This window comes from Pristiophorus japonicus, chromosome 17 (genome assembly GCF_044704955.1).
Source record: "Pristiophorus japonicus isolate sPriJap1 chromosome 17, sPriJap1.hap1, whole genome shotgun sequence".
Lineage (NCBI taxonomy): Eukaryota > Metazoa > Chordata > Chondrichthyes > Pristiophoridae > Pristiophorus > Pristiophorus japonicus.
This window is the reverse complement of record NC_091993.1, coordinates 9,634,939-9,923,296: the sequence shown is the minus strand read 5'-3', so window position 1 is coordinate 9,923,296 and position 288,358 is coordinate 9,634,939. Positions and strand designations below refer to the sequence as shown.

At 44.3% G+C, this 288,358-nt stretch overlaps 3 protein-coding genes across 7 annotated transcripts in view; all 3 read left to right on the top strand.

The window, feature by feature from the left end:
- The window catches only part of LOC139227529 (DNA-binding protein RFX7), a 76,486-nt gene extending 34,223 nt beyond the window's left edge, over positions 1-42,263 (top strand). For 2 of the 3 annotated variants that reach the window (XM_070858333.1, XM_070858334.1), the window contains 7 exons: positions 627-709; positions 4,882-5,004; positions 11,825-11,945; positions 14,204-14,284; positions 18,929-19,136; positions 23,527-23,831; positions 30,297-42,263. In XM_070858333.1, the coding sequence (XP_070714434.1) occupies positions 627-709; positions 4,882-5,004; positions 11,825-11,945; positions 14,204-14,284; positions 18,929-19,136; positions 23,527-23,831; positions 30,297-33,662 (4,287 nt within the window). In that variant the 3' untranslated portion in view covers positions 33,663-42,263. Of the gene's footprint in view, positions 1-626; positions 710-4,348; positions 4,425-4,881; positions 5,005-11,824; positions 11,946-14,203; positions 14,285-18,928; positions 19,137-23,526; positions 23,832-30,296 lie in introns of those variants that run through there. The other variant, XM_070858335.1, reaches the window with a different exon arrangement.
- A 19,388-nt stretch (positions 42,264-61,651) lies between these two features.
- On the top strand, positions 61,652-192,792 carry LOC139227528 (E3 ubiquitin-protein ligase NEDD4-like). Of its 3 annotated transcripts, XM_070858331.1 has the most exons (29): positions 61,653-61,891; positions 62,357-62,430; positions 88,055-88,133; positions 91,220-91,258; positions 104,687-104,740; positions 157,109-157,159; positions 159,935-159,996; positions 162,946-163,048; positions 166,639-166,796; positions 169,477-169,603; positions 169,915-170,100; positions 170,555-170,617; positions 173,741-173,860; positions 174,635-174,841; positions 176,893-176,970; positions 177,666-177,720; positions 177,871-177,929; positions 178,153-178,218; positions 180,392-180,621; positions 180,992-181,113; positions 181,325-181,395; positions 183,824-183,919; positions 185,397-185,470; positions 186,591-186,651; positions 188,185-188,244; positions 188,338-188,445; positions 189,974-190,070; positions 190,252-190,324; positions 190,492-192,792. In XM_070858331.1, exons 1-29 carry the CDS (start codon positions 61,850-61,852, stop codon positions 190,592-190,594), a joined length of 2,718 nt encoding a protein of 905 aa, XP_070714432.1. In that variant the 5' UTR covers positions 61,653-61,849; the 3' UTR covers positions 190,595-192,792. The 3 variants fall into 3 exon arrangements, with proteins under 3 accessions (XP_070714433.1, XP_070714432.1, XP_070714431.1); XM_070858332.1 differs by lacking the exon at positions 170,555-170,617 and having other exon boundaries at positions 61,652-61,891; XM_070858330.1 differs by lacking the exons at positions 61,653-61,891; positions 62,357-62,430; positions 88,055-88,133; positions 91,220-91,258; positions 104,687-104,740 and adding an exon at positions 108,884-110,176 and having other exon boundaries at positions 169,912-170,100.
- A 73,752-nt stretch (positions 192,793-266,544) lies between these two features.
- LOC139228115 (protogenin-like) overlaps positions 266,545-288,358 on the top strand; it is a 111,121-nt gene continuing 89,307 nt past the window's right edge. Inside the window, exons 1-2 of the mRNA XM_070859303.1 lie at positions 266,545-266,611; positions 270,661-270,963. Coding sequence (XP_070715404.1) covers positions 266,545-266,611; positions 270,661-270,963 — 370 coding nt within the window. The remainder of the gene's footprint in view (positions 266,612-270,660; positions 270,964-288,358) is intronic.

The window sequence follows — 288,358 nt, the reverse complement described above, 5'->3', positions numbered from 1 at the left end:
GAATAATTTGCTTACTCTCTTTAATACACTGATTACATTTTGCACATGAAAACATTATTCTTTGTGTGTGTGTGTGTGTGTATGCACAACTGAAAAAGGTCCCAAGTAGAAATATTTGAATAATGGGATGGAGATTTTTAAACTTAGTGAAAGTATATTCAAAATCTGCCTATTTTGATGTAAACAGTATTATATACCTGATAAAAATGCGATAAGGGTTGTATTTCTTTCAACAATTTTAACGTGCTCATGGTAGAAAGGCAGTTTTCATAAATAGGCAGCTTGTCCTATGAACTGGAACCTGCACCCTTACGCATGCCTTGAATAAGATTGTGTATAATGGGACTAGGAATTACCCCTTAACTGAGATCCTTTCGAATGACAACCATGTTCTGTCCACCTGAAAAGGCGGTAAATTGCGCACAGTCAAACTGTTGCGCTCAGCCTTTACTATAGCTGCTTTCCTATAGAGCTGTAGCCAATGAAACCTGTGGTCATGCTTTGGAAATCTCATTTTAACAGCGAAATTTACCCCACATTTATTTTTATCTTTCTTGTCTCGTGTGCTTTTAATTTACTTCCCAAAAAGTATTTGTGCTTTAATTAAAATTTATTTTTGCTTTCAGCAAGAAGTGATGAAGTTTACAGATCTAGAAAAACTCTACCTCTACCTTCAGTTGCCTTCTGGTCCTAGCAATGGAAACAAAAGGTAAAGCCAACATCCATATTATGTTACTCTTTATTTAGCTTTTCAAGGAACTGAATGTTTATAAATAGTAACTAGTTGTACAAAACGAGCAGCAACAAATGCTCTCTGCCGCTTGTACTACCAAATATTGAGGAGGCGAAATCTGCTATTTTAAGTGTTATAAAATAAATTGTATATATGAATTGTAGAAACCATAATCTAATGAAAAATGATTAGTACAGCGTCTTTCTGGTTGACTTTGCTCAGTGAATGTTAAAAGGTTCCAAGCATGTTGGAAAAATACCACAGACTGTTAAATTTAGCTACCTATATTTATCATGTTATCGTACATTCGCAGGATCCATAAGTGAATATAAATATACTTAACCTTTTGAGGGCTGTAGCAATTCTTCATTACATGCGAAACTAAGTTTCAAAGTGTGTCACGTTAATTCTGATGAGTATTTTCATAATTTAGCTTTTGAACATTCTGTGTTGAAGTTTTAAATGGGTGACCAACTTTCAGGACAAAAAAGGATTTCAGAATGGCATCAGTTTGAAGCACCATTGATGTCAGTGAGCAGTGGGATGGAGGATTCATGCCACTAAGTTTCTAATCTCAACCTTGCTGCTGCAGGGAAGGGAGGGAAATTAAATCAGATGGGCAGTCTTGATGGTCATTTGCAGCCACTTGAAAATGGTATTGGTAAGCTGAAAACCAGCCACCTACCATGACTTCCTGTTTTTGGAAGCCCAGAGCTCCAGAGACACTAATTAATAATGGAAGAAAATACATTTGTTTTAAAAAAAAATACTTGTTCACTCTCCACCAGTAAATGAATATGTTGACATCTAAAATGGGGGGGGGGGAGAAAAAGAGAAAACGTTGGGACAATTCCCCCCTCTGAGACCCCGATATTATATCGTAGTAATATTGGTCACAAGGTTCTCCCCTTATCTGATGTTGGTTTTACTGTAAGCCTGCCCAGATTTATTTTTATATCATTGATCAAAGTTTTCTTCTTGCAGCAGGAAATATTCAGTAGTTTATCTCCCACACTTTACTTTGTGTTAAGCTGTACTATCCCTGCCCCTTACCACACACGTTTGTTTCCTCCCCCACTCCTCCATTTATCCTCTCCCAAGGATTTTGGTTCAGGTGGAGGCCATCCTTTTTGTTTAGCCTTTCCTTGCTACTCTGGTTGATGGTCACCACTTCTCTCATTCTACACTATCCATGTGTCCTGAATTGTCCAACAAGGCATTTTGGGTTACCATATTCTGCAGAGTATAATCCAGAAACCCCTCAACCTCTCTGATGATGTAAGGTGTGGCCAAATAGTCCTCAAGCAGAGATCCTCTGCCCAAGAGACTCTGTTTCTGTTTACACTGAGGAATTGTGATGGCCCATGTATCACACTCCACACACATCACGAGGCTTCCCTGCAATGCCATCCCTCTGTGTTTAACTTCAAATTGTAGCTAGTGTTGATCTGAACTCCCACCAGCACCAAACTCAGGCAAGAGACAAAAGTGATCAAACTTGTCTTATTTTTTTTTTAAAAAGCATCTGGTTACAGGATCATTATCCAGTGCCTTGCTGACAACGATCTCATTTTATCAACTGAGAGTTTGCCACAACAGTCAGTTGGCTGTCTGCTAATACCGTTTCACTTCGAACATTGAAGTTGTTCATGTCTCCCCTCATTGTTCTTCAGAGTCACGTTCATTGGCCCAGCAATGCCTTTCCCATAAGTGTTGGCACAAGTTGACGACCAGGGTGCACTCTTCAAAAGCTTATTGAAAGAAGACTTCAGCATGGTGTGGTACTAGGACATAGAGACCAAAGGGTTGCACATTGAATCATTGCCCGATGCTGTTAGCTGATCTGAGCTGGGATAATAGTTGGAGTGGGCCTATTAGCCTGACTATCCCTGGGCTGGGAAGGAGAAAGAAATCAGTCAGTGTTGAAGGCTGGAATGTGCACACATGTTAACATTGGGTGGGTGATTACTGTGATGTCATCATGGTTATATTGCCTGCTGGCAAAAGGAAATAATGCATTTATGTCGCACCTTAACATGTCTCAGAACTGTCTCAAAGCACTCCAAGTACCGTGACTATCTCCATCAATATCTTCCACCACTGAAGATGAATATTCCAACTCTCTCACATTCCAACTCCCTTAACCCTGACCCTCCATTTGAATGATGTCACACCTCTTTAATCACCTCAGTAATTGCTCTGCTACCTGGTTCAGTGTCCTGGGGCATGAAAGTGGAGACAGTAGCTGATGATGCTTTCTTCTGGGACCTTTTTGTCCTCCTTGGCTAACTGCTTTGATTTTGGGTATGAAGCTTCCTGTAGTACAAAAGGAACGAACGGCAATTCCTCTAAAGATGGACAATCTAAATACATGTATTGGGGATTGCTTTGGAGCTGATGAGATTGTGACTAATTTTATTTTATTTTAGAAATTCCCTGTCAATTTTAGTTGCCACACAATTCTCTATTTAAAAGAGAAACGTAATATCATTTGTGATCTTATTGCCCTTTGTAGATGGAACTAAGCACCTGCGCCAATCTATTCAGTGCAACAAACCTTTGTGTAGAATCATGACTAAATAGCATTTAACTAACTGGATGGTAGAATGTATTGTTCTTGAGCTGGTCATCAGCCACTTGAAAAGCACAGTTCATTCTACTTGTGTTATGGTTACATCCGGAGTCAGTGTGCAAAAGGTTTTTCTTGATGCTATCTACATGGCAGACTCTGTGTAATTTGCGTGCTTTGAAGCATTGCTGTAAAGACAGCTCAGATGAACAAGTGATCGAGCACTGCAGTGCTCACAAGCTGGCCTTAATATTGCAATTCCCATTGTTCAGAGAGCTTTCTTCCTCTGGTTTTAATCTGGAATGATTATGGTTTATTTTATGGAAGCTGAAGAAATTGAGGTGAATATTAGATTACCTCTCTTGGAAGTTCATTAGTTACACAATTTAAACCACTTCTTATTTGGATGACTGTTTATTCATTTGTATGTTATGGTTGAACTAGATTTGAAGAATAATCATACCTCTAGTAGATGGGGCCCATTCACAATTGCAAATTTTCACTTTTTTTCAAATATGCACTAATTATTTTTAAAGTAACTGAATTTTTTTTGTTTTCGGCTGTGGAAAAATTATTTTGAAACTCTTTATATTCAGCTGATACATTATCTCTGCTGAGCCCATAGTTTAGTGATGCATGCACACAAATAGAAATCCAGCGCAGTTGATGAGTTCAATGGATTCTTTGTGACAAAATGGCACCACACCTTTACAAGCTGCAACCAGTAGGGCTGACTGGGGAGTTCAACTTTTTACTATATGGTAGCTTATCATAATTCAAATATTTTCCCAAATTGACTTCAGTATACATATACTATATTGATTCAGTTCTAACATGATCAATATGCAACAGTGACCAGTGAGCAACTGTTTACTATTTTGTGCGATGATCCAAGTGCAATTCGTCAATTGACTGACTCAAGGGTACAAATTCCATTGTGGCTTCTGAAATGCTGAATTCAGACAATATTTGCTTCATTTTGCAGCTAGTTTGCTTATTAAGGGCTGTGTTCTAACTTATTTTGAACTTGGATATTTTCTTTCAGGTTGGTACATCACAGTATAAACGTTTCCAACTGAGGTTCTGACATTAAACAATGCAGAGGGTTAAAACCACCTTGAGGAAAGTTCAATTATTACAGAAATTGCAGTAATGTTCTTGAAGATCTGTTTGTTTTGAGCTTTCAATAACTTTAATTTCTTAATAGGCCACATAAAGTAGATTCTGAACATGTGTTCTTATTGATTGCAGTAAACATTGAGTAATGTAGTAAATATAAAGATAGATGACCATAAAGATTTGTGTTTGACCAATATTTCCTGATTTGTTAACATCTGGGGAAAAGAAAAATGGAAATTTTATGAAGAGTATTAACACAATTTTCAGAAACTTTTCAAAGAATGGTTGAAATGATATGTTGTAAAATTGGCACGTTCATTCTCGAGTAACTTAATTTGTCATGGAATAATATTATCAGGATTCTTAATTTGGTAAATATCTATTAAAGTTGAGTAACGGCTGCAGCATGGTTTGCGAGATTTTTTTTTTCACTGAGCGGATATTTATTCATTGTTTGCAGCAATCCAAGTTCTTTGTCATCCAGCCGTACCCAGCAAATGCATGCTTTCAACTGGATCCGAAATCATTTGGAGGACCACCCAGATACTTCACTGCCCAAACAAGAAGTCTACGATGAATACAAGTAAGTATTGCATTAGAAGATCTGAATAGCCATAAGTTATGCTGCTTTTCATCAGAAATATACATGTCGAGGACAGTTTAATCATGGGTTGTATTTTTTATATGATACATTAGTGAATAGTTCGGTAGAGGTTTACATTCTTTGCTGTCTATTAATGTTCCAGTGTTTTATAGTTACCATTTTCATTAGACATTTTCTGTTTTTAAATATGGTAACTTCAGATTAATTTAGCGGTTTACAGGCTTATTTGTTATCCTCAATGTGATTTAGGCTGCAGTTGTGATTTTCAATCTTTTTCTCTCGTCGATTGCTTCTATAGTTCAACATTTAACATTACTGGTCAGAACCATAATGGCAGATATCTCCAATTTCTCCCCATCTGCAGTCCTTTGACCAATAGACCAATAATATCTAACCGTGGTTATTAAAACAAAAATGGGTATAGTAATAACATCAAGGGACAATAATTTGATTATGTATCCAGTATCTTAAAATGCTCAAATTATTGCATTTAGCTTATGATGAGTAGCAGTAATTATACATTTTTTTTAAAAGTACCACTGCATATTTCAGGATTTCAAGTCTTCTGTTGAGGCATTTGCGTAAAGATGTGAAGAGTTTGTAAAACATTTTGGTTAGTGTTGAATGAGCAAAACACCCTTGGAGGCATGCAACATAAAATGTGAATGGAACATTTGTTCTAATAGGAAGATAATCATGCTAATGCATATTAACACATTTTTCATCATCTGAAATCTTTGTTAAATGAGGTAATTCTGAAGCCATTGAAAATTGGAATATTTAGCATATTTATAAAAAAAATGTAGTTGTTTCTAATAGCAGATGACAGTAGTTGTAAGATTGTTATCTGCCCACACTATGGGCCCAAGTTTCCACACGCGCCTAGAACGGCGCAGTCCCGACCTGGACGCCCGTTTTTCGCGCCACAAAGTGCGCCTCAAAAGATCCTCGGCATTCTCCACCTACCTGTAGGTCCTCTGGCCCTCGGCGCAGCCAGCACGAGCTGTAGGGGGGCGGAGCCAGGTCCCTGCGCTGAAAACAGTGCCGGGACCTCTGCACATGCGCGCTACAGTGGGCACGCAAGTGCAGTAGCTCCAGGCGCCGAACTGTGTGGGAGGGGCCCGAAGCACGCAGCCCCTAGCCCTGGCCGAATGGCCTCACTGGGGCTGCGTGAATAAGGCTCCTCCCACGGCCAGCTCCTGCTCCCCCCCCCCCCCCCCCCCCGACCAGACCCGACACCCCCCCCCCCCCCCCCCCCGACCCGACACCCGCTCCCCCCTGCCTCCGGACCCGACCTGACACCTGCCCCCCCCCCGACTGACCCGACCTGTTCCCGCTCCCCGCCTGGACCCGACCCTACCCGCGCTCCTGTTCCCGCTCCCGCCCCCCCGACTGGACCCGACCCGACCGGCGCTACCGCCCCCCGACCCGACCCGACTCCCGCTCCCGGACTGGATCCGACCTGACCTCCTCCCCCTCTCCCTCTCTCTCTTTCCCCCCCCTCTCTCTCTTTCCCCCCCCCACTCTCTCTTTCCCCTCTCTCTCTCTCTCTCTCTCTCTCTCTCTCTCTCTCTCTCTCTCTCTCTCTCCTTCCTCTCTCTCTCTCTCTCTCTCTCTCTCTCTTTCTCCCACCCCCCCCCCGCTCTCTCTCTCTCTCTCTCTTCCCCCCCTCTCTCTCTCTCTCTCTCTCTCTCTCTCTCTCTCTCTCTCTCTCTCTCTCTCTCTCTCTCTCTCTCTCTCTCTCTCTCTCACTTCCCCTCCCCGCCCCCCCCCTCTCTCCCTCCCTCCCGCCCCCCCGACCCGACCCAACGCCACCTACCTGTAAATCTGGTGCTGGGGACGGGCCCTGCCCGAAGTCTCGGGCCGGCCCATTCAGCCTTCGGTCCCGAAAGGCCTGCCTGAAGCACTTTCACACAGGTAGGAAGATGGTTTATTTAATCTTTTCTTTGCTTATAAATGTTTATTCAAGTTGGATTTATTTGTATAAGTATAAATAAGGATTTATTATAGAATTTAATGACTTCCCCACCTCGTTCTGGACGCCTAATTTGTAACCTGCGCCTGATTTTTTTAATGTGTAGAACAGGTTTTTTCAGTTCTACAAAAATCTTCACTTGCTCCATTCTACTTTAGTTTGGAGTACGTTTTCACTGTGGAAACTTTCAAATCAGGTGTCAGTGGCCGGACATGCCCCCTTTTGAAGAAAAAATTCTGTTCCAAAGTAAAACTGTTCTACCCGACTAGAACTGCAGAAAAAAAAATGTGGAGAATTGCGATTTCTAAGATAGTCCGTTCTCCACCAGTTGCTCCTAAAAATCAGGCGCAAATCATGTGGAAACTTGGGCTCTATATCCCTATAATTTTTCAGCAATTTTTTTTGTGAAAAATAGTTAATTTTATTTTAAAGATTGGTTGTGCCCTTTTGGTAAATATAGATAATTTGCTTTCAACACAGACTTTATTCACTCTCACAAATAGTGATGCGCTGGCATCCTCCCTTTTGATATGACGACTTTTGCGATTGAAACATTTTTGGCAAATGAAGTGACTGTTTTGAAGACTTGGGGTGCCAAATGGGAAAGTTCGTTCAGTGATGCCTAAAGCACAACAATAATCCACTGGAATGAAACTTTTCCAGCTATATGATGTCTGCAATGCAGCACTGCAGTTGATTGATTGTCTGAGAATTTTCACCGAACCTATTTGAGTCTGACAAATAAAAGCACGTTTTCCTCGTCTTGGTAGAAAAATTAATTCTGAATCGTCCAGGTTCATGAAAGGATTCTGGGATGTCAAGTTATTTGTTCAGTTAACTCCTACTTGGGATTGGAATTTGGTTCTTAGAAAAATGATGTCGGAATCATTTGAACCCATGGCCCCAAATTTGACTTAAAACAGTTAGTTTTGTAGGTCCCAATTTCAGTGGGAGGATTAGTGATCTGCACTTTGGTAGACCCGAAGGATCTCATTTGACAAATAGTAAAATTGTAAGGTTACATCTTAAATTTTGCAGGACTTTGGTGTAATCCTAAATGTCTGTGAAAGAATGCTCAAATACTTATGGCAGGTATGGTCGACATAGATAGAAATTTGGTCTCCACATTGAAAATTGTTGCAAATGTACCCCACATTTTTCTCCCTAGTCAGGTGCTGCTGGTTTGACTTTATGTTGCATTGTTTGTACTTCTCTAATAATGTTTCTGCTGCTTTACTGCTCTTGCTTTTGAGAATCAAGGTTCTGGCAAATATTTATCCATCATCTTAACATCATAAGCAGATTAATTGGTCATTCATGTTAGTATTGGTGGGCCCTTCTGTGCATATTGAATGCTACATTTGCCTACATAACAGCAGTGACTATACTTCAAAGGACATCCTGGGGACGGGAAAGGTACTACATAAATGCAAGTTTGTTCTTTCCAGTCCAAGAACTAAAGATGCAATTCAGAATAGGGCCTTATTTGCTTGATGGAAGATCACCTGACAAATGGTTGCCTAAGGACATCATTTTCTTTAAATGGACAGCATCCCTTAGGTGAGCTCTCCTCTTCGGATATTGGCAAATCCTCATTGCATGTGGAGGTTGAACTCTAAATAATGAGGAAGACAATACTTACATTAGGCTATCTAATATGCATACAGTACACCATTTAAAAATTGCTTCAGCATCATATTATTTTAAAACTTATGTAATGAAATAACAAAGTAAGGCTACATATTGCATCAGTGTCAGATGTGGCTCAGTGGGTAGAACATGTGCCTCTGAGTCAGAAGGTCATGCATTCCAAGTCCCACTCCAGGGACTTGAGCACATAAATCTAGGCTGACACTCCCAATGCAGTGCTAAGGGAGTGCTGCACTGTCAGAGGTGCTGTCTTTTGGATGAGACGTTAAACCGAGGCCCCGTCTGCTCTCTCGGGTGGATGTAAAAGATCCCATGGCACTATTTCGAAGAAGAGTTATCCCCAGTGTCCTGACCAATCTTTATCCCTCAACCAACATAACAAAAACAGTTTATCTGATTATTATCACATTGCTGTTTGTGGGAGCTTGCAAATTGGCTGCTGCGTTTCCCACATTAAAACAGTGATTACACTCCAAAAAAGAAGTCATCCTCTACTCCGAGGGACTGCCTAAGAAGACACTCCAAAGGTACTTCATTGGCTGTAAAGCGCTTTGAGATGTCCGGTGGTTGTGAAAGGCGCTATATCAATGCAAGTCTTTCTTTTCAAAGCCTCATTGGATTTGGACATGGTGAAATCAGGTTCACTGTATTTTGTCTGCAGCATTCCTTTTGCATTTACACTATTCAGTACGTAGAATACAAAAATACAGTACAGTGTAATATGGAGGAGGTCTGTCCTCCTAAAATCCCTATTGTATTCTTTGGGTGAGTGATGGTTTAGCCATCTTGAATTCGACAGTTTCGCTAACCTGCCAGGAGGTTCACGTGTGTGGTACTAAAAGTTTAACTGATACAGTTCCCAGTTTGCTGAAGGATGCAAAATGCGTTGAAGAATTTGGCCTCCAGTTTTTTATTCTCCACACAAACACCTAATGTGTTTCTGCCAGTCTGTTCAGATAAGATTGGGAATTTGCTATTTGGGGAATTGTGGGCATGAACTCATGCCAACACCATTTAAAAAAAAAAAATTACCATTGTAATGTCCAGAATAGAAAATTGGTTTTGTCTTTTATTTGCTGCAGAGATTTCTATCTCCAACATCTATTCTGTCAGCTCTGCAACAGTTTTTAAAGTACTGTTTATATGTAGATATGTTGAGGCATGCATGAACATATTTACAGTATCTTGAGATACCACCAAAAGCTACTTCAGTGAAGGAGAACTCAGAAGTCCTACATTTTGTACTAATTTGAACAGGCAGGTGGTTGAGGGCGTTGTATTTTGGCACACTGATTTGGATACACTCCAAAGCATAAATATATTGGCATGATAATCCAGCAAACTGATGTTTAACCGAGAGTCGTGCCATTGCCTTCGTTCACCAGTTAAAGTTTGGTGCATTTGGCTTGTTTTTGGCAAATAGGTGCATTCCAGTTATGCACAGAGAACTTCTAGCCTTTTCAGCCTAGTTCGAAAGCTTTGGAAGATACTTAGTTGGAAAGAATTGTGTACTGTCCCTGGTTCAGGAAAGTTTCACCATATATTGAAAGATTCTTTCTTGGATTATTGTTATGCTCAAGATGCAGACCTGATAGCAACATACAGACACTGTTCAATTGTTCATCGCATTTGGTCTGAGATTCATAACTAGTCATGATTAGTTTTGTCGAACATCCAATTATAATTTATTTGACAAGAATATTCCATTCTGTTTTGGGTGGATAGTGGAAATTGTGAGCCAATCAAACATGCGTTACTTTGTATTTTGGTCCTTTGTTGTCAGTTTTATATATATAACCTAAAGTCCATGAGTTTTATTAATATGTCTGACTGGAAGGTGTTTCGTGTATATCAAGTATATGAAGTATTCCTCCCTCCATTTAATTGCTTCTTCTGTAAGTTGGTCAGTTAAAAGCCTTAAACTATTTTTAAGTATACTGTTATGTTTGCACTGAATTAGTGCTTTAAACTGCTAGACCACAAAAATGGGTTCATTTGATTTGTGTCAGCAAATCTTGACATCGTATGATAGGGGGATTAGGTATTTTGACTTTATGGTACGAATCTGAATATTCTGCATGGTATTTCAGCGTTCATTAGCCTCTCTCGCTCTCTCTCTCTCCCCCTCACCTGCACAGGAATCAGCTAAGTGTAAATTAAGAAAAAATTTTATTTAATGCTGATGGAAATTAATAGTTTTCTCAGCAAACTAAAAGCCACAGATATTAAATAACCTGTTAACATTATTTCTGTGTTTAGAGGTACAATATATAATCTGAAAAAATGTACAAATGATACATTTCAAAAATAGAATGATGAAACTTAAACCTACCTACAGTAATCAAACAAAGTCTGATTTAGTGGGCCAAATGGTGGGTTTTATACTAAAATTCAATAGGCCAAAACTCAAGAAAACATTAAACTACTGGACACTTCTTCAACATTTCTACAACTGGCTTGTTATTAAAGAACTTCTGTTTATGTATCACATCTAAATGCAAGATTTATTTTTTCTGCAGACCTCTCCTCTTTGAATGATGGTGCAGTCCTGCCAGGATTTGCATTTTAAGCAAACTTTGCTGCTCTTATTTTTGTGTTCTATATGATGCACATGAATATGAAAGAACCAAACAGATTCAATTGTCTGACTGCGATATGCTGGCAAATAAAATAAAAAAAGCAATGCAAAATTTCACTTGTCAAATATACCTCGTCACAATTGGAGCTGAAGCCAACTGTTGAATTCTGGAAGCCAGTTCAATGCACACTACCTTCGTTTTGCAATACTAATGGTGAACTGTATCGAAAATTACTTAATGACCATACAACCTCTGAAAGCAATCACTTGGTCCTTTTGATGCAAGAAGATAACTTTTATTTTAAAGTTAGTCTTTCAGACTGTGGATTGAAGTGCAGTCTGGTGGTATGTTTGTGTACTAATGTTGTATACCACAGATTGATGGATGTTAATTTTTGTGCATGGTTTATCTTCACCTTGACTACGTCATCAAGAAAGGCAAAGCGTGTCCCTGCAGCAAAGAAACATCTCCTGGTGGCTAGTGACTGACGGGCATTGGTAGAGGAATGGGGCGGGGGGGCGCTTATATTTCTTAAAATGTGAATCACTTCTAAAATTGTGGTGTGACAAACAGAATTTCACATTTTGTTTTCTAGAGGCTATTGTGACAATCTTGGTTATAACTCTTTAAGTGCAGCTGACTTTGGGAAGATCATGAAGAATGTCTTTCCAAACATGAAGGCCCGACGTCTAGGCACAAGAGGCAAATCTAAATATCCTTTCCAGTTGCTCTGAAATTATCGGGCTTGTGTCTTGTTCATCTTGACTTAAATAATATTGTTCTTCCCATGCTGCCCCCCCCCATATACACAAACATCTTTACAAAGAAAAATCATTTTTGAATAGAATCGGCATGCTATCATGCAGCTACACAGCTGCTCCTGTAATAGCACCTTTCTCTGATTAACTTTTTTGATATTGGAGAATTTTACTGCAATTGCCCTTTCTATTTTTCAATTTTGTTCAATACAGATGACACACCTTAAAAGTATGTTGGACAGTGGCAAGTTCTGTTAATTAAAATGTTTGCTTTTTTTCCTATTCATTTCTTCTTCACCAGGTACAAACTATTTTACTTCCAGGCACTTTCTCTGCTCCAGCCTACCATAGTGATCTAAAATCTTATTTATACTAAATTTGTAATTGAGGGTTGATCCACACCCTCCCCCCACCCATAGGAATTGACCTGGGCTGGTTACTATATTTTTTTTTTAAGTCGTTCATTTTGCGGGTCAATTTTGAGCAATAATATGTCACCTTGTAGAAGTGAAGGAATGCATATTATTGCTGAAATGTAGTTGGCAGTCTCACTGGGGATGTGGGAAAATCAGATGATGCATTGTTGTTTGGGTTCTGCCCCCCACCTCACAGTTGCTGGTTTGAGAACGAAATAGATTGAGGTCTTGCAGCAGAGACCCTCTGGCCTTGGAATTGTGAGTGGCTTATGGCCTGTTGCAACCAGCATGCGAGAAGGTGGACGAGAGAACAAAGTGGTTAAATGCTCTTCAAAATAAAATGCATAATGTAGGTTCGGGGAGAAATTTCAGTTTCACAATAGCACTGTGTTCTTTGCAATCATCAAGTTTCTGCCATTGATAAGTGAGGCCCAGCCACTAAGTGCATGCATATGCTGTCATGTAAAGGGATTCGTTCGATGGGTTACCACATTATTCCTGAACGCTTGAGACTGTAGTTCAAATCCAGCCCAAATTGATGTGATACAAGTCTCCTGTCTGTTTGGTTCTATGTATCAGCTCAGCTCTTAATGGTTGAGAGAGCATAGCACATCAATTGGCAGTCTCATTCAAAGGCAGTTCTGGAAAGTGCAATACTGCTTTTCCGATACTGAGGTTGGGGCATTGGGTAAATTCCAATCTACAATCAGAAGTTGAAATCTGACCATGGGCATGCTTGATGGTGACACCATGTACCCAAAGAAGATTCTGAATTGATGGTGGGCTGGAAGGAGGTCATTGATTTGCCTTCATGCCTTGGGCCACTGCGACGAAAATGAGATATAGAATTACATATTCTATACGGCATAGAAACAGGCCATTCGGCCCAACCAGTCTCTGCCGGCATTTGTGTACCACTCTCGCCTCCTCCCGTCTTTCCTCCTCTAAATCTATCAGCATAATCTTCTATTCCCTTCTCCCTCATAAGCTTGTCTAGCCTCCCCTTAAATGCATCCATACTATTTGCTTCAACCACTCCCTGTGGTAGCAAGTTCCACATTCTCACCACTCTTTGGATAAAGAAGTTTCTTCTGAATTCCCTATTGGATTTCTTTGTGTCTGTCTTGTATTGATGGCCTCTAGTTATGCTCTTCCCCACAAGTGGAAACATTCTCTCTCTATCCAATCTATCAACACATTTCATAATTTTAAAGACCTCTCGGCCTTCTTTTTTCAGCCTGTTCATCCTTTCCTGATATGTTACTCTCGCATTTCTGATATCATCCTTGTAAATCTTCTCTGCGCCCTCTCCAGTGCCTCTATATCCTTTTTATAATATGACGACCAGAACTGTACGCAGTATTGTGTGGTCTAACCAAGGTTTGATACAGGTTGAGCATAACTTCCCTACTTTTCAATTCTATAACCACACAGTCCAAAAAAATTGTATTTATCACAAGGCAGAGATTCTGATAGCTTTGATATACTGTTTATTAAAAAAAAATCCGCGCTTTGATATTAGGAAACCTTTATACTATAGCGTAACTACCTTTTTTGTGCATATATTTAAATATTTTGAAAAAGGTTACACATGCAACTTGTACATTTTCATTTTTTTATGGACATTATCTCATTTTATATTTAACTTTTTTTCATATTTGACACATTTGAAAAGTTTCACTTGGTTAAGCTCAAACAATTTTTTGTAATGCTGTGTTTTTATGTCTGAGTTTTACAATCTCCATACTTTTATTAAGAAAAATGCAATACATTCTTTGACCTTAACTCCTTGAAACATATTGCTATAGTGGTCTAAGGAAAAAGGCTTTTGTTCACATGCCGTCGCTACCAAGTCTGGATTTTCATAAAACCGGAGATGGGGTAATAATCTTCTAAAATCATGATCATTAAAATGTGAAGATAAACTATTGTATAATATTGCTAAGTGTAATGGGAAAGAATGGAGAAATTTACACATAGCCGAACTGAAGCTTCTCCAATACTGAATAAAAGTTACAATAAATATTCTTTTTGTTCCATGTGCAAATAAATCGTCCCTCATCCAACAAGGGAAGTCATTTGGGAACACTGTCTTTAGGAGCTTCATGCCCTATATGACTATCTTGGTTAGGTGGACTCTTCTCTTCCCTGCTCCCACTCCAGCCCCTGTAACTTTTTTCTTCCATTATTGACAACAGCCATGAATGTTGTCTATGGACAACTGCCAGCTTTCACCTGTCTAACATAGTCTATCGACATCCACCACTGCCAAAATCCTTATCCATGCCTGGATTTCTCCAAATCTGTTCTCTCCAACCTCTTCTGTTCTATCTTGCCTATACTCCAACTCGTCCAGTATTCTGCCATGGACAGCACTTGTATTATCTAACCTAACCAACCTCCATTGATGTTATTGAAGTGCAAGTCATTCTCAAATATTGGAACATATATAATAGGTCTATACATGATTTCCAATAATTTTGTTTTGAACAAAATGCCACCTCTAATACAATGGATGCTTTGATCTCGGCAGTTACATTTATCACACATTCACTTTGGCACATATTTGGGCCAGTCAGCACTGCTCAGATTTCACGATCTGCATCAAAACTTAAAGGGTCCTTCCGAATGAACAATGTTCATAATTGTATTGTCTGCTGACATAGCCCAGTTTCGAAAAGTATGTAATCTGCACCAAACTCAGCAAAACAGATTATGATTGTTTGCTTTCCATGAAGTCTTTCTTGGTCATCAATCCAGAAATCTCAATTCGAAAACCTCAAACATTTTTCCAGGTCAGAAGGAGAATTGGATGTAGTTTGGGGTTGCTTGTAGTAACGGCCCAAAGGTCGTCTGAATTGGCTGGGTGAAGAATGGGAGGCCAGCAAGGTGCACCTGGAGAAATCAAGTCCTAGAGGACTTAAGGGTCTTGAATCCTTCATTTTGAAGGAAAAGTTCAAATCAGCAATACAATAGTCAGCTCAGTGGGGCAGGAATGCATTCAGGGGACAAGCTGCTTACCATGAACTGCAAGGACCAGTACTTGTACATTGGAATTCAAGGCCCCAAGTTTCCACATGATTTACTCCTGATTTTTAGGAGCAACTGGTGTAGAACGGAGTATCTTAGAAATCGGAATTCTCGTCATTTAGTTTGCTCCAGTTCTAGTCAGTTAGAACAGTTTCACTTTGGAACAGAATTTTTTTTTTTCAAAAGGGGGCGTGTCCGGCCACTTACGCCTGTTTTCAAAGTTTCATCAGTGAAAACTTACTCCAAACTAACTTAGAATGGAGTAAGTGAAGATTTTTGTACGCTCGAAAAAACCTTGTCTACACTTTAGAAAATCAGGCGTAGGTTACAAATCAGGCGTAGGTTACAAATCAGGCGTAGGGAATGGTGGGGGGGGGGGTTTAAAGGGAAGTTTACAAACATTAAACACTTCAGTTTTACAAATAAAGAGCCATCATTAATAATAAATGATAAATACATCAATAAATCAACCAATAAATCAATCCAAAAAAATTAATAAGAAATAATTTTTTAAAAAATCAATAAATAAAACATTTTCTACTTACCGACTGCAGCACCGGGAGCCCTCCAACAGCGTGCTGGGATGCCCCCTCCCTCCCAGTGTGTCTCTGTCAGTGTCTCTATCTCTCTGTTTGTCTCTCATTCTCTGTCTGTCAGTATCTGTGTTTCTGACAGTGAGGGGAGGGGGAGGATGGGGGTAGAGGGAGAGAGGGGGGGGAGAAGGGGATAAAGGGGAGATGGGGGGGGGGGGAAGGAGATTGGGATTGGGGGGGAGAAGGAGATTGGGAGGCGGGGGGGAAAGGGAAAAGGAAAAAGGGGAGGGAGGCTGAACGGGCCGGGCCCGAGACTTCGGGCAGGGCCCGTCCCCAGCACCAGATTTACAGGTATGTGGCGTTGGGCTGGGGCGAGGCGGGGGGGTGGGGGGGGGAGCTTGGTTCGGTTCGGGGGCGGGTGGAGGAGCGGGAGTCGGGTCGGATCCAGTCTGGGGGGGGGGGGGAAGCGGGAGTCGGGACAGGTCCGGGGTGGGGGGGGGGAAGCAGGAGTCGGGTCAGGTCCAGTCGGGGGTGGGGTGGGGGGGGGGGGGGGGGGAGGAGAGAGAGAGAAGAGTCTGGTCGGGTCCAGCGGGTATCGGGGGGTGGGGGGAGGAGCGGGAATCGGCTCCGGTCCGGTCCGGGGGGGGGGGGGAACCAGGAGTCGGAGCGGGAGTCGAGTTGGGAGGAAGCAGGAGCTGGGCGTGGGAGGAGCCTTATCCACGCAGCCCCAGTGAGGCCATTGGGCCAGGGCTAGGGGCTGCGTGCTTCGGCCCCTCCCACACAGTTTTGGGCGCCTGGAGCTACTGCACATGCGCGCCCACTGTAGCGCGCATGTGCAGAGGTCCCGGCACTGTTTTCAGCGCAGGGACCTGCCTCCACCTCCTACAGCTCCTGCTGCGCTGCGCCGAGGGCCAGAGGACCTGCAGGGAGGTGGAGAATCTGGAGGGTTTTTTTAGGCGCACTTTGTGGCGCGAAAAACGGGCGTCCAGGTTGGGACTGCGCCGTTCTAGGCGCGGCTCGAAACTTGGGCCCCAAGATCCTACATAAATTATTTATGGCTCAACCCAGACAAATCCATTGTCTAATTTCTTCTACTTAGCTTCCAGTTTAGAAAGTGTATTGGCCTTCTCAAAACTATATTAGCCTTCATAGAATCATAGAGGATAGAAGGAGGCCATTCGGCCCATCGTGACTGTGACTTGGGTGACTTGTTCATCTGAATTCCCCTCAACTCTGCACAGACAGCTGGTCAGCTTGTTTTCAGACTGGGTTTTCCTTGCGAATCAAGAAAAATCCCAGCCATAGCCTAGTGCAGGACCCATCTTTCACTGAAACCAGTTTAACACATCTTTGATTATAGCTGCAATACCACTGTTTCAAGACTCTGAAGTTCAGATGTTCATTTCCTAGAAGGTCAGGAATTAAGGCTTGATGCTGCTTGTGAATTCTGGGGCTAATGTTTGCAACTAATTTCATGGGACAGAAGACCACTGCAATTAAAACTATTTGCGCAATGATGTATGACGGACACTGAACCCAGGGCAGTAAGGTGAGCCAAGAGATAGGCAATGTCATGAGAGAGAAACCTTTGATGACTGACCCCTTGCTTACAGGGTGGGATGCACATCTGGACTTGGAGTGTTGTCTTTGGCACATAAGCTCAAACTGCACAGTTTACTTCGTGGCTAGTAGTGACCATTTTCCCTTCTGCCAACATTTCTTTTCCATTCTGTTGATGAAACTGCTCTGCAGTATAAACAAAGCTGTTTCTCAAATAGGATACAGACCAGACTGTGAACTTAAATGGAGTTTCAGCTACCGTCAAAATTTTAAAACTTTGGTATCAAAGGATTTTCAAAACATGAAATTACTGTATAGGAAATAGCTCCATTTGATTTGTATCTATATCATTTTGACTCGTTATTTGTCTTAAATCTAGTTTGCTATACTGCCTCTCTGATCTTATTCGTTCAGGGAACAAGGTGGTAATTTAGCCTTTACAGTATTGAATTTCCATGCAACATTGCACAATCTAAAAACAGCTATTTTTAATTGCCTGACCTAGTTACGCTTAATACTATAAATGTGTTGATTAGTATATTAACAGCCTTTACAAGAAGATGCTAGTATAAACTTCTGAGTAATCTCTACAGATGAACTATCTCTCCTCCCTCACCCAAATTACCTTTTGGTGCAATTGTATGGCTTCCAAAAGGATTTCTAAACTATTATCATCATGCAGCCAGAGTTGATGTTGCACCCTCTCCTCCCAACTGTCCTGGTCCCAATCCTGGCCCTTTTACCTACCTGCCAGCTTATGGCTAGATTCTTCCCGACTTAAATTTGTAATAGAATCAGAAAAATCAAATGATTGAACTTGGTTTGTCTGCAAATTGAAATTTGTACGTAAATGTATTTGAGAAAATGATGAAATATTTAATTTTGCATTTTTAAGTAAATATTCTCTACTTGATGGGAGACTTTTATGAAGTCAAACTTTATTCTATGTCAAATACCTTCTTGCAATTTTCAAAATTGCATGCCTTCAATAAATAACTGACATAGTCTATGTTGCTAATTTACTTTCAAAGCAGATGGATGGGGTTGGGATATGACTGTCCCAGGGTCAAATACAAGTGTTATTTTTTGCAGAAATAGACATTTGACTAGTTTGCATTACAGCCAATTATATTTGTGGTGTTGCTCCAACCATTGAATTTGTATTACTGAGTGAAAAATGCCCTCCATTTTACTTTTACTTTTTTAAATTGCTTCAACAATTAATTTCTGTCACTGAATTGGACCAATCCCTAGTGGTTTTGTGGCAGAAAGTAACAAACTGTAGCCTGTTGAATTGCTAATTTTGCTTAAATTGAGAATTTTAGCTACCACTTAGTTTGTCTTTAAGTGTATTTTTACTATAACTATTTGTCGTCTAATGTTTGGTTATATTGCTTTCCAGTCTGATGGATCAGACTGTGCAGGCCAGCTGCAGAGTATTGATGAAGAGGTCAGATCTGCAGCTTGCAGTCTGGTGTGTGAGTGGGCCCAGAAAGTATTAATCCGAAAATTTGATTCAGTGATCGACCTAGCTCGCTTCCTTGTTACCAGTCACTATATTGGCACTAAATCTGTTGCTGCATTGTCTGTGATGGTTGGTGCGCCTTCAGGTGAGTAACTGTATTCCTTGGAATGTTCTCTCAGCCTGTCTCCATTTAATTTCCTTAAGACGGCGCTGATGCTTTTTATCAATTTGCACGGTCAGGTGGTTAAAGTATAAGCTTTGCAAACAGGTTGTCAAGTCGATAAACACTCAATGTTGTAAGAAATATTGTATATGAAATTCAAGTATGTAATCTATTATCAGTATGAGACAAATTTCATTCCCTCCTCCCCATTCCTGACAGAGAAACATAGAATGGTTACAGCACAGAGGGGGCCATTCGGCCCTTCGAGCCCGTGCCAGCTCTCTGCAAGAGCACCTCAGCTAGTCCCACTCCCCCACCCTTTCCTCGTAACAAACCCCAGCTTCTCCAGTCTATCGATGTAACTGAAGTCCCTCACCCCGGAACCATTCTTGTAAATCAATGTACTCCAATGGCCCAGATTTTGCAGTCAGGGGCGAAGGAACGGTGCTTGCTGTTCATCCAGCTGCCCGCAAAGTTTTTCCGGGCTTTAGAGCAGAGACTTACTCTAATCTGGCATAAAGCGCCGTCCTCTACAAGGCATCTGTGATGTCTGTGAGCAGGCCAAGAAACAGCAAGGCTCTCAAACCAATCAGATTGAAGAATCCTCACTGAGACACACAGGGTCTAAACCAGGAACTATAAATTAGATTTAAATAGTGTACAGAAAGCGGAATAAAGATTTGGAAGACAGATGGGATTAAGAAAGTGAGATAAGAGACAGACAAAAATTAAAAAATGAATGATTCTAATTTAAATTTAAAAAGAAATCTCCTACACTATTTCACTCCGGAAGGAATGAGACTCCACGCTTGTAAAATTAAAATTTCAGGGCCAGAGAGGTTGTTTGGCAGTAATTATCAATTATCATGCTGTTAAAAATTCACTTGGTCCTGAATGCACCAGCCCTAACCTTTTAAGGTGTCTTTAGTGAGGAATTAGTGGGCAAGTACCAGAAGTTCATGCCATTGCATGTCTTTCAATGCTGAGTCTTATCGACGAAGACTGCTACAGCGCACCCTGTGGAGGAACAGCGTATTTCTGACTGCAACGTCTGGGTTTCTGCATTTAAATGCACATGTGCGGACGGCAGAAGTTGCTGTCCGATTTACTCCATAATAACAGTGAGCGCTGTTGGCCTCACCGTTATTATTAATGCAAAATCCGGGCTATTGTAAAATCGGATTGGTGTTTACCATTCATGTCTAGGGATTTCAGTACAATGCCTAAATTAGCTTCCTGATCCTGCTCTCCCCAATCTCCAATTGGATCTCGAGCCCCCATTGTTGGGGAAAAATTTGGAGATCCCTTCCCTTTCTCAAAATCCAACCTCGAGATTGTCTCGGGGTCTGGTTGGAGCGAGGAAGTGGGGTTGGCCAGTTGCATCTGAGGCGGCAGGGGGAGGATTTGCTTCTTTGATAGTCGGGTAATATGTATTATTTTAAAAATTGAACTGTAATTTAAATAATACGGGTATCTTGAATTCAGTGCTCAGGAATCTCTCCACAAAAAACATCTAGCCAGATACCAGTTATCCTGCTCCCCCAGGACCCAACTGCCATTTTCCTCTAAGACCCATTCAACCCTGAGCACCCATCCCTTAACTCCCGAACTTCCTACTGTAATCTTTGCATGCTTAACGGATGCCTATATCTTTTCCACACTGACGATGCAGCCTGAGAAAGCTGCTATCATCAGACTTTGGTCAGAAGTCCACAATTCCCTCCCAGGGCTCCTGACATTTCAGACCTCTCCCCTATGTTGGCATACCCTACCACCCCTAGAAGACTCTGGTACACCCTACTGAATGCTCCAAAAACTGTAACAGCCTCTCTGTGCTTCAACATCAGGCAAACCCCCCCCCCCCCCCCCTTCCCCTCGTCCTTCCCACACCCAAGTCTCCAACCAGCATGCTACCCTCTCCAAACACCCAATCCATATGGCAACCCAGTTCTCCACCAGTATTACATGCAGTTCCTACAGCCTCCTTCCTGCCAACCTGGAACATCTTCGCTATCATTTTTCTCTAATCTAGGCTTCAAATAAAAGTAAATGATAAAATTAACTACATAGTAAAACCTTTTTGAATAGTAATCGAGGTGACTGATTTCCAGTTTCCTTGCAAAATATACATAATCATAGAATTTAAAAAAAAAAACAAGTTCCTGCAATACTCTAATAAACAGAATTTAACTTAATTGTTGTAAATAATTGACCCCGATGCTAGATTGCATGCTACATAGCATAAAACATTGTAGAGCCTTACTCGGTGTTTTATGCTCTGTGCTATCAATCTTCCATCCACAAATTTTAAATTGTCACATTAACTCCTACGTATTTTCTTATTAGGCACTGAATTATTTTCAAAAATGAGGGTGAGTTGGACTGTTAATATGTTTTGAAAGAAGTGATGCATGAATGCCTCAATAACTACTCATTTTGAAATGTTGTTTCATCACCGGTTACTTGTGAAAGTAGACATCCTGGAAACTATCTGCATCAGGCTGCATGTCTGAAAAACATTATGTACTAGAACATTAACCATTCACCTCTAAACAGCATATTATCTGATTTACCAAGAGTGACTCCAGAGGAAACCCACAGCTATTTACACATACAATAGCAGTCTTGCACCCGGCACTTCCATCACACCTGGAATTGTCACATGGCAATAAATCACAACTGAGTGCGACAAACGAAAAGGAGAAAAAAATCCAGTCATTTCTACTGGTTTCTTCTGACCTTGCTAACCTGGCCTCTCCCCGGGGGGCAGCGGGTGGTGGGGGGGGGGGTGAATTCTGGATTTACAAGCTGGTGCCAATCTACAAACAAACTTCTGAAAATGATCTTGCCTATTTATAAAGCACTTCCTACAGGAAGAACTGAACAGGTAGCTCTGGTTTCTGGTTACTATTTGTGCTTTAAAGAACAGTTTAGGTTCAACATATTTTGGTCTTGGTAGCCAAGAGCTTTCCTCAAGACTATCCCTTTACATCTATTCGGAAATGGTTATGAAGGCATAAACACTTCATTATACAATATTGTGCATTGCATGGTATAACACATCTGCTATTATAAAATGGTGTGCTCTGATTTATTGTGAGCAATGCCTTGAGAAATCCACTACACTAAGATTATAAAAATTCCTGAAATCTGTCCGATTTTTTTTTTCTAACTTGCCTCGTTGGATCTCCCTCACTACCAGGCTGTGCCGTGACATCATCAGTGCGTGGTCACTGCCCTGTGCATTAGAGTGCCTTTCTTGAAAACATCCAGAGCTGCAACTTCAGGCCGGCCTGAGAGCTGATCTGGAGATGCACAGCCTTGAAAATCTTTATTTTCAGTGGGTGCTTGCCTATCATTCATCCCGGCATAGCTTAGCAGGGAGAAGGCCACCCTATAGGTAAGAGCATTGATGTCTTTAAAAGTTTAAAATGAAAGGGGTATTAAAAGTACCCCTCTCCTACACTTTCTGTTCCATTTAATATCTGTCAAAAATATTAATCAGTCATTATCTGCTTTTGTTTATTGAATAAGAGTTTAACAAATCAGTACTTGTCCATTTATTGTTTGACTTGCTGAACTATATTCCATTTTACCAATATTCTTTTTTCCCCCAAAATTGAGCTATCCTGCTATGTTGAAGGGGTATTGAGATCTCATTGCTATTTACCCTCATATAGACTATAGCTCTACATCAGGTCTGTACTTTATCTGGACGTGCTTGATGTAAAAACTGGAAAATGCTCCCTTCACACCATTGACATCCTTATTGAGCATAAAAAAACTCTAAAGAGACAGGCGATTATTTCTTACGGCATATAAAAAGAATTTGAGGAACCAAATTACACCTGAAAGCTTTGTCACTAAAACATTCCACATGCAAGAAATAACTCAACGGCAACGGACGCCACACAAGTACGGTTGAATGTCCTGAATATAGGTTAACTGTTAATTATGAAAGTGAATATGCAGAAACCAATGGTGCTCTTCTGTATTTCCTGACTAATGTCTTGAAAACATAGATAAGTAGAATTCCTTTTAGTTGTGTAGGGCTCCATGGAGCTGCTGTTTCTACAATGAGTTACAGAAAAAAATGGAGATGTACATGACCCTAATATGCTCAAAGAAATTGGTGGAAGCAGGGTCATTGCTTTCCATAATCATTATACAGGTTTCCATTAGTGTTCGACAACAAACAAACCGAGCTGTAGGCACAGAGTGGGTGAAATTGCTCTTTATGAAAAACATAGCTAACAACCTGTCAACAAAATCAGAAATTGCACATTCCCACGATTGTTAATTGTTGTGTTTAAATGACCGACTAAGCATCTGTTGTCTTTTTCAAAAGTTGATATAATTTTCTTTCTTGCAGGAATGAAACAACCTTCTGCTTTTGTGCCCATGGCTGAAAGCAATTCCTTTCAGCCCCAGGTGAAGACTCTGCTTTCTCCGACAATAGATGCCAAGCAACAGTTGCAGCGTAAAATTCAACAAAATACACTGAAGAAACAACAAGAGCAGAAACTCCAATCACCACTAACGGGCGAGCAACAAGTAAAGAAACTAGAAGGTGCCACTGTTGGTGGAGTGGCCAACATCCCCAATGGAAGCCCAGCTCTGCTTTCTCCTCAACCTACCATTGGCATTGTGGTGGCAACCGTTCCCAGTCCTATCCAAGTAGGTTATTCACGGTTCATTATTAAGACCAAATAGTCAAAGAATAGCAAAAGGGGGTGGGGAAGGGAAGAGAGAAAGTCAACAAAGCATTTCACTTCAGAGACCTGGAATATTTTGGTACCGTTGGTGCTTTCCTAACAGAATAGTGTTGATGGTGATTACACTTGTTCCCCACTTTCCTCCTCCCCCCAGAAGATAAGTCAGTAGAGAAATGTGTTAAACCACTGGGGGAACTGAAAAATAGGGATTCTCCCCGCTGTTTATTTATCTAAGTATATGCATGTAATATTTTAATGCAAGGGCTCACAAGACATCGAGTCTTCCTCTTTTGTGGACTAAGCCTAGCATTCCATTGTTACTCATTATGGGCTCAATTTTCCCCAATGCCGTTTTTTGGCGTTTGTCAAGAGTTACACCCGACTACTCCAAAAAAAAAAAGAAAATTTCCCCGTTCTAATTTTTGAAATTGGCACCGCTCAGCCTGTTCTTTAGCTTCGGAGGATGGAGCCTAATGTTTGCGCTAAAAAAGGATCTCCTCCCCCCCCCCCCCCCCACTTCTGCACATGCGCGGGAAAAAATGACTTTTTTTTTTACATGACTGCTATGCGCACGCATGCCCAGTAAACCTGGTCTGCATTCAGTCATTTTTCAAGAGCCAGTTGTGTGAGAGAACTGAGTGGCGTGTCAGAACTTTAATTCTCAATAGAAAAAAATTGGAGCTGCAATATACAACGTGGCTCAAGGACCAAGAATTTCTCGAGGAAGTGGAGGCACTGGTTACTGTAATTGAGGCCAGATTGCACGAGCTGGACACCAGCAGAGGTCAAATAAAAGTTTCACCAAAAGAAAAGCAGAAACGCTGGAACCAACTTTCACAAGATTACTGTGCAATGGTGACCACCCTGATGTCTGGAGGCCAATGCAAAAAAGTGGCAGGACCGTGCTCAAGTAGTTAGTGTAAGTAATATTTTCATTTATTCACTGGAATTGCAATTGTAAATGTGACCATCTGTATGTCCACCCCCAGAAAGACATCCTCTCTCAAACGTTATATTTTCATCTTTGCAGAGGAAGGTGACACACAACAAAAGAGAAAGAACTTGAACAGGAGGAGGCCCGGCAAATCTGCAGCCACTGACACACTTGGAAGACGGGGTCGCTGCTTTAATGGGCCCTACCTGGAGAAAAGCAACCACCACTGCACAAGCTGGAGGGAGAGGGCAAATCCTGCAAATTCCACATTCTGGCTTTGCTAAAAGTCAAGTACTGTGCAGGCTAGCCATGCTTTGGTTCATGGAGATGTCTCCGTCAGCTGTGCTTCGGTTGATGCATCGTGGTCCTTCAAATGAGCCTGCTGCCTGCGCTGTGTGAGCCTACTCATACCACCCTGCCCCTTCCTCGGCTGCTAACCATTTGTCTGTTCTGTTATATTTTGAAGAACTTAAGGCCAACCCTGACAAGACTTAAGCCGATGCAGAAGAAGATTCAGACACAGACGAGCCTGAAGAGGAGAACATCTTCCAATCCTACCTTCCAGACAAAGAGCATGGGGGGTGGGGGGGGGGGGGCAGGGAGAGGATGAAGCCCCCACTGTTGTACTCAGTCTGGAGGAGGTGCTGGTGCTGCCCATTGAGGTGCCAGCCCCTTTCCTAAGTGGGCGAGTGTTGGGACATTTCATGGTTTCTCACAGTCCGAGGTTCCAGGTTCCAGTGGGGTGCAGCAAGGTGCACCCAGGGCTCCACCATCCAAGGCTGTGGGTCCCAGTGGGATGCAGTGAGCCACACCCAGGGTGAGGAGGGGAAGGAGAGTTCGACAGCACTCTCCTGAGGTGCAGGATGTAAAGATGTGATTCAGATGATAATGAGTGGGGAGAGCATTGACCTTACGCAATCATTCCTGGACACCATCAGTGGGGTGGGTGATGAGGTATTGGGAGAAGTAACTCTCATGAGAACTGGGAGCACTGTCCGGGCACATTGTGGATGGAATGTCACAGGCAGCTGATACTGTCGGTGAACATGAGGGAGGGAATGTTGCAGGTTGTTGAGATGCTGTCAGGGCACATGAGTGAGGGAATGTCTGAGGTAGCTGTTGCAATAGGGAACACACCCAGACCCCGTGGCCGTGGACGGAATCAACTGCCACTCCCATTCCAATCCCCAGACCCAGCCTCTGAAGAGGCCCAAGCCAGGCCTTCCACATTACAGCCTGCCCACGCCTCCCATCAAGAGGTGCGCATTACCCGAGATGCTCGAAAGAATAAGCTTGGTACCAACCCAAGAAATGCTGTGCCATTGTCTGCGGGCAGGGGTGGAGTCACCAAGACCAAGTGCAGCAGGCGGTCTTAGAATAAGGTGGAGGAGAGATGGGTGTAACCTTTCTTTGCTGCTGCTGTTACTAGTGTTGTAACTGCTCTCAAATTAAAAGTTTTTTTGTAAGTGATGTAAGTTTACGTTTAAAATTTTGCAAGTGATCTTAACTGAAATCTTTAAAGTTTGATACAAGAATATTTGTATTAAAGTTCAGGACAAACAAGTGTTAAACTTTTGAATAAAATATATTTTAAATGATAACTCAAATCATTTCCATTATTTGTTCCATTCACACAACACAACATTACAGATCCAAACAGTAAACATGGTCCATTTGGAATAATTGCTGCTGAACCTTCAGGCAGCAAAGTGTTCATGGATGAACTGCTGGCGCAAGGCTCGAGCAATGGTTAACATGACATAAGAAATAGGAGCAGGGGTAGGCCATTTGGCCCCTCGAGCCTGCTCCGTCATTCAATAAGATCATGGCTGATCCGTTCCCCATAACCCTTTACTCCCTTATCGCTCAAAAATCTGTCTATCTCTGCCTTATATGTTCAATGACCCAACCTCCACAGCTCTCTGGGGAAGAGAATTCCATAGATCTACAACCCTCAGAGAAGAAATTGCTCCTCCTCTCAGTTTTAAATGAGCGGCCCCTTATTCTAAGACTATTCCCCTAGTTTTAAGTTTCCCCTGTGAGTGGAAATATCCTCTCTGCATCCACCTTGTCGAGCCCCCTCATTATTTTATAAGTTTCAATAAGATCACCTCTCATGGTGAGTGGGCAAAAATTTGGTAGATGGAGAATAATGTGGGAAAATGTGAGGTTATCCACTTTGGTGAAAATAATAGAAAAGCAAATTATAATTTAAATGGAGAAAAATTGCAAAGTGCTGCAGTACAGAGAGACCTGGGGGTCCTTATGCATGAAACACAAAATGTTAGTATGCAGGTACAGCAAGTAATCAGGAAGGCAAATGGAATGTTGGCCTTTATTGCAAGGGGGATAGAGTATAAAAGCAGAGAAGTCCTGCTATAACTGTACAGGGTATTGGTGAGGCCATACCTGGAGTACTGCGTACAGTTTTGGTCTCGATATTTAGGGAAGGATATAGTTACATTGAAGGCTGTTCAGAAAGATTCACTGGGTTGATTTCAGAAATGGGGGGGTTGACTTATGAGGGTAGGTTGGGCCTATACACATTGGAGTTCAGCAGAATGAGAGGTGATCTTATGGAAACTTATAAAATAACGAGGGGGCTCGACAAGGTGGATACAGAGGATATTTCCACTCATAGGGGAACTAAAACTAGGGGACATAGAATAATGGGCTGCCCATTTAAAACTGAGATGAGAAATTTCTTCTCTGAGGGTTGAAGGGGCATGACGGTCTACCCTCCTCTGCCATCGTGCTCCGGGTTCAGGTAGTTGCATGGCTTCCTCATCCTCCTCCTCGTTATCTGCATCTTCCTCCTCATTATCAGCCACTCTCACCTCAGGTGGGTCTTCTACGATCAGTTGCTGCTGCCTCATGATGGCTAAGTTGTGCAGCATGCAGCAGACAACAGTGAACTGACCGACAATCTCGGGAGTATTGCAAGTAGCCTCCGTAATGGTCCAGGCATCGGAAACGCTGCTTCAAGATGCCAATGGTCCTCTCTATTATGCTGCAGATCACAATGTGCGACATGTTGTATTCCCAGTCAGCTTCTGTCCGGGTCATGCTTAGGGGCGTCATGAGCCAGGTGGCGAGGCCGTACCCTTTGTCTCCCAGCAGCCAGCTCTGCCCTTCTGGCTGCTGCTGAAACATGGCAGATATAGCGCTCTTGCAGAGTGTGAGCGCATAATGGATGCTCCAAGGGTATTTTGCATCAACTGTCATGATGCGATGTATGTCGTCACAGACAAGCTGTGCACATTTTCTGTTCCTGTACATCTCTGAATCCTCCAAAGGTGCTCGCAAGGCGATGTGGGTACAGTCAATGCAACCCTGCACCTTGGGGAAGCCAGCAATCTTGTAGAAGTCCACAACCCGGTCATGCATTGCTTGGGCGGTCATGGGGAACTTAATGTAGTCATTCCTCCAGGCATATAGTGCAGCAGTCACCTACCGAATGCAGCTATGTGTTGCAAGTTGAGAAATGGTGCACACAACCCCAGTTGTGGCCTGGAATGATCCGGATGCATAGAATGAAAATGCAGCTGTAACCTTTACTTCAACTGACAAAGCCGTCCTCCTGATGCTTTTAGGTCTGCCTTTATTAACTGTCAGATCTTGGTTACAACTTCTTTGTGGAAACACAGCCTTCTCACACAGTCTGCATCACTTGGGTGCTGGTATGAAAGCCTGTCTCGATATAACCGATGTGGGTACGCCCTCCTGTCCATCATCCTACGTGCTTTGAGGTTCCTCAAGTGATGTCTAATCAGTCTTCTCCACAGCACCATCATGCAGAAGGCTTGCATGAGGTACGGCATTGTCAATATTGCCCCCATAATTTAATTCTGGCTTTGCAAGAAGCTCAAAGCAGCAAGACAAAGCATTCACACCACCTTCTCGCTCTGTCTCCCCAAGGTGGACGCCCTGGTATGGACCACACCCTGTACTGCGCATGCGCAGTAGTCTTGCTTAGACCGGGAAGCTAGCCATTCAATGAAGGACCCCCCCCCCCCCCCCCCCCCCAGGCTTCTTTTGAAGCTGCTGTATAGCCTAAGGGTTCTCATCCCTTGTATAAGTAGCTGGCAGTTCAGTTCGGCTTCCCTCCAAACTTAAATACCCTAAATCCGCCCTATATAAAGCCACAATGTATACATTCAAGATTGTTTTAGAATGGCTTTCTAGAGGTTGTGATATATCAAACAAACTAACACATTTGGAAAATTAAATTTGTATTTACTTCTGATGGAGATTTGTACTCATTCAAGCTACCTCTGTTTTCTCTCGTTCCCATTTAAAACTTCACAGTGCTATTAAGGGTTAGCCTTGGTTTAGTGGTAGTATGCTTGTCTCTGAGTCGGGAGGTTGTGGGGTCAAATCCCACTTCATAGACTTGCATGCAATCTAGGCTGACATTTCAACACTGAGGTGCTGTCTTTCAGATGAGACATTAAATCAAGGGCCCAACTGCCCCCTCAGGTGGGCGTAAAAAACACTCGTGGCACTATTCAAAGAAGAGCTGAGTCTTTATCCCTCAATTAACACACTGAAATAGATAATCTGCTTATTACCTTATTGCTGTTTGTGAGAGCTTGTTGTGCGCAAACATTTCCAAAGTACTTAATTGGCTTTAAAATGCTTTGAGACGGTCTTGAGATATTATATAAATGCAAGTACTTTCTTTTAATTTGGTAACAAATACTACTCATTGTCACCAGCAAATATGAATATTTATCAGTGTCTTGAAGTAGGAAAAAAAATCCAATGTTTCTTTCAATTTCCAATTTTTGTTTTTAGTTCCTTGTTATTTTTTGGTTTGTTCCTTGGCCTCTTCCAATCAGAGTCTAGCTTACTGCTTGCAGTCATGCTGTAGGGGAGAGGGAAGGTGGTGCCCTCATTGTTGATAAATGGTTGGGATTTGTTATGTACACCACCTATTGTCCCAGTATTACTCCAAATTCTGCAGGAAATTCATGACTTAATAGAACCATATCTATTATTCTGTGATGCAGGGCATTACACTTTTTCTCCCCAATTTCTCCATTACACAAGATAAAAACTATTTCTGATGTTTCAATTCCATATCAATATTATCAGTAAAACTACCAAAAGATGGATGAATATCACTGCAGAAACCTGTGTGTGAATTAGAGAAAATTAAAATGGGGAAAAATTTTGTTAGTGACGGACATGGAATTCAGTTCATGTAATTAACTGCGATATTTTCAATAACTGAGGGGTACAGTAATTCTAATTTTGAACCTAGTTCTGTAAATAAGAGCAGAATACTTTTACCTTTCCATTGAATATGTTTACCCTATTCATTGTAATATATTACTTACCATCCATTACAGGAAAATAGTATATGGCAACATTGTTGGTAGATCACATTTAATGTGAAGTACTGTACAAGAAAAAACACTTGCTTCACTCTTGAGTTTGTTCATGTGTTTAAATATAATTTTTATAGGCCTTTGATATTGAATTTTTCAGATGCAAAGAAGCAGACAAATGATGACATCACCAAGTCCATTGGGTCCAACAGAAAGCAAGGTTCTTCCTTTGAACGTACAGGTTGTTGCTCAACATATGCAGTCAGTCAAACAGCAACAGAAGACTGTCCAGAATGTCCCTGCCAGTCCACATAATGATCGCTCAAGACCTCGCTACCATCAAATCTTGCCTAAACCAGCCTCAACCAGCACACTTACTCTTAGCTCTCCAACTACAGTACTCTTGGCCAGTAGTCCAATAAAAACTGTTGTTCCTGGAACATCCCACGCTAGCTCCCTGAATATGGTGAAGATGACAACAATATCTCTCCCACCTAACACTGGCGCATCTCCTAAGCCTACATCATCAGCAAACAACAGTACAGCAACAGCAGACAAATTAAAAACTGGTGCAACATTGAGAGTTGGCTCAACCTCTTGCCTTCCTGTTGGAGGATCCAGAACAAGTAGTGCCATAACTACACCGACTACTGAGGTCATCAAATCTGAACATGAAGCAATATCAAGTGATGAAAAGCAGACTCTGTGCCAAGATCATTCAAGTCGCTTGAAGGATTCTCGAAGAACTGTTGGTTCCTCTCCATGTGGACAGAAAAGTAACAGTGAAGCTAGCCCAAAAGTGAGGATATCAAATGGGAAAACAGCTAATGAGAAGACGGCAAAAGTCTGTAATGGTCAGAAAACTGAAGGAAAAAAGACCAAAAATGAAGGCAAGTTTGTACACATTGACAATCTGGCCATTTCAATCGTGGGAAATAATCAAAATGTTTTTTCTGTTTCCTCCACTGCAAATTTCACGAGCACCAGCATTAATTCAAAATCTATTACTGATACTGCCAGGTCTCACAAAGACAATGGGATGTGCCCAAAAAGTCCAAGAAAACGTTCTCCCTCTAATTCTGCATTTGAACCACAGGTGCCTCCTGTGAAGAAAGCTATGCTTTTCGAACATACTTCAGGTAGTGCAGGACATCAGAAGGCCTGCCTTGGCACTGCAGTAATGACATCTCCAAAACTATCTGCAGCTTTACTAGTAAAAAGTGAAAACACACCAGCAGTGATTCAGGCACCTAGTAAAGTTACTGTTAAACTGAATGCAACAGGAATCACCCGTATATTAGCAAACCCTTCATCTGATATTCAAATAGTAACCCTGGATTGCCTTCAGACTGCTGCAGAACAAACATCTACCTTTCAGGAAAACAAAACTATTGATTTGGAAATGGCTTCATTCGGTTTGCAAGGAAACACAAGTACAAAGCTGATCGCTAATCATACTGACATCCAGCATATCAAAAAGAATCACCAGTGTTTTTTGACTGATACAGAAAGGCAGCAAGTTATAAATGCTAATATGATTGGGAATTCGGGGACCATTGATTTTCAAGTGTCTGCATGGGAGCCAGTACAATGTAATGGGTTGGATCAGCAGTCTTATGATCAGCAAATGCAGGCTCAGAACCAGCTACAAGGTTCGACTTCAGTTCAGCTGCAAGGACTAAATCAAGCACAGTCATCAAACCAGTTACCTCTGCAGGATAATCTGATGGAGCTCACGCCTTCAGGCTCACAAACCAATGAAAACTACTTTCAGTTTGATGAAGATCTCACACAGGACAGTATTGTAGAAGAATTAGTATTATTTGAAGAGCAAATGTCCCTGAATGTTGGTTATGGAACTGGTTTGGGAATATCTGCTCATAGTCATTCCACAATAGGTCAAGGCGCACTGATGTCATCTCATCAAGTTGGACAATTCTATCATCCAATCCATAGCAGTGGCACTCCAACGCCAACTCCAACACCAACGCCAACACCTACACCTAATCCAACACCTACGTCAGAAATGATTGGCTCTCAAACTTGTTCAAGTCCTAGTTCCAGAATGGCTCAAACAACACCTGTAGATAGCGCTCTTGGCAGCAGCAGACATACACCAATTGGCACTCCTCATTCGAACTGTAGTAGTAGTGTGCCACCTAGCCCTGTTGAATGCAGGAACCCTTTTGCTTTTACTCCAATAAGCTCCAGCATGGCATACCAGGATGCTAGTGTCATTTCCAGCAGTCCTGTTAAACCAATGCAGAGGCCTATGGCCACTCACCCAGACAAAACAAAAATTGAATGGATGAATAATGGATACAACACTGGAGTAAGCAACTCTGCAGTTTCCAGCAGTGGTGTTGGTATTCTTCCCAGTTATCAGGAACTGGCTGAGGACCACTTTAGAAAACCACATGCCTTTGCTGTTCCTGGACAAACGATGCAGTCATATCACCATAATGCCATGCAGTTACAGTCTAGACATCATGATGCTCAATTGGGTCGTTTGACTCCAGTTTCACCTGTACCACACCAAGGAGTATCTATGGCTAATGGCAATAAGCAGGAGGGCTTTGCAGTTCCAGCACCTCTTGACAACAAAGGAATACATTCATTAATCAATTTTAGGTGTCGCAGTGTCAGTCCTGCTGTTCATCGTCAACGTAATCTTAGCGGAAGTACTCTCGGTCCAGTGATTAACCTGCCAAGAACAAGTTTGGCATCTTTTGGAAGCCCAGTAACACCTGAGGTTCACAACACCTTTGTTAACACTCTTTCAAATAACAGTGCCAACAGTATGGCTCAGCGAAGCCAATCTGTCCCTTTGTCTGTGATGATGCAGACTCCTTTCCCATCTTACCAGAAGCAAACGAACACTAAGAAAATTACAAACGTGTTGTTAAGCAAACTTGATTCAGACAGTGATGATGCAGTAAGAGGTCTAGGAATAAACAACTTGCCCTCCAATTATACAGCAAGAATGAATCTTACTCAGATATTGGAGACGACATCTAATTTTGGTAGTGCCAACCAGCAACCAATGATTAATTCAAGCTCTTCTGTCTTTGAATTCCAGAAGCCTAGTTACCTCACAAAACACATCAATAATGATCAGATGGGTTATATTTCTGAGGATAATCAAGCACAAACAGAAACCAGAGAGCAATCATTGGATTTCAACAGTACAGTCAAAGACTTTTTGGCTGAAGACAGCCTACAGTCAAACCAGCAAGTGGTTGGTCAAGTACCGTCAGATCTTAATAATGTTGCCTCTGATTTCTCCAGTGATCTCAGGTTGTCCTCTGATCTTTCAGGCAGCATAAACGACCTGAGCACTTTAGACACAAATCTGCTGTTTGACCCGAGTAAACAACAGGGACAGGATGTTGATACTACACTGGAGGAACTGAATGATGATGCAGTGTTCCAGCAAATCTGTAATGAGTCCATGAACTCCATGCAGTCTTCAGGGTTTGACTGGATGGAAAGTAAAGATCATCCTACAGTTGAAATGTTGGGTTAAATCAAAGAGTACTGTTAAATATATAGCGCACACATTTCATTTTCTGACGCATCATATTTGGCCTAACAGATGTGCCTGCCTTAAGAGAAACATTTGTTCCTGAACAAATGTGTTCCAGGAGAAAACTAACTGCTCTGCATACTTAAGTTTCATTAATCTTGTGTCCAAAATTCTTTCATTTTAGGTGCCAGTATTTGACATCTTCCTGCATGGTTTACTGCAATATAAGAAAATGTCTGTGTATGTTATCCATTATTAGAATTGGGTTCATTTACAAGCTGGGCTGTCTTGTCAGTAGGTAGATTACTGCAGTAAAATGTGAATGCAGTTCGAGCCTTTTTAATATCAACAATGGTGAGAGAAAATCCTGCTCGGTTTAGGTCAATTTATTTCATGTTTAAAAAAAACCACTTTCACTCATTGCCCTCTGAACTTTAATATCAACCATATGATTTAATTGATAATTTCCACCTCGGGTCTTTTAAGATAAAATCCTAGGCTTCAATCCTGCATCACACTGGGTTTGTTTTTCCAACTAATCAATGTGAATGCAGATCTTGTTGGCTGCACATTAAGTTAATGCGTCCATTTTATTAAGTGTTTCGACTGAATTTTCCATAACTCTGTTATAAGAGGCAATATTTATAGACCTACTGGTGTACCTCAGTCACTCTTCGTTATTTTGTTCTCTGCCTAATACTTCTCATTGGAGGCACCTGGAAGTCAGCATGATGTATAAAACTAAAGCAGCTCTCCAGGAACATGAGTGGGAACTGTGGACTGCACTCCTGATTCATGATATCACTCAAATATCTGATGTTTTCCACAAAATTCCAGGTTGCCTATAACTGGTTTTAAAGTATAAAACAATAACTAGGAGGCACTGGATAACTGCAGTAAAAGTGCAGGTATCTGCCTTTTTAGAGAGTTATGTGACAATTAAGTTGGATACACTTCTCTTCAATTGTTAGCAATGTAATGTTTGTCTTTTAATGTGGAGGCATCATCACCTCATTCACAGTGATTTGGTAATGTATGCACAGTCGTATATTATTCCACTAGGTGTTTTGTCTCTTGTGTGCTATTTTTATTGCATTGGTTAACTTGTAAGTGCTAAATTCCTCTGCGGTATTTTAATGGGAGTGTTAACCCATTTATTTTAAGCAGGTTAACAACTGTGTTAAAATAGTGAAGACTGGAATTGAATGTGAACCTATTAACCAGCACACTGTGGGACTTAAACCCCTCGTATTCTTCCTAAGAGTGTATAGTATTTAGGAGAATCAGTGGCTCCCTCTAATGGCAAAAAAAAATCAATATTACAGCCATATTTCTTTGTTATATAAAAAAAAATCCTGTAATATCTTTTAAATAGAAATTCCTTTACTAGAAGTTGATTTTTATAGTTTTCCTCAAAGAAAGGGAAATATATCAAAATGCCTAGAATTAGATTCAAAAAATGATTTCTGTGATAAAGGTTTTTAATTTTTTTGTAAAAGCATTCAAAAGAGAAGCAATCTTAGAAATAGCTTATTTATTCACCCTAGATTACACCACTAGAAGGACAGAAAGATACTTTCCTGAGCAGTATCATACAGCACTCCACAGCACAGCAGGCAGTGGGTTAAAATATATAACGGGTTACATTTCTTTTAAGATCAAATAAGGTTAAGATTAATTTTTAGTCTAACAAATTGGAATTCATTTTAACTATGCCCTGATATAATTTACATACCCTGCTGAAGTAGGTATCTTTAATAAAATCTTCCCTGATTGCTTAGCGGGTAGAGATGACACACAGTGCGATCCCAACAATTCAGACCGGTTGAGACGATTGGCTTATTTCTGTATTGTAATTTGTATGTGGGGCTTGGAATACCCCATCAGAAAAAGTGGTGCAAAGAGAATCCATAATAATGTTCAATGGAGAAGTGAATCAATAATTGAATAAGAAAAATTTAGAAGGGAGTGGGGAAAGGTCGGGAGAAATATCAGTCAGCTGGCGCAGGCACGATGGACAGAATGGCCTCAAGTGATGCAAAAAATCTATGCTTTTGTGGGTGGAGTGAAAATCAGACGGGGTTCTGACTACAGATTGTTATCACTGACTGCTGAAAGTACATAGGTATATTTTAATATTCCCCTTCTCTCCCTCTTAACTAAGAATGGCTGTTTCAGCACTAAATAACTAATTTGAACGTAAAACCTTTTTGATTTGTACAGTTCTATACCACATCTTGTGCATTTATCCACTGAGCAATCACTGGATTTTGTAGATTTAAGAATACTACAGGAAAAGAGAGGATTTAGCTTGACTGATGACCCACAGGGGGTGGGATACGGTGGGGGGGAGGGGAATCAAAAAGGTAAAGAAAAAAACAAAATTCTATAATTGTGAATGTATAATAAATTTCTGTAATTTTATCCCAGTCTTTAATTATTGCAAACAGTGTGTTTAATGATGCATATCTCCTAATATAGAGATTGTTAGTCACCTGAATCAATTTAGGCATATTTTTTAACAGAAATGGTCAACAAACTAAAAGTACATTTTTTAAAAAAAACATATTGACATTAAAATAGCTTTTTCCAAATATAAAGTCTATAAAACATCCAAGATATTTCAGGAGTGTAATGTTACTGGGACATCTCGTGTGGTTTGTAACAAATACTTGTATAAATCTTAAAATGATTTACAGTAATAAACATTTTCACATAATTTTACCAAATGTTGCTATTGAACCAAGACTTTATGAACCACCTGGCGTTGCCATGTTTCCCGGTACCTTTTTATAGCAATTTTGGAAAATTGCATTTATCTGAATTTTATTGATTCTACGATAGCCTATTTGTACTGTGATAAGCTGCTTGTTCCATACTCCTGTGATGTACTAGGTTGCAGAGAATCCTTTTGCTACCTGACGTGTATAATTAAGGTGGTGAAGAAATTCATCTTCCATAATAACTGTTCTGACTATATATATATATAATGAAAATAAGAATTGGGAAACAAATAAGAACAAATATAAGTATAAATTTGGATTCTAATCACAATTGAACCATATGCATAAAATGTCTTAATTGTGCACAAGCTGAAATTTTGATTTCTATAGGATTGTTCGTCAGTGGCACCAAATTTTCTCTAATATTTACTTAAATATATTTTTTAATCAGAATTTTCTGTCATTTTAAACTTTTTTACCTCAGATCTTAATTTGGGGGCATCTGGAATTCGAAACATTATCTCTACAAAAAGCAGTGAGCAGTAAAACTAATGCTTATAAACACACCAATCCTTTTAATAGCTAATGTTAGCCATCCAAAATTCATGAAAAGTGGGTATATAGAAAAGCAAGCTGTATTACTACTTAAAAATCAGCTTCGAAACAAGAGCTTGTGCTATGAATCTCTTGAGTTATATTGCCATTGGATTTATGCACGTGCCCACAAGATGGTGCTCTATTTTAATCTACCTTTAATTTTCAAATTCATTGTTAATTCAGTGTTTTTGTTCCAAATGAAGCTGTCTATGCACCTGATCACTCCATTCTGATTTATAACAAATCTTCAAAATGTAGTCTTTAATTCTAAAATTCTTAATGAGTCAAAGACAGCTTAAACTGAATTTTGTCTGCCTACATAAACTTTAAGGGAAAAATTAAATACTTGATGAAGATAACAGTCTGTGACACTAGATAATATCTAGGCTTGCAATGGAATTTATCTGTTTACCTCAAAGTCGAAGTGCAGTTATAGTTAGTATTATCATGAAATTAGATTTCTTTTGGCCATTGATTATGTTTTCCCAATCTCTTGAAACAACTGAGTTTTGTGTGATGATTAAATAAAAGATGTGTTCCTCCTGTTTCTTTTAACTAATACTTCTCAAACAGTATTTTAAAATCAATTTGCCAGTTCTGATTTAATTATGATTAATTACAGTGTTAAATTGTTAATTATGAATAGTGTGACCACAGACATCAGAAATAATGACCAGTGGAGAACAGTCATCCTTGCATTGCATTTCGAAATTCCATATAGAAACTGGGAAAACTAGTTTCCGGGTATAGACATATGTGTAGTACACGAGTCTTAATCCTTCCTATTTTTCATATTTTGTCTTTTGCAAGACTTAATAAATTACATTTCTAATAATTTGAACAAACCATTCTGTGCACAAGACCTGTTCATTTCTGAAGCTACAACTCTGTACTTTGGAATCATGAATCAACAAAATATATATTTAACCAATTAAAGTTAGTGATTGAATTTTATACTTTAAAAATTCATTTCTTGCTTTCCTGTCATCTTTGCCTCCTCCCTTCCCAGACATCTTTCTCTCATCCAGGATGAAGGCAGGCAAGGTGGCATCATAATTTTACTTTCTTTGTCCACTAACAGCAAGGCTGAGAACAAGGAACGTTAGAATTTGGGTACATATCTGCAGTCTACTGCCAGAGTACCAATACAGAATCCGAAATGCTTATTTTAACCAGTACATTATTTTTCACCAAAGAGAAAAAGAACATAATTTAAAGGTCTTGCCGATGTTAATTCATTTTTGCAATAATGGACTTGAACAAAAAAATTGAAATTTAAAAAGCGTTTAAACACACATACCAAATTTCAGGAAATTGTTTATTTTAAGAACAAAACTTGGCTTATTCTTGCTCTCACTGGATCAACATATTTTCCTTACATTACTTTCTGTTGCCTGTTTGTGAATTATGTTCTGTCTGTACTACTGTGTTTCTAGCTTTTCACTTTTTGTTTAAATTATATGGGTATTTTCTACCCCTTAGTTATACTAGTACTTATTTTTGAGGATTTGTCTCATTCCTCAACCTCGAGATTGTCCCTCTTTCGGCTGGATGATCTATGAACTTCAAAATTATTACTGATTACATTGCATTGGTCAACAATAGTTGTTTTTGCTCTTAGTTTCATAATGAGAATTGAAAGATGGATAGAGGAATGATGTATGAATGCATTAAATATTCACACACTATCACAACAATTTCCAGATTTAAATTTCCCTAATATATACAAAAAACCAAAGCCTATAAATTACTGTTTGTGATATTAGTGTCTGAGCACTTAACTTATCGATATGACATTCCTTTGACATTTTAACAGAACTGTTGACTTGTTTATTTTAAACAAGTTGATGCAAACAACTGAGTGGAATGTCATACAAATACATTTAAGTATTTGTAAGCTAGTACTGCACACAGCCATTTCTAGGGCTCTAATTTTACCAAGGTGTATAAAAAAATCTAATGATAAATGTATTTCCTGTGTAAAGGAATATTATCATCATAGGCAGTCCTTCGAAATCGAGGAAGGCTTGCTTCCAGTCTAAAAATGAGTTCTCAGGTAACTGTACAGTCCAATACGGGAATGACAGTCACTGTCACAGGTGAGACAGACAGTCGTTGAAGGAAAGGGTGGGTAGGGAGTCTGGTTTGCCGCACGCTTCTTCCGCTGCCTGTGCTTGTTTTCTGCATCTCTTGGCGATGTGACTCAAGGTGCTCAGCACCCTATATGATCAGTTACCAGTTAACCAAGTTACAGACATAAATTTTAGGTAGAATGAAGTTTCCATATTGGTTCACACCACAAGATGAGAATACTTTCTCCATATATTGTGTTGTATAAAGAGAAATTGAGGCCCCTCAAATATAAACATAAGCAAAAGACTTCTCTAGTCCAAGAGACTTAAGAGTTTCCAATAAAATAGTGGAAATCTTACTTATTGCTGTGTCAGATTAAAAAAAACATTTCTTTCCATACAATTAGCCCATTAATTTCCATTCAATCATAAGAACATAATAGGAACAGGAGTAGGCCATATGGCCCCTCGAGCCTGCTCCGCCATTCAATAAGATCATGGCTGATCTGATCATGGACTCGGCTCCACTTCCCCGCCTGTTCCCCATAACCCTTTATCCTCTTATCATTTAAGAAATTGTCTATTTCTGTCTTAAATTTATTCAATGTCCCAGCTTCCACAGCTCTCGGAGGCAGCGAGTTCCACAGATTTGCAACCCTCAGAAGAAATTTCTCCTCATCTGTTTTAAATTCTAAGATCATGCCCTCTAGTTCTAGTCTCCCCATCAGTGGAAACATCCTCTCTGCGTCCACCTTGTCAAGCCCACTCATAATCTTATACGTTTCGATAAGATCGCCTCTCATTCTTCTGAATTCCAGTGAGTAGAGGCCCAACCGACTCAACCTTTCCTCATAAGTCAACCCCCCTCATCCCCAGAATTAACCTAGTGAACCTTCTCTGAACTGCCTCCAAAGCAAGTATATCCTTTCGTAAATATGGAAACCAAAACTGCACGCAGTATTCCAGGTGTGGCCTCACCAATACCCTGTATAGTTGCAGCAAGACTTCCCTGCTTTTATACTCCATCCCCTTTGCAATAAAGGCCAAGATTCCATTGGCCTTCCTGATCACTTGCTGTACCTACATATTATCCTTTTGTGTTTCATGCACAAGTACCCCCAGATCCCGCTGTACTGCAGCACTTTGCAATCTTTCTCCATTTAAATAATAACTTGTTCTTTGATTTTTTGATATTCTTTGATGGAAAAAAGCCTTCTGTACATTTTGTGACATTCTCGCTAGCTAATTGGGAGAGAAGTTCCAGCCCAGTGCAGCTTGTGTCTCTGGTCAGAACCTCATGATTGACAGTTTGGTATATAAAGGCTGATAACATTTGATAAAATTAAGTTTTTTTTTTATCTTGGGGGTAACTTGGTAATTTGAAACTAAAAGATGAATATTGTTACTCCTTTTGGTTATGTTGAGAAGTGTTTAATTTTTTTAATATTTTCAAGAAAGCACAGATTTATCTTAGCACATGCAGTCTGCTTTTTCTAAAGTTGGTATTTGAAGTAAGGCCAAACTGCCAGGAGAAAATAGCATTGCTGAAGGTCCCAGTGGTCAAAAGGCTTGAAATAGCCAGTGCATTCTGTTCGAATTGAAATCTAGATCTACCATAATAAAAGAAAGAAATCCTTCACTTTGATTAAAGCGTTAATCTAGTTGACGATTGGGTTTTGAAGGTAATGTGCTGTCTCGGTGATTGAATGGAGGGATTGCATTCGGTACCAGACTGCACCACAATGTTTGATTTTAACTCTGTTCAATTTTAAGATATTTTAAATGTTTTCTAGGAAACTGTAGCAGTTTTGTGTGTGTGTGTGTATTTTAGCTAATGGGTCAATTTAAATGTTCATGATATTGACCCATTGAAAACTTCTGAAATCTTAAATTCTAATTTTCTGTAACTGTCTTGTATTTGTGGGTTTTTTTTAAGATAATCCGTTTTTTCTAATAATTACACTTGGCAGCACTAAAAAAAAAAATTCATTTTGGTAACCTCCCAAAAGTTGGGTCCTTCCAGGATAGCTTGTGGCTGAACAAATTCTATTGTGATTCATTGTTTTAGTAGCAGCGTCAATTTTTAACGCTTCACAGATGACTGATTCGCAGAGTAGTTGACAGTTGTGGTCTAGTAGACCAGAACTGGTCAATGGAGCACATGCTGAATTATCTTGGTCTCGCTGAATCAGTGCTGAACTTAACACTGCATAATAAAACATTGCAGCAAAAGTTAGACATGTTTGCACCTTAAGTATAATTGGAGATGCATTTTAAAATAGATGTTCATATTCAATTCTGTGTTCAGTGGACGTTTTGATGTTTATATTTTGCACTAGATGCTTAAAGGGAGTCTCTGGCCAGGCACATCTCTTAGGACAAATGGTAATCGTTACAGGCAACAAAGCTTTCATTTGGTAAGATTTTAGGTAATGAGTCAATATACAAAAAAGTGAAATGTCATCTGCAAAATGACAGATCTTGATTGTTTTATGTAGCAATGTACATTGATCTCAATGAGATAATTGTTTTACTTGATTCTCTTGTGTGAGAATATTAAAACAGGATGAAAATTTAACGTTCAATTTGCTTCACCATGTTAATAAATGATCAAGTGTGCATGTGTGTTGAATTATATTGTACAGTGCTAGGTATATTCCTGTAACCACTTTTTGCTGAAATGAATCTGGTTCTTTAATGGCCAGGGATGCGCAGTTATACAAGTTATGTACCTTTTTGAAGTTACTAATTCACCTTAGAAACATTGTTGAATATGTTCATTTTTCAATTTTGTTCAGTTGATTTTGATAATTAGTATTTGGTAAACTATTGTGGAAGAAGTTCTGACAGTAATTTGCTATTCATATATTTTTGCAAAGTAATTGCCATTAATGAACATGAGCTGATGAGAAGGAACTGGTTTCAGCAGTCATAACTAATGCACATCAAGTGATGCTACAAACAACAGCAAATCCCAACTCCTTACTACATCACAAGGTAATGCTTGCCTGTACGACAATTTTATTTAGTGTAGAATGTTTTTTTTAATGGTGTTTGTCTATTGTACTGCTGGAAAAAATCAGTAGTGCAATAATGTTGGAATAGCATTTCAGCTTAGTTTTTTTTTCTTATTGAAAGTGCTCACAGATATTGTTGAAGTTTTGTAAATGGTTTCAAAAACCAATAAAAAAAAAAAAAGTTTTGTACTACGTTCTGGTCTGGAAAGTATGTCCCCATATATTGAGAGGTTTTTCCTATAATATAATCTTTTGTTGTAATTCAAATCTACCTCCTGTTCTAGACATCATTCATCCTCGCGTGGACAAACCCAGTGGAAGCACTGTTTGAGTAAGGATTTAGTTATGTAGCTGATCATCCTAGATGGTGCACCTTCTGATGAATCAACATCCTTGGAAATGGAGGATAATCATGCTTTCAATAACAATGGAATCAATTTCTTAATCATTTCAATGAAATGAAAAATCAAAGTAGAATATGTTCAGTTTTTACTTTTTAAATTTCAGGAAAATTATGTTGGTATACTGCATTTGTAGCTCACACAGATGGTATCCTCTTGCTGTGGGTTCCATATAAAATTAAATCTGGCAGTGAATCCGCGTCACAAACCTGTCACCAGCTTAGCAATCTCACTCAGTGGCTACAAAAATGAAGTGCTTACCTTGAGAAAGTATCATTACTCCGGGGCCATAACTGGCAAACTTGGGTCGAAGTCTAAATCGCCAATTGTTTTTCCCACCAAGGACTATCAATAGCTTCAATAGCCTGAGCCAGCTTACTGTGCTTTAATGTAATAAACAACCCAAGGCACTTCAAACAGGTAATAGAGTGCCACCATTTCAAAAAGACATGAAAATTTGTATATGCTGTTAATTTTTCTACTGCGATATTTTAACATGCAAAGAAGTTGGCCTCAGTTAAATTCAAAGCCTAATAGCTTATAGTAAGTGTAAACTATGCCCACACCCACAGAATTTTTGTTTATTTCCAGCTATTGTTCCACGAAAAGTACCCAGAGTGGATTACGGCCCTTTCCCACGCACTGTCATCATTACTCAGAATAGTCGAGAGAGAAAAATTCTATCCCCATACACACCACAGAATGTTTGCATGCATTTTGCAGACTGATACATGCACTATTTTAAGAATTCAATTTATACAGAAACTGATCAAAACTGCAAAAACATGAGGAGCAATCAAGATATGGACAGGTAAGTTGTTTGAGTGCTTCAGAAGGTTGCCAACCCTCCTGGAGCCCTCAGGAAATTAGATTACTCTCCCAGGCACTGCTGTGAGCAACCTGGGAGAAAAATCAGGCATTAAAAACAATGTTTTTAACATTTTCATTGAACACTTTCTTATTTTTTTAAATATTGGAGATTTGTATGGGGGTGGGGGGGTAAAAGTCTGTTTGAGCGGGGTAGTGGAGGTGCAAGATCATATGATATAACATCCGGCAAAAGTTGGTAACCTTAGTGTTGGAATGTGACTGGCCTGGATTTTGCAGTCAGCAGCGAAGGGATGGTGCTCTGCTCACTGCTGACCTTGAAGAAAGCTGCCCACAAAGATTTAACGGACTCTTGTGTCAATTTTCCCTATTCTGATACGATTTTTAATCTGGCGCCATCTATAGGGGATCTGTGACATCAGTGAAGTCACCAAGCAGGCTGAGTAGCCAATCAGATTGAAGAATCCTCACAGCAAACCAGGTAGTAAAAAGCACGGATTATAATTCATGTTTTAATTCTTTTATAGAAAGCAAAATAAAGATTGGAACACACATGTGCGATTAAGATAGAAGCTGAAATATATTAACTTTATAAAATTAGTTTTTCAAGGCCAGAGAGGTTATTCAGTAATTATGATTTAATACACCATTTTAAAACTCAGTTACACCTCATTAAACAAGTCTGTACTCTTTCAGTGGTTTTTATAAGGAGAAAAGTGCATAAAAAGTTGAAGTTCACATCAAATCACTGATTCTGTGTTGATTGCATCTTTGAGGACTGCAACAGTGCACCCTGTGGAGGAACAGGGTATCACTGAGAGCAACTTACGAATTTTCACGTTTGATGCACATGTGTGGATGCCAGAAGTTGCTGTCAGGTTTGACACAATAATGAAGGCGAGTGCTGACAGTTTCGGCATCATTACAACTGCAAATTCTGGGCCAAAGTGTCACCTTCCAATTTGTATGAACTGGAATTGCCCTGTCACCACATTGACCTGGGTTGGAGGCCACCTCTTAATGACCAGAATCCAATTGGTAAATTACTAGTTTGTTAAATGTTCCATTGTTTGTCACTGTAAACGGGATATAAAAGCTGCTCCTCACTGCAGTTTCTACATTGTCGTATATCATTTTTACTGATTTCACACTCCCACTAGGGGAATGAAGTAAGTTGAATGCACATGTGCTGTGACCAGCTCCATGTCACCCAAGCCAGAAATACCATTTAAAAAAAAATCTAATTCCCCACTCTCCAATTGCTAACAGCAGTGGTCACACTTGAACATTAAATGCCATATCTTTGGCTCAGGAAAAATGTTTGATCATCATTAAAATGTGACAATCGTAATTGGAAGCATATTAGAAGTGCCAAGAAATGGCTTTTGCAACACAACGTGCCTCCATGATTTTTTTTGTTTTTAGTACTATCCTTTCTAAAATGTATTTCCCTCATTACTTAGTTCCTTCAATTCCTCAAGTAAGGCAGAAAAGTAACTTGCTTTGCCTATTTTGCTGTAATGAACAGCTTGAGAATGGATGGGCAGCACTGCTTTCTATCTTTTCTTCCTCATCCTCTGATGCAGAAATACTTTGCTCCGCTCAGTTACTTAATTCCCACTGAACTGACTGATCACCAGTCATTTTGCAACAAATCATGGACATCCAACTATTGTATCACATTCCACTCTTCCCTAAAGGCCCCTTTTGCATTGCACAATACTAAATCTAAAATAGCCTGTTCCTTAGATGGTTCCTCAACATACTGATCTAGAAAACAAACGATCTAGAAAACAAACTATAATACACCATAATCGATGGGAATCTCTCACCTTCCCTTCTCCCCCCCCCCCCCCCCACCCCTCCCCATGTGTGTGTGTCTGGAGCACAAACTTGTCATCACCAACGCCTTGTTCCACCAGAGGGACAAATACAAGGCATCGTGGCAACACCCTCGCTCCAAGCACTGGCACCTGCTTGACTATGTCATCGTACGAGCCAGGGATCGCAAGGATATGTGCGCATCACCCACACCATGACTGGAGCCGACGACTGCTGGACAGACCACCGCCTAATCCGATCCATCATTGACATCAACATAGCCCCAAAGCGGAGGGGGCAGCAGAAGCAGTGCCGCAAAAAAGTCAATGCCGGAGCACTTAAGCTCCCAGCTAAGAGAGCCCTATACAGCCAGAGCCTCACAGCTAACCTGGTGTGCCTTGACAACCCCGATACGCAGAATGTCCACGGCGCTTGGTCTGCCCTCCAGGCCTCCATAACCAGTGCCTGCAAAGAGACACTTGGTTACTCAACCAGGAAGCACCAGGACTGGTTTGATGAGAATGACCAGGAGATCCAAGAGCTAATAGATCGCAAGCACAGGGCGTTTCTGAGCCTTAAACAACAACCCAATGCGGGAACAGCATTAGACGGCTCAAGGCTGAGGTCCAACAAAAAACCCTGGACTTGAAGAACAGGTGGTGGATGAAGAAAGCAAGGAGATACAGCAGCTGGCCGACAACCATGATGTGCGAGGATTCTTCATCGCAGTCAAGGCCATCTACGGGACAAACACCCAAGGCCCCACCCCACTGCTGGCCAAGAACAGGGAAACACTCATCAAGGACACCGAGGCAGTCAGGGCCCGCTGGAAGGAGCACTTTGAAGATCTCCTCAATCGAGGCTCTGCCTTTGACTCGAGAGTTCTCGACTCCATCCCGCAGCATACAACCCGCCACCACATCAGTGAGATCCCAACACTGCACGAGATAGAAAAAGCCATAAGACAGCTCAAAAACAACAAGGCTGTGGGTGCGGACAATCCCTGCTTGAGGCATTGAAGTATGGCGGAGAGGCACTGCTGGCATGAATACACATCCTCATCTCTCTCATCTGGAAGGAGGAGAATATGCCGGGGGATCTCAGAGATGCAGTAATCGTGACCATCTTTTTAAAAAAAGGGGACAAGTCTGACTGCGGCAGCTACAGAGGAATCTCCCTGCTATCAGCCACTGGGAAAGTCGTCGCTAGAGTCCTTCTCAACCGTCTTCTCCCCGTGGCCGAGGAGCTCCTCCCGGAGTCACAGTGCGGATTTTGTTCCCTACGGGGCACAACGGACATGATTTTTGCAGCGCAACAGCTACAGGAAACATGCAGAGTACAGCGACAGCCCTTATACATGGCCGCCTTCGACCTTACAAAGGCCTTTGATACCGTCAACCGCGAGGGTCTATGGAATATCCTCCGTTTCGGATGCCCCCAAAAGTTCGTCACCATCCTCCGCCTACTCCACGACGACATGCAGGCCGTGATCCTTACCAACGGATCCATCACAGACCCAATTCATGTCCGGACCGGGATCAAACAGGGCTGCGTCATCGCCCCAACCTTCTTCTCAATCTTTCTCGCCGCCATGCTCACCTCACAGTCAGCAAGCTCCCCGCTGGAGTGAAACTAAACTACAGACCCAGTGGGAATCTGTTCAACCTGCGCCATCTCCAGGCCAGATCCAAGACCACCCCAACCTCTGTCGTCGAGCTACAGTACGCGGAAGACGCCTGCGTCTGTGCACATACAGAGGTCGCACTCCAGGACATAGTCGACGTATTTGCTGAGTCGTACGAAAGCATGGGCCTTACGCTAAACATCCGTAAGACACAGGTCCTCCACCAGCCTGTCCTCACTGCACAGCACTACCCCCCCCCTGTCAACAAGATCCACGGCACAGCCCTGGACACCGTGGATCACTTCCCATATCTTGGGAGCCACCTATCAACAAGGGCAGGCATTGACGACGAGATCCAATACCGCCTCCAGTGCGCCTGTGCAGCCTTCAGTCGCCTGAGGAAAAGAGTGTTTGAAGACCAGGCCCTCAACTGCCACCATGCTCATGGTCTACAGGGCTATAGTAATACCAGCCCTCCTGTATGGCTCAGAGACATGGACCATGTACAGTAGACATCTCAAGTTGCTGGAGAAATATCACCAAAGATGTCTCTGCAAGATCCTACAAATCCCCTGGGAGGACAGGCGCACCAAAATCTGTGTCCTCACTCAGGCTAACATCCCCAGCATTGAAGCACTGACCATATTCTATGAGCTTGGCTGGGCAGGCCACATAGTCCGCATGCCAGACACAAGACTCCCAAAGCAAGTGCTCTACTCGGAGCTCCTTCATGGCTCCTTCAGTGCATCCAAGAGGGTGCTGAGCACCTCTAGTCTCAACGCCGAGAGCATGCAGAAACCAAGTGCAGACAGCAGAAAAAGCGTGCGGTGAACCAGTAGTCCCACCCACCTTTCCCTCAACGACTATCTGTCCCATCTGTGACAAAGTATGTGGCTCTTGTATTGGACTGTTCAGCCACGAAATAACTCACTCTAGGAGTGGAAGCAAGTCTTCCTCGATTCTGAAACATAGAAACATAGAAAATAGGTGCAGGAGCAGGCCATTCAGCCCTTCTAGCCTGCACCGCCATTCAATGAGTTCATGGCTGAACATGAAACTTCAGTACCCCATTCCTGCTTTCACGCCATACCCCTTGATCCCCCGAGTAGTAAGGACTTCATCTAACTCCCTTTTGAATATATTTAGTGAATTGGCCCCAACTACTTTCTGTGGTAGAGAATTCCACAGGTTCACCACTCTCTGGGTGAAGAAGTTTCTCCTTATCTCGGTCCTAAATGGCTTACCCCTTATCCTCAGACTGTGACCCCTGGTTCTGGACTTCCCCAACATTGGGAACATTCTTCCTGCATCCAACCTGTCCAAACCCGTCAGAATTTTAAACGTTTCTATGAGGTCCCCTCTCACTCTTCTGAACTCCAGTGAATACAAGCCCAGTTGATCCAGTCTTTCTTGATAGGTCAGTCCCACCATCCCGGGAATCAGTCTGGTGAATCTTCGCTGCACTCCCTCAATAGCAAGAATGTCCTTCCTCAAGTTAGGAGACCAAAACTGTACACAATACTCCAGGTGTGGCCTCACCAAGGCCCTGTACAACTGTAGCAACACCTCCCTGCCCCTGTACTCAAATCCCCTCGCTATGAAGGCCAACATGCCATTTGCTTTCTTAACCGCCTGCTGTACCTGCATGCCAACCTTCAATGACTGATGTACCATGACACCCAGGTCTCGTTGCACCTTCCCTTTTCCTAATCTGTCACCATTCAGATAATAGTCTGTCTCTCTGTTTTTACCACCAAAGTGGATAACCTCACATTTATCCACATTATACTTCATCTGCCACGCATTTGCCCACTCACCTAACCTATCCAAGTCACTCTGCAGCCTCATAGCATCCTCCTCGCAGCTCACACTGCCACCCAACTTAGTGTCATCCGCAAATTTGGAGATACTACATTTAATCCCCTCGTCTAAATCATTAATGTACAATGTAAACAACTGGGGCCCCAGCACAGAACCCTGCGGTACCCCACTAGTCACTGCCTGCCATTCCGAAAAGTACCCATTTACTCCTACTCTTTGCTTCCTGTCTGACAACCAGTTCTCAATCCACGTCAGCACACTACCCCCAAACCCATGTGCTTTAACTTTGCACATTAATCTCCTGTGTGGGACCTTGTCGAAAGCCTTCTGAAAGTCCAAATATACCACATCAACTGGTACTCCTTTGTCCACTTTATTGGAAACATCCTTAAAAAATTCCAGAAGATTTGTCAAGCATGATCTCCCTTTCACAAATCCATGCTGACTTGGACCTATCATGTCACCATTTTCCAAATGCGCTGCTATGACATCCTTAATAATTGATTCCATCATTTTACCCACTACTGAGGTCAGGCTGACCGGTCTATAATTCCCTGCTTTCTCTCCCTCCTTTTTTAAAAAGTGGGGTTACATTGGCTACCCTCCACTCGATAGGAACTGATCCAGAGTCAATGGAATGTTGGAAAATGACTGTCAATGCATCCACTATTTCCAATGCCACCTCCTTAAGTACTCTGGGATGCAGTCCATCAGGCCCTGTGGATTTATCGGCCTTCAATCCCATCAATTTCCCCAACACAATTTCCCGACTAATAAAGATTTCCCTCAGTTCCTCCTCCTTACTAGACCCTCTGACCCCTTTTATATCCGGAAGGTTGTTTGTGTCCTCCTTAGTGAATACTGAACCAAAGAACTTGTTCAATTGGTCTGCCATTTCTTTGTTCCCCGTTATGACTTCCCCTGATTCTGACTGCAGGGGACCTACGTTTGTCTTTACTAACCTTTTTCTCTTTACATACCTATAGAAACTTTTGCAATCCGCCTTAATGTTCCCTGCAAGCTTCTTCTCGTACTCCATTTTCCCTGCCCTAATCAAACCCTTTGTCCTCCTCTGCTGAGTTCTAAATTTCTCCCAGTCCCCAGGTTCGCTGCTATTTCTGGCCAATTTGTATGCCATTTCCTTGGCTTTAATACTATCCCTGATTTCCCTAGATAGCCACGGTTGAGCCACCTTCCCTTTTTTATTTTTACGCCAGACAGGAATGTACAATTGTTGTAATTCATCCATGCGGTCTCTAAATGTCTGCCATTGCCCATCCACAGTCAACCCTTTAAGTATCATTCGCCAATCTATCTTAGCCAATTCACGCCTCATACCTTCAAAGTTACCCTTCTTTAAGTTCTGGACTATGGTCTCTGAATTAACTGTTTCATTCTCCATCCTAATGCAGAATTCCACCGTATTATGGTCACTCTTCCCCAAGGGGCCTTGCACAATGAGATTGCTAATTAATCCTCTCTCATTACACAACACCCAGTCTAAGATGGCCTCCCCCCTAGTTGGTTCCTCGACATATTGGTCTAGAAAAGTATCCCTTATGCACTCCAGGAAATCCTCCTCCACCGTATTGCTTCCAGTTTGGCTGGCCCAATCTATGTGCATATTAAAGTCACCCATTATAACTGCTGCACCTTTATTGCATGCACTCCTAATTTCCTGTTTGATGCCCTCCCCAACATCACTACTACTGTTTGGAGGTCTGTACACAACTCCCACTAACGATTTTTGCCCTTTAGTGTTCTGCAGCTCTACCCATATAGATTCCAAGCTAATGTCTTTCCTAACTATTGCATTAATCTCTTTAACCAGCAATGCTACCCCACCTCCTTTTCCTTTTATTCTATCCTTCCTGAATGTTGAATACTCCTGGATGTTGAGTTCCCAGCCCTGATCATCCTGGAGCCACGTCTCCGTAATCCCAATCACATCATATTTGTTAACATCTATTTGCACAGTTAATTCATCCACCTTATTGCGGATACTCCTTGCATTAAGACACAAAGCCTTCAGGCTTGCTTTTTTAACACCCTTTGTCCTTTTAGAATTTTGCTGTACAGTGGCCCTTTTTGTTCTTTGCCTTGGGTTTCTCTGCCCTCCACTTTTCCTCATCTCCTTTCTGTCTTTTGCTTTTACCTCATTTTTGTCTCCCTCTGTCTCCCTGCATAGGTTCCCATCCCCCTGCAATATTAGTTTAACTCCTCCCCAACAGCACTAGCAAACACTCCCCCTAGGACATTGGTTCCGGTCCTGCCCAGGTGCAGACCGTCCGGTTTGTACTGGTCCCACCTCCCCCAGAACCGGTTCCAATGCCCCAAGAATTTGAATCCCTCCCTGCTATGGTGTGCCTATGGTGTGTGTGGCGGGGTGGGTGTGAGGGGCTATGTGTATAACATCATAGGCAATCCCTCGGAATCGAGGAAGACTTGCTTCCACTCAAAGTGAGTTCTTAGGTGACTGACCGGTCCAATATGGGAATTACAGTCTGAGGTGGGACAGACATCCTCAGTGTTGAAGCACTGACTTTATATACTCTGGAATAATGGAATTGTTTCCAGCTTGGCGAGGTGGGTAGCACATTCGCCTCCGTCAGAAGGTCGTGGTTTTAAAAAAAAATGTATTCTCGGGATGTGGACGTCGCTGGCAAGGCCCAGCATTTATTGCTCATCCCCTAATTGTCCCTTGAGAAGATGGTGGTGAGCCGCCGCCTTGAACCGCTGCAGTGCCGTGTGGTGAAGGTGCTCCCACACAGTGCTGTTCGATGTGTGCGCTCTAGGTCCATGCAGCAGAGCAGATCTCCAGTCATCCTGGTTAACCATTGCTACTGGAAAAAGGCCGAGCTCTGTCAGGCCCGTGTGGTGGCTGATGTGCAACGGTCACCACACGTAAAAAAAAATCCACGCACAGGCATCTTCCACTCCTTCAACTGGAGTTCAGGACTGGAACATCGGGTCCTTCGTTGAAACATCTGAACTCATGTGGAAGCAAGTCATCATCGTTCGAGGGACCACCTATGATGATGACATTCCACAGCATGTTGGTATAGCATTTCATGGCAGTTCTGCCAGCAGAAATTTTAAAATTTGTTGGATTATAATGAACAGTCCCAGATTGTACTGAAAAAGTAACCAGATGGGACCTATTAGCAAAATAAAACCCAATTAAATGTTGTAGTCTACGCTTGTATACTGATTCCTTGCAAATAATGGATGGCTGTTTCCTCCAGTATTCTTTCCTAAATCTATGAACATGAACAGAAATAGCTTATTAACTAAATATAAAATAATGGCAGGTTGTGTGTGGTCCTAAAATGATTTTGGGGTCCCACTGGTGCACCTCCAAGTTGAACACCAACAAGCACACATTAGTAACAAATCACTCAATCATGCTATGTTTTTTATAATGTATCTAATATACTCTTGCTTACCTTCATTAGATAAAAGATTGGTGCAAAAAAAGAGCTGTTATGACCCAGTCAATGAATTACAGTGATGACATGCCCTCTTGAGCATCCATGATTATAATTGCTCAACAATCGGTGGCTGTGCCTTCTGTTACCCAGGCCCTAAGTTCTGGAACTCCTTGCCTAAACCTCTCTGCCTCTCTTCCTCTCTTTCCTCCTTCAAGACGCTCCTTAAAACCTCCTACTTTGATCAGCCTTTTGGTTACCTGCCCTAATTTCTCTTTATATGGCTGTGTCCAATTTTTCATCTCCTAATACTCATGTGAAAAGCCTTGGGACGTTTCACTATGTTAAAGGCACTACATAAATACAAGTTGTTGTTGTAGTCTGCAGTGACAGGATGAATGATAGGAGTACAAAATGTAACACATGACAATGGAAGGAAGAAGAGGAACAGTGTCTGATACTGGGAAAGAAGATATGCATCCAATGTACTATGATATGCACTGCATACTATGCAGCTATAAAAGCATACAATTATGGGAATCATTTCAAAAAATGAACTACCCCGAACCAAAAGGTATCATTGAAACAAACACAAAACCTTTCTGCCCCTGTTTCTTTAACCATTTTACCAATTTATTGAAGGCTTTATTAAATAGACAGTCAAAAAATGATTTCCCTCTGCCCTTTGCAAACTCCCTTTGTATATAAAAATGCTGATGTTATATAAGACGCTAATAGCCGTAGCTCACGAGAAAAGTTAATTATTTTCAATAAATATTAATGTATTTCCCATGTTATTGCTTATGCTAAATTGGCTAATATGCTGTTTTTTGTAAGGACAGGATCCATTGAATAGATTGTGCTGCAAAGTAAAGCTCTGTGTATCTTGGACTGCTGCTTGAAGATCAATCTAATTGCTGTAAATGGGCACATCCCGAGGTCAGTTACATGCTCCTTTCTGTTCGGCACACTCTCAGGTCAATGAGAGGCTAATTGTTTCTCTGTAGATTGATTTACCTGCAACTCTCAATAGTACCAGCTCCCTGTGAGTCAATGAAGATGATTAAAACATGGAAGACCACTGACAAGAGCCCAGATGATTAAAGAGGCAGAAGTGAAAAGTTAGATTCTCCATATAGGATGTTCAACAAAAAAAAAATCACTACAACAGTAAGAAATGCAACTTCTTAAAGCTGAACAGGTAAAGATCAATGTTACAAAATTACCCTCCCAGCAGGAAGCCTCGCCCATCAGGAGTACATTTTGGGTAACTATCATGATTTCATAAAATCAGTGGTAGAGTGCTACAGAATGTCTCGGTGACTGAACACCATTATACACATCAACCATGAAAATCTGTATTTTGCTCAAATCTGGTTGGAAATAAATTGCTATATTATATTGTGCCCTGTCATGATGCCATTAGAGAATTTTTCCATGGGCAAATTAATTATTATTGGTTACTTATGTTTTCCAACCTGTTCAATCTGAACAATTGCTAAGGAGGCGAAAGTCCTCCCCATAAGGAGGGAAGTAAAATTGATAGAAGTCTTGCTGGGTTGCTTTCACTTCTTAGTGCTTACTACTGGTGTACATGCAGGATGGCAGCCCAGCCCCTTGGCTGGAGTATGGTGAATGGCCCAGGAGAATAGAATGGGGAAATGTTTTTAATATTTGAAGGACTACATCCTCCTTTAATTTTTTTTTTTTGCTTTTCTGGTTCCTGAACGTATAACTTCTCCAAGAAGGCAAAGAGGCAGTCTCTATCCGGGCTATCAAAGGGATTTCCTCCAGCCCTTTTGCACAGAGACATTTGACTTCTATTCAATGCTTCCCAACAACAGCACAGCTAAAACTATTTCTATCTGTTCTCTCTGTCGCACTTCATGTTTAGTACTTCTGGTGATATCTTCGGGTGTCACACTTTCTTATTGACTCAAACTCCATGTTCATAAAAAGCGCAGATCCAAATTCAGCAAAGCTGCTCGATACCCACCGAAGAAGAACCACGAGAGTGCATGTCGGAAAGTAATGAATCAACAATCAGCAGTGAGGAAAACCTTTAAATAAAAGGAAGGAGAATCTGAACTGAGGAAATCATTCCAAAAATGGTGCAATTTTTATCCCAACTGAAATGTATAGATAAAAGTAATAAATAACAAGAAATCCATATTATTCTTACTCATAAACTTATCTTTTGGTATTGTAAAGCTTCAGAAGCCATATTCTCTGTTGTGTGTAGTCCTGCATTGTGGACTAGACACTCAACAGTGAGTTTTAATTATTGAATTGGTCTTAGCTGGCTGTTTATCTGTAAATGTTTCCTGATTGCTGCCCATATCAATTATGGAAGGTCTCTCTCCCTTAACTTGGGCTCCACAATGTAATTAAGGAACTACCCTCTCGAGTCTAAGGACCATTTACAGAGCATGCCCGGACTAGCTATTTGTAATATGGTACAGTTGTGTAGTCGTTATGTTGCCAGACTGGTAATCCAGAGAATGAGAGGTTAAGAATTTTAATTCAGTTTAAAAATAAAATAAAAGTGCTGGTAACAGTAAAAGTTGGATTGTTGTAAAAGCCCAACTGGTTCATTAATGTCCTTTAGTGAAGGAAACCTACCATGTTGGCCTACATGTGTCTCCCTGTGCCAACATGGTTCACAGTCTAAGGATAAGGGGTAAGCCATTTAGGACCGAGATGAGGAGAAACTTCTTCACCCAGAGAGTGGTGAACTTGTGGAATTCTCTACCACAGAAAGTTGTTGAGGCCAATTCACTAAATATATTCAAAAAGGAGTCAGATGTAGTCCTTACAATAGGGGGATCAAGGGGTATGGCGAGAAAGCAGGAATGGGGTACTGAGGTTGCATGTTCAGCCATGAACTCATTGAATGGCGGTGCAGGCTCGAAGGGCTGAATGGCCTACTCCTGCACCTATTTTCTATGTTTCTATGACTCTTAATTGCTCTCAGAACACTCAGTTGTATCAAACCGTTGCAAAGAAATTCATATGGACTGCAGCGATTAAGAAGACATCATCACCTTATCAAGCACGAGGTGTAGGCATTAAATGTCGGCCTTACCATCGATGCTCATATCCCTTCCACTTCATTGATGGAAGTGCCCAGAAGCCTGTATGTTAATTGATTCTTTTGTGTTTTAAAAAAAAAATATTGTGTGTTTTTGTTTGTTCATGCAGTCATGTTTTCATATTCAGTCTCAGACATACTCAATCCACTCACCAGGAAATCTCACCTACTCTCAAATAATAATCTGGTTTGATTTTTACTTTGAATCTGCCGGCCTGGATCTCTGTTGTAACTTTTTTTTTGAATTCTAGAAATTTCTATGACAGCAAGATGGGCCATTCGCAGAGCATACCAAAATTTGCTGCTGGTAAACTTTCCTTCCTCACTTTCCACAATCCATCACAATAAAAGGACCGAAAACAATTTTTGGGGTCTGAAGGTAAAAATTAATTTGTTTTTTAGTAGGTATATAAAATGAATACAGTGTAAAGCATGAACTGTTGAGGTAACATGACAGAAAAGCAAGCTAGATATTAGAAGAAAGAACTAACTTGCATTTATATAACCTCTTTCAGGACATCCCAATATATGGGGTTTATTAGATAATGCCCATTTGCTATTTGTGAAACTCTCTCTCTCCTCACCCTCTCTGGCATGTTATTTTGGTCTTGTTTTTACTCCTAGTGTGGAGGCCCATGTTCATGTGTCGAGGGTCCCTCACCTCCCCCACACATTAATGGCGATAAGCCACTTTCTGCCCAAACTTCACAAGTCCACTCCTCTATACCAGACAACTGCTGAGGGGTGAGGGTCAGAAGGGGTCCCTCTAACATGTGTCCAGGTTATGTCCCAAATTCAGTCATTTTGGATGGTGATAAAGGAGACAACACAAGCCATGAATGAACTTGCAATTCCAGAGGGCTCAGTCCAATATTTATTGACTTCTCTGCTGGACCATGAGCACTTTCACAATAAGCTGATTAACACAGACTTTGTTACCAGCTGCTAGAAGATGAATTGCATCTCCCCACTGTCATGGAATCTAGCGCTCCCCACAACAAACCAGGGGCTGAAGCATATGTAGATTATATATCAATTAGAACGAGTGACGTTTGGCCTCGACCTAGAACTAGAGAAAATACCAAGTAGCCCTGGGGCCTATTTTTGGAGGCTCGTGTGCAACCCCTCCGCCCCCCCCTCCCCCACCACTACCACCCAGGTACAAAGACCCAACCACAATGACTACTGTCATAGGCAGGGCTCATCCTTCCCTGTTCCCCCACCTACAGCCTCACCTGATTCTCAGGGACCAAGAATAAACAAACTTCCTCAATCCCCAACCCAAACCCACACTGCTCCAAGGGTACAGCCATGCCCAGAAAGCTAAATGCATCAATGTATTCACCCCATAAACACAAGCATTCAAAATATACAATAGCTTTAGAAATCAATAAACACACAAAAATTGAATATTAACAGAAGAAAAAAATGAGCACAATCAGTAATCGACATTACATGTAACTGTGTTGGCTGTTTAAAAGTATTACTTTTTCTTCTGGTCAACTCTCAAATTACTTTTTTGGTGGTGCACTGCTTCCATACCTCTATCCACCTTCTGTACATATAATGGCTGCAATGAACAGAAACCCGAGGATGTTCTTGGGTTTTAAAGATTCTTGAAAGATGGTATTGCCCATAAAACTCTTAAATTGAGCATCAAAGCAACAATAGTGTTTTGCCCCATGACCAAAACCTCAGTCCTAAACTACACTTTACAGTGGATCCTTGCTTGATCAGCTAGTTTGGGAACAAATGGCTGTATGCGTCCAGCAGCTAATTCACAGACACTGTAATGCCAGACCTATTAATATTATACTCTCAATCTAAAAGTGCATACATCCATACAAATAATGAAAATATTATGGTGTAATAAATTCACTTACCAGATGGCTCGAGATGAATATTCAAAAGTGTTCTTAATCAGTGATGAAGGCTTTGCAATTAGCTATGTGGATTCATCCTCCACTTTTACACAATGCAAGGCAATTTCACAAAGTTGTCCTCGAGATACAGGTGGTGGTTGCCCACTTAAATACAGTTACCCATATGAATTAAAATTGTAAAGAACAAAGACAAAAGCTCCTATTTTTATCATCAAAGACATCACAATGAGAAAAGCATGTGACAGCTATATAAACTAAGAAAGGTGGTAACAGAAAGACAGGCAGGGATACCACCTCCCTCCACTGTGACATTTACCACTGAGCAGGACACGAGCAGCAATATTGTGGGAACACCACCATCATCTCCAAATCACCCCCTGATTTAGACATATATCGCCCCTCCTTTAATAAAACCAGAAAATGCTGGAAATCACAGCATCTGTGGAGAGAAACAGAGTTAACGTTTCAGGTCAATGACCCTTCATCAGGTGATTTCCAGTATTTTCTGTTTTTATTTCAGATTCCAGCATCCACAGTATTTTGCTTTTGTATCTGCCCTCCTTCATTGTTGCTGGATCAATATTCTGAAATTCCCTACTTAACACCATTGTGGGAGCAGCATCGCCACAAGGAACTGTTGTGGTTTAAGGGAAAGGTCCACTGACTCAACAACTCGAGATGCACAATGAATCTGGCCTTGTCAGCATTGCCCACATCCTGAGAACAAAAAACCACAACACAGAAACAGAGAGTGAAAAAGCAGCATAGAAACTGTTACAGGAAGAGAAGCATTTTGCTTTTTCACTGCTTTCCTACGTCAACCTCTGCACCGAACGACTTCTCATCCTCAGTGATTTCAACCTCCATCTCAATTCCTCATGATCTCCTCTGAGTTTACTAGCCTCCTATCCTCCCTTAATTTCTCCCTCCATGTCAACTCCACAACCCATATTCACAGCCACCCTCTCGACCTTGCCACCTCTCGTGGCCCCTCGACTCCCATCATGTCAATCGCAGATAAGGCCATCTCTGACCACTTCCTCATATCGCTAACCACTCACATCCCCCTTCCATCCACCCCCCCAAACCTACTTCTTTCTGTGTCCACCCCTAGAAAAAACTCTCTTCCCAACTGCACTTACGAAATCCCAACTGTCCAGCCTTTTGGCCCTCCATTCACCATGACATTACTGCAGCTACCGATCGGCTCAACCACACGCTCACCATCACCTTTGATGCCCTAGTCCCGATTAAAACAATTACGCGCTCTCGCCCTGGCTACTCCCCCCGGTACAGCCCTGATCTTCGCTCCTTTAAGTCCAAGGGACACAGACTTGAACGGATATGGCGGACAACTGGTTTGGGCATTCACCGCCAGATCGGGCTGGACCACATAAAGCATTATCGGGTCCAGCTCTCGTCTGCCAAAACTGCTCACTAGTTCAGAATCATTCTGGAATGTAAAGATAAACCCCTGCTACTATTCTCCACTGCAAATGATCTTCTTAAACCCCTCTCCCCTGTCTGCTCCACCCTCACCTCCAATAACAAATGTGAGGAGCTCATGGACGACTTTGTCTCTGAGATCGAGACCTTCCATTCAACTGTCTCTGCCACTTCCCTTCCTTCCCCTAGCCCACCTGGCCAAACTTCCTCCAAGGTTCCCCCCTGCCCTAGACCTGAACTCACATTCAGTTTCTCTCCGATCTCCCCTCATGGACCTCCCTGTACTCATCTTGTCCATAAGACCCACTTCCTGCTCCCTCGACCCTATTCCCACCAAATTGCTGACCTCCCAAGTTAGCTGACATTGTTAACGGTTCTCTCCTCGGGTACTGTCGCAAATCCCTCAAGTCTGTCATCGTCATCCCTCTCCTCAAAAAAAAAACAACTCTTGATCCCTCCGTCTTTGCAAACTACTGCCCCATCTCCAACCTCCCTTTCCTCTCAAGTCCTTGAATGTGTTGTTGCTTTCGAAATCCATGCCCATCTTTCCCGCAACTCCTTGTTTGAATCGCTCCAATCAGGTTTCTGCCTTTGCCACAATACCAAAACGGCTCTCAACAAAGTCACAAATTACATCCTTTATGACTGAGAAAGGTAAACTATTCCTTCTCATCCTGTCTGCTGCCTTTGACATGGTTGACCACTCTGTCCTTCACCAACGCCTCTCCACCATCATCCAGCTGGGTGGGACTGCACTTACCTGGTTCCATTCTTATCTATCTAACTGTAGCCAGAGAATCTCCTGCAACAGCTTCTCTTCCCACTCCCGCATCATTACATAAGAACATAAGAAATGGGAGCAGGAGTAGGCCATTTGGCCCTTCGAGCCTGCTCCACCATTCAATAAGATCATGGCTGATCTGATCATGGGCTCAACTCCACATCCCTGCCCGTTCCCCATAACCCTTGACTCCCTTATCATTCAAACATCTGCCTATCTCTGCCTTAAATATATTCAATGACCCAGCCTCCACAGATCTCTAGGGCATAGAATTCCACAGATTTACAATCCTCAGAGGGAAGAAATTCCTCCTCATCTCAGTTTTAAATGGGTGACCCCTTATTCTAAAACTATGCCCCCTAATTCTAGATTCCCCCATGAGTGGAAACATCCTCTCTGCATCTACCTTATTGAGCCCTCTCATTATCTTATATGTCTCAATAAGATCACACCTCATTCTTCTGAACTCCAATGAGTACAGGGTGAACCTGCTCAACCTTTCTGGTGTCCCCCCCAAGGATCTATCCTTGACCCCCTCCAATTTCTCATCTACATATTGCCCCTTGGTGACATCAACATATACACTGATGACACCTAGCTCTATCTCACTACCACTTCTCTGGATCCCTCCATGGTCTCTAAATTGTCAGACTGCTTGTTCAACATCCATTTGACCGTAAAATAAGCTTCCGACCACATATCCGCAGTATAACTAAAACCGCTTATTTTCACCTCTGTAACATCGCCTGTCTCTGCCCTTGTCTCAGCTCGTCTGTTGCTGAAATCCTCATCCATGCCTTTGTTACCTCTAGACTTGACTATTCCAATGCACCCCTGGCTGGCCTCTCACATTCTACCCTACTTAAATTTGAGGTGATCCAAAACTCGGCTGCCCGTGTCCTAACTCGTACCAAGTCCTGCTGTGCTGACCTACTTTGGCTCCTGATCCAGCAATGTCACAATTTCAAAATTCTCATCCTTGTTTTCAAATCACTCCATGGCCTCGCTCCTCCCTATCTCTGTAATCTCCTTCAACGTTCCTCTAATTCTGCCCTCTTGAGCATCCCTGATTATAATCGCTCCACCATTGGTGGCCGTGTCTTCTACTGCAAAGGCCCGAAGCTCTGGAATTCCCTGCCTAAACCTCCCCGCCTCTCCTTCCTCCTTTAAGACGCTCCTTAAAACCTACCTCTTTGACCAAGCTTTTGGTTACCTGCCATGAGGCTTGGTGTGAATTTTTTTGTCTTATAATATTCCTGTGAAGCGCCTTGGGACGTTTTACGTTAAAGGCGCTATATAAATACAAGTTGTTGTTGTGAGCAACAAGAGATCAACGTTAATCTCGTGGCAAACCAGTCCCACCCACACTTTCCTTCAATGACTGACTGTCCCACCTGTGACAAGAGACTGTAATTCCCATATTGGACTGTTTCAGTCACCTAAGAACTCATTATTAGAGTGGAAGCAAGTCTTCCTCGATTTTGAGGGACTGCCTATGAGTATGAGAAGCGCCGCGGGATGTTTTATGTTAAAGGCGCTATATAAATACAAGTTGTTGTGAGCAACAGATGATCAACTAGTTTAAATTTAAAAATAAAAGCAGAAAACACTGGGGATACACAGTGATACATCAGCTTCTGAACAGGTACAATATAAAGTGTTGTGTGGACAGAACCCAAGCTTAATATTTCAGACGCAGACCCCTCATAAGAATCCAGAGTTGAGAGCCAAAGTTTGTAAGCTATCGTTTCAGACGCTGATTAATTTACTGTCTATTTTCACATTTGCAGTTCCCCAGTGTGTTTAAGTTCTTCGATGGTTATTGTTCAATGGACCTTTTAGCTATGAGTTACAAATGTGTCATTTTGGGCGCAAGGGCAACTTAGTTTGTGTTACCTTGTTCTCTGTGTTGCTGATAGGGCACAGGGGCAACTTAGTTTGTGTGACTTTGTTGTGTGTGCTGCTGATAGGGCGCAGGGGCAACTTAGTTTGTGTGACTTTGTTGTGCGTGTTGCTGATAGGGCGCAGGGGCAACTTAGTTTGTGTGACTTTGTTGTGCGTGTTGCTGATAGGGCGCAGGGGCAACTTAGTTTGTGTGACTTTGTTGTGCGTGTTGCTGATAGGGCGCAGGGGCAACTTAGTTTGTGTGACTTTGTTGTGTGTGCTGCTGATAGGGCGCAGGGGCAACTTAGTTTGTGTGACTTTGTTGTGCGTGTTGCTGATAGGGCGCAGGGGCAACTTAGTTTGTGTGACTTTGTTGTGTGTGCTGCTGATAGGGCGCAGGGGCAACTTAGTTTGTGTGACTTTGTTGTGCGTGTTGCTGATACCGATGCCTGGAGTAGCCAGTGCGTGCGCCATGTGATGTGCCGGAGGTTGCTGACTGGATGCTTGCCCGCTGATGTCACCGTGTTTCCACACACTGGCCGGGCTGCCCCGGCGAGATCCACTCGGCAACTTTTTTCTGGGGAACGGAAATCGCGGCTGAAGCGTGGCGGCGGCGGGGGGGAGGAGGAGGAGGAGGAGGATGAAGAAGCACGAATGAAATCCGAAGGAGGAGTTTCTATTTTGTTTGTAGGGTAAAGAAAAGCCGCTTTGAACAAGCACCATTCCAGCCTTTGAACACATCCGCCAGCCAGAGTTCCCTGTGCACGGCGATGGCAGCGTTTCCTGAAATCCGCGGTCTCTCCACCGACGAGGTAATTTTCGACTGACTGCTTACCTTTTATATAAAAAGAAGAAAAATGGAATTGATTGTAACTTTCTCATGTAGCCGGTCACATCCAGGAGGATCGCCCTCCTCCCCTCCCCTCCCCTTCCCTTCCCCTTCCCTCCCGGGAGCTGCCTGCGCTGCGGACAGTCCGGCCAGCCACGCCACCCCGCCAAGTGGCCTTTCCTGCACAGCGTGTGCTCTGCCCACTGTGCAGGCTGGGCTGTGGGGAGGGAAGCAGTCCCGTGTCCTCTCACAGCTTCAGGCCTAAAACCAGGCCACTTGCTTCGCACATTTGCTTGTGCCAGGGGGCTGCTTACTCCCAACAACAAAAATCAAAAGCAAATGAGCCCCATTTATAGTGAATTCTGATCGAATTGTGAGACCCCCCCCCCCCCCCACCACCACTCTCTCCAGCTTTCTGTCCACTGACCGATGTATTTGTGCCTTGCAGGAAGGATCTCGAATTCTGAGAGTGAAAATTTTCTCTGGGATTGGCCTTGCGAAGAAGGATATTTTGGGAGCCAGGTAGGATTTTTTTTTGAGCCATGGCGAGGGTGGGGGTCTGGAGCTGACCAGTGACGGGGCCAAACAACTGGAAACTCTCGTGTCGCTTTATATGTGACGGGAGAGTTGCAGCGACCGCTGGGCGGTGGCGAATGGACAACATTTTATAATGAGAGCACAACAAGTAAACCCAGGCATTAAACTGAACATGTACAGGGTTTTGAAAAGGAGTATCTCTCCTCCTCCCCCCCGATTATGGGGCAATTCTGGATGTTACACATCCGCTGTTTCAGAACATGAGTTATTGATTTATTATTGCACAATTGTGTAACGTCACATTTCATTAACGCCACAGTATTGTTATTGAATGCCTACTTCGTAGGTTCCTCCTCCTTTCACGTCACATGAATCTGAGGCATAAAAAAATGTAAATAATGTGGATGAGCTGGTTCTCTGAATCATTCTCTCAGCCATCCACTGTCTTTATCAGTAACATCAAGCCAGATGAAATGAGAGATCACATACTTTAAAACATTCTTGATATCATATCTGAAGTCAGCATCTTGGCTGCCCCCTTTGCATTTGTTGTGTAAAGGCTTTCCTCGGGTCTCATTCTCCCCACCCCCTGCTCATTGCCCCTGGGCTGAGGATGGTGAGGGCATTTTGACTCTTGGAACTTCATCTTAGTTGTCAAATTTAAAGCTTTAAATTCTGCCAGAAGTGTTCTATTTCTTGACTGATCTTTGAAACGTTGTCTGACCTTTGTTGGTGGTTTTCCTTAATTTATTACTAGGATGGGCAACCATTCTCCACCTATGATATCTTAATGCAAGAAGTAAACCCTAGTTAAATTCTTAGCTGAGTTAGGTGCTCGTCATCATTTCTACCGGTTCCGACCATTTTAAGATGCAGCTGTGCTTATCGCTATAGGAATTGGTAGATGAGTAAAGACCAAGGTCCATCTAGTTCGCCTTCTACCATCCTGGTAGTCGCATGATACAATAATAATGGAGTTGATGACTAGTCACAGCAATCATTCTCTCTCAATTGGTCGACAACAGACCCAGATGTGAGCCAAGAAAACCCCCCAGTGGTGGAAAGCTTTGGCAAGCTTTGGTCCAAAGTCACTTGTTCCTCACGAGCATGCTACACTTACGTCGTGTCTAAAATTACTCTTGCTGTATCCCAAAATATTTTCTGAAAGAAAGCTATCTAATTTGCATGTCAAAGAATCAGCAGCATCTGCTTGCACCAGGAAGCCTGTTCCATAAATTTAACACTCGCTCATTGAAATAATGTTCCCGCAGATTAATTTTGAATTTAACCAACTTCAAGCGCAGGCCACGTACCACTTCTTAACACCTCGACTGCCTCCGTGCTTTCACGCTGTTTATCTGACATTAAGTTACGAGTGAATAACAACTTCCTCCAGCCTAATATGCCAAGTTCAAAACCACAAATAAACCCTCCCCGGACACACACTCAGCCTTGGCCTCCTGCTCAACCCCAAGCTGAGCTTTAAACCAAACCTTCCATCACCAAGACCGCTTATTTCCACCTCTGATACTTGCCCGCCTCTGCTCTTACCTCAGTATTTCCATTGCAGCAACATATTTGTTGCCTTCATATTCAACGACACCAATTCTATTTTTTTCAGGCTTTCTAGCCTCCATGAACTGAAATTGGAATTATCACCCGTATGATGTCCCTCTCGCCCATTACTGACCAGTATTGGCTTCTTGCACTCCAGTGTATTCAATTTAAAATTCTTACCCTTATCTACAGGTGCCTTCATGGCCTCATCCCATCCTACTTTTGCAATTTTCTCCTTCCTGCATGTTAATTCTTCTCGTGCCTCGCTGCTGTTTCCCAGTGGTAGCGGCTTCAGTTACCTTAGCCCTTCTTTCAGGAACTCCCTCCTACATTTCTACCATTTAAAAACAAATCTCAAAACTCATCATTTTGATCAAGCTTTTGGACCCCTTCCAATCTTTCTTTCATTTCCCTTGCTAACCTCTTGTGAAAAGAACTATATAAATGCAGTTTGTTTTTAATGTTGTCTGGCTAGTCTCCCAGTTATGCCTTTTTAGTACTGCTGGATGCTTTGACCAGTTTACAGTTGATAATCCACGAGCTGTCAAAGGCTTGTAGTGCCGTTGATTGACCCTGATGCTGAGTGTATTGTATCTGTGTCATCTGACGGCATCAGCATGTCCACTATACTGGCTGGTAGCACTGATATTCCTTACGAATATATGAAAATGACAGACTGCAAAAGACCAACTGGTCCATCTAGCTTGTCCCATATCATTTTGATGCCTTAGGCATCATGATACAGGTATATTCCCTACCCATCCAGAGCCATTGTAATCTCCAGGGAGTGGTGATAAACCAGATAGAAACCCAGGCCAATTAGGCGGAAAAATTCCCCTCAGATTACTTTAGGCGATTGAAACTCACCCAGGAGACTATAGTGAACCTGATTTATATTACAGGGTACCTACTTCTTGTACAAGGTGATCTCTGCCCCCAGCCAGAAACAGGTTGCTCGCTCTCGCTCTGGAATACAGCAAATCAGCATTCACTGCACGCGATGGCAATCTGTGCCACTATTTATAAACCGATTTAAGGACTTTGTGGTTCCAAAGATGGGCTCTGAAATTGTCATTCAACATTTCTTTGTCTAAATCAGGATTTCGCTAGACTTGTGCTGTCAGCAGATTTTGATCTGTTGTTTGTGAATTCCTTTTTCCTCTTGGGATTAGTGACAATGGCCTAAAGGTCTCAACTCTGGTAAAGAGAAGGGGAAAGAGTGGGAAATTACAATGCATTGAAATGCACCATGTGGGGCTTATTCATCTCTATGTATGGCTCAGAGACATGGACCATGTACAGTAGACATCTCAAGTCGCTGGAGAAATACCATCAACGATGTCTCCGCAAGATCCTACAAATCCCCTGGGAGGACAGACGCACCAACATTAGCGTCATTGACCAGGCCAACATTCCCAGCATTGAAGCACTGACCACACTTGATCAGCTCCGCTGGGCAGGCCACATAGTTCGCATGCCAGACAAGAGACTCCCAAAGCGAGCGCTTTACTCTGAACTCCTTCACGGCAAACGAGCCAAAAGTGGGCAGCGGAAACGTTACAAGGACACCGTCAAAGCCTCCCTAATAAAGTGCAACATCCCCACTGACACCTGGGAGTCCTTGGCCAAAGACCGCCCTAAGTGGAGGAAGTGCATCCGGGAGGGCACTGAGCACCTCGAGTCTCGTCGCCGAGAGCATGCAGAAATCAAGTGCAGGCAGCGGAATGAGTATGCGGCAAACCAGTCCCACCCACCCCTTCCCTCAACGACTATCTGTCCCACTTGTGACAGAGACTGTGGTTCTCGTATTGGACTGTACAGCCACCTAAGAACTCATGTTAAGAGTGGAAGCAAGTCTTCCTCAATTCTGAGGGACTGCCTATGATGAGTCTTTTTCCAGCTTAATCCAGTCAAGGTGGAGAGTACTTTACATACATTTTTCTCAGGATGGTGCCATCCTCCAGCTTGGTGCCTATGCCCATAAATGTTCCTGGTCATCACATTTTCAGTAACCATCCAAATTGAATTTAGTGTCGAATTTTGCAAACTCCACGCTCATCCTGTCCATGCGACCCACCTCCTGCTCCCTTGACCCTATTCCCCCTAAACTGCGGAGCACCCAACTTCCTTTTCTGACTCCCATGTTAGCTGACATTGTTAACGGTTCTCTCTCCTCAGGTACTGTTCCCCCTCTCCTTCAAATCTGTGTCTTCACCCCTCAAAAAAACAACCCTTGACCCCACTGTGCTTGCAAGCTACCGCCCCATCTTCAACCTTCCTTTCTTGTCCAAAGTCCTTGAACGTGTTGTTACCTCCCAAATCCGTACCCATCTTATCCTAAATTCCATGTTTGAATCCCTTCAATCTGGTTTCCACCCCTGCCACAGTACCAAAACGGCTCTCATCAAAATCACAAACGACATCCTTTATGACTGTGACGAAGGTAAACTATCCCTCCTTGTTCTTCTCGACCTGTCTGCAGTCTTTGACGCGGTTGACCAGCTCTACCTCACCACCACTTCTCTCGACCCCAATACTGGATGAACAGAAATTTTCTCCAGTTGAATGTTGGGAAGACCGAAGTTTTGCCACCGACTCCATCCCTCTCCTAGCATCTATCTGAGGCTGAACCAGACTGTTCGCAACCTAGGTAACGTATTTGACCCTGTTGTGAGCTTCCAGCCACATAGCCATGGTATAACTAAAACCGTCGATTTCCATCTCCGTAACATTGCCCATCTCCACCCTGCTGCCGAAACCCTCAACCATGCCTTTGTGACCTCCACCTTGCTGGAGTGGAACTAAACTATAGAACCAGTGGGAACCTGTTCAACCTGCGCCGTCTCCGGACCAGATCCAAGACTACCCCAACCTCTGTCATTGAGCTACAGTACGTGGACGACGTCTGCGTCTGTGCACATACAGAGACTGAACTCCAGGACATAGTCGACGTATTTACTGAGGTGTACGAAAGCATGGGCCTTATGCTAAACACCTGTAAGACAAAGGTCCTCCACCAGCCTGTCCTCGCCGCACAGCACTGCCCCCCAGTCATCAAGATCCACGGCGCGGCCCTGGACACCGTGGACCATTTCCCATATCTCGGGAGCCTCCTATCAACAAGAGCAGGCATCGATGACGAGATCCAACACCACCTCCAGTGCGTCAGTGCAGCCTTCGGCTGCCTGAAGAAAGTGTTTGAAGACCAGGCCCTCAAAACTGCCACCAAGCTCATGATCTACAGGGCTGTAGTAATACCCGCCCTCCTGTATGGTTCAGAGACATGGACCATATACAGCAGACACCTCAAGTCGCGGGAAAAATACCACCAATGATGTCTCCGCAAGATCCTACAAATCCCCTGGGAGGACAGACGCACCAACATCAGCGTCCTCGTCCAGGCCAACATCCCCAGCATTGAAGCACTGACCACACTCGATCAGCTCCGCTGGGCAGGCCACATTGTTCGCATGCCAGACACGAGATTCCCAAAGCAAGTGCTCTACTCTGAGCTCCTTCACGGCAAACGAGCCAAAGGTGGGCAGCGGAAACGTTACAAGGACACCCTCAAAGCCTCCCTGATAAGATGCGACATCCCCCACTAACACCTGGGAGTCCCTGGCCAAAGACCGCCTTAAGTGGAGGAAGTGCATCCGGGAGGGCACTGAGCACCTTGAGTCTCAACGCCGAGAGCACGCAGAAATCAAGCGCAGGTAGTGGAAAGAGCGTGCGGCAAACCAATCCCACCCACCTTTTCCCTCAACGACTATCTGTCCCACCTGTGACACAGTCTGTGGCTCTCTTATTGGACTGTTCAGCCACCAAAGAACTCACTTCAGGAGTGGAAGCAAGTCTTCCTCGATTCCGAGGAACTGCCTATGATGATGATGATGATGATGACCTCTAGACCTGACTACTCCAACGCACTCCTGGCTGGCCTCCCACGTTCTACCCTACGTAACTGTGAGGTCATCCAAAACTCGGCAGCCCTAACTCGCATCAAGTCACGATCACCCATCACCCCTGTGCTCGCTGACCGACATTGGCTCCTGGTTAAGCAACATCTAAATTTCAAAATTCTCATCCTTGTTTACAAATCCCTCCATGGCCTCGTCCCTCCCTATCCTCTGTAATCTCCTTCAGCCTCGCAAACCCCCGAGATGTCTGTGCTCCTTTAATTCTGCCCTCTTGAGCATCCCTGATTATAATCGCTCCACCATTGGTGGCCGTGCCTTCTGTTGCCTGGGCCCCAAGCTCTGGAACTCCTTCCCTAAACCTCTCCGCCTCGCTACCTCTCTTTCCTCCTTCAAGACGCTCCTTAAAACCTACCTCTTTGATCAAGCTTTTGGTCATCTACCGTAATTTCTTCTTGTGCGGCTCAGAGTCAAATTTTTTTTTTGTCTTATAACAGTCCTGTGAAGCGTCTTGAGACGTTTTTACTACGTTAAAGGAGCTACATAAATACAAGTTTTCATTGTTGTTGAAGGCACTAACTTGTTAAGTTTAATGTGGTTGTCCGAGTCGTGGGGCTTGGGCTGTGGCCTGTCTGTTCACTGCTGAATTTTTAAAGACTAGTTATGCTTTACATGCAATTAAACTCATTCATTCTATTTTTCAAATACATAGAATGCACTGTGCGTTAGTAAGCCAAATGCTTCTATTTTTAGCTCCGTTATTAGAAGCTTTTAGTTTAACCTGCCTTTACAGGAGACAACAACAACTTGCATTGACATAGCTGTTTTAACGTAGTTAAATTCGAGGCTGACAGTCTAGTACAATACTGAGGTGCCGTCTTTCGGATGAGACGTTAAACCGAGGTCCCGTGTGCGCTCTCAGGTGGACGTAAAAGATCCCATGGCACTATTTCGAAGAAGAGCAGGGAAGTTATCTCCGGTGTCCTGGTCAATATTCATCCCTCAATCAACATCGTTAACACAGGTTATCTGGTCATTGCTGTTTGTGGGAGCTTGCTGTGTGCAAATTGGCTGCTGCATTTCCTACATTACAACAGTGACTGCATTCCAAAAAGTACTTCATTGGCTGTAAAGCGCTTTGGGACATCTGGTGGTCGTGAAAGGCGCTACATAAATGCAAGTCTTTTCTTTTTTTTAAATCTTTTCTTTCTAGTCAAACATTGCAAGGTGCTTCACAGGAGTTTTATCAAACAAAATTTGATACCGAGCCACATGAGATATTAGGGCAGCGGTCTTGAGCATCATAAAGTAGGAGAGAGAGATTTCGGGAGGGAATTCCAGAGCTTAGGGCCTAGGCAGCTGAAGGCACGGCCATCGATTGTGGAGCACTGAAAATTGGGGATGCGCAAGAGGCCAGAATTGGAGGAGCGCAGAGATCTCGGGAGGTTTGCAGGGCTGGAGGAGGTTACAGAGATGGGGACAAATGCATTATAAGTGCTTGAAAAGTAAAATTCTGGTGAAAGCAGCAAAGATCAGTTCATGGCTGCAATGGTCGGGCGGGCTTTTACTTCACTGGTATTTGGTGGTCCATTCATTTATTGATTTGTCAGTGTGCCTGCAGGCCTACGAGTTTATTTATTCATTGTTTCATTCATCTGCTGGTGCTAGCAACTCCATTTATTTAAAAAAAAAAATGACCATTGTACTAACTGCTGTATTCATTCATTTCCTGCTGCGTGCTGCTGTATGGGTGTACTGATTGCTGGCTGACTGGTGCTTTCTTAACTTGCTGGTGCCTGGTTAATTATGCTGCAGTGTGCTTCAGTAATCTTTTGTTGGTGGTCGTCATGAGTGATGATGCATGCAGTTTTCATGGCTTTCTGTGGGTTGAGTTTTCCTGTTTTGATTGTGTAGTGTAAAAATAAACTGTATTTTGTTTGAAATTAAAGTTCTCCAGTTTGTTACTTTTAATAAGGCTAAGATTAAAAATGAACTGCTGTTGCCCACTGTTTTCGGGCATACTGTTATCACAGTCTTTGCCAAAATCAAGGTAAACCTTTCAACACCCGTGCAAATCCTGCCTCCCCATGTGTAAAGACACAGGCGATCGACTTGTCATTTATTAAATGTAACCTTATCTCGAATGGAGTGGCATTTGAATTGCTTGCACATCAACACCAGTTGAGACAGAGGAATACGGGTGATAAAATCAGCAGTGAGCTGTGACGCATTAATGGCATATTGATGTGTAGAATCTAGCTGCTGTCCAGATTCTAATGTAGCATCAATTCCCACCATACATATTCCAGCCTCATTCCATAAGCGGATGAGTGCACATTTAAAATATGATCGGAAGCTCCTAATCGTACTTATAAATAATTGGCATTAAAAGTGCAGGTTAAAGGGAGAAGAGGTGAAAATGTTCAATGTTTTGAGTGTTCTTGTGTTAAAAGATCTGTTCCGAGAAATTGCATCAGATGACTTTACGTATATGGGTGTCGGACAATAAATACAAAACCGTGAGATGGCCAAGAAATCTGACCATTGTGTGCTCTTCAACTTCAGGATGCTGGGAGCCATACGGAAACCACACCCTTCCATATCCAGGGGTTGGGATGATTCATCCAAATGGTTGATTGGCTACAGTATCAGGATCTGCACAACTCAGTGGGTCCCAAAGGAGCAACTCGTGGGACATTTTCTTTTTATCGCAATAAGAAACGTGCAGAGCAAGCAATTGTTGGTTGGCTTGGGGTGTTGCCACAAGATTAGAGCAGTGTTTCGCACTCATGGCCACTGTAAATGATTGGGCAATGTGACATCGCGTGTTAGTCTTGCACTCGCGCAGTTGGTACGGTGGGACCAGTACACTGGGAACTAGTGTTGGGGTCAAGTGGCTGAGCTCCAGCGTGGAATAGTAGGAGAGTTTTATGTGAGCAAAGTCTATTGTTAGATTATCTCCGAGAATCTCCCTGCCAATGAGCAGTCCAGATTCATTCTGTGAATTAGTCCATTAAGAGAACCATCTCTTCTATTGGTACTGTTCTTTATCCTTGCCTTCAAATTCCTCCGTTGCCCTAGCTTCTCCCGATTTCCACAATCCCCTCCAGCTGTGTGTCCCTGCATGAACCCTCTGCTCTTCCAACAGGGGATGACTACTCATTCTCTGCTCCCATATTGGCAGCAGTTCCTTCAGCCATTATACCGCAGCTTCTGGAACGGTTTGCCCCATCACCTGTCTTCAAAGGCATCCTCCGATCTTCCACCTTCGCTGCGGAGTAATACAGTCTATCGCTCCACTTCTGTAACACCGTTCTTTGAGAAATTTTAAAAAACAAGAAAAAAGTAGGCTTCCATAATTGCTCGGTGGTTAAGTGCTATGGATAGAATGAGGTTGAACCATACAAACAGGGAAGGTTCCAGCTTTTGAAAGAAAGACTTGCATTTCAATAGTGCCCTTTACAGCCAATTAATTACTTTTGAAATGTCGTCACTGTTGTCATTTAGGAGAGGGGGGGGCCTCGGTTTAACATCTTATCTGAAAGACGGCACACCTGATAATGCAGCAGTCCCTCAGTACTGTACTGGAGTGTCAGACTAGATTTTTGTGCTCCATTCCCTGGAGTGGGACTTGAACCTACTACATTCTGACTCTGAGGCAAGAGTGCGTCCCACTGAGCCACAGCTGAGCTAGGCAATCTATGATAGCCTTGAAGCACTACATTGGCATCAGTACCCCAAGCACATTAGTCCCCGAGTTGCTGGGACCACAGAATAAAGATGCTGATGAAGGCATTGGCTCATGGATGCAAGGCTAAATGCCTGTTCTGGAGTTCTGCGCACTCATCATTGGCTGGGCAGAGGCTTGGCGAACCTTGGCTCAGAAGATCAAGTGTGTTGAGCAGAATCTGTGATCGAGTAGGTTTGCAGGTGGTCTGTGGAATGAACTGACTGGATTTTAGTAGCCTTTTCTCATTCTATGTTATTTGATATTCTTGTGATAAAGGATTTAAGACTGGTGCCTGTCATTGCCATTGTCTTCAGACTGATGTCCGTATCAGACAGAAAACACAGCAAATTATGAATTAGGGCAGAGGGGTGAGTAAAAGCTGAAAGACATTTAAATCCAAATTATCCTGATTCACACTTGTCATAATCTCCAGGCTAAGTGAGTTGAGGATTGAAGAAATTAGATTTTCTGATGCAGCTACTTAGATTGCATTTAGAATGAAAAAAGATAATGGACTGCATATTGCCCGGTCAGCAGTCAAATGCTTTGTTGCTGTAAGTTGCTCTGCTGGTCTTGTCAGCATTGGCTCAGTGGGCAGCTCTCTCACCTCGGAGTCAGAAGGTTGTGGGACTTCAGAGACTTGAGCACAAAAATCCAGGCCGACACTCAGTGCAGTGCTGAGGGAGTGCTGCACTTGTCGGAGGTGCCATCTTTCAGATGAGACGTTAAACCGAGGCCCCATCTGCGCTCTCGGATGGACGTAAAAGATCCCATGGCACTATTTCGAAGAGGAGCAGGGGCCCCAGTGCCAACATTTATCCATCAATCAATATCACTAAAACAGATTATCTAGTCATTATCACATTGCTGTTTGTGGGAGCTTGCTGTGCGCCAATTGGCTGCCGTGTTTCCTACATTACAACAGTGACTACATTTCAACAAGTGCTTCATTGGCTGTCAAGTGCTTTGGGACGTCTGGTGGTCATGAAAGGCGCTATATAAATGCAAGTCGTTCTTGTGAAGACACTTGCACTCCATTAGAGAGCAGCATGGCTTAAATCACATTTCTGTGACCTCTCTACAAAACTCAGATTGTGCAGCTGTTGAGTATGAAACCAAGTTTTGTAAATTAGCTGTCTAAGTGGGAGAATCACAGTAAGTAACCACCTGTCAGTAAAATTACACCGCAATAACCCACTCACAGTAGTGTCTGGTTAAAAACAATTCGTTGATGCTGTTATTTGTGAAGACACAGTACCACCTATTTAATTGTATTTTTGGTAATTGTAGTAGGTTTGTTCCATTACCCATCCCTATCATTTCCTGTATAAACCAAAGCTATTTAATTAATTGCAATTATATGCAGACACTATATTATTGGCAAAATGTGCTCCAAATTCATATTCATTCTTGGTCTGCTTATTTATATATGCATCATAGCTTATTGCTGTTTAAATGAGACAAAATTCATGCCCCTCCACTTTTCTGAGGGAAGACAGCAGAAAATGTATTGTGAAGCACAATAATATTGATCGAATACAGTTCTTGACTTTCAACCGATGTATCCGCAAGATTAATCAAAAATATCATCCAGTAGGTAGGAGCACATAGAACTATTGCCAGAAAAAGACTGTTCCTGCTTTTGGAGGAATATTTGATCAATTGGGAACAATCCTTCATCATTTCAAAAATTGTTCTGTTTAAAATACGAATACAGATTTAAATAGTTTACGTGAAGGAAACGAGAATGATCCTTCATTTCATTGATGAAAGTTTAAATGCTTATCCTTAATTTTAGTAGTCTTGTATCCTATAAAACTTCCTGCAGTGCTTGAAGGGTTATTGGCTTTCCACAGTTTTTTTTTAATGTAAGGTCAGTTTTAACAGTTTTTTTAAAACTGTGTTGAGTCTTGATTCCGGGATGCCCCAGTGTGGGGAGCTGCAGCCTTGCTTATTTCCTGAGTAAGACTTATGAAAGGATGTTTGCAGCCTGAGTCCGTGCTTGGACCAAATGAACTGGCCATTTGGTGAGGCACTTAGCTTAATTTAATAACAATAATTTTTATTTGGGGCAGCGAGGGAGGTGGGGAGCAGTCTTCTGTCAGTCCATCCCGAGGAAACGTAGTCTGTTGTGGAGAACTGACTGGGCAGCACGGTTCCCGTGCTGTAACTAAAGGAGGAAAACACAATGGTTGGTGGGAGAATTGAGGAGCTTTCTGAAGGTAAAATGGCAAGGAGAGGTTTAATTAATAGTTATAAACTGCATGAATATTTTCAAAATGCCCATTTATCTTTATACAGATTGCATGCGTTAAAGGTGACCACTTTGTGGAACACCTCTGTTCAGTCCGTAAGCGTGACCCCGAGCTTTCGGTCAGCTGTCAGTTTAATTCTCCGCTCCACTCCCACTCTGACCTCTCTGTTCTCGTTCTCTTGCACTGTTCCAACGAAGCTCAACGTAAGCTCGAGGAACAGCACCTTATCTTTCGATTAGGCACTTTACAGTCTTGTGGATGCAACGTCAAGTTCAGCAATTATAGTCTGTAACCTCCAGCCCTATTTTTTCACATGGCAGCTGTTGATGTTTTTGCCATTCCCATTTACTCCTCTTTTTGTTTCTGTACTTGTCCCATCTCCTTTTGCTTTGTACTATCAGACTTTTTGGCATTTAATCTCTCTGGCCTTCCACCCTATCACAGACCTTCCCTTTTGTTCTTTCCTTTCCTCCCCCTTTCCATGCCTCTGTACCTGCTACATCTCTAACTGTTTCCAGTTCTGACAAAAGGTCATCGGCCTGAAGCGTTGGGCCCAAATTTCCCCATGAGTTGCACCGTTCTTTTTGGGTGTAACTTGATTTTTCTGGTGTATCTTTTTAGTTGCAAATATGGCCACTTCATTTGCGCCAGTGTAAGTGAGTTAGTTAGGTTTTTTGTTAGGTCAGTTTTTTTTCTCAAAAGGGGGCGTTGCCAGCCACTTACACCATTTATGCCAATTTGGCCAGAAAAAAGTTGCACTAAACTAACTTAGGGCAGCGTATGTGTCTACTTTTGTCCGCACAGAAAGACCTTCCTTAAAGTTTAAGGAATCGGCGCAAGTAACTACTTTTAAAGCACCACCAAACAAAGCACAAAAAATAATAAGCAATTAATTAACAAATAAAATAGAAGGAACCCTGCACCTAAAGCACCAAAATCAATTAGTAAATATCAAATAAAAAAATAAAAGTCCAACCTTAGGGAACGCAGCGGGCCGCCGATGAGGGAGCCCATTCGGCCAGGGCTAGGGACGGTGTGCTTCGGGCCCCTCTCACACAGTCTGTGGCGCGTGTTTGCCGAAACGGCCTGCCAGGAACTACTGCACATGCGCGCAGACTCTAGCATGCATGTGCAGAGGTCCCGGCACTGTTTTCAGCACCGGGACTAGCTCTGCCCCCCCCTCTCTTCATTGTGCGCCATACCAGCTCCACAGACGGCCCGAGAATCGGCCATGATCGCAGGGAGTTTTTTTGGCGCTGCTTCTGAGGTAAAATGTTGGCGGGGGGTTTGGAGGTGCGCGGAAAAAAACGGAGAGCCAAATTTGGGCCCGTTAACACACTTTCTCCGCAGATGCTTCCTGACCTGCTGAGTACTTCCAGCATTTTCTGTTTCTATGCAAAAAAGGTGTTGTGATCGGAGTGTAGCATCTAGTTTTAGTTTTTTGAACTAGTTTGTATTTACTGAGCCAGCAGCATGATTCTAACCTCCCGCTGGATTCCTGTTTGTCTTCCATTCTCACTCCTCCACTGCTCCAACCAAGCTCAGTGCAAGCTTCAGGAACCGTGCTTTATCTTGCTCCTGGTTATTCTGCCTGCGGTATGAATATTGACCGATGGGGTCATTCATCTTTTGCTGTCTTCCCTCCTATTTTGGAGCCACGCATGCCTCTATCTTTCCAAGGTCTTCGGCAGTCAAATACTGCACATCTAGCCCTTGTTTAATGCACCGCACTGCACACTACAATTGGCCCCAGCACTCTTTGGGTTCGGACAGAAGAAAACAAAGTCATGTCCGGATTCCCGTTCCCAATCACCGTGCAGTGTCCCCGCTGGAAAGGCCGGTCTGAGCAATAAAGATAGAAGCAGGGACAGCTGTGATGCCTCAGTGGTTGAACAGCTTACTGACGGTGAAAACTCGCACATGTGCAATGACCACTTGGGGTACTTGAGGGTGACTGGCATCTGTGAAATTACACCCCTAACATGAGAGTTCATGCCATCAGGACTCGGGAGAGGGAAGGGAATTGCCAAAATAAACTTCCAGTTAATTCAATATACCACTTGGTAGTCTTGGTTCTTGGCGATTCCAACAAAATGACAATTACGTCTAAAACAGGGATTAGTGAATCATTCCCCCACCCCCCTCCGTATTTTAAAATCTGCTAATAGGTATTTGGACCCATCGGGTGCCTTTCAGTGAAAGATGTTAACCCGTTCGAACTCTTGAACGTGTACCTGTATTTTAGGCATGTCCTTGTTAATCCTATGCAAGGTGTTTCTTTGGCCTGACTTTGCTTAGTCATTAGCCAATTTGTCTCTTTCCACACTCTGAATCAAACTGCTTTGTGCTTCCAGCATTTTCTGCTTTCCAAGATTTTCAGCATTTGTTTTTTTACTTCTTTTAAATCTCAACCATATTCTGTGTTTGGGAAACAATAATAGCAGGAAGTGGAAGCTCATCCTGGGAGCTCAGATTAAAGTTCCCATGAATAACTTACAAAAAAAATCTTTATTTAATCAGCATCTTTATCGGAAAATGTCCCAAGGCGTTTGACACGAGCGTTATAAAATTGCATTCGATGTACAAAAGTTTTGGAGTGTTTCTAGTCCCTAGCATCAAATTGTACTAAATATCACTCTTGTATCTATTGCACCAGTTGCCTCTCATTGGGGTCAAGTTTCGGGCCGTGCCTAGAATGGCGCAGCCCCGCCTGAAAACCACGCCAAAAACTTACCTCGGTATTCTCCCCTCCCTCAGGTCGATCCAGGCCCTCGGCACAGCGCAGCACAAGCTGTGGAGGGCGGAGCCAGGTCCCGGCGCTGAGAACAGTGCCAGGACCTCTGCACATGCGCACTACAGCCCAAGCACTGGCTGAATGGGCTCACTGGGGCGGCGAAGATCAGACTACACCTCCCTCCTCCAGCTTCTGCTCTGGCTCCGGTTCTCCTCGCCCCCACCCACCCCCCGGCCTGTTCAGCTTCCGCTCCCGCTCTCCCCCTGCCTTTCCCAGCTCCAGCTCCGCTCCCGCTCTCCCCCTGCCCCTCCTAGCTCCAGCTCCCGCTCCCGCTCTCCCCCTGTCCCTCCCAGCTCCAGCTCCCGCTCTCCCCCTGCCCCTCCCAGCTCCAGCTCCGCTCCTGCTCTCCCCTGCCCCTCCCAGGTCCAGCTCCCGCTCCCGCTCTCCCCCTGCCCCTCCCAGCTCCGCTCCCGCTCTCCCCCTGCCCCTCCCAGCTCCAGCTCCAGCTCCCGCTCTCCCCCTGCCCCTCCCAGCTCCAGCTCCCGCTCTCCCCCTGCCCCTCCCAGCTCCAGCTCCAGCTCTCCCCCTGCCCCTCCCAGCTCCAGCTCCCGCTCTCCCCTGCCCCTCCCAGCTCCGCTCCCGCTCTCCCCCTGCCCCTCCCAGCTCCAGCTCCTGCTCTCCCCCTGCCCCTCCCAGCTCCAGCTCCGCTCCCGCTCTCCCCCTGCCCCTCCCAGCTCCGCTCCCGCTCTCCCTCTGCCCCTCCCAGCTCCAGCTCCGCTCCCGCTCTCCCCCTGCCCCTCCCAGCTCCGCTCCCGCTCTCCCCCTGTCCCTCCCAGCTCCAGCTCCCGCTCTCCCCCTGCCCCTCCCAGCTCCAGCTCCGCTCCTGCTCTCCCCTGCCCCTCCCAGGTCCAGCTCCCGCTCCCGCTCTCCCCCTGCCCCTCCCAGCTCCGCTCCCGCTCTCCCCCTGCCCCTCCCAGCTCCAGCTCCAGCTCCCGCTCTCCCCCTGCCCCTCCCAGCTCCAGCTCCCGCTCTCCCCCTGCCCCTCCCAGCTCCAGCTCCAGCTCTCCCCCTGCCCCTCCCAGCTCCAGCTCCCGCTCTCCCCTGCCCCTCCCAGCTCCGCTCCCGCTCTCCCCCTGCCCCTCCCAGCTCCAGCTCCTGCTCTCCCCCTGCCCCTCCCAGCTCCAGCTCCCGCTCTCCCCTGCCCCTCCCAGCTCCGCTCCCGCTCTCCCCCTGCCCCTCCCAGCTCCGCTCCCGCTCTCCCTCTGCCCCTCCCAGCTCCAGCTCCGCTCCCGCTCTCCCCCTGCCCCTCCCAGCTCCGCTCCCGCTCTCCCTCTGCCCCTCCCAGCTCCAGCTCCCGCTCTCCCCCTGCCCCTCCCAGCTCCAGCTCCGCTCTCCCCCTGCCCCTCCCAGCTCCAGCTCCCGCTCTCCCCCGCCCCTCCCAGCTCCAGCTCCCGCTCTCCCCCGCCCCTCCCAGCTCCAGCTCCAGCTCCCGCTCTCCCCCTGCCCCTCCCAGCTCCAGCTCCCGCTCTCCCCCTGCCCCTCCCAGCTCCAGCTCCCGCTCTCCCCCTGCCCCTCCCAGCTCCAGCTCCAGCTCTCGCTCTCCCCCCGCCCCCTCCTTCAGGTCCGGTCCCTCCCTCTTCACGTGTATCTTGTTGGAGCGGGCCACGCCCGAAGTCTTCGGCCCGGTTTCTTCTCGTCGGCCGGGCCCATTCAGCCTCCTCCCTCTCCCTCCCCCACCCCCACCCCTCTCCTCTCTCCCTCCCTCTCATCTCTTTTCCTTCCCCCCCCTCTCCTCCCCCACTCCCTCTTCTTTCCCCCCCTCCCCTCTTTCTCCCCATCCCTCTCCTCCCCCTCTCCTCTTCCTCCCCCCTCCCTCTCCTCCTCCTCCCCCCCCTCCTCCTCCCCCCCTCCCTCTCCTCTCCTCCCCCCCCCCCCCATCTCCCCCCCCCCCCCTCCATCTTCCCCCTCCCCCTCTCCCTGCTGTCAGAAACACATAGACATTGACAGAGAGACACACACTGGGGAGGGGGCGGGGGCCCGTTCCAGCACACTGTTGGAGGGCTCCCGGTGATGCAGTTGGTGAGTAGAAACTTAATTTTTTATTTATTGATTTTTTAAAAAATTAATTAAAACATTTTTTTTGATTGATTTAATGGTTGATTTATTGATTTATTTATCATTTATTATTGATGATGGCTCTTTATTTGTAAAAGTGAAGTGTTTAATGTTTGTAAACCCCACCGCCCCCGCCCCCCCCCCCCCCCCATCTCTTGTTCCCTACGCCTGATTTTCCAAGGTTTTTCTGAGTGTAAAAAAATCTACACTTACTCCATTCTAAGTTAGTTTGGAGTAAGTTTTTGCTGCCTAAACTTGCAAAACAGGCGTAAGTGGCTGGACATGACCCCTTTTGGGAAAAAAAAATCTGTTCTGAAATGAAACTGTTCTAACTCACTAGAACTGGAGCAAACTAAAGGCCGAGAATTGCAATTTCTAAGATACTCCATTCTAAACTAGTTGCTCCAAAAAAATAGGAGCAACTCAGGCCGAAACTTGACCCCATTGACTCACATCTTAGTCATAAAATAGTTACAAGTCAGAATCAAACAATAAAGTGTTGAGCAAGACTTCCTTCTGATTTTCATAACATGGCCTGTTTCCAAAGGAACAAAGTGGAAATTTACAATTTAGAAATAAAGTTCCTTGAGCAACAGCAATTTAACTTGAATTGAACTCGTGAGGTGTCTCGTCTATTCAGCCCACTTGCATGCAGGGAGTGGTTATGCTGTGGCCAGGATAAACGCAGCACTTCTTGAGAAGCTAAACGTGACGAGCATACACTGCAGACCTTTGTCTATCCATGAACAATATCCTGGGAGATTAGCTGTATCAAAGCATGGCAGATGCAGTATAATGTGGATAAATGTGAGGTTATCCACTTTGGGGGCAAAAACACGAAGACAGAATATTATCTGAATGGTGGCAGATTAGGAAAAGGGGAGGTGCAGCGAGACCTGGGTGTCATGATTCATCAGTCATTGAAGGTTGGCATGCAGGTACAGCAGGCGGTGAAGAAGGCAAATGGTACGTTGGCTTTCATAGCAAGGAAATTTGAGTATAGGAGCAGGGAAGTCTTACTGCAGTTGTTCAGGGCCTTGGTGAGGTCCCACCTGGAATATTGTGTTCAGTTTTGGGTCTCCTAATCTGAGGAAAGACATTCTTGCTATTGAGGGAGTGCAGCGAAGGTTCACCAGACTGATGGCTGGGCCTGTATTCACTAGAGTTTAGAAGGATGAGAGGGGATCTCATAGAAACATATAAAATTCTGACGGGACTGGACAGGTTAGATGCAGGAAGAATATTCCCGATGTTGGGGAAGTCCAGAACCAGGGGACATAATCTTAGGATAAGGGGTAAGCCATTTAGGACTGAGATGAAGAGGAACTTCTTCACCCTGCCGCAGAGAGTTGTTGAGGCCAGTTCATTGGATATATTCAAGAGGGAGTTAGATATGGCCCTTGCGGCTAAAGGGATCAAGGGGTATGGAGACAAAGCAAGAACGGGGTACTGAAGGAATGATCAGCCATGATCTTATTGAATGGCGGTGCAGGCTCGAAGGGCCGGATGGCCTCCTCCTGCACCTATTCTCTATGTTTCTATGTAAAGTAATTTTGTGCGCCCCCCCGCCCACAAGTGCACTTACCTGCGCTTGGACCAGTATTGTTATCCTGAATTATCCTGCATCGCTCTACCATTCTTTCACAGGAGTGTCAACTGCTTAGGGCCCTGCTCTGGAATTCCCTTCCTAAACCTCTCTATCCTCCTTTAAAACACTCCTTAAAACCTAGCTGTTTGACCAGCATTTAGTGATCTGCCCGAATATGGGTTGGGACTGGCTTGATTTCTACAAGCGGAAAGAGCGTGCGGCAAACCAGTCCCACCCTCCCTTTCCCTCAACAACTGTCTGTCCCACCTGTGACAGGGACTGTGGTTCTCATATTAGACTGTTCAGCCACCTAAAAACTCATTTTAAGTGTGGAAGCAAGTCTTCCTCAATTCCGAGGGACTGCCTATGATGATGGTGAGACTCGAGGAGCTTAGCGCCCTCCTGGATGCATTTCATCCACTTAGGGCGGTCTTTGGCCAGGGACTGACTATGATGATTTCTATTCATTCTGGGCTTGAACTGGTCATAAATACAACAGAAGGTAGTTCATGAATACAATGCTGTACTGTTTCCAAGTTTACAGAACACCGTTCCCACAGTCACGTTCACCATAAACTACTGCTCCTCCCTCCCATTGCATGAGCTTTTCTTTTATCTAATCCAGTTTCTGTAATCATTCTGCCTTTAGTATATTTAGAATTGAGCATTTTGATTGATAGAACCATTAGGATTTTAAATGTATAAAAATGTTACTCATAGAAAAGTTTTAAAGGGAAAAATACAGAGTGTTTCCTTTCCAGCTCGAGGCTCTCTTTTTTTGGCATCTGCATCCTTTCAGCCTTGGGGCCCAAGTTGTGCAATTTTGATCCATTCCCTCCCACAGTCACCTGGAGCTTATTTATCACTGATCACATGATTGGAAAATTACTGCCAAAATGCTACAGAATGGAATAGGTCCCCTCTCCCAATTTCCCCCCCCCAAAAAAAACCCCACCTAGGAATGCAAACAAAATGATGAAATAACCTAACCAGATCCCAGTGTCACCAGTTTTATAGTGCGAGGTTAGATTTGACAATGTTCCCATGGCTTTGTTGCTGGTCTATTTGAAAAGCTGCGATAGAATCATAGAATGCTACAGCACAGAAGGAAGCTGTTCGGCTCATTGTGTCTGTGTCGGCTCTTTCGAAGTGCAATTCAATTAGTCCCACTTCCCCATATCCCTGCAATCTCCTTCCCCCAAGTTTTGGAGAATACCCCCAGCTTCTCCAGGCCACTGCCCCTTTTATCCCATGGACTTCAATTTTGCTAACCAGCCTCGTTTTTGGTACCTTCTCAAACGCCTTTTGAAAGTCCATTTACAGAACATCAACTGCACTGCCCTCATCCACTCTGTTACCTCATCAAAAAACTCAATCACGTTAGTCAAACATTATTTACCCATAACAAATCCGTGGCTGGCTCTCCTTTAGGAGTCCATGCTTGTCTATGTATATAGTAAATGCCTTTGACATCGCCTCCTGTAGGGGCATCAAGCCGCCATCTGTTCTCTCCATGTGTTCACCTCACCATGCGGTTACACATTAACCTGTGAGTATTCTGGAATATCGCACTATTTCTTTACAAGTGATTCTATTTGACTGCATCACACTACACCATTTCTCAAATACTGCGCTTGTGCTAAGGGACTTGCACAGCATTTGCAATATACATAGGAACATTGATATATCAACTAGCCGATTTTAATTGTTCCCTTTTTAAGAGCTCCCTTTCCTCCTTTTTTTTTAACCGCCCCCCCCCTCTATTTTCTGTATTTTCTCTCTGTTTCCCATGGCAGTTGGTCATTATCCAGCCATTCACATCCTATCTAGACTCATCTTTTTCTATCTTCTGCCATTACCATCTCAAGTCGGCCCATCTCTTTTGTCTCTCAAATCTCTCCTGTCATCCACCCTATCACAGACCTTCCCTTTTGTTTTTTTCCTCCCCGCCCTTTCAGTGCTCCTTAAAAATCTGTTCATTTCGAACATTCGCCAGTTCTGACGAAGGATCATCGACCTGAAAAGTTAACTCTGTTTCTCTCTCCACAGATGCTGCCCGACCCGCTGAGATTTCCAGCATTCTTTGTTTTTATTTCAGATTCCAACATCTACAGTATTTTGATTTTGTGATTTTAATTGAGGCTGCCCTCTGAGCCAGTGATTATTTTAATTGCAGTTGAACTGAAGCACTACTCGGTTCACAAGCCAGCCTCGTACATTTTATTAGCTTATTTGGATAGGGGCCACATTCTGTGCTCTCGGCTAGAAGGTACAATGTACACATACTGTAGATATTGTCATTCTTTTGTGTCTGTGTCAGCAAACTTTGAATGTGTGTTTGTAGCGCAGACAGTCCATCAGCTTTCCCTTCCCTAATTACTGACCTTCCAGACAGCTGTGTTTCCCTAAAGCTTTGCCGTCTACTGCTTTGCCTGTAAGTAGGAGAGTGGGCAACAGCAAAAATGCATGTCTGTGCTCGCTGACTTACATTGGCATCCAGTCCAGCTACGCCTCGATTTTATAATTCTCATCCTTGTTTTCATATCCCTCCATGGCATTGGCCCTCCCTATCTGTGTAACCTCCTCTAGCCCCACAACCCTCCGATCTCTGTGCTCCTCCAATTCTTGTCTCTTGCGCGACTTGAACACTAAGGGAGCCAAGGGACATGGGGATAGGCCGGGAAAAGTGGAATTGAGGTAGAAAATCAGCCATGATCTTATTTGAATGGCGGAGCAGGCTTGAGGGGGCGTGTGGCCGACTGCTCCTATTCTGTTCCTATTCCTGAGTTTCATCACTTCACCATTGGCAGCCATGCCTTCAGCTGCCTGGGCCCTAAGCTCCAGAATTCTTTCCCTATATCTCTCGACCACTCTCTCCTTAAAACCTACTACTTTGAACAAGCTTTTGGTCACCTGACCTAATATCTCGAGTGGTTTGATGTCAAATAACGTGGCTATGAAGCGCCTTGGGACGTTTTGCTATGTTAAAGGTGCTATATAAATGCAAGTTGTTGTTAGTAAGGCCTCTTGAGCAGACAGCTACCCATCCGCTTGGTTACAGATTATGTGAAAAGCCTAACACGGGGAAGATAAGAAATGTTGCATTGCTCCCAAAGAGGGGAAAATGCAGTGGATTCTGGTTATGCTATTTGCCGTAGGTTAGAATGAACAAAAAAAGCACTTATCAAACTGGAATTGTGAAGAATGGGATTTGTTGGCTGTGTCTTTACAGGTTCTGGAAAGAACATAATTGGGACTTGTTTTATTTGTATCAGTGTGAGAAATGTTGTCGGGTTCAGTTTGTTTAGGTTTAAGTCTACTCATTTTGTGAACGTTGATTTTTGGGGATATTGACACGTATTGCAGTGTTCATTCTAGGGCCTAAAAGATGACTAACTGGAGAAACAGTAAGCACAGTAATAACAGGCTTCAATATACAATTATTTGTAAATGTTACCATTTTAGATAATAGCTCGATTTGAGTCTTCTTGCCTGCCAATAATCCCCCCCACCCACCCTACCTTCTAAAAGCTTTGCCTAAGTACTGCTCCAATTCGCTGATGGCCTTCCGATGCTTCCACTTATGAACTTGCACAGTGCTGCTGAGTTATTTTATTCCATTAAACAATCTGAATACCCTATTTGTATATTTTACGTGCCGATAAATGATGATTTGGAACTCGAGCACAAAACTCTAGGCTGACACTCCAGTGCAGTGCTGAGGGAGTGCTGCACTGTCGGAGGTGCCTTCTTTCGGATGACACGTTAATCCGAGGCCCCGTCTGTGTGCTCAGGTAGCCATAAAAAATCCCATGGCACTATTTCAAAGAAGAGCAGGGGAATTATCCCCGGTGTCCTGGCCAATATTTATTTCTCAATCAACTTAACAAAAACAGATTATCTGCTCATTATCACATCGCTGTTTGTGAGCAAATTGGATGCCGTATTTCCTACATTACCACAGTGACTGCACTTCTAAAGTACTTCATTGGCTGTAAAGTGCTTTGGAACATCATGATGTTGTGAAAGGCGCTATATAAATGCAAGTTTTTTTTCTTTTAATCAGTTCTATCTATTATTTACAGTCAGTCACTGGATGTATTTTAACAATGATTTGTGTCATTGCTTGAACTTGCTAAACTGGGACTGTGATGATGCTGCTACCAAATCCATGTATTGTCTGCAAATCAATTAGCAAGATATCTTTTATATGCAGTAATAAAGCCCTCGATTATTCATGTACATTGTATGGCGTTTGGATCTATTCATGTTATAGAATAGTTTTCTGCGCTATCTATTTAACTGCCTCAGCAGTATCAAAGATATTTCTGTTTCATTAAACCTCCTTTAGGTGCACAGTGCATTACAGCATACTTTAAAAGACTTTCTGTATTTCACCATTTCGCAGAGCAAAGGGCCAGGCTTAAGTGTTACTGGAGGATGGCTGCAGGAGCTCCAGCTGCTCTCCGATATCCCGCACTTTTCCCATCCTTTTTGTAGAACCTCTCTCTGGGGATTTTTCTTGTTTTAAGTCCTTCACGTGGGCTGCATTTGGGATTTTTATTTTTTGCTTCCAGCTCCATTCCAGTAGGGTTACGGACCGAGAGCTGGTAATTGGGATTAGACTGGATGACCTTTTGTTGGTCGGCGCAGATATTATGATAAGTACTGCAGGGAATAGAATACGGCCAGGGTGATCTCCTGGACTGATTTCGATCGCCTGGATGGGTCGGAGAGAAATTTTCCCAGATTTTTTCTCCCTAAATTGGCCTGGGTTTTTCATCTGGTTTTTGCCTCTCCCAGGAGATCACATGGCTCCAGTTGGGGTGGAGTGTCGATGTTTTTAGTATAAGGGGTGTCGCAGTGGTGTGGGGGGAGACTGGTTGGGCTGGGTGCTCTTTGCCTTTCCGTCATTGTTCATGGGTTTGTGGGTAAACTTTTGGGCTGTGGCTCTTTGTCGGCCGGCGCGGACACGATGGGCCGAAATGACCTCCTTCTGCGCTGTAAGTTTCTAAGTTTCTATTCTCCATTTAACCTTGCAGTTTGATAACTGAGACTGCGTAGGGTGCAGCTACCAACCTTTAAGTGCGATTTTCCTCTGTCAAAATCATATTTCCCTTTGCAACTCAGTGCAATTAGATTACACTCGGGGTGACTTGAGAAGTGCAAATTTTCTTTCACCAGAATAGTTTTAAAGCCATTGTCAATTAGTTCTGCGGCCAGATGAATCATTAAGTACAAAAGGCCCATAATTTGCGGTCAGTGGCGAAGCGAAGGTGTTCACCCCAGACCCGCGTAACCATCGCACAAAGATCTTGTGATCTCCTTAGCGAGAAGTTTGACTTTTCCCGCATGAAGTTAAAATCAGCATCAGTTACTGGGGATACCCAGCACACGAGCCGCTGTGATGTCAACCAGTTATCTAAGCAGCCAATCAAAATGCAGAATTCTCTCAGCCAGCGAACCAGGAAGTGAGTAAACTCCTAACTTAAAAAAAAAATGTTAGAGAGAGCAAAACAAAGATTGGGCAAAAGGCAAACCTGAAATAAAGATGAACAAACTTAAAAATATATATATTTTTATTAAAAAGGATAAATTTGACACTGCACAAAATTAAAATTTAGTTTTTCAGGGACACAGCCTTTGTTTAGCAGTCGATACGCTGTTAAAACCCCAGTTACACCTAATTGAAAAGGGTCTAACTTTTAATGGGGTATTTAACAGTGTAATTACTGCAAAGAGCCGAAGCTATCGTCCGTTTCCATTATTGGATGGATTTCACTGATTTGGCTCTGTTGGGCAGGGGGGGGGGGGGATGGTTGGGGGGGGATGGTTGGGGGGGTCGGGGGGTGGGGGGAGTCGACTGGGGGGGGAAAGGGGGTTGGGTTGGGGGATGGGGGGGGGTGGGTTGGGTTGGGGGGTGGGGGGGGGGTGGGTGGGGGAGTGTGGAGGGGAGGGCGGAGGTCACACAGCAGCCCGTAGAGGAGCAGTGATTGACAGACCACAACGTGCGCTACATCCCGAAGTTGTGGTCAGTTTCAAAGACGAAGTGACGGCGAACACTGCCAGTTTGCTGTCATCGGGACTGCAAATTCTGGGCCATTAAATAGATTGGGATTTAAGTGGAGTTTGCTGAAGGGTGGTTTGTCTGTGTCCTGCAGATGGCGCTCAGACTTTGAATTCAATGTGCTTTGATGCTACAATCGTTATTCACAATGATGAGGATTATGACGACAGTTTCCAGTTCACTTTCCTTGTTTTTCTGCCTGCTGAACAATATGTATGAATTGACCATGTTAATTCCAGAGATGTCAGTTGCATTCAGCTGAAATAGGTTTAATAACTGAATCGCAGTCGTGTCCTGTATGTCACAGGGAACCTCCTGTTCACTAATTTTCTGCTGCTGCCTGAGATGCGGGAGCAATGTGGGTTCAAACCAGGACAAGTGTGGAGAGCTGTTGAATGAGACATCCTCTCGAGTTGGGATGTGATTATACACTATTTATTGAATATTCCACTAAACTGCTACCTCTGAAATCTTTGTGAATGTGGCTCCTCGTTGAAGTGGGCATGGTGTGGGTTGCACACTGTTCCACCCCCTCCTGGGAGCGGTGATCTAATCGAGACCAAACCCATGCGACAAAAATCTTCTGCAATGGTCCAACTTGCGTTGGAGCTTGGTGTGTCTTGATTCTCTTCCAAATGGCTGGGGACCCCAACAATGTTAAACTGCCTAACAAAATCTTCTGTTTAACTGCTCGGCTCAGCACTAATCTTATAAGAGAGAAATTATCAAATTGGTGGGTGGGTCGAGGACAAACTCAAACTGGTGCAGTAGAAGTTGTTAATCAATTAGGGGCCAATTTACGATGCGTGAACCAGAGTAGAGGGAGCTATATTCGGTACTTGACTTGGAGGTGCCTGATGTTGAAAGTGAGACATTATAGGACTGATAAAAATTTACTGTGAGCATAAAAAATCACTAAAAAATAGAAACAGTATAAGTACAGTACGTGCCTGTGTTTCCTGTGGTGCGGTTACACAAGATTTAGATCTGGATGGATATCAGCAGAATTTAGGATCGGAATTTACCTCTTCCACGCTGACAGTGTTAATCGACTAGGGCATTAGTCTGGCTCTAAATTATTGTGTAATCTGTTCAATCAAATGCAAGAGAGAACTTTGCGAATTTATTAGAGGACAGGGTTTTTAAGGGGTACAATTTTGTAGAGTGAAGCACCATTCTATTTCATGCTGTAAATCAAACAAATCGCTTTTAATTGGCTCTTTATGTAACCAGATTTATATACTAAATTGTGACATGATAAAACATTGCACATAATTAGGAATGGTCAGGAATTTGCTTATCAGATTCATTTACGTGATTAAAGTCCGTACAGTGCGATGGAGAACTGCATAAGCAAGTTTATTACCTGCAGCATTTACCCCAGCATGTGCTGACACTAATGGGGAAGGAAGAATCCTTATTTATTTGGGCAAGCATGAGTTTTGGGAAAAGAATGTCCCCAACATAGAAATGTCCTTATCTGTACAAAACACCCAACAGGATGTGTTCTAAAAACATTACAGAGATGCCATTTTGGTATCTGGCAGAAACTTATTACTGTTCTTATCTAAAGCATCAACATTTGTGTGATCTGCCAATGTTCCAGGACAGATTTTCACGTTTTTTTCTCTCCTTTTTTTTCCCCACAGTGACCCATATGCTAAGGTGTCTGTGTACGATCCACTGAATGGAGAGCTCACCAGTGTTCAAACCAAAACGATCAAGAAGGTAGGCAAAATATGACGCAGGATATTTCGTCTTTTTATTTCAGGATTTCCATAACGAATGTAAAAATGATGAATTATTGTAAAAGGTTAGTTATTGTACAAATCCCCACCAAACTGCAGTTGTACCATCATCGGGCCGGATTTTCGGCTTTTGGGGTTTTTTCGGCGAAAACGGTTGCGGTATGTGAAACTTACTGTTTTCGCTGCGCTGCTGTTTTTAGGCCGAACTTTCGGGTTTTACATTCGGTGAGGGGGGGGCGTTGCATGAGGATTTGCGGCGCAAAAATGCGAGTTTCTCCAAATTTAGTCCGGAGACATAAGAACATAAGAAATAGGAGCAGGAGTAGGCCATTTGGCCCCTCGAGCCTGCTCCGCCATTCAATAAGGTCATGGCTGATCTGATCTTGGCCTCAACTCCACTTCCCTGCCCGCTCCCCATAACCCTTGACTCCCTGATAGCGCGGCTTCTCTTAAAGGGGAGGGCGCGCTGCCGCCATGTTTTTTTTGGCGGGAGCGCTGCGAGAGAGGTCTTGGGATCGGGAACATTTTTTTTTCAAAAAACATTTACAAAACACTTCTCTATCGAATCGCTGAAAGAAAAAAAACTTTAAACTTGCCTCTTTTGCCGGTTATCATACCGCTGCTGGCAGGGCTGCAGTGACAGATTTGACCTGTCGGTATTCTGGGTGCAGCGTGCGGGTTGGGAGAGAACTGAAAGTCCGACGGTAACGCAGTCCGCGGCGTTGCATGTCGGCGCACCTCTCCCCGGCAGTACGCCCCATCGCCGCCGCAAACTGCGAGCCGAGGACCGCGTCCGGGCTTTGCGACCGAGTCTCGGCTGCAGAGGGTCAGATCGCAGTGAAAACCCGGTCGCAAACTGCTCGAAAGTCCGGCCCATCGTATGTGGTGAACTGAAGTAAAAAAAATAGTACACTCAAAATTACAAACATCTACAATGTAGCTAATAGCATTGCTGGATGACTACACAAAGCAATATCTTTTGAATTTCCTACCCCAGAGGGCTGTGGATGCTCAGTCGTTGCGTATATTCAAGTCAGAGATCGACAGAGTTTTGGACACTAAAGGAAATTGAGGGTTATGGGAATGGGGCAGGAAAGTGGAGTGGAGGTAGAAGATCAGCCATGACCTTATTGAATGGCGGAGTTGGTTCGAGGGGCCGTGTGGCCTACTCCTGCTCCTATTTCTTGTGCTCTTAAGAGGATCAAATAGTAAAAGACTAGGCTCACTTGTCCATGTTCCTGGTCCAAGTGCACTGTATGAGTAGCAGGTCCTCCCACGTGCTTGCACACAGATGACATGCGACCCTATTTCCAGAAACCGAAGGACTAAAGTGTAATCGTAGAAATAGTTTGAAGAGCTTAAAAATAAAGTTACTGGCATAATCATGTGGTTCAAGAACCCAAAGTCGTGAGGTTGAACCCTGGAAAAGATTCAAGGACATGGCCAGAACCTTCCTCAAACCCAAACTCCCCAGAAGTCATCTGGGGGTGCAAGTCATATCAGGCTTTTGCACCGCTGGTGCGGGGAGGGGGAAATTGACCAGTCTCCATTTTTGTCTGGAACTCTGCACGTGTAGATATCGGGTGAGGGCAGGATCTCTGGGTGGAATAGGTAGCTGCGATTCAATATCGAAGCTGAAGATACGAAGCGTGGTCACTTGGGCAAGATATTGGAGGGTTACTGTGGAATCAACTTAAGGAGTTAAAAACTTTCAGAAACAGAAGAGAGAAAAAATGGTGTTGCATTAGTGTAATTATATTACTGCAGTGGCCAAAACTGTGGTACAAATATAACTCTACAAGTGTTTTGTATCTGGCACACATCCCAAGTGTGCTGATTTAGGCAACTTGTACAACACCTAATCAAAAAATCTCGGCCATTTATGTCACTCTCTCAAATCAATTCCCGTTCAAGTGGTGGGGGGAAAATGCTGAATGTTACATTAAAATTAAAACCCTTTTCAGTCGCACTTTTGTTCTCCACCCACCAAACTATACTCATGGAAAAATAAACTTTATAACAAATATGGAAAAGGTAAATTTGCCCATAAACAAACTCAACTCAAAGAACTTTCCGCCTCCCATCCACAAACACACACTGGGCCTTTGAGGATCCTTGGGTTTGGGTACAACTTCCCTCTGCATATTCACCCATCCCCACCTTGCCAGCTTAATACTATTGTTTGAAGCTTGATGTAATAGTCTCCGTATAAATGAACAGGAGTCCATCCCCCATGCTTCCAGCATTTTCTGGTTTGACTTTGTGATTTTCCTCCTACCTCTTTGTTCTTGTCCTCAAATTCCTTGATGATTTTTATTCCATGATGCTGGTTATCTGAATGTGCAGGAGTCCACCCCCCATGTAAGCGACGACAATCCCCTGGAGCCACGGCACGACTGTACAAAGGACTATGTAGCTTAATTGTTTGCTGGAACATTACGGACATGCCTTGGATTTGTTGAGACCAGCCGCCAGCCTGTTGTTTCCTAAGAATAGTAATGTTGTCATCGTTCATTAGCTAAAGTTTACAGGAAGGCATCCCTTTCATTTGCATGCAAAACTGAGGCCATTTTATCAAAACTGATTTGATCTCTGAAAATTAGTACATTTTGTGCAGTTTTATTTTTCTTTCACACACACTTTGTCTATCTTGCATCTGTGTGTCCTTTGTCAGTTTTTCCCTATTAAATGTTCCTTTGTCCACATTTACAATACTGCCTATGGAAACGTGTCATGGAACAAGTGCATCCTTTTATCGGCCTCACTTTTGCACCTCCCAGCTTGGCAGAGAAACTCCTCTGCTTCAACCAACCCTACCTCTCTGCTTTCCAAATGACTATGATTTTGCTATTTAATATAAAACGGGAGCATTATATAAAAATAAAGACGAAATGGGGACAATGATTGTATATATCCTTTCACCAGAATGGACATTGATGACCTTGAGTGTGATGTTCACCAAGAATTGGAAAAACAAACTATTTTGTTCCTGTATTATTTAGGAATTGTTTTTAAAATGAAACTCAGATTTCCATAGTAAAATGCGGCTCTGATTTCTTCTTTCAGACTTTAGATCCGAAGTGGAATGAAGAATTTTTCTTCAGAGTGAGTATACTTCATTTGCTTCACTTTTGTAGTTCAAAAAATATTTGAAGAAAAGCATCAAAAGGGCATGTGTTCTACCTGCTGTACATTGGGCAGTAGGAAGATTATTGTCTGTAAGACAACCTTTATCCTTCACCTAGGCCAGGTGTACTCACTAACCTGGTCAAGGGCTACAATCCTTGCTTAACGCCAGTTCTTGCACACCCACCATAAAGTCGTTCATGCTTATTTTTGCAATACCACATGTGACATGTGCTTAAAGGATCATAGCAGAAATCAATAAACACCAGATCACCCAACACCAACTTTATAACTTTAGAATACATAAGATACAGGAGCAGGCATTCGGCCCCTCTTCAGTATGTTGAACTATGGTTCTGAACCAGATTGTTTACATTGGTTTCCACAAACTGGCTGTCTAAAGTTTGGTTGCCATTTCAGATACTGCAAATCTCCTCAGTCCCACACTGAGGACTGGCTGGATATCTGCTTCTGTCAAGCTGCATCTCAACGATGGGCTCGCAGGGGCAAAGCGTTCCATAGATTTCCATGCTGTTTAGTGTCATTTTTAATCCTCAGCCTGAACTGCGAGTATTTGGAATTTATTTAATAAGACATTGAATTTATGAACTTCCAAGTGCTTCCTGATTGGAATCAAGGGGGCCAAGTTTCGGCCTGAGTTGCTCCTGTTTTTTTGGAGCAACTGGTTTAGAATGGAGTATCTTAGAAATTGCAATTCTCGGCATTTAGTTTGCTCCAGTTCTAGTGAGTTAGAACAGTTTCAGTTTGGAACAGATTTTTTTTTTTCAAAAGGGGGCGTGTCTGGCCACTTACGCCCGTTTTGAAAGTTTAGCCAGCAAAAACTTACTCCAAACTAACTTAGAATGGAGTAAGTGTAGATTTTTGTACGCTCAGAAAAACCTTGCCTACACTTAGAAAATCAGGCGTAGGTTACAAATCGGACGTAGGGAATTGGGGGGAGGGGTGTTTAAAGGGAAGTTTACAAACATTAAACACTTCAGTTTTACAAATAAAGAGCCATCATCAATAATAAATGATAAATACATCAATAAATCAACCAATAAATCAATCAAAAAAAATTAATAAAAAATAAAAAAAATTAAATAAAACATTTTCTTCTCATCGACTGCAGCACTGGGAGCCCTCCAACAGCGTGCTGGGACGCCCCACCCCCACCACCAGTATGTCTCTGTCAGTGTCTCTATCTCTCTGTCTATCTGTGTCTCTCTCTCTCTCTGTTTGTCAGTGTCTGTGTTTCTGACAGCAAGAGGGGTAGAGAGGGAGGGGCAGGGAGAGGAGGGGGAGGGAGGGGAGAGAGAGAGAGAGAGAGAGAGAGAGAGAGACAGGCTGAACGGGCCGGGCCCAAGACTTGATTTAAAGGTAGGTGGCCAGGGGTCGGGTCGGGAGGAAGCAGGAGCTGGGCGTGGGAGGTGCAGCCTGATCCACGCAGCCCCAGTGAGGCCATTCGCCCAGGGCTAGGGGCTGCGTGCTTCGGGCCCCTCCCACACAGTTTTGGGCGCCTGGAGCTACTGCACATGCGCGCCCACTGTAGCACGCATGTGCAGAGGTCCCGGCACTATTTTCAGCGCAGGGACCTGGCTCCACCCCCACAGCTCATGCTGCGCCACGCCCAGATCCAGAGGACCTGCAGGGAGCCGGAGAATAGGTAAGTATTTTTTAGGTGCACTTTCTGGCGCGAAAAACGGGCGTCCAGGTCGGGGCTGCGCCGTTCTAGGCGAGGCCCGAAACTTGGGCCCAAGGAGAGGAAAGGAACCTTGTAGCATGGAAACCTGTGGCACTGCTCTCTGTTGGGAGTCCCTAGTTGAGGTGATTGGTCAGGGGAGAAGTGAGAAGGTCTGAGGTGCCATTGATGAAATCTGTACTGTCGGAGGCAGTCCTGTAATATAATTTGCCTGATGGTCTTTCCACTGGAGGCAATAAATCTCTCCAGGAACAGGAGTTTCACACCCAGCCTCCACCTGAAGTACACCAGCTTGCACTGGCAGCATTTGACATCGGGCCAGCACTCTTGGCCTGACCATGGACCGACCCCTTAGACTGCCTGTACAGTACAGCAAAGTCGTTTCCCCATTTTGGATGGGTGTGGACCTTTCGCTGGCTGGACCAACAAAATGACTTGGCACTGACTGCACATGCACCATAGCATTAACCAGAGCAACTTTATGTTTGTGTCATTGCCTGATCTGCCCTTCAGTATAAATGAAATGGCCTGGTACCCAGCAGTCCCATTAGAAGTGGTCCAGTAATATTGAAATCTATTACAGTGTTGCCGAGAAAGTAAACACAGTGACACTGTTGCCCTTGGAAGCATCAGGACTATCCTTGAGAGGAGATTTTTGTCTGGCTGACCACTAGTGCTATTTTGGGATTTTAGCATTGCTGGGGGGGGGGGGGGGGTGGGGGTTACAGACCTTTCCTTGCTCAAGCATTGGAAAGGACTATGGTCTGACTGGTAATATTTCAGGATTTGGCTAGCACAGGTTCTTGAGTTGTGAATGCAGCTTCATTATTTGGCCATGGGCCATCCCCAGTGAAGATCCATAAAACCCGCCTGCATCAATTAAAGGAAACATGTACATTTGGAGCAGGTGAGCTTAAGACAGTTAAAGGACTGGTCACTTTTGGACAAACTAATGGACAACTGTGTAGTTTGCGCATGTGTTTAATCAGCACTTGTGCATAATTTCTTTTGCTGAGCTTTAGGAACACAGCATTTTCTGAGCTGAATCATTCTTGGAGTTACTTAACTCCATTACTGTGCTGATCTGGGTCACCACCAAGTGACTGAAGCCAACTCCTGCCAATAGTGACAGCGAAGGATTGTCCAGGCCGTAATTGGCCCATGGACCATATCATGAGGATCCTTGAGGGGAGAGGGGCTAAATCTGTATCATTGCATATGTTCTTTCCAATGCTATCTGAAGAAAGGAAAAGCAGAGGTGATTATCAAAATTACATCAACGAGGAACCTCGAACTACATGTGCTTTCTTGGGTAGGAGGAAGTTGTTCAGGTCTATACATAACCAGGTGGGGGAAGCTAAGCTGGTCAGACAAAACATGCAAACAATAATTGGGAATTACATTTAAAGTCATTTGGAGAGGAAAGGAGTTAATAAATGTGAATAGAGCATATAAGGCAGAAATAATGTTCAGAAAATATTGCAAATTTCGTGGAATTCAATACAAGCGTGGTGTTGAAGTGGTCACTGTGGATTCACAAAGGGCTTCAAAAAGGGTAACTGAATTAACGGGTTATTTAGTGGAATTCCAGAAGGCATTTCATAACGTTCTACATGTCGGGCTTTTAAAGGGCAGGGCTCATGGAATTAACAGCATGTGGGATTGAAAAAGGACTGGTGTAATGAAGCAATTAATATACATACAGTTCTGTCTGTAGGAATAATTGAGTTTTTCTTGTATCCATTGTAGTTTTATCTATTTGCACTATCCATAAACCGCATATCTGTCTGTCTCTATTATAAATGTTGATGATGGCACTCTGTGCTGCAAACTTTGGACACTGGTACTCAAAAAAAAAAAAAAAAAAATCTTGATCAATTAAGTGAACAGACCACGGAATAGTGAATGGACTTTAATGTGGATATATGTGAAGGATTGCAAATTGGACCAGAACATTTGAAACTGGTGTATAATGTAGGTTATCTGTTGGCAAATGTGGAAGAGGATTTCGGTATTGTTGGCCATTGACTGAAAGTATCCAGTAATGAGAAGCTGTTATTAACGGAGTATTTGATTTATGCTATCAGGAAGGCTGCATTTGGAATTCTGTGCATAATCTTCAAACTCTCCCTTCAAAAGGACGTGTACCTTTTGATAGGTTACATTTGCTTTTGACTTTGGGATTGTACATTTTTAGTACAGTACAGTGATGTACTGTTATGAAACAAATAGCTAAAGGGGGAGTGAGTGGTGGATGGATGGATGAGCGTGTGCTCGCTCTGTTAAACTTGCTTTCTGCAAATCCATTCACATTCTGATTGCAAAAGCAGGACTAACACTAAAATACCCCAGATCTGACACAGTGCTGCTCTTGACTATGGGAGCAACAATCTGACCAAAGTAATGGATTGGAGCTGATACAACGATCTATCGGAGAAGATAGCCCAGTGCCCCCTGAATTCATTGAATGTCACAACACTCCGTGCCACTTTTATCCTCAGTTGCACAAATGTGTCTCCATATTTCAACAGACAATGAGCCATTTGATTCCGTATTAATCTGTGTATCTGATAATACCAGGGCACTGTGACCTCACTCAGATCTCTGAGTACTAGTACCATCACGTGCATGCACTTAAACCAGAAAAAATGTAAACGGGCAGGTGAATAAAAGAAAGAAAACAATTGCAGCTTTCATGACCTCAGGAAGTCCCAAAACACTTCATAGCCAATGACTTTTTAGTAAATATTGTAGTCACTGTTGAAAAGTAGGGAAACATGATACTAAGTGAATGGAGTTAAGTGGGTAGATTTTTCAGAGAGATTGTGGAGACATGATGGGCCGGTTGACCACCTCCTGTGCTATAATGTGTAATGATTCTATGGACTCGGTTTTCAGACTCTTGGCACCAATGTGAGCCCATTCATTTGACTTGGTTACTCACAATGTTACAGAAGGACAACCCTTGCCTCGGGGCATCGCAGCTGCCGCTGCCCGAACAGCTCCTCGGGGGGGGGGGGGGGCCCCACCCAACGGACCTCATCGACGGGGCCGGCCGGCCCGAACAGCCCCTCGGACCCACCCACCCGACGTTCCGAGATTCGGAAATATCCGAACCAGGGCTCATGATGTCAGCAAGACAATCGAAAGCCCAGAATCCGGAATGGCTTCGGTCCCGAGGGTTCCGGATTCTCGTCGCTGCACCTGTATATAAGAAAAGAATGTGCAATACTGTTAGATTTCATAAAGTTAGCATTGATATTCATTACATTGTTTAATGGGGCCTATTTTGTTTTAGTGAATCTCCCATACCCTTTAAAAGTCACTGCCAAATATTTTTTCAACTGTGAAACGTAATTTGATCTCATTTCTGTCATGATGGTGTTCTCTCGTTTTTTCTTCATTGTCACATACTATTGAACCTGCCAAGTGGACAGTAAGAGAGCATCACGGGGGCTCTGTTCCCCTTAATGTTTTACATTAGATGTGAAAATGCAATTGAGCATTATAACTTTGAGCTGCTCACATCGATTATTTTCTTGTCTATTGGCAGGCAGCCTGTGGCTTCTTGCCAAGTTGTTTGAGTATATGCAAACACCTTTTCTATGCTGAGGAAAGTGATGATTTTTTTTCACAAAGGTTTCTGCATTCCTGATTTAAACCTCCAGTTCCATTAGGAGTAGGACGTGATTCCTGCCAGTTGGCTTTGTACTCCTACATTGTATAATGTCCAATCGTCCAGGCTTGTGTCGATAGCACTGACCCGCTCGTGGGCCCAACCGCCATCAGATACCCACTCTCTGAACATTTGTGTGACTCCAAACTTTAACCTACTGCGTCCGGCTTGTTCCTTCGTCGAACAGATGCAATTGTTGGTTATAAGTGTGTACAAATGCTCCACAATCTCAATGTGTAGATGTTTCTTTGCTCAAGCCAGATAGAAAGCTCACCAGATGGAAAGGTAAGCTGATTTCTAGAACAGATGACGATGAAGACCTTGCAACTGGCCCATGGGGGAGAAAAGGTTGTATTCAGATACCACTCTGCCCATTAAGCTGATGGAGCAGCACTAGAAAATTCTGATTGTGCTCCCAGCTATCTTGACTGAAGACACGGACCTGAAACGGATTGTCAAGGTTCTGGTATCTCTCCTGCCCAGCTAATTTCAATGAATGTCTTCTGGATTTATTTTACTCACATTTATTATTGCTCATCCTTGTCAAAATCTTCATAGTGGTGTGACAATTGAGTTCAACATTTCTTCCCAGAGGTTTCCACCTCCAGACGAGAAGTGACCTTGGAACTGGGAGATATTGTCTGCCCCAGTCACACTGGACAGACTCTAGATTACCTGATGCATTTGTGAGAACGACTTTACATCCATGGTTGTAGGTACCTCGGTGGTTCTATATTCCGCTGAAGTCACCAACATAGGTTAATCTGCTGTTGCTTTTTGGCGGTTTTGACCATTTTCTATGGAAAGGGTTTGGATATGATTACGGTATTTATTTTAAATTAAAGGGAGTTCACAAAGATTAGAAATCTTCTTGCAGCATGCAGACCCTGGGGCAAAGAAGGGATTTATATGTTAGAGACAGGTATTGAAGATGATTAGGGACAATTGGTGAGTTGTTATCTCCACTAAGATGATCCCAGCAAACCCTTGCATCTTACGGAGTTGAAATATCTCTTCCTGTCACACTTTGCACAAAGCGAGTTTTGAAAGGAGCTGGTGATGGGGAGCATTGGTGGCAGGTTTGATTGAAAGCTCTACTGGCCAACCCTCAGGCAGGGACTGGGAGTAAAAACCAAGCAAACAACATTCTATGGAACAGGAAACAAGAGATAAAGACCCACTTGTTGGACGTGATTTGGTGAGGGGGAGGGAAGTAAGATGAGGCATGTTACCTTACGAGAGCCTTCCTAACCCACAATATGTCTTGGTCTGATCCAATGTTGAGATTAACTAAAAACAAATATATTTAGTTCACTAACTGGGACAGGGTGATGTATTTATTATTATTTAAAGGGAGGTAATTGAAGTAAGAGATGTTAGAACTCTTGCTCTGTATGTTCACTTGCTGTATTTTTTTTTAAAAGCAGAGTAACAATTTATATCTGGCCTCGTATCTCTGGTGTTAATCAGTCTGATCATCGAAGTGCATGTGCAATGAACATATCTAGTTCAGATCACAAGGGGCTCCTATTGTTAAACCCCTGGAATACACCATTGTGCAGTTAGATATTGGGCAGTATGGGTGATTACCTTAATGCAAGATGTGGAGACCACTTACAGGAGTGGCCAGTGCCACTGAAATGAGAACAACGAGGGCAGACCCCAGATTCTCTGCTGCAGATCTCCTATTTCCTTTGTTTTGTGCCTACTACCTGTGTGCTTTGTACACATACTGACCTCTCCATTTCAGTGGTGGGCAATTGCTCAAAAAATGACCGTTTGTCAAAATTATTTTAACTTGCATGTGTGGTATCGGGAAAAAAAACATACAACATGTGGCCAACTTGTGAGTACCAGATCCTCTCTTTGTTGTATTTGTTTTTTGGAAGAGCTGAAATTTGTTGTGTAGTTTTCCTACTTTATAACAGTGACTACACTTCAAAGTAGGTAATTGGCTGGAAAGCACTTTGAGACATCCTGAGGTTGTGAAAGGTGCTATATAAATGCGATTTTTATTTTCTCTTTCCCTTTTTCTCTCTCTCTCTCTCTCTCTCTCTCTCTCTCTCTCTCTCTCTCTCTCTCTCTCTCTCTCTCTCTCTCCCTTTCTATCCCTTAACAAAAGCAGATGATCTGGTCATCATATGGCTGCCACGATTTCCACGTTACAACAGTGACTACACCTCAAAAAGTACTTCATTGGCTGTAAAGTGCTTTGAGATGTCCAATGGTCATGAAAGGCACTATGTAAATCCAAGTCTTTTCCTTCTCTTTCCTTCCTTCTCTTTCCTTCTCCTTCCATAGTTTTGTATCCGTGATGGACATTGCTGAGACTGGGTTCTTGTACGTTTCTAGAATACAGATTGTGAGTAGTGTCCAGGAACAGTGGTTGGCCTCGACACTAATATTGGAACTGGGTAAATAGCATGCAGGAAAAAGTAGGTGTTGACCAGCTGATTAGTTGAATATCAGTTTGCTTTGTAAAGGAGCTGCAGCTGGTTTTCTGGAAAGGACATTTTATTGGGTTGACTCGATGTTTGAACTAATTAGAAACACATGAGATAATCAGCAGGAAAATGTGAAGTGGGCAAAGAATGAAAGGTCAAAGGAAATCTACAGTTAATTCACTGAAGAGATCCTGTCCGATAAAGTTAGTGCTGATAAATGTCAGCCATTCACCATTAAAGGATGTGGCTCATCATTTTACTGCCAGCATGCAAACCCACTAATGTTGCTGACCTGAAGTTCTGGAGCTTAAAACCATTCACAGTAATTGCAGATTGGAGTGTGGCCGGGACAAGTGTTTGTTGCATTTTTCCGATAGAGAAGTTAAATAGAAAATCTTGATTGAAGTATCGGTGTGCTGAAAAGATGGATGTGTCCTCTTATTATTCCGAAGGGTAGAGACGTGTTACAGTATTTGTGCCGAGATGTGTTGCTCCTCCACAGATTCTCCAGTGAATGGCAAACGGGTACAAAATGCCTCACCAGGCTTGGTTTAAATGAAGTATTTACAGATTTGTTTTCTGCTTAATTATTTTTGAATGACATCTTTATATTTACTTCCACTTTTTGCCCCTCCTTTTATATTTGAAAAACTGGGTCTGTTTTTGTTGACTTGGTATGTGTTTACAATGATGAAGGGATGGTCAGGGTTGAGAGAAATAAATTGTTTCCAGTCGTCTAGAACAAGGGAACATAGATAAATATAAAAGATTTAGGACAAAGAATAGGAGACTTTTTTTTTTACACTATGCTCTTCTAAGGTTGGGGCTGAGTCATGTTACTGGGCAAGTGTGGGGGATAATGAACTCTGCATCTGACCCGGGAGTGCATGATGCTGACATTGGTGGGGGAAATAGGAAGAACCCATTTCACACTTCACAAGTATAACATTTAGAAATAATTATAAGGTTCTGCAAAATTCTCAAATTACCACCCTTTCTTTTTGTCTCTGTTTTTGATTGCAAAATTTACCTCTGGGTACATGGGTGCTGCTATGTTGTTTTTAACTCTTGATTACTGGGTTAAAGACTCATTTTGACAGATTGGCACGCCTTCCATTATGTGAATTCCCTAACTAGCTGTCCTTCTGTTTTTCTGAAGCATGCAAGCTAAACTTTCCATAGTGTGAATATGAATTTGAACCAGTGGAAACTCTGGACGAGAAAAATTCCACTAGACTAGAATGACATGGGTTGGCACGATGTATAACGGTAACTTGCATAGCAGGTCAAAACAGATGGATATTGAATTTAATATGGTGCATGTTTTCAGCTCCGTGACCTGGTTAGGCCACTTTGTACTTTATTTGGAGATAAATTAGACAGTGAAAATTGAGATGAGAGAAATCACTTGTAAGTATACTCGTAAGTATTTAATAGAGCGAGATTTGTGTGAAGTACTGCAATGTGGGCTACATTGTTGCAATAATTTTCAGTAATAGTGCACATGCAACTAAATAGATCCTGGCAGCCCTGAAATAAAGTCCTAATAAGTAAACAGCAGTACACACGGAGGTTGAATTTATGCCACATGTATAGATTTATTGTGTATTCCATATACTATGAAATATTCTGCTTCACGATTTAAAATTATTCCGCTGCCAAGACGGTCCCAAAGTCTCGCAAGTGCTGAGAGGAAGGAATTCTCTGACCTAGCATGTTCCAAAAAAGCTCTGTGGTATGTTCATTTATAAAGGGCTGCAGTTAATGTTTAGAAACCTTGTATTCTTAATTCTGGTTGAAGGACCTGTGTGAAAGAGGGAAATGTATTCAAAATAAAGTGCCCGCAAGCAATCATAACTTATAACTAAAACAGTAGATCGCTTTGCTCTAGACTGGGGAATAAATTAAGTGATTTGTGCAAAACCCTAACTAGAAAATACCATGACCTGAAACAATGAGGCCATTTTATTTTTATATATTTTGCAGGCAAGAAGTTTTATACCATGCCATGAGGAATTCGGGAAAGTTTGTTGTCGTTATGTTACTAAAACCTAGCACTTTCCATTTTGTACATTTCTGAAGCAACGTTTTATCTGTGTTTTTCATTTTTTATTACATATGAACGTTAAAGCATTGATAATCAGTGTAAGATTTTGTACTTGCCATTGAGAAGCTATCAATTTGATATTTGTGCATATAAGCTAAAATTTGCAATCAGCATATATTCTGTTTTTAACCAAAAAAAAAATTAGTCGTGAATAAATTGTCTTAAATCTTGACTAATCGTTTAGATATTTTTCTAACTATTTTAAACTGTTTTCCAGTTTAGTGATGACTGAGTAGAGTAGGCTGCACAAAACACCAACAGAAATGAGCACGGCTGCCCAGTGCCTGGTTCAACTACCTACCCTGATTCATGGCCCATGGGCAGGCTCAGCTCTTCCATTTGGGGAGCGGGGTGGTTGGGAGGGAAATGCTTCACACAAACTTGGAAAGGAAGGTGAGGATCTGGATAGGAAACCATCTGGCCACTGGCCCCACTCCCAGCAGTGATATCTTTACCAAAGTTGATCAAAGTTCCATCTTTTGCATTCGAGGCCCTCCCACAGGATTCAGGAGCCTCAGTTTTCCGGGCTAGTTGAGGGGTGCCCATTCCAAGAAACCTTCTACCTTCACTGGCCAAGAAACTTCTGTTTTTCTAGACGCGAGGGAAAGTGCCCTCTGGGTCTCATGGGGGAGTTGAGGTTCGACTGTTACTTCATGTTCTGACAGTGGGAGAATTCTGACGACTCCTGGATTTGAAGTCAGTTGTGAGTTAAATGTGGAAGATGGTTACATCACTGCAGAAATTTAAGCAATGTGTCAGAGAGGTGCAGACAAAGGAATTTGAGCGCCTTCCACAGAAAGCACTCGAGACATAGAGAGTCCTTCAGCGATACCAGGTTCTCCCATTTGACCTTGCATAAGAATCCAGGGTAGCCGTCGGCAGTGACCACCTTTCTTAAACTGACACCTACATGCCTGCCCTTATTTAGATCATTGGTTTGTCAAGAGCTCACTCCCAACTCATGGCAAGACAGCAATCCAGCAGATCTTGGATCTGATTGTGAGACTGGCCTCTCACAAATTGAAAGTCCTTTCCACATACTTGCCTGTTAAGAATGTGCATGGGAAACCTACCAATTCATCCCCATGGATTATGTTTCCAGTCTTCATCCCCTTGTCTATCTCCTGATGGTAATTACTCTTCATGGAGTAGAGTTCTCTGAGCTGCCTTACTGTAAATGCCCAGTGGCCATTCTTCATACATGAACCTGGGCAACGAGTGTCCACAGTCTGTTTGAACATGGGAAAGCATTCCAGCTGTGCCCAGTCCTATTCTCTCTCGACATCCATTCAGGAGACACTGGTTGGAGCCATAAAAGAAAAGAAAGACTTGCATTTATATAGCGCCTATCACGATCACTGTGCTTAAAGTATTTTTTGAAGTGTAGTCAGTAGGAAAATACTGCAGCTTTGGCTGAGATCAGTTAACCCAGCACAGATTGGGCATTGAACGTGGGACCGTTTGGTCTGTAAAACTCAGTTTAACATCGGTATCATTGCCCATTGGGCTATCAGAGGAGTGCCTATACACGTTCTAACAGACCTCATCAACTGCTTTTATACCATGAAACCTCTGCTGATGACGACCGCTCCTGGGTTGCAATCCTCATGTACAATTGCCAGATTTGCTAAGACAAGTTGCTAAGAAGAGCTGGTTTTAAAAGTGAGTGTGTGTGGCCGCTGGCACATTTACTGTGGAGCTGCAGACACCTGAATGAGCCCCACTTGCCGGTACCTGATGGTCCCTAACCCATTGTGAAAACTGCTTTAAACTCATCTGACAACGCTCCCATAGTTGCAGATGCACCAAAATAATGAACCAGAAAACAAATACTTTAAAGCTCTCCATTTCAGTTTTGTCAAATTTCACAAAATAAACGAGTGGCACTTGCTTGAGCTAAACAGAAATTGATCTCCACAATCCTATGCAATCGCTCTGTGAATTATAGCACTTCAATTTTTTATGATTAGTATAAAAATCTAAAATCCTTATTTTGCAATTTGCATGTGTTAGAATGCAAAGGGGTTGATTCTAATTTTAAAAAGCATATTCAGAGAGCAGTTTACTGGATTGGAGTAGGGGCAACATGGCATCCTGTAGTGCTAAATAGCCTGTGTACAGATTGATCCTTAAGTTACAAATCTCTACCAACCATGAGAAAACCGATCAAGACACTAGCAGGCCCAGGTTAAGGCGCTAAATAAAATAGACAAGTAAGCAGAACAACCAATGAGTTGAATGTAAACATATATAAACTACTGCAAGTGGAAAAATAAAAACGGGCCAAATAAGTACCAAATGTCGGTTGAAGTAGCTAAAATGAAGTTGAAAGATCTATTGGTGGGCATGGCACTCAACATATCAGATCTGTGAAAGAGCAATCTGCAAATTAAATAGAGCATTGAACTATTTGGCAGAACAATAGAACGGGAGAAGCTCGGGCTGAAACAGTGTGTCAGGCCAAACTTAGGGTATAGTGTCAAATCGAAAGGGCAGATTGAAATCATGCAGAGAAGAGCCATAAGACTGATCCTTGGTGTCAGAGGATTGAGTTCCGAGAGAAGGCGGGGAGACATTTGAGCTTTTCTGCTTTTGAGAGGAGGTAACTTTATAGACTTATTAAAGGTACAGGAAAAAGAAAGTCAGAACGCTGCTTAAAATTAAAACATGACAATTGGGGGAAAAAATAGTGAAAGGCAAACTTTAGTTTATCAGGAAGTTCCTCAGCCAGAGTGATTAACACGTAGAATGGATTTGAGGTACGATAATGAAGCAGAAACCATGGAATCATTAGAAACATTTGGAAGCTGTAGAGGAGACAGTAGGTTCTTTCTGGACGGATGAGTAAAAAAAGTTCTTCTGCCCTCAGTCATTGTGTCAACTTTGTTGTTCAGATCTTGGTCAGAAGGTTTTTATGCTGGTCACAGGAGAAGTTGGGTAAGATTCAGCAAAATAATGGGTAGGAAAAGGAAGTTTGGAGATTAGGCCTTGGATTAGAAGTTAAAAGTTATGACTGACAGATTGAAAGAGAGTTTATTGGGCTACCAATGGCCACTAGGATTGGAGTCCCTTTTATATTTCAACTCTTCTTGCATGTTTGCTATCCATGGAGTAATTTTATACAATTCTTGTCATCTACTGCCTTACTGGAAAATGATGTCATGAGTCCCACTGTATTAGTCTGTTCTGATTGCGCTCAATTGTTCTTTTCCACTTGGCTCCATGGTTGCCGTGCTTCAGATTAAGGAGTTACCAAAACACCTCTCATTAATTCAACTCGTCTGATCTGCTGAGTAATAGATGAAGCTACCTTCAGGAGAGTTCATTGTGTTCAAGGGATTATGTTGGTTTGTCTTGCAAGGTAAAATTGAGAACTTGTGGGGTGTGCATTTTAGTTCTATTAAATTACAGCTTGGTAAACGCGGGGGGGAAAACCTGTGTTCTTTCTAATGTGTGTTATATTTGTGTCCTTTGCTAGGTTCAGCCAAGACAGCATCGGATTCTCTTTGAAGTGTTTGATGAAAACCGTTTGGTGAGTACTGTGCTCCAGGCATGACCCCATATCAGCTTGGAATAATTGCTCGAGAGTAAAATAAATGTTATTGTATAATGAAGGTGTCGCCCTGTGTAATGTGGGATAAATCCAGCTCATATTTTCAATTGCAGCTTCTCCATTCAAAGGAGAGATGTCATTGTTTCACCTTTGCAGGACATGTTCCGAATAAGATGAAATTATAGGCATCTCAAGTTCTGTAGTTATACTGTATAGGGCTTGACTCAAATATGAGACCAGTGTAAAATTCTGCATACCATGGTGAAGTCTGCTTATTCCAAGCATAAACCATAACGGCACTTGGTTTTTAAAAAATCCAGTGATACAAATATTTCACATCATAGCAGTGTATGGCTTGGTGTAGACGTTCGTTTCTCAGTAAACAATTGAAAGTTACCGTTTGATAGAAAGGGCTGCTATATTCCAGTGTGTTGTGTGTTTCTCTGGCACCCACGCCATTGGCAGTCTACTGGGTGCTAAGTGGGGTGCAGAAATGGACCAGGTGAGTTTCCTTGAGTGTTCTTCAATTTTCTGTGAGCAAGTGTCGAGCCTCCACTTCACACCTTACCACGTGAACATGCTGTGAAGAGCCCACAAGTGTAACATTTCCGTGCAGTATGATGTAGCGTGTATGGACTTTAGCAAAGCCTTTCATAAGGACACACATGACAGACTGGTCACGAAAGTAAAAGACCATGGGATCCAGGGCAAAGTGGCAAGTTGGATCCAAAATTGGCTCAGAGGCAGGAAACAAAGGTTAATGGTTGTTGGGTGTTTTTGCGACTGGTAGGCTGTATCCAGTGGGGTTCTACAGGATTCAGTGCTGGGTACAGCGGTATCTGGGGGTACTTGTGCATAAAACACAAAAGGAATAGTATGCAGGTACAGCAAGTGATCACGAAGGCCAATGGTATCTTGGCCTTTATTACAAAGAGGATGGAGTATAAAAGTGGGGAAGTCTTGCTATAGTTATAAGGGGTATTGGTGAGGCCACACCTGGAATACTGCGTGCAGTTTTGGTTTCCATATTTACAAAAGGATATACTTGCTTTGGAGGCAGTTCAGAGAAGGTTCACTAGGTTGATTCCGGGGATGAGGGGGTTGACTTGGGAGGAAAGGTTGAGTAGGTTGTGCCTCTACTCCTTGGAGTTCAGAAGAATGAGAGGTGATCTTATCAAAACGTTATAAGGTGGATGCAGAGGGGATGTTTCCACTGATGGGTGAGACTAGAACTAGAGGGCATGATCTCAGAATAAGGGGCCGCCCAGTTAAAACAGAGATGAGGAGAAATTTCTTCTCTCGGTGGGGTTGTAAATCTGTGGAACTCGCTGCCTCAGAGAGCTGTGGAACCTGGACATTGAATAAATTTAAGATAGAAATAGATAGTTTCTTAAACGATAAGGGGTTATGGGGTGTGGGCAGGAAAGTGGAGCTGAGTCCATGATCAGGTCAGCCATGATACTGAATGGCGGCGCAGGCTCGAGGGGTCGTATGGCCTGCTCCTGTTCCTATTTCTTATGTTTTTATGTACTGCTCTGTTTGGCAACACACTGAATTTCCAATGTGCCGTCATCATTTCTGTTCTATAAAGATAGACAGATTTTTGAACGAGAGGGGAGTCGAGGGTTATGGGAAGTGGGCAGGAAAATAGAGTTGAGGCCAAGATCAGATCAGCCATGATCTTATTGAATGGCAGAGCAGGCTTGAAGGGCCATATGGCCCACTCCTGCTTCTATTTCTGAAATTCTTGTGTATAATGCAAATGTAATTTATTCTCATACTTTGTGTGCAGAATCTATGAAATCCTTTGGCTGTTGACGTCTGCGTATTTCTAGAATTTCTATTGCTGTTGAAATGCAATTGATCAGCCTGTCCATTTTCAAAATGGTGGCCATGATCGTGTGGTAGAAGTTGCGCTCCATTTGAATCATTTGGAAATTTCTTTTTAAAGCATATTCATTTTAGCATTTAAAGGCAACATACTTTGCCTTCGGCAATACAAAATGAAGCAATGTAGAATAGTGGTAATGAGAAACTAGAATGGTTGTAAACATTCTGAGTCAGTGCAATGATCAGAATACTGAGCTGGTCTGTAGTAGAAATTCCTGTGCGTTTGACTGTCTGGAACTTTATTTAGGAAAAAAAATCCTGGACTTGAAAGGCATAATGCATATTTTTTTCGACAAAGAGGGCATTGTTCTTTCCAGATGCAATTTTTTTATATAAATGTTTTTGCTATAAAAAATGTAACCAAGTATTTATTCCGTACAAAGAAACTACCTATGCTTCTAGTGCACGGTGTTTGGTCAAGTTAGCTATTTTGTTTGCTTTTTGACTGAGTGCAAAATGAAATGCTCAAAGGACCATTTTTACTTTTATTTGCAGTTCAGAATAACTTTTCCACTTCTGTGCAGTGGTAGAAAATCTTCATAAAAGGCATCTGTTAAAATGCCAACAGTAAATGGCGCAGTTGTTACAGCTTTTCATTACAAGCAGCACATTTTTCCATTGTGTAGCCACAGTTATGCCCGAAGGACATTAAGATGGCCATTATATCGTTACCAAACACTTGCTGTTGGTTCGTGGAAAAAAAGTTACACATTTTATTTCATCGGCTTTGCTGAATGAACTACTATTCCTGCGTAGCAAACTGTTGAGTGCCGGGTTAATGAGGTATTATGTTAAGGGTTTAACTGGAATGTGTGAAGTGTTTAGTCATCTTGTGTCCTGGTTGCACACTAAAATGTGAGATCACTTTTTCTAGCAAGACTTGCAACTTAAAATCTTTGTGACTTTATTCAAAAGAAACTTTCTCTGTCTTGTACACCATATGCTGTGCCACAGCCTGAGGTAGTGTAAAATACACATGCCTAAGGAATCACTTCTGATGTGTTAAAGTTGCCCCCTTTTTTTTTACATGATTATAACTTGATGGATAGAGTATTTGAAAAATGCTTCCCCATAAAAATACATTTCTTATTCAGTACTTTTGACTCTCTGCAGCTGATTGGAAAGCTGCTGGAAGAAAAGAATGTAGCTCCTTTGGCACAGTCATGAGTTTCAAATGTCAGGATGTGGCATTTCTGTGTATGAAGAGAGAAGTTTTTCATAGTTAGCCACACTGAACAGGCTTGACAAGCACGAGCAGTCCAGCACCAGCAGGATTTCAGTCCAGTGGGAGTCTAATAATAGTTTTGTTTTTGTTTTCTTATTTTTTTTTCTTCTTGCAAGGATTTACTGATAATCGGGTCTATTTTAGATGGTTGGAATTCAACGTGTCCAGACTGCAGGACTGGAAACGTGAGTTTAAAATTACTATCTGCGATGAGCCAATTCTTTCTTAACACGTTGAAGAACTGACGAAAGCAAGTTGTGCTCGATTGTACACGCATAGCTTTGGAGCGCTCTCGCTGTTACCAGCAGTAGCTTCCTGTGTATTTCCCATATCCCAGCCGTTTAACATTGCGGGTAGTACTCGGAAACCCCTTTGATACCGAAGTGTGCTTGATGTCGTTCTTTGAAAATTCTTGTAATGCAATACTAAGGGGTAAAAATATGATGTTGGTTCAGTGTAGGGCGAAACGTTAGAAGCTTCAGTGCCTAGAGTAGTGCCACATACTTTGCCTGCCTGGTTGGGACGAGATGTCATATATGAAACCGAAATGCAAGAAGATTGTTGATTTTGGGTTAGATTCAGTCATTCATGCAAGCCAAGGAGGTTTAATTGAAGCAAGATTGGCTGGAATTCAAACAGTGTGCAGCAGCTGAGCTCCTTGTAAAGGTTGCTGGATTTTCAGTGCTGTGAAAGGGAGCGTGCCTTCATTTCGCACAGTTACAGACATCCATGGATTTTCATACTTGTGGGAGATATTCCTGCGATCATGGATTTTGCTGCTGGATACTTTTAAGTTCCCAGGCTTAATAGCCATGGTTCAATAATGATTGGAATGCTGCTTGTCGCTTCAGCTATTTCTGCTTATCTGCAGCTACTGATGGTGACTGTATCCCAAGTGTTGGTGCTTGCATATGATTGCCTTCAGCTTTCCTGCAAAATGTGAGCTTTTAAGCAGCTCGGACCCATTCCAACCTCGGACCACGTTTGGTTTTTCTTCGGAAATAAGAATGGCCCGCCGTTTACGACTGCATTTCGCAGCAAGGAGGAGCAACACTGACCCACTGTCTGAAACCTCTGGAGAGGGCTTGGAGCGCAACATTCGTATGACAGTTGAGACTGTACCAATAAATTCAAGGAAGAATGTTAATCAAGTGACTACGCTTGAGCCTGTGGTGGTGCACACAGTGTCACAGGATGAACGTATCCTGCAGCGCAGTTCGTCGTTGTTTATACCACAGGTTAGTAACAGTGATCATCGCTGCAAAAAGAGCTCCACTTTGCAAATATCATTACAGTCCAGACAGTCCAGTGGGCAGTGTGAATCCAGTAATAGCAGCAGTGGCAGCGAGGGTGGTTCGTGCAACAGCAGCAACAGCAGCATTTCTTTTGACCAAGAACTTTTGGAGCGCTCGGTGGGGTCCACCAAACCGGCGGCGAAGTTGAGGAAGTCCAAGGTGCCATTGAGGCGTTGTTCGTCGCTGGTGATTTTCCCTCAGAGCCCGTGCAACACTCCGCCCGCGACACCCACCAGCCCAGATCCTTTTACAGCTCGCAGCAGCAACTCCACACTGAACAGATTCCTTCATTGCTCCCATGAACCAATTCAAGATGAAGATCAGGCTGTGCCTAAATCCAAAGAAACAAGCACGTGTTTTGTTGCGACGGCAGTTAATGGACTGCGATTGTCGAACCCAGTCTGTTCTTCCACTGAAGTCAGAGACGTTAAGCCACTTCATTGCAATGGGCAACAGCCTGTGAAAAGTCGAGTAATAGATTATGGCGAGGAAGAAGCCGAGTCCCGGGGAAAAGTGAAGAAACTGCACAGACCTTCGAATCACATTCTGCATTTTAATTACCAAAGGGCTCTTGTATTAGGAGCAGAGACCAAGGAAGGACAAATTCACCGTGAATCATTTGTAAAGGAATTTAAGCAGAGCTCTTTAAATACTGGACACACACGGTATCATCATATCAAGTTAATTAGGAGCACGTCGGCATGTTTACCTTCACTCAAGCATTCAGAGTGCCAAGTTAATGTCAATGGGGTTGTAGAAAGGGAAATTATAAACAAACAAAACAAGCGCCCCATCTTCCAAAGGAGCCACTCGCTTGAAGTTCCCTGTCGGCTGGTTTCCAGTTATCACTCGAGACCTAAACTTTGCTGTTCAAAAGTCGGGATGCCTCATTTACAAATTCATGTAACTCCCAGATCAGAACAAAAGATCTTTATTTCTGAGGAGGAAATAAGCGGAAAGTACAAAAAGGAAGCTATTGGAAGTGTTTGGGGACAAGAGTGCAAGGTAAGCGAATTCAATGAGTTGGCCAGACAGGTTACAATGTTGGATTTGTGAAATAGATTTCTGTGGCAGGCCTGTAACCCGTCTCAAAGACTGTTTTGAATTAAAATAACATCACTTTGTCTCCTCTGCTTCCTACTCTTAATGCCAAATTGCGGGCAGTGTCTGCAGAATTAATAATGGTTTTGTTTAGCAGTGTGTGGGGGAGTGGAAGCTGTATTCGAAAATGTAGGCAACCTTGAAATTAAATTTACTTCAATTTTTTTTTTACTACTTTTAACATTTATCACAATGATGACTGCAGACAGCTGTGTCCATATGTTGGTTTGCTCTTAAGATTTTAATTAAGAGCAAACTAATTATTTAATGATACTGGTCAGCTCTGTGGATAAGGACTGTATGTCTGGGGGGTTTAAAGAATCTGAAGCATGTTGCACATTCTATAGATATCCTTTAATGTAAAATTGTTTTTAGGCCAAAGAATTTCCATGCCTAGTAACATTATTTGGCTCCTTGATAGAAAATCTTTAATGGAGCTCTCTCTCAGGAAAGCAGTTTAGATTAGGTGCAGGACTCTAAGCAGGAGTTAGTGTCCTGTATTAGCACTTGAGCACACAAAAATTGCTTACTTGACCTGTACAACCAATCAGAATTCAGACATTTTACTGCTGCTAACTTGCATCTCTGGGTGAGAAGTAATTTATCTGGTAAGACACGTATGAACTAAAAATATTCAGATTTTGCCACTTGCAGTACAGCATACTTGAAAGCACATTGGATAAATCTAGCTTATAATGAGATAGATACCAACACAGCAATGTCTTCACACAGCAATGTAAAAATTCCAGTATGCTCAGCTTAGGACATCACAGTGCCATTGACGATCTGTATTTAAACAATCTGCCTGATGATGCTACAACTAAATGCACATTAAACTTTGAATGCTGCTTAATGCTGAGTTGGACAATAAATAATCGTACAATAAATAATTGTACAACTCAGCCTTTAAGATGTAGCCTTTACAAGCTACTTTTGTACATCCAAACTCGTTCCCTGCTGTTTAAAATGTTTGTGTTTGTAGTTTAGTTAACCATAAGAACTATCTATTAATAATTTCCCTTTGAGCATCTCGGTTGCCTCCTGTGAACCCCACCAAGCCCCTTTCCATTTATAATGTGCATTATGTACAATTTCTAGAAATTGTTACAATACTTCTGCTGCAAGAAGCAAAAGTTAGTTGGAACTGACGTGAGCATGTTTGGAATAAAAACAAGCCTGTATTTCCAGATTGTATCTGTTTTAGAACCTAGAATCTATTATTTTTTTTAATTCCCCCTTTTAGTTTCTACATGAGCTGATCACTTTTTGCTTAATGCAGTCAGTGCGCATGTGTTGGCTTTAATTTATAAGAGATGATTTGCGTTGTTGAAATATATAGACAGTTAGGCTATCCCTTTGTTTTATAAACTGAATCCAAGTTAGCATGGCTAAATATAGCAGAACGTAGACCCGATTTAAATATATTGCTCCCAGAATATTTCATCAGACTCCAGATAGTCTGGCCTGACATACTGATATGGAAGGGCTGTGTTCAAATATAACAACTTGATATTAGAGTAGCGGTGGTCGCTGTCGTCCATCTGTACGCAGCAACCATGAAATTAGATCGGTACCATGGTTGGGTTCTGTTGTGCTTGCAGATGTGAAAGGTCCACTTTCCTCTTTCACTTGGGCATTAGACTTCAGCAACAAAGTATCAGATGTCCTGCTGGCTATAATTAACAGCTTGTTAAAGGCTACTTTTAAAATCCAGGCAGAAAGATTTGACTACTGTTTTGTGACAAGTCTATTACCCTCAGACACTCTAATCATCTGGATGTCTTAATCATCACTTCTGTAACAATAATAGTATTAAGTGGAAAATAGGAGCGTTGTCCACAGCAAGGTTAGAAGTTTTAATTTCAGAGATGAACCTTTTTTTGAGATTGACAGCTATTTTACTCATTTGTTCAATCCCTGCAGATAATTGAATATTGCCATTAGCCTGCAGGGACGCCCTCATGGCAAATGGCCTCTTAAGAAATTCACACCCTAAGCAATCAAGTAGTTTCTCTTTCACCCTCCCTCCCACCATGTTCTTGGGCTTTATTCTGGAGCTTGCCTTTGAGCATTTCACTCTTTTTTTTTATTGGGAGCAGATTAGTTCCCTGCATCAGAGAAAGATTGTTGACCATTTCTGTTTGTCTGTTTGCAAAAGTTTCCAAATGTTTCCTACAGCTTTGGTGCTGATCACGAGGAATTTCCTTCTGAAGGTCCACGTGTAGTTTTAAGTCTAAATTCTCATGCTGCTTTATTGAAGCCACCTTGAATTGTGGCCCTGGGCAACGTATCTTCATTAACCTGACTCATTCCGGCTATGCCTTGACTACTGGTCAATGCCAGCTTTTGGTTTTAGAATGCGTTGACGTGCCACAAAGTATACCTCGTGACTGATTCATAATATCGGTTTGTCCTTCACTGTTGAATGGCATCTTTGAGTGTGACTGTTTGCTTCAAATTCAGCCCAAGGGTTCAGTGTAACAGACTCGTGCAGTGAAAGACAATCCTAACTACAATAGTGACTGCTTTTTCTTGGTGTAGAGACCTGGGTCCGGTTCAATACAGAAGCCACTCTGGGGTCAGGCATAGATTCTGGTATGGGCAGGGAGCATTCATGGCAATGTTCTCACAAAGGTCCACCTGTCAAGTTATGTTCCATGCCAGTGCTACAGTTGGCAAGAAGGCTTTGGGGCATTCCCCCCCCCCCCAACATCGGTCATGAATCAGTCCAACCTCTGGGTTTCGACTTTAAGCCAACATCCATTTTGGTCGAGTGACAAAATCTGGTCAGATGCTTGTGCAATTCCATCAGTCCTACAGTACAGCCTTGCAGCACTGCTGAAGTAGATCCATCTCTGTATCTGGTGTCAATCCAGGTCATTTCTGTCACTGAGCTCCAAAGGATTTGGCTGAAATAACAGAGTTGACCCACTGACACCAGCATTCCTCCTCAAAGAGAAAGAGCAAAGAATCAAGTGCAGGGCGCCCTTTAGGAACTTCATTAGTGTTGTGTTCTCAGCCATTAAGAACTTGTCCAAGCATGCAGTCAGTTTGATAAAGACTCGCGTTTCTATAGCGCCTTTCATGAACATTGACATCCCAAAGCACTTTACAGCCAATTAAGTATTTTTTTGGAATGTGGTCACTGTTGTAATGTAGGAAATGTGGCAGCCAATTTGCGAACAGCAAGCTCCCACAAACAGCAATGTGATAATGACCAGATAATCTCTTTTTTTTTTTTAGTGATGATGGTTGAGGAATGAATATTGGCCAGGACACTGGGGGATAACTCTCCTGCTTTTCTTTGAAATAGAGCCATGGGATCTTTTACATCCATCTGAAAGAGCAGACGGGGCCTTGGTTTAATGTCTCCTCTGAAAGTCGACACCTCTAACAGTGCAGCTCTCCCTCAGTACTGCTCAGGGAGTGTCCGCCTCGATTTGTGTGCTCCAGTCTCTGGAGTGGGTCTTGAACCACAACCTTCTGACTCTGAGGCGAGAGTGCTACCCACTGAGCCACAGCTGATGCACCCATTACTTTTTGTTACGGTTTGTCCATTGTGGGTTTTGACCTTTATTGATGACCTTTTTGACCCTCTGAATTTCTGACCGCTCATTTTTTTTTTTACTTCAGACTTTACTGAGCCTCACCTTGGCACTGCGTGTTACTGAACTGCACACATTAAGGACCGATGCAATTTATCATTTTGTGTGCATTTCGGGGAAGTCAGGTTCTCCAGCCTTTGTCCATAATTGTCGCAGAAAATTCCAGTGCTGAAGTTTTATCCACCATCTTAGTTTTTCCATTGAAACGTATCACTTGGGTGATGTACAAAGAGCCTTTTCTGTAGTTAGGATGAAAGAGTTGTGGAACTAGACAATTTATGATCCAAGGTCCTGGCAGACGAATTACTAACTCTGTGAAAACACAAAATATATCACGAATAAAATTCTGAGTTGGTGCCGCTGTTATGCAGCTCATCATGCAACTCTGGAGTTCCTAATCAGACCCTGGAACACATCATTGAGCACTGCCCTCAGAGGAAATTCGTAGATGTCCACGCTGTAACACTGGAAGCTTTGGCCTGGATATCCAACTTAGACATTGATATTTGATTTGCTTTGCTCCTACCATACGAAAGGGGAAGAGACCCAGTACATTGAAATCAATGGGTATTGCTATAGTGGCAATTACACCTGCTGTTCGTCCTTCAGTGGTGGCAATTCAACCATTACAGGAATGTTCTTAGTTGTTCTGGAGATGGCACTGTAACATTCCTTATCCTGTTGCAACTAGTACAGCTATAAGACATGTCATTTCCTCTGATTAATTGTGAGTATGACTACAAGCGATTTGCTCGTAGTATGTCACATATTTGGGGTAGCATCAGATTCTTTGCCAAATCGCAGTAACTGAGAACATTAGTTGTGTACCGCTTTCCCACTGTGGTTTGACCCCCATTTTCGAGGGACATGTCCTCCAGGGACACGTGTGCTGGGGCGTATATTATGTCTGTCACTGCAGCTGACCCAGAAACAGACTAGTCTGTATTATAGGCATGGAGCAACGCTTGGCTGAGTTACAGGTGAGATTTTCTATTGGTTGAGAAGAGCTGTGCGGTCAGTCACTGTTCAGCTGGCAGAATAAAGGCATAGAAATAAAGGCGGCCATTGAACAGTTTTAACAAAAATAAATAAAAGATGAACTTTAGACCACCGCTGACGCAGAACATAAATCATACAAGAGTCTTGCAGGTAATATTGCCAATGTTGACTCAGGCTGGCAACAACAACATTGAACTACACTTAGCACTAGTATTAAAAAGTCCCATATAGATTTGATTTCACTAAATTATCTTTGTACAGGGTGCAATGTGTAGTCTATATTTTGCACTGCACATGTGCATGTGTATATAATCTGTTTATGAACTTTTAAATGAGCCATATTTCTTAAGTTGTTGCCGAGGTAGTAATTACTTCAGATAGATGATCATTAAGAAAGATTTCATGGTCTGCAAAGAATGTTCAGTAAGAAAGCAATAATGCCATGTACTCAGATATAATACAATTACGTGTCACTTACCGTAGCAAATTTCAAAGTCGTCTGGTGCCACAGCTGTTTGAAATTTCTTGCTAAGAAAGTGAAACTGAGAGAATTTAAGGCTGCTCATTATGTGGATTTGTTGCTTTGTTATCTGACCATTTTATGCCAAATTATCTGGTTAATACATCAATTGCAACATTAAATTTACATAGTAAAACCGCCATTACAAATTACGTGTGATTAATCGGAAAATAAATGGGCAATTAACTAATTTGAGGAAAAGATTGTAATGGAAGCATTACTGGCCCACCCAACAACAAAGCGCATTTGGATACCAAAGAATGATTTTATTTCCTCTTTTTGATAGCAATGGGTAGTTCATTTGATTTCGAGTTAACTGGGATTATTTTTGAATACTGCCTTCTGAGCGGCTGTTTGGAATATTACCAAATTATGTATCATTATTAAAAATATCCGGTAACTTCACTGTTTTAGTTTGTTGTATAAAGTGGAAGCTGTGGTCCTTGATTTTGATGACCCCTGTTCTGTTTCTTGCAATTTAAGTTAAATTATTTATCATTTTAGCAGTTGATTTCATCCTCGAAAGGAACAAACACTGTGGGTAAATATATGTACGTGGTTTATATGGAGCTTTAAAATGTGAATAGGTAGGAAAACATTTTGTTGCCAGTATTGTACATGACCATAAAAGGCTCACCAAAGCCCTCATTAAAATATCGTTTAATGTTGAAATATATTTGCCACCACAGGGGATAGAGCTCTGATGGTGCAATTTGGTACAGTTCAACAATGCAAAGATCTTCTGTACTTGTAAATAGAAACTGTGTGAGGTCACTTTTCCAGTGGCTATTAAGGATTCGTGGTTTTTTTCAGTCATATAAAGAACATTCATTCTTCCGGTGTTTAGATGAGTAGAATGCTGGGGGGTTTTTAACATCGATTGAGGTTTTTTTTTAAAAGTTGTGTTAGTTCAGATTGTGGTCTGTTATTTTTTGATTTGATAGGTTATATTCTCTCCAACAAAAATCATGTAACTTTCATTAAGCATTGCAGACTTGCGTTTGGTAACAGCTGAACTCACATCTCATCAACTACACAATTGTATTCAGTGCAAACATGTTCCGTTTGTTTATTCACTCCTTTCAAAACACCTCTTAAACAGGGGCACTTTATTCTCTTAGCTTCTTGTCCCTTCCTGGCGGAGTTGAAAAGGAGAATTGGTGGAATCAAATCTGTCACAAGTTGCAATTTGTATTCCGAAGAGTTTTCTAAATGAGATGGTTCTGGCTAAATCCAGAGAAAGTGCTCCATGTGATGGAATGCACCAGGACCTCTCGTGGTCTAGTATGTGGGTTGAAGAATATGATTTCAGTAAAACAATAATTTAACTTGGGGTGGCTCGATGAAAAGTGAGGTCAGACAGCGAGTTAATCTTTCGAAATAAATGGAATACTGAAACCAGCAACGTATTTAGAAGTTGTAAAGAAGCTGAGAATGGAGCCACACTGGTTGCAAGAATGGACTAAACTAACAGCAATATCATAAAGATTAACATCAACATTTATAGCTTGGTTATATTCCAGGTAAATAATCAACATGAAGTTGTGTCATACCCAAATAAAGAGGGAAGCTAAGCTGTTTATGCTCCTTCCTACAGTTCACTGCCACTTTCCCCATGTGTCTTGATTCAGTTGGTATTACTTGCCTCTTGAGTCTGAGGTTGAGGCTTCAAACCCCATCCTAGACTTCAGCACTTCATCTTAATTGCAGTACTGTATCGTCAGACAGTGCTGTCTTTGGGTGAGATGTTAAACTTGCCTGCTCAAGTGGATGCAAAATATCTTGTGGCAAGATTCTAGTGTCCTGGCCAACATTCCTCCCAAACCAACACCAGGAAATATATATGATCAGGTGATTCATTTGTTTGCTTTGTGCAAACAGGGTACTGTGCCTACATAGCAGCGGCTGCACTTCAAAAGTAATCAATTGCTGATGAGCCATTTTCGGATGGCTTGAGGGTGTAATAAGGTGCTTTCTAAATATTTGTGTTTCCCATCCTTTTCTTTCTTTCCTCCTTTCCCTTCCTTTTATCACAGGACCCCTGAGACCTCTTCCCCCCCCCCCCCCCCCCCCCGACTCTGACAGACACCTTGTGGGATAAACCAGCCTAAACCTAACATCACTCAGTTGGGATTGCGTCCACATTTGATCCCGGGCAGCCCCATAAAATTTCAGTCGGCACAGCATGCGCGTGGCACTGACCAGATTGCTCGTAGTGACTTTGCAAGACAACTTCTATGATTCTGTTTATGAGCAGCTGCGGTGCCTCCATTAACATGTGTAACTCAAAGTGGAATGGTGTGATGCTGCAAACCACCGTTCAAACTTCATACATAACAAATTGTGAACGCATACCTTTTTATATATATATATATATTTTTTTTTATTCCAAAATGAAATTGCCATCTAGATGAAACTAGAAGACAGATATTCTGTTGTTTTGGCCATGGGTCCAGAATAAGGCTCAACTGATGGTTGCTGTGGTTGGCACAGAATTGTTGGTGGAATGTGCCTGCAGCCTAATATTTGGAACCAGGAGGAAAAATGTCACTACTAAAGCAACACTGGAGATAAGTTGAGGGTAGACTTAAATAACAGTTGGATTCACAAAGCCATGTAGTTGGCTGATGAACTGAAGGGGAATGCTGTTAAAGCCAATGTGCTTAATTTACTACATACTCTCGTGACAGCTGATGCATCAGTATTTTGGTGCAAGTGGTAAAAGATATTAGGCATTTATCATGAGAAGTAAATTTTCCTGAATGTAATTTGCAGGTTGAAAATGACAAGTATCATTTGGAGTGTAGATATTTGAAACTTGACCAGTAACTCCAGATTTTTGTTGCTGATTACTTTACATCTGTAAAATGCGTGTATACATTAGAGACTAATTTTGCATTCATTTAGTGCAAGCCCCACAGGGTGGACATAATGACTGAATTCAGTGTAATAGCATGTTGTAAAACACTACAGTCTGGTCTGTCTAGCCCAAAGAGCATAAATTAAATGTGGTCCAATGCCTAACTTACCACTTAAGTATTTGCAGTTGTCTTTTGAGAAATGTTGTAGCTTTTTGACCCCATAAAAAAAAATCTGAGCATTAATGAGGCAACATAGATGAAGCACATGAATTTGAAAACTACATATTCAATCATGTGAACAATAGAACCCCTGAGTATTTTCATAAAATTGCAGGCGTGCACGTGTCTCAAATATTTATGACAATGAATAAAAGAAACCATGATTTTTTTTTAAAAAAACAACTTGGGAGGTGAACGTGTGTCCATTTATGAATCCAACTACTATTTAAGGCTACCCTCAACTTATCACCAGTGTTGCTTCAGTGGTGAAATGTTTCCTCGTTCCAAATATTATACTGCAGCTGAATTTTAAAATGTTCCGCATTCTTCCTGAATTGTATTTTCATATTTGTCAAAACAAAATTCCAGCGTATAATTTTTTGAAAGATGATGTGCATTTTGCAAATTAGAGTAAGCGTTTCATTGGCTGCAAATAATGAAGCCTTGAATTGGGAACTGTGATCTTGTTGGGATATAGTTGCGTTTTGTTTGTGTGTTTGGAAGCTGTCATTGGGTCCTCTGCTGCTTTAATATAAAAGATCCCATGGTGCTATTTCGAAGAAGAGCAGGGGATTTATCCCCGGTGTCCTGGCCAATATTGATCGCTCAATCAACATAACAGAAGCAGATTATCTGGTCGTTGTCACATTGCTGTGCGCAAGTTGGCTGCCGCGTTTCCCACATTACAACAGTGACTACACTCCAAAAGTACTTCATTGTCTGTAAAATGCTTTGAGACGTCTGTTGGCTGTGAAAGTCTTTGTGAAATCCCTCCCTGTCCCATTGCTTTTATTCAGAATATTAACTACAGTCAAAGGCTGTAGGAGTAAACTATTCATTGAAGGTTGTAGAAGTGTCATTTTGTGCCTGATGGCAGAGGTGGCTTTTGCAAACTTGAAGGAAAGAACTTTGCTAGTTCAGCTTAATTGCAGTAAATTACACCGGCACAAACTGTTCCTTAGACACATGCACCATCCTGCTTCTTGGCCACTGTCAGAGGCGGTACCAGTCCGTTCACAACTTGGTATCCGATTTAGCCCCGAGCTGAGCTTCCCACCACAAACCCTCATCCATGTCTTTGTTACCTCTAGACGCAACTATTCCAAGGCTCTCCTGGGCATTCTCCCACCTTGCACCCTTCGTAAACTTGAGCTCATTCAAAACACTGCTGCCCATATCCTAACTCACACCAAGTCCCGTTCATCTACTCCCCATGTACTCGCTGACTTACATTGGCTCCCAGTCTGGCAACGCCTTGATTTTAAAAACTCTCATCCTTGTTTTCAAGTCCTCCCTATCTCAGTAACTTCCTCCAGCCCTACAACACTCTGAGATCTCTGCGCTCTAATTCTGGTATCTTGCGCGTCCCTGATTTCCATCACTCCATCGTTGGTTGCCGAGCCTTCAGCTGCCTAGACACTAAAGCTCTCGAATTCTCTCCCTATGCCTCTCTACCCCTCTCTCTCCTTCAAACCTATCTCTTTGACCAAGCTTTTGGTCACTTATCCTAATATTTCCTTATGTGGCTCAGTGTAAAATTTTGTTTGATAAGGCTCTTGTGAAGTGTCTTTGGATGTTTGACTACGTTAAAGATCCTATTAAAACGCAAGTTGTTAACAACATGTGGAATCTGACCCCAGTCCCAATCTAACCCCAATCCCAATCTAACCCCAGTCCCAATCTAACCCCAGTCCCAGTCAGAACCTATAAATTGTAGTTTACTGAACCCTATGCATAGATCATAAATAGACTGAATGATTTGAGGATTGAGAATTCATCTATTTTATGTGGAAAGTAAAACTTAATTTAGTTTTGAGCAAATTAGCAGTTAGGTGTTTTTGTAACATTCCAAGCTTTATTCATTCTCTTTGTAAATTCCTAAATTGTGCCAGCTCATCTTTTTCCCTTCGCATTTGGTTAGTATGATGCCATCTGTTATATATTTGAGGGTTGGAGTAGAAGTCAGCTATTGCATCAAATATTTGAACTTAAATATGTTGTGCATTAATCAATGGGATATATATCGAATATATTCTACTGTAAAGACTAATTAGTATATATGTCAGTAATACACATTCTACAGACCAACACACAGATCAGTGGATTCGATACTAATCAGTCTCATCCACTAATGAGTAGAGGACATACCTATAGTGCAAATACTAATCAGTCCTACACATTGATCACTAGAATGTCTAAAATATAAGACAAAGCTTCTTGTCTACAAAGCCTCACTTTGTTTTTATCACACATTTTCCATTACAAATTCCAGTATCCACATTTTATAATGGTGCTGCCACTGTAATTATCTCCCCCCCCCCACCCTCCGCCCTCAGCCAATGGGGATGCTGTAATGCCTCAGTTTTGTGTCTCCTAGGGGGGAATTTTAACCTAAAAAAAAAATTGGGTTTGGAGTGGGGGAGTAGTTAAATTGTTAAAAATGGGATTCCCGACCTGAACCTGCCCATTTCTGATTTTTAGTGAAGAAGGGGGGGTGGGGGCAGCCAACCCGCTGCCAGGACGCGGGACCTCAATTTAAATATTATAATGAGGCTGGAAGCATTTTGTTTTAACTCTCTCTGGATGGGTTTGACACACTGTGTCAACATACCGACTGCAGCACCGGGAGCCCTCCAACAGCGTGCTGGGATGCCCCCCCCAGTGTGTCTCTGTCAGTGTCTCTATCTCTCTGTCTGTCTGTGTGTGTCTCATTCTCTGTCTGTCAGTGTCTGTGTTTCTGACAGCGAGGAGGGGGGTAGAGGGGGAGAAGGGAGAGGGATGGGGGAGAAAGGAGATGCGGGAGGGGAGAAGGAGATTGGCGGGGGGGGGGGAGAAGGAGATTGGCCGGGCGGGGGGGAGAAGGAGATTGGCGGGGGGGGGAGAAGGTGGTTGGCGGGGGGGGGGGGGAGAAGGAGATTGGTGGGGGGGGGGTGCGGGGGAAGAGAAGGAGGTTGTTGGCGGGGGGGAGAAGGAGATTGGCGGGGGGGAGGGGAGGGAGAAGGAGATTGGCGGGGGGGGGGAGAAGAAGGAGATTGAGGGGGAGGGAGGCTGAACAGGCCTGGCCCGAGACTTTGGGCAGGGCCCGTCCCCAGCACCAGATTTACAGGTCGGTGGCGTCGGGTCGGAGGGAGGTCAGGTCGGGTCCAGTCCGGGGGTGGGGGCGGGTGTCAGGTCCGGTCCGGTGGGGCGGGGGAAGGGGCGGGTGTCAGGTCCGGTCCGGTGGGGGTGGGGGGGCGGGTGTCTGGTCCGGTCCAGAAGCGGGAGTCGGGTCGGGAGGGAGCAGGAGCTGGCCGTGGGAGGAGCCTTATTCACGCAGCCCCAGTGAGGCCATTGGGCCAGGGCTAGGGGCTGCGTGCTTCGGGCCCCTCCCACACAGTTCGGCGCCTGGAGCTACTGCACTTGCGTGCCCACTGTAGTGCGCATGTGCAGAGGTCCCGGCACTGTTTTCGGCGCAGGGACCTGGCTCCGCCCCCCCACAGCTCCTGCTGCGCCGAGGGCCAGAGGACCTGCAGGGAGGTGGAGAATGCCGAGGATTTTTTTAGGCGCACTTTGTGGCGCGAAAAACGGGCGTCCAGGTCGGGACTGCGCCATTCTAGGCGCGTGTGGAAACTTGGGCCCTCTGTCTGTCTGTCTCTCTCTCTCTCTCTCTCTCTCTCTCTCTCTCTCTCTCTCTCTCTCTGTGTCTCTCTCTCGTGCACTCTTGCGCTCTCACTCTTTTTATCTCTTTCACATTCTAGTGGTGAACAGTTGTTTTTTGGACTGGAGGAAGGTATACAGTGGTGTTCCCCAGGGGTTGGTACTAGGACCACTGCTTTTCATGACTTGGACTTGGGTGTATAGGGCACAATTTCAACATTTGCAGATGGCACAAAACTTGGAAGTATAGTGAACAGTGAGGGGGATGGTGATAGACTTCAAGAGGACATAGACAGGCTGGTTGAATGGGCGGGCACGTGACAGATTAAATTTAATATAGAAAAGTGCAAAGTGATACATTTTGGTAGGAAGGAGAGGCAATATAAACTAAAGGGGGCAATTCTAAAGGGGGTGCATGAACAGCGAGACCTGGGGTATATGTACACAAATCGCTGAAGGTGGCAGGGCAGGTTGAGAAACTGGTTAAAAAAGTATACGGGATCCTGGGCTTTATTAATAGAGGCATAGAGTATGAAAGCAAGGAAGTTATGATGAACCTTTATAAACCACTGGTTCGGCCACAAATGGATTATTGTGCCCAATTCTGGGCACCACACCTTAGGAAGGATGTGAAGGTTTTGGAGGGGGTGCTGAAAAGATTTACAAGAATGGTTCCAGGGATGAGGGACTCCAGTTATGTGGATCGACTGGAGAAGCTGGGGTTGTTCTCCTTAGAGCAGAGAAGGTTGAGAGGAGATTTGATAGAGGTCTTCAAAATCGAGGGGTCGAGACAGAGTAGATAAGAGAGAAACTGTTCCCATTGGTGGAAGGGTCGAGAATCAGAGGACACAGCTTTAAGGGGATTGGCAGAAGAGCTAAAGGCCAGATGAGAAAAATGTATTTATGCAGCCAGTGGTTAGGATCTGAATGCACTGTCTGAAAGGGTGGTGGGGACAGATTCAAGCACTGCTTTGAAAAGGGAGTTGGATAAGTACCTGAAGGAAAAAAGTTTGCAGGGCTACAGGGAAAGGGCAGGGGAGTGGGAATAGCTTAGGTACTCTTGCAGAGAGCCGGCACGGGCTGAATGGCCTCCTACTGTGCAATAAACATAAGAACATAAGAAATAGGAACAGGAGTAGGCCATACGGCCCCTCGAGCCTGCTCCGCCATTCAATAAGATCATGGCTGATCTGATCATGGACTGAGCTCCACTTCCCCGCCCGCTCCCCATAACCCCTTATCCTCTTATCGGTTAAGAAACTGTCAATTTCTGTCTTAAATTCATTCAATGTCCCAGCTTCCACAGCTCTCTGAGTCAGTGAATTCCACAGATTTACAACCCTCTGAGAAGAAATTTCTCCTCATCTCTGTTTTAAATGGGCAGCCCCTTATTCTAGGATCTTGCCCTCTAGTTCTAGTCTCCCCTATCAGTGGAAACATCCTCTCTGCATCCACCTTGTCAAGCCCCCTCATGATCTTATACATTTCGATAAGATCACCTCTCATTCTTCTTAATTCCAATGAGTAGAGGCCCAACCTACTCAACCTTTCCTCATAAGTCAACCCCTTCATCCCCGGGATCAACCTAGTGAACCTTCTCTGAACTGCCTCCAAAGCAAGTATATCCTTTCGTAAATATGGAAACCAAAACTGCACGCAGTATTCCAGGTGTGGCCTCACCGATTCCTTGTATAGCTGTAGCAAGACTTCCCTGCTTTTATACTCCATCCCCTTTGCAATAAAGGCCAAGATACCATTGGCCTTCCTGATCACTTGCTGTACCTGCATACTATCCTTTTGTGTTTCATTCACAAGTACCCCCAGGTCCCGCTGTACTGCGGCACTTTGCAATCTTTCTCCATTCTATGATTCTATGATTCCATATCTAATAGGACCTATTATGTGTACAGTTTAGACACAAACCAAAGGAAAATGGCATGTGAATAATTATTGAATGTAGGCTCTGAAGAAATAAGTATCGTCTTTTTGTTTTGCGTAAAGTTTTAAAAAAAATGTTAGATGAAAGCAATTTAATAAGAGTTTTGTTTGGAAAATACTTGAAGTGCAACTCAAGTTAAAAGTCTTATGAGCTGCCTCAAAATAAAGAAAAAACTTGCATTTATATCGTGCTTCCAAATCCTCAGGACATCCAAAAGCACTTTAGAGCGAGTGGATTGCTTTTGAATTGTGATTGCTGTCATGTTGGCAAATATGGTCCAGCAAGGTCCCCCAAACAGCAATGAGGTAAGTGACCAGATACTTCGTTTTAGTGATGATTGATTGACAGATAAAAATTGGCCAGGATACCAGGAAAACTCCCCGGTGCTTCTTCAGATAATGTTATGGGATCTTTTTATGTCCACCTGGCCAGGCAAACTGGCCTCAGTTTAACATCTCATCAAAAAGACAGCACCTTCAACAGAATGGCATTTCCTCAATACTGCACTGTAGTGTCAGCCTCGATTCTGTGCTCAAGAGTCTGGAGTGGGACTTGAACCCACAACTTTCTGACTAAGACTCGCACTTTAAATGATGATTTCCATTGACTGTTCAGCAAAATAGAGAAAACTGCAACCTCGTTTGTTAGCCTATGAGAAGTAATATTGTGCTCAATTTTCCCCAAAACTTTTTTTTGGCGTACTTGAAGAGTTACGCCCATTTTTTGGGGGCCCAAGTACTCCAAAAAAAATGTTCTAAGTTTCCCCGTTGGATTTCTTCATTTGGCATGGCCTAACCTGTCCTTTTTAGTTTTGGGGGTGGAGCCTTGATCTGCGCCAAAAAGATCGGGTTGCCAAGGTAACCAGGGACACAATGCAAGCTGAGGTTGCAAAGTGAAACAAAGAGCCAGCTTGCAACACATTAAAACATGTTGCAGCAACTTGACTCCAATTATTAAAGCCGGTCCCCCACCCCGAGCCCTGGCCGAAGTGATTGCTGGTCCAGTCCCGTGCTCGACCCTGGCCCTGAGTGCCTTGCCAGTCCCGGTCCCGGTCCCGGTCCCTAGCCCTGGCCAAAGTGCTTGCTGGTCCAATCCCGTGCTCGACCCTGGCCCTGAGTGCCTTGCCGGTCCCGGTCCCGGTCCCGGTCCCTAGCCCTGGCCAAAGTGCTTGCTGGTCCAATCCCGTGCTCGAACCTGGCCGAGTGCCTTGCAGTCCCGGTCCCTAGCCCTGGCCAAAGTGCTTGCTGGTCCAGTCCCGTGCTCGAACCTGGCCGAGTGCCTTGCCAGTCCCGGTCCCCCGCTCCTAGCTGTGGCCAAAGGGCTTGCTGGTCCTGGTCCCTAGCCTGACCCTGGCCCTGAGTGCCTTGCCGATCCCGGTCCCTAGCCCTGGCCGAAGGGCTTGCCAGTCCACTGCCCCGCCCCAATCCCGGGCCGCATGGCCTCCTCCCTCCCAGTCTCCGCACCTAACTATACCCAAAAGGCTCTCCCCCCTCACCCCCTCTCTTCTTCCCCCCCCTCCCCTCTCTTCTCTTTTCCCCCCCCCCCCCTCCCCCTTCTTTTCTCTTCTCCCCCCCCCCCCCCCCCCTTCATCATTCCTGCTGCTGCTGCCCGGGCATCTGCTGCACTTACCTGCGCCGATTTCTTTAACTTTCCCGAAGGTTTTTCAGCAGAGGCCACATACGCTGGCCTAAGCAAAACTGGAGTAACTCTCAGCTGGCCAAACTTGCCGAAATGGCCAGAATTGGTGTGGGCGGCAGGTTACGCCCCCTTTGGCTGAAAAAAAAGTACCTAAAAAAAAAAAATTGTAACTAAATGAGTTACGCTGGTGCAAATTGACTTGGGAAACTGTTTTTGTAACTTAGGCAAAAAAAAGCAGCCTGCTCCAAAAAAACGACGCAAATCACTGGGGAAATTTGAGACCATAGAGAGTTTGTCTTTGTAAAATTTTGAAAATACCAGTTTCAAAGGAAACTAGCATTTTTACTTTCTATTTTTACTGGACATGAAAAACTGTCATTTTCACAATAAAGAATAAACAAACTTGCATTTACATCGTGCCTTTCACAATTAGGATGCTCGAAAATGCTGCACAGCTAATGAATTACTTTTGAAGTGTTGCCAGTCTTGTGTCGTCAAGCTGTTATGTGGCAGACATTTTGTGCAAAGCAAGCTCCCACAAAAACAATGAGAAGAATGACCAGTTGTTATGCAATGGGTGATGTTGGTTGAGGGACAATTGTCAGCCAGGAGTTCCCCTGCTATTCGAATGGCACGAGGAGATCTCTTATTTCCGCCTGAGTAGGTAGACGGGGCCTGAGTTTCATCTAAAATAAAGGCACCCCTGACAGTGCAGCACTCCCCAAGTACTGCAGTCAAGTTCCAACCTAGGTTACGTGCTCAAGTTCTGGCTATGGGCTTGAACCCACGACCTGACTTGGAGATACGAGGATCATCATTGATCCAATTGGACGCTGATAATACTCTGTGCTTGCATCTCGCTAAGAGTTTTACACTTCCACCTTAAAGTCACTTTTAGTTAGCAGTTATATGGAAAAGTTCATGTGGTTTTCAACCACAACAGTATTAGTGAGTGGGGAGAGAGCGATACCAATGACATGCAGAACCGAAATGCTTCTCAGTGGGTGGAAAGGAAAATCTTGACTATTATAAAAAGTTACTGGAAGCAGGCAGATTCCATTCCCCCCCCCCCCCCCCCCCCCACAACTAACCTTGCTCCCAGCAGGCAGCGTATTGTGGGCACGTAGCCCATAATATTCCTTCATTAAAGTTAATGAGTGGAAAATGACGGTCTGCACATCTGTCATTTCGAACCATGCGAATGCAGAATGATTCTAATGTCAACCAAACCCCTGCAGTATGTGACACTCCCAGAATGATACAGCACATTGAATCAAATCAGAGTGAAGTCATCTTCCATAATGGGACTGATAATAGAAATGACAGCTTCCCCAGCTTTGTGCAGAGGCCACTAACTTTCTCAATAAAATGCCAATAACATTTTTTGCTTGGTTTCACAAAGAAATGGACTCTTGTGCGAGAGAACCTAATTGATGCTTGTTAGTACATTTCCCTATTTTGTAGCTGATCAGTCCGTTTGTTTAGAAATGCAAATGGATCACTTATGATTAATTAATATGTGCTTCCATACACTGGGGGCAACTTGCATCCAGTTATACTACAATTGTAGAATTTCTCTCCTGCTCCTCGAGGCTTTATGAGGTAAAGAAATGAATGATACTGTACAGAGGGATAGTGTACAGTAGTTATACTATGAGAAGGTTGCTTGCAGGGCAATTTGTTGAGTGCCCGATCATTCTCGTGTTGTTTTAGAAATCTGGAAAATTTAGTTCTCAAAATCCAGTTCCATCAAGACAAGAATGTAGATAAATGTTTGAATTGGCAATTACATTTTAGATTTTCCTTTTAAATTTCGCAAGACCAAACATGATTAAAATCAGAGTATTTCATGGAATGCAAGCTTTCAGGATGCAGTTCGGAGCCTGCATTTCTTTGATGTCTTGGGTTCAAGACATTAAGTGCCTTGAGACGTTTTCCTACATTCAAGGTGCTATATAAATCTCTCTCTCCCTCGCTCTCTAGCCATTTCCCCCTCTCCCTGTCTCTCTCCTCCCCCGGTCTCTCTCCTCCTCCCCCTCACCCCCCCCCCGTCTCTCTCCCTCCCTCCTCGGTCTCTCTTCCCTTCCACCCCCCCCCCCCCCCCCCACCTCTCTCTTCTCTTTCCCGCCCCCCTAGTTTCTCTCTCTTCCCCTCCCCCTCCACCTCCCCACTCATTCTTTCTCTCCCTCCCCACTCTCCCCCACTCACTCTCTCTCCCTCCCCACTCTCTTTCTCTCCCTCCCCACTCTCTCTCTCTCTCTCCCTCCCCACTCTCCCTCCCCTCTCTCTCTCTCTCTCTCTCTCCCTCCCCTCTCTCTCTCTCTCTCTCTCTCCCTCTCTCTCTCTCTCCCTCCCCACTCTCTCTCTCTCTCTCTCTCTCTCACTCCCCACTCTCCCTCTCTCCTCTCGCTCCCCAGAGGCCGGCTCTCTCTCTCTCTCTCCACTCTTTCCCCCCCCCCCCCTCCCCCCCCAGTCTCTCGCGCTTTCTCTCTCTCGCCCCACCCCAGTCTCTATCTACCCCCTCCCCGGCCCCTCGCTCCGATAGAAGGCAGCGAAAATGTTCCAAATAATCCAAAAGCTAGAAGCAACGGCAGCTCCACGCGGCTGGTGGTTTGGCCCGCATTCCGGCTTCCTCGCAAGTCGCACTGTGCGTGTGCGACTGAATCGAGGGCCAGTGCTCAAAAAGGGGGCGGAGTCCAATCCCCGTATGCGCAGAAGGACGCACAAAAAACGAGTGCAAATAGTCACCCTGTTTTTTGAGAGGGGAGTGGAAGAAAAGAGGCCGAGGTGGAGGAGTGCACCTCATGTTATAAGCCTTTTAGCACTGGGCGCGGCACTGAAGAGGGAATTGCTTCGGTGCATTAGCCACCAGGTGTGGGAGGAATTGAACTAGAGGAAGAGGTGTCCAATCTGAAGAAACTCATGTCAGCAGGTGTTGACTAATCCCCTGAAATGCTGGCTGTTGGCAGATATGATGACTACTGACGAGTGTCATCGCCTCTGCAGCTACTTTGCACTAAAACTAAACTCGAGCAGAGCTCGAATTGGATTGTGAATTGCATGCTGCCAAGATAGAAGAATTTAATCATAATCCCATCTTCGTTATATATGCTGTGTGTATAAAACCACTGTGTACGATACGCAGTGAAGCGGCAGTACTTCTACAGCCTGACTCCACTTCAAGAACGGCTTCTGTGAAATCCTATGGGCTGCAGTGTTTTATAGTTGTGGTGTGTGCTTCCCGGCATACAGGAAGGGTTGCTCATAGTATGAAGACATTCTACCAAATTGGAGACACTTGAGGCACTCCAGGCAGCCTTAGAAGTTCAAAAACAAGTACAGGGAATACAGCGCACTCACTAGTGATATTGGCTTTGGTCAGGTCATCAAAATAAAAATAAGGGGACATTCTCGTTAAAAGATCAAACCAAACCACGGTGGTGGAGGTTTTGTTTGGCATCTAAAGCCTTCTTTTGAATAATAACTATGGTACATAAAACAGAAATGGATGTTGTCCCGCCTCATGAAACAACTATTAAATGCTTTTATTAGTTAAACAATTAAATAGTGAGTTTAGAAATTGCATGTCTAGCCATGTAACTGTTGCCAGTCTTCTAAATGTGAACTGGATTATCAGCGCCTGGATGAAATGCTCACTGGCCCCAAGGCAAAACAAGAAATGCAACACAGATCTTGCACCTCAATGTGCGTTTGAAAGAATCAAAGCACATGCCAAATACACTTGGATATCAAAGAAGCTTTATAAAGTATGCTCATTGTAAAAAGAATGACAATTCTCTGATCAACTTGAAGCTACATTGGGCTAGAATTTCCTAACAACCCACCAGCGCCTGATTGCCACCTAAAAGACCGCTAAGATTCCCAACATTATCGCCGGTGAAAACTTTCCCCCCAAAAAAAGAAATAAAATCCGCCCAGCGAAAAGATGAGCATTGCACCCTGATTCTCTGCAAAAACGTGGAATTTAAGGTCGATTGGGCGGTTCTTAAAGAAAATGGGCGATAATTTAAAAATTCACTAAAAATTTACCCCGAGGCTGCGGGTTGGGCCTAGAAGGAGAAAAACTAAATATTTTTTCAAAAAACAGAACATTAAAAAAATCATACCATTCTCAGGACCCTTTTAACTCCAATCACCACAACAGAATTTTAAAATAATGAGTAAAAAAACAATTGCGTACCTTTTTCTTGCAGAGCTACTCGCCTCCTGCCCAGCTCCGCAGATTCTCGTGGGCGTTTTTTTTAATGCTTGCCCACGGGTCACCGCTGAGCCCAATATCGCGTCAGGGCGATCTGTGGACGGTCCGCTCCCCAGCGGTCCCTCGAAACCGCCGGCGTAACTCAGCTGGGCAGTCTCTCGCTGACCCCGGTTATCGCCCAAAACGGCCAATATCACCCCGAAACCGGGCGGTGAGCCACTGCACATTCTAGCCCAATGTGTCTGTCTGAGTGATTCTACAGAACAATGACAAATCTGGTGTCGCAAAGTGAGCTCATTCATTACAACTTCAATTGGCTTTAAAGCGCTTTGGGATGCCCTGAGGTTGTGAAAGACGCTATATCAACGCACCATCTTTCTTTAGGAAGCAATTACCTGAAACTGACAAGATTGCAAAGTGAACAGCTTTTAAAATATAAAGTTACCCGATCTCCTGCACAAAGCCTCCCTCCGATCCTCGTTTAAACCGAAGGAATTTGCAAGGAAATGCAGCGTCTAAGCAAGAAAAACCACAATTAAACAGAACAGAAAACGGTAGTTAGCAAAGGGATGCCATGTATGAATACCCAAACCTGCCGCAGTCCAGCTGCACAACCCTCCACGCACACTCCAGCAGAAGTTGGAGAAAAAGCTGCTGATAAACTGACATAAAAGCAAAGACGTTCTATTTGCACTCTGGCACATCCACTTTCTAGATCAAAACTGCAACAACTCTTAAAGGAGGCTGCACACTGAGTAAAATTCCCCAAATTACTAAAAGCAGTTATTGTTTGAAACTGACTGCTATATCTGTCTGTAAGCTGTGGCTGTGGGTAGTGCCCAGAAGAGGCGAGGGCCCAGGGGCAGCACGGGCCAGCCCACACTGCTATGTGTGCGTGCACTGGGTCCGTGCAGCAGAGCTGGTCTCCTGTTGTCTTGGTTAATCCTTGTCACTGGACCAAGACCTAGCTCTGTCAAGCCCGTGTGGTGGCTGGTGCACAACGGCCAGCACACGTTAAAAAAATCACGCACCGGCATCTTCCACCCTCCAAGATGTAGTTCAGGAACTGGAATATTAGATCCTTCATTGAAACACCTGTGAACTCATTCCTTTTTGGTGTGGAAGCTTCGAGGGACTGCCTATGATGATGATGATTGAGCGCACTCGCCTCTGAGTCAGATGGTTGTGGGTTAAGGTCCCACTCCAGAGACTTGAGCACAAATATATAGGCTAACACTCCAGTGCAGTGCTGAGGGAGTGCTGCACTATGAGGTTCCGTCTTTCAGATGCGACGTTAAACAATAGCAATATTTTGAAGAAGAGCAGGAGAGTTATCCCCAGTGTCCTGGCCAATATTTATCCCTCAAACAACATAACAAAACCTTATTATCTGTCATCATCACATTGCTGTTTGTGGGAGCTTGCCTGTGCGCAAATGGGCTGCAGAGTTTCCTACATTACAACAGTGACTACACTCCAAAAGTACTTCATTGGCTGTAAAGCATTTTGAGACGTCTGGTAAAGCCAAGTCTGTCTGTCCTTTTTTCTTTTCTCTTTTCTCTTTTTTCTCTTTTTTTTTCTCTCCTTTTTCTTTTCTTTTCCTTTCTTTTCTTTCTTTCCTATCTAATCTATCTCTCTCTCTACCATTAGACTAGTCAAATATCTCAACAACTGTTAGAAAGGCCTGTGTGCACCCACATAAAGTACACTGGGCAAGGATATGCTGACTGTTTTCAACAGATGAAGTTTTTAAAAATGAAGATTCGTGGTACTGTACTTAAATTGAGAGTATTGCTGGTGAACTTGGATACTAGCAGTTTCGGGAGCGATGAGGCTAAGATTCTGCCCAATATGTAGCTGTTAATCGATGTGTGTGTGTTGTGCTTTAATTGGGGGGAAGCTTGCTTAAACTGCTCCAATATATTTGTAGCATAGTTTGAACAGCACAGGGCTGCACAGTTAAATTGCATGAGCTCCACATTGCTAGGGACAAGATTCACTATAATTTTGCATGGTATTTAATTATTGCAGTTGGTTAGTACATTTTTTCACCTGAGACTGGAATCCAACATGGCTGGTGATATGAATGTTTCTATTCTGTTGTGCCTGATTACAATGTATTTACACACAGACGCAGACTATTTGCTGAACAGGTCCATGCTGGTGTTCATGCTCCACATGGGCCTCCTCCCATGCCTCTTCATCTAATCCCAACAATTTATCCTTCTATTCCTTTCTCCCTCATGTACTTATCCATCTTCCTCTTAATGATACCAGAATGGAGAGGGTATGCCCATCAGGAAAGGTTGACAAGAGAAGACTGAAGGGTAACCTGACAGAAGTGTTCAAGATTACGTTTGATAGGCTGTTCGCCTCAACTACGCTTTGTGTCAGCGAGTTCCATATTCAAACCACTCCCTTGGTGAAGAGGTTCCTCCAGAATTACCTATTGGATTTATTAGTGACTATCTTATATTTATGGCCCCTCGTTCTGGTCTCACTGCCAAGTGACAACATCTGGCCTATCAAACGCTTTCGTAATCTTGAACACTTCTGTCGGGTTACCCCTCTGTCTTCTCTTTTCAATCTTTCCTGATGGGTATACCCTCTCTGTTCTGGTATCATTCTAGTTTTTTTTTTTAAATTGCACCTTCTCTAGTACCTTTTCTCTAACATGGAAACCAGAACTGTTCACTTTTTTTGATGCAGTGACTGGGTGCATATCATTGCAAAAGTTGCCTCTGTAACTCAGCAGACGATACAGTGCAGTAAAACCCTGAGGTGTGAGTCTACCTCCGGGGACCTGGTTGATTTTAGTTTGCAGAGCGCAGTATGGCTCCAGCCTAAAGGGTCTAATATGGAACAAGTACCCTGTGATGGGTAGGTTACTGTTCATCTTGTAATCGTGCTACACATGCTCATCTATTCCATCAAGGATCAGTGGTAATTCAAGGCAACTATTGACATTTCAGTAACCGCTTTTTCCCCCAAAACCAATGACGTGGAGGTGAGCCAAGAAGGAAATGAATAAAGTCCTCTGCCAACATGCCTGTATAATTTCTGCAGGACATATGCTCACGCCACACTGTCAACCATTGTGGCACCGAACAGAAGTACTGTTTGTTTTCTATTTTGCCAGGATCCTTCAAGTGGTGAAGCTGTAATGCAATGTGGCCACAGATTTATTTTTGAGACTGCAGGTGGTTGTGGCTATGAAAGAATGGCTTGTCAAAGCTTGATGCCTTTCTGCAAGCGGAAGAGCAGGTTGTAGTGTAGATCCAATCCTGTCCAGCAGGGTGAAACATTCCCAAGCGTGACATCATTCACCTGCTCTGTCGCAAAATTACCTTTATTCATGCAAGTGCATTTTTAGTGAGTCTGTTGTAATCGAGGTTCATGATACGGTGATTGATATGTCTCAATGTTTGTAGGCTGGCTCTTAGCACAAATGTTTTAATGGTGAGTCAAAGATGCTCGGTTTTGTCGAGATTTACGGCATTAGTGTTACGAATAGATAAGTATGTATTTTATGTTTGATCAACAACTTGTATTTATATAGCTCCTTTAACCTCCCAAGGTACTTCACAGGAGCGTTCATTTTCAAAAAAGAATGGAAGTTATTGCATTAGTAGCCACTTGGGTGAACTCAGTCACTAAAATGTACTTGACCATCCTGATTTCTAAATGTCTTCACCAGTTGCAGCTTAGCACTGACAGATTTTGTCATTAATTCTATTGAGTTTCTCAGTCTTTGCATTGGTAATGGACTCTTGCACTTTCTCATAAACCTTCACCATTTGGCACCGTTCCTATGAATATACTTTGCAGTTTTGCTAAAATATGAAGTCCAAACAAAGTAAGAGTAATACATTGACACAAGATGAACATTGGCAGTGGAAAATAAGTAACTATTTTTTTGGAATAGTGCTTTGAATCAACAGCTCATTTGAGTAACATTAAGGTTAAGACCCCGTACTGCCCAGTCGTTTGGTGCTAACTCTACAGCCCAAGCATTGCAGGTTTGAGTTCCAGGGATGCCTGTCCCTCAAACCTGTCAACAGTATATCTTCCCATATGTAGTGTTTGCTCATTTTGAAGAGGGGGGAGTGGCTGGATGAATGCTGACGTTGCCTCTGTACCTCTTGGCGACTAATTATAGCATGGCAGTGCCAGGATTATTGCAGCTGGCTACCTGCGACAGCGCACCCTCCTGGCCGAAGGAGGAAGTGTAATGATGGAAGGAAAAAGGGAGAAACTCTGTGAAAGTACAGATCATTCCCAGGCCTGTGACCCCTCTGGCACTGCTGCCAAGTCAGACTTGTAAACAAACCCTTGGAGCAGTTTTAGTTTCGGAGCAATGATTCTCTTTTAAATGCTTGTGGAAAAGTAAAGCAGATTGTTTGAGGCTTAACTTTTTTTGTTAGTTTGTAGGTTTACACAGCCAATTTGTGCTTCCATTTGATCTGGCTTTTCACCTTTCTTTCTAACCCCTTTCCCTCTCCTCACCCCACAAAGAAAGTCTCTGATCGAAAGTTTTTAAGTACTTAAATGTTTTATTTCTTACTGCTTTCAGCAAACACCATGCAAAGTTTTTTTGGATTGGGGATCGAGTCGATTCATTAAACGCTAACTTTGTCAGCGTGCCGGCGTAGAGTGCTGACCAGCTCCTTCCTGTTCAGTAATAGCGTGCTGCCATGTTCGACATACCAGTCTGCAACTCGAGCTGGAGCGCAGCTTATGCATGTTCCTGGCAATATGAATGATTGCAGTAATCACATTTCATTTTTTAAGTTGCTTACAGTATGAAGGTTCTTTTCATTAAGGCCAAATAAACCTGAACTGTAACTGAATGTACTGAAAGGGGGGCTTAGTGTTTTAATAGGTTTTTATTTGAGACAAATTGGGTAATGGTGTTAATACTGGAAACTGCACACAGCCCATCCAGTGTGTGTTTTTGTAAATCAGACTCACGGTATAGTGACGAAAAGGCGACACAGGCAGTAAATCCTTGTAAATTGTTACTGTTGTAAACAAAACAGTCTTTCTCTAAGCTTCCATAAGGACTTGTGTTCGTGAATGTATCACCCGGTCTGCTAACGACCAGACTTCGAAGGCGTGGGTCCTTATTCTCTGCTGAGTTAGCTGCTCTCGGCTGGGTGATCGTCCGTGAGGTGCAACTAGACTGTGCAGGCCTATTCTAGGGAAGGTTCCCCCTCCCGACCACTGTCCCATGAACTCTGTCGGCCACAGCTCTTCAAACTGGGCTCTGTGAGGTATTCTTGAGGGAAAAGCAGAGGTCACCAGATTTCTGAATATTTCTATATTTTTATAACTTACCAGCGTGTTGTTTTTTTTGTTGCTGTAGGTTTTATTTTTATTTGTTCCTGGGATGTGGGCATCACTGGTAAGGCCCAGTGATTACTGCCCATCCCTAATTGCCCTTGAGAAGGTGGTGGTGAGCCGCCTTTTGGAACTGCTGCAGTCCACCTGGTGAAGGTGCTCCCAGAGTGCTGTTCGAACAGAAGAACCTAAAAACTTAAGAAATAGGAGTAGTCAATAGCTGTTCATACTCCCTCAGCAGAACCTTTTTCTTTGTTCTATCTATGTCATTGGTACCGACGTGGACCACGACAACTGGATCTTCCCCCCTCCCACTCCCAAGTTGTGCTCCAGCTCAGAGGACATGTCCTTAACCCTGGCAACAGGCAGGTAACACAGCCTTCGGGACTCATGCTCGCGGCTGCAGAGAAGAATATCTATCCCCCTAATGATAGTGTTCCCTACCACTCCAGCATTTGTTATTGATCCCCCCCCCCCCCCACTTGAATGCCCCCCTGTACCACGGTGCTGTGCACAGTTTGCTCATCCTCCCGACAGTCCCTGCTCTCGTCCACACAAGGGAGTAAGCACCTTGAACCTGTTGGACAAGGAGTGTTAGGGAGGGAATTCCAAGATTTTGACCCAGTGACTATGAAGGAACAGTGATATATTTCCAAGTCATGTTGGAGGTGATGGTGCTCCCGTGCGCCTGCTGACCTTGTCCTTCTCGGTGGTAGAGGTCACGGGTTTGGGAGATGCTGTTGAAGATATGCTACGATCAAATCTTTCCCGCAATGGGAGCAATTCTTTTCTTTGAGTAACTGCCACTGTTTTTCACAAAGTGGGACAGGGCTCCCCCGAGAGTGTTAATATATTATTTTAAATACAACTGCAGGGCAAGCACAGAATGGGACTTGGTTGTGAAGCCCATCACAGTTTGAGCAGTCTGTCAACACTCGATATCTGGACTTGGATGAAGAATGGCAATCTGGGTGAGGTAATGGAGGGCTGTGGGTGCCCATGGAATGTTCGCCCAGTGTGATTTTGCTGCCTCAGGACAGGTGGGGAGAAAAAGGTGGTGAAGAGAGGTCATGTCTCTTTTGTAGTGATTAGTGATAGACTTTTTATGGTTGTAGTTGTGGTTGGCTAATATTAAAATAACCAAATTGCACGGTTTAATATCTGGTCACTATTGTAGAATAAGTTTCAGTTCTTTTCTCCCTCCTTCTTTCCCTTCAACCCCTCTTCCCCCTCCCCCAATCCCGCCAGTTAGCTAACACATATAAAGATTTATAGTGACTAATCTTGGACCCTTCAACGACTGTGACAGAGACTGTAATTCCCGTATTGGACTGTACAGTCACCTGAGAACTCCCTTTTAGAGTAGAAGCAAGTCTTCCTCGATTTCGAGGGACTGCTTATGATGATGATAAAGATTACGCATTGTGAGTTCAGCTTCAGGTAGGTAATAAAACTGTGCCGAGGTCATTGAGCACAACTGGGACAACGCTGGTATGCTGCGTTAGCTGAGGTAGAAGTTACGCTCCAGCTTTACAAAGCCCGAGTTAGACCACGCCTGGGTTACTGTTCAGTTTTGGGCACCACACTGTTGGAAGGATATATTGGAGGGAGTTCAGTGTAGATTTACCAGATTGATATTTGGAGTCCCAAAGATTAAATTAAGATTACACAAACTAAGGGTTGTACTCTCTGGAATTTAGACGGTTAAGGTGTGAATTAATTGAGGTTTTCATAATATTAACTGATCAGGTAAACTGATCAAAGTGCTCCTTGGAAAGAGCGTGCCTTAGATCACCTAATAGAACGGCAAGACATTCTCCCAGACCGCATCTGTCCTCCAATTCGACTTTTGAAAACCGATTATTTGGGCGTGCCATTTTAATTGCCGTGAATAGTAGCAAAGTTAGCGTTTGACTACTGACACATAACCGGCACGTTATCTGTTTTTTGCTTTATTTGAATTATTAGATTAATGCAAGTAATAATGCTTCTATTTGAATCTTTTTGCAAAATCCTTATTAGAAAAATGGACCTGTGAATCAATGATCACTCCAATTTTTGGGGGGGCCACACGGCCCCTTTAACGGGCTGCATGGCCCCTTTTCAAGGCCAGTGAGCCAGCTGTGGGGAGGTTCAGAGTGCTGTGCAGCTGAAAGGGAACATTGTTGTGGATAGAATTTTGTTTGGTCTGGTGAGCATTGCTGCATACGCCACTGATCTCAGTTGCTGTTGGGCAACAAATCTACAGAATAAAACTTCACTCCACCTCAAGGTGACTGTTTTTAGTAAGCTTACCTGACCTTCCCCTCTGCATGTAGCAGAGGGCCATATTTGTAGAAACAGAGCAGTACACCATTCTGGTTTAACATCAGAAATTTGGTGCTAGAATGGAAACTTGGTCTCTCCACCTTTCTCTCCTCCTTTAAGACACTTCTTAAAACATGCCTCTTCAACCAAGCTTTTGGTGACCTGTCCTACTATCTCCTTATTTGGCTCGGTGTCAAATTTTGTTTGATACTACTCCTGTGACGCACCTTGGGATATTTGACCATATTAAAGGCACTACATAAATGCAAGTTGTTAAGTCCAAGAAACTGTAGAGCTAAATTTTCAAAATCATAATGCAGCATTTTCTCGTTTGGCATTGGTCAACTGAGCATGATGCTTACTTGCTCAGTGAATATGCCCTTTTTTAATACCAGGCCTCTTCAGATCAGACGTCAAAAATGAAAAAGGCATTCATCTGACTGACCCTGATATCAGCTGAGTCTCTGCCTCTAGACTGTCAGGTCCCAGTACTGTGAAGTCCGACAAGTTTAGATGTCTATTGCAAACATTCACCTTTTCCTTCAATTGGAAATGGTATTGTCTTTCCATATTCATTATCTTTATAAAGGGGGCTTTCTTTTCATTAAAAGGTGTTGAGCAAACTTTATTGATGTGGGTTCAAGCCCCACTCTAGAGACCTGAACACAAAAGCTAGGCTGACACTCCAGTGCAGTGTTGAGGGAGTGCTGCATTGTCGGAGGTGCCATCTTTTTGGATGAGATGTTCAACCGAGGTCCAAGCTGGGCTCTCAGGTCAACATAAAAGATCCCATGGAACTATTTCAAAGATGAGCACGGGAGTTCTCCCTGGTGTCCTGGCCAATGTTTATCCCTCAATCACTAAAATAGATGATCTGGCTGTTTTCATGTTGCAGTTTGTGAGACAAATTGGCTGCCGCGTTTCCTACGCAGTGACCACACTTCAAAAGTACTTAATTGGCTGTAAAGCACCTTGGGATGCCCCGAGGTTGTGAAATGCAAGTCTCTTTATTAGGTGAGGGAGAAGACCTGTGTATCATTTTTGCTATAATAAGATTTCTCGGAGTATAATGAGTTCTAACACTGTTGACACTGAATGTAGAGCAATGTGCCAAACACACTCAGGAAGACAATACACCCTTTATCCTGACATGAAACTATTCACAGGACTTGGCTGCCTTAGTTTAACTGAAGAATATGTGTTTTAATAATATTATATACCTTTTTCTGTTTTTGGATCTGAACACTTGGAATTTTTCTGTTAGTGAAACCGACCCATTGGTCTTGTCGTTTTATCAGCGGAGAATGAAATGTGGCAGTTGAACGAAATACATAGTTATCATTTGGATCTGGCTGTGTCTCCTGGCCGTTCCAACAGGCCACGACTTGTACATTGGTCCCCTTGGAGTTTAATGAAGGAGTGAAGCAAAGGGGTGGGGGAGGGAGGGGAGCACTGTATATTTTGTAATCGGCACCTCCATGTTGGTACAGAGAACTCTCTTTTCCTCAATATCTCCCATTTTAAAATGGTACCAACAGTAGCACATCATTGCCAACCTTGCGTTTATTGAACGGACGTGTAGCTTTCTCGTGCTAGTTCAAGTGGGGACGGGGGAGTCTGCTCTTGCAGCTTCCTGATCCGGCTGGGCTCGAAGGAAAGTCTTCAAAGGCAAATGTTTGCACTTGGGAGCCGACCCATTCTCCCCCAATCTCGATATGAGAGAGCCTCCTTCGCAGCGTGCAGTTTCCACTTTGCGCACGCGTGGAAGATTGGAAAGGCCAAGCAAACCTGTTCAAATTTCATTTTTTTAAACTGTTGCGTTCGATTTCCCGTGATGCAGAAAGTGCTCTCCGCAACCTGAATGTTCTGGATGGGTCACGAGCATCTGGGACGTACATGGCACAGAATTCAATCCCCATTCATTAGCCAAATGGAAATGGTGACTGGAGGGGCTTACACTTGAGTGCAGCTTCGAGTAAAAAAATCTAATTTTGCCAATTTCTCCCTTTTTATGGTTCTATGTAGTGGTCCCAAGTTGAGCTGAGCTCTCACATGTTGCTCATGTGTCTCCTTAACAGTGCAATTCCACGGCTCTGAGTACATCCGAGGCCAATTACTGTTTGAGAAGTGCTTGGCATCTGTTCAGCTTTCCCCAGGATGGCATAGTCGAGACTAGAACTTGCATCCTATGTAAGCACAGCTGGCTGGAAATGCAACGCACAACCCCACTGTCCTGCCTTGTGATCTCTTTAAAATAGCTCATTCCCTAATTATAAAATGAGCTTCAACTGGCTGACTTAATATTAATGGAATCACAAAGATAATGGTGTCACTTTGCAATCCATGTACAGAACCAGAAGGCGATCATCATTTCACTAAACATAGCATCCTGTAATACTGTATTAGCAGATCTGGCGAGGAGGTTTTGAAAGCCACTTTACAGATGACCCTTTCAACAAAACATAGAATCCATAATGTACTTCACCCATGGTCCTCATCCTGTATTGGGCTCCCCACACCATCCCAGGATGACATGGCTGAAGAATGTCCCAAAGTGATGTTCTGCTGAAGGCCTGGTGGCTTTTGATATCTTGACACTTTCCCAATACCAAGGTACAAAATTCACTGTGTAAAGAATTGCAAGTGCTGAGTCATTTCCTCCTTTACCAGGTTGCTATGCACCACAAAACAACACCTACTTTAAAGTAATTCATAAGAACATAAGAAATCGGAGCAGGAGTAGGCCATATGGCCCCTCGAGCCTGCTCCACCATTTAATACGACCATGACTGATCTGTTGATGGACTCGGCTCCACTTCCCTGCCCACTCCACATAACCCCTTATCCCCTTATCGCTTAAGAAACAGCCTATTTCTATCTTAAATGTATTCAGTGTCCCAGCTTCCACAGCTCTGAGGCAGCGAATTCCACAGATTTACAACCCTCAGAGAAGAAATTTCTCCTCATCTCAGTTTTAAATGGGCGGCCCCTTATTCTAAGATCATGCCCTCTAGTTCTAGTCTCCCCCATCAGTGGAAACATCCTCTCTGCATCCACCTTGTCAAGCCCCCCTCATAATCTTATACGTTTCGATAAGATCACCTCTCATTCTTCTGAATTCCAATGAGTAAAGGCTCAACCTACTCAACCTTTCCTCATAAGTCAACCCCTTCATCCCCAGGATCAACCGAGTGAACCTTCTCTGAACTGCCTCCAAAGCAAGTATATCCTTTCGTAAATATGGAAACCAAAACTGCACGCAGTATTCCAGCTGTGGCCTCACCAATACCCTGTATAACTGCAGCAAGACTTCGCTGCTTTTATACCCCATCCGCTTTGCAATCAAGGCCAAAATTCTATTGGCCTTCCTGATCACTTGCTGTACCTGCATACTATCCTTTTGTGTTTCATGTACAAGTACCCCCAGATCCTGCTGTACTGCGGCACTTTGCAATCTTTCTCCATTTAAATAATAACTTGCTCTTTGATTTTTTTCTGCCAAAGTGCACGACCTCACACTTTCCAACATTATGATCCATCTGCCAAATTTTTGCCCACTCACTTGGCCTGCCTATGTCCTTCTATAAGAAGCACTTCGAGATGCTTGAGGTGTGATAAAGCGCTATGTCAGTCTGTCTTCATAAACGTCAGTTGTCAGAGCTCCAGGCTAATGGTGTATGAGTTGGGGCCTCAGTCTTTGGGCTCAATTTTCCCCAGTGAATTGCGGCGTTTTTTTTTGGCGTAAGTTTAAAAAATTTAAGTTTCCCCAAGGAACGTGCGCCAGCGTAACTCAGTTATGATTTTTTTAGCGTCCTAAGGGACGTAACCTGATGTCTGCGCCAGTTTTTCTCAATTATATAAGTTTGCCCCAAAAAATGTCTCCTCGGTTGGCGTATGTGTCCACTCCCAAAAAAAGCCTTCTGGTGAGTTAAGAAAAACCAGCACACCTTGAAAAATTTGCGCAGAAAGACGCCATTGTTTTTCAGCGAAATTTTGGAGGGAGCGAAGAACACTTAAATATGTATAATAAAGATTACATTTTTTTACTTTAAAACACAGTAAATGGAAGTTGGATGGAATTCTGTCAATATTCCATTTTTTAAAAACTGATGCACCAGCAACTGCTGGAACGTCTGCAAACAGAGCATCAGCCAGCAGAATCTGATACTCACCCAGACACGGGCTCGGGGCTTGGGTTCAAAAGAAGCCCGGGGTGAGATGGGGGACTGCGGAGGGCATACAGAAGGCATCAGAAGCCTGCACTACGCATCAAATGTAGGTTTGGCGGGGGGGGCGGAGGTGTGGTTCCCGATCACTGTTCCTGCTCAGATCTGGGTGTGGTCCATACAGACCTTATGGGGAGAGAGAACAAAGAACCTTGTCCTGCCTGCCATTTTGAGCTTCTTGCCAAGGTAAAATTTAATCATGGGGGCAATACTGACAATGCCATACTTTGCACAAGCCTTCTGCATTATGGTGCTGCGGAGGAGACAATTGATTCAACGTCATCGCATGAGGAACCTCAGAGCCCATAGGGTGATGGGCAGGAGGCCTTACCCACGTCGGGTATATCGAGACAGGCGTCGTACTTGCACCTGAGTGGTGCAGACTGCGTCAGAAGGCTGCGTTTCCACAAAGAAATTGTAACTGACATCTGTGAGTTAGTAAAAGCAGACCTGCAACCTAGAAGCATCAGGAGGACTTCTTTGTCAGTTGAAGTGAAGGTTACAGCTGCACTTTCATTCTCTGCATCTGGATCGTTCCAAGCTACAACTGGGGATGTGTGTGTCATTTCTCAACATGCAACACATATTTGCATTTGGCAGGTGACTCTCCTTCCCCTCCTCACCCTGGGTGTGCCTCGCTGCACCTCACTGGAATCCCCAGCCTCGGACAATGGGAAAGCATGGAATGTCCCACCAACACTCGAACCATTACTCAGGAAAGGGGCTGGCACCTCAATGGGCGGCACCTGCACATCCTCCAAAGTGAGTACAACAGTGGGGGCTTCATCCATCCTCTTTCCCCCTCCCCCTCACCCCCCACGCTCTTGGGCTGGAAGGTGGGATTGGAAGATGTTCTCCTCTTCAGGCTCGTCTGCATCTGAATCTTCTGCACCGTCGGGGTTGGCCTCAAGTTCTGAAAAATATAACAGAACAGACAAATGGTTAACCGCAGAGGAGGGGGCAGGGTGGGTGGCATGAGTAGGCTCACACAGCGCAGGCAGCAGGCTGATTTGAAGGACCACGATGAATGATAGCACATTGCATCAACCGAAGCGTAGCTGAGGGAGACATCCCCATGAACTGAAACATGGCTAGCCCACGCAGTGCTTAACATTTAGCAAAGCCAGAATGTGGAATTTGCAGGACTTACCCTCTCCCTCGAGTGTGGGCCCAGTTTGTGCAGTAGTGGTTGCTTTTCTCCAGGCAGGACCCATCAAAGCAGCGACCCTGTCTTCCAAGTGTGTCAGTGGGTGCAGATTTGCCGGGCCTCCTCCTGTTCAAGTTCTTTCTCGTTTGTTGTGAGCCACTTTCCTCTGCAAAGATGAAAATATAACTTTTTAGAGAGGGTGTCTTTCTGCTGGGTGGGACATACAGAGGGTCACATTTACAACTGCAATTCCAGTGGAAAAATGAAAATATTACTTACACTAACTACTTGAGCAAGGTCCTGCCACTTTTTGCACTGGCCTCCAGACCTCGAGGTGGTCACCATTGCGTAGTAATCTTCTGCAAGTTGATTCCAACGTTTCTTCTTTCCTTTGGGTGGAACTTTTATGTGATCTCTGCTGGTGTCCAGCTCCTGCCATCTGCCCTCAATCACGAGTGCCTCCACTTCATCCTGTAAGAAATTCTTGATTCTTGCGCCATGTTGCAATCTTGTATTGCAGCTCTGATTTTTCCAATGATAACTAAAGTTCTCGCACAGCACTCGCAGTTCTCTCACACACAGCTGGCTCTTCAAAAATGGCCGATTGCAGACCGGGAGCTGTACTGCGCATCACACCCTTGGAATCCCGTCAAAAAGTCCTCTCTTTTTCGCGCATGCGCAGAAGGGGCGGCATCATCCCCCGAGGCTACAGGACAGGCCTGCGCGGCGCCAAAATAGAATGGGGAAACTTGACGCATTTATTTTTGGAGTCGTTGCAGCCTAGAAAAATGGGCATAACTCTGGCAATACGCCAAAAACCGGCTTGGGGAAAATTGAATCCTATGTGCCAGTGCTTTTTTTGGTGGGAACCAATCCTCAATTTCCCTCAATGCCGGCCCTACCTGTTTGCAAATGAAAATGATTCCACTTGCTGCATATTGCAGGCACAAATTCTTGCAAGTTCCTGCCTACAGTGTGCAGATGGATCACATCACAGTAGGACTCGGGCAGAGACAGCGCTGAGGGGCAAGGGAATGGGGAAAATGGATGCGAATGAAGGGAGAGGTGACTGCATTGCAACAGGCATTAAGCGGAAACAGAGGGGAAATGAACTGGAGCAGGAAAGTTAGGTGGCCCTTTGGGACGAGGGAGGAAGGAAAGTGGCAGCATGAACTGAGGTGTGGGGGTGGGGAAGTGCCAGAACGAACTGGAGTGTGCAGAAAATGCCAGCCTGTATTCAGGTGGGGTAGTGTAGAGAAGAGGAGCATCTTGAAGAGATGGAAGAACGCTACCAGCTTAATAAGGTTAGAGAAGGAGAATGGTTCCAGATTGAACTGGTGAGGAAGAGAGTCCGTATGAACTGAGAGTTGGAGAAGGGTATGTTTGTGTAAAAGGGTGAAGAATTGGATGGGTTGCAGTCTGTGAACTGAATCGAGAGGGGTTCAAGGACCTCCGTGAACTGGAGCGGATGGGAATGTTTAGTTGTGGGAGAATTACTGTTTCACATGTTTCAAAGTTTACTTGGTGCTCTTATGCTCCAGTTTATTAACTAATTGTTGTTATTTCCCCTCAATTTGAAGTGCAATGAGCCATCTGACTGCTCCTGAGTAATATAGAAATACAAATTATGTTTTTAACATTAATAGTTTTTGCATTAAAAATGTTCTTTATTTCTGTTTGAATAAGTTTTGATGTCAGTGAGCCTACTGTTCATGTCATTTCAGCTGCAGCATCTAAATAAATGCAGGCCTGCCGTGTTCTACACCGAATATTACCTCCCATTGGTGCAAAAACTGTTACGATCACTTTTGTTTTAAGTAACCATTACAAAATTATTTTTGGCTTTGAGTACCAAATCAAACACTTCAAACTACTTGAAAATGCACCAGTGTGAAAAAATCAAAGCTTTCTCGGGGGACATGGCCAGAGATTGCTTCGCTAAGAACATAAGAAATAGGAGCAGGAGTAGGCCATACAGTCCCTCGAGCCCGCTCCGCCATTCAATAAGATCATGGCTGATCTGATCTTGGGCTCAGCTCCACTTTCCTGCCCGCTCCCCATAACCCCTTGGCTTCCTTATCGTTCAAAAATCTCCACCTTAAATATAGTCAATGACCCAGCCTCCACAGCTCTCTGTGGTAGAGAATTCCACAGATTCCCAACCCTCAGAGAGAAGAAATTCTTCTTCATCTCTGTTTTAAAAGTGCGACCCCTTATTCTGAAACTATGCGCCCTAGTTCTAGATTCCCCCATGAGGGGAAACATCCTCTCTGCATCCATCTTGTCAAGCCCCCTCAGAATCTTACATGTTTCAATAAGATCACCTCTCATTCTTATAAACTCCAATGAGTATAAGCCCAACCTGCTCAACCTTTTTTCATAAGACAACCCCTTCACCTCCAGAAGGAATCTTCTCTGAACTGCCTCCAATGCAAGTATATCCCTTCTTAAATAAGGAGACCAAAACTGCATGCAGTATTCCAGATGTGGTCTCACCAATGCCTTTGTCTTTTTACGTTGCATTATCTGCCCTGCTCTTTATATAAAAGGAAGCTGTTCTATGTTCTCAATTCCTGTTGACACTTTGTGTTCCCAGTGTTCTGTGTAAGCAAAATTTATTCAAACACTGGTTACCTGGATTATAGAGTTCATGGATTTCTTCACGTCGACAATTGAGACCATCCGTGCAGCTGCCTCTGTCAACCACCTGTCTTCCTCATTCCTCACCCACCCACCATGCAGTTTCCCCCCCCCCCCATTCCCTCCTGTAGTCAATTCTACATGACTCATTTCCTATCCCCTTGATCCGATCCACTCTACTCAATTCCTGGGCACTTAATAACCCTTCCTGGCCCCAATGTTTCGGACTTCCACGTTATTATCTTTTCAAAACCGCTGTCATCACCCATCCTCTCAAAAAAAAAACATGCACACCCTTGTCCTATCCTCTCGAACTACAGATATATCTTCAATCTGCCTTTCCTGTCCAAGATATTCAAATGTGCCAGCAAGCAGCAGAGGAGCGGCGAGGTCGGGGCGAAGGAGCGGCGAGAGATTGTAGAACGATGTGATTGGGGCCCAGGAGAGGCGAGGGCCCAGGGGCAGCACGGACCAGCCCACACTGCGATATGTGTGCGCGCTGGGTCCGTGCAGCAGAGCTGGTCTCCAGTCGTCTTGGTTACTTGGTCCTTGCTACTGGACAAAGACAAAGCTCTGTCGAGCCCATGTGGTGGCTGGTGTGCAACGGCCACCACACGTTAAAAAAAAAAATCCACGCACAGGCATCTTACACCCTTCAACATGTAGTTCGGGACCTGGAATATTAGGTCAGCCTCGATATGCAGGACCGCCTCAGAAGAAGTAGTAGTATTGTTGTACCAGGACTTCCCTACTTTTATACTCTATCCCCCTTGCAATAAAGGCCAACATTCCATTTGCTTTGCTAATTTCTTTCTGTACTTGCATGCTAACTTTTTATGTTTCATGTTCAAGGACCCCCAAATCCCTCTGTGCCACAGCATTTTGAAATCTCCATTTAAATAATAAGCTTTTTTATTTTTCCTACCAAAGTGGATAACTTCACATTATCCCACAGAATACTCCATCTGCCAAATTTTTGCCCACTCACTTAGCCTATCTTTATCCCTTTGCAGACTCTTTGTGTCTTCTTCACAACTTGCTTTCCCTCCTATATTATCATCAGCAAATTTGGCTGCATTACACGAGGTCCCTTCATCCAAGTCATTACTATAGATTGTAAATAGTTGAGGCCCCAGCACTGATCCTTGTAGCACCCCACTAGTTACAGTTTTCCAACCCGAAAATGACCCATTTATCCCGACTCTCTGGTTTCTGTTTGTTAGCCAATCCTCTATTCATGCTAATATATTGCCCCCAACCCCGTGAGCTCTTGTGCAGTAACCTTTTATGTGGCACCTTATCAAATGCCTTCTGAAAATCCAAATACACCACATCTACTGGTTCCCCTTTATCCACCCTGCTCGTTACATCCTCAAAGAACTCCAGCAAAATAAGTTTACAGCATCAGAGCTCACTTTCCTTTTCAAAAATCTCTAAATTCACTACTTCAAAAATTGCACTTTGTGTACTGCAGTTTTATTTCCCCCTCTTTTTAATAGAACAAACGGAATATTAAATTAGGACAAGTTCCTGTTCCACTGCACTCCCATTGAGACTACTACAATTTTTTGTATATGTTGGATCTGTTTGCGGAATGTGATGCCTAAAATACAAATAACAATCTTGAAATCCAGTGTAAAATAAAATTAACTTAATTCAATCATATTGAAGCATTGGCCTTGGTCATAGGTGCTGTTAAATCAGTTGCATTTTTTTGAGCTATCCAGTTTTTAGGGGCTCTGTCTGCTCTCCCGAAGCTGTTTGCCAGCTTTACCACGTTTTGGAGATTGGCACATGTGATAGAATACAAAGGAGGTTCTGTTGAAACTGTTTCATAGGTAGGGGAATGGGGTCCATGTTAATTCAACATTGCAAGTTTATGTAGGGCGTTTGCCAGGCTCTCTGCTGGGGGGGTTCCACACAGAATTTGGAATAACTGAATATACCAAGAAAGGTCCATTTTGTTCTGTTAAATTTAAGATGTTTATGTTGGCAACCAAGAACCAAATTGTTTGCTTATTTTTTTTAAAGTGAGTTGGCTCCCATATGCCCTCACTGAGTTGTGCCAAGATTTTAATAACCACAAAAAATTGATGTGTCTGAATGGTGCACTGCAACATTTTCATTTAAACCCGAGGCTTCAGTGTACCATTCATACACAAATTTCTTAAGTGTTAAAATCCTGGCACAACACAGTGATTGTTGAAGGTAATCACGATTGAAGGCGTTATTTTACATTCAGAGAGCACGGTTGCACACTGAAATATCTCTATGCTGATGCCAGGCAATTCTGTTGTTTGTTTGAATTTGAAAAACATTGGCGTGCACAAGGCTGGCAAATGTGGGATAAGATTGTGGCTTTTCTGTTGGGAGTGAGTTAGAAATGTGTTCTAAACCCTGGTTAATCATCAATCAAAGCTCTGGATGGATCAAATTGAACAACATTTTTTAGAGCCATTTGGATGTGAACCAAATTTTAAAAAGTGCAAAAATGTTATCAGAATTTTAAACCACATAATTCTGAACAAAATTATTTCAAAAAGTCATATAAATGTGAACAAAATTATTTTTAAACAGTCACTCAAGTTTCCAAACAGTGAAATAAAATTGAAGAAACTGGATGCCTCTGTCGCGCAGTCCTTTTGGGCAGGTTTTTTGCCTGTAAGGATATTCTTCTGGTTTCATCTTTCACCTAATTAAGTATTCGCGATAGACAACCAAACTTCCTACGCCTGCTTCCACAAGGCTTAAGATTTAACATTCATTACGTGGATAATTAGTCCAAATTCGCGACAGTCCGTTCTATTGAATGCAAAACTGAAGGTCAGAGACTTCACACGCAGAGTCTAAAGGGGGAAGGGTAATATGACCATCCACAACTTTGGAATTTCCGCGTTTGGATGTGTACGCACGACGTCTTGTGGTCAGTTTCAGTGGGGTAATAATGGCGAGCGCTGTTGTTTCGCTGTTATTACCCCCCCGCAAATTCTGACCCACTGTCTATCTCTGCATAGGGGCCATCCCACAACCTAGAAATCTTTTTCATAGTTAAGTTGCATCAATAATTTATTGCATTTTTATTTATCCAGGATTTTAATGGTGCGGTTGTGTTTTTCTTGTGCCGTTTCTTGCCAATAGATGCTGCTAGTTTATATCTTCACTTACAAAGTGCACTAGCATCATCAGGTGGTTGGAAAACAGTACTGCGACCAAACATGTGCCTGTGTTTTTAAGTCCAGCACTTGTGTATAATGGGGCAGCAACCCACATCTGGACCACCTTTAGCGGCTCAGTGCCGGAATGACTTGTAATCTGTGGAAGGCAGGAGGACAGTGAGGCTTGTGTGGAGCCACAAATGAAGAGGTTGGAGCCGGTAGGTAGTGTGACCAGGTGGGACACGGCAATAGTTGGAATTGGAGCCAGGGCAAGGCTCGACCCTGTGACCTAGCATGGCAGCTTGTAGCTGCTGCACTTCTCTCCGGCTTCACCCCAATAGGCACCTCTCCTGCCCTCTGTGTCGTGCTGGATTCAAGTGGACACTAATGTGGTTTGTGGCGTAATGACGGACAATTCGCTGATGGACACACCATCAAACTTTGATTAACATATCAGTGCAGATAGGAAAACAAAGGAACACACTTGTTCTGCTGCAGAAGGGAAAAGTAACCCTACAAGCAAGCAGCAACACTTAACAACTCTTTATTCACAGACTATTTCCCTGCTCTTCGTGTACTTTTTTTTTATATGCATATCCTTCAGCATTGGTATCTGATGTCAATGGACCAAATGATCTGTGTTCTACTGCCCTGTGCCAACAGGCATTGGTACTCCGGGAGTGTGCTGCTCTTCTGCTAGTCCACCATCTTCTGCATAGGGGCAGCTTGCACCCCTTAGAGTTGGTGGGTCGATAACATGACGGCCAATTTATCTTGATTCGAGCTGTTTGGCTTTCAAGCGGGAACTTAATCACTCTGTCAACTCTGACACCCAGTTTCTGGTTCTTTGTGTGCGACAGGAAGCACCATTTCTCTCAGCGCAGTGGTTTATTTACAGCCACCGGATCCTCCCGCAAACTAATTGAATACCCTGGGTGTAAAGTATAACGCTGGTTCAGTTGCGTGGACTCTTCTCTGCATCAGTGACTTATTCATGTCTTTTTGAAATTGTGTAATTTTAAGGGAATTAGGTCAGCCTCCCAGACCGACTGCCAACTGGAGCCAATTTGTGCCGATTACAGGCAGTTTTATTCAGCTGAGGTCATTTGATATGCAGACTGCCCAATCTTATTTAATATTGGACCTAAAGATGGGTATCAATTTGAATGCAACATTAAAAACACATCCTTTAGGCTAATGCTGTAGACTGCTACCATTGTGTTCAATCATCAATGTTTTGCATGACTGTTTTACTGTTTTAAGCGTTTAACTGTAATGTTGACCAGGGAGAAAAGCCAGACTCGTTTTATTGAGCTTTCTGTGATTATATGATTCACATTAAAGCAAAATCAATCTCCTTTGGTGTTGATTTCAAAGCCAGTACCAAAAAGTCAAGCCCTCACACACTGCTGGATTAAATTGATAGGACAGTATTGTTAGTTGCTTTGTGGCAAACGCTGTCACTTAATGGATGGTGTTTTCTTTTTATCATGGGGAAAGAGTAGAGGGGTGGGACCAATTGGTTAGCACTTTCAAAGCACAGGCACAATGGGTCAGATGGCCTCCTGCACTGTAACATTCTATACCCTGTTGCTACACTTACAACAGAGGGGAGGAGCCTGCTGCAAAGTCCTTATTTAGACATTAACATTTTATCCAGCCTAATCTTAACATGTTCCAAAATATCTTGTGACCGACTGTTGTGATACTACATATGCGTTCATTTTCATATATAAATAAAATATAACAAGTATTTTTTATGAACAACAATGACGATATTTCCCAATTAAAATTCTAATCAATAATAGATCATTGTGCTTCCCATTATATTCTGAAATCATATAAACCACAGAATAATCAGCATAGAAACATAGAAAATAGGTGCAGGAGTAGGCCATTCGGCCCTTCGAGCCTGCACCACCATTCAATATGATCATGGCTGATCATTCCCTCAGTACCCCACCCCAGCCTTTACTCCATACCCGCTGATCCCTTTAGCCGTAAGGGCCACATCTAACTCCCTTTTGAATATGTCCAACGAACTGGACTCATCAACTTTCTGTGGCAGAGAATTCCACAGGTTCACAACACTCTGGGTGAAAACGTTTCTCCTCATCTCGGCCCTATATGGCTTACCCCTTATCGTTAGACTGTGACCCCTTGTTCTGGACTTCCCCAACATCGGGAACATTCTACCTGCATCTAACCTGTCCAGTCCCATCAGAATTTTATAAGTTTCTATGAGATCCCCTCTCATTCTTCTAAATTCCAGTGAGTATAAGCCTAGCCGATCCAGTCTTTCCTCATATGTCAGTCCTGCCATCCCGGGAATCAGTCTGATGAACCTTCGCTGCACTCCCTCAATAGCAAGCAGGTCCTTCCGCAGATTAGGAGACCAAAACTGCACACAATACTCAAGGTGTGGTCTCACCAAGGCCCTGTACAACTGCAGTAAGACCTCCCTGTTCCTATACTCAAATCCCCTCGCTATGAAGGCCAGCATGCCATTTGCTTTCTTTACTGCCTGCTGTACCTGCATGCCTATCTTCAATGACTGATGTACCATGACACCCAGGTCTCGTTGCAACTCCCCTTTTACTAATCTGTGACCATTCAGATAATATTCTGCCTTCCTGTTTTTGCCACCAAAGTGGATAACCTCACATTTATCCACATTATACTGCATCTGCCATGCGTTTGCCCACTCACCTAACCTGTCCAAGTCGCCCTGCAGCCTCTTAGCATCCTCCTCGCAGCTCGCACTGGCTTAGTGTCATCTGCATACTTGGAGATATTACCTTCAATTGCTTCGTCTAAATCATTAATGTATATTGTAAATGGCTGGGGTCCCATCACTGAACCCTGCGGCACCCCACTGGTCACTGCCTGCCATTCTGAAAAGGACCCGTTTATCCCACTCTTTGCTTCCTGTCTACCAACCAGTTCTCGATCCACGTCAGTACATTACCCCCAATACCATGTGCCTTAATTTTGCACACTAATCTCTTGTGGGACTTTGTCAAAAGCCTTTTGAAAGTCCAAATACACCACATCCACTGGTTCTCCCTTATGCACTCTACTAGTTACATCCTCAAAAAACTGGAAGATTTGTCGAGCATGATTTCCCTTTCATAAATCAATGCTGACTTGGACCGATCCTGTCACTGCTTTCTAGATGCGCTGCTATTACATCTTTAATAATTGATTCCAACATTTTCCCCACTACCGATGTCAGGCCAGCCGGTCTATAATTCCCTGTTTTCTCTTTTTTTTTTTAAAAGTGGGGTTACATTAGCTACCTTCCAGTCCATAGGAACTGATCCAGAGTCGATAGATTGTTGGAAAATTATCACCTATGCATCCACTATTTCTAGGGCCTTTTCCTTAAGAATTCTGGGATGCAAACTATCAGGCCCTGGGGATTTATTGGACTTCAATCCCTTCAATTTCCCTAACACCATTTCCTGACTGAAAAGGATTTCCCTCAGTTCCCCCTTCTCGTTAGACCCTCGGTCCCCGAGTATTTTCGGAAGGCTATTCGTGTCTTCCTTAGCGAAGACAGACCCAAAGTATTTGTTCAGTTGGTCTGCCATTTCTTTGTTCCCCATTATGAATTCACCTGATTCTGACTGCAAGGGACCAACATTTGTCTTCACTAATCTTTTTCTCTTCACATATCTATAGAAGCTTTTGCCGTCAGTTTTTATGTTCCCTGCAAGCTTACTCTCGTACTCTATTTTCCCCCTCCTAATTAAACCCTTAGTCCTCCTCTGTTGAATTCTAAATTTCTCCCAGTGCTCAGGTTTGCTGCTTTTTCTGGCCAATTTATATGCCTCTTCCTTGGATTTAACACTTTCCCTAATTTCCCTTGTTAGCCACGGTTGAGCCATCTTCCCTTTTTTATTCTTATGCCACACAGGGATGTATAATTGTTGTAGTTCATCCATGTGATCTTTAAATGTCTGCCATTGCCTATCCACCGTCAACCCTTTGAAGTATCATTTACCAATCTATTCTAGCCAATTCATGCCTTAAACCATCGAAGTTACCTTTCTTTAAGTTCAGGACCCTAGTCTCTGAATTAACTGTGTCACACTCCATCTTAATGAAGAATTCTACCATATTATGGTCACTCTTCCCCAAGGGGCCCACACGACCAGATTGCTAATTAATCCTCTCTCGTTGCACAAGACCCAGTCTAGGATGGCCTGCTCTCTAGTTGGTTCCTTGACATATTGGTCTGGAAAGCCATCCCTATACACTCCAGGAAATCCTCCTCCACAGTATTGCTACCAATTTGGTTAGCACAATCAATATGTAGATTAAAGTCACCCATGATAACTGCTGTACCCTAATTTCCTGTTTGATGCCATCCCCAACCTCCCGACTACTGTTTGGTGGTCTGTACACAACTCCCACTAACGTTTTCTGCCCTTTGGTGTTTCGCAGCTCTACTCATACAGATTCCACATCATCCACGCTAATGTCCTTCCTTGCTATTGCGTTAATCTCTTTAACTATTAACGGTACCCCACCTCCTTCGCTTCCTGTCTGTTCTTCCCGAATATTGAATACCCCTGGATGTTGGTGATCATAGGCGGTACCTCAAACAAGGATGACTTGCTTCCACATGAGTTCACAGATGTTTCAATGAAGGACCCGATGTTCCAGGTCCCGAACTACATGTTGGAGGGTGGAAGATGCCTGTGCGTGGATTTTTTTAACGTGTGGTGGGCGTTGCACACCAGCCACCACACGGGCTTGACAGAGCTAGGTCTTGGTCCAGTGGCAAGGGTTAACCAGGACAACTAGAGACCAGCTCTGCTGCACGGACCTAGTGCGCACACATATCGCAGTGTGGGCTGGCCCGTGCTGCCCCTGGGCCCTCGGCTCTGGGACCACAGAATAAATTATACTGATAGATGGCAAATAGTATATTTCACGTGTTCGAATATGAAAGACTATAGGGCGGCAATTTAAATCTGACTCACCCGGCAGGGAACTGCCATGATTGGATGCAGCGCTGGTTTTACCCCCACCACCATCCCAGATTTTACACTGCATCGAAGTCCATCGAGAGTAATGTTGGGCAGGGTGTAAAACCAGCATTCTGCACGATCCCGGACATTTCTTGCCTGGCAGTGTTGGGTTAAAATGACCCCCATTGAGGAGTAATGTTTCCAGTTGCGAAGCTTTGTCACAAAAGAGCAATAGGAACACAGCACCAGGTAATACCTAGATATGAAATGCTGCTGTAAGACAGAAAGCAGAGAGTAGAGGTGAAGTGCAGCTATTCACAGTGGCAGAAGGTGAGTAGTGGTGTTCCACGAGGATCAGTGCTGGGACTCGCTGTTGGTCACAATTTGTATTACTGATTTAGACATTGGAATCAAAAACGCAATTTCTAAATTTGTGGATGACACCAAATTGAGGGTGGGGGATCGTCAATACGGAGGAGGACTGCAACAAAATATAGAAGGACATTAATAAGCTTGCAGAATGGGCATATAACTGGCAAATTAATTTCAACACAAATAAATGAGAGGTATTACATTTTGGTAGGCAGAATGGACGTGTTTATTTGTACTGTAAAAATGGCCGCCCTTGTCTCTGATTGGTCCACTTGGAGGATAAGCCCCACCCTGCAGTTTCTCTGGAATGTGTAACTGGAACCCCTCAGCCCAAGTTCTCACTGACTTCACAAATTGTAACTCGATCCACTTTGATTTCCAGAAGCCACCAAGTGCTCGCCAAAGTCCCTTACCTCAGGCAAGTTCGTCCCTCCCCCAGCCAATGTCCCTTGTGTGAATTGTGAACAGGTTTATTGGGTATAAAGTGAATAGTGACTGTGTCGTGACTTTTCTGAATTGGAAGAACCCCTCTCCCCTCCGATTTTTCCCGTGTGTGTGTCTCTCTCTCTCTCTCTCTCTCTCTCCTTTCTTTCTTTCTTTCTTTCTTTCTTTCTTTCTTTCTTTCTTTCTTTCTTTCTTTCTTTCTTTCTTTCTTTCTTTCTTTCTTTCTTTCTTTCTTTCTTTCTTTCTTTCTCTCTCTCGCCACCCCCTCCCTCTCCCTGAGTTCTCTCCTTTCCCCGCCCCCCCCAGCTCTCTCTCGCACTCTCTTCCCCCTCTCCCTGTTCTCTCCCTTTCCCACACCCCCAAGCGCGCGCTCTCTCTCTCTCTCTCTCTCTCCTTCCCTCCCACTCCCCAGCACTCTCTCCCCCAGTCTCTCTCTCTCTCTCTCTCTCTCTCTCTCTCTCTCTCTCTCTCTCTCTCTCTCTCTCTCTCTCTCTCTCTCTCTCTCTCTCCCACTCTCTCTCTCTCTCTCTCTCTCCCACCTCCAAGCTCTCTCACCCACCCCCCTGCAGTCTCTCCCCCTCTCGCGCGCACTTCTTCCCCCCCCCCCCCCCCCCCCCCAGGTCGCTCACAGAAAATGTACAGTACAAATAGTCAATCCCAGGAAGAATAGAGAAGTCACTTATTATTTGGAGGGTGCGAGTCTAGGTGGGGTAGAGGAACAAAGGAATCTCTGAGTACAACTACACAAATCGTTAAAGGTTGTGCCACAGGTTAGTGAGACCATAACAAAGCAACCAAGCACTCGGGTTTATTTCGAGAGGTATAGGGGTGAAGTGTCGGCCGCCCGCTAGACCGGCGCACATCGGAGAGGCCCGCCTAAATTATAGAACACTAATTGCGGCGAATACTTACCTCGCGATTCTCCGGTGGCTGTCGGCCCAATTCCACCTCGGCGCGGCGCAGCACAGCAGGAGCTGCTGGGGGCGGAGTTACAGCCCTGCGCCGAAAACAGCGCCCGCAGCTGGGCGCGTGCGCAGTAGCTGCCGGCGTCCTGTCTCCGGGGCGACGACCCTATCCCCGGCCGAGTGGCCTGCGCATCTTACCTCGGCGACGGGGCCCGCCCGGCCGGCCTCTCGCTGGGGGGGGGAGGGGGAGGGGGGGTGCCGCCTGAAGAGACGTCGGCAGCCCGGCATCGGGAGCGTGTGGGGCGGTTTCTTCATCTTCTCCCCCCCCCCCCCCCCCATCTTCTCTTCCACCCACCTCTTCTGCCCCCCTCCCACTTCTCCCTGGTGCTGCAGTAGGTGAGTAGCAATAATTTTTTATTTGAGTGGCTTTTAATTTTTTTTTAATTAATTTATTTGGATTGATTTATTGGTTGGTTTATTGATTTATTTATCATTTATTATTGATGATGGCTCTTTATTTGTAAAAGTGAAGTGTTTAATGTTTGTAAATCCCCCCCCCCCCCCCCCCCCAGTTCCCTACACCTGATTTATAAAGTGTTGGCAAGATTTTTCTGAGCGTACAATAATCTACACTTACTCCATTCTAAGTTAATTTGGAGTAAGTTTTCGCTGCCTAAACTTACAAAACAGGCGTAAGTGGCCGAACACGCCCCCTTTTGAAAAAAGAAATCTGTTCTGAAATGAAACTGTCCAAACTCACTAGAACTGGAGCAAACTAAATGCCGAGAATTGCAATTTCTAAGATACTCCATTCTAAACTAGTTGCTCCAAAAAAATAGGAGCAACTCGGGTCGAAACTTGACCCCATAGAATTGAAAAGTAGTGAAGTTATACTAAACCTGTATCGAACCTTGGTTAGACCACACTTGGAGTAAGGCGTACAATTCTGGTCACCATATTATAAAATGGATATAGAGGCAGAGAAGATTGACGATGATACCAGAAATGCGAGGTTATACATATCAGGAAATGATGGTCGTGCTGGGTCTCTTTTTGCTTGAAAAAAAGAAGGCTGAGGGGTGACCTAATCGAGGTCTTTAAAATTATGAAAGATTTTGATAGTGGATACTTGTGGGGAAGCGGCAATAATGAGGGGCCAGCAATGCAAGATAGTCACCAACAAATCAAATAGGGAATTCAGAAGATAGTTCTTTACCCAGAGGCTGGTGAGAATGTGGAACTTGTTACCACAGGGAGTAGTTGAGGCAAATAGTATTGATGCATTTAAGAGAATATTCTTGTTTCAAAGGTTCCTGTCTTCATTTGCCAAGCACATGCGGGAAAAGGGAATATTATGCTGAGAGTTCGATGAGGAAAGACGGGAGGAGGCTCAAGTGGAGAATAAACACCGGCATGGACTGGTTGGGCAGAAGGGCCATATATCCCGTGTGATCCTATGTAACTTTGTTTCCTGAAGATTTACTTGCCTTGAGCTGTTTACCAAGTACAGAATTCACCTATGTAATGCAAAGAGGAACAGGTGTTCAGAATTTCTAAGACTAACCAGAGCAATATTTATCATGCTTTAAAAGAGCAGCATGGTTGAGAAAGTTGCCCAAGTTTATCTATTTTAAACCAGATGATTAATTTCTCTCTTTTCCCATCTCTTTTTTGATTTTTCTTAGACCAGAGATGATTTTCTGGGCCTGGTGGATATTCCCCTTCAACATATCCCGGTAAGTTTTACTTCCAGCAGAGAGACATGTCAAAGAATTGTGATTTGAGAATATTCTTGTGTCAAAAGTTCCTGTCTTCATTTGCCAAAAATGATGTCAAACTATACATTTACCGACTGATTTTTCATTAAATCTCATTAATATGCATTTATTATGTAATTTGAAAAATAGTTGTGATTTTTCATATTTTCATTTTTGTGCATCACTCTGTCGCGCGCTCTCTGTCGCGCGCTCTCTGTCGCGCGCTCTCTGTCGCGCGCTCTCTGTCGCGCGCACTCTGTCGCGCGCTCTCTGTCGCGCTCCCCCTGTCGCGCTCCCCCTGTCGCGCTCCCCCTATTGCCCCCCACAACACTTGGGCTTTCTCCTTCACCATACATATATGGAGATTGGCAAGTGCTCCTGTCTTTAGCCTCTTGAGCTGGTGGAGTGGGGGCAGAGACCTCCATCCAATGTGGCTTTTCCAGTTCGAGCTTGAGTTCAACTGTGATTGCTTGTTACAGAGATTGTATGTACCCTTTGCAAGGTCAGAAAATGGCTTTTGTGCCCGAGATTAAACTCGATAAAGTATAAAAGCAGATAAGTTCTGCTACAACTGTACAGGGTATTGGTGAGGCCACACCTGGAGTACTGCATACAGTTTTGGTTTCCCTATTTAAGGACGGGTATACTTGCATTGGCGGCTGTTCAGAAAAGGTTCACTCGGTTGATTCCGGAGATGAGGGGGTTGACATGAGGATAGGTTGAGTAGGTTGGGCCTATACACATTGGAGTTCAAAAGAATGAGAGATGATCTTATTGAAACATGCAAAATAATGAGGGGGTTCGACAAGATGGAGGCAGAGAGGATATTTCCACTCATAGGGGAAACTAAAACTGGGGACATAGTCTTAAAATAAGGGGCCGCCCATTTAAAACTGAGAAGAGGAGAAATTTCTTCTAAGGGTTGTAAATCTATGGAATTCTCTGCCCCAGAGAGCTGTGGAGGCTGGGTCAATTGAATATATTTAAGGCGGAGATAGATTTATGAGCGATAAGGGAGTAAAGGGTTATGGGGAGTGGGCGGGGAAATGGACCTGAGTCCATGATCAGATCAGCCATGATCTTATTGAATGGCGGAGCAGGCTCGAGAGGCCAGATGGCCTACTCCTGCTCTTATTTCTTATGTTCTTGTGTTCAAATTCGATTAAGATTATTGTATTTGTTTTGCTTCAGCCCATTTTTGTCCCCTCCATATGTTACTGCCTCAGTTCTTCCCCTGGCTTATTTCTGATGCCTCTCCAGATATTGTGTCCCCAACTCCAGTCTTTCCCCTTGCCTGACGTGCAATCCAACCATCTCTACTTTAAATCTTGTTTTCTGTTCTCGACGACCTCCTGAGAAGCAGGCAATCCAGCTTCTCCCGTGATGTAAAATTGGCCAATTTGCAGCAAGGCACTAAAATGTTGGGTTCACTTCCGGACTCAGAACCTTGCTGGAGGAACGTGGGACTTGAGTCTGGGGCACTAGACCATCTGGAAGTGGTCTCAGAAGCAGAGGGAAGGGGGTACGGCTGACCTACCAAATGCAGAGGTCGGTGGATGGAAGCTGAGGTCAAGAGTGGACCCTGTCTCTATTCTGAGTGGGTGGGGGTGAGAAAGAGGTTACAGCAGAAGCACAGGAAATGGAACAGACTTGGTCAAGGGCCTCATCAGACATAGTGGAGGGGAATCGTTGGCTGAGGAAAAGGAAGGGCATTCTGGAACCTCTGGCATTATCAGTGCAGATTCAGACTGCAAAACTGGGAGAAGGGAATGGACTCCTGTTTTTCCATGGATGTTGTCTGACCTACTGAGTTTTTTTGTTTTAGCAACAGCAATATCATAAGCAGCTAAGGGGGGGATGGGTGGTTCTGGCAAGGCAACTTTTGTGTGTGGTGCATGGCAAAGGAGGTAAGGACCACTTTTTTTTCTAGTTCTACTTCTTGATCCCATGTAACCAACGAGCATTGCCCAGTCTGAAGTGATCACAGCCTTTCAGTCCGAGACACTAACCCCTTCTCCCAATCTTAAACTCTGGCAAGTTCCAGCTACAATTTGATACTAAATTAACAATCTTTCTTGGGCCCAAGTGTAGGAAGTGGACAAGTTGCACTGGTGAAGCACAAGATGCTTTTCTGAGGTTGAAGGTTTGTTGGGACAGTGTAGACTGAGCTTTTCAGAACTCTTGAGATGACACTACACTTCTTCCTGAAACCCTGGAGAGAGAACACTGATTACTGCAACTCGCCCCTCACTGTTATCCATTTGCGTAACCATTGACTATTGAGGCACAAGTAAAGCACTAATGTGGGCAGAAAATAACTATCCGTATGCGTAAAGTGAGCCTGGCGTTTAATTTACCAACTGGAATAAAGGCTTGCTTTGTTGTACGTATTCAAACTGGAAAATTGTAATATTTGCAACTCCGCTAGAATTACGAATAATGACAGCATTTCAGCCTAGAGATTCCCTTGCCATTGAATTTGCCTCGCAGTGTGTTAGTTTTCACTGAGTCTGGTTATTTCATCTTGTGACCAGGCAAAACTCATTGCCTGTTTCATCTCACGATACAAGCACCTCCTGTTGGGCAGTTATCAGAGCACCGCTGGCAGATATTGTGCAGAAGCTTTTCTGGCTGAATGAAAATATGTGCAAACATGTAACTGGATGAAAAATAATAGAAGGACTGGAATAGGAAAATGTAATCAAAATATTAAGCAAATATATCAGCATTAATGGATACCCTTTTTAATTGCAGACTGAAAATCCAAACCTGGACAGACCATATACATTCAAGGATTTTATTCTTCATCCTAGAAGGTAAATGAAAGTATTCAGTTGAACATAGATATGCAGTGGACTGTAACTCAACTTCTCTCCTGGAGATACTTCCTAATTATTGATACTGATATAAGTATTTGGATTTATTCAAATTGCTCGGGGACATTCAAACTAGCATGTCACAATTTAGCACAGTACCTGACCAGATCTGTCGTGCAGAGATTTCTTCAGCACTCACATTTCAAGCTGTCGGAAGCAAATTAGTGAATGTGTAATAAAGTTAACAAAGGCACCGAACAGTTGCCGTCATTGTCAGTGGTGGTATATTTTTCTACTCCGTAACCTTTCAGATGTGTTTGTGAAAATGTGGCCAAATGAACCGATGGCTGATGTCAAGAAATTGAAAGGATTCGGATCACTGGCCTCAGCGAGGTCAGTCACTGTCACAAGCCCGCAGCCACACTGGAACAGCACCATATGCACACTTGGAGTTGGATTTTCCATTCGTGGCCGCCTCTGTTTTCGCCCCCGGAGGGGTGGCAGTAGTGGCGGTGAGCTCTCCTGGGCGGGCGGCAAGCTTCCAGCGGCCTGCCGGGGTTTTCGCGGCCGGCTTTGGAAGAGGCGAGCCGGTGTGCAACGCCCCTGGTTACGACGCCGGATCGATTCTTGCCTCCCGCCCGACCCGTAGAGCGATGTGCTGGGTCCGCCTGTGAAAGCGGTCGGTCCAAGCTGTAGCGGCTGCAGTGAGCTCAGTAACGTCGACCTCAGGTCAGTGTGATTGTTTTATTTTGTTTTGCGATTTATGTTGTGGTGGCCTGGGCTATGTATTGTGAATGTTTTTTGTTTTTTTTTTTTTCAGTGTTTTTTTTCTCTCCAGGCCTCAGCGCTCCCAGGCCGGCTGTATAACTCGGGATGTTCGCATGCTCAGCCGGCCTCGTGCTCTACGAGAGGTGTGCATCACCTCCCTTGGCGCTCCGCCCCACTCGGGGGGTGGGGGGGTGGGGGGTGGGGGGGGGGGGGGGGGCCCGCTGCCCAATTTTGTTGACTGAGGCGCAAACATTTTCCAGGCGGTATCCGGACCGCCCCACCGTCATTTCCGCCCCGAAATCCTAAAAGCCCAAAATCCAACCCTTGGTGCTTAACCAATAAACTTCAGTGGAAGGGAAAAATGATCCCTGTCCACAGTTTACTGGAAGAATGCATTTCAAAGGTCCATCTGAACAGGGTCTAATACTGATAATGAATTCAAAATCCTTTTTTGCACTAAAACATTTGAATTATCTAATTGTTTGAAATAAGAAATTTCAATAATATTGCAAGTCGTGAGTTAAATGTTTTAAAAATGAATTATCAGATCATTTGAATTCAGTGACTTTGAATGAGAAACCTGAGATTTGGCATTTTACCTGATTTTTTTTTCCTTGTTAGTTTGCTCCCTATCTAAGGGTTTAATTCCTGCTGCGGTGTGGTCCCACTGGTGCCAGACACCCTGCAGTACCTCACTTAACTGGCTGTTTTTCATGTTGAGTTACGATAGTGACTGTCACCAAGCTATTCAACTGTTGGGGGCGTTATAGTTGAACCACATCTTGATATTCATCCATAATGCACCTCCAGCAATGGTTGCGAGATAACAATCATAAGTAGGAACCCTGTCTGGTTTCTCTCTCTCACTCCAGGGGCACTGAAACTATTGCCCGTGCCCCTACCACTGGCTCCCCTGTCTTTCAGATAACTCAGGACAGGCATTGAACTTGGGATCTTCCAGGTCTGAATGGCTTACCTACTCACTGGCTACACCAGCTGAACTCTTGGGCAAGCCCAGGTGCTTAACTTGTTTTTTAAAAATATCTTGACCAAAACTTCAAGTACGAAGAATAAAAGTTTGTTCTAAGCTGTAACGGAAACAATTTCTTATGTCAACTTGCCCCCCCCACCCCATCCTCCTCAAGACAATTACTGATGCCCTCTTGTCCCTCACCCAGGTGTTCTCACATGATTCTCGGCAGTAAATTCATCACAACTGAACCCAATCCCTGACCTGTGCACCTCCAGCAGAGGTACGAGGATAGTGACCATGGTTGGGAACCATAGGCAATTTGCATTTGCTTGAGCCATAAAGATTGAAGCCAATTGCAATATTCCTCCCTCCCTCCCAGGCTGGGGTCCGCTCACTCAGCATTGAATGGGGATCAAGCTCTAGATTTCAATGGTCTGTGGCTTAGCCCCTCACGGAATAAAGTCACTAAGCCATCAGAGATGCCCCTGTAAAAGAAACTCATTACACAGTTATGTGGTGCATAGTGTACAGGAACGAATATTCTGACTAGAATGACATTTTTGTCGTCATTCTTCTCTCCCAAGGCACTCATTTGGCCAACACCTTGAAAATTATGTTATGTTTGGAATTAAATTCATACATTCTATTTTGGTCTGATACAGCTGTATTATAATACTTAAATCATGGATCTAGGCTAAGGTATTAGCTTTGTGGCTCAATATAAACAAAATTTCCTTGTTTTTTAAAAAAAAAAAGTTTAGTTGCCTTTAAAATTAAAATGGCATTAATAGCTGATCGCTCTCCAGTCATTGTTCATTCGGAATCCATTCAGCCCGATATCTGTCCATCCCCTCCGAAGTTGTAACATCCGGGCTGAAACCTAATCCTGCTCTATGATTCACTACTTCTACATGTGATTTTTAAGCCCAGATAGTTCAATTTATTTGATTTTTCATTGTGCTATCGGAATTGTCAAGTTAGAAGTAAATTTCCGGAGGAGTGTAAAGCATCCTTCAATAATCCCTGGTGAAGCAGTCAAGCTCTCTTCATGGTTGTAGCAATAAAGTTATAGAATCTGTTTTATAAAAAAAACACAACTATGAAAAGCAGAATTTATTCTGCTGTTTCCCCCTTGAATATCATTTGCAGTTGTACCAAAATTGTTTCATTTTTTTTTAAATTAGCACTTTTGCTGTGTTTTTCCCCAGTCATAAATCCAGGGTTAAAGGGCATCTTCGATTAAAGATGACCTATCTGCCTAAAAGTAACACTTCTGAAGAAGATAGCACAGAGCAAACTGATGAATTAGAGGTAAGTGTAATAAACTGTCTCCGTGACGTACTGTAAACTATTGAGTGTTTTTGGTCATTGTATAAATTCTTTTTTGATCATTTTTGACAGAACCAGTAAATTTGTAGATGGCCGTTTTTTTTTTTAAATGGTTAAACCTTTAACTTCTACTATTTAGTGTTCTTAAATTGCTGTTTTTAATGATTTTAATCTTGCGTTTTCAACATACGTGCACCCACAAATGTGCACCAAGGTTGCATGGGTATTAGTTTGGACTGTTGAATGCTGCTATTTAATTTTTCACATATATATCCCTCTTTGCAAACCAACTGCCCCTAATAAATTGTATTTTATATCATGTCACACTGATGACCCAAGAGCATGCCACTTACCAGGTTTTATCAGTAAAAGCTTTTATATATTAAAAAAATTATGTCTCTTTGCATTTCTGCTTGTGAATAAAAACAGAGCTGCAACAACAACTTGTACTTGTATAGCGCCTTTAACATAGAACGTCACATGGCACTTGTTGCAACTTTTCTTTTGATGTTCAGAGAGTGACCTGCTTCCATTCTTTCCTCCCGCCACACACACACACACACACACACACATTTTTACTTTCTTCCTTGTTTTTTCCAAATGGAAGTTGCCATGTCTGGTTTAGACAACAGGCGTTTCAAGTACTTGCAAAAATGAGAATATTGCTATTTAGCCCCTAGGAGCTACCCAGCAGCAGCTCAAAGTGACTCATCTCATTTTTGTTCTTTTCCTTTGCTGGGGTGTTTGCTCCAACTGCACAACTCACACCGATAACCTTGCTGTGTGGAGAATTTGCCCCTCCCTACTGTGGTGTATGTAGCACACAAATCACTGACTCCACACGGTCTGGTGTAAATCTAACTGATGTGATCTTCGTCCTTTATTGTTCAGCTCCAGAGTGGTCAGCCTTTTATATTGCCTGTTGCAGGTACTTCCAGGTTTCCCACCACAGCGCCCTCTGTGGTGTAGCATTGTGCTTACATTACATTTAAGGTACCAGGACAATACACACATCAATACATAACATCACACTTGTCCAACGGATGGCAGGTAGGCATAGATAGTGCGTTAGTATGATGCATGTTATCTGGTACATTAACTAGTTATTGACTGGTAACGGATCCCTGATTTCCTTGTTAGCCCTTATCATTAATTGTACTTCATATCCATTATTTTACACAAATACAGTGGCCATTCAGCATTTAAAAAAATAATTCATTATAAATTCGGCATCTCACATTAACCTAGCTCATTTTAGACTCGCTCTGCCTTACAGAAGTCCTTTGTGGGGACCACCACATGGTAAGGCCCTTTTAAAACTCCCGGGTGCATTTCCTTTTTAAGGCGCCATCTTTGATGCAGGAGGATTCCACGAGGCTTCTCCTTGGGCGCCGCCATCTTTGAGGCTGCAGGATCTCTGTCTGAGGTCCAGGGCTGGGGCTTGTCTGTGGGCGGATTGAGGCTGCAGGATCTCTGTGTGAGATCTGGGGCTTGCCTGTGGGCGGATTGAGGCTGCAGGATCTCTGTGTGAGGTCCGGGGCCTGGGGCTTGCCTGTGGGTGGATTGAGGCTGCAGCTCCAGCTCGGTCGGTGCTGCTCTCTGGGGACCCGGGGCACGGCAGCACCCCGGGGAGCAGCAACCTGTGGAGTGATGAAGTCTTCCCAGTTCCCACGGACCGTCCCCATCCACCTCCGGCCGAGGAGTGTCAGCCCATCGCCTGCAACGACCCACAAAGGTAAACCGTGCGTCTCGTCCCCGTGGGATACCTGCACCATCGCTCTGCCGAGAACAGGTATTAGTTCCCTGGTGTAGGTACGCAGCTTCGCCGTGACCGGGACCAGCTTGGGTCGTGCAGCCGGGTTAATCCACAGTTTATCAAAAGTTCTCCGACTCATCAACGACGGACCCGAGCCCGTGTCCACTTCTATACTCACAGGGACTCCGTTGATTTTTACTTCCCTTATCACTGGGGGCGAATCATCGGTACACGTGTACAGTCCCAACACCTCATCATCTTCTGCCTGCTCCTCGCTGGATGGTGGATCATCCCCCATCTCCTCAGCCACGTGGTGAGTCCGATTTCTTTTACACATACGCTGAAGGTGGCCTTTCGTGTGGCAGGTATTGCACGTGTACTCCGCAAACCTGCACCGGTGAGCCCCATGGCTTCCTCCACAACGCCAGCATGGTGCTGCTTGATTGGCCCCCCTCAGCGGACTCTGAGTTCCAGGACCCCGAGGTCCGTGCTCTCTGCCCCGGGCAGAGCCACATTCTGCAGTTTTGTCCGTGGTGAGCGCTATCCTGTGGACAGTGCCTGCCGGGTTCGAGACTGTGTGGATCATTAGCTTGGTGCTGCAAGTCGAGGTCATATATGCCTGGCTGATGGTGATGGCCTTTGTCAGGGTGACTGTGGGTTCCGTGGCCAACAGCTTGTGAAGGAGGCCCTCGTGGCCAATCCCCATAACGAAAACGTCCCGCAACGCCTCGTCAAGATGTGCGCCAAAATCACACGGCGCCGCGAGTCTCCTGAGGTCCACAGCATATTTGGTGACATCCTGGCCCTCAGGTCTGCAGTGATGGTAAAATTTGTATCTGGCCGTGAGGATGCTCTCCTTCGGTTTCAACTGGTCACGAATGAGTTCAGTCAGCTCCTCGTATGACTTGTCCCTGGCGCTCCTGGGCGCCAGCAAATCCCTGACGAGACAGTAATCCTCATCACCACAACTGGAGAGCAATATCGCCTTACGCTTAGCTCTCATTGCGTCCGTGTCCTCCGTCAGGTCGTTTGCTGTGAAGTAGTACTCGAGCCTTTCCGTGAAGGCCTCCCAATCATTGCCCACGGTAAAATCCTTTTAGCGAGCCCAGAGTAGCCATGGTTGTGTGGAGTTTGTCCGCTTCCTTGTCGCCAATGTGATGTATGTAGCACACAAATCACTGACTCCACACGGTCTGGTGTAAATCTACCTGCATTTGACCTTCATCCTTTATTGTTCAGCTCCAGAGTGCCTCTCAGGTATGGTGGTCAGCCTTTTATATTGCCTGTTGCAGGTACTTCCAGGTTTCTCACCACAGCGCCCTGTGTGGTGTAGCATTGTGCTTACATTACATTTAAGGTACCAGGACGACACACACATCAATACATAACATCACACCTACTCTGCCATAGGGCATTAAATGGACAGAAATCACACTAACTTGCACAAATTGCAGATTGAATTAGATGGAATAGATCTCATGTATTTTGGTCTCAAGCTAACAAATTTAAATAAGTCCTGAAGGCAAGTTAATTTATAGTCGAGTTATTAAGATGCAAGTGGTTTATTATTTATTGATCCTTTGAATAGGTAATTTCTCGTTCATCTTTTGAAATGTACACTCTTTGTGACCAGGAAAGTGGATTCTTTTCACAAGTTTCTAAAGACCTGTAATCACTTGACACCAAGAATCATTTTCATTTGTATTTGGAATAAAAATTATCACCTTTTTTAGAAAAAAACCCCCACAATGTAGAGATGTTACCTTGGGCCTCAAAATATTGACTTTACCACACACTAATGTTGCTTCTTCTTCAGCCTGGCTGGGAACTTCTGGACCAACAGGACATGACTGACCATAGCCAACCACCTCCTGTATTGCCCAGTGGCTGGGAAGAGAAGCAGGATAATCTTGGGAGAACTTACTTTGTCAACCACAAAACCAGAACAACACAGTGGATTCGACCAAGTTCTCAGTAAGTCTTTAGAATTTTACTGCGTTTTTAAAGGAGGTAATTCTGAAAGGGCTGGAACAAAATCCAGTCCCGCTGTAGCCTGAAAAATAATTGTTCTCTGCAGCCCTTCGATCTTGCACTCTCTTCACGCAGGTAGTTAGCAGTTTCCAGAAATCAAAACAAAGGGGCAGAAAAATGGTAAAAGTTCTGAGATGCAGTGAACGAGCTGTTCATCTATGCCTGGAATAACTGCAACATACATAGAAACATAGAAAATAGGTGCAGGAGCAGGCCATTCAGCCCTTCTAGCCTGCACCGCCATTCAATGAGTTCATGGCTGAACATGAAACTTCAGTACCCCCTTCCTGCTTTCTCGCCATACCCCTTGATCCCCCGAGTAGTAAGGACTTCATCTAACTCCCTTTCGAATATATTTGGTGAATTGGCCTCAACTACTTTCTGTGGTAGAGAATTCCACAGGTTCACCACTCTCTGGAATGGATGCCTTACAGAGGACCTCACAGTACAACCTGAAGGATCAAACCTTCCTCGCAAACAGTGGCCAACCATCAACTGCCTCAGAACCGGTCATGGTCGATGTTGCCACCTTCCCCATGGGTGGAAGATTAAAGCCTCCCCATCGTGCGACTGTGGGGCTCCTAATCAGACCCTGGAGCACATCATTGAACACTGCCCTCAGAGGGAATTTGCAGGCAGCCTGCAAGCTATCCACGTTGTTACACCGGAAGCTTTGGCCTGGATGTCCAACTTAGATATTGATATTTGATTTGCTGCTGCTACCATACAAAAGAAAACCTATTTTTAGGATGTATGCCAGCAGGAAGATACTGGTTTCGTAAAACCATGTTTGTGAGAGGGAGAAGCTCTTGTTTGGCTTGGCTTGGTGATTCGTTCAAATTAATTTACAAGCTCAATAAATACTAACAAAATGGCCTCTAACACTATGGAGCAGAGTATTGATTAGAAGAATGGAAGATCAATTGGGCATTTTAAAATATTGGTAGCTGAGGAAATAAACTTTAGTAACCTGCTGGCGATGTAAATGTACAGTACTGCCTTTCTTTATCCAATTACTCAGTGGACCTTTTATATTTGCGCCGTCTATGCCAAATCAAAGAGTAGTTCTGTTGATTCATATACTGGACTTGGGATTGAGATGGGCCAGATTTAATTTGCTACTCCAACCGTCACGTGATCTCCAGTTGCTTTCATGTTGTGATACTGGCTTGCCGGTGCTACCAGCTCCCGACCAGCCGTTCTCGCTCAGCCGATCGCAGCCTCAATGTAGTGTTGCCAGATTCACTCCGATCGGTGGCCAGGAGTGCCAGTCTTTTGCCAGATCCTCCTGGTGGCTAGCCTCAGTAAATGCAGTAAGTAGCTGCTCACAGCACGAGACCAGCATGCTGGAAGCCGGCTGCATCAACGTAGCAAAATAAAAGCAGCTGAAATATCACCGCCAGTTCCTGCCCGACGAGGAACAGCTTTGCAACGTGGACTGTTTCCTGCTAGGAAATGGAAACTGCCTAAACTCATTTCGCATGACTCTTGCAGCCAACAAACAGAAACTTTCATCCCATTTAGTCTCTGCTGAATTGATAACTATAGGCAGTGCCTAGCTCACTGTACCACCTCATTGCCTTCAAATGCTTTTAATGACTATTAAACAAAAATAAATGTATTTGCCTTCACTTTTCTCCAGTTCTCTTCAGAAAGTAGTGACTTATGTTAGACGTGGTTTCACTTGGTGTCTAGAATCCTTTGTCAGCTTGGCCAATCTACACCTGAGCCAGGCAGGTGAGTATTGGCACACTGCCCTCCTTTTGGGGAGAGAAAGATTTGCACCTGAGCCCACTTCTGTCCCTATCCATTGTACGCACATACTTTCCAGCAGCCGGGGGGGGGGGGGGTCACTTGATAGCGATCATGAGCAAGAACTCTGGCTGACCTTCTCTCCATCTCACTCTCTCAGCATACGTAGGTAGACAGAGGTCAACTCTTGTACCCCAGCTGCCTTCCTGTCAAAGTTAAGTTAACTGAGCTCAGGAGTAAATTGGGACTTTTCTGACCCCAATGGCTGAGGATCATGGCACATGGCACATTTTCACGGAGCAATTGGAGACCAATAACTACAGCGGTGGATTCTCAGACTTTCAAGCAAAAAGGGCCCTCATTTGAAGTTTGAAATTGCTTCCTTTTGAGTTCAGTAGTACTGATTTTTTTTTTCTTCCCTGCTTTCGTGTTTCATGCCATCTCCTCATGTTGCTGGAATGCTCCATTGAATGCTGGGAGATATAGGGTTGAAAGATCAAATTGGTAAGAGTGAATCTGCACTGCAAAAATCTGGCCTCTGTTGGCTGATTTAAGAGTTGTATTATTTGCGTAAAGATCTGTGCAGCTCAGCTCATGTTGGCAGAATAGAAGATTGAATGTCTGGGGGGGGGGGCCTGCTTTTAAAGTTGAGCAATGGGATTGCGCTCTATTTCTGATGAATCAAGGGACTCTTCAGCATCAATTCTGATTGAAAAGTTATGTTTTAGCTTTTATCGGAGTCAAAACATTGATTAAACCCCAATATCTGTGAAAGATTTGGAATTAAAAGGGAAATGTTTTGGAATGTTTGGGAAAGAAGTATCGCCATAAACCTTTGCTTTACAAGAAGTTATCCATAATTCCCCTACAGGGACTGCGCATCTGACATAAATCATTGTCGAACTAACATCCAGCTGGAGGCACAGCGCGTATACAGTACGCGGAGGCAGATATCCGAAGAAACTGAAACTCCTGAAAATAACCGAGATTCTCCGGATGTGAGTTTCGATGCTTTTCACTATTTTTAAAAATCTGCACATGACCATTATATTACAGGTTATAAAAGTAAACTGAAATGAAAGAGTTGGTAAAATTATACAATGGTGTAAACAGGTGTCGGTTGTAACTTGTAAATTTCAGTATATAGTGGGCACAAATGCTATTATGGAGTCAAACCTAATTCTAATCGCTCAAATAAAATTGTCTTTTTAACCAATTGGGCCGCTCTAAATATGCACGTGCATTAAAATGACTTGCCATTTTTGATCAATGTGATCTGACGGCTTTAAAAACAAAACTGTTTTAGCAGAGCTGGGAGATTCTAACGGATGATGAATCTGCATTCAGTACCTGTAACCCTCAGTCACCCCCGCCTCCCCACACACCTACAGGACAGAATGCCGGTTTCGACTTGCAAAATCAACTTGCGGAGGAACTTAACAGGCGCTTTCAGGCTTCGGGGTTTACAGCTGCAGATCGGCACAGCTCCTGCTCAGTGAGTACAACGGTAGATTTTTTACACCTCTTGCTGCAATTTAAATCCGTGTTAATATTTGGCTTTAGGTTTCCTGTAATTAAAAAAGTTTGTGCACTTGCATTCCTCAAGCATCGTGTTCAAATCCCCAGTGTCTTCCTGTACAATAAGTGTTTACTACTAGCCAGATGAGTCTTGGTGTACAGTTTCTAATGTGAAACATTTAAAACTTATTGTTCAGTATTGCACGACCTATAGATTTAATCAGAATGATTTGGTTTAGTGTGATATCAGTAAGACTATATTTTGGTCTCATACTTACTATCGTATGTTCACTCATTCAATCTTATCACACCACCACCTATACCTTGGCCCCTCCCAGTATTTCATTGTACTGAGTAATGTTATTTGTAAAACATTTAATCTCCATGCAGATTATTTTGAAGTGTTATGGGTTCTGTTTTACTTTCTCAAGAGTCATTCCAGTAGACGGGGGAGTTCACAGACTGTCCTAGAAGAACAGCCCATGCTGCCAGTTGTAAGTTTTGCCCATTTTCTTGTTAGAATTTTGTCAAATATCCTCCGGTGCTTACCTTAGAGGCAAATACTCTGTTATTCAATGGAAGGAAGCCCTTTTAAGGACATTTCTTTCAGAATGTTGTGCTATCTGGAGCCATCCTGATCAGGAACTGGTCAGCATTCTTGTTGTATACAAGAACCCATGGAGCCCACACTTGTTCTTTCAAATAGGATGCAGTCTGGTTCAGCCTCAGGCAGTGGCCAGGGAGGCGAATGGAGTTGGTAGCGAGGGAGCGGAGTTTGTGGTCGGGATCGAAGACAATGGGTTAGAAATTTGCCGACTTTGTGACTGCGTTTTTGGCGATATTTCACCATATTTGACGCAAAACCAGTCGGCGGGAACCTTGGGCACCTGTTTGTGGCGGTGCTTTCCACGTACCACTGGGGACAGGAGCGCTGCAGTGCAAGACCCGCAATAGCGTTTTCGCCAAAAATTTGGCGCTCTCCGCACCCGTATTCTGCGCCTGGAATACCGATAGGGTCAAACCTGTCGGTGCGGCTCTGCCAGCAGACCTGCAAAAAGGTAAGTTACAGTTTGTATTTTTAAATTATTTTTCAGTGATTTAGTAGCTACGGGTTTTGTAAATGTTTTGTGAATTATTTCTTTGTTCCCTTTTTTTTTGGTGGTTTCCCCCCCCCACCTCCCCCGCCCCCCCAAGGCCTCTCTCGCAGCGCTGTCAGCCTCTGACTAAAGTTGGCGAGGATCGCAGTTTGCGCCGTGAATCCTCGTGCAACGCCAACTATTACCGCTGCGCAAATTAAAGGTTGAATTTCCGGCCTACTAGCAGTAGCGATACGAAAACGGTAATTTTGGTGGAAAAATACCGTTTTCAAACCGAATTTCTAGCCCAATAGCTTTGGTCTTAATATTTATTTGGAGGAACTTTTTTCTCTTGCAATACTGGATGTTGGGCAAGGGTCATGGAAAATCAGAGACAGTGAAGGGATTGAAAGAGCTGGTGGTGAGGTAGTGTCGAGCTGGGTGTCGTTGGCGTGCATGTGGAATCTGTCGTTGTGTTTTCGGATGATTAAAGCATCACGTCGGTGAGAAATAGTGTATGACCAAGGATAAATCCAGAGGCCACTGTGTGAGAAGCAAAGCCATTGCAGGAGATTCTCTTGCTACGACTGGACAGAGAGGATTGGAAGCAGGCGAGGACCGTCCCACCCAGCTGAACAGTGGAGGGGGAGGCGTTGGAGGCGGATGGTGCAGTCCGTCGTATCAAAGGCTGCAGACAGCTCGATGAGGATGAGGAGAGTGCACTGTGGTCACATGGGATATCATTTGTGATTTTGATACGGGCCGTTTCAGTGTTGTGGCAGGGCTGAAACCCGACTGAAAAGGTTGAAACACAGAATTACGGGAAAGGTGGGCAGAGACTCCTTTTGTGGCACCGGACGTTTTATGCACAAACCTGAGCGGAGGGTGGGAGTGGCGGGGGGGGGGGGGGGAATAAAACAGCCCTAGCGGCTGCGTCCATACCAAGTCTGCCAAAGAAACTCCATTGAGTGACTGTCCAACGGTTTCAGATGGTTGGGGCTCAATCACGTTGCTAGGTGAGGCACATGGTCTGGGAAAGCTTCTTCACTTTCCTTTAAGCCTGCAGAAAATTCCCAATGAGATACAGAAGGACACTGGAAGAAAGCTCCATGTGGCATAAAGTTGAAGGACCAATGTCTTTGGTTGGGTTTCTCTGCCTCCCGATTGGATTTTGAAATATCCTTTTGGAGGTGTCAGCAGATGCGGTCCGTATCTACCATGGCTAATTTAAAATCAGTTAACCGGGGTGGCCAGTAGCTCAGGAGGTTGAGTAATTGAAACTGACCAGAATGTTGAGTCTAAATCCAAGGATTGCTCATTAGTTTAGCTGACCGCTTATTGGATGAAATTTTCTATTTCTCATCCAAGCTGCCAATGGCAAACCACCCAAAACAGCTGTGTGTTATTGAAGATAAAGAGAAGATGGCCAACATCATTGGACTCGCCTCACTTGGATTGCAACTTATGTTTTACATAGAAACATAGAAAATAGGTGCAGGAGTAGGCCATTCGGCCCTTCGAGCCTGCACCACCATTCAATAAGATCATGGCTGATCATTCCCTCAGTACCCGATTCCTGCTTTCTCTCCATACCCCTTGATCCCTTTAGCCGCAAGGGCCACGCCTAACTCCCTTTTGAATATATCTAACGAAGTGGCCTCAACAACTTTCTGTGGTAGAGAATTCCACAGGTTCACAATTCTCTGAGTGAAGAAGTTTCTCCTCTTCTCGGTCCTAAATGGCTTACTCCTTAACCTTAGACTGTGACCCCTGGTTCTAGACTTCCCCAACATCGGGAACATTCTTCCTGCATCTAACCTGTCCAATCCTGTCAGAATTTGATATGTTTCTATTCTTCTAAATTCCAATGAATATAAGCCTCGTCGATCCAGTCTTTCTTATGTCAGATGACACTGGAATGGAAAGCTGTGTAAACCAAGATCATCCGGCCCTCCCTGAGAGACAATCTCTATATTCAAGAGCGTGCATGGGTACAGAACATAGGAGCAGGAGTAGGTAATTCGGCCCCTTGAGCCTGTCCCACCATTCAATTAGATGATGGCTGATCTGTATCTTAACCCCATCTACCCGCCTTGCCTAACAAAATCTGTCAATCTTACTTTTGAAATGTTCAATTGACTGAGCCGCAACAGCTTTTTGTGGGGAAAGTTCCTGATTTCCACTACCCATGGTGTGAAGAAGTGCTTCCTGACATCACCCCTGAACGGCCTGGCTCTAACTTTAAGGTTATGTCCCCTTGTTCTGAACTCTCCCACCAGAGGAAAAGGCTCTCCCTTGTACCTTCCTGATGTAACTGTACCATGGGTGTTCACATTTAGAAATCCTATAGAATTCTCATTTGGTTTTATCGAATAAATCCTGTTTGCAAAGAGAATTTTAATGTTTTAAAGCATCTTATCAAATCAAAATGTACAGTTATTTTTTGTTATTTGTTTAATTGCTACAAAACTTTCTACCTCCAGTGACTCTCCTTTGTTGGTCTTCATTTACTAATTTAATTTTATCTGTTGCCTGGGCTAGATTTTACCCACTTCAACGGGATTACCACCGGGCTGGGAAGAGAAGAAAGATGACAAAGGGAGAGCTTACTATGTCAACCACAATAACCGCACCACCAGTTGGACACGACCTGTTATGCAGGCAAGTGGTATCACAGATAATCAGATTGTACATGAATCTAATGCTCTCGTGGAACCTGAGGGGGCAGTTTAGCTACATTCTGTCTCAGACTTAGTCAAATGTTTTGTATGTTTTCATTGACTGCAAATGTGGTGTATTTTGTTGAGGTACATTTTTACAAATATATCTCTTGAAATTATTTCAACAGAGTAGTTCCAATAGATTATTTCTCTGCTTGTCAATTCTACTTTTGTTCCCACGGTTGCTAACTGCTTTCATATGTGCACTGAATATCCGAACACATTGCACACTTGCTGAATCTTGCACTCCAGCCTTTTCCTCACCTACCTCTGTCTCACTACTCTTGAGTGCTTCCCAATGGATTCCCTTTTTAAGCAGATCAAATTGTTTCTTTTGCCATTTCTGCCACTACGGTAGTGATCTATTCCTCTTTTTTTTTTTATGGTTACTGTTGTCTCTCAGTATTATTTTGCTCTCTTACTTTTGCTGGTCTCTTCCTCTAGAGATGTTCCCTTTGACAGGCCTGTAAATATCCTCCAAGCCAGTCTTGTCCATTATCAACACCAATGTGAGGCTTGGTGTAGACTGAGGGTTGTAAAACTGCTTCCCGAAACCTCAGTCCTCCATCAATCCACTCATTTAGCAACCAGTAACCATATTTGGTAAGGATTGCAGAAATTTGCCTTTTAAATGTCAGCCCCCACAAAATAAACCAAAGCCATTCCTAAGTAACTGCAGTTTGTCTTAAGTTATGTCTCTTATTTTTGTGCACAGACCACGAGTGAAGCAGTACAGCCGAAGCCCTGTCGGAGTCCCACAGCATATCTTCCTCCTCCAATCTCTCCTCAGGATTCTCCACAAAATTCCCCAAGCCATCAACGGAAATATGAAATGGGTTTTCTCCCTCCAGGCTGGGAAATCCGATCGATAACCAATGGTAGATCGTTCTTCATTGATCACAACAGCAAAACTACAACATGGGTAAGGAGACTTTGAAATGTATAATTAAGACAAGGGGATTTTATAGTACTTGTGTAGTGCTTACAGTTGATGTGTTTGCTAAGTAGTCTATGCATTGAAATAACTTCATATATATGTCTACTGAATGCAGATTCCACTAATGCTCCACTTATAGCTTGGCTTTTATATTTGCAGCTGAATTCAAGAGATATTTAAATGTAAATAGTAATTCAAATGGCCAAACCCTTGATCTCCGAGCAGCAGAATTGCATCAAACTACATCATGGGTGCAATGTATTTGCTTCATGGGTTCTTTGCTTAAGAATTCATAGCAACACATTGCTATTAAGAACTAGTTGGTTTATTAGCAGTAGGTTTAACAATCACACTACACGTTACCAGTTCACCCACCAGGCTCACAACCATCTGCTTCATCGTGGATCCTCCGAACCCAACTGGCTGGGGTTTTATTGAGTCCTGTGAACATCGTGTGACTGGCCAAACCGCACCCAACTCAACAGCTCTACTAACCTGCGAGCATATTCACGGGTACATACGTTACAATGGGGTAAGGAGTCATACCAGATCTGAGACTTTTGGTATAAACTATGAGGTTCTGCCCACTTTGAGCTAAATGTGATCTTGTGGAGCTGCTCCAGGATTCCAGGGACCCTCAACTGGCTGGCCCCAGACTGGGACACTACGCCTTGTATATACTTGCCCTTCAGATCACAACTGAAAATGTGAATCCCAGCTATTGCTGCATATCCTCACGTTAAATAGATCTTTGATCCCCCTCCCTCCATGATAAAATGAGAATCCTTGGCTTTCTTTGGTTATCTTTGCTCTCCCCCTTCCACTCCCACCCCCACGCGTTGCATTGGGTCAATATTGATCTGCTCTGCTGTATGGAAGGACATTATCAGTAAATAGTACTAACGCTCATTGTATAGTGCATTGACAATTGATTATTTTAAGTAGTGTTTAATTAGGTCCTGAATTCAATAGAGATATGACATTTTATTAGTAAATTCCAAACTAAAACATCTATGGTATCCCAAACTTCTGTGACGTTTCTGCTACTTGGATAAATGATCACGGTGGAGACCCTGAGGCAAATTTTAGCTCCTCTACCACCACCACGCTGATTGGGATCAGCCCGCTCAGCACAGAGTGGGGATTGAACCATGAACCACCTGGATCTACAGGCTCAGCTGCTCAGTGCTGTTTATTATGGTTTGACGCATTGTGATGCTGCAAGTATGATTTAAAACAAAATTGAATGTGTAGCAAGGAACTATAGAGGGAAAGCCAAATGAAATCCTTCTGAAATCCTGCACCATTGGTCAGAATTGGAACCTTGTTTCATTTGGGTCTCTACTTTAAAGCTGTGGAAAGCATCCAGGGAAAGGACAGTCTGGCGATACATTCACTAAGGGATTAATTAAGTGAACTCCGATTATTCCTCTCTGAAAATTAGGTTTAAGAAATAATGTTAAAAGTGCATAAAATTATGGGGCAAAATGAATAAACTGGAGTTGTGTTATGACTATTGATAAATCATAGTTTAAGATAAGCAATTGCAAAAATGTTCTAACAAAGGAAATGAGTTGAACCTCTTCAGATTTGTAAAAGACAAAAGGAAAGAATTAGAAGATGTGATCAAAGCAACAAAATATTGCATTTATTATAGTACCTTTAATGAGTAGTGTGAGAGGAAAAAATAGATAGGGAGCCAAAGGAGATTAGGAGAGATGAGCAAATGCTTGGTCAAAGAGGTGGGTTTGAAGGAGGTTCCTGAGAGCCAGTGAGGGTGGGTTCACTTTAAGTGTTCTTTTTAAACTGTAGGAGTACATGCAAGTTGGTTTAATACCCAGTGTCAATCTGGCATTTATCTATTAAATCACAACTGAAATGGCAGTAGGAAGTAGCAAGTTATAAAATGTGTGCTTGTCATTGATTTAATCATGTGGATTAGACAGAAAGGGTGAAATAGCTTGTTCTTGTATCTGCTAATTCAGTTGAGTATGTATTTATTGTTTGCTAATTCTGTGCTTTAATCTTGTAACCAGGAGGACCCAAGATTGAAAATTCCAGTTCACATGAGGCAAAGACCATCGTTAGATCCTTTAGACCTTGGACCACTTCCTGTAAGTTAATCTCCTCTTTCTCTCCCCGCCCTCCCTGCTCTCGGTCTCTTCACCCCCCCTTTGCTCTCTCTCTTTCACCCCCCTCCCCCCCCCCCTCCCGCTCTCGCTCTCTTTCCCCCCTCTCGCTCTCGCTCTCTTTTCCCCCCCCCACCCTTCCCCTCTGTTGCTGCCACCTCTCCCTCTCTCTGTCTCTTTCCACCACCCCCCTCTACACCCCCCCTCTCTCTCTCTACAGCTCCTCTCTCTCTCTACACCCCATCTCTCTCTCTCTCTCTCTACACCCCTCTCTCTCTCTCTCTCTACACCCTCTCTCTCTCTCTCTCTCTCTCTTTCTACACCCCCCTCTCTCTCTCTCTCTCTCTCTACACCCCCTCTCTCTCTCTCTCTCTCTACACCCCCTCTCTCTCTCTCTCTCTCTCTCTCTCTCTCTCTCTCTCTACACCCCCTCTCTCTCTCTCTCTCTCTCTACACCCCCTCTCTTTCTCTCGTTTTCTCTCTTGCTCTCTCCCCTCTCTATCGCTCTTCCAAATCTATTATACATAGCTTAAACTGTATCTTTATTTTTGGAAAAGAAAAATTATTGCTATTCGTGTTTTACCTTGGTATATTGGTGCAAACCGCATTGAAGTTGTATTTTCATTATTTGGTCAACCTTTTCTGTAAAGAGCTTTTTTTTATAAAACATTTTGCTGCAGCCTGGCTGGGAGGAGAGAACACACTCCGATGGTAGAGTTTTCTATATAGACCATAGTGAGTATGACATTTTTTACAATTTTGAAGAGTTATTGTTGGCATCAATTGACAAACATTGAATATATTTGTAGCCTGCATTTGCTTTCATGTCTATAACATTTTCTTTGGATAAATAAAGGGAAATAAATATAAACTGTTTTCTGGCAGACACCAAAGCTACCCAGTGGGAGGACCCTCGCTTACAGACTGTCGCCATCACTGGACCCGTAAGTAAAAAAAAAATCTACAATTTTTTTACGAGTTTGGAATTTTACATTTCAATCTTCAAACCTGTCGGTCTTGGAAGCTCCACACTGCTGAGTTTCCACGGTCCACCTTTTTGGTATAATGTAAATAGAGTAGACTATTAAATTAAATTGACACGTTGATCAAAAGTGTATGTATAAAAAGTCTGGTATGTGCTGATTTTGGTCCTGTTTCAAATTACAGGCTGTGCCTTACTCAAGAGATTACAAACAGAAGTACGATTATTTCAGGAAAAAGCTGCGTAAGCCTGTGAGTATTGCAGTCACAACGGCGGGGAACGTTTCCCTCTCTGACTTCAGTGTGCTCGGTTCCAGTGGTGCTGGCACGGAACACACAAGCATTCTGGGAGTAGTTATGACGAGCTGCTGATGTCCCCGAGGGCCAGAACAATTTGGGAGTCACTCGAGAAAGACCTTCTATTGATATAGCGCCTTACACAACCTCAGGATGTCCCCAAGCTTTGCAGCCAATTAAGTACTGTTAATCACTGTTCTTCTTCAAAATTGCAGCCACCCAAACAAGCAGACAGGGCCATGCTTTGAAGTCTTGGTCTTTTGGATGAGACGTTTAACCGAGGCCCCGTCTGCCCCCCCCTCAGGTGGACATAAAAGATCCCATAACACTATTTTGAAAAGATATGGGGGAGTTATCCCTGGTGTCCCGGCCGACATTTCTTCCTCAGTCGACATAACAAAAATGGAATATCTGGTCATTATCACATTGCTGCTTGTGGGAGCTTGCTGTGCGCGCAATGGCTGCCACATTTCCCACATTACAACGGTGACAACACTTCAGTGACTGTATACAAGGTGTTGTACATCACTGAAACCAAAGGGGAACAAACTTACCATACTAACTAAAAATAGAATGCAGTCTATTTTTGAAATTGGCCATCGGGATTACACTTTAGAAAATGTATGTTCTAAAATATAAGCCACACGAGACACTGCAAGATTAACTTACAGCTTTATATTGCTGGTATGACTTACCAATAAAACAAATGATTGAATAATGAGTCACATTTAACCATGTAGTCTCTAGAGTACAATGCTTTGTAAACTATTTTCATCATATAGGGCTCAATTCTCCCCCGTGATTTGCACCGTTTTTTTGGAGCAGGCTGCCCTTTTTGGCCTAAGTTGAAAAACCAGTTTCCCCAATCAATTTGCACCAATTTAACTCAGTTACGATTTTTTTTAGGTCAGTTTTTTTTTCAGCCAAAGGGGGCGTAACCAGCCAGCTACGTCACTTCTGACCATTTAGGGAAGTTTGGCCAGCTAAGAGTTACTCAAGTTCGGATTAGGCCATTGTCTTTACGAATAGTAACTTTCAATTAACTCTCGAGTTCTTCTTCCATTGCAGCCAAAAGTTAAAGCAGAAGCACATTCTAAGGGAGTGCTCGAAGAAAATTGTCTTAAAGTTGCCTTAAATTTGGATGATTTCTTTTATGAAAACACCAGTTTTTGCTGCTGATATGGACACACTCTTGTTATCTGCCAGGCTGCTCCAGTGACATTGATTGCAAGGGAGTGACATCGACCAACTCCATTTTAAACAGAGGGTGATGTGACTTCAAACCAGCCTGAGTACCATCGGAGCCACCTAACTTAGTTTTGTGAAATCACCCTACAGGCTAAGAATGCCTGTTTATGTCAGTCTGGAGAATAAGAAAGAAAAAAGAAACACTTGGATTTATATAGCACCTTTCACAACCACCGGACGTCTCAAAGCGCTTTACAGTCATTGAAGTACTTTGGGAGTGTGGTCGCTGTTGTAATGTAGGAAACGCGGCAGCCAATTTGCACACAGCAAGCTCTCAAAAATAGCATTGCGATAATGACCAGATCATCTATTTTTGTTATGTTGATTGAGGGAGAAATATCGGCCAGGACACCGGGGATAACTCCCCTAACCTTTTCGAAATAGTGCTATGCGATCTTTTGCGTCCACCTGAGAGCAGACGGGGCCTCGGTCTAACGTCTCACCCGAAAGACCGAGACTTCAAAGCAAGGCCCCGTCTACTTGCACGAATGGCTGTAAAAGCTGTTTTCAAGAAGAGCAGGGTGTTCTTGTGATCTTGTCAATATTTCTCCCTGAAACAGGACCGCTAAAACACACTAACTGGTCACTCATCCTGTTCCTGTTTGTGGGATCTTGCTGCACACAAATTGACTGCCTACAAAAATAACAGTGACTGCACTTCAAAAAGTAATTTGTTGGTGTAACTTGCTGTGGAATGTCTTGAGGGCATAAGTGGCACTATTGAAGTGTAAGATTTTAATTTTTTTTTACATGTACATTTTTATATTTGTAATTATTATCTTTCTTTCCTGGCTGTGTGCGTATCTACAAAACCAAGTCATCATTAAATTGTAAATATCCCCCCCTCACCCCTTTTCAGTTTTGATTTTCTTTTTGGCAGACTGACGGTCCAAATAGATTTGAAATGAAGTTACGTCGTAACACAATCTTGGAAGATTCCTACAGAAAGATAACGTCTGTGAAGAGAGTCGAGTTCCTCAAAGCCAGGCTGTGGATTGAGTTTGATTCTGAAAAAGGCTTGGATTATGGAGGCGTTGCCAGGGAGTGGTTTTTCCTCCTCTCCAAGGAGATGTTCAATCCTTATTATGGGTTGTTTGAATACTCTGCCACGTAAGTAAATCCTTTCCACCTTGAAACCACTCCATTGTAGTCGTGTCAGAATGCTTAAGTTTGAGGAATTTTGAACATTCTATTACATGTTGCACCATCCCTTCAGTGTAGATGTCGTGGGTTTTTGCAGTGTTCGTAATGCTGTGCAGGGGTGAGACAGCATTAATGTGGAGATAAAGAAGGTGGTTGCAGACTGTGTAAAGTAGTGGCTCAATGTTGTTAACCTCTTTTCTTCTGTTATATTTTAATGTTTTTTGATTAGGTTATGTGTGTTTTTCCGTTAGTGTGATTTGCCCACTGCTTGTAATGTGTGACCAGTGACTGGACTCCAATCATCTTATCCAATCCACTATCGTTCTTTTTCCTCCAGGGACAATTACACCTTGCAGATAAATCCAAACTCTGGGCTATGCAATGAGGAGCACGTATCCTACTTTAAGTTCATAGGTCGTGTGGCTGGAATGGCAGTTTACCATGGAAAATTGTTAGATGGTAGGTACATAGATTTACCTTGAAGTTATGGTTCAATTTTATGCATTTATTTTTAAATCTGGGATTTTTTTTGGAAACTTCATAAATTGCGTTCAAGGCAGGAATGTTGTGCTAAGTATTGTAGATGGGGTGATTTACTGACGATGGTGTCCTATACAAATTATCTACAGTTGCATGAATTCAGTGAGATTTTTTGTCCTTTATTCTGCAGGATTCTTTATCAGACCCTTGTATAAGATGATGCTTCAGAAACCAATAACACTGCAAGATATGGAGTCAGTGGTAAGTGTTTCATGCTGTGTAGACATACGGAATAGCAGTCCCGAGAGCAGATAATACTCCAATCAGTTGTAATGACCATTGACAAACATCTTCGGTTATCAACAAAGACGGTTTTCGTTCAGTGTTGACAGCCATTCTGGATTACAGGAAAGATGTGATTGCACTAGAGAGGGTACAGAGGAGATTTACAAGGATGTTGCCTGGACTGGAGAATTTTAGCTATGAGGAAAGATTGGATAGGCTGGGGTTGTTTTCTTTCGAACAGAGGAGGCTGAGGGGAGACCTTATTGAGGTGTATAAAATTATGTGGGGCCTAGATAGAGTGGATAGGGAGGACCTATTTCCTTTAGCAGAGGGGTCAATAACGAGGAGGCATAGATTTAAAGTAATTGGTAGGAGGTTTAGAGGGGTTTTGAGGAGAATGCATTTCACCCAGAGGGTGGTGGGGGCCTGGAACTCACTGCCTGAAAGGGTGGTAGAGGCAGAAACCCTCCTCACATTTAAAAAGTACTTGGATGTGCACTTGAGATGCTGTAACTTACAGGGCTATGGACCGAGAGCTGGAAAGTGGGATTAGGCTGGGTAGCTCTTTGTCGACCGGCGCAGACACAATGGGCCGAATGGCCTCCTGTGCTGTAAAATTCTATGATGTCATTTGCCCACAGTTCTTGAGGATAATCCCAAGCTGGAGCCCTCTGAGGTTGACCAGCCGGCAGATCAAGCTCCTGATCTCAGCTTTGAGTCGGGTGTCCAACGGGTCTTTTTCTCTGAGAGAGAATGGGTGAGAGTTCCCTGGCAGCTTCTAAATTGAAGCAGCTAATTTTGGAATAGTTTAACTTGGAAGTTGACCAACACCTAGGTAAGCCAGTAAGGTTGCATCTATTATTTTCCTTAACCCAGGGAGCATGGGAAATTGACTGGTTCTCACTATATTCTATTTTTTATATCGCGCCTTCACAACTTCAGGAAGTCCCAAAGCCCTTTACAGCCAATGATGTACTGTTTGAAGTGTGATCACTGCTGTAGTGTAGGAAACCCGGCAGCCAGTTTGAGCACAGCCAGCTCCCACAAACAGCAATTAAATAAATGACCAAATGATCTGTTTGAGGTGTTGGTTGAGGGATACGAGATGGCGAAGCAAGTGTCATATTGCAGTTAGCTGAGGAAATTTGTATTTTGTGTATTTAAAGCTTCTTAGAAAGAAAGAGACTTCAAGTCACATTCCAATTTTCAAGTGTGCGAGGACCAGGGAACAAGTAGGCCCAATTGCAGCCGGGGCAAAGTAAATCATCCCCAAAGTGGAACAGTGGAACATTTACAAGGGAGATAGATCCACAAGTAAAAGAAAGATTTATAAAGCTTAGAGAAGGGAGTGATAGACCATTGGACGGTGATTAGGGGTGCAAAACAACACCTGTATAGGGGGATAGTGAAAGATGCCAAAAGTTCTTCCAGTATTACACCAGCAAACAGGTCGTGAAGGAGGAAGTCAAAATCCTAAGGAACTCGTACTATAGGAGTTACAGACCATAAAATATGCTAAGTGGCTACTTGGAGGGTTTTACCAGAGAGTACAGCAACAATTATGTCTCCAACATCGGAAACACTCATGATGTACAACTGTTTCATATCAGTGCTGAGGTATATAACTCTGATGGATGTACGCACCCATGAATAGCTATTGTCCTGTTGACACAACTGAGGATTCCTCTGTCCCAGGACTGAATTCTCATCAATCTTTGCTCTGCTCTGTTCTTACAAACCCTGTGCTGTTGAGTCTCTCTCTTCCCCGGCTAGTCCATCATAAATTCCCATTTCAGTCCCTTGCGCTGTCAATTTTCAGCCAAAGAAAACCATTTTCAATAATCCTACCATCACACTGCAGGAGGAGAAAATTTCTCTTGCTCTTCCAATACACCGTTCTTCACAAATATTTGCATTTTCTGAAGTCCTTCTAAAAGCAAACTCTGCTATTTGACATGTACGTGGATCTCGCCAGGATTCGGCCTTTTCCCCCAGCTTTCTCCTTGGCTCGTACTTTTACCTTAATCGTGAGCCAAACATATTTGAGCCTGGATACAGCTCAGTTAGACTAACCCATTCAGCAAACCCAGTTTCCAAAGATAAAAACCTCAAGCAGCAGGAAAAAAAAGCAAAAACAATTTTGAATCCAATATTAGTGTCTCGGAAATTGGAGACGGGAGTTGGAATGGAGCCCGAATTCTGAGATGCTAGACGTGCTTGAGTTTTCTTTTTCTCAAAAAATAATCTTTGAAGTAAAAGATCTGTCTGTTTTTCCAGAGTTTGCAAAATATAAATGGTACAATATCTTTCACTTCATGCTGCAATTCATTTAGAAAGTGGTTTATAAATGAGACGGTATAACTCAACAATGTGAACTTTTATCAATTAACCTTTAATGTTACAGGACAGCGAGTATTACAATTCACTGAAGTGGATTCTTGAAAATGATCCAACTGATTTGGACCTTCGATTCGTAATTGATGAGGAGCTTTTTGGTCAGGTTAGTATGCATTCATGTGCTGATTATAATTAAATTGGCTTATATTGAAGCTTGCTTTGGATTGGCGACTGTTTTGAGTACAAACAGTCACCCTATTATGGACCAAAACTTCTGCAATAAAGTCAACTTTAAGTATAGTATGGCAGCATTTAGTCACATTATTTAGTTACACCTGTTAGTGTCACTTACTGCATTGACATTCATGGGTGCTCCATATATATTATATACACACCTACAGTACTGCTTTTTTGATTTACAACTTGAATTTTGCATCCTGCTTGTGCAGGACATGATATAGCATTGATATACCTTGCATTGTATTAAAGGGCACAAACTATTAGCACCACTAATAGTTTTGAAATATCTTTAGAATAGATGGAGTTTGCATATGGCAGTGGTACCAGTTTTTGACTTGCAGTATTCTTCAAGCATTATCTTCGTGCTCACAGTGCAGTAATTGACCCTCTTAAGTCTGACTTTTGCTGTACAGATATTGCAGACTAAAGCTCCCATGACAGCCATTATGTTACGTGACAAATGGTAACAGAGCAGGACATCTAACGTCCAACATTTCTGAGCGCTTTATTGTATTTGTGTCTTTTTGTTGTTCACCTCCTTGGCAAGATGAATAGAAGAGCTGTCAAATATGGTTTCATTGAACTTGACAACTTCCTATGTTAGTTATTTGATAAGGCACTCCACATGCCTGCAATCTAGACCAGTGACTGCCATAAAATTTGGATGCTATTTTGTGATTTGTTAGATATAGAAAAATAAATGGCCAAGTTTGAAATTGCTGAACATTTTGACTTTGAGGATTTGGACAAACAGACATTAAACTTTTCAAAATATCATTGCTTTTCTTATGACATCACACAGGTAGCAGGCACAGTAAATTCCAAGGAGATACTTGAAGTCTTGTAGATTAGCGATAGGGAGCAGCCTTTCAAAACATAATTACGTGAGTAATAGAAAGTACATAGTAACATAATATTGAGCAACAGGCCTCATTAGATTAACTTGTTGCTCATTTGTAACCTCTTCCTGGATTGGTCCAAAAATAAAACACATCAAAGATTTTTCAGGTTACATATACGATGCAATCTTATCAATCTTCTAAGACTTCAATTTAATTGGTTGGGAAAGTGTCTTCCAAAGCCAATTAAACTAAAATTCTTAAAGTTTTTCCTTGATGTTTAAATAGCTTTATGACTGTGATAATACTTGTAGTATTGCAGTGCAAGAGCTGAAAATTAACTGAACAAATTGGTTTGGATGTGTCTGCAGTCGACGGGTTAAAATGTTGGATGGGACTGTATTAAAATTCATGCTACTGGTTGAAAAGTCTTGCGTGCCATTTGAAAGATGTTATTGTGTGACTTGTTATACAATAAATGTGCCCTTTGTAGCCACAACTGCCCTCTAGTGGTTTTGTAGTTTATGTTAAACACGTTGAATTTATTTTCCCTTCCACCAGACTCAACAACATGAGCTAAAACCTGATGGATCAGAAATATTAGTTACAAACAAGAACAAGAAAGAATATATTCAGTAAGTGTTTTGGACTTTCTGGGATTATGTCCTTTGCATTTGCATTTACTTATTTGTGTAACATTATTGATAGTTGAAGGTAGATATTTTAAACTTAGTTTAAAATGTTAATTCTTTGCTGAATATTTTTTACACACATGAAGATGACTGATATCCTTCTGAGGAATTTCTCTACTTTGGACACCTGCTGCCAGCACTAAGCACTCCCAAACAAAATCGACCATGAAATAGTGTGAAGCTCTCTTTAATTTCCCCAACAGTAAAAGAAAGACGTGGATTTATATAGCGCCTTTCACGACCACCGGACGTTTCAAAGCACTTTACAGGCAATGAAGTACTTTTGGAGTGTAGTCACTGTTGTAATGTAGGAAACAAGACAACCAATTTGCGCACAGCAAGCTCCCACAAACAGCGATGTGATAATGACCAGATAATCTTTTTTTTGTTATGTTGATTGAGGGATAAATATTGGCCAGGACACCGGGGATAACTCCCCTGCTCCTCCTCGAACTAGTGCCATGGGATCTTTTACATCCACCTGAGAGAGCAGATGGGGCCTTGGTTTAATGTCTCATCCAAAACAGCACCTCTGACAGTGCAGCACTCCCTCAGCACTGCACTGGAGTGTCAGCCTAGATTTGTTTCTGTGCTCAAGGCCCTGGCATGAGACTTGAACCCACAACCGTCTGACTCGGAGGCCAGAGTGCCACCCACTGAGCCACAGCTGACACGGTAAACTCGAAGTCCAGCAATGGTCTCCCTCCACCCTCCCCTGCTGTACCACTGTAAGCTGGTCCATTTCCAACATCAGATATCTTTGTGACTTATTGTGAGTGACATGCCTAACTAATGTTGGATTATGGGCAGCTTTGTGCTAGTAACAGGTGCTGACTTAGAACTGGGTCAAGGCTGTGCATTTAACTTGGGACTTTGAGTCTGCAGAGCAAGGGTTTTTTGTCTCATCAGTTGAGACTGAATTCAAACTCAGAGGTGAGAGGAAAATATTCTAATGAAGTTAGCACCCAGTTCACAAATAGTCATCCAACTAAACTGAATTTAGACACCAGCAGTGTGGGCTCTATTAATGTAATATTTCACCACCATTTCACTTTTTTTAAAGCCTTGTGATGCAGTGGAGGTTCGTGAATCGAATCCAGGAGCAAATGAATTCTTTTAAAGAGGTAACGTGAGAACATTTTCACTTTCAAATTATTTAGACTGTGCATAGGTCTATTGAATTTAAGATGCTACCCTAATGGGGTTAACCTTGTGCTGAAACTCCTTCAGATTCAAACCATTCCGACGTGACATCAAATTAGAAAGAAAAGGCAAAAGTGCAACCACTGGATCAAGGCTGACATCTTGCCAGTTTAGATTCTGATTCAAGCTGAGCATTGTGTTAAATGGTGCACGGTTGTGGGAATTCCTCCCCTGGTAATCTTAATGGCCCGGACTTTGCTGTCAGCAGTGAATGAATGTCACCGGACGATCACTGCACCTACACTTGCTCACAGACTGCCTGTGGGCTTTTGCACGGGAAGTTGCGGTGATTAAAAATCCATTTTGGCACGGCGTCCTCTCCAGGGGATCTCGGCCCTGTGTGGCCAGGGCAAGCAACGGTGTCTCCCCTTAACCAATCAGAGTGAAGAATTCTTAATGAGGCCCACAATCTGAACCAGGAAGTATAAGTTAGAATATTTAATTCAATGCTAAATCATGTACAGAAAGCAAAATAAAGTGAAGGAAAGATAGGATTGAGAGAGATTTTTTTTTTAAAAAGACAAAGAAAAAGTAAGATTTTTTTTTAAATCTCCAACAATAATTAAAATGTGAAAGATTGAGACTCCATACTTGTAAAAGTTAATTTTCAGAGCCAGAGAGGTTGTTTGGCAGTAATTAAGACTGTTTACGCCATTAAAAATGTACTTTAGTGTGGACAAGCCCTAACTTTTTCTGGCGTGTCTGGTCTGGTCGGTAACTACCGCAACTTCACGCCCTTCGCTTGTTTCAATGCCGAGTCTCTCTGCGAAATATCATTCTAGCAAAACATCTGGAGGAGGCAGGCAACTCAGACAGCGATTTCCTGATTTCCGCATTTAGCTGCACATGTGTGGTCGCTGGAAGTAGCTGCCAGATTTAATCTTTAATAATGGTGAGCGCTGATAGCTCCACTATAACTTTTACCACAAAATCCAGGCCAATATATTGATCTTTGCACTCCAATTACTCTTGGACAATGCCTTATTGACAGATCGAAAGCTTATATTGTAGTCAATGCTTTTTTTTAAAGATGCTGGTATTCTTGTACATTTTTGTGTTACCAATGTATTAATTAAGAAAAGTATATCACTGATATTTCCATTGAAATAACTGGCTTTTAAGTTTGTGTTTAACCTTTGTTGTGAACTAGTTACTCAGTCACTGTGGAAGGTGCACATGTCCACACACTGACTTAATTTATTGGTTTCTTTTAAAGCTTTTAATGCTTTGTGTCAAGTACTTAAAATAATTACTTGATGCCTTGTGAGCCATGATGCAGATTTGCCAATAGCTATTTTGAGTTTCAAAGCACCTTAACTTCATTAGAAAATTAGGTAAATCGAATTTTGAAGTGATTTGTTGTCTAGATGACTTAATTAATGCTGGAGTGAGCAGTGCTGGTAGCACTTTTGCCACATATGGTAACTGCAAAATCCTGCTGTTTCTATTTTCAGGGTTTCTTTGAACTGATACCACAGGACCTCATAAAAATATTTGATGAGAATGAATTGGAGGTAACCTATGCATTTTGTTCATTTCGAACACAAATATATTTTCATACTGTGTTTTGTTCTGTATTTTGATGCTATTTGTGTCTTGGTTTCCAGCTGTTAATGTGTGGACTTGGGGATGTCGATGTGAATGACTGGAGGGAGAACACAAAGTACAAAAATGGCTACAATGCAAACCACCCCGTCATCCAATGGTTTTGGAAGGTAATGCGAGACTGAAAAACAGTTCCTGATGTTTAACTAAGACCTATAGATTGTCCCTGCAATCTGACAGTTTAAACGTTGGGTCGCATTTTTCCTAATATTTTAGCTTTCCAGCATAAATGTACTGATTTTATTGCAAAAAGACATATTGGATTACATCGGATATACTGAGAATTTCCAAATCTGTACTCAACGCATTTAGCCTACTGAGCCATTGGGTGTAAAAGTTTGTGGAATCCATAGTATGATCTTATTTTGATGTACTCAACAATCAGACAGAAAATAACTTACAATGCAGAGCAATTTGAAGAGGAATGTAAAGCTTAAGCAAATTACATAGGATTACATAAGATATATGGCCCAGAAACAGGCCATTTGGCCCAGTCAGTCCATGCCGGCGTTTATGTTCCACTCAAGCCTCCGCCCGTTGTTCCTCATCGAAATAGGAGGTAGGTGGGGTGGTTTGACCCATCCACCTACGGAGGTGTGGGTGTGGGTGTGGGTGTGGGTGTGGGTGTGGGTGTGCCTGACCCATCCACCTCCATGGCACCAACCTGGTATTGCAGTACTTCCAGGAATGGTGCAGTGGCTCTCGGCCTTTTGGCTAAGAGCATGCCTAACTGACCTGACAGGGGAGTAACCATGACCCCAAAGTGGTTCTCCCTGGATCAGGAAGGTGGTTCTCCTATGCTTTTTAGAAATAGGAGGTGGGTGGGGTGGCAAAAAAAAAAAAAAAATGTTCAGCCATGAACTCATTGAATGGCGGTGCAGGCTAGAAGGGCCGAATGGCCTACTCCTGCACCTATTTTCTATGTTTCTATGTTTTTATGAAATCTATCCACATACGCCTCTATTCCCTTCTCCCTCATATGCTTGTCAGCCTCCCCTTAAATGCGTCTATACTATTCGCTTCAACCATTCCCTGTGATAGCGAGTTCCACATTCTCACCAGTCTTTGGGTAAAGAAGTTTCTTCTGAATTCCCTGTTGGATAGCTTGGTGTCTATCTTCTATTGATGGCATCTAGTTATGTTCTTCCCCACAAGTGGAAACATTCTGTATCCACTTTATCAAAACCTTTCATAATTTTAAAGACCTCTATTAGGTCACCCCTCAGCCTTTTTGAAGGGGAAAGAGACCCAGTCTGTTCATCCTTTTTCTGATGTGTATACCCTCGCATTTCTGGCATCAACATATATTTTGTTTTTAAAAAAAAAAATCTTTAGAAGTAGATTTTTTTTTAACTCCTTGGGTTACCTAGACAAAAAAGAAGAAGAAGCAAACGGTTCCTTATCTGCTGGCCTTCCTATCCATTGGCCCAGCATAGCCAAAAAGACGAGAAGCTTTAATTGTGGAAGTAGAGGACGGAATAAACAAGGGGAGTCAAAAGAGGAGAGAAGTGAACATTTTAGTTTTGTAAAATATTCCTGTGTATGTGGAACGAAAGTGAAATGTGTCTTTCCTGTCCAGTGTAATAAATGATGAGCACTTACGAAAACTAACAAATCATTTTTCGTTCTTGTGTACAGACTGTACTATTGATGGATTCAGAAAAGCGCATTAGATTCCTGCAGTTTGTGACTGGCACCTCTCGAGTACCAATGAATGGATTTGCTGAACTGTACGGTAAGCAGGTTTTAAAGTTCACATTTATTTTATATAGTTTTTTTTTTCTCTTTCAAAATCTAACTGAATTTCTTCAGGAATTGAATAAATCTAAAATCCAAAATACATCCATAATTATGCTGCTGATGTGTTTGTGTGTGAGTTTTTTTTTAAAGCTTTGTTCTCGTCTTTTCATTCCTAGGATCAAATGGACCACAGTTATTTACTATCGAGCAGTGGGGAACACCTGAAAAATTACCAAGAGCCCACACATGGTAACGTTCACTGTTGTACTAGTATGTTGGTTCAACAACTTCAGGGGAAAAAAAACACTCGATCAAGTTGTTAACTCTGGAATATAGAAGTTCACAATGATGACATAAAAACAAACTTCAAGTTGGTTAACACAATCTAAAAAGCAAATTGTGAATTCTTATTTCAGTTTCAATCGGCTGGATCTGCCGCCTTATGAATCGTTTGAAGAATTACGAGAGAAGCTTAACCTGGCGATAGAGAACACGGAAGGTTTTGACGGAGTCGATTGAGTGCCCACAGGTGGCTGATACCGGTTTATCACATCGGGTGGCGACTGCACTGCAATTTGAAGCAGGCGATCCAGCAATAGAGTTTCCGGGTTAAGTCTTGTATAGGAAAAACGTGTCACTTTTTATTAAGCTAATAAATAACTAACAGATTAAGTATTCAGTAATTATTATCAATTCCCTAAGCTCTCATCTTTGGGGCTCTGATGAGTAGTGTTTTTTTTTTGTTGTAAACTGGTTGAATATGGCTGATTTGCCTTGACATCCTTGCCACGCCAACTGTTACAATATGGTTAATGATGTGGTTTAAATGCAGGCAATAACAAGAGTCCCATTCAATTCCGTGACCTCTCAATGCAGGCTCCTGATGCTTGATGTTCAGGATCTATTCTGTCCAGCACCCATTATCACATGTCTGTTATTAGGAAGGTGCATGTAAGATTTGACGAGCGGGCCCACCTGTCACTGTCACTCCTGTACAGTTAGGTGCCGCCCCTTTTTTCCCCAGTCTGTGTGCCATGTTGGGCTAGTTGAGGTGTTGAATCACTGCTGTTTGTGTCACTTTAGTGCCATACTTAACTTGGTAACCTCTGAGGTTTTAGGTAACCTATAATGTAGCATAAATGGTAAGCTTACCTGATGATTTCATGTGTGGGATAAAATTGATAATCTTTGCTCATACAGCTTCAATAAACTACTGAAAATTTTAACTCTGTAAAATGAATGGGCAGATGACTGAAATGTGAATATAAAAGAAGGTAAAACATGAAAGGCAGACTGCATATATAAAGCTCTAGTGCCAAATTTATGCTTTGAAATTTAATTTTGTCACAAGCTACAAGGTTCTAGTTAAACCTTGTGTTTATTTGTGAAATCTTTTTGAATTATTATACTAGCACCTTCTCAATGTGATTATGATTAATATGACTATAATTATTGATGCTTTCAGAAATGATCTTGTATTTTCCACGACCATTAATCTTGCATTTCGACGATTCCAGATGCTGTACTTAATACGCCACAGGTGTTGGTTGTAGAACTTATGCTTGCAAGCTTATGTAATGATGGTGGCTTGTCTGTATTGGTACAAAGAGGAAGGAATGAGGCTGCTGAAGATTTGCTAGGTGTGCTATGTTTACATAGTGGAGCACTACATTATAACATCATACACATTTTTTTTTACATGTTCCCCCTTGTGACTATGTTATTATAAAAAATTAAGTTCAGTCCAACATTTTTTTTAGACTCCCAACAAATCTAAGAAGCTGCTTTGTTTTGGTGAATTCAGCATCTCCATGTTCTGAGATGGTGTATTTTTTTATAGTGAAAGTTGGAACCTGTAAATTGGACTTTATCAAAAATGTAATCTACATTTGTGGCCAAACGGTAAAATATGCTTGATGTTTCCAAGACTCAAAAAAATAACAGCTTGCAGCTTAATTTAGCTGGACAATCGTTAATAAGCCCCGGCAGTGAAAATACAATGAAGTTTACACTTTAGAAATAATGATGTATTGGTTTACAGAAGGCTGAATCCACTGCCTGGATTTGAATTTTTTTTACATGGTTTGAAGTGTCTGTGTTGAGCCGATTACATGAAGGGATATCCATACTGACAAATTGGAATTTTTGACAAATGGTGGTTTAAGCACCGACATTATGTTAAAGATGTGAATCCCAGTGTAGTTGCTGCCAGTTCAGGATACAAAAGAGTTGAATTGAATATTGTAACAATTGGTCTTAGTTACAGATCTTTTCAAAGAGACTCATGTAGTAAAACTAATGACTGTTAAAGTTATCCCTCTTCAAATATAGCTTGGAGTATATGGCAATTATTATAGGATGTGTGTATATATTACAAACCATAGTGATTCCAAATTGTACATGTTCCTTAAATTATATTTGTGTCCTGCACAATATATATTCACTTCAGATTTGTAAATATCTTATGAAAATAATCCACTAACTTTTATAGTTATTGTATTAAAAAGATGATGCATGCAATGTTATCTTTCATATTTAAGGTTATAATTTAGAATAGATTTTGAAATAAGAAAACAGACCTGATGGAAACAATTTTGTAAATACATAGTGCACTTATATGAAATGAATGAAATTCATCTGGAAGAGGGATTTTGTGTGCAACACTGGGGAAGTTGGTGTACGAAGTCTATTTATAATAAAACTCTGTTTTCATGGAAGTTGCCGTCTGATTTATATAGGGAAGATTTTTGATGTTCAGAAAACTTTGAAAAGCATCCTTTGTGTTGGTTCACAATTTTACAACTTTTTCAATTTTCTCTCTGTGCACTAATTGTTTTGGGGGCATTTCTGTTACTGCCCCTCTACACACAGCTATTAGTGTCTTCACTGTTCACTGTGTTAACGCAGTCTGATAAAACCCAAACTGTTCCAGTGCCAACACAATGAGCAGGTAACCTGCAGTCAGGTCTCTGCTATTGCTGTAAATAAACTCGCCACTGAAGAGTGCATGAGATAATGACTTCACTCATTGCTTAATTGGCTATTGTGAAAGCACCTTGTCTTCAATTGTTCTTTCTCTTTGCACAGCCAAAACTGGGAGCTTGCTTTGTGGGGATTTCTTGCATCCCATCATTCCAGGACACGCTGCTAGTGATAAAGAAATGTTTAACCATCCTTAATTCAAAAATCTATTAATTGATGGTCTGGGAGATTAATTTATCTCATTGACCTGATGGTATTAAACAGCCACATTTTGCTGTGGTGTGTTGGGTATGGGAGGGGAAGGGGGGGGGGGGGGGGGGAGAGAAATGTGTCTAATTCCTGACTGCATTCTTTCAATGGATGTACAGCAACTGACTCTTTCCATTATGGCAGCTTTGGGGCCATACAGTGTGTTATGATTCACTTTTTGCTATTGAGAAAGTATGTGTCACAAGACCATACATATATCTGGTGCTATGGTTATTGAGGGGTTGCTGGCAAAAATTATCATCACAAACAGTCTAAAACATAAATATCCAACTTAATTCCTAGCTTTAGCTAGTTTTATTTCGATCAATACAATGTATAATAGCGAATGCTTGTAACTGATGGGGCAATGAAGTTAAAAACAGTTAAACTTTGAAATTTGAACACTGTTCTCTTGAGAGTGAGGAAAATCCTAAAGTATGTTGCATTAACAATTTAAATAAGTATTAGTCCCCATAACCATAAGTAAGAAGCTTATTTATGGAATAAGTAAGATGTGAAATCAAAAACATCTATTCAAGGAATACTGTGGACTGCATGAGTTTATTTTAAATAAAATGTGGGACTTACCATTAATTAAAAGGACATTGTAAAGTTCTCTGTCTGTCTCTCTCTCTCTCATATTCCTCTTCCTATTGCTGCAAGTTAAACCTCCATTCCTGACCCCCGCCCCAATGTAAATCAGTGGCAGATCAAACTTGCCCACAATTGCCAGCACTGGGACCACCAGGGCCATGTTACCCCACTAGATGACCAACCAACAGAACACCATTGCTTTGCACTCACTGAGCACCCCTCTCACTGGCAGGGAAGTGACTGCGTAACACTGCCATCTCATCAGATGGTGATACAGAGCAGTTTTTAATTTTAAAAAATTAAGATGTGGTCAGGGAAAGAAATGTGTTTAGTAAATTTTGTACATTCATTCCTAATTAGTTTTTGTTTAGAAGATTTTTGAATTGTAAAGCTGAGGGATGGAGAGAAAGAAATTCCACTTTCGCCCATCAGCATTGAGTACTCATTGGACGACCCACAAACCAAATTAGATGCAGAGTGAAGCTGTGTCCAGAGCTGCCCTGCTCTACCAAAGTGCCTTTCATAGGAATTGCTAGCCAAAAAAAAGACCAGCTCCATTTAGTTTACCTTCTACCAATCTGATAGTTGTACGATACAACAATAATGTTGTTGACAAAATATGGCAATCAATCTCTCTCAATTTGTTTACAACAGACCCAGACACTAGGTGAGGAAAGCCCGAATGTGGGAAGCTTTGGGAAGCATAGGTCTAAAGTCACCTGCTCCTCCCAAGGATGCTACACTTGCCTCTAAGCTCAGAGACATTAATATGGTAATTTTCATTTTCTGCTGCAGCTATCCTTGTGGCTTTCGATGATGATTTGACCTTGATAACGTGCAGCTGATGACATGCCCATTATTCCTGTGGCCACCAGCATTCAGCAGCATCAAGGTGGCACATGCCACAGCTCCAATGGTATTCAGGGCCTGAATTGTTGGTCCTCAAGAGCCCTGTTGGGAGACAATGCAGAAAGTGGACTTCATCCCACTGACTGTCCAATGGGCCCAATATGATGCTGTGACACTGCAAAAAGGAAAATGGAACTGGCATAGCTGTGACATCCTTCATGATGGATAGCTTTCCGCCACTTGCTGTCCAGGCTTACCGTGAATCATGGCCATTTGGTCAAGGCTCTGGCCATTAGCCATAGACGCTATACCAGAAAGGGAGAGAAGATAACTGGACAGAAATGGGGAGGCCTACTATTTAAAAATAAAACTGTTCAGACTAATTTAATATAGGATCCTTAGAACCTGGACTGGATTTCAATCTAAGCCTCAGAAGTCAAAGGACAGTGTGTCACTCACTTTCTTTTTGAGGCTGAACTTGATCAGCATCATTTGTGTGGGTTAAAAACTTCTCCCCTCCACTCGAGCCACTTTCTGTTGGGTCACAGATTCACAGAGTTGGGAGCCTGTTGCCATCTCGGCCATTCTTGCTGTGCGAGTTTGGACAGTGAGTGTTGACGGGCTGTGGAGAACATTGCAGCTGAGCCTGGTCCTGTTTTCCCCTGCCACCCATTCTGCCCAGCAGGAGGCAATGGTTAACGATCAGTGGTGGGAATCCTGGTCGTCCTTTCTCCCGCCTGCGGGTGTTGTGGTGAAGAATTGTGCTCTTCAGCTGCTGTTCAAGCTGAGATCAGCCCACCATCTGGGAGTCGATCTTGGGACCTTTTGGTCTCTCTGCTTCATGCTAGCCAGGCACTGTCTTCCAGCCAAAGGCCATCCCGGAGTCTTGTATTTTAGCAAAATGAAGTATTCTTTCACCGGTTCAAGTACAATGTTCTTGCTGTAATATTAGCACAAGAAATTACCGCATTCTTTAAATGGTGGTTTTTGTACCAATTCATTTATAAAAGTTTTCATCACTTTTAACTTATTTCCAGTTCTCTTTAAATGTAGAGTTTTTACTCGATAAGTTTACAGTTTTATTTAAGATCTAAATTAGATCTGTTGAATTGTTGTTAAATTCCCACAGTGTTGCTATAGAATGGACCATCCAATCAAACCCCATTTGGATAAAATGCATTGATTGATGAGACTGTGCTCCAATTCTCCATTCAGTGATCAGACTGAGCGCTTGTGATGGGGCAATGATACAGGATTGATTTTTTAATTATATACTGTGCATATCCTTCAACTTTCTACTTTTTGAAAAAGTCAAATAGTCTGTACTAAGACAGTGTAACTGATTTAAATCTCTGCTTTCTTGCACATTATTCAAAGGGAAATGTTACTGTGGTTTGAAGAATGAGTCTCAGCCCTTTCCCCCTCTCCTTCCCAAAACACGTGTTTTGAAATGTGTGTTGTCTTGTGGAGAAATCCTTCTTTGTAGAATGTGTTCAGCTTTTTTTAATTCCCTCATTTTTAAATGGGCAGTATTTTACTTTATCCTATCCTTTAGGTTCTGCCCTCAATCCCACTATGCCAACACAACTGTCCTGTTAGATTGCACCATTGTGCAAGGTGGGGAGGGCCAGCCAGATTTCTATTCCTCTCCCCGTGTAGGTAAATACTTGGCACACTCACTCCAGTGCAGGCAATTGTCGACTCCCCCCCCCCTCCCCCCGCAGCCTCCTGTGTCACAGCACGGTCTGTGGTGTACGGCCTGTCAGAACCACGCCCCAGAAATGCTGCCCCTTAAGCCCCTCGCTTACTACGACCATCTTGTGCTCTGCAGCTTGCCTGTGGAACTTCCTACAGTATTTTGGTTAAACAAGTTGCATCACACAGCTGCAGGGCCACAATGATAACCTCATGTGATCCAGAAGGTACTGCAGGAAGGAGAAGTAATGAAACTTTGACCATCCCGCCGTCCTTGGAATTTGAGGCTAATGGCTTCTCTCAGCACATCATCATCGTTCATTACAGTTGGGAGAGAATTTTGTTTATGAGCAAATTATTGAGCTATATCATTTCAGTAGAATTCCCTTTTAAAACATTATAAAATAATGCCCAAAATTATTACCAATATTTGTGATTACTGTATCAAATGTACAAAATTTTAATTTTTAATAAACACAACTTCACTCAATGTGGATACTCTTGTCTGATTACTTGTCAGTTGTCTTAGTAGGTTAAGTCTTTGGGAAAATGATGCAAGAGACCGATTTAACAGCCTTTATATAGTGCAGCCTGGTTAACTTTTCCTGCTTTTACTGAAACAGCAGTTTTAAGATACAAATGAAGTATATGCTGATGGTTTGAATCTAGTCGGCAGTATGTTAAATAAAGAACTTGTACTTATAGAACACCGCATCATGTCCTAAAGATATCTCAAACTTTTACATCCAACTAATAACTTTTTGAAGTGTAGTCACTGTTGTTACAAAGGTGCCCAAAATCCCTGTTACAAGTTCATGTCACTGTCGGGTACAGTGGTGCTCGTCACTCCCATAAGCAGTTTGAGTGTCATATGTTTAGGGGTGAGCCCATGCTGCCCAATATCTAACTATATGTTGGCATAACCAAGGGATATCCAATAATACCCCCTTGTGATGTGAGCTGGATATTCCTGTCTTTCCCATAGGCTCACACATCCCTCTCTATTCCTTTCTAAAGGGTCAAAGTGTATTAAAAAGGCAAGCCTGAAGGCTCTGTGCCTCAATGCGAGGAGTATTCGGAATAAGGTGGACGAATTAACTGTGCAGATAGCAATTAACGGATACGATCTGGTTGGCATCACGGAGACATGGCTCCAGGGTGATCAAGGCTGGGAACTCAACATCCAAGGGTATTCAACATTTAGGAAAGATAGACAGAAAGGAAAAGGAGGCGGGGTGGCATTGCTGGTTAAAGAGGAAATTAATGCAATTGTAAGGGAGGACATTAACTTGGATGATGTGGAATCGGTATGGGCAGAAAACGCTAGTGGGAGTTGTGTACAGACCTCCAAACAATAGTAGTGGTGTTGGGGAGGGCATCAAACAAGAAATTAGGGGTGCATGCAATAAAGGTGCAGCAGTTATCATGGGTGACTTTAATATGCATATAGATTGGGCTAACCAAACTGGAAACAACACGGTGGAGGAGGATTTCCTGGAGTGTATTAGGGATGGTTTTCTGGACCAATATGTCGAGGAACCAACTAAGGGGGAAGGCCATCTTAGACTGGGTGTTGTGTAATGGGAGAGGATTAATTAGCAATCTCGTTGTGCGTTGGGGAAGAGTGACCATAATATGGTGGAATTCTACATTAGGATGGAGAAGGAAGCAGTTAATTCAGAGACCATGGTCCAGAACTTAAAGAAGGGTAACTTTGAAGGTATGAGGCGTGAATTGGCTAGGATAGATTGGCAAATGATACTTAAGGGGTGGACAGTGGATGGGCAATGGCAGACATTTAGAGACCGCATGGATGAACTACAACAATTGTACATCCCTGTCTGGCATAAAAATAAAAAAGGGAAGGTGGCTCAACCGTGGCTATCAAGGGAAATCAGGGATAATATTAAAGCCAGGGAAGTGGCATACAAATTGGCCAGAAATAGCAGCGAACCAGGGGACTGGGAGAAATTTAGAACTCAGCAGAGGAGGACAAAGCGTTTGATTATGGCAGGGAAAATAGAGTACGAGAGGAAGCTTGCAGGGAACATTAAAATGGACTGCAAAAGCTTCTATAGATATGTAAAGAGAAAAAGGTTAGTAAAGACAAACTTAGGTCGCCTGCAGTCAGAATCAGGGGAAGTCATAACTGGGAACAAAGAAATGGCAGACCAATTGAACAAGTACTTTGGTTCGGTATTCACGAAGGAGGACACAAACAACCTTCCGGATATAAAAGGGGTCAGAGAGTCTAGTAAGGAGGAGGAACTGAGGGAAATCCTTATTAGTCGAGAAATTGTGTTGGGGAAATTAATGGGATTGAATGCCGATAAATCCCCAGGGCCTGATGGTCTGCATCCCAGAGTACTTAAGGAGGTGGCCTTGGAAATAGCGGATGCATTGACAGTCATTTTCCAACATTCCATTGACTCTGGATCAGTTCCTATCAAGTGGAGGGTAGCCAATGTAACCCCACTTTTTAAAAAAGGAGGGAGAGAGAAAACAGGGAATTATAGACCGGTCAGCCTGATATCAATAGTGGGTAAAATGATGGAATCAATTATTAAGGATGTCATAGCAGCGCATTTGGAAAGAGGTGACATGATAGGTCCAAGTCATCATGGATTTGTGAAAGGGAAATCATGCTTGACAAATCATCTGGAATTTTTTGAGGATGTTTCCAGTAGAGTGGACAAGGGAGAACCAGTTGATGTGGTGTATTTGGACTTTCAGAAGGCGTTCGACAAGGTCCCACACAAGAGATTAATGTGCAAAGTTAAAGCACATGGGATTGGGGGTAGTGTGCTGATGTGGATTGAAAACTGGTTGGCAGACAGGGAGCAAAGAGTAGGAGTAAATGGGTACTTTTCAGAGTGGCAGGCAATGACTATTGGGGTACCGCAAGGTTCTGTGCTGGGGCCCCAGCTGTTTACACTGTACAGTAATGATTTAGACGAGGGGATTAAATGTATCTCCAAATTTGCGGATGACACTAAGTTGGGTGGCAGTGTAAGCTGCGAGGAGGATGCTATGAGGCTGCAAAATGACTTGGATAGGTTAGGTGAGTGGGCAAATGCATGGCAGATGAAGTATAATGTGGATAAATATGAGGTTATCCACTTTGGTGGTAAAAACAGAGAGACAGACTATTATCTGAATGGTGACAGATTAGGAAAAGGGGAGGTGCAACGAGACCTAGGTGTCATGGTACATCAGTCATTGAAGGTTGGCATGCAGGTACAGCAGGCGGTTAAGAAGGCAAATGGCATGTTGGCCTTCATAGCGAGGGGATTTGAGTACAGGGGCAGGGAGATGTTACTACAGTTGTACAGGGCCTTGGTGAGGCCACACCTGGAGTATTGTGTGCAGTTTTGGTGGTCTAACTTGAGGAAGGACATTCTTGCTATTGAGGGAGTGCAGCAAAGGTTCACCAGACTGATTCCCGGGATGGCGGGACTGACATATCAAGAAAGACTGGATCAACTGGGCTTGTATTCACTGGAGTTCAGAAGAATGAGAGGGGATCTCATAGAAACATTTAAAATTCTGACGGGTTTAGACAGGTTAGATGCAGGAAGAATGTTCCCAATGTTGGGGAAGTCCAGAACCAGGGGTCACAGTCTAAGGATAAGGGCTAAGCCATTTAGGACCGAGATGAGGAGAAACTTCTTCACCCAGAGAGTGGTGAACCTGTGGAATTCTCTACCACAGAAAGTTGTTGAGACCAATTCACTAAATATATTCAAAAAGGAGTTAGATGTAGTCCTTACTACTCGGGGGATCAAGGGGTATGGCGAGAAAGCAGGAATGGGGTACTGAAGTTGAATGTTCAGCCATGAACTCATTGAATGGCGGTGCAGGCTCGAGGGGCCGAATGGCCTACTCCTGCACCTATTTTCTATGTTTCGAATGCGGACCAAGAAACAACTTGGTAAGAGGAAGCTAAATACAAGTTGTTCAACAGCTTTATTTCACGGACAGCAAATGAACGCACAGGGCGACCATTACTATTGTATTCAAGTCAATCAGTACAACTTGTCTTTGTGTGATAATACAAAATAACAAACTCACTTTGCTTCCCCTGGCATGACTTAAACCGATAAACTTCTAACTACTCTCGTGCATCCTCACCAACTGCACTCCCTGGCAGCTTTGTGTCTCTTCTGTCCTTATTTTTATTTCTATGCTCACAACTAAAGGGGAGGGCCTATGTTAGATAACTTCTACCAAGCACCCAGGATCAGGGACTTCCCAACACAATGAGTGTTTATTGATTACTGAGACAAGCTAACAAATTGCTTATTGCCTTTGAGGAAATTATTTCAATGTTTAATCCTTTAGCATTTTAACCACTTTTTCATTTGTGCTTTTTTGTGAATACGTTTCGCTTTAAACCCAACATAGATTTACTTCCTGCATGACTCCCAGCACCTGCTCCAGCCACAATGCACCTCTCCTTTTAAGAGGTGCAGGCTAGCTTTAAGTGGTGCTAGGAAGTTATGATTTTGGGCCTGCTGCTGATGTGTGCAGCCAATGAACAGCATGGTTAGCTCTGGCTGCACACACACATCATTATAACGAAATTGGCGTGCTGCCTGCATTTCAGTCAATGGGTTAATCACGCATCACGATCTCTGTGCCTGTTTTTGGAGGCTATCCAATTTAGCCCCTGCTATCTCTTGACAATGCAGTACTACATTAAGTGTCAGCCTTGATTATGTGCTCAAGTCCTGGAGCAGAGCTTGAACCCATGATCCTCTGACTCAAAGGTGAGAGTGCGACCGACCGAGCCAAGCTGTTTAGTTTGCATTCTCAAATCTTGCATTTGTAAGAAAATGGCTGCCACTCTCCATCTACTCTTCACACACGACCGTAGGTTTCTATCTGCCTTTGATATTGCAATGATCAACAGATGAAAAGGTGATTTGTTTTTGAATGGGCTGTTGATGCAGTGGGTTGTAGCACTTACACTTTCACCTTGAGGTTTAAATCCAACTGTGATTGAGGAATGAAGGTTTCTTTTCTCTTGTTCAGTTTCTTGCATTAAATCTCAACCTAGTTTGTATTGGCCATGTGCCAATGGCACAATACGGTCCCTTATTTAGCACTAATTAGCCTTTTCATTCAGTACACAACAGGGGTGGCTGATACTGGCAGTGGAAATTTTACACTGGCACAGCAGAGGGAAATGCGTGAGGATGCTGGGGCTGAGTAGAGGGAGTGTTGTGTCCTGTTATTTAACTGACTTGGAAGCGTTTAATTCCAAGTGCTTGAAATTTAAATCTGTTCCATTTTCACAGAACTAACAACCTTCACTTTGAGCACAAGAATTCTCCCAAACTTTTGTTTTAAAAAAAAAAAACTGCTTTCATAGCATGATGTGCATGTATATCCACATGTGTTTTTTTAATTCGTTTTTGGGATGTGGGCATCGCTGGCAAGGCCAGCATTTATTGCCCATCCTTAGTTGCCCTTGAGAAGGTGGTGGTGAGCCACCTTATTGAACCGCTGGAGTCCATGTGGTGAAGGTGCTCCCACAGTGCTGTTGGGGAGGGAGTTCCAGGATTTTGATCCAGCGACGATGCAGGAATGGGAATATATTTTCAAGTCAGGATGGTGTGTAACTTGGAGGGGAACTTGCAGGTGATAGAGTTCCTATGCACCTGCTGCCCTTGTCCTTCTTGGTGATGGAGGTCACGGGTTTGGGAAATGCTGCTGAAGAAGGCTTGGTGAATTTCTCATCATCATCATTGGCAGTTCCTCGGAATCGAGGAAGACTTGTTTCCACTCCTGAAGTGAGTTCTTTGGTGGCTGAACAGTCCAATACAAGAGCCACAGACTCTGTCACAGGTGGGACAGATAGTTGTTGAGGGAAGGGGTGAGTGGGACTGGTTTGCCGCACGCTCATTCCACTGCCTGCGCTTGACCTCACGCTCTGCACTTTCTCCACCTAGGGCGGTCTTCGGCCAAGGACTCCCGGGTGTCAGTGGTGATGTCGCACTTTATCAGGGAGGCTTTAAGGGTGCTATAGTGCACCTTGTAGATGGTACATACTGCAGCCATTGTGCACCGGTGGTGTAGAGAGTGAATGTTGAATGGGGTGCCAATCAAGCGGGCTGCTTTGTCCTGGATGGTGTCGAGCTTCTTGAATGTTGTTGGAGCTGCACTCATCCAGGCAAGTGGAGCGTATTCCATTCCTGACTTGTGCCTTGTAGATGGTGGAAAGGCTTTGGGGAGTCAGGAGGTGAAAAACTCACTGCAGAATACCCAGCCTCTGACCTGCTCTTGTTGCCACAGTATTTATGTGGCTGGTCCAGTTAAGTTTCTGGTCAATGGTGACCCCCAGGATGTTGATGGTGGGGGATTTGGTGATGGTAATGTTGTTGAGTGTTAAGGGGCGGTGGTTAGACTCTCGCTTGTTGGAGATAGTCATTGCCTGGCACTTGTGTGGCGCAAATGTTACTTGCCACTTACCAACTGAAGCCTGAATGTCGTCCAGGTCTTGCTGCATGTGGGCATGGACTGCTCCATTATCTGAGGAGCTGCGAATGGAACTGAACACTGTGCAATCACCAGCGAACAACCCCACTTCTGACCTTATAATGGAGGGAAGGTCATTGGTGAAGCAGCTGAAGGTTTTGGGGTCTAGCACTCTGTCCTGAGGAACTCCTGCAGCGATGTCCTGAGGCTGAGATGTGTATATATATTATATATATATACGCCAATACAAAAGCGAGTGATTAGATGGTAAAATCCAAATTATGGCTGTGTCCAAAATTCAAACGAAAGTTTGAGGGGTTAGAACTCAAACTGGAAAGGGAGAAGTTTACAGTGTGATTGCACTTTCATCGACCTTTAACAAATACTTCAACAAATGGGAAAGCGAACTCTTGCAAATGAGAGGAATTCTGTCTTGTTGATTCAGTTGGGTATCACATGTCCTCCTGACTCCAGCCCAGTCAAACAGCTTTTCCCCCTCTCCAATATTTTTATAATTAATAAATGAAAGTGGTCAAAGAAAATGAAAAAAGCACACCGTTGTTTAATGCCCCGATGAATTTTCTCCCAGATTTTGCTTGCAGCAGTGTCCTGGAGATGAATCTTTAATTCCTGGAAACACCAGGATAATCCTGGAGGTTTGGCAACTTAATTCATCATGCGCTCTCTCCTCAATTCACTAGCCTCCTATCCTCCCTTAATTTCTCCCTCCATGTAAACTCCCCAACCCCCATATTCACAGCCAGCCCCTCAACCATGCCATCTCTTGTGGCCTCGCTACTCCCATCATGTCAATCGCAGATAAGGCCATCTCTGACCACTTCCTCGTATCGCTCTCCACCCCATCCCCCTTTCACCACCCCCACCCCCAATCATGCCTCCTTCTGTTTCCGCCCCTGGAAAAACTCTCCTGACTCCGACAACTGCACTTACCAATCCTAACTGTCCAGCCTTTGGCCCTCCGCTCACCATGACATTTCTACAGCCACCGATCTGCTCAACCAGACACTGACCAGCACCTTTGATGCACTAGTCCCTGTTAAAACAATTTCTCTCTCTCACCCTGGCCATTCCCCCTGGTACAGCCCTGATCTTTGCTCCCTCAAGTCCAAGGGACGCAGACTTGAACAGATGTGGCGGACAACTGGTTTGGCCATTCACCACCAGATCGGGCTGGACCACATAAAGCATTATCGGGTCCTGCTCTCGTCTGCCAAAATTGCTCACTATTCCAGAATCATTCTGGAATGTAAAAATAAACCCCGGCTTCTCGTCTCTGCAGCTAACACTCTATTTAAACCCCTCTCCCCAGTCTCCACTCTCACCTCCGTCAATAAGTATGAGGAGCTCATGGACTTCTTTGTCTCTAAGATTGACAGCATCCGTTCGGCCGCCTCTGCCTCTTCCCTTCCTTCCCCGAGCCCACTGGGCCAAACTTCCGCTCAGGATCTCCCCTGCCCTAGCCCTGACCTCACATCCTTCTCCAGTTTCTCCCCGATTTCCCCTCATGACCTTTCTGAGCACGTCCTGTCCACGAGACCCACTTCCTGCTCCCTTGACCCTATTTCCCCCAAATTGCGGACCACCCAACTTCCTTTTCTGGCTCCCATGTTAGCTGACATTGTTAACGGTTCTCCTCCAGTACTGTCCCTTTCCCTCAAATCTGCCTTCATCACCCCTCTCAAAAATCCAACCCGCGATCCCTCCATCCTCGCAAACTCCCGCCGCATCTCCAACCTCCCTTTCCTCTCCAAAGGCCTTGAACTTGTTGTCGACTCCCAAATCCATGCCCATCTTTCCAGCAATTCCATGTTTGAATCCCTTCAATCCGGTTTCTGCCCCTGCCACAGTACCGAAACGGCTCTCATCAAAGTCACAAATGACATCCTCTGTGACTGTGACAAAGGTAAACTATCCCTCCTCGTCCTTCTTGACCTGTCTGCAGCCTTTGGCACAGTTGACCATTCCATCCTCCTCCAACGCCTCTCCACCATCGTCCAGCTGGGTGTGACTGCACTTACTTGGTTCCATTCTTATTTATCTAATCGTAGCCAGGGAATCATCTGCAAAGGCTTCTCTTCCCACCCCCGCATTGTTACCTCTGGCGTTCCCCAAGGATCTATCCTTGGCCCCCTCCTATTTCTCATCTACATGTTGCCCCTTGGCGACATCATCCAAAAGCACAGCGTCAGTTTCCACATGTACGCTGATGACACCCAGCTCTACCTCAATACCACTTCTCTCGGCCTCTCCACGATCTCTAACTTATCAGACTGCTTGTCCGACATCCAGTTCTGGATGAGCAGAAATTTTCTCCAATTAAATATTGGCAAGACCGAGGCCATTGTTTTCAGTCCCAGCCACAAACTCCGTTCCCTAGCCACTGACTCCATCCCTCTCCCCAACTTCTTTCTGAGGCTGGACCAGACTGTTCGCAACCTTGGTGTCATATTTCGACCACATATCCACAGCATAACTAAGACCGCCTATTTCCACCTCCGTAACATTGCCCTTCTCTGCCCTTGTCTCAGCTCATCTGCTGCTGAAGCCCTCATCCATGCCTTGGTTACCTCTCGACTTGATATTCCAATGCACTCCTGGCTGGCCTCCCACTTTCAACCCTAGAAAGTAAACTAGTGGTGATCCAAAACTCTGTGCTAACTCGCACCAAGTCCCACTCACCCATTACCCCTGTGTTCGCTGACCTACATTGGCCTCCGGTTAAGCAATGCCTCAATTTCAAAATTCTCATCCTTATTTTCAAATCCCTCCATGGCTTTGCCCTCCCCCTCCCCCATCTCTGTAATCTCTTCCAGCCCCATGACCCCCCAACATATCTGTGCCCCTCTAATTCTGCCTTGAGCATCCATGATTATAATCGCTCAACCATTGGTGGCCGTGCTTTCTGTTGCCTTGGCCTTAAGCTCTGGAACTCCCTGCCTAAACCTCTCCGCCTCTCTACCTCTCTTTCCTCCTTCAAGACGCTCCATAAAACCTACCTCTTTGACCAAGCTTTTTGGTCTCCTGCCCTAATTTCTATTTGTGCGGCTCAGTGTCAAATTTTTAAAAATCTCACAATACTCCTGTGATGTGCCTTGGGATGTTTCACTATGTTAAAGGCGCTATATAAATACAAGTTGTTTTTATGTTGGCTCTGCACTGATGTACTACAGCACTGAATGATAAAACCTGGGTTCATGTGCCCGATAATCCGCAGTGCTGTTTTCTCTCGGCTACTTGGAAGGAACTAACCTGGTCTGCTCCTCCACTGTGCACAGATTTCAGAGCCATCTCCCTGTGGTGACATTCCACCCCGCAAATAGGGTCAAGAGGTTGTGAGTAATTAACTCCCCATTTGTAGTGTGACGGGAGGCAGAGAAGTTCTGCACAAAGTGTTGCATTCGCGGTCTGCTTCTGGTTTAAAGCACAAAATGGGTAACAACTCAAAGATATTGAGCCTAGTGATATCTCCATTTGTAGTGATTATAAAGTATGTCACTAGAATTTACCTCCCTTTTAAACGTTATCTCCTCCTGTCCAGTTGGGCGCTCAAATGTTCCATTCACTTTATGTCCCAACTCTGGTCATTTGACACTCCTTTCTAACCGGTTTGTGGTTTCACAAATAGCCTGATTTATATGAACGGGGGAAGCTTTTCTCTCAGTGTGTGTATAGCAATAAAAAGACTCCAGGTCAAGAATATTCACTGAGTTTTGTCCGTGACAGAATTTATGTCCCATTAGTTTATAAAGGGACGATTTTTCTTGTGGGGGTGAGGAGGTGTTAAATGCTGCGATTAATAGCTCTAATAACACTGACTTCTTACCCAGAGCTTGCTGGATCTTCTCTGGGCTGGATTCCTCCAGACTGTTTACAATATTTGGCAGGAAAATGATTGAAGGGTTAATATGTAAAAGAAAGCATGAGGAAGAAAACAAATAAAATTAAATAAGAACATTCATGCTCCGGGTTCAGAGAGTAACTACGTCCCTGAAGCACAAAATTGTTTGTGTTCTCCTGTTTGTATTTCCAACATTTTCTCTTTCCTTTTCATGGCCAGCATCTGCAGTATTTTCCTTTTTAAATGAGAATTTTGTTTTTTATATGTTAATGGAACTTGAAATTTCATCATCATAGGCAGTCCCGCGAAAGCAAGGAAGACTTGCTTCCATAGAAACATAGAAAATAGTCGCAGGAGTAGACCATTCAGCCCTTCGAGCCTGCACCACCATTCAATATGATCATGGCTGATCATTCACCTCAGTACCTCTTTCCTGCTTTCTCTCCATACCTCTTGATCCCTTTAGACGTAAGGGCTATATCTAACTCCTTCTTGAATATATCCAATGAACTGGCATCAACGACTCTCTGCGGTAGGGAATTCCACAGGTTAACAACTCTCTGAGTGAAGAAGTTTCCCCTCATCTCAGTCCTAAATGGCCTACCCATTATTCCAAGACTGTGTCCCCTGGTTCTGGACTTCCCCAACATCGGGAACATTCTTCCCGTATCTAACCTGTCCCATCACGTCAGAATCTTATATGTTTCTATGAGATCCCCTCTCATCCTCCAGTGTATAAAGGCCCAGTTGATCCAGTGTCTCCTCATATGTCAGTCCAGCCATCCCTGGAATCAGTCTGGTGAACATTCGCTGCACTCCCTCAATAGCAAGAACGTCCTTCCTCAGATTCGGAGACCAAAACTGAACACAATATTCCAGGTGATGCCTCACCAAGGCCCTGTACAACTGCAGTAAGACCTCCCTGCTCCTATACTCAAATCCCCTAGCTATGAAGACCAACATACCATTTGCCACCTTCACCACCTGCTGCACCTGCATGCCAACTTTCAATGACTGATGAACCATGACACCCAGGTCTCGTTGCACCTCTCCTTTTCCTAATCTGCCACCATTCAGATAATACTCTGCCCTCGTGTTTTTGCCACCAAAGTGGATAACCTCACATTTATCCACATTATACTGCATCTGCCATGCATTTGCCCACTCGCCCAACCTGTCCAAATTACCCTGCAGCCTCTCAGCATTCTCCTCACAGCTCACACCACCACCCAGTTTAGTGTCATCTGCAAACTTGCAGATATTACACTCAATTCTTTCATCCAAATCATGAATGTATAATGTAAAAGAGCTGGGGTCCCAGCACTGAACCCTGTGGCACCCCAATAGTCACTGCCTCCCATTCCGAAAAGGACCCGTTTATCCCGACTCTCTGCTTCCTGTCTGCCAACGAATTCTCTATTCACGCCAGTACATTACCCCCAATACCATGTGCTTTGATTTTGCACACCAATCTCACCTTGTCAAATGCCTTTTGAAAGTCCAAATACACCACTTCCACTGGTTCTCCCTTGTCCACTCTACTAGTTGCATCCTCAAAAAATTCCAGAAGATTTGCCAAGCATGATTTCCCTTTCACAAATCCATGATGACTTGGACCGATCCTGTCACTGCTCTCCAAATGCGCTGCTATTTCATCCTTAATAATTGGCGCCAACATTTTCCCCTCTACTGATGTCAGGCTAATCGGACTATAATTCCCTGTTTTCTCTCTCCCTCCTTTTTTAAAAAAAGTGGTGTTACATTTGCTACCCTCCAGTCTATAGGAACTGATCCAGAGTCGATAGACTGTTGGAAAATGATCACCAATGCATCCACTATTTCTCGGGCCAGCTCCTTAAGTACTCTGGGATGCAGACAATCAGGCCCCGGGGATTTATCGGCCTTCAATCCCATCAATTTCCCCAACACAATTTCCCGCCAAATAAGGATATCCTTCAGTTCCTCCTTCTCACTAGGCACTCGGTCCCCTAGTACTTCCGGAAGGTTATTTGTGTCTTCCTTCGTGAAGACAGAACCAAAGTATTTGTTCAATTGGTCTGCCATTTCTTTGTTCCCCATTATAAATTCACCTGAGTCCGACTGCAAGGGACCTACGTTTGTCTTCACTAATCTTTTTCTCTTCCCACATCTATAGAAGCTTTCACAGTCAGTTTTTATGTTCCCGGCAAGCTTCCTCTCGTACTCTATTTCCCCCCACCCCCGCAAATTAAACCCTTTGTCCTCCTCGGCTGAATTCTAAATTTCTCCCAGCCCTCAGGTTTACTGCTTTTTCTGGCCAATTTATATGCCTCTTCCTTCGATCTAACACTATCCTTAATTTCCCTTGTTAGCCAATGTTGAGCCATCTTCCCTGTTTTATTTTTACTCCAGACAGGGATGTACAACTGTTGAAGTTCATTCATGTGATCTATAAATGTTTGCCATTGCCTATCCACCGTCAACCCTTTAAGTAACATTTTCCAGTCTATTCTAGCCAATTCGCACCTCATGCCGTCGAAGTTAGCTTTTCTTAAGTTTAGGACCCTAGTTTCTGAATTAACTGTGTCACTCTCCATCTTAATAAAGAATTCTACCATATTATGGTCACTCTTCCCCAAGGGGCCTCGCAGAAAAAGATTGCTAATTAATCCCTTCTCGTTACACATCACCCAGTCGAGGATGGCCAGCTCCCTGGTTGGTTCCTCGACATATTGGTCTAAAAAACTATCTCTCATTCACTCCAGGAAATCCTCCTCCACCGCATTGCTACCAGTTTGGTTAGCCCAATCTATATGTAAATTAAAGTCGCCCATGATAACTGCTGTACCTTTATTGCACACATCCCTTATTTCTTGTTTGATGCTGTCCCCAACCTCTCTACTACTATTTGGTGGCCTGTACACAACTCCCACCAGCGTTTTCTGTCCTTTGGTATTCCGCAGCTCCACCCATACCGATTCTACATCATCCAAGCCAATGTCTTTTCTTACTATTGCATTAATTTCCTCTTTAACCAGCAATGCTACCCCGCCTCCTTTTCCTCTCTGTCTATCCTTCCTAAATGCTGAATACCCCTGGATGTTGAGTTCCCAGCTTTGGTTACCCTGGAGTCATGTCTCCGTGATGCCAATCACATCGTATCCGTTAACTGCTATCTGCGCAGTTAATTCATCCACCTTATTCCGAATACTCCTCGCATTGAGGCAACGAGCCTTCAGGCTTGTCTTTTTAACACACTTTGACCCTTTAGAATACTGCTGTAAAGTGGCCCTTTTTGTTTTTTGCCTTGGGTTTCTCTGCCCTCCACTTTTTTGCTTCTGTCTCCATTTTATTCCCCTCTGTCTCCCTGCATAGGTTCCTGTCTCCCTGCATAGGTTCCCATCCCCCTGCCATATTAGTTTAACTCTTCCCAAACAGCACTAGCAAACACACCCCCTAGGACATTAGTTCCGGCCCTGCCCAGGTGCAGACCATCTGGTTTGTACTATTCCCTCGTCCCCCAGAACCGGTTCCAATGTCCCAAGAATTTGAATCCCTCCCTTCTGCACCACTGCTCAAGCCATGTATTCATCTGAGCTATCCTGCGATTCCTACTCTGACTAGCACGTGGCACTGGTAGCAATCCTGAGATTACTACTTTTGAGGTCCTACTTTTTAATTTAACTCCTAGCCCCTTAAATTCATCTCGTAGTACCTCATCCCGTCTTTTACCTATATCGTTGGTACCTATGTGTACCACGACAACTGGCTGTTCACCCTCCCTTTTCAGAATGTCCTGCACCCGCTCCGAGACATCCTTGACCCTTGTACCAGGGAGGCAACATACCATCCTGGCGTCTCGGTTGCGGCCACAGAAACGCCTATCTATTCCCCTTACAATCGACTCCCCTATCACTATTGCTCTCCCACTCTTTTTCCTGCCCTCCTGTGCAGCAGAGACACCCACGGTGCCATGAACTTGGCTGCTGCTGCTCTCCCCTGATGAGTCATCCCCCTCAACAGTACTCAAAGCGGTGTATCTGTTTTGCAGGGGGATGACCGCAGGGGACCCCTGCACGACCTTCCTTGCACTGCTCTTCCTGCTGGTCTTCCATTCCCTATCTAGCTGTGGACCCTTTACCTGCGGTAAGACCAACTCACTAAATGTGCTATTCACATAATTCTCAGCATCGTGCATGCTCCAGAGTGAATCCACCCGCAGCTCCAGTTCCGCAACGCGGTCTGTCAGGAGCTGGAGGCGGATACACTTCCCGCACACGTAGTCATTCGGGACACCGGAGGCGCCCCTGATTTTCCACATGGTACAGGAGGAGCATAACACGTGTCCGAGCTCTCCTGCTATGACTTAACCCCTAGATTAACTTAATTTGGTAACAACAATGCTGAAGGTTACTTACTGAAATAGAAAAGAAAATGAAAAGCTACTTACCAATCACTTACCCCCTTGGCTGTGACGTCACCGTTCGATTTATTTCTACTTCTTCTTTGCCTTCTCACCCCGCTGCAGCTGCACAAACTCCGCCTCGCCAACACACTCCCCGAACTGCCACCACGTTGGGCCTTTTATAGGCCTGCCTCAGCGATGTACCGCCTCTCCAACGCACTCTAAAAGTGAGTTCTCAGGTGACTGAACAGTCCAATACGGGAATTACAGTCTCTGTCACAGGCGGGACAGACAGTGATTGAAGGAAAGGGTGGGTGGGGAGTCTGGTTTGCCGCACGCTCCTTCTGCTGCCTGCACTTGGTTTCTGCATGCTCTCGGCGACGAGACTCGAGGTGCTCAGCGCCCTCCCCGATGCTTTTCCTCCACTGAGGACAGTCTTTGGCCAGTGACTCCCAGGTGTTGGTGGGGATGTTGCACTTTATCAGGGAGGCTTCGCGGGTGTCCTTGAAACGTTTCCTCTGCCCACCTGGGGCTCGCTTGCCCTGTAGGAGTTCCGAGTAGAGCGCTTGCTTTTGGAGTCTTGTGTTGGGCATGCGAACAATGTGGCCCTGCCCAGCGGAGCTGGTCAAATGTGGTCGGTGCTTCAATGCTGGGTATGTTGACCTGATCGAAAATACTGACGTTGGTGCGTCTGTCCTCCCAGGGGATTTGAGGGATCTTACGGAGACATTGTTGGTGGTATTTCGCCAGCGATTTGACGTGTCTACTGTATATGGTCCACGTCTCTGAGCCATACAGGAGGGCGGGTATCACTGCAGCCCTGTAGATCATGAGCTTGAAATTTATTAGCCCCCTAGTATATCTACTATAAGTAGTCCTGCAATAGTTAATATTATGCAGTACAATGCATAAAAATAGCACAACAAAATATTGCTTCATCGAATGAATGGAAGAATAAACATTATGGTACAGGGATGCTGTGGTTTTTAAAGCCAATCCTTTTAAAATCTAAACCAGAGTGTAAATGGGCTGTTCAAGTTGCACTGAGTTAAAGTGTCCACAAGGTGGCAGTCACCATTTAGTATCTGGTAGGTCATCTAGCATCAAAGATGATGGGTATAATCTTACTCATTTTTGGAATGCAGTTTATTCTCATTACAATTACATTATAGCAGTGACTGCACTTCAAAAGTATCTTATGGACTGTAAAGCCCATTCGGACTTCCTGAGGTTGTGAAAGGAACTCTATAAATCACAAGCTCTTTCTACAAATAGACTCCAAATTTTGATTTTCCCTCTCACAGTAGCCTTGTTAGCGAGCTGGTTCTAGCCTGCATAACTTACAGGATTTTATTGTGGACTCACTTCTGAGCTCTTTGATGGAGACAGTAGCAGACAATCTTGGGTTGACATGAATACAGTTACATACACTACTAGAGTTTCAAGCACAGCAGATTGAGATATCGAACAAGAGGAAAGGAGATTTGTAGGTGGAGGCTTATCTACTTTTAATATGAATGTGGGAGAATCAACAACAACTTGCATTTATATCGCGCCCAAAACATCCCAAAGTGCTTCACAGGAGCAATTATGAAACAAAATTTGACACTGAGCCACATAAGCAGATATTAGGTGACCAAAAGCTTGGTCAAAGTGGTATGTTTTAGGAGCGTCTTAAATGAAGAGAGAGGTAGAGAGGCGGAAAGACTTAGGGAGGAAATGCCAGAGCTTAGCCCCGAGACAGCTGAAGGCACAGCCACCAGTGACGGAGCAATTAAATTTGGGATGTGGAAGATGCCGGAATTGGAGGAGCATAAAGATCTCGGAGCGCTGTCGGCAACGTTCCTGCTATGTTTCATTGGCTGTAAAGCGCTTTGAGACATACGGTGGTCGTGAAAGACGCTATAGAAATCCAACTCTTCCCTTTAAGCTGCGCGGCCGTGTGCCGATCTGGAGGTCCCGCACAGGCTGTTCACTGGCTTTCCATTGCAAGAAACTGCGCATGCGCGAAAATTTATGGGCCGGCGTAGCCCATTAAAGGAGTCTGGACAGAGTAGTTAGAGAGAAACTGTTCCCATTGGCAGAAGGGTGGAGAACCAGAGGACACAGGTTGAAGGTGATTGACAAAAGAACCAAAGGCGACGTGAGGAAAAACCTTTTTACGCAGCGAGTGGTTAAGATCTGGAATGCACTGACAGAAAGGGCGGTGGAGGCAGACTCAACATAATCTTTCAAAAGGGAGTTGGGTAAGTACCTGAAGGAAAAAAAATTGCAGGCCTATGGGGAAAGGGCGGGGTAGTGGGGCTAGCTGAGATTCGGCACGGGCTCGATGGGCCGAATGGCCGCCTTCTGTGCTGTCACCCATTCTATGATTCTATGACAGGGAACGTTGGTTGTAGGCTGGGTGTTACCAGAGAATAGGGAAGGGTGAGGCCACGAGGGGATTTGAAAACAAGGATGGGAATCATCGAAAGACTGATCATTTTAAAAATATTTGTTCAGCTCAAAGAGACAACGATGATCTATGGTGCCTTCGTTTGCTATTGTTTAAACTTTGAATGTGAAAACAATTATTTTTATAAAGATTGAGTACGACCGTGCTAGCAATTTCACAATGTCACACCCCAGGAGTGTCCTCTCTCTGCTTTGCTGCTGAACCCCAATCCCTAGCTCCACCCCACCACTGCACTGCAGCCAGCTTGTCCTTCTCCCAAGTGCTCCCTTATTCCCTGATCCTGCAGGAGCCACGCCACAGGAGGTCTGTTGATATAAAACTCTTTGGGCTAGAAATTCAGTTCTTGGCGATAATTGTACTTTTCCACCAAAATTACCGTTATTGCCATGCTATTGCTATGAGGCCGTAAATTCAAGGTTTGATTTGCGCAGCGGTAAAAATCGGCGTTGCACAAGGATTCGCGGCGCAAACCACGCTCCTCGCCAACTTTAGTCCGAGGCCGATACCGCTGCGAGTTGGGCCTTGGGAGGGCGGAAAAACATCTGACAATAAATTGGAAAAAAAAGGGGGGAAAAAAAATTCCACAACATTCACAAGGCACTTAACTATCGAAACGCTGCGAAAGAATGAAAAAATAAAAACTTTCACTTCCCGTTTTTTACAGGTTTTCAAACCTACCGCTGTTCCAAGGGCCGCAACATAGCTTTGTCCCTGGCGATTATTTTCGTCCGAAATATCGGCGCGCTCAGAGATAAATTTTTGGCGAAAGCGCTATTTCGAGTCTTGCACGACGGTGCTCCTCTCTCCAGCGGTATTTAAAAACCGCCGCTGAAAAACTTCTCCGAATTTTCCACCAACCGGGTTTTCGCCAAAAAAGGTGAAATAGACCAAACACCCGGTGGCAAGATCGCCGAATTTCTAGCCCGATGTGTGTATATGTAAAAACCTTAGTCGAGACATTCGTTGGCTTAGCACCAGCCGTTAGTGCCTGAGAGCGTCGCTAAAGTGCGGCTAAGCTCTGCCGCCCAAGCACTGCACTGTGACAGCCTGCTGCGAACTACATTGCTGGTTAAGCAGCGATGCTGTCATTTTGCACTGCGCACTCTATCGCCGCCTATTTGGTGACGTCACGTGCTGCAATGCCCTCCTGGCACGGCATTCACCAACTTGACTATTTCCGCCTGCTGTAACGCCCGGCACTACTCCCGACAGGGAAAGCAAGCACTGCAAGGAGGATCCTGGGGCCATATAAGAACATAACATAAGAACATAAGTGTCATGTCTCCTACATGGCTACTGTTGGTACGATCACAAGGTGTGCCACCAGAGGGCACAGCAGTGGGAGACTTGTAGGTTACCTGTCCAGGTGTGCCTGGCCTAGTATAAAAGGCAGGCCACCAGGTGTGATCCTCACTCTGGAGTTAACAAAGGACTAAGGTCACTACAGTTCAAATATAACACATGGCCTCGTGGAGTCATTACTAATGCATCTAAGGACACAACAATTGGCGACGAGATTACGAACTTTCATGCAAAAATGGCTACCCTTGGTACGTTGTAGCAGTTCGCTGATGGTGATGATTGGGACGTCTTTGTGGAGAGGCAAGAACACTTTTTCACAGCAAACGACCTGCAGGAGACGGCCCGGCCACACTGACTGATAAGCGCAGAGCCATTTTGTAACCAGTTGTGGGCCCACCGTCTATGGCCTCGTCAGGGACTTGCTGGCACCAGCGAAGAGAACGGCCAAGTCGTATAAGGAGCTCATAACCCTGATCCATGGGCAACTCAAGCGCAAGGAGGGCATACTCACAGCCAGACACCTATACCCACCGATGGTCCGAAGGCCAGGAAATCGCGAAGTATGCCGCAGACCTCAGGAGGCTGGCGGCACCGTGCGAGTTCGGCACCCACCTTAACGAAGCACTGCGGGACATTTTTGTCGTTGGAATTGGCCATGAGGGTCTTCTTCACAAGCTACTGTCGGCGGATACCACAGTCACACTGCAGAAGGCCATCTCCGTGAGCCAGTCATTCATGACCTCGACCTGCGGCTCTAGGCAGATGTCTCACCCTCAGGACTCTCAAACTCGGCAGGTACTGTGCACAGAGTGCCGCCGTTTAGAGGCTGGATTGTAGAGCGCGAACCCTCTCAGGGAAGAGAGAACAGGCCCCCCGAGTCCCTTAACTCAGAGTCCGCCGAGGGGGGCTAATCGAGTAGCTCCATGCTGGCGTTGTGGAGGGAATCACAGGGCTCACCAGTGCCACTTTAAAGACTATGTATGCAAAGGCTGCAGCACAAAGGGCCACCTCCAATGAATGTGTAAGAGAAACAGGACTCACTGTGCCGATGAAGAGTCTGCAGATGGCCAGGAATCCAGCACGGATTTTGAATCGAGAGGCAGCGAAGCAGCCCAGCCCCACGGGGAGGTACATGGCATGTTTACCTGCACCACCGAGTGTTCCCCACTGAAGATGGAAGTCGAGATAGAGGGAAGTCCAGTCTTCATGGAAGTAGACACGGGGGCGAGCCAGTCAGTGATGAATCAAGAAGCCTTTGAGAGGCTATGGGACAATCAAGCTGATCGACCCAAGTTAGTCCCGGTTCAGGCAAAGCTGCGCACCTACACCGATGAAATTATCCCAGTCGTTGGTAGCGCAAATGTGAAGGTACTCCATGATGGCGCGGTGTACAAGTTACCTCTGTGGATTGTTGCAGGTGATGGACCAACGCTGCTGGATGGAGAAGATCCATTGGAAGTGGGAAGACTTCACCCCTCCAGCAATTGACGTCCTCCGCGCTCAGAGGCAAAGCAAGCCCTCACCTGAGGGTGGACCCGACACCGGAGAGCAGACCAGCACGGTACCCGAGACACAGACCGCTCAGCACGACTGCGTGGAGATGATCCAGCTGAGACAACCCGAACGCACCTTCCGGGCTCCAGTAGCAGGACTCCAGAGGAAGAAAATCGGATCCAAAGGTGACTTCCCAGCTTCGAGGGAGGAGAAGAGGATCACCGCAGTCGACATTGTGGATGGTGAAAAGACGAGGTGAGGCACTGAAGATAAAGATGGCCGCGGCCAGATCACGAGGTGCAGCGCTGACGGAGCAACACGTGGCACCAAACGGAGAAGCGGATTGGGGTGAAGAAAGCGAGGCTCTCTTAAAGGAGGCCTGCAACCCACTACAATTAAAGGGACAGTTCCACACACTTGAGCAATGTAATAGTAATTGTAAGTCAGAGACGAAAGGTGTAATTGATCAAGTAAAATGTGTAACTGATAATCTGAATTGTGCACAAGCAACCAGCGAGGAAAAGTCACGTAATCGTGATCGGACCGCACAGTGTGTCCATCATAAGTAATGAAAAGTTGTGCGATTCAGGATTTCAACTGTACACAGCCAATGCAGCGGGCAGACAGCCATCGGGAGCACACAGGTCCAGCGAGCTCCCCAATGCTGTACCTTGCATCCCGGGGACCAGAGTTATGCACCATGGAGTGTGGCCATAAGCAGCCAACACGCACGACCTGCCGAGCAAGCGAACTCAGCAGGGCAATGGCACCGGTATCGATACCCTGCCCCTGATTGGCTCCACCTCTCAGACACCCGATGGCACCAACTGCCACAAGCCTGAAGGAGCAGACTGCGCTAAGGCTCAGTGCCTAGACCCCATCACCACCAAGGCCATACCCGGAAACGAAGGGTCACCCACCACAGTTCCCCCAAAGGGAACCGGGACCAGTCAGGATCCCAAACCAAACAACGCCCCGGCCAGCGAGTCAGCAGTTCCCTGTGTGCTGCTAGGCGACAGCTCCTCAGGAAGCAGCAGCGACCCAGGGCACAAAGAAAGGACAGGGAGGTCACAGGCATCTGTGAACCGGCCCAACGCTAGGAACCACGGCAACAGCCCCAAGGGCAGGCAACTCGAGCCAACCGGGTTCCCACTGCCAGCACTGGGCACTGCGCCACCACCAGGCTGCAGGGACACCATCCAGCAGTTCTGGAACTAGTTTGTCCTCACACACCAGTCACTACATCGATGAGGCATCTCACCAGTCTCACGTACTTGTCTCACAACGGAACCACAAATGTCATGCAAACCTATTTTCCTGAACTTGAATGTACATGAATGCTAGGAGCCTCCGTCGTAATCGATGTGGGACAGGGGGAGGATGGAGCGCGAGCAGCGGGAGTCCGGGGACAGCGGAGCAGCCTATAAAGGCCCAGTGTCCGTCGGAGAGGCGGGAGTCCGGGGTCGGAGCGGCCTATAAAGGCCCAGTGTCCGTCGGAGAGGCGGGAGTCCGGGGTCGGAGCGGCCTATAAAGGCCCAGTGTCCGTCGGAGAGGCGGGAGTGCGAGGCGTGGGTGAGGCCTATAAAGGCCCAGTGTCCGTCGGAGAGGCGGGAGTCCGGGGACAGCGGAGCAGCCTATAAAGGCCCAGTGTCCGTTGGAGAGGCGGGAGTCCGGGGACAGCGGAGCGGCCTATAAAGGCCCAGTGTCCGTCGGAGAGGCGGGAGTCCGGGGACAGCGGAGCGGCCTATAAAGGCCCAGTGTCCGTCGGAGAGGCGGGAGTCCGGGGACAGCGGAGCGGCCTATAAAGGCCCACTGTCCGTCGGAGAGGCGGGAGTCCGGGGTCGGAGCGGCCTATAAAGGCCCAGTGTCCGTCGGAGAGGCGGGAGTCCGGGGTCGGAGCGGCCTATAAAGGCCCAGTGTCCGTCGGAGAGGCGGGAATCCGGGGACAGCGGAGCGGCCTATAAAGGCCCAGTGTCCGTCGGAGAGGCGGGAGTCTGGGGACAGCGGAGCGGCCTACAAAGGCCCAGTGTCCGTCGGAGAGGCGGGAGTCCGGGGACAGCGGAGCGGCCTACTAAGGCCCAGTGTCCGTCGGAGAGGCGGGAGTCCAGGGACAGCGGAGCGGCCTATAAAGGCCCAGTGTCCGTCGGAGAGGCGGGAGTGCGAGGCGTGGGTGAGGCCTATAAAGGCCCAGTGTCCGTCGGAGAGGCGGGTGTCCGGGGAGAGCGGAGCGGCCTATAAAGGCCCAGTGTCCGTCGGAGAGGCGGGAGTCCGGGGACAGCGGAGCGGCCTATAAAGGCCCAGTGTCCGTCGGAGAGGCGGGAGTGCGAGGCGTGGGTGAGGCCTATAAAGGCCCAGTGTCCGTCGGAGAGGCGGGAGTCCGGGGACAGCGGAGCGGCCTATAAAGGCCCAGTATCCGTCGGAGAGGCGGGAGTCCGGGGACAGCGGAGCGGCCTATAAAGGCCCAGTGTCCGTCGGAGAGGCGGGAGTGCGAGGCGTGGGTGAGGCCTATAAAGGCCCAGTGTCCGTCGGAGAGGCGGGAGTCCGGGGACAGCGGAGCGGCCTATAAAGGCCCAGTGTCCGTCGGAGAGGCGGGAGTCCGGGGACAGCGGAGCGGCCTATAAAGGCCCAGTGTCCGTCGGAGAGGCGGGAGTCCGGGGACAGCGGAGCGGCCTATAAAGGCCCAGTGTCCGTCGGAGAGGCGGGAGTCTGGGGACAGCGGAGCGGCCTATAAAGGCCCAGTGCCCGTCGGAGAGGCGGGAGTCCGGGGACAGCGGAGCGGCCTATAAAGGCCCAGTGTCCGTCGGAGAGGCGGGAGTCCGGGGACAGCGGTGCGGCCTATAAAGGCCCAGTGTCCGTTGGAGAGGCGGGAGTGCGAGGCGTGCGTGAGGCCTATAAAGGCCCAGTGTCCGTTGGAGAGGCGGGAGTCCGGGGACAGCGGAGCGGCCTATAAAGGCCCAGTGTCCGTCGGAGAGGCGGGAGTCCAGGGACAGCGGAGCGGCCTATAAAGGCCCAGTGTCCGTCGGAGAGGCGGGTGTCCGGGGACAGCGGAGCGGCCTATAAAGGCCCAGTGTCCGTCGGAGAGGCGGGAGTCCGGGGACAGCGGAGCGGCCTATAAAGGCCCAGTGTCCGTCGGAGAGGCGGGAGTGCGATGCGTGGGTGAGACCTATAAAGGCCCAGTGTCCGTCGGAGAGGCGGGAGTCCGGGGACAGCGGAGCGGCCTATAAAGGCCCAGTGTCCGTCGGAGAGGCGGGAGTCCGGGGACAGCGGAGCGGCCTATAAAGGCCCAGTGTCCGTCGGAGAGGCGGGAGTCCGGGGACAGCGGAGCGGCCTATAAAGGCCCAGTGTCCGTCGGAGAGGCGGGAGTGCGAGGCGTGGGTGAGGCCTATTAAGGCCCAGTGTCTGTCGGAGAGGCGGGAGTCCGGGGACAGCGGAGCGGCCTATAAAGGCCCAGTGTCCGTTGGAGAGGCGGGAGTCCGGGGACAACGGAGCGGCCTATAAAGGCCCACTGTCCGTCGGAGAGGCGGGAGTCCAGTGACAGCGGAGCGGCCGAAAAAGGCCCAGTGTCCGTCGGAGAGGCAGGAGTGCGAGGCGTGGGTGAGGCCTATAAAGGCCCAGTGTCCATCGGAGAGGCGGGAGTCCGGGGACAGCGGAGCAGCCTATAAAGGCCCAGTGTCCATCGGAGAGGCGGGAGTCCGGGGACAGCGGAGCGGCCTATAAAGGCCCAGTGTCCGTCGGAGAGGCGGGAGTCCGGGGACAGCGGAGCGGGAGTCCGGGGACAGCGGAGCGGCCTATAAAGGCCCAGTGTCCGTCGGAGAGGCGGGAGTCCGGGGACAGCGGAGCGGCCTATAAAGGCCCAGTGTCCGTCGGAGAGGCGGGAGTCCGGGGACAGCGGAGCGGCCTATAAAGGCCCAGTGTCCGTCGGAGAGGCGGGAGTCCGGGGACAGCGGAGCGGCCTATAAAGGCCCAGTGTCCGTTGGAGAGGCGGGAGTGCGAGGCGTGGGTGAGGCCTATAAAGGCCCAGTGTCCGTCGGAGAGGCGGGAGTCCGGGGACAGCGGAGCGGCCTATAAAGGCCCAGTGTCCATCGGAGAGGCGGGAGTCCAGGGACAGCGGAGCGGCCTATAAAGGCCCAGTGTCCGTCGGAGAGGCGGGTGTCCGGGGACAGCGGAGCGGCCTATAAAGGCCCAGTGTCCGTCGGAGAGGCGGGAGTCCGGGGACAGCGGAGCGGCCTATAAAGGCCCAGTGTCCGTTGGAGAGGCGGGAGTGCGAGGCGTGCGTGAGGCCTATAAAGGCCCAGTGTCCGTTGGAGAGGCGGGAGTCCGGGGACAGCGGAGCGGCCTATAAAGGCCCAGTGTCCGTCGGAGAGGCGGGAGTCCAGGGACAGCGGAGCGGCCTATAAAGGCCCAGTGTCCGTCGGAGAGGCGGGTGTCCGGGGACAGCGGAGCGGCCTATAAAGGCCCAGTGTCCGTCGGAGAGGCGGGAGTCCGGGGACAGCGGAGCGGCCTATAAAGGCCCAGTGTCCGTCGGAGAGGCGGGAGTGCGAGGCGTGGGTGAGACCTATAAAGGCCCAGTGTCCGTCGGAGAGGCGGGAGTCCGGGGACAGCGGAGCGGCCTATAAAGGCCCAGTGTCCGTCGGAGAGGCGGGAGTCCGGGGACAACGGAGCGGCCTATAAAGGCCCACTGTCCGTCGGAGAGGCGGGAGTCCAGTGACAGCGGAGCGGCCGAAAAAGGCCCAGTGTCCGTCGGAGAGGCGGGAGTGCGAGGCGTGGGTGAGGCCTATAAAGGCCCAGTGTCCGTCGGAGAGGCGGGAGTCCGGGGACAGCGGAGCAGCCTATAAAGGCCCAGTGTCCATCGGAGAGGCGGGAGTCCGGGGACAGCGGAGCGGCCTATAAAGGCCCAGTGTCCGTCGGAGAGGCGGGAGTCCGGGGACAGCGGAGCGGGAGTCCGGGGACAGCGGAGCGGCCTATAAAGGCCCAGTGTCCGTCGGAGAGGCGGGAGTCCGGGGACAGCGGAGCGGCCTATAAAGGCCCAGTGTCCGTCGGAGAGGCGGGAGTCCGGGGACAGCGGAGCGGCCTATAAAGGCCCAGTGTCCGTCGGAGAGGCGGGAGTCCGGGGACAGCGGAGCGGCCTATAAAGGCCCAGTGTCCGTTGGAGAGGCGGGAGTGCGAGGCGTGGGTGAGGCCTATAAAGGCCCAGTGTCCGTCGGAGAGGCGGGAGTCCGGGGACAGCGGAGCGGCCTATAAAGGCCCAGTGTCCATCGGAGAGGCGGGAGTCCAGGGACAGCGGAGCGGCCTATAAAGGCCCAGTGTCCGTCGGAGAGGCGGGTGTCCGGGGACAGCGGAGCGGCCTATAAAGGCCCAGTGTCCGTCGGAGAGGCGGGAGTCCGGGGACAGCGGAGCGGCCTATAAAGGCCCAGTGTCCGTTGGAGAGGCGGGAGTGCGAGGCATGGGTGAGGCCTATAAAGGCCCAGTGTCCGTCGGAGAGGCGGGAGTCCGGGGACAGCGGAGCGGCCTATAAAGGCCCAGTGTCCGTCGGAGAGGCGGGAGTCCGGGGACAGCGGAGCGGCCTATAAAGGCCCAGTGTCCGTCGGAGAGGCGGGAGTGCGAGGCGTGGGTGAGGCCTATAAAGGCCCAGTGTCCGTCGGAGAGGTGGGAGTCCGGGGACAGCGGAGCGGCCTATAAAGGCCCAGTGTCCGTCGGAGAGGCGGGAGTCCGGGGACAGCGGAGCGGCCTATAAAGGCCCAGTGTCCGTCGGAGAGGCGGGAGTGCGAGGCGTGGGTGAGGCCTATAAAGGTCCAGTGTCCGTCGGAGAGGTGGGAGTCCGGGGACAGCGGAGCGGCCTATAAAGGCCCAGTGTCCGTCGGAGAAACGGGAGTCCGGGGACAGCGGAGCGGCCTATAAAGGCCCAGTGTCCGTCGGAGAGACGGGAGTCCAGGGACAGCGGAGCGGCCTATAAAGGCCCAGTGTCCGTCGGAGAGGCGGGAGTGCGAGGCGTGGGTGAGGCCTATAAAGGCCCAGTGTCCGTCGGAGAGGCGGGAGTCCGGGGACAGCGGAGCGGCCTATAAAGGCCCAGTGTCCGTCGGAGAAACGGGAGTCCGGGGACAGCGGAGCGGCCTATAAAGGCCCAGTGTCCGTCGGAGAGGCGGGAGTGCGAGGCGTGGGTGAGGCCTATAAAGGCCCAGTGTCCGTCGGAGAGGTGGGAGTCCGGGGACAGCGGAGCGGCCTATAAAGGCCCAGTGTCCGTCGGAGAGGTGGGAGTGCGAGGACAGCGGAGCGGCCTATAAAGGCCCAGTGTCCGTCGGAGAGGTGGGAGTGCGAGGCGTGGGTGAGGCCTATAAAGGTCCAGTGTCCGTCGGAGAGGTGGGAGTCCGGGGACAGCGGAGCGGCCTATAAAGGCCCAGTGTCCGTCGGAGAAACGGGAGTCCGGGGACAGCGGAGCGGCCTATAAAGGCCCAGTGTCCGTCGGAGAAACGGGAGTCCGGGGACAGCGGAGCGGCCTATAAAGGCCCAGTGTCCGTCGGAGAGGCGGGAGTGCGAGGCGTGGGTGAGGCCTATAAAGGCCCAGTGTCCGTCGGAGAGGTGGGAGTCCGGGGACAGCGGAGCGGCCTATAAAGGCCCAGTGTCCGTCGGAGAGGTGGGAGTGCGAGGACAGCGGAGCGGCCTATAAAGGCCCAGTGTCCGTCGGAGAGGTGGGAGTGCGAGGCGTGGGTGAGGCCTATAAAGGCCCAGTGTCCGTCGGAGAGGCGGGAGTCCGGGGACAGCGGAGCGGCATATAAAGGTCCAGTGTCCGTCGGAGAGGCGGGAGTCCGGGGACAGCGGAGCGGCCTATAAAGGCCCACTGTCCGTCGGAGAGGCGGGAGTCCGGGGACAGCGGAGCGGCCTATAAAGGCCCAGTGTCCGTCGGAGAGGCGGGAGTGCGAGGCGTGGGTGAGGCCTATAAAGGCCCACTGTCCGTCGGAGAGGTGGGAGTTCCGGGGACAGCGGAGCGGCCTATAAAGACCCAGTGTCCGTCGGAGAGGCGGGAGTCTGGGGACAGCGGAGCGGCCTATAAAAGCCCAGTGTCCGTCGGAGAGGCGGGAGTCCGGGGACAGCGGAGCGGCCTATAAAGGCCCAGTGTCCGTCGGAGAGGTGGGAGTGCGAGGACAGCGGAGCGGCCTATAAAGGCCCAGTGTCCGTCGGAGAGGTGGGAGTGCGAGGCGTGGGTGAGGCCTATAAAGGCCCAGTGTCCGTCGGAGAGGCGGGAGTCCGGGGACAGCGGAGCGGCCTATAAAGGCCCAGTGTCCGTCGGTGAGGCGGGAGTCCGGGGACAGCGGAGCGGCCTATAAAGGCCCAGTGTCCGTCGGAGAGGCGGGAGTCCGGGGACAGCGGAGCGGCCTATAAAGGCCCAGTGTCCATAGGAGAGGCGGGAGTCCGGGGACAGCGGAGCGGCCTATAAGGCCCAGTGTCCTTCGGAGAGGCGGGAGTGCGAGGCGTGGGTGAGGCCTATAAAGGCCCAGTGTCCGTCGGAGAGGTGGGAGTCCGGGGATAGCGGAGCGGCCTATAAAGGCCCAGTGTCCGTCGGAGAGGCGGGAGTCCGGGGACAGCGGAGCGGCCTATAAAGGCCCAGTGTCCGTCGGAGAGGCGGGAGTGCGAGGCGTGGGTGAGGCCTATAAAGGCCCAGTGTCCGTCGGAGAGGTGGGAGTCCGGGGACAGCGGAGCGGCCTATAAAGGCCCAGTGTCCGTCGGAGAGACGGGAGTCCGGGGACAGCGGAGCGGCCTATAAAGGCCCAGTGTCCGTCGGAGAGACGGGAGTCCGGGGACAGCGGAGCGGCCTATAAAGGCCCAGTGTCCGTCGGAGGGACGGGAGTCCGGGGACAGCGGAGCGGCCTATAAAGGCCCAGTGTCCGTCGGAGAGGTGGGAGTGCGAGGACAGCGGAGCGGCCTATAAAGGCCCAGTGTCCGTCGGAGAGGTGGGAGTGCAAGGCGTGGGTTAGGCCTATAAAGGCCCAGTGTCCGTCGGAGAGGCGGGAGTCCGGGGACAGCGGAGCGGCCTATAAAGGCCCAGTGTCCGTCGGAGAGGTGGGAGTGCGAGGCGTGGGTGAGGCCTATAAAGGCCCAGTGTCCGTCGGAGAGGTGGGAGTGCGAGGCGTGGGTGGGGCCTATAAAGGCCCAGCCGGTGCAGCTGCAGCAGGCAGGCAAAAAGGAAGTAGAAAGAAATCGAAAGGTGATGTCACAGCCAAGGGGATAAGTGATTGGCTGGTGATTGGTGAGTAGTTTTTCTTTTTCCTTTCTATATCAGTAAGTAACATTTAGCACTGTAGTTGCCAATTTCAGTTTATCTAGGGGTTAAGTCTTGGCAGGAGAGCTCGGACACATGTTATGCTCTTCCTGTGCTATGTGGGAAGTCAGGGATGCTTCCAGTGTCCCTGACGACTACGTGTGTGGGAAGTGCATCCGGCTGCAGCTCCTGACGGACCGAATTGCGGCACTGGAGCTGCGGGTGGATTCACTCTGGAGCATGCATGATGCTGAGAATGACGTGAATAGCACGTTTAGTGAGTTGGTCTTACCGCAGGTAAAGAGTACACAGCCAGATAGGGACTGGGTGACCAACAGGAAGAGCAGTGCAAGGAAGGTAGTGCAGGGGTCCCCTGCGGTCATCCCCCTGCAAAACAGATACACCGCTTTGGGTACTGTTGAGGGGGATGACTCATCAGGGGAGGGCAGCAGCAGCCAAGTTCATGGCACCGTGGGTGTCTCTGCTGCACAGGAGGGCAGGAAAAAGAGTGGGAGAGCGATAGTGATAGGGGATTCTATTGTAAGAGGAATAGATAGATGTTTCTGCGGCCGCAACTGAGACTCCAGGATGGTATGTTGCCTCCCTGGTACAAGGGTCAAGGATGTCTTGGAGCGGCTGCAGGACATTCTGAAAAGGGAGGGCGAACAGCCAGTTGTTGTGGTACATATAGGTACCAACGATATAGGTAAAAAACGGGATGAGGTCCTACGAGACGAATTTACGGAGCTCAGAGCTAAATTAAAAAGTAGGACCTCAAAAGTAGTAATCTCAGGATTGCTACCAGTGCCACGTGCTAGTCAGAGTAGGAATCGCAGGATAGCTCAGATGAATACATGGCTTGAGGGGTGGTGCAGAAGGGAGGGATTCAAATTCCTGGGACATTGGAACTGGTACTGGGGGCTGTGGGACCAGTACAAACCAGACGGTCTGCACCTGGGCAGGGCCGGAACCAACGTCCTAGGGGGAGTGTTTGTTAGTGCTGTTGGGGAAGAGTTAAACTAATATGGCAGGGGGATGGGAACCTATGCAGGGAGACAGAGGGAAGTAGAATGGGGGCAGAAGCAAAAGATAGAAAGAAGAAAAGAAAAAGTGGAGGGCAACCAAGCAAAAAGGGTCACATTACACCAAAATTCTAAAGGGGCAAAGTGTGTTAGAAAGACAAGCCTGAAGGCTCTGTGCCTCAATGCGAGGAGTATTCGGAATAAGGTGGATGAATTAACTGTGTAGATAGCAGTTAACGGGTATGATGTAATTGGCATCACGGAGACATGGCTCCAGTGTGACCAAGGCTGGGAACTCAACATCCAGGGTCATTCAACATTTAGGAAGGATAGACAGAAAGGAAAACGAGGCGGTGTGGCGTTGCTGGTTAAAGAGGAAATTAATGCAATAGTAAGAATGTTCCCCCAATCGATCCAGAAGGTGCAACATCTTCCTGCCACTAAGTTTTCACCTGGATTTTGTTTTAAAGTAGAAGCTTTGCTATTTTTTTTCAAAGTTGAAAACAAAGAAATCTAAATACAGTTTTGATAACTTCTGTTTCGGGTATCCCTATTAATCAGCAGCTTCTGCACCTTGATTAACATGCCGCGGCCTCTGGACTGAAGTGTTTAATCAGCGTGGGAGCCCCTTTATACAAGGGACAAAGTGACACTAGTTTGGGCAATTGCCAGAACTTGAGCGTTATTTTGAATAAGTGCGTGCTTCAAATTTGCATATTATGTTAGCTATTGTTTTTCACTTATTCTTGTGTTGCGCTGGTGAAAAGCCCTAGAGATACTCATCTGCAGCTGGGAGAAAAATGGATCTGTCGCCAACAAATGAACTTTTATTAAGAATGAATAGACTTTTAGTTTTAGTCCAAAAATAGAAAGTGACCAGCAGGAGCCACTCAAACTCAGGAGAAGCCAAGTGAAGAGGCGATCTATAAATAGAGACAAAGGTACTTCTATATTCTGTGACAATCAGCAATCCATTCAGGTCAGTATACGAAAAGCTTTACTTATACATTGTTAAGGCAGAAATGGGTTATTATAAATGAACAATAAAATTGCACTTGAAGCATTGGTTGGCTTATGGGGTCTCGCAAATGGGGTTTTCTACATTAAAATGAAATAGAAATAGCTGGTTTTACCATCGCATGTTGACACCTCATCAATCACTGCAAAGCCATTTCAGTTGAAGTATGGAAACATGAGGGAAACCTTCCTAAAAACTGTTACTTGTCAGAATTCCACTTTGTACAGAAGGCCCACTTGTTAATCTGAACAAAATTAGCAGGCGGGACATGGGACTGCACTATTGCACAAAAGCTTTTAATTCAGTCTGTTGCCTATTTTGAATACATCGAAACAGGCCGAAGTATACGTGGAGCCTTGCATCATTCGCAGATTCCTTTAGCGCACATAATTGGGAAGCGAGAAAGAATCCTATTTAAAAAGTGTTTAATTATCGAGCTCCCCCCATGACTTCGTGGGCAAATACATCGCTCAGTGTTTCACACACCAGGAGGTCCCCCGCAGCCTCAGTCTCTGCTGCTCGTTGAGTTGATCCAACCTGGGCAGCAACGGCTGCAAGTGGCTTCAGTGTCCTGGGGTGGGGACTGAGGTCCCGGCTCCCTGTCCCGCTGGAAAATCCGCACTTGGATGTGAGGTGCGGACAGCCGGGCTCCGCTTTCCCGACTCTCACATCGTCAAAAGGCCAGTTGACGAAGTCATGTGGAACTGGCCTGTTTGATGAGGTGATGGAACCCGGGCAGCAGAGCCCCAGTCGAGAGGAGGGAGTCGCTGTGTGATGGTGGTGCAGTGGTTAGCAGGGTAGCTTTCCAGGGTAGTTCATCACATTACTTACTTTCGACTTGAGGATGAAATGACCCTCGCGTTGCAAGCAGTTCTTGCAGCAGCAACTCAAGCACTTACGCCGGGTGCAGTGGCGTGCGCCTGTGATCCCGCTGCTGGGAGGCTGCGGCTGCAGGATTGCTCGAGGTCGGGAGTTCTGGGCTGCTGTCGCCTGTGGCGATCGGGTGTCCGCACTAAGACCGGTATCCACATGGCGGTCCTCGGTTAACCAGGGATCACCAGGGCCGATGAAGAGGGGTGAACCGGCCCAGGTCGGGAAACGGAGCAGGTCAAAGCCCCCCCCGTGCTGGTCAGTGGTTGGGTCGCACCTGTCAATAGATGCTGCAGTGCAGCCTGGCCAATACAGTGAGAGGAGGGAGTTTTAAAACAACAACAACTTGTATTTAAATAGCCCTCTAACATAGTGAAACGTCCCAAGGCGCTTCACAGGAGTATTATGAGATTTTAAAAATTTGACTCCGAGCCGCACAAGGAGAAATTAGGGCATAATAGGGATACTCAAAACAGAAATGATCAAAACTGTATTTAGATTTCTTTGTTTTCAACTATGAAACAAAAATAGCAAAGCTTCTACTTAAAAAAAAATCCAGGTGAAAACTTAGTGGCAGGAAGATGTTGCACCTTCTGGATCGATTGGGGGAACAGTCAATATTACCCAAAAAAGGTCTCAGTAAAAGAAAGACATGCCTTTATATAGCGCCTTTCACGACCGCCAGATGTCTCAAAGTGCTTTACAGTCAATGAAGTACTTTAGAAGTGTAGTTACTGTTGTAATGTAGGAAACGCGGCAGCCAATTTGCACACGGCAAGCTCCCACAAACAGCAATTTGATAATACCAGATAATCTGTTTTTGTCATGTTGATTGAGGGATAAATATCGGCCAGGACACACCGGGGATAACTCCCCTGTTCTTCTTTGAAATAGGGATTCTTTCTCTTCGAAAATGGGATCTTTTACATCCACCTAAAAGGGCAGATGGGGCCTTGATTTAACATCTCATCTGAAAGATGGCACCTCCGACAGTGCTGCACTCCCTCAGCTCAGCTACAGTTACTGACTGCTCCATTTTTGATCGGGGCGGAGGAGCGGTGAGAGATCGGGGCCCAGGAGTGTCGTGATCGGGGCCCAGAAGCAGCACGGGCCAGCCCACACTGCAATATGTGTGAGCACTAGGTCTGTGCAGCAGAGCTGGATCTCCAGTCATCTTGCTTAACCCTTGTTACTGGACCAAGACCTAGCTCTGTTAAGCCAATGTGGTGGCTGGTGTGCAACGGCCACCACACGTTAAAAAAATCCACGCACAGGCATCTTCCACCCTTCAACATGTAGTTCGGGACCTGGAATATTAGGTCCTTCATTGAAACACCTGTGAACTCATCCCTTTTTGGTGTAGAAGCAAGTCATCCTCGATTCGAGGGACCGCCTAATACTAAGACTCCCTCAGCACTGCACTGCAGTCTCAGCCTAGATTTATGTGCTCAAGTCCCTGGAGTGGGACTTGAACCCAAAACTTCTGAGTCAGAGGCAAGTGTGCAGCCCACTGTGCCACAGTTGACACCACTGACAAAAGATTTTGTACACCCCTTCGGTTAATCTCATTTGCTATTTAAATAGTTTGAAATAGTTTTATAATGTTATGGTCAAGTTACAGTTGCACACACACACACACACACACACACATACATACATATATACACGAGACACCATCTTCCTGAGCAGTCAAAAGAGTCAAATGGCATGAGATGCAACAACAACAACACTTTTTATTTATATAGCATCTTTAATGTAGCACAATGTCCCAAGACGCTTCACAGTAGTGATATAAGACAAAACAGATTAATTTGACACTGAGCCACAGAAGAAGAAATTACAGCAGATAACAAAAAGCTTGGTTAACATAGAAAAATAGAAAATAGGTGCAGGAGTAGGCCATTTGGCCCTTCTAGCCTGCACCGCCATTCAATGAGTTCATGGCTGAACAAGAGGTAGGTTTTAAGGAGCGTCTTAAAGGAGCAAGGAGAGGTAGAGAAGCGGAGAGGTTTAGGCAGGAAAAAGCAAAAGATTCATCTATCAAAAACAACCCATTGACTGACAACATTAAATATTATTGCTCTATCAAACTGAAACAGTTATCATTATGAATCTGCAGAACACTTGCTGTGTTATAATGCAGACTATTAGCATTAATGACTATATTGATACCTCCATCCCAAACCACACATCCATCACATGTCCATGGTGGTACTTCAATTTCAGGTTGAAAAGTATTACCCATTAATTGATAGAAAACATCTTGAAGGAATGGCCATGGAAGCTGTGTTAGAAGCACCAATAAAAATTATTTTAAAAAACTGATCTGCAGCGTTGGAGTGAAGTTCAGTTTTGCCCTCCTCTCAAACCACTAACTTACAAATTGCAATTGAATAGTTCCCCAAATATGGTCACTTATGCAACGAGGAAATAAAACTCTCATTCTAGAAAGTGCCAGTTTGGATAACTGCCTCCTTGAGTTTGACAGATTTGAAGGTATTCTCATAGTGTTTCCCAAATAAATGAATACATCCTGTGGTAGATTGGACTGTAAGAACAGACTATAATCAACTCCAGTGCAATGCATTGTAATTCCCCAGTACTAGTTTCATACTTTCTAAGATCTTGTAGATCAGCTCAGATCCTTTAATACTGTAGCCATTCTGTGCAGAATCATTCCATCAGTGATGGTGGAATCTACTCTACTTGCCCCATCCTCAGATGCCTTGGAGTGTAAAATCTACTGGAAGCCAATTAGAATAGGTCCTTGTCATCGAGCCAATGTGACTCGGTGCCATTCTCTGACTGCCTTCCAGGGAGGCTCCCGAGGGAGACTCGTACCCTTGATCTCAGTAAATGCAGACACATGGGTGATGGAGATCATCACAAAGGTTGATCCAATTATTTCTAGGCTTCATTCTCAAAATTCACAGGCATTGTGCCATTGATTATACTGTGAGCAAGTCCAAAGCAAGATGTTAGATGTTTTATTGTGTTCAGGCATAAAAAAAAAATGGGATTCACTGTTTAAAAATACGGGCCTTCAGACCAATTCGGGTTCTCAGAAAGGCACAAAAACTACAACCTGATTTTCCAAGTTTGGCAGAAAACGGGCATGAGCTGAGCCATGGCACTAGCTTGCCTGCACCAGCAGCTCCAGGACAAGGCATGTTGAATGTTGGGGAGGTCAACCCCTCCCCTAATGAGAATAGATTACTGGCACATGGGAACCTTGTCCCGTAACACAGTTGACGGGCACAGAAAATCTGGCCCATAGAGGGCTACAGCTTGTCATTAACGGGCAAGTATGGCGGTGATAGAAAAGTTGATGAAAGTGAAATCATTTGGTAGCGCTGATACTTCTGATGCTGAATGATTGGAAATCCTGATGTAGAAGGTATACCAGAGGAGGGGTGACCTAACGTGGGGCTGAAGTACTCCCTGCACCGAAAGCACAGATGCTGCCCGTTGAATGGAGAGAGGTAACTGGCTGAGTCAATGCAATCTCTCAGGTGCTGATTGTGGGACCTTGCTATGTGCAGACTGGCTGCTGCAGTTCCAACACTACAACAGTGAAACCATTGAAGTACTCTGGGGACATCCTGAGGTTGTGAAAAGGAGCTATATAAAGAGAAGTCTTTCTTTTCTCCAGATAAGGAAGAAGCGTGCTGCTATCAGGAAGGAGGTGATGGTAACTGTACTCTTTAGTTTTGATCGCATTTCTTGCAGGACCCATAAACTTTATCACCAGAGGAGTCGGCCATGGCTCAGTGGTAACACACTCCCTCGGAAGGGAGGCAGAAGGTCGTGGGTTCAAGTCCCACTCCAGACACTTGAGCACTGAATTGAGGCTGACACTTCAGTGCAGTACTGAGGGAGCATGACTATCGGAGGTGCCGTCTTTTGGGTGAGATGTTAAAGCGAGACCACGACCACCCTGTCAGATGGACATAAAAGATCCCGTTGCACTATTCAAAGAACAGCAGAGGATTTCTCCTCGGTGCCCTGGCCAATATTTCATCATAGGCAGTCCCTCGAAATCGAGGAACACTTGCTTCCACTCTAAGGGCCCAAGTTTCGGTCTCAGTTGCTCCTGATTTTTTGGAGCAACTGGTGTAGAACGGAGTATCTTAGAAATTCAAATTCTCGGCATTTAGTTTGCTCCAGTTCTAGTCAGTTGGAACAGTTTCACTTTGGAACAGAATTTTCTTTTCAAAAGGGGGCGTGTCCGGCCACTTACGCCTGTTTTCAAAGTTTCGGCAGTGAAAACTTACTCCAAACTAACTTAGAATGGAGTAAGTGAAGATTTTTGTACACTCGAAAAAACCTTGTCTACACTTTAGAAAATCAGGCGTAGGTTACAAATCAGGCGTAGGGAATGGGGGGGGGTGTTAAAGGGAAGTTTACAAACATTAAACACTTCAGTTTTACAAATAAAGAGCCATCATCAATAATAAATGATAAATACATCAATAACTCAATCAATAAATCAATCAAAAAAAATTAATAAAAAATAAAGATTTTTTTTTAAATCAATAAATAAAACATTTTCTACTTACCGACTGCAGCACCGTGCTGGGACGGTCCCCCCAGTGTGTCTCTGTCAGTGTCTCTATCTCTCTGTCTGTCTGTGTGTCTCTCATTCTCTGTCTGTCAGTGTCTGTGTTTCTGACAGCACGGGGAGGGGGAGAAGGGGGGTGGGAGGGGGAGGGGGAGGGGGAGAAGGGAGGTGGGGGGGGTAGAAGGGAGGTGGAGGGGGAGAGGTGGGGGAGAAGAGGGGGTAAGGGAGGGGGGAGAGGGGGGAAGGGGGGAGAAGGAGAGAGGATGTAGGGAGGGAGGGAAGGAGAGAGGAGGGAGGGAGGGAAGGAGAGAGGGGGGAGGGAAGGAAGGAGAGAGGGGGGGAGGGAGGGAAGGAGAGGTGGGGGGGAGAGAAGGAGGCTGAACGGCCAGGCCCAAGACCTCGGGCTAGATTTACAGGTAGGTGGCGTCGGGTCTCGGGGGGGGGGGGGTCGCGGAGGTCCGGGGGGGGGTGATAGAGAGTCGCGGAGGTCCGGGGGGGGTGAGAGAGAGTCGCGGAAGTCCGGGAGGGGGATGGGTGAAGAGAGAGTCGCGGAGGTCTGGGGGGGTGGTGGGGTGAGAGAGTCGCGGAGGTCGGGTCGCCGGGGGGGGGTGGGGGGGGAAGCGGGAATCGAGTCGGGTCGGGAGGAAGCAGGAGCTGGGCGTGGGAGGAGCCTTATGCACGCAGCCCCAGTGAGGCCATTCGGCCAGGGCTAGGGGCTGCGTGCTTCGGGCCCCTCCCACACAGTTTTGGGCACCTGGAGCTACTGCACATGCGCGCCCACTATAGCGCGCATGTGCAGAGGTCCCGGCACTGTTTTCGGCACAGGGACCTGGCTCCGTCCCCAACAGCTCGTGCTGCACTGCACCCGGCTGCAGAAGACCAGCAGGGAGCCGGAGAATAGGGAAGTTTTTTTTAGGCACACTTTCTGGCGCGAAAAACGGGAATCCAGGTCCGGGCTGCGCCATTTTAGGCGCGTCCCGAAACTTGGGCCCAAAAAGTGAGTTCTTAGGTGACTGAACAATCCAATACGGGAACCACAGTCTCTGTCACAGGTGGGTTGAAGGAAAGGGAGGGTGGGACTGGTTTGCCATACTCTCCTTCCGCTGCCTGTGCTTGATCTCTGCATGCTCTCGGCGACGAGACTCGAGGTGCTCAGCGCCCTCCCGGATGCATCTCCTCCACCTAGGGCGGTCTTTGGCCAGGGACTCCCAGGTGTCGGTGGGGATGTTGGCATTTTATCAAGGAGGCTTTGAGGGTGTCCTTGAAACGTTTCCTTTGCCCACCTTGGGCTCGCTTGCCGCGTAGGAGTTCCGAGTAGAGCGCTTGCTTTGGGAGTCTCGTGTCAGGCATGCGAACAATGTGGCCCGCGCAGTGGAGCTGGTCGAGCGTGGTCAGTGCTTCGATGCTAAGGATGTTGACCTGGTTGAGGACGCTAACGTTGGTGCGTCTGTCCTCCCAGGGGATTTGCAAGATCTTGTGGAGACATCATTGGTGGTATTTCTCCAGCGATATTTATCACTCAATCAACATAGATTATTGCACCATTATCTCATTACTGTGTGTGGGTCCGAGTTGTGCACAAGTTGGCTGCCGACATTACAACAGTTATCACATTCCAAAAGTACTTTAGTGACTGTAAAGTGCTTTAGGACGTCCTGAGGTCATGGCAATAGCTATATAAATGTAACTTATTTCTTTCTCTTAGCTTTCAGTATCTTTAAGAAGTGCCAAACAGTGTGACTACATATTAACATCGACATAAATGGAAAAAAAACACTCAGAAAGGAGGTGCAAAGAGTAATCCGCAAACCGTCTTGGGGCCGAAATTCAACAGCGCAAGAAAGCTGGCACACTGATGATTTTTTTCTCTGTACTTACTGCAAGGATCCTTGATTTGGTCGAAGAGCCATTTTCAGGACTTTGAAATTTTTTTCGGAGTCCCAGAGGAAATCTGTCATAATGGGGCGGGACATAGACGGAAAGCCAGGCTGAGGGCTGAATATGGGTCGGACCAGGTCTCCGCTGCTGTCAATCAGGTGTGGAGGCGTGGTGACATATACAGCGCGTGTGCGTCACCACGCTCGCTCCCCTCCGTTAAAGGGGAGAGAATCAGGCATTTTTTTCATCTTTGGCCACTGGGTCACCAAGGAGGGTTTCGGCCAAGAGGGGGCACCAGACTGCCCATTGGCAGCCCGGCCGAACACAGGGGCACTGCCTTGCCGGCCGATCGGGAAGTCGGCCGGCAAAAATTAATAGATGCCGGCCGCGGCAGTGGGCCCTCCCCTTTAAGGGCACCGCGTGGCGGGGGATCGACGGATCAAGCTGAATCATCAGCATCGGGCGGCATGGGGTCCAGGCCGAAAAATCCCTGTCCTGAATTTGGGTCGAATGGCCGCCGCAAACGGACACTAACGATCCTTCCCGGGACCGTGAATTTCAGGGTCTTAGTATTTGGCCTGCTTGGCTAAATGTTGAGCTTGAAGAAGTCATATCCATACTGTTATGTCCCGAATAAGGTAATGTAACTGAGTACTGTAGACGTGGGTAAGTGTGACCTTAGTCTCTTTATTCTAACTTCAGAGTACTGGTACAACATGGGAGGCCTGCTTATATTCAGTGCTCCAAAGGGATGCTGGGATCCCTTGGGACTCCTACAGATACGCCCTCTGGTGGCGGTAGAATACTGGTTACATAGGGTTGCATACATAACATCACTCCCTCTCAAAGTCAATGGTACATTTATTTACAGGGTGAGACGATCTGGGACTTTTCACTCCCTAGTCGATCGTCTCGGTACAAATGCAGGTGCAGGTGAGTTGGTTGGTTCTTAGCCGGGCTGCTGCTCAGCTGGCCTGGCTGGGCTGCTGGGGATGATGAGTTCAGCTTCGTGGTCAACCGTGATGTCAGTTGCCACTTGTGTGTGTGTCGGAGGGTCGAAGTTGGTGGTGTCCTCTTCAGGTTGCTCGTAGCTGTCTGTGAATCACAGGTTGGTTTGGTCCAAATGCTTTCTGCAATCTTTCTGCATTTGTGAGTTTGATCTGAAACACCCTACTCCCTTTTTTGGCTATGACAGTGCCAACAAGCCATTTGGGACCATGTCCATAGTTGAGTACAAATACATGGTTATTGACTTCAATATCGCGTGACAAATTTGCACGATCATGGTACATGCTTTGTTGATGCTGCCTGCCCTAGACGTGATCATGGAGATCAGGGTGGACGAGAGAGAGCCTTGTTTTGAGCGCCCTTTTCAAGAGCAGCTCAGCTAGGGGAACCCCGGTGAGCGAGTGGGGTCTGGTGCAGTAGCTGAGCAGGACTCGGGACAGGCGGGTTTACAGGGAGCCTTCCGACACACGTTTCAAGCTTTGCTTGATGTTTGAACTGCCCGTTCTTCCTGGCCGTTGGATGCGGGCTTGAACGGGACAGATGTGATGTGCTTGATCCCATTGCGGGTCATGAATTCCTTGAATTCAGCGCTAGTGAAGCACGGCCCGTTGTCGCTGACAAGGACATCAGGCAGGCCGTGCATGGCAAACATGGCTCATAGGTTTTTGACGGTGGCAGTGGATGTGCTTACAGACATTATTACACACTCAATCCACTTTGAATAAGCATCCACAACAACCAAGAACATTTTGCCTAGACACGGGCCAGCGAAGTCAACGTGGATCCTAGACCACGGTTTGGAGGGCCATGACCACAAACTTAGCGGTGCCTCCCTGGATGCATTGCTCAGTTGAGAGCAAGTGTTGCATTGGCGCACGCAAGACTCCAAATCTGAGTCAATGCCGGGCCACCACACATGGGATCTGGCTCTAGCTTTCATCATTACTATGGGTGAGTACTGTGTAGGTTGTGTATGACTGTTTCCCTGCCTTTCTTGGGCAAAACCACACGATTACCCCACAAAAGACAGTTCGCCTGTATGGACATTTTGTCTTTACACCGCTGGAACGGCTTGATCTCTTCATGCATCTCCGCTGGGACGCTGGACCAGCTCCCATGGAAGACACAGTTTTTTACAAGGGACAGTAAAGGATCCTGGCTGGTCCAGGTCCTGATCTGGCATGCCATAACGGGTGACTTTTCGTTTTCAAATGCATCCATCACCAAGAGCAAGTCTGCAGGCTGTGCCATTTCCACCCCGGTGGTGGGCAATGGTAGCTGACTGAGGGCATCAGTGCAGTTCTCTGTACCTGGCCTGTGGCGAATTAAATAGTTATATTCAGACAGCGTGAGCGCCCATCTTTGGATGCGAGCAGAGGCATTGGTATTGATATCTTTGCTCTCTGAGAATAGTGATATGAGCAGCTTATGATCAGTTTCTAACTCGAACTTAAGCCCAAACAGATACTGATGCATTTTTTTTACCCTGTAAACGCATGCCAGAGCTTCTTTTTCAATCATGCTGTAGGCCCTTTCATCCTTGGACAAACTCCTGGACTCATAAGCGACCGGTTGTAATGTTCCCGATTCGTTTGCTTGTTGTAACACACACCCGACCCCGTATGAAGACGCAGGCTAGCACTAAGCGTTTATAAGGATCATACAGGATAAGCAGTTTGTTGGAACATTACAGATTTCGGGCTTTCTCGGAAGCTGTCTCTTGTGATTTCCCCCATACCCCTTGCGTAGCAACATGTGTAGAGGTTCTAGCAAGGTGCTTAACCCGGGTAGGAAATTACCAAAATAATTGAGGAGTCCCAGGAATGACCGCAGCTCCGTCATGTTCTGTGGTCTCGGCGCGTTCTTGATGGCCTCTGTCTTGGCGTCGGTGGGTCTGATGCCGTCTGCCGCGATTCTTCTCCCTAAGAACTCTGGCAGCAGGAAAACACACTTCGAGCATTTCAACCTGAGTCCCACACGATCTAGCCGACTTAGAATCTCTTCCAGGTTCAGCAAGTGTTCGATGGTATCTCGACCTGTGACCAGTATGTCGTCCTGGAAAACCACTGTACGCGGAACCGACTTTAGCAGACTCTCCATGTTCCTTTGAAAAATAGCCACAGCCGATCGAATCCTAAACTGGCATCTATTGTAGATGAACAGACCTTTGTGCGTGTTGATGCAGCTGAGGCCTTTCGAAGATTCCACCAGCTCCTGCATCATGTAGGCCAAAGTCAGGTCCAACTTGGTGAATGTCTTTCCTCCTGCCAGCGTCACAAATAGGTCGTCTGCCTTGGGTAGCGGGTACTGGTCCTGCAGCGAAAAACGGTTAATCGTTACTTTATAGTCCCTGCAAATTCTGACCGTGCCATCGCCCTTGAGAACCGGAACAATCGGACTGGCCCACTCGTTGAATTCCACTGGCGTGATGATGCCCTCTCATTGCAGCCTGTCCAGCTCGAACTCCACTTTTTCTTGCATCATGTATGGCACCGCCTGTACCTTGTGGTGGATGGGTCGTGTACTGGGAATCAAGTGGATCTGCACCTTCGCCCCCGAGAAACTTCCGATGCCTGGTTCAAACAACGACGGAAACTTGCTCAGAACCTGGGCACATGAGGCGTCATCGACGGACGAAAGCGCTCGGATGTCATCCCAGTTCCAGCGGATTTTTCTCAACCAGCTTCTGCTGAACAGTGTGGGGCCATCTCCTGGTACTATCCATAGTGGGAGTTTGTGCACTGCTCCATCATAGGAGACTTTTACTGTTGCGCTGCCAATTGCAGGGATCAGCTCTTTGGTGTAAGTTCTCAGCTTGTTGTGAATGGGGCTCAGCTTGGGCCTGTGTGCCTTGTTGCACCACAGCCTGTCGAAGGCCTTTTTGCTCATGATGGACTGACTCGCACCCGTGTCCAATTCCATGGATACTGGAATTCCATTCAATTCAACTTTTAACATGATCGATGGACATTTCGTGGTGAAGGTGTGTACCCCGTACGCTTCTATCTCCTCAGTTTGAGTCTCTAGTTCAGTTTGATCTGCTATGGATCGGTCTTCCTCTGCAACGTGGTGGTTTGCAGCTCGGCTGCACATTCGCTGGAGGTGTCCCATTGTTCCACAGTCTTTGCCTGCATAGTGTTTGAAGTGGTATTGATGGGCTCGATGATCACCTCCGCAGTGCCAACAAGGTGTCAGTTGCCTCACATTCACGCTTGATGGCGGACTCTGAGGTCATGCAGCTGCAGGCGTGTACGTTCTGCCATGTGCATTCCTGCCTGAAAACGACGTTACTTTGTGTACAGTACTCACCGAAACATCTTTATGCTGCAAAATTTATTTGGTGTTATCGCTGGTGGACATAAATACCTGGGCTATCGTTATGGCTTTGCTCAGGTTCGGTGTTTCAACAGTCAATAGTTTGCAAAGGATAACCTCATGGCCAATACCAAGCACAAAAAAGTCTCTTAGCATTTGCTCCAGGAATCCATCAAATTCGCAATGTCCTGCAAGGCGCCTTAGTTCAGTGATGTAGCTCACCACCTCCTGGCCTTCAGACCGCTGACATGTGTAAAATCAATACCTTGCCATCAGCACGCTCTCCTTCGGATTTAGGTGCTCCCGGATCAGCGTACGCAGTTCTTCATGTGAGTTGGTTGTTGGTTTCACCGGAGCGAGAAGATTCTTCATGAGGCCATAGGTTGTTGTCCCACAGACAGTGAGGAGGATCGCCCTTCGTTTGGCAGCGTTCACACTCCCTTCCAGCTCGTTGGCCACGAAGTATTGGTCGAGTCGCTCCACGAAGGCCTCCCAATCATCCCCTTCTGAGAATCTCTCCAGGATACCAACAGTTCTCTGCATTTTCGCGTGATGGTTTGTTATCTCGTCGCCAGTTGTTATGTCTCGAATAAGATAATGTGATTGAGTACTGTAGACGTGAGTAAGTGTGACCTTAGTCTCTTTATTCTAACTCCAGAGTACTGGTACAGCATGGCAGGCCTGCTTATATACAGTGCTCCCAAGGGATGCTGGGATCCCTTGGGACTCCAACAGATACACCCTCTGGTGGTGGTAGAATGCTGGTTACATAGGGTTACATACTTAACACATACGTTCCTTTACAGTGTCAACTGTCCCACTCCAGGGACTTGAGCACAAAATTCTAGGCTGACAGTCCAGCGCAGTACTGTCGTCTTTTGGATGAGGAGCTCAACAGCATCCAGGACAAAGCAGCCCACTTGATTGGCACCCCATCCACCACCTTCAACATTCACTCCCTCCACCACCGGCGCACTGTGGCTGCAGTGTGCACCATCTACAAGATGCACTGCAGCAACTCGCCAAGGCTTCTTCGGCAGCACCTCCCAAACCACTGATCTCTACCACCTAGAAGGACAAGAGCAGCAGGCGCATGGGAACACCATCACCTGCAAATTTCCCTCCAAGTCACACACCATCCTGACTTGGAAAATCACCATTCCTTCATTGTTCTGGGGCAAAATGATGGAAGCCCCTCTCTATCAGCAGTGGGAGTTTCTTCAGCACACGGACTGCAGTGGTTCAAGAAGGCAGCTCACCACCACCTTCTCAAGGGCAATTAGGGATGGGCAATAAATGCTGGCCTTGTCCACATCCCAGAATGAATTTTAAAAAATTGAAGACTAGATGTCTGCCAACACAAAAGCAGTGGTGGGATGGAGAGGGGTGGTGGTGAGGTCGAGCTGGGTATTGTCAGCATACATGTTGCCATGAGACAGTAGGTGGAAGAGAAAGAGGAAGGGGCCAAGTATAGATCCTTGAGGAACTGTGGAGATAACGGTGTGGGGTATATATATATATATATACAGAAGTGTGATGAGCACATATACTGGGCACAAGTCTGCTCTCCATGGTGTTACACGTGAAAGTCAGAGGATGGCGTGTTTTACAATATGGCATGAAATTTCATTTTACTTAGTGATATGTTTTATAGAAGAATCGTAGAATGGTTAAAGCACAGAAGGAGGCCATTGGGCCCGTGCTGAGTGCAAGTCTTCCTCTCTCAACTTGCCTGAGTGAAGGAAGTTTCCAGATGATTACGGTAACAACTATTCATAAAGTCATCATATGCTGCGCTTACCAGCAACCTACTCCAAGCTTTAAGTTTAAACAGTGCCAGTGAACTCCTTTAATCATTGCGAATACATCACATCACATTGAGAATACTCCACGGCCTTACTATCTCTGTAATCTTTTTCAGTCTCACAACCCCACAAGATGTCTGCGCTCCTCAAATTCTGCCCTCTTGAACATCCCTCATTATAACTGCTCAACCATCAGCGGCCGTGCTTTCAGCTGCCTGGGCCCTAAGCTCTGGAACTCCCTCCCTAAAAACCCCTCCACCTCTCTACCTCTCTTTCCTCCTTTAAGACGCCCCTTAAAACCTATCTCTTCAAACAAGCTTTTGGTCATCTGTCTTAATTTCTTCTTATGTGGCTCGGTGTCAAATCTATCTGTTTTGTCTTATAACACTGTTGTGAAGCACCTTGGGACATTTTACTATGTTAAAGGCACTATATAAATCAAAGTTATTATTAATATAATATAAGTTACTATAGTTCTACCTAGTGCCAAGGAAAAGCTACATGAACTCATCTTCATAGACAAGGGGTGTTATTTTTGAGTATGTGCTGGTGGCAGAGAACCTTGCCTATTGACAGCGCCCACCAGAAGATTGTGGCATTTGCTCACGGTTTTCTGGTACGAGCTGCCGATGGTGAGATTCATCACCACCAGTGCATTCTCAGAAAATGACTCCCAAGACATCAGAGTTAATGTTCACCCGCTGCAGAAGAGGAAAAAATTGAACTCTGTTCTTCCATTCTCTGCCTAATTTTAAAATGTTTTCTCCTGCCCTCCTTTTTAGGTCGGCTGGCACAGTCCACCTGGTCTGGCTAAGAGACTGACATCTTGCTCTCCCAGGTCTGTGTCATGGCTGCTTCTAGAGTTACTTAGTCAGAGACAATTCATCGAATTTCCCTTCTTCTCTGTGCCTTTTACCACCCCCCCCCCAAAACATTTCCCCCCTTGTGGAATCAGAAACATCGCCTATAGGGAAGTTAAGGCAGTAATCTCCATCCAATTCAATTGCTAAGCCAAGCAGCAATAATACATACGAGTGCACTACTTTTAAAAACATAGCAAGTGGTTTTGTATATGGAAAAGATTCATTTTACACCTGATTTGACCTTAGGTAACCATAACTATTTCACATGGGCAGCTTGGTGTTTGTACCATTCAGAAGGCCTGGTCTGAATACCAGGCTGAGCTTTGATTTAAATTTGATACCCCATAGTGGTTGTATTTACTAGCTCTCAGCTCGAGCTGCTAGACTGAACATTTCAAAATAGCAGAATCCTTTATTTGGGGCGGGGGGGTGGGGAGGGGGGCTGGAAGGAGATAGAGAAGGAAAAACTCACAGGTCAGTCTCAATCTTTACATTTCAAACCTGTAATAAGGTTTCCAAGCCACTGTGGGCTAAATATACAAGTGAGGGTGAGTACATGTTTGAGGACACGGACCAAAACTTTCCATGATCAGTGAGTTCTGAATATCTTGTTATTATAGTACTTTTATCTAATTAGTCTTTTGGGAGTTCTTCGACTCACTATTGTAGCCAAAAAACTGATAAAAAGTGGTTAATATGATCACATGAGGCTTGTACTTCAGTCATATGGGGTTAATTTGTGATGTACAGCCCCATGAGTTCATGAGAATTTGTCATTTTGAACTGAGCCTCCCCAGCGAGTGCCGTGTTTGTTACTCTCTGCAGTTACAGTAACATGAACAATCCCATCCAGTACCCGAAAAATGTGGCAATTCTGTGTCTGTCTGAAGTGAGGGAGAATTTGTGATTATTAATGTAGGAGTCCGAGGAGAATGGTATGGATATAGAAAGCTAAGAGGGAATTAGAAAAACATGTTAAATGCCAAAGACAAATGTCATGTACAAAGTCTCAAGCCCGAGACAGTTCCTGTCAGCTGTGGCTCAGTGGGTAGCACTCTCGCCTCTGAGTCAGAAGGTTGTGGGTTCAAGTACCACTCCAGAGAGGTGCCGTCTTTCGGATGAGATGTTAAACCGAGGCCCCGTCTGCTCTCTCAGGTGGATGTAAAAGATCCCGTGGCACTATTTCAAAGAAGAGCAGGGGAGTTATCCCCGATGTCCCGGCCAATATTTGTCACTCAATCAACATGACTAAAATAGATAATCTGGTCATTATCACATTGCTGTTTGTGGGAGCTTGCTGTACGCAAATTGGCTGCCGCGTTTCCCACATGACAACAGTAACTACACTTCAAAAAGTACTTCATTGGCTGCAAAGCACTTTGGGAAGTCTGGTGGTCGTGAAAGGCGCTATATAAATGCAAGTCTTTCTTTCTAGAAGTCGAATTATCATTCCAACCCCAAGCATATCACAGGAAAAATACTTCACTTCATAATCCAATACTAACGTCCACTAGGTATATTGTATGATGCTAAAATGGCCAGATCTAGCGCTAGTGGACAAAGCAGTTTAATTACTTCTGTTAAATCTTTCCTGGAGCCCCTCATCCAACTGCAGCTTCTCTTGCCACCACTGATAACACCACACCTTCTGTAGACGTCCAACCTGCTCAATCATGTGTTAATGTTAAAACTACTTTTGATCCAAGCTTATCGCATCCTTTGTTAGGACATGCAAAACTGATGGTGTGATATTAATTGAAAGCTATCATGGTCAAACGATATTAAATAATTAACATTAACTTTCCAGCCTGGCATTAAACAACCTACACCAAAGTATATATCATTTTCGCACCATCTCTTCACAGTTTACCTTATTGTCAGTTTGTTTAGATTTGTGTGAAGAAATAAGGTCACCTCAGAGGATTATTTAAAATATTGATCCTGTACATAACCGTAAAAGCAAATAAGTCAAATTATACAAACGTGGCATAACTGATTTGGAACTTAAGTTGAAGAAAACAGTTAGGTTTTTTTTAAGAAATATGAATTTTAAAAATGGCCAACTGCCTACAAAAATATCATGGGTTGGTTAATAGACACTTCTTCAGGGAACTTACTCAAAAATCTTTCCATAAAATAAGATATTATTTGAGATGTGTAATTGAATATATTCAAATGTTAATAGTTCAGTTCAGCTCATACCGACTACCTCACTGCTGAGGGCAGTTGTCTCCACTGACTCTCTCTCTCTCTCTCTCTCTCTGTTTTAATTCAGCAGTAAACCACATTCTACTCCACTTGAGTTAGACAATAAATGTACAATTCTCAAGTGGTGGAGGTGCCAGAACTTATCCAAGATAGAATAACATTTAGTCCCCTTCAGCCACCTGCCTCTTGAAGGAGACAGGAAGCAATGGTGCACATGGTTACTTAGGGGGATTGGTCAGGTTTTAAAGCTTGGATGGCTTCTCTTTTAAATCCTGTAGGTTGTCGTCCAGCTGCTGTATGTTTTCATTGTTAGTTGTTATCAAATGTTAATTAAGAATCCTGAAACTTGTGCAGAGTGGTTTCCTCTGTTTCTACTTTAATTGCCTAGTCAACTTTGAAGCAGCTATGCTTGGTTGATTAAGTGGTGTGGCAGGCAGAGTGATTATAACCTGTGTCTGTGGAAACATTTGCAATGGAATTTTCCTGTGGGAGGGCGTGAGGGCTTACTGATGAGGAAATTAGTTCTGGTCACCAAGACACTGCTTTCCTCATCCAGTAACAAGAGCTTAGTTTAAAGAGTTTAATTTTGCCCCGGCAATTCTTTAACTGTTGTTATCTTCAATGTCACCAGGGTTTGTGCCAAAATGGACATCTGATCCAACAGCAAAGTGCTGGCTTGATTTTAAAAGTAGGAAAGAATTAACGAAAGGGTGATGCAATGAGTTAACACACTGACCTTTCACCTCTGTGACCTGGGTTCAAATCCAGCCCCGGCTGAAATTATGAAAGTCTCCTCTTTCTGCCAAATGTTTGGGTCCTATATGGAACAAGTTTAAATCAGCACCAAATTGATAATCTCACTCAGAAAGGCCATACTGGCGTGAGAATGATAACAATTCATAGTGGCACATCAAAGGACGCTTCTGTAAATTTTGGAATGGGGCTTGTTGTTGAAGCAGAGGAGAGAGAACTTTTGTTTGCATTAGGCTCTGCTAAAGCTGACTTGGGAACCAAAGGTAGAAAACGTTCTATTCTTCAGCGTTGACTATCCCTTACCTTACTGAGCTCTGGAGGGTGCTGAGCACCTCGAGCCTTGTCGCCGAGAGCATGCAGAAATCAAGTGCAGGCAGCAGAAAGAGAGTGCGGCAAACCAGTCCCACCCACCGCTTCCCTCAACGACTATCTGCCCCACCTATGACAGAGACTGTGGTTCTCATATTGGACTGTTTAGCACCTCATGTTAAGAGTGGAAGCAAGTCTTCCTCGATTCCGAGGGACTGCCTATGATGAAGATAATGAGCACACAAGTTCACTGACTGTATATATTTATATAAATGTTGTCTGGTCATGCTCCTGTGACATGCCTTGGGACATGTTTACTATATTAAAGGCACTATGTAAAGGCCACTTGTTGTATTTTATGGCACTACTCCTGGGAAGTAGAAGGATACACTGATTTCTTATAGTGGTGTTAAGCTGTGTAACTTGCAATGTAAAATCAGGGCTGCTGATTTACAGTGATTGAATAAATCAAATTTGAGTTCCAAATGCTAGTAAAAGCACAGTGTGCCTTGAAAGACTGTGAAGCCAGTTCCTAGATCACAATATGGATCTTTACATTCCACAACTTTTGTTCATCTGTTGTGAAAACTGAAAACGAGTGGCCTTGGATTACAGTATATTCTACATTCCCTCCCTATCTCTCTAATCTCCTTCAGCCTCACAATCCCCCCAAGATGTCTGCGCTCCTCAAATTCTTCCCTCTTGAGCATCCCTGATTATAACTGCTCAAACATCAGTGGCCGTGCCTTCAGCTGCCGAGGCCTTTAGCTCTGGAACCCCCTCCCGTAACCTCTCCGTTGCTCTATCTCTCTTTCCTTCTTCAAGTTGCTCCTTAAAGCCTATCTCTTTGACCAAGCTTTTGGTCACCTGTTTTAATATCTACTTATCTGGCTCGATGCCAAATTTATTTTTTGTCTTATAATACTCCTGTGAAGCGCCTTGGGACATTTTACGATGTCTCCGCAAGATCCTGCAAATCCCCTGGGAGGACAGGCGCACCAACATCAGTGTCCTCGTCCAGGCTAACAGCCCCAGTATTGAAGCACTGACCACACTCGATCAGCTTCGCTGGGCAGGCCACATAGTTCGCATGCCAGATACGCGAGTCCCGAAGCAAATGCTTCATGCGGAGCTCCTTCATGGTAAACGAGCCAAAGGAGGACAGCGGAAACGTTACAAGGACACCCTCAAAGCCTCCCTGGTAAAGTGTGACATCACCACTGACACCTGGGAGACCCTGGCCGAAGACCGCCCGAGGTGGAGAAAGTGCATCCGGGAGGGCGCTGAGCTCTTCGAGTCTCAACGCAAAGAGCGTGAAGAGGTCAGGCGCAGGCAGCGGAAGGAGCGCGCGGCAAACCAGCCCCACCCACCCCTTCCCTCGACGAATGTCTGTCCCACCTGTAACAGGGTCGGTGGCTCTCGTATCGGACTGTTCAGCCACCAAAGAACTCACTTTGGGAGTGGAAGCAAGTCTTCCTCGATTCCGAGGGACTGCCTATGATGATGATGGTGATATAACAAGTTGTTGTTGTATCTTTAACCATGCTTCTTTGGGCAGGACAGGAGTGGCAAGAGGTAAGCAGCCATTGGCTGATTCGCAATGCCAATTTCACACTCAGGCGGCAACTTGCAAATCTGTCCCGTTGTTTTGTGCTCATCACGGGACTTGTTTTTCAAAAGACAGACTGGGAATACGCTTCTTTTCCACCGGCTGCCCAATTTTTCATAAATAACCTCACGGATGATATTCCACTACGGTCTGTCGAGGCATCCAATGGAAAACAGGCGCACTGGGTGGAAGAATAAGCTGACAACTGGGGGATGCCAAGACTGCTGCTGGAAAATGCCACCTTTGATTCTTTACACAGTTGGTCAAAAATTGATAATTTGGTTTGCATAAAGAGGTGGCGTCATCAGGAATTTCTGGCATGCAAGTCAGAAATTCCTGAATACAATCCACAATCCAGTTTGGTGTCAGAGATGGTGACAGATATGTCAGTCCACAATCATTTTAACAATGACGTTGATTTTGGTAAGTTTGAACGTCTATGATCCTCAGAGAAAAGCTATAAAATGACTGTACCTTTCAAACCAAAAGATTTATATAGATGATTCCAAAACTGGCCTCATCAGTGATGCAGAAACTTGCATTTCTATCACCAGTATTGGCTACAAAAGCTTTTTTGCACACAAACATTTTTGTCTTATGGTTTCAATATTCCTGGCAGTAATGACCACTTTAAGTTTTTTTTAATAAGATATGTAAAGAAATATTATTGAAGTGTTTCTGACCAACAAAATAACACTATTGATGGCTTTCTATACAAAAAATGTAACTTGAAGGGAAAATTAAATCTTGGGGTAATTACTATGATTGATACATTTCCAGGGACAAATGCCATGAATTTAGTTTTGTTTTAGTGTAATTTTGAACAGAAGTATTAAAAGACTCAGTGCTTCGTATGTCCAATCATTACACAGCAGTAATCAACAAAACAAATAGAATACTGAACCATGCAGTCAAGACATTAGAATACAATCATAGAATCAAAGACGTTTACGGCACAGAAGGAGGCCACTCGCCCACTGAGCTATCCAGCCTAATCCCACTTTCCAGCTCTTGGTCCGTAGCCTTGCAGCCTACAGCACTTCAAGTGCATATCCAAATACTTTTTTAATGCAATCATTGTCTTGCCTCCACCATCCTTTCAGGTAGTGAGTTCCAGACCCTCACCACCCTCTGGGTGACAAAAGTTCTCCTCAACTCCCCTCTAATCCTTCCACCAATTACTTTAAATCTATGACCCCTGGTTATTCCCCTGGCTAAGGGAAATAGGTCCTCCTATCCACGCTATCTAGGCCCCTCATAATTTTATACACCTCAATTAAGTCTCTCTTTGTAATGTATTTGCTTCATGGGCCCTTTGCTTAAGAATTCATAGCAACACATTGCTATTAAGAACTAGTTGGTTTATTAGCAAAAGGTTTAACAATCACACTGCACATTACCAGTTCATCCACCAGGCTCACAACCACCTGTTCCCCAACCCCAACTGGCTGGGGTTTTATTGAGTCTTATGAACATCACATGACTGGCTAAGCCACTCCCACTCAACAGCTCTACAACTATTTTGAATCGAACTTTAAGCCAAGTGCCCCCTTTTGGTAAGGGCACTAGAACCCACAAATTTCCAAATAAAACTTTAAAGGGAACTTAGATCAAATTAAAATATTGTTGCCGGGGGTGGTGATGCACTCCAGTCCCTCCGGTGCCCACCTCTTGCGGAAGGCTGTGAGCATACCGGTGTACACTGTGTGTTCCATCTCCAGGGACACCTGGCGTGAATGTAGCCACGGAAGAAAGGCAGGCAGTCGGGCTGAACGACCCCCCTCAACAGCTCTACAACTCTGTGAGCTTCCTCACAGGTGCTTACATTACGCCCCTCAGCCTCCTCTGCTCCAAAGAAAACAAATCCAGCCTATCCAATCATTCCTCATAGCTAAACTAGCAACAAGTTGGAAGAAGTCTTGCTTAAAATGAACAGTGCACTGATGAGACTGCATCTTTAGTATTGGTTCCAGTTCTGGTCACTGAGACATTAGGATGCCTGGAGTTGCCAGGGAGGAGTTACAAGACTAATGCCTGGCTTTTGAGGTATGTGTTATAAGGAAAGACTGAAGAAATAGGCAATTCCTCCTTGAAAGGAAGGAAATGAGAGGAAATATGATAGTAAATGGTTGAGAAAGCATAAGTCCAGGTATATATTACCGAAATGGAAAATGTCTCCTTGTGAAATGGCTCACTGTATGTTGAGTTTCATGAAAAGATTGAGGGCTGGATTTTTGGCTCGCTTGTGCCTCAGTTAGTGCCCCGGAGGAGCAGTAAAGGGTGTTTTTAGGCGTTACGGCAGGTGTCCAGCTTTTACCGCCCGACCGGCAAATTTGGCTCATGGTTTGCACAGTGCAAAAACTTACCATCCCACCCTTCAGTTTCACTGAGACCATGACGTCAATTGTCGTGCAATGCTCCGCTAGCGCCCCGGATGAAAAATTCGACCCTACCGCCTCATTAAACGCCCGCCCCAGGAAACGTCTGAAAAAGCCAGACGTTCCCAGGGTGCAGCAGGTGGTGTATTTAAATGGAGGGATGAGGCTCCTACATCGCACGCCACATTGACTGCAACGGTTGCACACATCATGCTGCGTGAAGCTCCAACTTGCAAATGACGGTTTTACCTGCCATTACAGTGTCCTTAGAGAATTTAAAGGGAGCATTACTAATTCGCCAGCGTATCTTGCTCCATGCCCACCTCAGGAGGAGGAGGACGATGAAGAGGAACCTGGTGAGGCCCCCATTAGATAACCACACCATCCGCGGGGGAGGCAGCGTGGAGATGCTGCCGGACCAAGAGCTGCACGTCACCAGCTCATAATGGACCGGTTCTGCTAAATGAAGGAAACTGAGGGATGGAGCTAATACTGGACACGCTATGTGCCCCCATAAAGGCACATCTCCGATGAATGCTGGAAGACACCAATGGCAAAGGATGAATCATAATTTTTACTGCAACAAAGTAACAAAAACTCCCCCCACCAAAATAAAACCATACAATATACAATGTTATGTTGCAGGGCACTGAACAACAATGAAGTTCTTTAAATCAACAAAACTTTTTTAATGTCATGATTTTTGGCTGGGGCGCTAAAACTTCCTTGTGTAACGGCTGGTTTTGCACTCCCCCGATCAGAGAAAGGAAACAGCAGATCGCACTACAATTGGTTTGTGTGAACAATAAATACCTTCAGCTTTTATCAACAAACACGGCTCTCCTGTGGTGCCCATGTTGAAAGCGAGAGGCTACAAGTAGCGGTGCCAGAAACTGGTGGATGGGGAATAACCAGGTCCTATCATAAACTGATAGCAAAAAACTGGAATTGTTGGAAATCTGAAACAAAACCAGAAAAGACACGGCAAGTGAATCAACGTCTGTGGAGAAGACAGATGAGGGCTGATGAAGAGCTGTGTGCCTGAAGCATTCATTTATTTGTTCTCTCCACAGATGTTGACTGATTTGCTGTGTAGTTCCAGCATTTTGTGTTTTCCTTCCATTATAAAGTATCTGCTTTACTTTGTGCTTAAAGAAATGACATGCCCAGTGAGAGGAAACTGGCACAAATTAATTACAGGCAAGTGGTGTAAAATTGAGAATGGTATCAAACTTATTTATCTCAGGAAGGTCAGAAGAAATTAGTTTGATTTCACAAGCTGATAAAATCTGTCTGGTAAAATGCTTGTTTAATCTACTTAAAGATCAGATTGTAAATATCAAATTTGTTTGTTTTCTTGATTTGATTAGCAACATTTTTCCTTAGATGGAAAATAAATGGGCGTTTTCACTGCAGTGTTTTATACGTTCAACACAAATGTGTAAATTGTTCTTATCTCCGACTGGAAAATTTGGACATCTATCATTGTATCTCCTTGTGTTAATTGGATATATATGGATGAGATTTTGTTGGATTTGTCTAGGAGCCTCTGCATGAGGGAGTTAGCAGAAATGTTGGTTTAAACACCTAAGGGGAGGAGGGTTTGAAACAGCATTAGTGTGCAATTGGTAAGAGAGTTTCAATCTACCTCCCTGTTCGCGGGTCGAGCTTGCACAGGCATTTGTGAGAGGACAAATCAGGCTGATTTTGAAGTGCTGTAACCTGAACCTTGTCCATTGAATGGACAGAATCCCTCCAACTCAAGCAGAATGCTTTCTTCCATGGGGCATTTGACCCATTACAGACTGTCTAATTGATGGATGAAGCTCCACTGGCAGCTCGGAGTCCTGCTAGCGGTCAGGGTGGGTTCCAAAATCGGGTGTGCCGGCATGAACACCCAACATGCTGCATTGTGCAGCACAAGGAATGGGCAGCTTCTGAGAAGTGCGCAACAAAAATATATTCCAGTGAAAAAGAAGGGCGGCAAGAGAAGGGATAACCAGCCGTGGATAACCAAGGAAATAAAGGAGAGTATCAAATCAAAGACCAATGCGTATAAGGTGGCCAAGGTTAGTGGGAAACTAGAGGATTGGGAAAATTTTAAGCAACAGCAAAGAATGACTAAAAAAGCAATAAAGAAAGGAAAGATAGATTACGAAGGTAAACTTGCGCAAAACATAAAAACAGATCGTAAAAGCTTTTACAGATATATAAAACGGAAAAGAGTGACTAAAGTAAATGTTGGTCCCTTAGAAGATGAAAAGGGGGATTTAATAATGGGAAATGTGGAAATGGCTGAGACCTTAAACAATTATTTTGCTTCCGTCTTCACAGTGGAAGACACAAAAACAATGCCAAAATTTGCAGGCCACAGGAATGTGGGAAGGGAGGACCTTGAGACAATCACTATCACTAGGGGGGTATTGCTGGACAGGCTAATGGGACTGAAGGTAGACAAGTCCCCTGATCCTGATGAAATGCATCCCAGGGTATTAAAAGAGATGGCGGAAGTTATAGCAGATGCATTCGTTATAATCTACCAAAATTCTCTGGACTCTGGGGAGGTACCAGCGGATTGGAAAGCAGCTAATGTAACGCCTCTGTTTAAAAAAGGGGGCAGGCAAAAGGCAGGTATAGGCCGGTTAGTTTAACATCTGTAGTGGGGAAAATGCTTGAAACTATCATTAAGGAAGAAATAGCGGGACATCTAGATAGGAATAGTGCAATCAAGCAGACGCAGCATGGATTCATGAAAGGGAAATCATGTTTAACTAACTTACTGGAAATCTTTGAGGATATAACGAGCATGGTGGATAGAGGTGTACCAATGGACGTGGTGTATTTAGATTTCCAAAAGGCATTCGATAAGGTGCCACACAAAAGGTTACTGCAGAAGATAAAGGTACGTGGAATCAGTGGAAATGTATTAGCATGGATAGAGAATTGGCTGGCGAACAGAAAGCAGAGAATCGGGATAAATGGGTCCTTTTCCGGTTGGAAATCAGTGGTTAGTGGTGTGCCACAGGGATCAGTGCTGGGACCACAACTGTTTACAATATACATAGATGACCTAGAAGAGGGGACAGAGTGTAGTGCAACAAAATTTGCAGATGACACTAAGATTAGTGGGAAAGCGGGTTGTGTAGAGGACTCAGAGAGGCTGCAAGGAGATTTGGATAGGTTAAGCGAATGGGCTAAGGTTTGGCAGATGGAATACAATGTCGGAAAGTGTGAGGTCATCCACCTTGGGAAAAAAAACAGTAAAAGGGAATATTATTTGAATGGGGAGAAATTACAACATGCTGTGGTGCAGAGGGACCTGGGGGTCCTTGTGCATGAATCCCAAAAGGTTAGTTTGCAGGTGCAGCAAGTAATCAGGAAGGCGAATGGAATGTTGGCCTTCATTGCGAGAGGGATGGAGTACAAAAGCAGGGAGGTCTTGCTGCAACTGTATAAGGTATTGGTAAGGCCGCACCTGGAGTACTGCGTGCAGTTTTGGTCACCTTACTTAAGGAAGGATATACTAGCTTTGGAAGGGGTACAGAGACGATTCACTAGGCTGATTCCAGAAATGAGGGGGTTACCTTATGATGATAGATTGAGTAGACTGGGTCTTTACTCGTTGGAGTTCAGAAGGATGAGGGGTGATCTTATAGAAACATTTAAAATCATGAAAGGGATAGACAAGATAGAGGCAGAGAGGTTGTTTCCACTGGTCGGGGAGTCTAGAACTAGGGGGCACAGCCTCAAAATACAGAGGAGCCAATTTAAAACCGAGTTGAGAAGGAATTTCTTCTCCCAGAGGGTTGTGAATCTGTGGAATTCTCTGTCCAAGGAAGCAGTTGAGGCTGGCTCATTGAATGTTTTCAAGTCAAAGATAGATAGATTTTTAACCAATAAGGGAATTAAGGGTTACGGGGAGAGGGCGGGTAAGTAGAGCTGAGTCCACGACCAGATCAGCCATGATCTTATTGAATGGCGGAGCAGGCTCGAGGGGCTAAATGGCCTACTCCTGTTCCTAATTCTTATGTTCTTATGTGACCAGCACAAACCTACCCCACTGTGCCCATGGAAATTATATTAGTGAGCCCCACACCAGGCTTGCTGGCTCCTCGCCCTTATAAAATGGACATCTGACTGTACAATGTAAGTAGCTGTATTATAGTTTTGAATTTTGATCGGAAAGTTTGACTTTTTCACTAAAATCTTAGTTTAGTCTGAATCTTCCTTACTATATGAATTATTATTGCTGAGACGGCAGATTTTATACATTGCCAGACTTTTGGTTCAATTCCTTTCCCTGCAGTACTCTTTACTTGCAGTGAAGTCCTCAAAATGAAAATTCCTTTGGGAATAAAAATGAAAGACTTGCATTTATATAGCGCCTTTCACGACCATCGGATGTCCCAAAGCGCTTTTCATCCAATTAAGTATTTTTTGTAGTCACTGCAGTAATGCAGGAAACGCGGCAGCCAATTTGCACACAGCAAGCTCCCACAATCAGCAATATGATAATGACAGGATAATCTGTTTTTGTTATGTTGATTGAGGGATAAATATTGGCCAGGACACCGGGGATAACTCCCCTGCTCTTCTTCGAAACAGTGCCATGGGATATTTTATGTCCACCTGAGAGAGCAGGTCTCATCCAAAACATAGAAACATAGACATAGAAAATAGGTGCAGGAGTAGGCCATTCGGCCCTTCGAGCCTGCACCACCATTCAATATGATCATGACTGATCATTCAACCACAGTATCCCACCCCAGCCTTCTCTCCATACCCGCTGATCCCTTTAGCCGTAAGGGCCACATCTAACTCCCTTTTGAATATGTCCAACGAACTGGACTCATCAACTTTCTGTGGCAGAGAATTCCACAGGTTCACAACTCTCTGGGTGAAAAGGTTTCTCCTCATCTTGGTCCTAAATGGCTTACCCCTTATTCTTAGACTGTGTCCCCTGGTTTTGGACTTCCCCAACATCGGGAACATTCTTCCTGCATCTAACCTGTCCAGTTCCGTCAGAATTTTAGACATTTCTACGAGATCCCCTCTCATTCTTCTAAATTCCAGTGAGTATAAGCCTAGCTGATCCAATCTTTCCTCATACGTCAGTCCTGCCATCCCGGGAATCAGTCTGGTGAACCTATACTGCACTCCCTCAATAGCAAGCATGTCCTTCCTCAGATTAGGAGACCAAAACTGCACACAATATTCCAGGTGTGGTCTTACCAAGGCCCTGTACAACTGCAGCAAGACCTCCCTGCTCCGATACTCAAATCCCCTCGCTATGAAGGCCAGCATGCCATTTGCTTTCTTTACTGCCTGCTGTACCTGCATGCCTATCTTCAATGACTGATGTACCATGACACCCAGGTCTCGTTGCAACTCCCCTTTTACTAATCTGTCACCATTCAGATAATATTCTGCCTTCCTGTTTTTGCCACCAAAGTGGATAACCTCACATTTATCCACATTATACTGCATCTGCCATGCGTTTGCCCACTCACCTAACCTGTCCAAGTCACCCTGCAGCCTCTTAGCATCCTCCTCGCAGCTCACAGCGCCACCCAGCTTAGTGTCATCTGCAAACTGGGAGATATTACACTCAATTCCTTTGTCTAAATCATTAATGTATATTGTACATTAATGTATATTGTAAATAGTTGTAAAATATTGTAAATACAATGTATATTGTATATTGTAAAAAGACGGATGGCAGCTCTTCCTATAGCTGGGGAAGTCACAACTGCAACAAGGTTTTATGCAACTGGATCCTTGCATTTCCAAAATTCTCAATCTGCAGTCCATCGATGCATCAAGCAAGGGACCGGTGCCATGTTTGTATGCGATGACACCTTCAATACCTAACCTGTGGATAACACTACACAATATATATAAGGACATTTACTCCATGAGGACACACACCCATCCTTGTCCCAGGTCTTGTATTTACATCCAGATAGCCCGACCAATGTATTTTTGCAGCAACCTGTCTTTGCTAAAAAGAAGACAGACTTGCATTTATATAGCACCTTTCATGACTTCAGGATGCCTCAAAGCACTATACAGTCAATTAAGTACTTTTGAAGTGTAGCCACTGTTGTAATGTAGGGAAATGCTGTCACAGTGATATGCCATCTTCTCCTCAAAACCTGCTAACGGCTTTGGCAATAGGGACAGCTCTTCCTATAGCTGGGCAGGTCACTGCTGCAAGAAGGTATTATGCAATTGGATCCTTGCATTTCCCAACCTTTCAATCTGCAGTCAATCAATGCATCAAGCAAGGGACAGGTGCCATCTTTGCATGGGATGGCACCTTCAATACCTACCCTGTGTCTCTAAAATAATGCATCAGTTTGTTTCCAAGTATCTAGGCATTATTGATAACGTGTGGTCATATGGGCTCTTCACATCAATTCCATGGCCTAAATAGGAACATAGGAACATTAAGAACCGGGGAGGCCATTCAGCCCCTGCGAGACTGTTCTCCCATTCAGTTAGACCATGGTTGATCACTTCAACATTTACCTGCCTTTGATCCATATCCCGTGATGCCCATGCCTAACAAAAATCTATCCTCCTCAGTCTTGAAAGCTTCTATTGTCCTCACATCTGCAGCATTTTGGATGAGAGAGTTGTAGATTTCTGCTGCTTTGTGTCAAAAATGGAGAAGAAATAGCTTCTATTGCTATTATGTCCTGACAGTGTTGGACTATAGAAATGTCACCATGCCAAATATCCTGGAAATTTAAGCCAGCCCATCCTCCTGGCACCCTCCCTGATTAACCTCGTCGCACTCTCCCTGGAGGTGCTCTCCGAGTTTGGGAACCTCTGGCCAAGATGGTGAATGTCAATGTGCTATTTGACTGCAGAAGGCATCACAAACAAGTTGATGCTGTCCCCATCTGATGTCCACATGCATGCACTTTCCAGCATAACAATCAAGAGTAAGAATCCTGCCCCAGGACTACCAATGCCAATTGTAGCATACCCACTGCCATACAGGCTGGGCAGTTAACTCCACACAGACTAGGGGCCTGGGACTCTATTGGTTGGAGTGGCTCAATGTGACACTGGACAGAACATTTGCTGAAGGGAAGCAAAATTATTCCTTTGCAACTTTTTTATCGTTTTATTCTACATTATTCCACAAAGAGAAACATTTTACGGTATCTTTCATTTAACTTTGTGAATGTCATTTTAAAATTGTTGAAATGAACTCAGTTGTGTGTGAATTGTAATTAAAGTGGAATAATTTGATAAATCAAGACCCTGATAATAGATTGCCTAAAAATAGAAGTGGTTTGAGCAATTGAGCTTTAATTGTTGAATTATTGTTTAAATATTCTGCTACAACAAAACTGATTTATCGTCAAAAAAAATCTCTTCTTATCATCGAGTGATACAGCACAGATGGGGGTCATTCGGCCCATCGAGCCTGTCCCGGCTCTTTGGTAGAGCTATCCAATTGATCCCACCCTCTTGCTCTTTCTGCATGGATCTGTAAATTATCCTTCCTCTCCTGAATTTGGTGAGTAATGCTAGGTTACTCTGCTACAGTATCTGCCACCTCACCGAGTATCTTACCAACTGGCCATTTTCCATGTGAATGCTGGTGGGCTATTTGATCACTGGAAGCATCACCGAGCCTAATTCCTTTGAAACATAATTCCGGCATGGGTCCTTGGACAACAATCAGAAGTAGAAGCTCTGGCTGATTTCCCCCACCCACCTAACCCAGGAATGTTAAGTCCATCTGAAATGCTGTACGCCATTCTGCTTTATTAGTTTACTGTGGGCAGACTGGGGATTGAATGTTCTCTGGTCCCTTATGGTCTCTGGCTCAATGCTATTTTTCAATTTGTTAATCTCATAATACTCTTGTGACACTTCAGCAATTGCACATCCCTGTCTGGAGTAAAAATAAAACGGGGAAGGTGGCTCAACCGTGGCTAACAAGGGAAATTAAGGATAGTGTTAAATCCAAGGAAGAGGCATATAAATTGGCCAGAAAAAGCAGCAAACCTGAAGACTGGGAGAATTTTATAATTCAGCAGAGGAGGGCAAAGGATTTAATTAGGAGGGGGAAAATAGAGTATGAGAGGAAGCTTGCTGGGAACATAAAAACTGACTGCAAAAGCTTCTATAGATACATGAAGAGAAAAAGATTAGTGAAGACAAATGTAGGTCCCTTGCAGTCAGATTCAGGTGAATTTATAATGGGGAACAAAGAAATGGCGGACCAGTTGAATAAATACTTTGGTTCTGTCTTCACAAAGGAAGACACAAATATCCTTCCGGAAATACTAGGGGACCGAGGGTCCAGTGAGAATGAGGAAATGAAGGAAATCCTTATTAGGCAGGAAATTGTGTTGGGGAAATTGATGGGATTGAAGGCCGATAAATCCCCAGGGCCTGATAGTCTGCATCCGAGAATTCTTAAGGAAGTGGCCCTAGAAATAGTGGATGCATTGGTGATCATTTTCCAACAATCTATCGACTCTGGATCAGTTCCAATGGACTGGAGGGTAGCTAATGTAACACCACTTTTTAAGAAAGGAGGGAGAGAGAAAAAGGGTAATTATAGACCGGTTAGCCTGACATCAGTAGTAGGGAAAATGTTGGAATCAATTATTAAAGATGAAATAGCAGCGCATTTGGAAAGCAGTGACAGGATCGGTCCAAGTCAGCATGGATTTATGAAAGGGAAATCATGCTTGACTATTCTTCTAGAATTTTTTGAGGATATAACTAGTAGAGTGGACAAGGGAGAACCAGTGGATGTGCTTTATTTGGACTTTCAAAAGGCTTTTGACAAGGTCCCACACAAGAGATTGGTGTGCAAAATTAAGGCACATGGTATTGGGGGTAATGTACTGATGTGGATAGAGAACTGGTTGGCAGACAGGAAACAGAGAGTCGGGATAGACGGGTCCTTTTCAGAATGGCAGGCAGTGACTAGTGGGGTGCCGCAGGGCTCAGTGCTGGGACCCCAGCTCTTTACAATATACATCAATGATTTCGATGAAGGAATTGAGTGTAATATTGCCAAGTTTGCAGATGACACTAAGCTGGGTGGCATGTGAGCTGTGAGGAGGATGCTAAGAGGCTGCAAGGTGACTTGGACAGGTTAGGCAAGTGGGCAAATGCATGGCAGATGAAGTATAATGTGGATAAATATGAGGTTATCCACTTTGGTAGCAAAAACATGAAGGCAGAATATTATCTGAATGGTGGCAGATTAGGAAAAGGGGGGGTGCAACGGGATCTGGGTGTCATGGTGCATCAGTCATTGAAAGTTGGCATGCAGATACAGCAGGCGGTGAAGGAGGCAAATGGTATGTTGGCCTTCATAGCAAGGGGATTTGAGTATAGGAGTAGGGAGGTCTTACTGCAGTTGTACAGGGCCTTAGTGAGGCCTCACCTGGAATATTGTGTTCAGTTTTGGTCTCCTAATCTGAGGAAGGATGCTCTTGCTATTGAGGGAGTGCAGCGAAGGTTCACCAGACTGATTCCCGGGCTGGCAGACTGACATATGAGGAGAGACTGGATCGACTGGACCTGTATTCACTGGAGTTTAGAAGGATGAGAGGGGATCTCATAGAAACATATAAAATTTTGACGGGACTGGACAGGTTAGATGCAGGAATAATGTTCCCGATGTTGGGGAGGTCCGAACCAGGGGACGTAGTCTAAAGATAAGGGGTAAGCCATTTAGGACTGAGATGATGAGAAACGTCTTCACTCAGAAATTTGTTAACCTGTGGAATTCTCTACCGCAGAGAGTTGTTGATGCCAGTTTGTTCGATATATTCAAGAGGGAGTTAGATATGGCCCTTACGGCTAAAGGGATCTAGGGGTATGGAGAGAAAGCTGGAAAGGGGTACTGAGGTGAATGATCAGCCATGATCTTGTTAAATGGTGGTGCAGGCTTGAAGGGCCAAATGGCCTACTCCTGCATCTATTTTCTTTGTTTCTATGCTTCTATTTCACTACGTTAAAGGCGCTATATAAATACAAGTTGTTGTTTTAAGCCACCAGTTTCCTGGAAAACAAATTACATTAATTTCTGTTGATGATTTTCTTTTAAATCCATTAAGTGTGTCACAATCGGTTGGAATGCTGCCCTTTCACCTCTGAGGTCTGGCTTTGAATCTAGCCTCGGTTGATGGGATGAAACTTTCTATGTGAACTGCGTCTGAGCAGACTCAACCTGGTCCCTACTGGGTGCAGACCCACAGTACAAAGTTGCTTGCAATTTGGCACAAATTGTCACCCTCACTCAGAGAGGCCACAAGGATGGCTGGTGTAGAAAGTGGAAAATTTCACACGTCTGGGGTAAGGAGTGATCTTCTGAGGTTAAGTCACGCTACTGAGGCAGGGGATGTCTGTGCCTGGTATACTTCACCTGGCAATGCCTGAGGCTGACACTGGGTAACCCAAAATGCAACCGTTCTCCAAGTGTGACAGACTTCATCGTGATGATCGCAACAAATAAATAACATTGTGCAATTGTTTTCATTGGTGTTTTCACTTTATTTTGAATAAACACAAATCTTAATGCTATTGCCCTACTGTTCGATATTAGTGTTCTGCTGACTCTCCGTGCTCTAATCCCATACCACCCTTCATGCTCTGCTTGCTGCAGCCTACTGGTATCCTGATGTGTCAAATTCTGTTTACTGTTTCTCCACTGAATCCATATCTGTGGTCTGTTGCCCTTTTTCCTGCACTACTTTTCCACACAGTCAAATATCCAGGTTATGGAAGGTACAAAAGCAAAATACTGCGGATGCTGGAATCTGGAATAAAAACAAAAGAGACTGGAAATCTCAGCAGGTCAGGCAGCATCTGTGGAGAGGAAGCAGAGTTAACGTTTCAGGTCGAGGAGCCTTTGTCAGAACTCAGTCAGTACATGGAAGGTGACAGTAAGAGGAGCAATGGTGCATGAACCACAGTGAGCAAGACTTGAAGATTAGCATGGGGGCAGAAGAGAGTGTCAACAGGCTCTTCAACAGTCAGGGGCATCACAGCTGAGCCCAATCCTGGGCTCACCTGATAGCACCTCATGTGCACTTTCTTACAGTAATCACTGGGTGGCAATAAGTGAGAACACTGCCTGATTTTCCCTTCCTTACATCAGGGGACTGAGACCACTGCTGGCCGAGAGCAGTGTAATCAGCACTGTCTCAGAATTGAACCTGGGCCGATTTTGATTGAACCAATAAGGGTGACACCGAGTTTCCCCAGTGTCACCAAACAAGAATCAGCGCAATAAGTGACCCTTTTAGGGCACCACTAATAAAATAAACACTTTTAGTTATGTAGCGTCTTTCATGACCACCGGACATCCCAAAGCACTTTACAGCTAAATAAGTACTTTTTGGTCACTGTTTTAATGTAAGAAATGCAGCATCTAAGTTGCACACAGCAAGCTCCCACCAACAGCGTTGTAATAACGACCAAATAATCTGTTTTTGTTAAGTTGATTGAGGGATAAATATTGGCCAGGACATCAATATAATACATGAATGAGTGGTCCAATTAAATTAATATGCTTAAAATAAAGCAACAAAAGTAACCTTACCAATTAAATTAGAATGTCATTACTGGCGCTTATGAGACACTCTCTGCCCTATGGTGTTCACCGGTCTCAGAAGGAGAAATTGAACCTGGGACACTCCTGGTCTATATGTCTGAGCACCACACCAAATATTAATCACTGAGCCATCAGAGGAGCAGTCTAGTCTGCTGTGCTCCATGTCTTGTGGCTCCCAATTTTAGAAACATAGGAACAGGAGTAGAGCATTCAGCCCCTCGAGCGTGTTCCGCCATTCATTGAGATCATGGCAGATCTACGACCTAACTCCATATACCTGCCCTTGCCCCACATGCCTTAATACCTTCGGTTAACAAAAATCTATCAATCTCAGATTTAAAATTAACAATTGATCGAGCATCAATTGCCATTCATGGAAGAGAGTTCCCAACTTCCACCACCCTTTATCAGCCATGGAAGGAGCATTTACCTTGCGGCCTGTCAGACTGTTAATCAGTCTGCGAATCCTTCCACTACTTCACACTGTTCTCCAAGGGAAAAGTGAGAAGATACTCGGTGACCACCACGTTTCTAGAGGCGGTCACCCCGCAGCTTAAAGGCGTGCAGGCACAGAGGCAATGGGTGACCACCAGACAGACGAGGAGGACTAGGCAGGTAGTGCAGGAGTCCCCCGAGTCCACCTCGCTCTCCAACTAGTATTCTGTTCTGAGTACTGGTAAGAGCGATGGTGCCTTTGGGGAGTGCAGCCAGAGCTAAGTCCATGGCACCATGGATGGCTCAGCTGCACAGGGGGGGAAGGAGGAAGAATTGATGCTAGAAGAGCAATAGTGGTAGGGGATTCAATAGTCAGGGCAGCAGACAAGGGTTTCTGCAGCCGCAAGGTATGTTCCCTCCCTGGTGCCAGGGTCAAGGATGCCACCGAGCGGTTGCAAGGCATTCTGGGGGGAGAGAGTGAACAGCCAGTGGTTGTGGTCCATATTGGTACCAATGACATAGGTAGAAAGAGGGATGCGGTCCTGCAGGCAGAGTTTAGGGAGCTAGGAGAGAGATTAAAAAGCAGGACCTCAAAGATAGTAATCTCTGGGTTACTGCCGGTGTCATGTGCTCGTGACTACAGAAACAGGAGGATAGAGAAGATGAATGTGTGGCTGGGGAGATGGTGCAGGTGGGAGGACTTTAGATTCCTGAGGCATTGGAACCGTTTCTGGGGGAGGTAAGACCTGTACAAGCCGGACGGGTTGCATCTCAACGGAGCCGGGACCAGTATCCTCGCGGGAGGGTTTGCTACTGCTGTTGGGGAGGGTTTAACCTAGCTTGGCAGGGGGATGGGAACTGGAGAATAGATTCAGTGGGAAGAGAAACAAAGCTAGAATTGGGCAGCAGAAAAGTAGAAAGTGAATTGGGAAGACAGAGGAAATGGGCTGGAAAATAGGCAACAAGGGAGTTTGACACTACTAAATGGTCTATACTTCAATGCAAGGAGTATAGGGAATAAGGCAGATGAGCTGAGAGCACAGATAGACACTTGGCAGTATGATATTATAGCTATTACTGAGACATGGCTGAAAGAAGGGCAGGTATGGCAGCTCAACATTCCTGGTTACAGTGTTTTCAGATGGGATAGAGAGGGGGTACAAAAGGAGGGGGGGGTTGCAGTATTAATTACAGCTGTGACAAAGGATGATATGTTAGAGGGGTCATCAAACGAGGCCATAAGGGTTGAATTGAAGAACAAAAATGGGGTGATCACACTACTGGGAGTGTATTATAGAGCCCCCAAACAGTCACAGGGAGATAGAATTGCTGCAAAGTGCAAAAACTATAGAGCTGTAATAGTGGGGGGTTTCAACTACCCTAATATTAACTGGGAAACAAGTCATGTGAATGGTACAGAGGGTGAGGAATTCCTAAAATGCATTCAGGAGAACTTCTTTAGCCAGTATGTAACAAGCCCAACAAGGTAAGGGGCAGTTCTGGATTTGGTTTTGGAAAATGAAGAGGGGCAGGTGGAAAGGGTTTCAATGGGAGAGCATTTTGGTGCTAGTGATCATAATTCAGTAAGATTTAGGGTAGTTATGGAAAAGGACAAAGGTGGACCAGAAAAAAAAGTTCCCAATTGGGGTAAAGCCAATTTTGCTGAGCTGAGATGCGATTTGGCCACAGTGGACTGGAAACGGCTGCTTGACGGTAAATCAGTGTCAGAGCAGTGGGAGGCATTCAAGGAGGAGATCCTGAGGGTACAGAGCAAGTATGTTCCCTTAAAGAAAAATGGTGGGGCTAACAAATCTAGAGCCCCCTGGATGTCAAGGGACATACAGGGTAAGATAAAGAAAAAAAGGGAAGCTTATGACAGATACCGAGAACACAATACGGCAGAAACTCTAGAGGAGTATAAGAAGTGCAGGGGTACAATTAAAAAAGATATGAGGAAAGCAAAGAGAGAGCATGAGAGAATGTTGGCAAGTAAAATCAGGGAAAACCCAAAGATGTTTTATAAATACATTAAGAGCAAGAGGATAATTAGAGGAAGAGTGAAATCTATTAGAGACCATAAAGGAAATCTGTGTATGGAGGCAGAAGACGTGGGTATGATTCTTAATGAATACTTTGCATCTGTTTTCACAAAAGATAGGGGCGATGCAGACTTTGCAATGAGGGAGGAGAGATGTGAAATATTAGATGAAATAAACATAGTGAGAGAGGAAGTATTAAAGGGATTAGCAACTTTGAAAGTGGATAAATTCCCAGGCCTGGATGAAATGTATCCCAGGCTGTTAAAAGAAGCAAAGGAGGAAATAGCAGAAGCTCTGACCATCATTTTCCAGTCCTCTCTGGCTACAGGTGTGGTGCCAGAGGACTGGAGGACTGCTAATGTTGTACCTTTGTTTAAAAAGGGAGAAAGGGATAGACCGAGTAATTACAGACCAGTCAGCATAATCTCAGTGGTGGGAAAATGATTGGAAAAAATCCTGAGGGACAGGATAAATCTTCATTTGGAAAGACATGGATTAATCAAGGACAGTCAGCATGGATTTGTCAAGGGAAGATCGTGTCTGACTAACACATTTTTCGAGGAGGTAACCAGGAAGGTCGATGAGGGCAGTGCATATGATTTAGTGTTTATGGATTTTAGCAAAGCTTTTGATAAGGTCCCAAGTGACAGACTGGTCATGAAAGTAAAAGCCCTTGGAATCCAGGGCAAAGTGGCAAGTTGGATCCAAAATTGGCTCAGAGGCAAGAAACAAAGGGTATTGGTTGATGGGTGTTAATAACCGCCCTCCTGTATGGCTCAGAGACATGGACCATGTACAGTAGACACCTCAAATCGCTGGAGAAATACCACCAACGATGTCTATGCAAGATCCTACAAATCCCCTGGGAGGACAGACGCACTAACATTAGCATCCTTGACCAGGCCAACATCCCCAGCATTGAAGCACTGACCACACTTGATCAGCTCTGCTGGGCAGGCCACATTGTCCGCATGCCAGACACGAGACTCCCAAAGCAAGCCCTCTACTCGGAGCTCCTTCACGGGAGAGGAAACGTCCCTGATATAGTGCAACATTCCCACTGACACCTGGGAGTCCCTGGCCAAAGACCGTCCTAATGGTGGAAGTGCATCCGGGAGGGCATTGAGCATCTCGAGTCTCATCGCCGAAAGCATGCAGAAATCAAGCACAGGCAGCGGAAAGTGCGTGTGGTAAATCTGTCCCACCCTCCCTTACCCTCAATGACTATCTGTCTCACCTGTGATAGGGACTGTGGCTCTCGTATTGGACTGTTCAGCCACCAAATAACTCATTTTAAGAGTGGAAGCAAGTCTTCCTCGATTCCGAGGGACTGCCTATGTTGATGGTTTTTGTGACTGGAAGGCTGTATCCAGTAGGGTTCCGAAGGGCTCAGTGCTTTATCCCTTGCTTTTTGTGGTATATATCAATGACTTGGACTTGAATGTTGGGGGTATGATTAAGAAGTTTGCAGATGACACTAAAATAGGCTGTGTGGTTGATAATGAAGAAGAAAGCTGCGGACTGCAGGAAGATTTCAATGTACTGGTCAGGTGGGCAGAACAGTGGCAAATGGAATTCAATCTGGATAAGTGTGAGATAATGCATTTGGGGAGGTCTAACAAGGCAAGGGAATACACATTAAATGGTACGACACTGAAACGTGTAGAGGAACAAAGGGACCTTGGAGTGCAGGTCCACAGATCCCTGAAGGTAGCAGGCCATGTAGATAAGGTGGTTAAGAAGGTATATGGAATACTTGCTTTTATTAGTCGAGGCATGGAATAAAAGAGCAATTTATGCATGAACTGGAGGTGGGTGGGGTGGCTTGACCCATCCACCTCCACGGAGGTGTGTGGGGTGGCTTGACCCATCCACCTCCATGGCACGAACCTGGTATTGCAGTACTTCCAGGAACGGTGCAGTGGCTCTAGGCCTTTTGGCTAAGAGCATTGGCGCAGAGTGATCCTTGGCATGTGCAAGGTGACCTCTGGCGTTTGTGATTTGACAAAGAATTGGAACGATTGGCTACGAATTTATAAAAAAAAAAAAATTTATGCATGAACTGTAATGCACGCTAGTATATTGTACGGAACTGCAGTCAGCATCCAAACGAATTGTATGAAATTGCTGACCGCAAGCTACTGAACTATTTTCCAATGTATTGTGAAAATTTTATATGAATAAAGTATATTTTTGGAAAAGAAAAATGTATGCATGGACTGTATAAAACACTGGTTAGGCCGCAGCTGGAGTACTGTGTGCAGTTCTAGTCACACATTACAGAAAAGATGTGATTGCGCTGGAAAGGGTGCAGAGGAGATTTAGAAGAATGTTGCCTGCACTGAAGAATTTTGGCTATGAGGAAAGATTAGAGATGCTGGGTCTGTTTTCTTTGGAACAGAGGAGGCTGATGGGAGACCTGATTGAAGCGTACAAAATTATGAGGGGCCTGGATAGAGTGGATAGGAAGGACCTGTTTCCCTTGGTGGAGGGGTCAACAACCAGAGGGCATAGATTTCAAGTAAATGGGGGAGGTTTAGAGGAGATATGAGGGGAAATTTCTTCACCCAGAGGGTGGTGGGGGTCTGGAACTCACTGCCTGAAAGGATGGTGGAGGCAGAAAGCCTCACCACATTAAAAAAATACTTGGATGTGTACTTAAAGTGCCGTAACCTACAGGGCTACGGAACAAGAGCTGGAAAGTGGGACTCGGCTGGATAGCTCTTGGTCGACAGGCGCGGACACAACAGACCGAAATGGCCTCCTTCCGTGCAGTAAATTTCTATGATTCGATACAAAATGATGACCATGGCCACCCTTTGTGTGCAGAAGTGTTTCCTAATTTCACTCCTGAAAGGTCTGGCTCTAATTTCAGATTATGTCCCCTAGTCTTGGATTCACCAACTAGCCGAAATAGTTGCCCTCTGTCTACCCTATCTGTTTCCCTTAATATTTTGAAAACTTCAATCAAATCACCCCTTAACCTTCTAAATTCCAGGCAATACAATCCTAGTCTGTGTAATCTCTCCTCGTAATTTAATAGATCCTGCTCACTGCTAACCTGATTGGTATCCTGACGCCCTCTTTCCCTGCTGCTCCTATGCTTTGATCGTGCAATCAGCTGTTGTCTTGCTGACCCCCATTACATAGTTACTTCTTGCACTGCCCAATGCTGAACCCCATCCTCCATGTCCTTCTCCTTTTGTGCTCAAGCTCGCCATATCCTGCTCCTAGTGTCAGCTGTGGCTCAATAGGTAGCCTGCTTGCCTCTGAGTCAGAAGGTTGATAGTTCGGCCCACTCCAGGGACTTGTGCGCATAAAGTCTAGGCTGACACTCCAGTGCAGTGCTGAGGGAGTGTGGCGCTGTCTTTTGGATGAGATGTTAAACCGAGGCCCTGTCTACTTTCTCAGGTGGATGTAAAAGATCCCATTGCACTATTTTGAAGAGCAGGGGAGTTATCCACAGTGTCCTGGCCAATATTTATTCCTCAATCAACATTACAAAAAAACAGTTTATCTGGTCATTATCACATTGCTGTTTGTGGGAGCTTGCTGTGCACAAATTGGGTGCCACATTGCCCACATTACAACAGTGACCAAACTGCTAAAGTACTTCATTGGCTGTAAAGCGCTTTGAGATGTCCAGTAGTTGTGAAAGGCGCTATATAAATGTAAGTCTTTATTTTTTCTTCTGTGCTAAAGCCCTCCATGCCCTGCTCCTTCCAGGCAAAAGCCCTCTCACCCATGCCTTACTGTCCCGATGCAATGTTCTTGCCCGCTCAATAGCCCATGCACTGCTGCCCACCCATTGCCCAGTTGCACTCCTCATCAACATAGAATCGAGGAAGACTTGCTTCCACTCTGAAAACGAGTCCTCAGGTGGGCTGAGCAGTCCAATACGAGAGCCACAGTCCCTGTCACGGGTGGGACAGACAGCCGCAGAGCCATCCCTTGCTGCCGACCTGGGGAACATTTGGGCAAAAGAAAGTAGTGCGCGCCCGCTGCTTGCTGCTGCGGATGGAGCCGCCGAGCCCGGCGCTGCGGCTGGGCGGAGCGTGGCGGCGTGCGTGCGTGCGTGGCCGGCAAGGAGTGCGCGGCGAGCTGCGGCCAGAGGCGCCGGAGCGGCGGAGGGGCAGGGAGCAGCGGGAGGAGGCTGAGTGCTGGGGGGCGTAGCATGAGCAGAGCGAGCGGCCGGCTCAATGGCGATCTTTAAAGGGAGAACTTGTGGTGGGACTGCGCTGCTAGCTTTGCTGCTTCCCATTTCAGGTGAGTTGATGTTTATTTGTATTTATGTATAATGTGTGTGTGTGTGAGTGTGTGAAAGCAAATGCTGGGATGAAGAAGAGCGTTGACCAGTGTCCAGTGCAGTGTCCTCCCGCCCCTCTGTCTCCGGCCTCTCGCTCTCCAGCCCATTGTACCCCGGACACTGCCCCTTGGCCCCTGGCTGCTCCAAGACATCCCAGATACCGGGTGTTCGGGGATGGGTTTCCCGAGGAGAGGAGGAAGGGGGGGGGGGGGGTGTAAAAGTGGTTTGGTGTTGAGATGTGTTGGCGGGCTGTTCTGAGAGGGGGGTCACTCCTGTGTGCAGCCACTCAATGGCCGGCAGTGTCCGCACACTCGGCTTTTTCTGTGCATTGTCCGCACCGCGCTCGCTGCTCACCTCTGCCCACATTGTTGCAAAAAAGTTGCACAGCCGAAACATTTGTGGCTACAAATTGTCTCTCAATGCACACACACACACACACACACACACAACAAAATCAGATTGTATCGGCGGCGCTCCAGCCCCTCCACGTGTATTTATTTATTCCGCTCTCCTCCTGCTCCCATTCACTTTGTGAGATAAGGCTGGATCCATTCCCACCCCCCCCCCCTCCTCCTCCTCTCTCTCCTCTAACACAGCGTGGGGTCGCCGGCCACGCTGACTCTCCTTCCTCGGGGCTCTTTTTCTCCAATAAACCAGTCAGTACTTTTTTTATTTGTGTGAGGTAGGTGGGGGGGGGGGGGGATTTTTTTGTTGTTGTTGAAATGCAATCGTGAATTGATCCCAACTGCAAGGAGTTGGTGAGGTGACTTTTTTTTTTCATTGATGTGCAGCACAGCTCTCGAGTTATTTGTAAACATTGAGGCAACTTAACGTGCTGGCTTTAAATTAATGCCAACCATCAATTGGATGGATGTGTTGCTAGCATGAAAGATGTATTTTTTTTTGGTTAAAGAGTATGTAGGCGTCTGAACGAGTTTGAAATCAGAAGGGATTTTGTTATAAACAGCAGAAGTTTTTTCTCTGCTTCCCCCTCTCTTCCCTCTTTCAAAGAGTGTTGCTGCGATGTCCTGTCGCGTTACATTGTCCCTAACGGAAGGATTCATTTGCATCGCAGAACCTGAACTGATTAATTCAAGTCGGGAGGGGAGAGGAGGGAGGGAGAATCTGCACAGATTTGTATTGATGCAGAGAATTGATCAATTGATGAGAGCTCTTCTCGATCACGTCCAACAAATTCACTCGGGACCTCTAACCGATCTCCCCCGCTGTCACCATAATGCTGACAAATATACGACAAATTAAAAATACGTTACTTCACTGGATTTTTTTTTCTGGGACACCCCCCCCCCCCCAGACATGCACATCGATCTCTGTGCATGAAGTTAGACTGCAGCTGAAGCCTTGCACTGTCAGCCCCCATCCCATCCCATCCCATCCCATCCCAAACGGTGCGTTGTATTAGCGTTGAAAGAGAATGAGCTACAATACTGAAGCTCTTTTTAAAACAGTCTGAAACCACCGGTTTAATGAAAATGAGTTGTGCTGCCCGTTCACATGCACACTGCCCCCATCACTCAACACACTTGAGTTGATTTGGCAGGCTCAAGAAATGTTTGAAAGCCTTTCAAGTCGTATCAGCAGCTAGAGAGCTCTTTTTTTGTAGGGGATGGATTCTGGTTTTGGTGCATGGTTTTTTGTGGTTCAAGCGAGATATGATTGTCCAAACTAGAGGTGGTCAGTTCTCTTACACGTGGTTGGTCGAGTTCAGGCAAGAAGAAAGAGTTCAAAACTTTTTTTTTAAAGAAAAAGAAAGGCGCCGAGAGCTTATTGATACACACGGGCAGCCTGTTGCTAATGATTTCTCGTAAAATCAGACTTTTACGACTTCTCCTGTTCAGACTCCTTTTTGACAAGCTTGTAAAATTAGCAAACATCTTGTGCAAAGTCCGCCCTGTATGGCAACATGGTTGCAACGTCAGATTGGAGCAAGTCCCGGTGTTTAGAATCAAAATAATAACACGCTTTTACAAGAGTGCTCTCCTTTTAATTTGGATCTTAATTTAGTTTTCTGCCCCCTATAAAAGCTCAATAAAAGGTTACCACCATTGTAATGCGCCCCTGCAGTGATTTTTAACAGCGATACTTCGGTGTAGTGGCTCCTTGATTTGTTTGAATTAATTAGTACTCTTGGATTCGTTTTTCCCTCTTGTAACGGTTGTAGGTTTAGAGATTCAGCACATGGTGCTATCCAGCCTTGTAATGTTTTTTCCTGTACAGAAAGGCGCTGTTAAGTACTTTTGCTTTCTAAATACAATCGCACACTTCGATAGCTTTGAGAATTCTTCGTGCACTCCCCCCCCCCCCCCATTAAAAAAATTTAAAATATATTTTTACAGAATTATGATTCCCAAATTTGAAGTTTTTTTTAAAAATTGAAGGTTTACCTTTTGATCTTGGCTCTCTAGATCTTAGAAGACGTCTTAAGAACTGAAGAGTTGTATCATTGATGCCAATGAGCGATATTGCAGAAATATATACAAGTGTCTCTAAGTTTATAAAACTTGTATACAGAGGCTGTGTGTCAGTTCATAGGATAAAAAAAAAACCAAATCCAAGGCAAATGCACCTATTAAATCTTCAAATGAATCACATTAACTGACTTTCATTTATTGGGTGGTGGGTGTAAGGAGAGAAACTCTGAAAACGTGTGCCACTTGTATAACAACAACAACTTGTATTTATATAGCACCTTTAACATAGTGAAACATCCCAAGGTGCTTCACAGGAGTATTATGAGATAAAAAATGTGACTGATTGTAATGTAGGCAGACTTCAAAACTTTTAGGTCTAATTATCAAGAATCTTTGACACTTTTGCCAGTATCGTAGTCACGGAACATCATTCCGCAAATAAATTTTGAGAGTATGGGATTCCATCACTGTTGAGCTGGGGATTAAAGTTTTTTCTAAAGTGTAGATTGAGAATTTAGACTGCAGATTGTGATGATTTGGTTGGAGCTGACAGCCATCACTTAGTGGATAAGACTAAAATCCAGGGTGACATGATTCAGAACTAAAGGGTCTAGGAGAGTGAGGATCAGGATAGACCATAAAAAAATTCTCGGGTTTGGAGTGAGGATCTATTGTATAGAAGCTTTCATTTTTGATATTTTAACATCAGGACCAGAAGTAACACATTGATGTGAAGCAACAATAATTGTATTTATATAGCGCCTTTAACATAGTGAACCATCCCAAGGCGCTTCACAGGAGTATGATATAAAACATTTGACACCGAGCCGCATAAGTAGAAATTAGCACAGGTGATCAAAGCTTGGTCAAAAAGCATACTTAAAACATATTTTAGAATAGAACATAAGAAATAGGAGCAGGAGTAGGCCATACGGCATCTCGAGCCTGCTCCTCCATTTAATATGATCTCGGCTGATCTGGTCATGGACTCGGGTCCACTTCCCCGCCCGCTCCCCATAACCCCTTATTCCCTTATCGGTTAAGAAACTGTCTATTTCTGTCTTTAAATTTAGTCAGTGTCCCAGTTTCCACAACTCTTTGAGGCAGCAAATTCTACAGATTTACAACCCTCTGAGAGAAGAAATTTCTCCTCATCTCAGTTTTAAATTGGCGGCCCCTTATTCTAAGATCATGCCCTCTAGTTCTACTCTCCCCTATCAGTGGAAACATCCTCTCTGCATCCACCTTGTCGAGCCCCCTCATAATCTTATACGTTTCAATAAGATCACCTCTCATTCTTCTGAATTCCAATGTCTTTAAAATCCCAAATTCATCTTCAGACCATTCAGATTGATGCAAAATATTTGTCTGTAGTAATTATACGTAATTTAGTATAACACTCGTCAACAATTTGCAGTGTTTTAGTTGCCTCCTGCAGTCTTCATGCACCTGTGTGATCAATTTGTAACCGGGTATGGAGAAAATTGTTTTATTTATCAAAGACTTTGCAATGGTTTAAAAAAAAAGAATATTCAAGGTCTTATTAACTTTGAAATGATTTGTGTTGTGTTTTCCAGGTATCTGGTGCTTTACTGAGCTTTTTTTCATGAGAGAGCCCCAGGATGTTGTTGCTCTGCGGAAAGACCCTGTGGTTCTTGATTGCCAGGCTCATGGCGAACTTCCAATTACCATTGTGTGGCTGAAAAATGGACTGAGATTGGTGGATAGTGAGCGGACATATGTTTTATCAAATGGATCTTTTTACATCACTGAGGTTGAACATCGTAGAGGAGAGCGATCAGACGAAGGCTACTATGAATGTTTGGCTCAAAACAAGTATGGGGCCATTTTGAGTCAGAAATCCCATCTTGCTGTGGCCAGTAAGTACTACTTTGTTTTGGTATATTTAACCTGGCTGCTTTTCCCAAGATAAATGTTATATTTAGCATACCATTGTTCAAAATAGTAGGATTCTAGACTCTCCAGTCAGGTAAGACCAAAGCATGTTGGAGTTTGCTAATTAAGAATGTCCTGATTGAGTGACTGTATACATTAGACTTAGACATGCCTGTATTTATGATCAGTAAGTATAGGGGAGTGACGTAGAGAGCTTTGACAATCATGGCACCTTTAAATAGGGTTGAGGCCTGTGCATCAGATTTTACAGGCAGTTCCCATTTCATATGGAAGTAAAAGGTTATGAGTGACAAAGATGAGATAAATCACTTGTCAGATGTCAATCATATTTTCATATTTAGTGAAGAACATTGAATTTATTTGTTCATATTTTGATGAATCAAGCTGTAGAGAAAGATTAGTGGGTTTCTGTGATCTGATGTTTGCCATCACATTGGCAACAAGACACCCTGGGGGGGGATTTTTGCTATTCACTATCTCTAGTGAAGTTGCAATCTGTGTAAAGGATGCATTTACAATTTTGCTCTTAATAGTGAACAATTACATTTTCTTCCCCCTTTCCCAGATAACCAGGGATTTAAAAAGTATTGAATCTTAATCCTGTCCAAAAATGTGTTACACGTGTAGATAGCGTTCAAGTTTGCCTGCCAATTTTCAAAGCAGCTTTCCAATCCGTTTTACATAACTGCTTCATCTCAAAGTCAAACATTGTATGTGCTCTATTAGACCCTTAGGTCTTACTGTTATGCTGAAAGATGTATATTTAATTCCAGGAAATAGACCCAAAATGGTAATTTGTAAGCATGGCACACAGTCATTGTTTAGGGCTGTGATGCAATACTTTGACCCATTGTTAGCAGATTACTACATTCATCGTTTCCAGTCATGTGGTGTTATCGCCAGCACCCGTATTCAGTGATACTTGTGTGGTACTTCTGAGCAAATCAAAAGTCTAAAGACAGAAATTGCTTGGCTACAAGGAGAATCATAGAACATGGCCATACAAAGACCACCGAAGCTGTGTATCTGCCTCATTCAGTATAAGTTCATTACATCAAACATTTTAGGTCATGTGAGCTTATTTTTGGCACATCATTATTAGACTGAGGTAAAATCTATCATAAAATAGTGAAGATATTACTCAGTTTGAAATTTCAAATACTTGAAATTCAGCAGCAGCATTTTTCAGTTATCTGGGATGTGAGTAATTTATCTGTAGCTGACGTAATTAGGTAATTATTTTAGTTCATTTTAATGACACTTTTTAAAAGCTATTGTCACCCATGAGTGTAAAGATAATGTTTTGGCAATTTATGATCATACTATAAAAGTCTATTAAACCTCTTCGATATCTGTAGCTAAATATTGTCACATAGAACAGGGAAGTCCAGCTTTGATCTCTGGTCTAGCTGAGATAGCTGATCTCGGTGAGAGTGCCAGCTAGGGTGTCTAGAGTCCTGGTGGAAAGGTGAGGATGTGATTGGGTTGGTTGTGATGCCCTTCATAGGTGAATATCCTACTAACTTTGTTAGGCTCTCGCATGAAGATTGACCACCTCAGTGAGATGCTGTAGGGTTGTTGGCACCTGTGGAACCCGACCCCAACATCATCAACTTCAAGCGAGTATTGGAGGGGGAAAATAAACTTGCCACAATATTTATTGATCACAATACTGCAGGATGCCATTAATTTTTCAAATATAACTATTACTTTCACTGTTTAGGTTAAAGTTTTTAAAAAAGCATCACATTTTTTAAATTAATATGCCGATTTAAGTTTTTATATTGTATTTTGCAATTAGTTTATGATGCATGAAAAATTAGTACCATTGTCACAAATGTTACAACATATCAATGTACTAATACGTAGTGCCTTGACTTAGACCTGTATTTCCAGGCTTGTTCCGGTATTAGTTTAGTACCCTGTACTATCTTCAAGTCTGCAGTCATACACAAAACATTTAGAGCAAGTTGTGAAATGGTATTTTTAGCTTTAAAAAGAAACAGCATTCTGAGTCAGAGTGGGGTGCAGGAATTTTCTTTATAGTATACTGTTTTTTTAAGCATTTGCCAGTGAGGTTATCCTTTATCACCAGATGTGTAATGTCTGATATAGTATTTAAAACTCTGATTTAGTCCGTCGAAGAAGTGTTAGACCTGAACACACATGGAGGTGTCACTGACTCCAAAGTTAGAAACTAGAAGCTGATACTTGCACTATGGTCGAGAAATTGATTATTCATGTGCAAATTAAGAATTCTTTGGGTTAAAAGGTTAGAGGCTATGCAGGATGAGGTTTAGCCCTGTGATAAAGAGCAGATGACCCTTATTCATTGTCCATAGCTTTCATGTTGTTCCTCCACAAAGTTCGTGATTGCCAGGAATTGTTCTTAAGGAATGCAGGGAATCGTATGCCTTGCCTTTAGTGTTACTGTGGAGCCTTATCACATAAGGACATCACAGCATGTCTTTAGGGACAGTTTCTAGCTCTGAAGCCCTTAAGGCTCTGTTTTCTGCTGTTCATCCATGCATAGAGGAATTTAGCTAATTTTGCTTTCTTGAATTCCCTTAAAGTAACTTTGAGAGCTAGTGTTTAGGAAATTATTAGAGATGTAAAGAAAGGACTGTACAATTAATAGATTTTCTTCTTCTTCTTGTAACTAGGAGACAATAGGAAGTTCTTTTCACTGCTGTTATGTTCTTTGTGGGGCACCCTGCTGGGGAAAATGGCGACGAAACCATTGAAGGCCCATATGGGTTGCTTCAGGTCTGAGTAAGATCACAAGTGAAAAGTCCTTTGCTGCTGATAAGGAATATGTTCAGAGTGAGGAAGGGTTTCATTTTTCTTTGAAATAATTCTGCCTGTGATTTGAGAGGATGCTAGCATTTTTTTTCAACTCCAGAAAATCAAGTTAGACCTATGTGTTAGCCAGTTCCAAAACTTAGAACATATATACAGTGCAAACACTAAATGGAAACTCACAATTGTACTTCTGCTGAAAGAAATGACTTTATGCCTTTGTAGAATAAGAAGTGAAATTTGTGGCTTTAGGTTATCTCAGTGCTCCATTCTTCAGAATTGTAGTTTTCAAAAAAAGGAAAATATTTGGATATAACATTGTAGTTTCTAAAAAAGGAAAATATAATGACAAGTGAAGTTTTGAATTGTGTAACCAGAAACTTGAAGAAAGTTTGTGAAGCGCCATGGGAAGTGTCACTACTTTAAAGGTGCTATATAAATACTGTACTTGTTGTTGTATTTGACAATCTTCTTAAGCGGTCTTCACTTTTAAAAAAAAAACAGTCTGTGTTTAATTTAGTTTTTCCCGATGATGGGATCACTGACATGTTACTGTTGAGATGATCTTTTTCTTTGATTAAGTAAAGTTGATGGTATCAGGATTAATTAATTACTCTGTTTTGAAGATACTCTGTTAGAGTACTCTTCAATATTTTTCACTGATAAAGATTCAATCAATTTTATTATTCCTAAACTAATGCACATGCGCTAGTAGTTTAATACCACAGCTTTGCACATTTCTGCTTTGCTTGAACCAGTTTTGATAACACTTGTCTGTGAGCATCTTTGCATCCTGTGGGTATGGACATTGCCATATGTATCTGTATATAGACCTACTTTTCATATAATGCATGATCGAACTGTCCTGATAAGAATGGTCTTGCCTGCAAAACTGTTTTCTCTGTTGCCTTTACCTGCGGATACTGTACTGGTTAGCATCAAACTCTCATTAAGGCATTTAGCTACTACTCATTCAGAGCAAGCTCGAGGGGCCGTATGGCCTACTCCTGCTCCTGGTTCTTATTCCGTTGAATTCTTTAGCATCTATTTTTAAGTATTGCTATTACCAGCAATCTTTTACGTTCGAACTGTATGTGATAAAGCTGTCTGGGATTTTTTTTTTAATGGCCAGCTTTAGCTCTGTGCTGGAAGTTCTATCCAGAAGCCCATGAAATTTGCACGTACCTGAGAAATGCAGAGTGGGTGAAGTGGGTGATGGGGTTGGGGCTGTACCTCCTGACCGCATTGCCACCTTTTCTTGTTGTTCAGCATCCTGCCAAAAATTCCCTGTGTGACTAAGTGTCTAAATTGTAGTGCTTTATTGCAAGACAACTCGCTGAAGCGCAGGATAGTTCTGGTCCTGCAATTGTTTTACACTCTAATACTCCAAGGGGCCAGTGAAAAGAATTCATTCTGCTCCCTTTGTCTGCTCTGATTATCCGAAATAAAAGGGATCTTTTTTTCTTTGGTTCTGTTTGTGCAGGGATTCCAAGGTCTCCATAATTTAACAGCTGGACCTATTGATTACTTGCAGGACAATCAAGGTGATGATTAAAGAGGAACTGAAAAAAAACCTAGTCGTAGGAATTGGGACACAAATGACCTTTTTAAAAATTTAGGAGAGACCATGTTTGAAGTAAAACTCAGTTACTTTACATTTCACGTCAATTTTTTTTCTTGTAAAAAGTTTGACATTTGAATGGCACTTGTGTTGCTTCTCCCCACCCCCCCCCCCCCCAAGCTTAAATCTGTTTCCCAAATTGCTCAGCCCCTTGAATGTGTAAGAAGGGAATTTTTGACACATCCATGCTATTGTAACATAGGATAAAGAAAGCAGTTGCCTAGTCCCCAGTGTGTAGAAGGGATTTTCAACACAGAAGCATTCAACACTGGGTAATCCTGGATTCTCCCCGAAGGAGCTGCTTATGCAGCATATCCTAATGGTTTTTTGTTTCATCTGCATATTTGCTGCAGCCCAGAACCTCATCCATTCACTGGTGTAATCAAATTTCCTTTTACCGTGTTGTGAAAGATGGCCTTTTTAAACTCAATTTGAAGGGCTTAAGAACTATGTAGAAAACATATGCTCGTTTTAACTAAACTTTCATTTGATTGTTTATCAGGGTGTTTGAACTTTACATTTTATTTTACATTCTTTCTCGAAAGAAAACAAATGATCAAATTTGTGCATATCTATCTTGTATCTTATTGTATCAGTATACTAAGTTTATACTAGCCCCATACCTTTTATTGGAAAAGCTATGTTCCTTTTTTTCCCCTCTGCTGAAGGTGCATTCTCAGGCTGGGGTACTGTTCCACACATGTTGGATGCTCTACATTACCTAGCCCAAGTGACCATTTTTTTGTGCCTGTACAATGAATGCTTGTAGGCTATTTGACTATGGGATATAACTGCCGAGCCTGATCCAGTCATTGGATTGTGGTCAAGAGCACTAATCGTAGCTGATCCTTTTTTGTTCTTCCCCCATCCTCTTTCCCCAATTTACGGTCCCTGAGGAAATTGTTATGTCCCGACTGTTGCCCAGCCTGAAATCAGTTCACTCGGCACAGACCGGGAATGGAACATTTGACACTTGACTCCCTCGATGGCTTAGTGGTTATGTGCTTGGGGTCTGAACTGTTCCCTGGATGATATCTTGAGCTGAACAACAATAACTTGTATTTATATGTAGTGAAACATTCCAAGGCGCATCACAGGACTATTATGAAATTAACAAAATTGACACCGAGCCGCAGAAGTAGAAATTAGTGCAGGTGACCAAAAGCTTGGTCAAAGAGGTAGGTTTTAAGGAGAGTCTTGAAGGAGGAAAGAGAGGCGGAGAGGTTTAGGCCGGGAGGGCCTAGGCAACAGAAGGCACAGCCACCAATGGTTGAGTTACCTTAATCGGATGCTCAAGAGGGAAGAATTAGAAGAGCGCAGACATATCGGGGTGGCGTGGGGGGGGGGGGGGGTTGTGGGGCTGGTGGACATTATAGAGATAGGGAGGGGTGAGGCCATGGAGGGATTTGAAACTAAGGATGAGCATTTTGAAATCGAGGCGCTGCTTAACTGGAAGCCAGTGTCTGTCAGGGTGATGGGTGAGCGACTTGGTGTGATTTAGGACACGGTCAGCCGAGTTTTGGATCACCTCTAGTTTACGTAGGGTAGACTGCGGGAGGCCAGCCAGGAGTGTGTTGGAATAGTCAAGTCTAGAGGTAACAAGGACATGGTTGAGGGTTTCAGCAGCGGATGAGCTGAGGCAAGGGTGGAGACGGGCGATGTTACGGAGGTGGAAATAGCCGGTCTTAGTTATGCTGCAGATGTTTGGCTGGAAACTTATTTCAGGGTCAAATGTTGCGAAGAGTCTGGTTCAGCCTCAGATAGAAGTTGGGGAGAGGGATGGACTTGAGCAAGTAACATGAACCATATGCTGAGATTGAATGTATTCCAATATGTTCCATTTAGACTGAGGAGATCCAACTCTCCCAGTGACCTGTCTCCCATACAGACTAAGCAGGTCCCACATTTGACACTCGTTCTGAGATGCTTTAATGGAGCCCAGTCAGGAGGCAGCAGGGACTGCTACAGTTGACTTATCTAGGTTAGGGAAGGGTAAAGCAGCCAGGGTTTCCATTCCTGATCAATACCTAGCAACTCTTGCTGGAAGTGTATATGTGGATGGCACTGCTATGATCCCCTGAATCAAACAGTTTGGCGACACATTGTCTAGGATCATGAATGAAAAATGGCCATTCGGATGAGATACTAGAGGGTGTCCTCCAGCTGTGATGCTGTATCCCAGAAAAGAATTACTTCAGAAGAAAGGGGAGAAAATAGAGGGGGAACATTATAAGGCGATGAAAGTTGAAGGTATATTCCTAATTTTAAGTATAACCTAACTTTCTTAAATGATCCATTATTTGCCAGAAAGTAGGGATTTACTTGTAAGTCGATGTACCTGGAATTGCTTGTTGTATTAGCATCTCGCAGTCATGGTGCCAGATTTCAAAATGATTATAAAGTGATTTATGCTTTGGGTATTATTGTTTCTTGTGTGCACAGACTGTTCCGGAAGCAGTATATTGGGTCTGAAAACATTTTTTAAAAGTTGGGGATTGGTAGCTTGCATTAGTCTAGAATATATCTTCCGTAGAATGCACTGAAGTAACATGTATGGATTATTGCATGATACATTCTGGGCTGGTAGATATGCACACCCTACAATTAAGAACCCCCACTTTTTCAGTGTATACTTACTGCATTATCATCATAAGCAGTTCGTCGAAATTGAGGAAGACTTGCTTCCACTCAAAGTGAGTTCTTGGGTGACAATACGGGAATTACAGTCTCTGTCACAGGTGGGACAGACAGTGGTTGAGGGAAAGGGTGGGTGGGGAGTCTGGTTTGCCACATGCTCCTTCCGCTGTCTGCGCTTGCTTTCTGCATGCTCTCGACGATGAGACTCCAGGTGCTCAACGCCCTCCCGGATGCTCTTCCTCAACTTAAGGCGGTCTTGGGCCAGGGATTCCAAGGTGTCGGTGGGGATGTTGCACCTTATTAAGGAGGCTTTGAGGGTGTCCTTGAAACGTTTCCTCTGCCCACCTGGGGATCGCTTGCCGTGTAGGAGTTCCGAGTAGAGCGCTTGCTTTGGGAGCCTTGTGTCGGGCATGCGGACAATGTGGCCTGCCCAACGGAGCTGGTCGAGTGTGGTCAGTGCTTTGTCCTGATCGAGAACACTGATGTTGGTGCGTCTGTCCTCCCAGGGGATTTACAGGATCTTGCGGAGACATCGTTGATGGTATTTCTCCAGCGATTTGAGATGTCTGCTGTATATGGTCCACTGCACTTACTGCATTGCAGTGATGTTATCTATGTGGGCATTTTAGGGGCACAATGTCCAGAACTTTATTTGACTTTCATTACAAAGTGCCAGTGGATGCGAGTCTGATCATTTCTTACCCATTTCAACCAGCTCGAGCAAATTGGGAGAAATGCACTTTGGAAATGGATTTTTGATGATCTGAGCTGGTTCTAGAAGAGAAAGAGAGAAAGACTTGGATTTATATAGCACCATTCACGACCACTGGATGTGTCTCAGCGCTTTACAGCCAATGAAGTACTTTTGTAGTGTAGTCACTGTTGTAATGTGGGAAACGCAGCAGCAAACTTGCGCACAGCAAACTCCCACAAACAACAATGTGATAATGACCAGATAATCTGTTTTTGTTGCATTGATTGAGGGATAAATATTGGTCAAGACTCTGGGGATAACTCCCATGCTCTTCTTAGAAATAGTGCCATGGGATCTTTTACATCCACCTGAGAGAGCAGATGGGGCCTCGGTTTAATGTCTCATCTGAAAGACAGTACCTCCGAAGGTGTAGCACTCCCTCAGCACTGCACTGGAGTGTTAGCCTAGATTTTTGTGCTCAAGTCTCTGGAGTGGAACTTGAACCTACGTCCTTGTGACTCAGAGGTGGGTGTGCTACCCACTGAACCACAGCTGACAGAGCTAAGATGGATGGCATTGTGGGTTATGACATGTGGTTTGAAATAAATCCCAACTTGGGATTAATGCACGCTGTCTGTCAAGCTGCAAGAGTTGCACATGAAATGAGATTGGGGCAGTTGCAACCCAGTTTATTGTGGAGGCTGGTACACAACTCAAAACTGTTCACATTTTGGTATAACTTGGCAGTAAAATTGACATTCTTAATTTGGGAGACCTTATGAATGGGGGAAATTGGAAAACCTTCTGTGATTCAGAAGGGTCCAATCTGCCAGTGCACCCATTGAGGTAGAGTCGCCAGAACTGTAATCTGCACCTAGTATCTAAATGGGTCTACTTTCATAGTGATGCTGCTTATCTCGATGGGCACAACATTCATTAAAAAGTGCAATGGATTAGATTTCTGCCCATTCATTGTCAAAGGGCTTTAGCGTATCTTGTTTTGATGGTAGATTGCGAAGAATGTCTTGTTCAGGAGCACTTGTTGAAGTCATTTCACGTTGGAGTTGTTTGGGGATTGGTAACTGTAAAGATTGCAAGAATGCCTATGAGAAGTGATGAGTTTGCTTATGTTGGAGAAGCTAGATTGTTGTGTTATAAAGCGCTGCCAGGTTGGGAACTTGTCTCATTATGTCACTGCACAAATGGAGGTCTCCTAATTGCTCACAACTCCTTAGAAAAGCTTCCAACTACATCTAGTTCTGCTGTAGCCCAATTTCGGTCAGGTTGAGGCAGAAGCAACCCAGGTCAGTTTGATGTGTAGTTTTGGAAGGGCCGGGAAGAAAGTACAAAATAAAAGCACTTTCTTGCTGTGTTTAATTAAGTACTTTGTCTCATTAGATGGTTGTAATTTGTGATCTGTTGTGTGGAATTGGAATTGAATTTGATCATTTGTTCTGCTCTGACATGTGACCTGCTCCAGTCGGTGCTAATGGAGGTGCCATGTTATGCAAGAGGGCAGTAAAATGATGGTTGCTTTTAATCAAATAGTTGACACAAGTTGAATAATTGTAACTCTGAACTGGTTTGAAACTGGCAGCGTGAGGTGCTGCTTGATTTTTTTTGGGGGTGGGGGGGCGACAGTTTTACAAAGCAGAGTAAACAAATTGCTGCTGTGTATGTGATGTATTTTAATTCAAGGCAGCTGTGTGTATGAGTTGCAAACCGAATTAGCAGCTGCCGTGTAAATGGGATATTAGATTAAACGTGAAGATGAGCCAGCAGCACCTGCTTATTGTGGTAACAAATCCGATTGATTTTCTTTTGGACAGTAGGGTGCTTATTGGAAGATACCAACACCCCCCCCCGCCTCACACACAGTTGTTTGTGGGGAGGAGAGATGACGGAGCAAAACATGCTTGCTAACCACAACCACATTTTCCCCTGTTAGTTTTTATTGATCTGTTGCTTGATGTCCTCTTGCATGATTGTAGTGTTAGGTATACGTGGCTTACATGGAACATGTTGTCTAGAAAAATAGCTGATATCGGTCGTTCTTTATAGAATCAACAATCTACCATTTACCAGTTTAGTTAGGCTTGTAGCAGTTTGGGGTTTTTTTTTCTTGGCAATTTTAAGCAGCTGTGCCTGTACAGTTCTTCATAACCTGCGTCCCTCTGGTTCTCTAAATTGCAGTTGCCGATTTCAGGATTTGCAAATATTATCATGAGGTTTGAAAAGGTGAGCACCCAGACAGGCCTTGTCCTGGAACAGGAGGGCATGCCCCACTTTCAGCACCACGCTGCTGTTCTGCCTCAGTTTTAAAAGAGCAGCCTTTACATAGAATAAACTGCACGGAAACGGGCCATTTGGCCTAACCAGTCCATGCCGTACACCCCTCGCACTCCTCCCACCCTTATCTAACTCGCACAGCATACCTTTACTTCACCAGTGTTACATTTTTTCCATGCCAGTAGAAACTGGATTGAAATTGCTCAAATAATTTCATATTTGACCACGTAGCCACCAGACAAAGGGAGATCTTCGTTGCATTGCATTTGAACCCACGTCACAAATGTAATAAGTAGGGGAATACCTACAGCGCAACCTTACCCTCTGCCCCCCCTTCCCATGTAGGTCAATGAGTGGCTCAGCAAACGTCTGCTGTGGATCCTCAGTAAATGGTACTGAAGTTTTTTTGGCTTGCCCACCTCTGTTTTAGCATTGAGACCCAGAAAGGATGCTGATTGGTGTTATTTCTGTCGAGCTGTTCATTGACTCCTGTAGGTGCATCATCTTGTTTAAAAAGGTGGGGGGAGGGAGAGGTTCAGCTGGGGTGAGGGAGTGCAGCAGTTGACCTTTTTTTCAACCTAACCGGGAGGAGGGGTTACCCTTTAATATAAAGATATCCCCCTCCCCTCCCTCCGCCAGTAAAGTTTGTTTTTAAAGAGATGCATTCTTTAAAATCACTTGCAGTGTTTAATGTGGAAATATTAAGATTGTCATTTTAAAAAAAAATGGATTTGTTTTGAGATATTATCGAAACCATTTTCCAGCATGGTTCTGGCTCTGAATATTTTGGTATCCTGCAGAAAAGTCTTCACTTTGCCTTTGAGCATAACAATGCACTGCCTGAAGGGAGATTAACGTTGACTATTCAAAACAGTGTCATTTACAAATGGTTTTTCACAAGTTTTTAAGAAATGTAAAAAAAGAAGCCAGGTTCGCACAATATATCCAGAAAGAAAATTAACTCTGGAGATGCTGAAATATCCAGTTTTAAGCTTTTGAGGGAGAAGGACTGTTTATAGAACTTTCTTGTGTGTGGTGTGTGTGTGTAATGTGCTTAGAACGGCAAATTATTCTGACTTAATTGGATTTTATATATAATGGAATAATGCTAAATCAATTAAATGAACAGGGACTCGTATCGCTGAAGCTGTGCTATCACCAGCTGGTATGAGTTCAGCTCAAAAAGTCGTATTCATTGTGAATAATGTATGTAAAAAAAAACCTACACGAGTGGCTGAATGCTGTGCTGACCACTGGTTTAGTCCATAGTTGTATTACATTAGCTGACAGTTACAGTCCTGTAGTTGCACTCATTATCTTGGATTAGGGAGGGGAGTTAGATAGGGTCCGTGCCCCTCCCCCCTGAGTGGATTGGATGTGGCTCTAAAAGCCTCCTGGCAAATACACTTGCTGGACAGACTTTCACATAAAGGAAGGCAATTTGGGCAAGATACCAGAGGGCTGATGGTACCTATACGAATGTGCCAGAGCACAATTCAGTGCTTAAAAGACAGGAGAAGGGAAGATTGAAATCTCATTTGAGGAGTGGGTTGATTTTTTTGTAATCCAGCCTGTACTAAACAGTGAGGCAACATATGGGACCTTTCACCTCCTAGGCCTGGATTTGCATCTAGCCTAGACTAATTGGATGAAAGTCTCCTGCCTCTGATGGCCAAAAATGGTCAGTCAAATGAGTTTGGGCAGTGTGAACCCAGCTTCTATAGGTGCAAGCCTATAACACGTAACTGCCCAGTTTATGCTTGTGTGACTGAAGATTTACTGCTCAATTTACCCCAGAGGCCGAGAAAGTGGGTAGACTAGGAAATGGACATTTCAACTGATGCAATAAAGATAATCTAGTTAGACTGTGTTAAGCAGTTTACCCTCCATATAAGCTTGCTGTATCTGACTTGGGAGTCCTTGATATTAAACCCATTATATTAAAGAGTGAACCATACTCATTTTTATCAGTAATGACAACATGTCCTGGCCAATATTTATCCCTCAATCATCATAACAAAAACAGATTGTCTGATCATTATCACATTGCTGTTTGTGGGAGCTTGCTGTGCACAAATTGGTTGCCGTGTTTCCTCCATTACAACAGCGACTACACTTCAAAAAATACTTCATTAGCTGTAAAGTGCTATGAGACGTCTGGTGGTCGTGAAAGGCGCTATATAAATGCGAGTCTTTCTGACAATGAAAACGAGAATCAAGTGATATCTGATGCCACCGCGTTGCTCCCTTGTTCCATCAATGAGCAGATTCGAACTAAACTATACTGGCAATGTCTGTTCATTTTGGGGGAGATCCAATCTGACTCATCGTGATTTATCAGCATTATTAGCTCACCAAGTGACTTGGTGGTGCCCTCCAATGAATTATATTGATATATTGTTCAGACTTTCTCCCCTTGTTGATTTGCTAAAAAAAGGTTTAAAAAAGAATCTGATGCATTTTAGCGTGTGTTTTGTCATATGGCAATCTATTTCCTATAGCAGTCTTCATTTGAATAGAAAAGGTAGCCAGCAGGATACCCAAGAATTAAAATTTAGTAGCCTGGCTAAATTTTTCATAGCCTTGGGCTATCAGGTTACTGTGAATTTCAGTTATTGACATTTAATCAGTGTAACCTTTTGCCCTCACCAGGAAAAATTGCTTCCGTTCAGAATGCTGACATTTTGGCAAAAAATGGGAGACATCTGAAGATGTGGGGTGGGGGGGGGGTAAAAAGGGTATTAATTATGGCAACAACTGTATGTTGCCCAAAATCACCACCACTTTTGAGTACTGCATAACATTGACTTAACAGACAAATAATTTGAGTTACTGTACCCGTTTTAAAATTGTGGTTTTCGCTCAGAAAACGCTCTCCATTGTTGGCCTAATAAGTGTAACATAGCCCCGAGGCTAAAACTTGTGTTATCACTGCCTCACTTCAATAGCAGTCATTGAGTTTATCTACACAATGACAGGCATTCATCATTTTATGTATAAAGCTTGTGTATGTCATTCAGCCATGGGCAAAAACTGGAAACGTCAAGCTTTGTTAAATCATTCATCGGACTATCGAGCTGCTTTTTAGTGATCGGCTTCCTGCATATTGGAATCTGGCTACTAATGAATTCAAAGAAAAAATATTAATGAAGTGGCAACTTTGTTTGTTTGGTTCTAAACATGCAAAGCATTAAATTACTTCAAAGCACTGATTAAATGCAAAGGCTGTGCTCGGAGTGTTTGATGAATGAGAGCAGGAGGACACAGTGCTAATGAAAGTTATCGTATTCTATTCTGTTTCATAGTGAGTAACAATGAAGCCCGACTTCTGCCATTATTTAAAGTGACACTCTGTTCCTGATCTGGCTGCAATTACAGCGGTCCTTCTATATTAAGGTGCATGTTGTACAAAAATCTATCTTAAAATTATATTAACCACAATTAATGTCAATTAGGGCAGAAATGTGGATCTCATGATGTGAATTATTTTGACTAAATTGGTCTCCACTTTGGAAATTTAAAAGTCCTGTCTCCAGTTTTCTACTCATGAAACCATCCCATGGGCTCTGCCTGTCCCCTGGTACCTCTTCCAATGGGCATTCCTTATGTATGACCTGGGAGGCCATTCGACTGACATCTCGTGTGATTCTGATCCCATTCTCGTGCAATATCTCCCCACGTGCATTTTTGTCACCGGACAACAATCAGGAGAGGCAACTCTTCTCTTTTTCTCTCACTCTTCCCCGCCCCCAGCAATCCCTTCCCCAGGGTCGCTGCCTACTACTGCCTTGGGTCTGATCACCAAACAAACTCGTCGGGGACAGGCTGACTTTCTGGTTCACAAAGCTCAGTTCTACATCTGGGAAGCTCTTTGGAAAAATATTTGAAAACTAACTGAAGCATGTGTTCTGATGCATTGTCCTCTGATCTCAGACATATGACATGAAAAGTAATATCATTTATTTAACACTTTTTTTGAAACAAGTATGGTCATCTTCATTTAATTTTGGTGTTTTTGTTGAGATTTGCGATCTGCATGTCTGCAGATTGGGGCTGAGGATGTTGATATACAAGCTGGAAAATATGACTCAGAACGTTTCAGGCAAAATGTAATAGACAATAGACAGCTGAGAGCAAGGTTTCTATTTTGCTAAAGACAATGTTTCATTCTGTAATTGATCTGGCTATTAAAGCTGAATGTAGTCTAAACCTTATAAACCAATCCTTATTGCACCTCTGATGCAATACTGTAGAACTGACTGTATTCCTTTGGTTTGCAGACAACTGTTTCTGTACCATAATGGGTGTGAGGGAATAACCTGTGAGTAGGCAGAATCTAAAAGTGCGCACTGATAAATGTCCCAAAGATCATTTTCCCTTGTGTTTTCGACAAAATAAAATGTCCTTGGTTTGAAAGGTACCACGTTTTTAAAAAGAAAATAAAAATAAAAAATAAAAATTCTGGACAAAAGAGCTGCAGGAAAGTCAGTCCCTTCCCCCTGTGGCAAAGCAGTGACATCTTAAAATGATGGCATGGTCAGCACAATAACCTGAAAACTTAGACACTGCCACAAAGCCTTTGCAGGGGCTACCCAATGACCCCTGGGTTCTGGGCCCAGGCTATTCATAGGAGAATTGGCTTTGTTATCTTTCGGCAGTGGTCAGTGAACTCTAGCAGGCTTTGCTAACCACCCTAGCAACAAACGATCGCCTGCATCTATCTGATTAATTTAGTTCTTTCTACTAGCACATTCATTCCTTCAAGTACATTTTTTGAAGGAATCTATTTTTGAGAAACATTCATTTAAAAGTAAGAAAAGGGGATTCTGCTTGATTTTGAGTGGCTTGATTTTGCGAACAAATTAAAGTTTTAAAAATGAGCAGCTTTATTATTATCTCGCCCCGAATCTTAAAAACATAGATGTTTTGGCAGAAGTCTTTAATGGGGGGGGGGGGGGGGGGAGAAATTCTTCCTTCTGGGGCACTTATGTGGTGATTTTAGCTGTATTGGTAGTTAAGGTCAGACAGGGTTTGGACAGAGACTAGCAAAAGAAAAGTTCACAAGTTCTGCCTGAACCTACGTCAGGAGTATGTGTGTTCTCTGCTGCTTATTTGCCACTCTCCATTTCCCTTGATCACAGCATGCAGTAGGTTTATGGCTATTTGCATATGAAGTGACAAAGTGACCCTTTTGAGCCAGCTGATTTGTGGAAGATCAGCCTGCATTCCACCGCAAAATGAACTCGGCTGGAGTCAGAAAGAGGAGGTATCCTGAGCTTCTGCAGTGGTGTGCTGGACTTTAGATTGTGCTGTTCATAAAGAAAGCAGGGTGCCAAGAGTCAGTATTCTGGTCTCTGTCCACTGCGGAATTTGTTCAAATCTGTTTTGTCGTGCCGATATGTAATGGAAAAGGGTGTCAAAGTACTGGACTGCCCCTCTGACTATTAGCTTTCTCAAATCAACTGATTCAAATAAAGGTGCTAAGAGAATAACCATTGACATGAACTAAAATATACAGACATCACAAGTACTGAGTGTATTATGTGAATATTTAAAAAAAAGACTGACATCTATGACTTAACATGTTGATAGGAGTTGAGCGCTATCATTAAAAAATCATGACTCCTGTCTAGCCCTTGTCTAAAGCAATTTGTATGATTTTTTAAAAAACTCGCAGTAGTTTAAAAATGTCATTGTTGTATTTTACAGCAACCCGTATTTTATTTTTTTTAATCTAATTTGCCAACTCCTCAATAACATCATGACTAAATGCACCATTTGGCATGTTACTGAGCGAGCAGGCGCTAGATTAAACCCTTGGTCTATGCTGACTTTGTCGATCTAAGCTGAGGTACCTGTGGGACATCAAAGTTGTCCTCCATGTTCCCCAGGTAAAAAGAAAGACTTGCATTTATATAGCGCCTTTCACGACCACCGGACGTCTCAAATATTTTTACAGCTAATGAAGTACTTTTGGAGTGTAGTCACTGTTGTAATGTGGGGGGGGGGGGGGGGGAGAGTGGAATCTACCACATTTCTTGTTCTTCGGTAACTTAAACTGTTAGAAAATGTAAGATATCCAGTGATTCTTTCAGGTTTAAAAAAAAAAAAATTGCCTCATCATTGTAGCCTGTAGCTAATTCTGATCTTTTACATGGATGTTATAATCTTGTGTGTGGGTGAGGTCAGCACTGGGCTCCCATCATCGAGTTACTGACTGACATTCACTGTCTCTGATCACATGAAGAATGGCCACATGGACAAAGTACTGCAGGACCATATCGAACTTGAGTTACCATCTTCAGGGGATGAGGAACATTTATCAAGGCCACTGCTTGTATTTTTTTTTACAGGAAAAATTGCAGAATGTAGTCACCAAAACACCAGTAAAAGTCCAGACAGAATTTGACTTATTCAATGAATAAAAACTTAAAGACCTGAATTATTAATCACAGGATGCATTACTTTAAAAAAACTCGCAGTAGTTTAAAAATGTCATTGTTGTATTTTACAGCAACCCGTATTTTATTTTTTTTAATCTAATTTGCCAACTCCTCAATAACATCATGACTAAATGCACCATTTGGCATGTTACTGAGCGAGCAGGCGCTAGATTAAACCCTTGGTCTATGCTGACTTTGTCGATCTAAGCTGAGGTACCACCTAAAACAGTGGTAAGACTCCCATGTAATAAAAATACAATTTGACTTTTAGTTAACAAAAGCCAATTATACTGAATATATAAATTGCTTAACCTAAATCTTGTGAGAAAATGCTGTACACCGTCCGATGATTCTTTCAGTTAAAAACATCTTTGATTTATGATTAAAGCCAGATTATGAAACCTTATAATCTTCTAAGTGGATGTTGGCCAAGTATATACTTACTCTACATGGTCATTACATTGCACTTCACAGTTTTTCTTTAGAAACTCATGTTGAATGATCACAGATGTGGTTTCTTGTAGCATTGATGAAGCTGATGTTTTGCTTAGTGTCCAAACTAATGCTGATGTATTTTATTGATCTTCACAGATGGTAGATAAGCAACTTGCCATTCCCCCCCCCCCACAACCTTTGTTAAGCCTGAATAAACCACAATGGCACTATGTGCTACTTGTTCACTGGTTTAGAAATGGACAGTTGTCAATGATTTGCTACTTTTCTTTCAATTGAGTCACACTTGCTGGATGTAACTTGTCTTGAGTATTTTTTGAAAAAGTTGCTATTGAGCACGCGCATTGTATGAATTTTTAAAAAAATGCAGGCATTCACTGTCGAATTAAATTGCTTATTTTGAGGATCCCATTTCCTGCCAC

What these genes read in the sequence shown, in the direction of transcription:
- LOC139227528 (XM_070858330.1), top strand. Translation starts at nt 108,884, where the DNA reads ATGGCCCGCCGTTTACGACTGCATTTCGCAGCAAGGAGGAGCAACACT. An exon ending in TAGACCTTGGACCACTTCCT is followed by an intron (nt 176,971 to 177,665) that starts GTAAGTTAATCT and finishes ATTTTGCTGCAG; the next exon opens with CCTGGCTGGGAGGAGAGAAC. An exon ending in ATGAGGAGCTTTTTGGTCAG is followed by an intron (nt 183,920 to 185,396) that starts GTTAGTATGCAT and finishes CCCTTCCACCAG; the next exon opens with ACTCAACAACATGAGCTAAA.